At 40.9% G+C, this 271,037-nt stretch overlaps 14 protein-coding genes and 1 long non-coding RNA gene across 20 annotated transcripts; 9 read left to right on the top strand and 6 right to left on the bottom strand.

Annotated features, from left to right (window-relative positions):
- The first annotated feature begins 975 nt into the window (after positions 1 to 975).
- Positions 976 to 11,953, top strand: LOC127536278 (uncharacterized). Its single transcript, XR_007945274.1, has 4 exons — positions 976 to 2,123; positions 2,234 to 2,380; positions 2,727 to 2,827; positions 10,064 to 11,953. It is a non-coding gene; the product is annotated as an uncharacterized LOC127536278 (long non-coding RNA).
- A 561-nt stretch (positions 11,954 to 12,514) lies between these two features.
- Positions 12,515 to 14,944, top strand: sp8a (sp8 transcription factor a). The gene is made up of 2 exons (XM_022219299.2): positions 12,515 to 12,698; positions 13,319 to 14,944. The coding sequence occupies exons 1-2, from the start codon at positions 12,678 to 12,680 to the stop codon at positions 14,483 to 14,485; spliced, it is 1,188 nt and encodes a 395-aa protein (XP_022074991.2). The 5' UTR covers positions 12,515 to 12,677; the 3' UTR covers positions 14,486 to 14,944.
- A 1,932-nt stretch (positions 14,945 to 16,876) lies between these two features.
- itgb8 (integrin, beta 8) lies at positions 16,877 to 34,695 on the bottom strand. The gene is made up of 16 exons (XM_022219300.2): positions 33,812 to 34,695; positions 32,832 to 32,917; positions 30,650 to 30,821; positions 30,452 to 30,558; positions 29,925 to 30,064; positions 29,392 to 29,557; positions 27,023 to 27,181; positions 26,726 to 26,821; positions 26,440 to 26,532; positions 25,072 to 25,212; positions 23,077 to 23,497; positions 22,733 to 22,955; positions 22,531 to 22,634; positions 21,342 to 21,458; positions 19,904 to 20,067; positions 16,877 to 18,610 (listed from the first exon to the last, which is right to left on the bottom strand). The coding sequence occupies exons 1-16, from the start codon at positions 33,897 to 33,899 to the stop codon at positions 18,482 to 18,484; spliced, it is 2,406 nt and encodes an 801-aa protein (XP_022074992.1). The 5' UTR covers positions 33,900 to 34,695; the 3' UTR covers positions 16,877 to 18,481.
- A 33,075-nt stretch (positions 34,696 to 67,770) lies between these two features.
- On the top strand, positions 67,771 to 76,954 carry LOC110956209 (transmembrane protein 196). 2 transcript variants are annotated; one of them, XM_022201543.2, is made up of 5 exons: positions 67,771 to 68,282; positions 71,064 to 71,120; positions 74,384 to 74,519; positions 76,014 to 76,159; positions 76,254 to 76,954. In XM_022201543.2, the coding sequence occupies exons 1-5, from the start codon at positions 68,124 to 68,126 to the stop codon at positions 76,323 to 76,325; spliced, it is 570 nt and encodes a 189-aa protein (XP_022057235.1). In that variant the 5' UTR covers positions 67,771 to 68,123; the 3' UTR covers positions 76,326 to 76,954. The 2 variants fall into 2 exon arrangements, with proteins under 2 accessions (XP_022057235.1, XP_022057236.1); XM_022201544.2 differs by having other exon boundaries at positions 67,774 to 68,282; positions 76,014 to 76,132.
- Positions 76,955 to 79,795: 2,841 nt separating this feature from the next.
- On the top strand, positions 79,796 to 84,937 carry polr1f (RNA polymerase I subunit F). The gene is made up of 4 exons (XM_022201545.2): positions 79,796 to 80,135; positions 81,773 to 81,914; positions 82,107 to 82,315; positions 83,675 to 84,937. Exons 1-4 carry the CDS (start codon positions 79,834 to 79,836, stop codon positions 84,168 to 84,170), a joined length of 1,149 nt encoding a protein of 382 aa, XP_022057237.2. The 5' UTR covers positions 79,796 to 79,833; the 3' UTR covers positions 84,171 to 84,937.
- Positions 84,938 to 95,976: 11,039 nt separating this feature from the next.
- On the top strand, positions 95,977 to 99,355 carry LOC110956212 (fer3-like protein). The gene has a single exon (XM_051956154.1). The coding sequence runs from the start codon at positions 98,510 to 98,512 to the stop codon at positions 98,963 to 98,965; it is 456 nt and encodes a 151-aa protein (XP_051812114.1). The 5' UTR covers positions 95,977 to 98,509; the 3' UTR covers positions 98,966 to 99,355.
- A 124-nt stretch (positions 99,356 to 99,479) lies between these two features.
- twist1a (twist family bHLH transcription factor 1a) lies at positions 99,480 to 102,759 on the top strand. The gene is made up of 2 exons (XM_022201546.2): positions 99,480 to 101,831; positions 102,288 to 102,759. Exon 1 carries the CDS (start codon positions 101,229 to 101,231, stop codon positions 101,793 to 101,795), a length of 567 nt encoding a protein of 188 aa, XP_022057238.1. The 5' UTR covers positions 99,480 to 101,228; the 3' UTR covers positions 101,796 to 101,831; positions 102,288 to 102,759.
- An 11,933-nt stretch (positions 102,760 to 114,692) lies between these two features.
- On the top strand, positions 114,693 to 139,711 carry snx13 (sorting nexin 13). Of its 2 annotated transcripts, none has more exons than XM_022201548.2 (25): positions 114,693 to 114,861; positions 125,698 to 125,810; positions 125,925 to 126,027; positions 126,181 to 126,270; positions 128,155 to 128,276; positions 128,365 to 128,483; positions 128,759 to 128,863; positions 128,985 to 129,073; positions 129,323 to 129,406; positions 129,518 to 129,656; positions 129,772 to 129,860; positions 130,005 to 130,104; positions 130,752 to 130,948; positions 131,594 to 131,698; positions 131,772 to 131,942; positions 132,602 to 132,671; positions 133,319 to 133,461; positions 133,560 to 133,667; positions 133,770 to 133,880; positions 134,853 to 135,014; positions 135,101 to 135,172; positions 135,260 to 135,405; positions 135,721 to 135,789; positions 135,875 to 135,987; positions 137,033 to 139,711. In XM_022201548.2, the coding sequence occupies exons 1-25, from the start codon at positions 114,850 to 114,852 to the stop codon at positions 137,320 to 137,322; spliced, it is 2,922 nt and encodes a 973-aa protein (XP_022057240.2). In that variant the 5' UTR covers positions 114,693 to 114,849; the 3' UTR covers positions 137,323 to 139,711. The 2 variants fall into 2 exon arrangements, with proteins under 2 accessions (XP_022057240.2, XP_051812109.1); XM_051956149.1 differs by having other exon boundaries at positions 133,283 to 133,461.
- A 2,804-nt stretch (positions 139,712 to 142,515) lies between these two features.
- btd (biotinidase) lies at positions 142,516 to 147,151 on the top strand. Its single transcript, XM_051955092.1, is given in 10 exon segments — positions 142,516 to 142,635; positions 142,637 to 142,711; positions 142,713 to 142,757; positions 144,179 to 144,328; positions 144,442 to 144,648; positions 144,715 to 144,843; positions 144,930 to 144,956; positions 144,958 to 145,129; positions 145,132 to 145,499; positions 146,129 to 147,151. Coding segments are annotated over 10 exon segments (1,533 nt in total). The 5' UTR covers positions 142,516 to 142,548; the 3' UTR covers positions 146,402 to 147,151.
- Positions 146,509 to 162,086, bottom strand: LOC110956215 (serine/threonine-protein phosphatase 6 regulatory ankyrin repeat subunit A). Its single transcript, XM_022201549.2, is given in 30 exon segments — positions 146,509 to 147,663; positions 147,666 to 147,814; positions 147,917 to 148,008; positions 149,629 to 149,711; positions 149,950 to 150,032; positions 150,120 to 150,268; positions 150,360 to 150,443; positions 150,526 to 150,613; positions 150,733 to 150,952; positions 151,062 to 151,179; positions 151,345 to 151,432; positions 151,575 to 151,776; positions 151,946 to 152,020; positions 152,362 to 152,388; positions 152,511 to 152,622; positions 152,713 to 152,853; positions 153,025 to 153,093; positions 153,294 to 153,357; positions 153,433 to 153,515; positions 153,752 to 153,866; positions 154,044 to 154,122; positions 154,656 to 154,760; positions 154,840 to 154,947; positions 155,618 to 155,760; positions 155,876 to 155,963; positions 156,045 to 156,245; positions 156,787 to 156,857; positions 157,977 to 158,055; positions 158,950 to 159,033; positions 161,187 to 162,086. Coding segments are annotated over 30 exon segments (3,303 nt in total). The 5' UTR covers positions 161,343 to 162,086; the 3' UTR covers positions 146,509 to 147,516.
- Positions 162,087 to 167,984: 5,898 nt separating this feature from the next.
- On the bottom strand, positions 167,985 to 173,016 carry LOC110956217 (chorion transcription factor Cf2-like). Its single transcript, XM_022201554.2, has 7 exons — positions 172,735 to 173,016; positions 171,647 to 171,772; positions 171,279 to 171,428; positions 170,244 to 170,369; positions 170,077 to 170,109; positions 169,386 to 169,490; positions 167,985 to 169,287 (listed from the first exon to the last, which is right to left on the bottom strand). Exons 1-7 carry the CDS (start codon positions 172,922 to 172,924, stop codon positions 168,542 to 168,544), a joined length of 1,476 nt encoding a protein of 491 aa, XP_022057246.1. The 5' UTR covers positions 172,925 to 173,016; the 3' UTR covers positions 167,985 to 168,541.
- A 3,377-nt stretch (positions 173,017 to 176,393) lies between these two features.
- LOC110956220 (progranulin-like) lies at positions 176,394 to 181,584 on the bottom strand. Its single transcript, XM_022201556.2, has 6 exons — positions 180,825 to 181,584; positions 180,418 to 180,567; positions 180,021 to 180,323; positions 179,755 to 179,928; positions 177,105 to 177,248; positions 176,394 to 176,864 (listed from the first exon to the last, which is right to left on the bottom strand). The coding sequence occupies exons 2-6, from the start codon at positions 180,565 to 180,567 to the stop codon at positions 176,736 to 176,738; spliced, it is 900 nt and encodes a 299-aa protein (XP_022057248.1). The 5' UTR covers positions 180,825 to 181,584; the 3' UTR covers positions 176,394 to 176,735.
- Positions 181,585 to 182,967: 1,383 nt separating this feature from the next.
- fam133b (family with sequence similarity 133 member B) lies at positions 182,968 to 196,498 on the bottom strand. Of its 3 annotated transcripts, none has more exons than XM_051955860.1 (11): positions 196,354 to 196,498; positions 195,487 to 195,584; positions 188,933 to 189,011; positions 187,419 to 187,537; positions 187,290 to 187,322; positions 187,042 to 187,069; positions 186,312 to 186,410; positions 186,183 to 186,221; positions 185,949 to 186,041; positions 183,914 to 183,964; positions 182,968 to 183,710 (listed from the first exon to the last, which is right to left on the bottom strand). In XM_051955860.1, the coding sequence occupies exons 1-11, from the start codon at positions 196,375 to 196,377 to the stop codon at positions 183,615 to 183,617; spliced, it is 759 nt and encodes a 252-aa protein (XP_051811820.1). In that variant the 5' UTR covers positions 196,378 to 196,498; the 3' UTR covers positions 182,968 to 183,614. The 3 variants fall into 3 exon arrangements, with proteins under 3 accessions (XP_051811820.1, XP_051811821.1, XP_051811822.1); XM_051955861.1 differs by having other exon boundaries at positions 187,042 to 187,066; XM_051955862.1 differs by lacking the exon at positions 183,914 to 183,964.
- A 1,217-nt stretch (positions 196,499 to 197,715) lies between these two features.
- On the bottom strand, positions 197,716 to 236,577 carry cdk6 (cyclin-dependent kinase 6). Of its 2 annotated transcripts, none has more exons than XM_051955882.1 (8): positions 236,263 to 236,577; positions 235,088 to 235,536; positions 230,734 to 230,869; positions 224,957 to 225,124; positions 211,761 to 211,870; positions 201,592 to 201,642; positions 201,148 to 201,283; positions 197,716 to 201,009 (listed from the first exon to the last, which is right to left on the bottom strand). In XM_051955882.1, exons 2-8 carry the CDS (start codon positions 235,309 to 235,311, stop codon positions 200,857 to 200,859), a joined length of 978 nt encoding a protein of 325 aa, XP_051811842.1. In that variant the 5' UTR covers positions 235,312 to 235,536; positions 236,263 to 236,577; the 3' UTR covers positions 197,716 to 200,856. The 2 variants fall into 2 exon arrangements, with proteins under 2 accessions (XP_051811842.1, XP_022057250.1); XM_022201558.2 differs by having other exon boundaries at positions 235,088 to 235,431.
- A 19,393-nt stretch (positions 236,578 to 255,970) lies between these two features.
- hepacam2 (HEPACAM family member 2) lies at positions 255,971 to 269,373 on the top strand. Its single transcript, XM_022201560.2, has 9 exons — positions 255,971 to 256,203; positions 260,351 to 260,707; positions 260,794 to 261,081; positions 264,512 to 264,811; positions 266,242 to 266,367; positions 266,713 to 266,734; positions 266,835 to 266,869; positions 268,303 to 268,376; positions 268,480 to 269,373. Exons 1-9 carry the CDS (start codon positions 256,152 to 256,154, stop codon positions 268,588 to 268,590), a joined length of 1,365 nt encoding a protein of 454 aa, XP_022057252.1. The 5' UTR covers positions 255,971 to 256,151; the 3' UTR covers positions 268,591 to 269,373.
- The last annotated feature ends 1,664 nt before the right edge of the window (positions 269,374 to 271,037 follow it).

The raw sequence follows: 271,037 nt of genomic DNA, 5'->3' as shown, positions 1-271,037 counted from the left end.
TTAATATTTGACATGTAAATGACCATTCTCGCCGACAGTTATTATGTTTGTAAAATTCTCCTATGCTAAACATTTAAAAGGTAGTAAAATGTGTGTTAAACTGCAGAAAAAAACTGACGCAACTCATAAATATTGCAAGATCACCTTAATAAGATTGGACACTCTCAAACTAAGTTGCTTTATTGCCCGTTGCTGGAATAATTGAGCATTTTAGACCTCACCTTTAGCAAGTGAAATATACCTTTAAACATAAACAGCAACATATATAAAAATTTAAACACACAGCTGGGTGGAAATGAGGGAGTGCTTTTACCTGTTAAAATTGTGCAACTCTCCTGACAGACATTATGAAAACAGTTTTTGTGACATTAGATGGTAGTTGTCACACCCTCTATGATTTTTTTGTCTCTGGTGGAAAGGTTATGAGACTAATGAGATTGACAGGTAGGCGAGCCTTTAAAGGTAAGGAACAAATTGTTTTATGTGACTTTGCATGATGGGCGTCAGCAGGATATAAATTTGATTGATTCTGTCAAAGCATACAACATTTTTTCACACATGGTATAAGTGTTTGGAACAATAATCCTTTGATGCTTAAAAATAAGTGTGCAAGCATGTATTGTGAGTGTGTGAGGTGCTGGTACAAGCTTAGAGTTTAAGTTGTTTCTAAAAGAATTCTTTCTGCAGAGCAGCCTGTTAACCACAGTGGTAGCGGGAAATGAAACATCCAATCAGTGACCGGACAGAGACTGAGCATCATCGGACCTAAAACATGAAACTCTTTAACATATCAAAGAACAATAGTCATACTTTTTTTTCACCTGTTTCGATCAGCTCATTCACTTTACTTCCCATTTATATCCAAAACACATGATCTTTGGAATCCAAACACTATTTTATTGTATTAAGACACAGGACTCTGTACTTTTCAGCCACTAACTTTAATGTCAGCCAGTGAGATAAGTGCTGAGTAAATCCTGTACCTCAGCAGCAGAATATTGTTTTAATTTGAGTCAATTCTCAGCTGCAAACTGAGGTTTATCAATCTTATATGAATAAATATCAGGTAACATTTGAAACAGTGTGAACAGACTTTACAAAAGCCTTAAATAAATGACAAGAGATTCTCCATTGGTAAATAGACAATGGGCTGTGCAGTTTGTGGTCAGCCGCTTTTCGTTTGACGAAATGATAAAATTTTACAATTTTATACAATGTTTATTGAGAACAAATCCAGCATGAAACTGTCTATTGTCTGTGAATTTGCCAATAAGCGCCCTCAAGAACTGTAGTTCACCTCAAGGATCTGCTTGAAGTGGTGTCTTTGTCATCCAATGTTGAGTTCCGATAATTATGATTTTGACTGGCATTTCAATGTCACAATATTTGAGATCTACCAATAAGTGCACTTCAACGCGATTTTGCTTCTTGACTTAAAACTGCACCTCCTATTTGATTTCACTTCAAGCTCCAATCTGTCATCACAATTGAATAGGAGGTGAACAGGAACTTGTTTGTCTGTCATTTTAATCACTAAATTTTTTTTAGCACAACAGTGAACACATAGTCCTGACAGTGAAGCACAGAAGTGGGAGTGTGATTATGGGGTTGCATAAATGCTAACGTGTGAGAGAGACAAGGTTTATTGATAGCTTCAGTGGTTGTATTTTTTAAAGTGTGATTATTTGCTGAATTTATTGTTGCCTTTTATTCTGATCTTTAGTTTTTAGACTGTTGTACAGTCCAGTGATCTGAAATTTTCAAATAGTTACCGGGAAAGTTGGAACGCACATTTTCTCTATTTTCTGACATCATTAATTGAAGCTCTGTTATCCACACTGAACTCATATTTTTTTATATATATATAAATGATGTGTTATCATGAAACAGATCATGTCCAAGAAATACACTCCAGCCTGTATCTTTTTCCATTATTCATTAGCGTGCCTGTAAACACTATAGAAAGCACTAAAGATGTTTATTGCTCTGTCTACAGCTCTTTGTTCCTTGTTCCTTGTTTGTTCCATACTGTAATTACAAGTCCTGTGACTCAGAAGACACCTTCAAAGATTGAGTCTGAGTGGCCAGAATGTGCAGAATGTGTCTGCTGACGACAACTGCAGGTATTTACTATTCTGCCTTTAGACTACTCATGCCTCCATTCATCTGTAGCGCTGTGCACATGTGGTGATCATAATCCACTTCAGCTGTTTTCCCGCCTCTCTTGTCCAAGTGTACAGGTGACACGAGAGAAAATACAGATGCACCAAGAGTGTGGAAAGGTCAACCTGCGGTCAGCCTCCAGAACTATACGACCCCAGAGTTCACAGGTCATCAGCTCCTGAGGATGAGAGGCTCTAAGATGTAACATCATTACGAGGTGAGCGGCAGGAGCGAGACCTTGAACTGAGGGTGAACTCTGGGCTGAACTGAGGCTCCATAAAACGTGCATTTAGCTGAAGTTTTAAATGTAGCTGGTAACATATAATGACTGATCTGCAGTTGGCAAACAAGACATTTAAACGCGTATTTATACCGCGAAATGTTCAACGGAAGCGACAAAATAGCGCATTAGACTGCTTTATCCTTCGAGAGCTACAAGGTTCCTAGTGATGTATTCTATAGTTCAAAGCAGCAAAACCTTCCTGCTTTGTTTATGAGAAGCGGATGTGTATACAAATATTAAGATGCATTCAAAATGAAATGGGGCCTCTCCATTGTCTCAGCTGTTTCATCGATACAACTTGACAACCCTGAATTCAAAGATGCAGAATTAAGCTGAATTGAAGAGGACGGGACCCATGCTGTGCCTTCAGACAGTGAGCAAGTATGTGTTTAAACAGTCTCTTTGAAGCTAAATGTGAAATGATTAAGTCCGCTTAGAAGTCTGCATGAGTCTCCAGTGTGTGTTTGTGTGTGCGTGCATGAGCCTCTTTGAAGATGGTACTCTTGTATGAGTTCAGGAAGACCTTTACAGCGGCACTAAGTGGAGGGTGCAGCACACTATAAAGATCCAGGATAAGTGTGGAAGCGCATGTGTTTGTGTGTGTGTGTAGTTCAGACAGGACCTGACATGACTTGCGGGCCTGGTAGAGCTGACGCCAGCCCCTTGTTTCTGGCTGTCTGTGTATGTCCTGAATGACAGCCCAGAGGCAGTGCATGTGTGTGTGCGGTTAGGTGGGAAAAGAAGCGTTTCATGTTTGACGGGAACCATCAATAAAACAGCAACCATGAAATCACCTCAAAACCACCTGAACCTGGTCCGAGAAAGTGTGAAAGAATGTGTGTGTGTGTGTGTGAGAGAGAGAGAGAGAGAGAGTAGTGGATGTGTATTGACCTGTGTTTTTTTTTCCCCCTTTGCTGTGTTTCATGCCTTCAGCCACCCCGCCCTGATTGATGACCACGTAAAGCAGGATTTGTGTGCGTTTCTGTCCGTGCACATATTTGATTGTCACAGGCACACATGATATGTTCGCCCGCTTTATAAACGGCACACATTTTCAGCGCAAACTGGGGGTGTTTTGCATTTCTTTGTGGAATAAATTAACAATTTGTTTCATGGCAATTAGCATGAAAAAGCAAGTAGCTCTTTTCCAGTCAATTTAACACCAAGCCATCTCTTAGGGCCTTTTTTAACTCCCTCTCCTCTTCTGCTCCCCCCAGCCCCTGAATTTTATGGCAGGCATTGTGGCGAGGTGAAGCGCAATGAGCGGGAGGGGCACAAGTTAACCAGGAACATAGTGTGGACTGTGTGTGTGTGTGAGTGTGACTGAGTGTTATTGCATGGGGTTGCACTAAAAAGTGTTTTGGCCTACACAGAGTAAGTCATGTATATGATATATATTGATAGGAAAAACTACATTTTCTGCTCTATTGTTTTCTGCAATACCTTTCACTGAAAAACTGAAAGTTGTGTTTTAAATTAGTGGGAACAGGTTAACATGTGTAACCGTTTGCTTTAAGATCAATCGGATCAGATAGAGGACATAAAATAAAACCTGAGCCCAGCACAGGGAAATTTACATTATCACACTATTATAACTTTTTTTTAAATATAATAATGTATGAGTTGAACATCAGCAAAAGAACTGAGAAGAGTTCAGGCGTTATGAAAATGCAACATACATTACAAGTAAGCGCACCATCTTGTAAAATCACTGAAATATCAAATTCATTTCAAAAGCTCTCAAGAATTATTTATTTGTAAGTTGATAAATGCTGTGTTTCCTTTTCTGAACCATCAAAAATAAATAGTTCAGAATGACTGTGCCGAAAATACAGGGCGCAGAGCAAAAACTAAAGTGATACACCTGTGCTCACCGCCACCACTTAGAAAACCACCACTGAAACCGAAAAACTGAGTACAGCTGTGATTTTAAATTAGTCTATCTGCATGATCATGTTATGAAATGACCTGTGAACACATTATAATTTTCTCAATTTTCGACCTAAATCTTCGTGTCTATCAGCATGTCAGATATATTTAAAGTGAAAGATGAAAAATGATGCAGGAAAATTGGTGAACAACTAAAAATCAGCCACAACACAGCTGCAGAAGAAATCAGGAGGTATACACCGAGCCACGGTGCCAGTAATAAGAGCCACACTGGCCTTCCTCCTAAAATGGTGCCACATACAATACTCTACTTGTATAATCTAGCTCTATATAACAGCTGGGCAAATGCTTCAGACTAGACTTTTATCAGTGGAAACTTAATGTCTGTGACAGCTCAGACAGTGTGAAGGACAGTTCATTACATCAGTCTCAGCAGACAACATCAAAGAATAAAATACTTGCTTGTCCTTTGGCACTAAACTGCAGAATTTACTTTTTTTTTTTAAACGCATGAAAAGAAGCCTGATGAATATTGAGAGCACATTCTCTTAAATGAGACCAAGATAAATTTGTTCTGGCAGTTTGGCCAGGAAAACCACAGTGAATGCATAGCCCCGACTGTGAAGCACAGAGGGAGTGGGAGTGTAATGATAGGGGGCTGCTTAAGTGCAAAAGGTGTTGGGAGATGACATTTATAGATGGCACCATTAGTGTCAGTGGATATACCAAAATGCTGGCTGACGAGAGGAATATTCCAGCGTGATAGCCACCCGAAGCACACAGCCAAACTCGCACTACAGTTTTTATGACTGTTCTGGACTTGGAAAGTTCACAGCCTGGCTCTCAGATCAGGCTCAATCTGCAGCACCTGTGTGATTGAGCTCGGCTGTGTGCTGTTGCCAATCAGCTGGGTAGGGATATAAGGAGGGATCTCCCAACTGCTCAGATGGTTGGGGGTTGGTGACGTGGAAGGTTTGACACCATCAGTCGGCCTTCTACTGGAAACCTTTGTGTCGTGTCAGTGCATCGAACCCAGCACTTCCTTGTTTTTGGAAATGTTTTTCTTTTAAGGGGTTTTAGTTTTTGTTTGGTCTACCACCTTGGTAGCTTTAGTGGGGGATAGTGATATTCAACCACACGCTATCCTCTTTTAGACCACAGAACCCGTTTTCTGTTTGTTTGTGGAGTTTTTGTTCATTTCACCCGTTAGCAGCCTTGGCTTGTTTAGTGTAATCTGAGTTAAGAGGGGGGTGAAACGTAACATGACAATGACCAGGCCAAGTAAGACACGTGACTTCATCCCAGTAGATCACCTCTGGAGTATTTTAAAGAGAAATACAGAGCAACACAATTCCTCCTGCAAAGAGCAGTTAAAAACTAGTCTCTGGAGAATAGCAGGAAATTTCTCGAGGAAAAAAAATAATGCGATTGAGAGGTCCAACAAATTAGAGTTACTTGGCATTTAAGTGATGCTGAAGTGAAAGTACTAAAAAGAATTTAATTGTTGAAATGTCAGTTGATGTATTCGTCATAAAAGCTTTATTGTCAGTTCAAGCAAATGCAATAAGCAGGGGAAATCCAGTTAAGAAGGAAGTTCTGGAGAAACGCGTACACGCTTAAAGCAGCTGAAATGTCAGCGTATACGTAACCGTTGATAGTGGTTGACTTGTTGGGAAAAGTATAACTGCTATAGAGATCCCCTGGCAGCTACTTTGATACTTTTTGGTCAGACTTGAATAAATAAATAAAAAACAGTTTGGAATGCTTTTCATTAGATTAAAGTGTTTTTTTAAAGATAGCTTTAAAGCTCACACTTCATCTTCATCACTCTTGCCAGAGACCACATTTCCCAAATCTCTCTAACAGAGGAGATGAGGAAATGGTTCACCTGACCAATAAGTTCTGATAAACCAAAAAATGTGAGCATACAATCCTGCCTGACAGATATTGTATATTCTCCTTAGAAACCACACAAACACACACAAGTCCTCACACAGTTGGCTGCCATGGCTGGGAGTCGTCCAGGTACAGGCAGCAGGAAGAGACCTCACAAACAGGCTTTCTGGAGGGGATGGGGGAGTCCACTCAATCACCACTTGCCTTAAGACAGACTGATGGACTCCAGGCCAGGAAGACACACACACACACACACACACACACACACACACACACACACACACACACACACACACACACACACACACACACACACACACACACACACACACACACACACACACACACACACACACAAGATGACCTAGACCCCCCACACTGCGGAAGCAGTGATCAGATGCATCAAGTCCATCCATCAAGACTGAAAGTGAAAAATGACGTCTGGAAGTGTATGATTATGCTCCTGGGCTCCTGCGCATCAATCAATGGACACACACGCATTAAACACAGAGAAGACGAAAAACTTGAAAAATGAACACGAGTAAATTAATCTCCTTGTCTGGGAAGCGTGTGTCTGTGTGTGGTGGTGAAGAGGAGAAAGAGGGATGAACAGTGTTATTGGGGAAGAGAACGGAGATCACGGTCAGAGCAGGATTTAATCAAGGAGAGAGACTTGGAGCAAGTTTGTGTATGGGAGACTGAGTGCAGCGAGGTTTATCTTCGGCGCTTGAGGCTCACGAAGATTGCCAGCTTCAGTTGAGGAAAAAATATTACAGCAGCTTTAGAAAAGCTCAGAGGAACTGAAACATGTGACACGTGTAGCATCAGCAGCATTTCTTCTTCTTCTTTCCTTCCTCTCTTCCTCCCCTCTCAGTGATATCAGTCTGTGTATAGTTCAGAAACAGTGACGTGTGTGTTTGCATTGGATGTGTCTCAGTTTGTGCCAATCAAGGCAAATAAGTATAATTATATTAACTATTATAATTGTTACTGTGTTCAGCTATGTAATGGAAAACTCATATTGGTTCAGACTTTTTTTTTACTTGTTAAACAAAGAGCTAATAATTAATTTATGTCATAACTACCCAGGGTCTTTTGCAGTTTAGATGTTAGTCTAGTAACCTGGGATAACTACCTATGTTTTTTGTTTGTTTTTTTAAAGGGCTATTCCTGCTACCAATAGTTGTTTCATCCTCTGGGTTGAGAGTGAGTTGATGCCTTAAGTGAAGGAGATTTTGTAACTCAGGATCTTGTTCAGGAGTGACAGAAAAATGAAGCCTGAGCGGGACAGATGGATTGGTGTGGCATCAGCAAGCCAGAGGGATAAGGAACTCTTTATTTCCAAGTTGTTCTAACACTCACCTGTGGTCACAGGCTCTCGGTAGTCCTCAGAGAAATCATTTTACTTTGGTTATTATTCATTGACAAATAGAGTTTATTTTTGTCATAATTCGTGTTTTGAAATCTTACTTTATGCTTAGGTTTGCTCTCATACACTCTGTAGAAGATATATAATCAAGAAATATTTTTATCATAGTTGATGATGAAGAAATGAACAGTTTATGATGCATATTTATGTTTTTGTTTTTTGTTTTTTGTTTTGTTAAATTATCTATCCAGGTTGTGCAAGACAGTGAAACTAATACAACGTAGTATTATCATACAAGAGACAAAGCCCTCTAGTGGCCAAAGAGCCACAGAGTCTCAATAGAGAGGAGGTCGGGGTGGATGAATACCATAACTATGATGGCAAAAATTCCCATTTTAACCCAGACTCTACCCAGTTTGCCTAAATCTAACCAAACCTTAACCATAACATAGCCATATTACAAAATGCTATCCTATATTTTTCAACAGTGATGGTAAAACACTAAGAAGGCAAGAAAGAGAGAAACAAGATGGGTAGAAGCAGGATAACGGAGGCGAATCTGAATCAAAAAACAATTCTGATGCTCTGCAAACTAACCTGCCACCGCGTCTCTTGTGAAAACTTGAGTTACAGCAAACGTCACGGTAACAGGATGTGAGGGAAGGGCAGCACTGATTGAGACTTCAGTGGTTAGATTCTTGTATTTTAAAGCCACAAGCTGCTCTTGCAGAGGATAATGTCGTATTCATCACCTTGCATAAAGATTTTTATTATTAGCTGTGATTTTTTTAGGTGTCCTATTTCTTGATTAAAAGTAGACTATTCCTCATTTCAGTGGAGACCTCTTGGCAACTGTGGTGTGATTAGAAAATAAGGCTTACTACGGAAAGTCAACAGGGCGGATAAAAGCAATTGATCGACAGTCAACGCACACACACACATTCAGTTTGAAATGACACCTCACAAACGTCAACAGCTTTTGAAAAAAAAATCAATGAAGACTCCTCCTCCAGACGCATCTCATTAATATCTTGGCGGGCAGAGCAGCTCCTCGGCATAAATCAGCAACTTTATTGTCAGTAGTTAACAGAGACAAGACAAAAGTTGATGGAGCAGTGGAGAAACTCACAACGCAAGCAGCTTTGGTGAAGACGCTTGTTGAAAAGGTGTGTGTGTGTGTGTGTGTCTGTGTGAGTCTGTGTGTGTGTGTGTGTGTGTGTGTGTGTGCAAGAGCTTTTCATCCACTCCAGTTACTAATCACAGTCTCATTCTCTCTCACCCTGCATAATTCTCCCCCTCGCCTTTATAAATCTTTCCTCCCGCTCCACCTCTTCCTCTCGTTCTGAGGGCAGAGACAGCAGATGTGTTGGCAGCTTAAATGACCTCTGTGATGTATGATTCAACAAACCCCACGCATCCATCAACACTCAGCCATGCGTATGTGTGTGTGTGTGTGTGTCACAAAGTGAAAAGGGGGGAAAGAGCTGCTACTCATAAAGTGCAATTTCAATTCACCTTCAGCCCAAAACTTGAGCCAGACAAACACTCACCCCTCCTCACCCATGAATCCACCCTCCTTTTCTTCTTCTTCTTTCATTTCATGAATGGGTGTGTCTGCTAGTATATGTAGATGTGCTGTATACATGAATGTGAATGAAGCAGCTCAGCAGTGTAATTACATTGGCCCGGATTCCCTCAGACTGCTGCATAGACTGATGAGAGATGCCCTCTCTGACCCCTGCATGTATGTATGTGTGTGCTATTGAGAGGCAGACAGTCAAACGGGGGTGAACTTTTATAGGTTCTGTCTGCGATTGCTAAAACGGCTGCATAGTGTGCATCTGTAGCAACAAGTTTCAGATGTCTGTTTTCATGTAATTATATTTTAACTTGTCTTGCCAAGCCAATAATTTAAGAGATTAAGAGCATAAACAAAAAATAAAAAAGTTTCTAAAGGGTTTCAGCACCTGTTGATCCTTTATTGGAAATTCCAACCAAACTGGACCTTGCAAATCGCGTACAATTTCATCTCAGCAACCCGAACAAATTTTTCTGACTCTGCTGCCACAGTCGTCCATCAGCTTTGTGCTGACAGATGGCGGACGTGCCCTCTCAGTGCAGTAATTACAGGAAGCCAAGGAGGAGCTGCTCCAGGCACATCCTGGCACGAAGCTCACCTGGATGACTGTTTTCGCTCTACTGTAAAAGAAGTTAAATTTGTTTTAGTGGGGCAACTTTTAATGGCAACAACTGGAAGATTCTTCACCATCTTCTCCCCCAGCAGCTAAAAATGGTTGCCACGAATGCACCACAGATCTGTAGAGACTTTAGAACCTACACGCTTTTTTCTTTCATTTCCACAAATTGATTGGCTAACCCCCTGGTTTGCGATGAATATTTTTGTGTCGTGTTTAGCAGCTTGTCTTTGGACTCTGTGATTCTCCTGCTAATTGTCCCAGCAGGGCAGCCTCTGGATCCCTGGGACGACACTCCACCCACAAAGAGAGGCGATGGGGAAAACAGCAAGCAGAAACAAAATACTTCACACACCCCTCTCCCCGAGAGGTGCCAGATCTTTATTTCACTCCTTTCTCTCTGCTTTTTCTGTCTCAGTGCCCACAAAGTGATTGGAAAGCACACGACAATCTGTTTTTGTTGACGTTCGATGGCGCGTGATAATGTGGTCATTATCACCGCAAAAGGAACAGGTTGAGGCTCGGACAGGGTTTCATTGGGGGCCTTTAGAGCGCACACATACACCAACACACACATGCACTTGCAGTGTGGGAAAAGAATGCTTCTAAAGGAGGGGACAGCTGTTTGGGTGGCTTGTAGAGAATGGTGATCATGTTAAAGGGAAGATGGCCTACTGTAAACTCCACCTGTGCATATGGCCATGCCTGAGGCTGTGGGGGGGAAAGCAGAAGCCAGGAGCCTCTCATTTTGTTCTGTCCACTGAGAGGTGTGTATTAGTGTGCGGGGCCTTACCATTAGTACGTTTTAGCCAGTAAAATCTGCAGAAAAATCCACATTCTTAACATGACCTGCACTCTTGCCTAGTGTGTTGTAATTTTTGAAAAAAAAAAAAAAAGTCGACTTAAACATGCTGAATGTGTGAAGTGTAAGCTTTCTAATGGAGTGAACTGTTTGTCTTTGATTATGCACACTATCAATCACATGATGTAAATGGTGGGTTGGTGTGTGTGAACCGAGTCTGACCGGATGAGGGATGTGATTAACTCTTCTGTCTTTGTGTGTCCAGCTGACTTGATTGAGGCCGGTCACAGAACAAGAGAGGCGAAGGAAGGGCAGGGAAGCAGTTAATACCAAACAAATGAAGGAAATGGATTAAATCCCGCTGTTTTATTAAATTTGAAATTCAAATGAAATGCTCGCTCCGTGCTTTTGCTCATAAATTAAGAGCCTGAAGCTCATTCTGGGTCATTTCCAGACTGTGCGTCATCATATTGGTTAAGCATCTCTGATGTAAGAATAGGATTAACCCATTCAAGCGATGGAAGTTTGAGACTGAGCTTGGCCAAATGTTTAAATGATGTATATAACTGAGCAAAGCACAGGAGGTGTTTTTTGTTTTTGTTTTAAAGGGCAATTTGTTTTGTGTTGAATGAGATGAAATTGCGGAGGCAGTGGAGGTCTCCTTCCTTCCCTCCCCCAGGGCTGAATGGAAACGCCCAGGGGACAGGATGGGACGGGCCTGACCTGCCTCTCATTCATCAGCCTTTCCCCCTGCCTTGCCCCATAATATCAGTGAAAACATCAGGTTAGCTCACACTACACTTTTCTGTCTGACACGACCAACCAGGCTGCATTAAAAATTCAAGACCCTAAGGTGTTTAAAATGCACTAAAACTCACTGACCAAATTGTCCGGCAACACAAAGTCATTTAATGCAGGTGCTGGTGCTGTTGAATTTTTCAAATGCAGCCTTTTTCTTAATCAAATTATACATATTTTCAAACATATTTAAACTGAATTATTAATGGGGTCAATAGTTGTTAATAAAAACATTTTACAGACCAAATAATGGAGTTCACAAACCTAGTAACAGAACTCTAAGGAGCACCACTTGTTGGACTTGCAATACAAACATGGCCAAGCAGTATGAAGTACACTGTAAAAACAAATCTGTTGGGAAAAAAAAAGAAAAAGGGTGAAAATCTGGCAACAAATACAGCAGAAAACATATGCTTGTAACAAGATGTGGAATAATGAAAGGTTTCAAAATTGTGAAAGTAATGGCAAATATCTGATTTAACAAAATGGGAAAATCTCCAGAATAATAGTCAAAAAAATAATTAGTCATTCTTCAATTGTTAATGTACAAACTTTTCTCTTCCAGATGGCATATATATATATATATATATATATATATATATATATATATATATATATATAAAGAGAATTTTTCTCCATTTTGCAATCCTTAACATATTGATTTTTTCTTATTTATTACTTTAAATAATGGTACATTTACATAAAACAACATAAATCAGCAGAGAAACAGTTTTACAATGATTGGCCAGTCTTTAACTGTTAATATACTTTTTCTTATTTTCTTCAGATTTTCTTGAAGGGGACATCATGTCCAATTTGACCTTGTTTTTATCGTGAGCATATGAACTGATGCTTTTTACTATTGACTGCATTTTAGCATAACAGGGAAACTCAGTACAGAGTACTTAAAACAGTAGATTGTTGTTTTTTTTAACAATACAGTTACTTTTTTTCCCTTTTTAACTCTGTATGTTCCTGAGCAGCTCAGGTCAAGTGGCTCCTTTGAATTTCTTCTCATAAATCCATTTTGTTTCTTCACTTGCTACGACTTCGAGGCTTTACTCGCTCGCGAGATCTGACATGAGAACTTTACGAGGACCTCGAGCGTAAATGTTTGGAGACGATCTGAGCTGCTCTCTGATTGGTGCTCAGGTCTTCAGCAGGACTTCAAAGCCGCAGAGGAGCTACAACTACTGAAGCAGTCAGAGAGGAAACGCACACTGATCACATCCAGCCACACAGACGCACACGCACTGTCAGCCACACATCACTGCTCAGTCCATGGCTGCTACAGTGCTGGGGGTAAGTTTACATTTCTCTACATCAGCTCCAACATTTGCTTTCAGAGGAACTGCTTAGTTTAGTGCACTTAGAATATTATTAAAAGGCTCCAGTTATTACAAACATTCAAACTTAGTCTTTTTGAGGTATTTTTTTTTCTAGTAGCGTGTGGATGTTCTTTTGAAACCGATAAAATGGCAATATGCTGCCCACAGTTGTGCTGCTTTCTTTCTGAATCCAGTTGCAGCTGTTTTTAATAATCAGCTTTCTGTGTTGCTTTCGCGGATCCTCTCCGTTACGAAATGTCTACACAGGCCGAGCAATTAGAGGTAAAGACTTATGGTTGAAGACGCATCTTTGTGCATTCGAGTTTAGGAACCCTTTCAGCGTGCGCCATCTGAAGTGCGGTTCATTTCATATGTTGATCTTTTTGTTTGTTATTTATAATTTAAGACAATGCTCCTGTTGTAGTGTCAAGGCCATTAGTGAACTAAATATTTGGATTCTTTAAGTTGGAGGCCCAAAGTTTTGTGCAGACCAACACTATGTGTCCTATGTGTCTGCGCGTATTTACGCACGCCATGTTTAGCCATGGCTCTGGAGGGCATTCTTAAATGTGTTTCTATCCGTGTTCTCTACAGGAGGAACCGCGGCTGGGCAGCACCCCGCTGGCCATGCTGGCTGCCACCTGCAGCAGAATCGGTGAACCCAGCCCCTCTTGCTCCCCCGCTCTCTCCGACGGAGCTCCGGGTCTGATCAAAGGTTTCCACCCGTGGAAGAGGAGCGCTCAGGGCACCAGCAGCCTGAGTACCTGTCTCACCTCGTTCGGGGTTGCCAGGAGTGGCGGGACCGGACTGACGGAGGCCTCGAGTGCTTTCTCGGTGACAGCTGCCAACTCTCCTTTAGGAAATGATTTTTCCATGTACCACACAGCCGTGGCATCAGACAACAGTCTTCCCGATTCCACGCACACACAGCGGCCTGTGTTTCTGACCAAATTCCCCTCCTCGGTGGAGGGCATAACGGGGATATATCCGAGGATGCACGGGCATCCCTATGATTCATGGTTCAAGCCCGTTGGGGAGGTCGGGAACGGGTCTCCTGCTTGGTGGGACATGAGCACCAGCTGGGTGGACACACAGAGCCCGGCCGGGCTGCCGTCTCCTCTGAGCAGCTACAGCAACGACTACAGCACCGCCTTCAGCCCCGGTGCCTCTCAGCACCTGCTCCCCGCGACGCAGCACCTGTTTGACGGCTTCAGGCCACCTGTCCCGACTCCCTACACAGAGTCCACGACCACGGCGGCACCTACGTTGACGGGGACTTCAGTCGTTTCTCTGCCCGCATCTTCACGCTCCTCCTCGCGGCGCTTCTCCGGTAGAGCCACCTGCGACTGTCCGAACTGCCAGGAGGCGGAGAGCCTCGGTCAGGGAGGCACCAGTCCCCGGCGGAGGGGCTTGCACAGCTGCCACATCCCGGGTTGCGGCAAAGTTTACGGTAAAACCTCTCACCTGAAGGCCCACCTGCGCTGGCACACCGGGGACAGACCGTTTGTCTGCAACTGGCTCTTCTGCGGGAAACGCTTTACGCGCTCCGACGAGCTGCAGCGGCACTTGCGCACTCACACAGGGGAGAAGCGCTTCGAGTGCTCCATCTGCCACAAACGGTTCATGCGCTCCGACCACCTCAGCAAACACGTGAGGACGCACAGCGCGGACGGAGCAGAGGACGGCGGGGAACCGGGACTCTGTAACGGAAACAGCGACTCGGACAACAGCGTCTCCGGCAGCCCGAGCCAGTCTCCCTGACTGAGACCGAGCACCGATGCACCGAGAGCCGTGGAATAGTTTCCAAAGCGAACAAAGCAACACGTGGGCATTTGATTACACTGTACCAGCCTGAGTATGTTTTCTTGGACACTTACAAACTGAAATGGCACTTTATGGTTGACACTGTTTCCTTACCTCATCTGTTATTTCTTAAAATATATATTTTCTCTGCAGTTTATCAAAACTTGTGTTCTTTAAAGACATATTATATACTCCTAATTTATTCAGTAAACATTCTTTTTTTAAAAAAAACAACAACAAGTAGCCTTACACAACTCTCGTTATTTCTTGACAGCATCACATAAATGATGCATTTAATGTTATGTTGTTATCTTGAAATATGTTTGGTTGGAAGAATAAATTGTTATAATTTATTGATGCTTGTAAATTTTTGTCATACCTGCTATCAATAAAACAGGACCGTTTTGGATTTTCTTATTTCTGGGTAGGTGTTTGTTTTAGGTTAATGTTTCTTTTACGATATAATAATAATCTTTTTTGATATTTACGATTATAAAACAAGCAAAAAATATGTGAGAATCAATTTGTTAGCTTCTCTAAAGTAATTGAAAAATATTTAGTGTATTTTTAAAACGGATTGTTTTAACTTAAACTGACTTTTAGTGTAGGCCACTATGTTCACATTTGGACCAAATCAGTGCGGACAACAATTCATTCAATGTAATGAGTTACAGTGGTGGAAACTTGCTAACTACATTTACTGAAGTGTTGGGTTTAAATCCAGTTTTGAGTCACTTCTTACCAAGTTTGCATTTTCTGCTAGGTAATATTTGTACTTAACCACAAGTCAGAAACTAATATTGTGCTTTTTGCTCCTTTACATTCATCAAACAAGTTTAGTTACTACTTACTTTCACAAATTTAGTCTGATTTTTTTTTTAAAAAAATCAACAAATAAACTATTAATATCACTAAACATTACAGATCAAGACATAACGATGTTGAAATTCACAACCTATCCACCAGAAAAACTATATAAAATAGCTAAATCCCCCTTAAAGCCTTCAACATTAAAGTGATAAATACCTTAATGGATCAGTTATTTTAATTTAATAATAAACATGAGTTTTTGTATTCCATTCTGCTTAATGAGCATTTTTACTTTTGATACATAAAGCACATTTGAATGCTAATACTTGTTCACACTTCTACCAAACTAAAAATGTAAATGCAAGAATATTACTTGTAACTGAATATTTATACGCTGTGGTATTGGTACTTTTACATACAAGTACAAGATCTGAGTACTTCTTACATTTGTGCTGAGTTATATCTTGAAATAATACATCACAGTTCTTTAGCTGAGGTATAACATAGACCTACTGGAGGCTTGAGAAAATGAAAATTCCAACTTTGTCCTGTACTGCTGACAAAGCATGAGATCAGGATCAAATACTGTATTTTGCGACTGTAATAGACTAAAACTGCAAATTTCTGCAAATACTTACAGGGTTCAGCGACAGCCACTTGCCTCAGTGTGCGTCTCCACCTGGTGTTCATAAAGATGTGCACCAGACATTCGTCAAAAGAATGAAATCTGACAGTATGTTTATTTAAGAAAAGAATCTTTAGCTTACAAATGACACACAGGTGTTGCTTCATCAGGGACAGTCTTCATAATAAATATTTGTTGAACTTTTTTGTGCAGTCATGATATCAGATCCACATTCCCTGATTATTGTGGTTAAAATAAATTCAGGACAACCATATTTTTTTTGCAATATCTCTAGAGAATTTGAAAAAAATTACTTTCAGTCAAATGCATTTTGAAATTGTTCACTGGGTCTTTTCTCTCTGTTTTGAGCTGGAGACAACCAAAGAGTCACTGTGCTTTGTTCCTGTGCTTGATTATTATACCATTATTCTATTTGTATTTTTAACATCATATTAACATTTTATTTGTAAAAATATTGTGGTTATGATCAATATCTGTGCATCTCAATGGTACATCCATCCATTATCTGTACGCTGCTTAATCCTCATTAGGGGTGTGGTCATGTGGGGCTATCCCAGTCTATCCCAGATGACTTAGAGTGAAGGCAGGGGACACCTTAAACAGGTCACCAGTATATCACAGGGCTACACATAGAGACAAACAAGCACACTCACATTCACACCTAGAAACAATTAGCCAATAAACCAGAGTATGTTTACGGACTCTGGGAGGAAGCCGGACGACCCAGAGAAAACCCATGCATGCACATTGGGAACATGTAGACTCCACACAGGCCCAGGGTGGGACGCAAACCGGGGATCTTCTAGCTGCAAGGCAACAGTACGAACCACCGATCCGCTGTGCAGCCCCAGTTTGGTACTGTAAAGCTAAAAAACTGATAACTCAAGAAATGATTAAAAAAATCTTGCACATTTTTATTGTGATGAAAACAGTCATGCTACACAATAGTCACATTAATTGACAGCAAAACTACATTTAAAAAAGTGCTGTTGTTACTCCGAACTCAATGCCCGGTTAGATGAGATGATTAATACCTTATTGCTGAATTATTCTCATGGTTAGAGATAGAGACCGCCCACAGTACTCACTATCTGTATCTCATATAGCCTTCTCGTAAAATAGTACAATGAACATATCGAATAAAAAGGAAAACAGAACAGAATCACAATAAATAATCATTAGTGTTCAAAACTTACAGTAAAATAGAGCAGCTACTGCTGTAAACAACATCGTGTTAAATATAAATCAAAAAGAGGAACAGGACTGGGAAAGCGAAAGCCTTACAACACGCCACGCAACTGGCAGTCTGGATTCAGGGGATCCATTCTAGTGTGTGAGGAGCGTGAGGGGTTAAATTCCACCTCTAATCTCAGTACCTTCAGAGCTGGTTTGTACTGTTTCGCAGTCTAAACTCGTCCACAAAGTCTGTAGAATTGGCTCTGGGATGATCAGCAGGTGCATGCAGACACACAGCTCTGATGTAGAGGTCACATGTTCAGGTGTTTCACGATACATTTGCCATTCATTGTTAGTACATCATTATTTTAAATATGAATCAGCCTCCTTTGTTATTCCAGTGTTCCAGTGGATTTGTTACATTAGCTTCAAATGCACTTATAAATACACTATAATGCCCCAACATATAGCAAAATGATCACTTCAAACCCATCTTTCCAACTCTCCTGCGCCCAAGACCCCACAGTTCTCAGTAGTATAATGCAAAAACAATAGTTCTAGTGCAAGTCTAACCAGATTATTAACAACAGCCTCTCATATGAAACTATAATCTCACTTATGATGATAGAAAAATGCCATAAAATCATTTGTAACGCAGTTGATTGGTTAACAAAAACAAAACGCATCAAAGCAACATTTGAAAATTCTAAAAGACAAAGTATGCCACACATGACCGATCAAAGTAACAAATAAAAGGCATACAGAGCCATTGGTACCCATGGCAACACAGCTGAGGTCAGTAATGTGTATTATTTGAAACTAAATGTCGTACATCGGGCTGACCACACGGGGGCAGACTAAGACAGGGAGACAGTACAGCTGGATCCTTGGAGTCTGGCACAATCACATGTAGTGTTTTCACTGTAAAATTATAAATAGAAAGCACACATGCATCTACTTGCACCACGCACACACTCGCACACACGCACGCGCACACACTCATAAGTTAGTGGCGTCATCGCTGAATGGCTAAAAAGTGAGGAATGATCACCTTTTACCCTGTAGAAGAAGTAGCCTCCCTGCTGCTACAGAGGAAGAAGAGGTGGGGGACTTGTGCTCTTTGTTGGATTTCCAGGATACTGGCCACATTGTTCACACAGTCTGTGAGAGTTTGGTCTGTTCTTTTTACAAATACAATCCCATCATCGGAGTCTCCAAGCTGGTTGAAGTTTTACGAAGGTTAAGAGGTAAGAAAAGAAGTCTTTAGTCCAGCTCGCCTTCTGTGAGTCTCTACTGCCTTCATCTGACCTTTTGACCTCTGCCTAGCACTGCCAGGGGTCGCCGAGGGGCATCTTGGGAACCTGGATGTGCATCTCCACGGGGCGGTCGGGTGGACGGTCCCTCCTGTAGGTTACTGTCTTCTCATTGGTTGTAGGAATGTATGACAGATCCTGATAGAGGGGGCAGAAATATAAAGTCAGTCATAGTCACATACATATACATGAATCTCCACTGAAACCCAAAACATGATGCTCATATGCCCACATGAAGATGGAGAGCCAGAACTGTAGCGTAATGCAGCAGAGAATTCAATTAAGTTCAATTTGATTTATATAGCGCCGATTACAGGTCAAATTGTCTCAAGACGCTTTACAGAAAACATATGCCTGAACCCCAAAGCAAGCCCTAAGGTGACAGTGGCAAGAAAAACACCCTTTTGAAAGGAAGAAAATGGCTCTTTAGGTACTTCCCCAACGGATCGAGAGGAACAGAAGAGGTAGAGAGGTAGAAGGGTGAGAGAATAATAGTGTGTTTTCGTAATGTCCTGTTTGTGTTATGTGGGATGGATAGAAAAAAGTGTTCATGTTTATGACTTGTTAGTGTTCACATTATTGGCCAACTTTTTTGTACGGTTACCGTGAATATCCAGCATTTTTTTTTTTGTTAAAAATCTGTTGTGTGAGCCAAGATTATACAAACTATGGATGCATTTCTCAGTTTTAATGAAGCTCCCCAGAACCACAGAAGAGCTGTTTTTTTGTGCCTCTCATGACTAATAAATGAACACTAAGCGTAAAATCAGTGGAATGCTCCTTTAATAGCTGTAGCTTCCTTCTATTTCATAAAAGTGGACTGTAACCATTTGTTGCATTTTGTAAGAACTAAGGAAGTAAGTACAGCTTAGCAACGCCAGCAAAAACTCCAGATCATATACGTATGTATTCCCACGAGAGCATATTGTTGCGCGTGAAATATCAGTTGGGAATTGTAGCCCATGTAAGATTTCAGCAAATGCAGCAATTTGTATACAGTCCATAATCTCCCGTATTGCTGAGATGATAAGCAGTGGTGTCATGCACAATAAGCAAGGGGATTTACATGCTTACAAGCCATGCAAAAAACAATTTAAGCTTGCATATCTCTAGAAAGCCCCCGCCTTCCCATCCACAAATACTCTTCTCCTCAAAGGTGCTGTATGTCATTCTAAGGTCACAAATCTGGAAAGTGTAGATGGTGAGCTGGGAGTTGAGAGGAAATGTAAAATACAGCTGCACCTCTAAGAGCCGACTCGAATTTCTCACTCCTGGCTTTAAACAGACAGTATTCGTTAACATAAATATCCTAAAGAATTAAGGGGTCCCAGAGGCCGAGGCCGAGGGCTTCGGGGACACCTAGCCTCCCCGCAGTTAAAATCCTGCTGTGCTGATGACCACCTAGAGCGTACTTGACATTTGAGAGCCGACCTTTCCAGTGCAGTGGTAGCCTCCGCCCTCAGCAGCGCCCCCCGGTGACAAGCTCCTCTTCTGCAGCAGCAGTCGGGACATGGCCACCACCACGAGGCCGCACAGCACCGTCAGGGCACACACACTCAGGAAAGTTCCCACCAGGCGGCCGCTGCTGACGCACTCTGTAAATACACACATTAACACACCCATAAGGTTTCACTGTGGACTACTGGGACACTGTGCATTTCACTGGAATTAGTAAAAAGTTTAGAGAAGTCAACACAACTGCAATTTTATGGAATTGAAATGCATATATGCACCGCAATCTATGCAATAAAAGAGACATACGGTTATACATGCAGAGATTCCTCGAGACTCCACACAAAACCAACCCACACTCGCATATCTTTATTAGTGAAAACCCTCAATGACATAATGCATTCTCCAGCTCTTACCTTTTCCTCCTCCTTCCTCAGTACTCAGATCCTCAGTACTTTAAGAATCAGAGTAAAAGTAGTTTGTTGTTAATACTGATCATCTCGTCCAATGGAGTGGTAATGTTTCATTGTGGTTTGTTTGTTTTGTCTGCAAGATTGCAAAGAAACTATAAGGCTGAACTACATTAGACTTTGTGAAGAGGTAGAATCCATGCAAAGGAAGAACTCTTTAAATTTACGTGCACATCAGATCCTTTCATTTAGATTTGCCAGATGGGGCGTTGAACTTGATGGAGTTCTGGACACAGTTTCTAATATTCCCCTCTGAAATGCAGAGGAGTAGAAAACCAAAGACAGTAGAAGTAATTAAGTTGAGTAGCTCAAAACTTTATTATAGTCCAGTGCTTAAGTGAGCTATTTTCTGTACACTGAGCTCAGTGAGCAGCAGCTGTACCAGTGGTGCTGTCCTGAACAGTTAGCTGGCTGTGTATCTGCTGGGGAGCATGTGTGGATGACGGGCTGATCGCTCGACACAAAGGGCCCAAAGAGCGCTCTGACATTTTGTAACAGCGTTGCCATGGAGACCTGGCTCCTGCTGCACCCAGGAGGAGTGGGCGTGAGCAGGAAGAGACTGTCCCGTTGGGTGGAGGGGGGCGTGAGGAGATAGGGGGAGATGGAGGGAGGAGGGGGGGATGCACAATGAGTGGTGCTGTTCCAAAAAATTGGGAAGGTGGGGATGAACTGTAACACTTGGATGTGCAATTTGGTGTGTGTGTAACCCAGGTCCATGTGTGAAATGGTGAGTTTTAAATTATGTGGCTGAGTTTGTGTGAGTGTGTGTGTGTGTGTGAGTGGCTAAGAAAATGAAGAAAGTGAGCTGGGAACTGAGGGGAAATGTAAAATACAGCTGTAACACTGACAGCAGGCCTGCTGACTCAAATACACCAGGGTGTAGTAGTGCAGCAATGGTAGCAGCGGAAGTGACCTGGAATGAGAGTGCGTGTGTGTTGACGTTATACCTGGTCTTGTGCTGATGTGGAGCTGCGTCCGACCTGACTGGGAGCTGGTTTGAAATCGATAGCGGCAGCTGTCCTTACTGATGTACATACACTGAATCCACACATCTCCTGCTTGACCTGGAAATGCAGAGACAGAGAGCTGTGAGAGATTAGCAAAAGATTAAGCAAAAGATTAGCAAAACTGGAAATCTACTGTGTGTTTTATAGCTCTACATTCCTCACAATAAAGGTGCATCAATCATTGTTATAATACTCAAACAAAAGACTGATAGATGGGTGCCACAAATCATCAAAGGCATCACCTGACTATACATTCCTCTCAGTTGTCTGAGGCCTGTTTGTCTCCTTCAGCTTTTTGCTTTGGTTTTCTAATCAACTCCTTACAGCCTTATTTGTTTTTGTCAAACTTTGTGACTGCCTGGTGAACACGGCATTTTGCAAGGAGAGAGAGATATTTTGTTCAGGAGACGGTGGAGACCAAAATCAGAGCTAAAAGGAGAGTAAATATTGGCATTATGAGGTCATGCAACCCTAGATCACTCTACACCATTATTAAGGGCAGTGATGGCTTTACGTTTAGGCTTTGGGCGACTGATTGAGAGGTCAGGGGTTCAAGTCCCAGCAACACTAACCTAATCTGCTCCAGGGGCAGCCTTATTATGGCTGACCCTCTGCTCTGACCCAAGATTCCTAGGGTCAATATAGTATAGGAAATTAAAAAGCAACTGTCTGCTGGGTGTTTAAAAAGTCTTGTTGAGCCCATTAACTTTGTATGCCAGTGATGGTATAATGTTTACAATAACTATGTTTTTGAAAAGTGAAAAGTGAAACTTCTTGACTGTCTTTCAGCATTCATACTATTTTAAATTCATCTACCAAAAAAGGAGACATAACACATAATAAACTAAGTTAAAGATGACCGAAAACATTTTTTCTTTCAAATTTCCAATAAATATGGTGCTAATAATATTAGAATGACCTATTTTAGCCACAATAATCATAAAGTGACAACTTGATATTTGCCAAAACACAAATTAACTTAAGTTCAGAGTTGTACTGAGTATTCACGAAAATAATATTTTGATACAAATGAAGCCAAAGCTTTAAACTAAAGAAACAAAACCTCCTCCTATATAAAAATAACTTTCCTGTGACAGACAAAAGATTCTACTGACGACACCAGCTGTACCTGACACATCATCTGTGTATCCGACCAGTGGTGTGCAGGTGTTGTTGCAGTGTCCCACCTCTTCTCGTGTGAGGCCATGAGAGAGATGGCAGTCAACACAACTCCTGAGAAACACACACACACACAAAACAAATTAAAAATGTGATATTAGTACTGTATGAGCTCCCATCATACGTGGTAGTGAACAGAGACTGATAGTTACCAGTGCGACTGGCAGCTGCTTTGACAAGCAGGACATCTCTCACAAAAGTCTCCGGAGTGTTTGGGGTCGTCACACACACACTTTCCACACACACACCTGCCTCGCCCGCTGCAAACCAAGCCGTTCATTGACTGGCAGGTTGCGGTGGAGACGGGACAGCCACAGCTCTCACCTGTCCAGCCGTCGTCACACACACACTCGCCTGACACACACACACCTCGTCCTGAGAAGGGAGGAAAAGGAGTTACAGAAATTAACTAAAAACTGCAAATAAAGTGTTCACATTATTGTGTTTTGATTTCTTGTGATATCTGTCTGAACTAAATGAGCTGTGTTCCTCTTACTTCCACACAGCAGTCCCCCTTCATAAGGGCAGGAGAAATCGTCCATCTCGCAGTATTTCCCGTATACTGTCCCCAGCCTGCTCTGCTCACACACACACCGTCCACAGTCACACACTCCTCGGCCGCTGCACTCCACGTCAGACCCATCTGCTCTGCAGCTCCAGTTCAGGTCTGTGTTTGAGTCCTTCATCAGTCCTTGCTCCTGCCTCTGTCTCTGTCGGGAACCATCTTGGGTTCCTGTGCAAGGTGATTGGTTGTCGTCTTGGCAGCGTCCCATTAGTCCACAACTGCACCGACATTTCGAGTGGATCCTGACGACGGTGGACTCGTTGTAACCCACAGGGTGGACCATGACTGTGATATCTTCATCTTCCCCATCGTCAGGACAGGAGTGCTGGCCAATCGTGATGTTGAAATAGACCTGCACAGCAAAACAACAGAGTTACCTGCACAGCAATGGGGGGATGTTTAAGGGTTTTTCAGATGTTTGGCTGTGTTAGTGGTGTAGCACTGTAGAGGGCAATGTTGATCAGTCAGACAATAACTAGTGGATGGTTTGCCATAAAAATCTGCACATTCATGGGCCTCAAAATTGCATAATCCATGTTGCAGCTGCCTTTACAAAGTATGCAGTGTTGTCTGCAGTGTGCACACTGTCATAATATCACACCTAAAGCTTTTACTGACTTTCTCATATGTCTGTCACAGTCTGTATTGTGAAATGAGCTGTCATCTGTTCTCAAGCTCTCAAGCTTGTTTATACACGTGCGAAGCATTGTGACGTATGTTCCGGAGGATTGTGGGTCAGAATGGACAGAACAGCTTTCACACTGCAAAATGCAACCAGATGTCGTACGACATTCTGGTATTTTTGGAATACTAAATATAAATGCTTTGAACTGAGACATTATCTGAAACTGATTTGGCATGCTATATAGTATGGTAGTATGGGTATTGCATTGATCCAGTGCTTTTTTGCTCTAGTGCCATTAGAAGATCAAAATCCGATTTGTCCAAATACTTTCACAACTAATGACACCCCCAAAAGTCTGCTCCAGCTGTGACTGTGAAAGGAATGTCATTAACCGAGTTACCTTTGATTGCAAAATTATGGAAATCGCTAATAAGCCTTAAATAGCTGTAGATAAGGAACTTTGAATAATTACCCTGTTGGTGTATGTGGCTGATGTGGAAAACTGCGTGTGAAAGCTGCGAATCTACAGTCGAGCCTCTCTCTTGATTTTTATCACCATTCTGGTAAGTGTCGGTACTTTCCACTATTCACTTTAATCCACCCTCGGATTAAAAGGCTGAGTTTCAGTGTCTTTGTACAGTGAAGTAACTATAGAGCAGTGATTTAGTATCTTAGTGTTAAGAGCCCCAAAAGGAAAGAAGCCACAGAGGCAGTTAAGGGAGTGAATAGCAAGAAAATTTCCAAATGTACAATAAATGCTACAATTAGTACCGACATGGGGTCTCTGTGGTTGTTTTAACTGTGCATTTAATGACAGCAGTCTTTTATAAAATCGTTATTACTGCGGGAGACGGTGCAGAAAAGAAAAAGTATCAAACAGAGCTCTCTACAGTAGTGAGAACTATTGAAGACTTTTCTTTTGGTGGATAATGAAACAGGTATCATGCAGTTCAAGTCAAGTGACCTATTTCTAAATATAAATGTCCCATTTGTTTGCCTAAAGGCTCTCATATTAGGCAAGGTAAGGATTTTAGGACAAAAAGGTCATGGAATCACATGGAAATGTTTTCCTGTTAAATACAGCCTGTAATCCGCTCAGCTCGGATTATTTACCAAATCTTTTCTGTCACGTAAAGCTCTCAGTAATGTGTGTGAGAGTGCATTTGTATATGTCAATGAAAACGATGCAACCAGGAAACGTTTTGCGGCGTCTTGAGGAGCTTAATTCCAAGATTTCTGTCTAAAATCTTGCATGTGCGCTGATGTTGTTGTGTATGGCAGGTGTGCTGCTTGTTGTTTACCATCTGATCTGGTTGCACCCCCGAGCAGCTCCGGTCTTTAGCAGTGGATCCATCAGGACAGATCGGAGATACAGACACCCAGTACCTGCTGACTGCCTTGTCCTCCACCGACACTGACACCGCCACCTCCGACAGAAGCCTCTGGGCAGAGAAAGAGTGGAAAGAGATGAACATTAAAGTTAATGTGATCTCAAGGATTTCAATTTTATTGTGCTGCAGTGTGAGCTAAAGGAAGAACAGTGGCAATTTAAAATTTTAATGAACATAATCTGTGAGGGTGAAAATTAATGAATCAAGAATGAAAGAGAGAGAGACAGAGAGGGGGAACGTGGATTAATTAAAGTTGTCACATGTCACCAGAAAGCCCTTACTGTCACCCTCTCTTTCTTTCTGAAATGCAGGGGGATTTATGGGAACAAGGAGGTGGGGCCAAAAATAGCATCTTTGTATTCGTCCCTGATCAGGACACATGGTTTCTGTGGGATCTGATAGCTATTATAATGCCAGCTTCTGTTTGGACTCTGCTGCTTGTGCATGCGTGAGTGTGTGTGTGTCTGCACGTATACGTGGCTGCACACCCAGATCTGTGGATTCGGCAGATTCTCGAAGCAAACAATGGAGCGTTGTGCCGGAGGCAAGATTATAGCCCAGACCGCTGCAAGCTAAACAAACCCCTACTCTCACTCACACACTCACAAATGAGGCTTTACCCCTCCTTAACCTGCTTTTCCCATCTGTGTTTTTCTGGTTCATTAGACTTTCAGTAACCAAAAACCCTCGGTTTTCCAATCTTCAGAAACTTTAGAATATTAGTCATGTTAAAAGTGTCTTTGTTATTCAAACATAACCTGAGAAAAACCTCAATTTCTGCAATACAGTAAATAAAAACACTTTCAGAAATATCAGGTTTCAAGGATACCCAAAGCATTTTCTGGAAGTGGGAATGTGCCATTAGTCAGCCTACATAATTAAACTAGTCAAAACAAAATCCAAGGTCATGTTGCCTCGGTAGATCAGCCATAACAGTTTTCTGTGTGGGGTCACGACTCCATCTGTTGCTGTGCTGCTGTACTTGTCTCTTGGATCTTCCCCATGTTCCAGTGTTTGCGTAAACAATAATCAAGATACTGAAAGTGGAGGCACACACTCACTGGCCACCTTATTAGGTACATCTTGGTTGGACCCTCTTTTGCCTTCAGAACTGCTTTAATTCTTTGTGGCGCACTATCAACAAGGTGTTGGAAACCTATGTGCCTAAATGCATTGAGTTGCAGCCATCTGACTGGCTGATTAGCTATCTGTGTTAACAAGCAATTAAACAGTTGTACCAAATAAAGTAGCCGGTCAATGTATGTGGTTGCTTTGTACCTTGTATGCATCCACCACCAGCTCTATCAGGTTTGGAGCCTGGAAGAGGCCTAACTTCCCCAGGTAGGAGCCAGGGAGCAGGCGCACCAACTCCTAGAAAAGGACGAGGAGATGAGAGTAGAGAAATAAAACTGAATGATGCAGATCAGTTATGGAACAACACATTGAAGTTAGAGAGTTTAGCAGGTTCATGTGATCAGGAAGATGATTACTAGTTAAAACGACCTGTTTTTGTGTTTTTTTCTCACTTAGATATGCTGTTAAGGGTACGTGTCAGACAGATTACCTCATACCACTGGTACTGCTGCTTTTCCACAGCAAAGATGGAGTAGATGTGGTTTTCAAGAAGTTTATCAGACAACTGGCCCACACTGGGATGGTCCTGAAAGGTCAACAACCAACATATCAAAGTATTGAATTAGCTATGACATTGAGGTGTCAATCTTTAATAGAAGTAAAGCACTGTCAGTTTAGAAATCTAAAAAAATCATTTCACTCGCGGCCCTCAAATATAATCCATATTAATGTAACATCATGTGTACTTCAAGAGGTTCAGCTTAAGTAAGTTTCCCCTTTTTCTCACCATTGTAGTGCTCCCCATGTAGACATTGTTCTCTAGGTGACACAGGCCATCGTGAGGCCTTACGATCCCTGCCAGCCGGCTGTCCAGAGCCAGATGAGACGGTTGGTCGGTCATCAGAAGCAACAGACGCTTCGCCTCCTTCCGCCAACCTACCGCCCTCTGAAGGAGAGACACAGAAAGAAATCAAGACATCATGTTTTGCTTAGCTTCAACCACAGAGTGTCTGTTTTTTACTAGCGCAGCTTCACAAATTCCCCCATTGTTTTTCTCTTAAATCTCTTCTTATCGGCATTCGTATCGACTGATGTGGCAAAAACGTGCATGCTTCACATTTTAAAGATTTACAAGTGTGGTAGAAAAAAATGCACATTCAAACATTTTAGTCATCTGAGTTACATTAGTTTCCACGATGATCAGGTCTTTCTGCAAAGCCCAATTAAAGGAAAAGCAGCAGAAATTCTTTTTTCAGCCAGAGAGTCTCCCTCTTTATGTCTGTGACTAATCATAGACAGTGTGAGAAAATGGAACTCTGTGTGCATGTGTGTATATTTAAGGAAAGTTAGTGAGCGTATATGTAGGTCTGACATAATGGAGAGTCTATTTCGAGAGTCATGACCACCGTGGTGTCTCCCTGCAAGCTGGTAACTCATTGCCCCCCTCCATGCTGTGACTCACAGGCCTCCTGCTGCTGTAGTATAAGCAACTGCGACTGTGTGTGTGTGTGTGTGTGTGTGTGTGTGTGTGTGTGTGTGTGTGTGTGCCATGGCTCAGCAGTGGTGTCATTGCTTAGTAGAATTCCAGTGGCAACATCCATTGCTGAGTCAGAGTGCCACCACGCTCCAAGAATAAATGCTTCATTCACTGTGATGCAGACTAACCAAATCTGAAAGCAAAAATGCCCCCTAGATTTATGTCTATGTATGAATGAGCACATGTGACAAATTAAAGGAAAAACTGATGTAAAGCTTCTTAGTAAGGTGTTGTGTCACCATATACGGCCAGAGCTGCTTACTTGGTAGTCATACTACACAATTTTTCCAAAATATAGTCTTCACTTAGTGGTTTTCATAATGGAGATAGACGGTGCTGTTTAACATGTCGGTCCAAAATCTCCCATAAATGTCCAACTGGATTGAGACCCGATGACTGTGAATGCTATAGCATATGATTCACAGCATTTCCCTGCTCATGAAACCAGTCACTGACCCTCCCAGACCTGCGGAACCCCCTTGAGTCCTAACAACTCCCTTGGGAATAGAAATGTTTCATCACAGGATAAAAGCAGTCACTCAGAGCAACTTCATATTGCTGTACAGTCAGAGATCTTTCCGTCTAAGTGGATCCACACCATGGTACCAAAATTCCCCACTGTAGGGGTCGAGCATATGGGGAAGGATGATTCATCAAAGTAGATCCCTTTTTTCCACATCTCTGTGGACCAATGTCTCTGGTTCTTGAACCACTCAATCAATCCATCCACTTGTCTAGAGTTTGGGTAGCAAGCATTTAGGGCATTTCAGACATCTGTCCCTCCAGCAACATTTTCCAATTCCTTCTGAGAAATCCTGAGGCATTCCCAGGCCAGATGAGATATAATAATCCCTCCAGAGAGTTTAGGGTCAATGTCGGGTCTTCTCCCAGTTGGATGTACGCAGAAAACCTCCAAGACCTATCCTCATCAGATGCTAGAACCACCACAGCTGTTAACTTTGACATGAAGAAGCAGCAACTCTATGCCAAGCTCCTCACCTTACCTCTAAGGCCGAGCCCAGCCACCCTACAATAGAAATTTACTTCTATTATCTTATTCTTTTGGTCCCAAACCAGAGCTCTTGACTATAGAAAAGTGTTGGAAAATAAAAATAAACTGACTACTTTTTACCTCAGCGCAAGTGAACTCTCAGATCTGTATTTATGTCTTCAATGAGAGATTCATGAACTGCTTAAAACTGACACACCTGAAGAATAGCTGCTTGCTCTTCTGTTCTTCCTTACATATGGCAACAATACACAAACGTCACAGTCATCAGATGTGAGCTGTCAACCACAAGCCCTGACCTAGTTTACTGGTGTGTTTCCCCACATCTAAATGCACTTTAGTCACTCCTCATAACACACTAAAAAGTTGAGCCATCATTGTGACTGAAGCTCCTGTCACTTATCTGTTTTCCTCTTGTCATCTTGATTCAATATCACCATCAGTTGGGCCTGCTCAGTATTTTTAAACCTACCACAGAGCATGGTGGTAGCTGTAAGATGAAGTGCACCTTTGTAGGAGCATCTGCAATTGATGTGTTTCTCTACTTACTTATTCAGGTTTTTCCTTGAATCGCCATCTGTCTATAAATATTTAACACGCACACACTCACCTGGCAGACGGCTGCTTGCAGCATCGCGTCGAGTCCTCCTTCAGGTGTGTCCATGTTACCGGAGATGCGCTGCCGTTTGATCACACGCGTGAACTCGCTCATGTTCCCAGTCATACTGAGGACATGGTGGAAGCCGTGGGCTGGACGACAGCGGATCTCATAATCACTGGTGGGAGACAACAAAACAGACAAAAGTTTTTAATTGCAACACTCAGGAATGCAGAACTTGGTGTTGTTGACTTTGTCTCCCGGTACAGTTCATCATCATGACTGCGTTGCCCCCAACAACTGATGAGTCTCTCGCTGAGTCACACAAAATTGGGAGCAGCTAATGAGAGCAGCCTGCTTGGATATATGAGTAAAAAAATACCGCTCTTCTTGTCTCATTAAAAGAAAAAGGCTATCCGAGGAATATAACAGACTCTGAATCCACTATAGGTCTGTCTTATTCATAAATTGACATAATTAGCAATACTGAGAAGATTCACGTTACTTTTTTTTTTACATTACAGACAATAAATTTAGTGCCTTACCTGCAGGGGTTGCTGATCTTAGAGGGATGGACATTGATGTAAGGGGAGACAGGTTTGTCCACAAACGAGCCAAAACCGAGCCAAAGGTCTGAGGAGTGCTCCGTCATACGAAGGGACAGAGCTACACCCACCGTCTTCAGCTGGACCACAGATAGAAGGCAAAGATAGGTGGAGAAACATGGGAAAAACCAGCAGCAGGTGAAGGATGGTTTATAGGAAAAGAAGAACAAAAGAGGACACAGGAGGATAGGAGAGAGACAAGAGGGGGCAAAGGAAAGAATAGATGAGGCAGAATGACGGAGGCACAAAATAAAGTTATTTATTTCAGATATTTTTAATTTAAATCTTGGTTAAAATAACATTTTTTCTATTCTGACTGTGTAAAATTGACTATGAAAATAATGCTGTGATCAATCAGAAGTGAAATAAAATCTCTGGACTAAAATACAATTTTTCTTGAGAAAAGGGGAATGAGGAGGGGAATTACACTCTACGGCAGAATGACAGCTGAGCATTTTAACACCTACATGATCAAGATTTTCCTGCATAGAAGCCGACACATCCACCAAGTAGTACAGATCGACCGGATAACGCTCCAGCTGCTTCACAGACACTATGAAACTGGCCTCTGCACCTAGAAGCACATAACATACACCAAGTATACCTCAGAATACTTGGTAAAAGTGAGAAATCCATGCACAAATCTAAAGTCGCTTCTGATCTACCTGGTCTGAGGTTGATGCTAATGTCTTGTGGGGACACTTGTGTGCTGCTGATGGTGGCATTGACCTCCACCTTGGTCTCCGACTGCTCCATGAACTCCGGTCCACAGCCTCTCCTGCTCAGGTTCTCTGTCAGGTCGCAGCGTTGGCTCAGCCCTCCTCCATTTAGAAAGTCCTGGGGGTCCAAACCAATTTGAATTTGGTCCAAAATGAATTTGGAAATATGTCTTTATATCCCTGTAGCCTTTTTAAATATACAAATGTATCATTTGCAATTCAAATTTTACAACAAAGGGCTCATTCAAAATAATTTAAAACACACAAAACACAGAACAACAAAAATGGACAAGCTACACGTAAAATGCTATCAGCGATCTCATCTCACACAAACAAGTGGATCAAACCGGATCAGTAGGCCAGAAAAACTGTTGCCGCCAAGTATGTGACCCTCATGAATGTATAATCTGTCAAATCTGCTCTGTGTGTTTGCTTTACAGCTGTAATCCTTTCATTTGTATCATGATCACATCTCTCTGAGCCAGTCTGAAGGAGGGCAGAGCAGAAGATTTCAAATTTCAGATGGAAAATCATCTGCACACTTGTTCCACTGCTTCTCACTGCACCCATTCACAAATGTAGGCAGCAAACACACAAACACCCGCAGCACCCAGCCTATGATACATTTAATCTTCAGCCCCACTGGTTTTGTTTGGCAATTTTTGCTTTTCTTGTAAAGTACAAAGTGATAAACCGTTCAGCCAGAAAGTCTCATTTCACACATGGAAACATGACAAATTAAAACCACTTTCAAAGTCGCTCACTTTGGTTTCATTTTTCAATTCTGTCCCTTTTGTTATGTTTGTATTGATCTGTGCTGGAGTCACACTGATGTGAGAACTGTGGCTGTTTTGTTAATAATTTGACTGTGAAATTACTCATCAATTTGAAACATCAGGAAGAGAATCCTGCTTGTGTTGACTCAGCCATGTGCAAATCAACTCTCCGTGTATTCAGAAACTGAGGAAAGGAAATTTGAATCTAAGCTGGAGTTAAGACAAACAGAAAAGTCTAGATCTGTGGTCCTACTGACTTTAATTTGATCTACATTTTGTTGAGTGAGTCTTGATCTGCTGTAACTCTCTGCCAGCAGCTCTAACACCACAGTAAAACAGTGTCATGCCTTATGGCTTTGGACCAGATTAGTGACCTTTGGCACTGCAAGCCAGCAAGAAATACAGAGAAATTCAGCACAGTGCACCATAAATACACAACTAGACCGTTAAATGTGTGTAATGAAACCGAGGTATTAACTCGTCACGGGCCTGACTGGTATGAATCTACGTAAAGAGCATGACATGACCCTGAAGATCATTCAGATAGGAAATGAAACAGCAAAATTAATTGGGATTTAAAACAGAAAATCCACCAGCGCAAAGCAAGAAAACAGTGAGCTGAAAACTGCAGTTGAATTTGCAACCATGACCTGAACCTGCTTATTTATGGTCATCTCTGTGGCTGTAATTCACCCTGCAACAACCTTGAATACCAAGAAGTTTCAGACTGACTTCACGGGACTTTCCTTGCATAAATGTTAACAGGCGCATGTGAACATGCATATTTATATTATATGCATATTCAACTGCGTTAGTTTGTCGTGCTTGTCCAAGCATGGCTCTGTGAGCTTGTGTGTGAGTGTAGGACGTTACAGAAGTGATGTCTTTACACACAATCATTGAACCAATCCCCAGTCGGTGATGTCAGAGAGGTTCACAGGGTGGGAAAGCACCTGAAGTCTGTAAACACACACATGTTGACAGTCTGGTCTAGCCGGTGTAATTTCTATGAGTGACTGTGTGTTGTGACTGGTGTGGCACCGGGAGACTTTACGGCCTCTGAACGGTGATTCAGGGTGGGCTCTTTACAAGACAGGCTGACCAAAAAGACAGATACACACACAAGGACACAGTGATATGAGAATAAACACACGGACAGAAGGCGGCTCTGTGTCTAAGAAAGGGTGCATGAGAACAGGCTCTCACAGAGGTCATACTGCAGGCCACGGAGCTCAAACATACACATTATATTCACATTTGTGGATGGCATCAAAGCCGGGCTGAGGAATGCTGCTGAATGTCTGCCACGTTTGCATATTTCTTTTGGCACACACGCACACTTTTATACCCACCTCCTTGAAACACCAGGCACACTGTGGTCCACGTCTGAGACAATCTGTGCAAGAAGTGACGCCGGGCGACCAACAGACACTGGCACCTGAGGACACAGAGACAAAGAGGGGGGTGAAGAGATGGCGGAAGTAAAAGAAGACAGTCGAAAAAGAGAGAAGAATCTGGGATTAGCATATGAAAGAATGTGTGTGTCAACACTCATTAGCCATGCAGCCGAGGCCCCCTGCGGATATTAAGAGATCTCATGCTCACTTCTGATGATCGAAGCACCACTTTAGCATCTCATACGGGGTCTATTCAGTGTGTGTCAGCCAGCGCGTGGGAACTGTAGGAACAGGTGCTTGAGTTGTTGGAAAGGGGTGAAACATCCGCACATCTAATCAATAATCAATCAGGAAAATCCTGCATGTTATGTCTGTTTTTCCTGGAGTGACACTCGAACAAGCCACTCAACTTTAAAGCAGGGATAATACAGAAAGCTTGATTTTAGTGGGTGAAAAGGGGGCTTTAATGGGAGTCGTGATTTATAGGGGTGATTTATCTGCTGAAATCCAATTTTCCAGAGCCATTTTCAGTGAGCTGTAGAGTTGGAATGTAGGACAGAGAAAGGCTGCAGGTCTTACTGTGTTTAACAGCAGCCACTATCAGCCCACTATGACCCAATTAGCAGTGTGGCCTCTGGCAAGAACTCCTGGAGAGGTGAGGCACTTAAATTCTAATTAGGAATGATCAATACAGGCTGATGCAGTGGATTTAACAGGTTTCAGTTTAGAAATGACTGCTGCTTTTCACCCTGCTGTTAGATAAGACAATTTATTTATAGGCTTAAAGGAGCTAATCTAAGCAGAGAGAGAACTTCTAATGAGGAGTTTCTATTCGACCCCCTGTAGAGAGGGATGCTGCGAAGGGAAAAGCTTGACATGATGCAGGCTAATTGCTGGGATATGATGTAATTGGCCCCTAATGAGGCTCCACTCACCGGCGCTGGAGGCTTCTGCGTACAGGGCGACCGTCAGGCAGCAGAGCAGGAGGCGCAGAGGGACGTATGTGCGCAGCCAGGAAGTCATATTATCCCTCTCCAACGCCGGGTGGCTGACCGGAGTGAAAGCAGCGAGGAGGAGACACAAGGAGCGGAGCTTTACAGCTTACTGGAGACGAACCGGAGGAGACCGGGAGGAGGCACCGTGCGTCCGCCTCCGCACGAACAAAAGCCGGGAGTGCCGGACCGAGCCGCGGGACATTGTTGTTCACCCAGTAACCCTCTCTAATCCCGAAGAGGTATTCAGCGTCCCCACCGGGTCAAATCAGCTTACAAGCGCGCTCCCCCGTGGACCACGAGAGGAGGTGAAGCGGTAGGATGCAGCTCGGAGTCCCTCCATCTATTTCCCCTTCAGTCAGTCGCAGGTGTGCGACGGGTCTCCCACCGTCCTCCGCGATGTTTCGTCTTACTCAAGTCTCATCCCGGGACGGTACACGCCGGAGTCACACACGCAGGAGATCCAATCAGAGCGGCCGGCGCGCACCAACATGCTGACTGAACATCACGCACCAAAAGCAGCAGAATGACCGCGTTTTAACCGCGAGGAGGTGCCATGGCAACGACGCGCTGTCCTCGGTGTGTCAGAGTCAAAGAGGGAGGGAAGAGAGACAAATAAGGAGAGAGAGAGAGACAGCGGAGAGGAGAGGAGGTCGAAACTGCTTACTACATAGAGTTGTGGTACGGAGCGCATTCCAAGTGAACCGTGAATGGGACGATGGTGTTATATGGCTTCTTAAGGGAGCTATTTCACAGCACCAGAGGCTCCTGTGTGTGTGGATGGATGATGAGGTGGGGGTGGGAGCTCCTGCAGAGTGGGGTTCACAAGCTGGTGCTACAGGCGGAGAAGGGTGAGGTGGAGGTGGAGGAGGGGGTCCATTGTGCACAGATTCCAATGACATGGAGTAACCTCGACTCGCCGGCTGCTCCGCTGTGCAGGAGCCAAATACCTACTAAACAACTCAAAGGAGGAAAACAGAGCCACGCCATGACAAAAGAAACAACAGTATGCCATCTTTGGCATGATCGTGCCCTCCAGCAGATAAAGAGACATGTTTGGTTTGGCACACAGCCTGGTGCCAGCAGTCAGGACTGGTGCTCACCCTTATCTACTCTGTTTGACCTCATCTGTCTCAGGAGCCTGGAGCCCAGCCAGTCAGGCCTCTCCTCTCATCCATTCACATAATTTGTCAAAAGGGTTTTTTCTCTTTTTTTGGAGGCAGGAGTGCCAACACCTCCCCATCCATGCACTGGCAGTCACTCTTAATTATGATAATGATGGAAACACACAGCACTCTGTTTTCCAAGTGTGTGAAACATCTCCAGGCCAACTTTCTCCTCTCTAAGGTGGCAGGGGAGGATTTGGGAGGGCGTCTGGAGGGCGGAATATTCTCTGTTGAGCAAACTTGATAATGGACTCTAGTGTAAACACCTCCTCGTTCTTGTCAATACTGGTCAGCATCAGTTTCTTAATGACAACTGTCATTGCTGTAAAAAGCTGACACAAACCACTCTTCCTCTGTGACATTCCACCCCCTCCTTTCCAACCTCTATGCCTTCCTCCCCCTCCTCTTCTCTCTTGTCCCCCCGGTATGTTTGTGTTAGCAGTCGGCTGGGCTTTCCATCACGCTGGTCTGGTCTCATCACTCTCCAACCACACACACACAAAAACCATACTAGTTCATGAACCACTGCTTTGAACCGTCACTCCCCCTCAAACACCTGCCCAACTTTGTTTCCAAGTCCCTCCCCATTTTCACTCATCTCACTGATTTTCTCTCTGAAGTATCTCACACTCTCTCCTTTCAGCCTCCCCATTCTCTGGCTGAGTTGATGTGAGGACAAAGTAGGGGTCGAAGGTGAGCTGGGAGCCAAGCGGGGATTCCCATGCGGAGATCCAAACCGAACCAGCTTGAGTGCAAGGAGTGACTCTGACGTTCAGGCACTCAGAAATGTGGTTTAAAAAAAGAGCGTCTCATCATTATTCAGTTAAAAACACAGCAATCTGAATTCCCCTGTCATGCTATATGTCAGACATGGTATTTAGAAAACTGATTTCCCCTTTAAAAAGATTTCACCTTTCTACTCTAACTACACCAAACAGTCTTGCTCATTTTTAAATGTATATTTGCTTAGGGGATGTTTTATCAAAATGGCACATCCCAAATAAGGAATAATGATGAAGTGAAGGTTTCAATTTGGCTCTTAGTCACACTCTAACCACAGACAGACACATTTCACTTGGCGTGTATAAAAAAAAAAAGTCTAAAAATAGTCATGTGTCTTCCTCTTTTTGAGCATTTGAGTATTGATGTATTTCTAATTACACTGTATAAGAGTCTCCTGGAAATTCAAAGTAGAATTGAAAGAGCCTTTTCACAGTGTCTGATGTGAGCGCTCGTGCTTTTGTTGTAGCCACTTCACTATTTCAAATATCACAAAGGAATATGGGAACTGGCTCCCAGTTGCTTCACTACAGAAGTGATCAGGAAGTGTGCATGATTAATGTATTCTTACAGAGACAGTGTGTCGTTTCTGCGTAGCTTTGAGGGTCAAGCTGATAAAATGTACCGAATATTTTGGATGTTTGTAAGGTTAACTACCCATAAGGGTAATTCAGCCTGAGGACAATGTTGCCTTTGGATACATGACACATTTTCTGTGATATTCAAAGTATTTCAAAGACCAAAAACAGCAATCCTTTAGTCAGTATGTCAGCGGATCCCAACTTCTGTGGTACAGAGTCAGAGTACATTCACAACTGTATACTTTTGTTAGAATCATAACAAAAATAAAAGCTGGACACCAGAGCTTTGAAGAAATGTTGTTGGAGTAAATAATAAACAATAATGAACAATACGTTTATTGAGCATTTGCACTTGAATATTTGGTGCTCAAGTGAGAATTTATGGTGCCAAAATGCTGATTACAGTGATTACAGTGCCCGTGTTGGTCATAATGAAAAAAGCATGTCATTTGGTGTAACAACGCAGCTGACTGGTGACTTCTCAATAATTTTTGGATTGCAGTTAAGATCTATGATACTCTGGGCTACAATTAATCAGACTCTGGACTATTAGCAAGGTGAAACATGCTTGTAAGAGCGCATTTGGGCTTGCTTTTAGGATTTTATTTGTCAATACATTTGTTGGTAGTTGACTTTCAGTTCAATCTCTACATTTCCAGCTATTACACTTTCTACAATCTGCTGGTGTGTTTTGTGTTTTTGGGGAGGAAATCAACAGTGATACCAACAGTAGAGTAGATTCTCTATTCAACATAACATAAAATTTGTGCTACCTATTCAAAATGCACGACAGGTTTGTTGGGAAATAAATGTGCATCTGTTATTCATGAATAGTGTATTTGCTGACCGTCGGTGCTGGATGGTCAATCTACAGAAGAAACGTTAATGAGGAGAGCAGATGTTAAAAATACTGCAAGATGTTGCTTTAATGAAAACATTTGAAAGATCAGAGGAGGGGTTTAGCGATTACGTGAACAACAAAAGCATTAAATAACACATTTTGTATTTGTAGAACATAAAGTTTTTACAAGCAGCCGTTGATTCACCTTAAAATGTAGGTGCTAAACACCAGTGTTTGTTTACTACTGAGTACATCTGTGTGGTTTATTGGTTATTGTAAGGCTGAGCTAATGGGGTGATCTGTTCCATGATGACGATTCCCCCATTGAAAGGTCACTGAATGGTTTGATCAGCATGAAAAAGGTGTGAGTCATATTTAATGGCTGTCACAGTAACCAGATCTCAACCCAGATAAACATGTGTGAGAGAGTTCAGTCTGACATGTTAGACAGCGCTCTCTACCACCATCATCAAAAACACCAAAAATGAGGACATATCTTTTGGAAGAATAATTTTAAGCCCTCCATCAGAGCTTCAGAACAAAGAAGCACTGAACTAATTGTAGTGGTACGTGGTACCACAACATCTTACACAGACACATTATGTTTTCCTTTAATTCGTCATACATGTATATACCATATGAGTCAGTGCTGGCTCCAGTTATTTTCATTATTTTGAAAAGGCAAAACACAATAAGTCAAAAACACTAATTTGTTCTGTCAGTACATGGTTGTCTGTCTCTTTGTGTTAGACTTGTGATTGACTGACAGTCTGTCCAGAAAGCACCCAGCTTCTCACGCATTATCAGCTGAGACAAACTTCAGCCCCCTATGACCCTGCACATGATAAGGCAAGTATAGCTAATAGGTGGGTATTATGTCAATGGCAGTCAGAGCAAGGAAACCACTGCCACTGACATAATATCTACCTTTTAGCTATACTTGCCTAATAAACCCTGAGATGGCTTATATTGTAGAATAAATAGTACTAATCTACAACATAAGTCATATCAAGGATAGTCACATGTTTATGTCAAACCTCACAACATTAAAGAGAAAAACCCCAATGTTTCCACTGGAGCAAGCCTGTGGTGATAATTGAGACTAATGTCTGTAAATGTTTCCCCCGCAGTTATACAACTTCTTTTAAAAAAATTTCTTAAAAACATACGTGCCACTTGTCGCAGGTACTTTGATGAAATCGTAAAACAAAAGAGAAATCCCCTTCTTTAACCGGTGCTATTGTTTACATGAGAATATTTCCCAACTGAGACCACAATACCCATAAACCCTGTCTCGACTGTTTCCAAAACGATCATGCTGCTTGACCAACTTCCTCCTCCGTCTCTCACTTTCATGAAGAATTCAAACATGTCAGAGCTGAAGCTTTACAGAGGAATTTCAACTGTACAACTCTGCAGTTATGAGGAACTTGGAAACTTTGAGCGCAGTCCTTCAAGAGCACGATTCTGGGTATATCATTATCACTTTAAAATGCTGGAATTGAGATGCAAGTGTCAGAGGGGACAGCAAACAGGATCAAATGTATGCTTTGAGGTTTCATGGTTGGAATGATAGCACGCACTTTGATTTCACAAAACATCCGTTTGCTGCCTTCTGGACATAACCGAGGAAACTCCGTGGTTCTTACCATGTCGATGCTGACATTTGCATTGACCATCGTGGTGTCGTGGTCGAATGCAAACACGCACAGACACACGCACACACCTACACTCATTTCAACCACCAGCATGACATAACAGACACCCTAAGGCCACAGTGACCCATGTTTTCTTCTTTCTTTCTGAGGAAAATTCTGTGTCAGAATCTCCAAAATTCTTTGGGATGTAGATAAAGGGATTAACAAGGTTTCTTCATATGTGGTTTTGGGCTTTAGTATGAGCTTGATCTCCTCCAGAGCTACTTATTCATTTGGGATCATTCTTGATCTTCAAATCTTCAAAATTAATTTGACAAAGTGATTCATCCAGTTCAATTTGACACCCTTCGAGCAATCTCTTTGGCAACACTACAAAGAATAAAACTCCCTTTAAACAGGAAGAAATATCTAGCAGAACCAGGCTAAGAGAGGGCAGCTATCTACCTCCACCAGCTGGCATGATGTTGAACAGGAGAGAGAAAAGGAGAGAGATAACAAAAAACCAATGCATAACAGCAGATCAGAAATGCATAGTTTTGACTCATAATAACTCATAATGTTAACTAAAGATTCCACTTTGAGCTTTATCCAGAGCTTTAAACTGCACTTCACAGAGCAGCTGAGTGAAAGGTGCAGTGTCAGATATTATTAGGTGACCTAAGAATCTAATATGGGATTTCTGGACAGTCAGATTAATTAACCAGAGTCTTCAAGTCCAGTGTAGCTGCTTGTCAAAAAGTATTCATTCTGTGCTTGTTCAGCACACAGACAAGACAGCAGAAGACGACTGAAACAGTGTCATATTACATCAATTAAGATTTGTCAGAAGATTACATCACTTGTCTGTACACATCAGACCTCAGTTGGGCACAAGATTGACAAGGACTGATGACACATACTTACACCAACTGAGCCAACAGCGAAAACCGGGAAGTGCAGTTAAAAGCAAAATGAAAGCTAGATGGAACGAGATGGACCTCTAGTAATTTAGTGCTGTTCTGCTGTAAAGATGAATTTTCAGGGAGACAGATTACTTTAAAAAAACCAACCAGAATCAACACAGTGCTGTCTGCTGTACCTTGTTGTCATCCTACCAGTAGGGGAAAAGCACTGGCTCGTTAGTATTTCTTTGAGCCAATCACAATCATCTTGGGCGGTGCTGCAAATGATTCGGTGGAACTTTACACACTAAAATGACTAATCCCGCCTCTTCAAAAATAAAAAGCCACAAGCAGGACTTATTACATGATTCAAATCTTTGGCAAAAACATAAATTCTGTGGGTGAGCGGGCTACTGTTTCCGGTAGTTAAAGAGATTTTGAAAATGATAACACACAGAAATTGGAAGGGGAAGCGAGTCCTGTGTGAAATGTGCAACAAAAATGGCACATTTATATCCAAAGTCTATATCCACTGAAGCTGTCTGCTGCGACTGAGTGATCCTGAATTTTTAATTTATAGTACAGGCCAGGTTCTAAACACACTGGATCCCTGTTACTCACACTGCAACTTGATAGTCCCTTTTGCTAGAACTATTTTCATATCCTTTAAACTTTGCGTCTTCTTTTGTAACTGAAGCTTTCTATAATGACATAATACTCCAATTCAGAGTTCAAGGAAGTATACATACTAGTAAATAGTTAAATACCCCTTTAAACATTAGCATCCTGCATTTATCTCAGTATAAAATGAACACCTGCTACAGTAGCATTCATGACATCTTTTGGTAACACACCCTCCTTTGTCCTTGAAATGTGAAAGTGAAATGTCTGTGTGGAGAGTGTGGGTATCTATTCTCCTCATCATGCCCTTTTCCGCTCACCAGGGAGTCTCGGAGAGTCCCTGATTTTCTCACCCACATCCTGGGTGCCAGCTGCTGTGCACTTTGTTACTGTAATTCTATGAAGGCCAACAGAGCTGCTCTCCGGCTCAGTGCCAACCTCGCTATGAGAAAGAAACAGAGAGAAAGGGAGGGAGGAAAGAAGGGAGGGAGATAGGTCACTGGTCTCAAGGACTTTCAGCCACAGTTTTGTACATTCGGGGGAATAACACATTTCGGACTGTGCGGCCACAACAGGGAGGAGTAATAATGATATGCCATCCTGTGGTTTGGTCTGCAGTGCAGTCCACACATACACACCCGGACTCACCACCGGCTCCTCGAAATCTCCACCCAGGTTATATTTCCCTGACACAACTGTGCGGTTGTGTGATGTGATGTGACCCAGCAGTCATGTGGAAATCGGATCTGATTTCCAGGTAAATCACAGTCTGATGCAATGCAGCAAAAGTTCCTGTGCAAATGACTAATGTAGCTTTACTGTTGTCAGTGTACATTGTTGGAGGTTCCTGAGGAAAACATGACTGAAATTAAGAGGAAAAATACTGAGTGATGATTAAAGTTCAGATTGACATGGATAACCTAAAGGAATTAGCTCATTGGCTTTATATGGTTTCTGCTGTTTATAGATGTTGTCACATTTCCTGCAAGCAGAGTCCATGGAAAAGGACTTATCATGATGTTGCTGGCGACCTGTCCAGGGTGTCCCCTGCCTTCGCCCGAGTCAGCTGGGATAGGCTCCAGCACCCCCGGTGACCCTAGTGAGGAAAAAGCGGTGTATACAGGATGGATGGATGATGTTGCTGGTGATGTTGAATAGCAGGAAGACAAATATGGAAGATCCTACTGCACAGGCTGCAGATTGACCAACAAATTAGGAGAACAGGCAACTATTTGAAAGGCAGTAACAGCAGAGGACAAGGACAGGAGAACAAGGAAGTGGACGAAAGCTAAAAATTATCTATAACATTTTAATCATTTATGATCCTCAACTAGAATGGAGTTAGTAGAGTGTGACTGCGTCAGTGTCTGGGGAAATCGACAGTGAAGTCCACACAATTGTCACCCATATTAATTTTCTGCTTCACCTCACAGCTTTTTTCCTTCTTCCTTCCCTGGAAGCGATACCAGCTGAAGTCACATGGCGTCAGGCTGATACCAAGGACAGTCAGTACGGTAAACAAGCAGAGTATTGAGATAGATAAGCAGCTTCATGCAGCTTCACATCTTGAGCAAAGCAGGAATAAATTAGCGGATGGGCTGTTTTATAATGGTGCAGAAAGCAAGCTCAAAAGCACCGGTTAAATGCCTTACAGGCTGATTAAGAAATAACAGATCAAACTGTACATAGAGCATAAAGTAGGAATGCCATAAAACAAGATAAAAACAGCCATGACCCATTTACTTTAGTCTGGTGAGATATGTCGAGTTCAAAGCAAGCTTCCTTTGATTTACCCCTCCAGCAATCCTATCATCACACTGTATGGAAAACAAAGTAAGACAAAAATAGTTTGATAATTTAATGGAATTACATTAGTGACGTAGAATTCTTTGAAACAGGAATATTTAATTATTTATTAGGGATTGTGGTCACTAAAAGCAGTAACATTTTGATTTATATCTTTTTAAAAGTCACAACATCAGCAAACTACCGGTCCATTAATTTTGCGGTGCTATCTCAGGTCTTGCAGGTCTAGCTTTTAACACTGTAACTATGTCAGATTTAGCAGAAACTTGCAGTGCAGAACATATCGGGAACATGGCCCTTCTGTGCTAACAAAGCTCCCTGTTGTAGCAGCTGGAAAGATAGAAAAATTCAGGATAAATTGAGGCCTTCTTCTTTTTGTTAAGTGTGTACAGTTACAGTGTGCATCATAAATCATGCTAGTATTCAAATAGGCAGGTGGCTCTGATGACATACACTCTTGTTCCAGATTTCTGGGAGTGGTGTAAATAGGTTGTTGCTCTGTGTGTACTGTCCTGCATTTGGCTGAGGTCCGAAACTTTTCACTCTGGGAAAGCAGCAGCTCCAGGAAGCTATTACATCACCTCTACAACTGTGTGTAGAAGTGTGTGAGTGTGTGTGTGATGACCTGCAAACTTTTCTGTCCAAGTAGGGCTGATGATGTGTGTGTCTCTCCGTGTCCTGATGCGTCACCCATGGATATGTCATCCCACAACTGCACTGTTTGTCTATAGTTTGCATTTTTGCCTGATCTCCTTGATCCCAGCAGCAGACCTGCAGATTCTAAAGAAAGCTGATTCCACTGTGAGAAAGGAAGAGAGGGAGGCGGTTGTTTTTATAACTTAAAACAAACTGTGAGCATCAGTATGAAACCCGGCCTTTGATGCTTTACCGTTACACTTGAGGGAATTGGCTAATGTGTGTCTATTGACATAGTCCAGCTCTTACCTCCTTCTCTTTCAGAAACACACACAAACACACACACACACAGCTGTTGCTGTGGACTCTGGCCTGACGTCCTTCGGGAAAGCAGGGAGTTTCCTTCCTGGGTGAACTAGATTCTTTGTCATTCAGTGGGCTGCTGCTGTGGTCAGGACTCAGCCAGGAGTGAGGTGGGGAATGAAAACATCAAGGCAAACTTTTCATTCACTCTCCGAGGGGACGCACACTTTCACAACTTTGACCAAAGTCAACCTTCCATCTGTCTTTTCCCGTACAAACAACAATTCAGCTTTTCCTTATTTGTATTCTTTGCACTACAGGCTCGTAAAATGGCTTTTACGCCTGTATACAGGTCAAAATAGGGTATGAATAAAGCCAGTGTAGTATGGCTACAAAAGCACTGAAACTTAAGTAAAAAATTACATAAAAATAACTGAAGTAAAAATGCTACAATAACTCAAACAGTCCCCCTAAAGAATTTGTACCTTTTCCTGTAATAGCTTAACTTTTTCCATTGCATTTTCTGTATATTAGACATTGATTGTATAAGCAAGCAATGCAATTAAATCACCTTTATTCAAAACAGTGTGTTTTTAGTTTTATTTGGGAGGTGTGGGGTAATTAAAATTTAAATAATTTAGAAAAAGTTGACAAAGCACAATTTAGTAGAAGCACTGAGCTAATTTATCAGCTGCAATTGACCATACAGTTATTTAATCATCTAAAATAATAGATTTTCCTCACTTACACTATCTAATATGTGAGTATTTGTTAGTTTTCTGTATGTATGGAGTTGTGAATTGAATATAATTTCCCAACAGCATCATTTTGAACTTGCTTGCTTAGAAGCTGCTGTTTATTTTAGTAAATAGCCTTTTGGTGGATTCTCATTGTGTGACAGGGCCCTCTAGTGGTTTCACCGCGCAAACAGAAGTCATGGTATGAAATTGAGGATAGTTGGGGACAAGAACATCCTGAGTTTTACATTTTCTCCCTCCAGTGTTCACCAAAGTTTCTTTAGGTTTCAGAGGAAAATGATAAGGAGGAGGTACTCTGTAGGCTTTGATGATAATGTGACTGCAAGTTTTTGTGTCCTGAGAGATGCAGGTCAAATGTGTTTCATTACTAGACAGTCAGTGCATCCCTATGGTTTCTGTAGTCACTTGCATGATTGGAGACTGCACACTAGAGCGAGTAGGTTTCGAAGTTTCCTGTGTCTATAGTAGAGCTGAATCAGGTTGGCTCACACTCTGCTTACTAAGTCATTCATCAGCCCGTCTATTTGAGGCCAGGAGGGACGTGGACAGCCTGGTGTTTAAGTGTACAACCTCCTTACAAAGGATGGAGGGAAAGATCCAATTTCACTGCGACTTGAGGAAAAAAAAAGAGGCCACTGACTCTGCAATGGGACTCTCTTCAATCCTACTTGCATTTGTGCATCTTTGTGCTAGTGCGTGTGTGTCGTGCGTAGTGTGTGTGTGTGTGTGTTTGGCGGTCCCTGCTGTGAAGTGTTTAATAGTTAATAAGAGCCTTGTTTACTTGGCAGGGCTGCTGCCCACACAGCAGATGCTGCTCAAATGCTGAGAGATACAAATACAGGAAATAGATCCAGAACATAGTTTGGATATTTTAACGGTGTCAACACAAAGTCTGGTAGCAGCACTCAGGGCCTGAGAGTTTGGAACAATTGTCAGAGCATTTTTGTCGTTTTTAAAACAAAGTGGGGGAATACGGCTACATAAAGGATGACTTTTCCCAACACAAGCTATTAATTATAATCATAAGTGCTTCAGTAAATGGCAATTGCATGATTATTTTGGGATCTGGAAGATATTTAATTTGTTATTGAAGAGGCTTCTTGAGTTCTAAGTGGCTGATGTGGAGTTCCAGATATATATTTTTGCCCCCAAATACAAAGCCTAAATACCTGAGACTCATATACCTTAAATGTTAAGGTAGTGAAATTTTCTAGACTCAAGACTGCATTAAGTACCTGATGAGTGGTGTTGTAGATTCCTCTTCTGTTTAAAGATACCAGTCTTACATATATGGTTTCTTTCACTCCTCTCTCAAGTTACCTGTTCTCTCTGTCCAAAATTGCCTTTTATTTAAGTGGACAATAAAAGCTACGCATACATCATTTCCCACCTTGACTACTTCATTGTTACATAAACAAAAATTTCTCAGAGTACTTTGATTAAAGTGTGACAGAACATAGAATATTTTTATTACTTAATACACACAGTTACACATAATGTTTCAGCAAAATCTATTTACCTTTTAACTTAATTTTATGTTGTGTAAATCTGGATGAGCCGTAACAAAAAACAGTCAAGGTGTAACACCATCTGAAATGCAGAGGGAATATTTCAGCTGAAGGGCAGATCTCTGACAACTGTCTTGAGTTCAGAGGTCTGACTGAGATTCAAACAACAAATGGAAACTTATAACAGTATCCGTCCTTCACACAGCACTGCTTTGTCTTTCTTATGAAGACAACAGAGGCTCCTCAGCTGAGGACATTCACAATCTTGGTGTTGTTAGACCTTTGTGCTTGATGCTGGTCACAACATAATCACAAACCATAACAAAATAGTAGAAACATACTCAAGGTCAGGTCTACTATGTGCTCTGTTTTACAGTCATGCCCAGACTTGTTAGTGATTGTCACATTACAAACACAATTCATCCAAGTACAAATTGAATTTTGCTACAGTATTTTACTGTGGTACAAAAATCCTCTTGAGATCACAGTCAAAGTTTTGAGTATCAGAAAGTTGGTTTTTATACCATGCATGTTAAAAACATAAAGATAAATACGTCTAATTTGTTGTTAAGGCACTAAACAATGCAAAACCGCCAGTGTGTTCATTTCAGAATGAGGTGAAAGTCGTAGCCTCATGCTACCCTGCCTGGTTGTTTGTGTATGTACTCTATAGTGATGGATAATGCATGAATGGCTGTTTAAAATTTAAGGGTGACAATGTAGCTGTGACAAAACAATCTGTGACAAAACATCGGGACAGAGGAGAGCCATGTACTTTTTATTTTTTTAAATAAACTTTGAGGAACAAAGACTCACACAAAGACATGCAGCATGATGTGTGAACAGACAGGCGATGTTGCTGTGTATTTTTTTAAAACTAGTCTGTTTATGAGTAACGGCACCGGATGTCGTGGTTGTCTTTAGCAGAAAAGAAAACATTTATTCTACGTGCATTGATGTTTTGTGAGATTATTTACTGGTTCATTTTGCATATCTGAGACAGCTGTGGAAAAAAAGACAAAATTTTATTGCCATCTGACAGTTGATAAGTTACGACTGTCTGTCTGAGCAGCTGGATGGGATTTTTCACACTAAATCAAGTCTCCGTAGATGCTTTGTGTGAAAGTGATTTTCTCCTTTAACATATTATTTAGTGGCTGGGGTAGAAGACTTAGTTGAAAACCAATATCTGTGCAAATCTGAATGTGTGACAGAAACGTTGGAGGGCAGCAGAACCTGAATAAAAATGAAAGTGTGTGGGCATATTTCACTCTCACTGAAGTGGGCTTCAGTGAAATTGAAAGAAGATGGAAAATGGTATTTTCCCTTGAAGTGGGCTTCAAGGGAAAATACCATTCATACTGCTTCTGTTGTTCAAATACATTCTGGTAAACACAGGAAAATTTCATCAGAAGTGGAAATACTGATGGAAATGAATATTAAATCAGAAACTGGTGATCTATTTTTTAAAAAAAGCAGGCGTCAGTAGGCATATAGTCTATTAGCTGCCACTTTGATTTGCTATATGACTTAAATAGTATAACAGGACCATCGTTTTGGCCTTGCAGTCTTTTAATAGTCAGATTCATAACGAATATTAAAAAAAGAAACAAAGCTTAAAAATTTTTTAGAAAACAAGATTCTTAATCTACTCTATTCAATGTAAAACTTGTTTTCCTGTTACTCACAATGCATTTTCTACCATCAGCAGTTTGGTCAATGATTAGAGGATGTTATATTATTAGTGACTAATGCAGTTCATCAGACTTTACGCAGTTACCACTGGATCCAGAAAAGGCTTTATGCAACTTTTTTTTTACTACATATTCAAACCTTTCTTTTAGTTTGTGAACCCCCCACTTACTGTTCTGTAAATACTGAGACACTGAGTTAAAAATAAGAACATCGACTGCAGCAGAATGTTCACTTCATTCAGCACCACCATTGACTTTGTAACACAGATATGAGTCCTAACAAGAACCTTTTCATTTTGAATAATGACCTTAATAAGTGGGAAATGGTGATGAAAGACACGGCATTGATTTCTGCTTTAGTGACCACATCTTTACCTCTGTATATTGTTAAGAGTTGGACTGTGTGAGTCCACAGGGAGGAAAGATGTTATTATCCAAGATTTTTATTGTCTGTGAGACAACACACACACATACTTGCTGCAGATGTGTTAAGATTTATGCCTGGCTCATGTCAGTATATACTGAATTTGAAGCTGCAGTTGGCTAATTAAGCACAGTGACTGGGAAAAAGCACTGAGCCTGGCCATTTGTTTGCAAGTTTGAAACAAACAAGATTCCAGTCTTTGTATTGAGATAAGCCATTCTCATGTTGATTGTAGCTAATTGTTTTGATAAGAATGTGACTCACACTGGGGAATTTTCCCCAATAAAATTATATTTTTAACTACTTTAGGACTAAAGAGGACACAGGTTTAAACACTTCATTCCACTGAAATATATATATAAGAATTTTATTAAATGTCTTTTAAAATCACAGGTTTCACCAGACTAGGAGTGTGAAACAAATAGCCAGCCCATTTGCTGTGGCAAATTAGCTGCTTGTCAGTGCTTGCACAATACCCTGTAGGCCCAATAGTCTGCTAATGGCACAGAGCAAACAAGGAGCAAGCAAGTTGCTTGGGCTTATTGTGGCTACAGGGATCAAACTGGGAGGTAAAAGGATCCTAAAGTTGCACATCATGTGTATAAAAGAAAAGAAAACACAGCCCAGCACCACCCAGGCAAAAGCTTTGGTGCTCTACTTTAAGGGATCTCTGAAGGGACACCATCACTGCATGATCAGACTACCACCCACTCAAGCCCAACAGCTCTGTGGAACAAAGTCTGACCTGTAAATATCTAACAGCAGGCACAGCCTCCTAGACAGCGGGAGGGTGAAGGATTACAAAAATCCGCTCAGTATCAGCATACCAGAGACCTCAGACGAAAGGGAATCTGCATGAAAAGAGGTTTGAGTGAAGCAATCACTGCATGTGAAGCCAGAGACACACCAGCTTACCATCACTTGGGAACAGATTGCAAAAAGACACACTGACCCAACCAGCCAAGCCAACTGTAGACCTCACCACCTCTACCGATGCCAATGTGAACAGCAGTCACATGACTAGATTTATGATGCCAAACGGCGACCGACAATCAGTAGGTAGAATTACTTAACATTTTGACACGACCTGAAGAGTGTTTTTGTCGGTTAGCATGCCAAGCTACAATAAGAATTTGAACTTTTTGAGCAATGCACATTTGCAGGCAGGATTTGACGAACTGAAACTCAGCATTTATTTTCAGCTTTATACAGGACACAAACCCCACTTTCCTGTGTAAAAGTCGTCTGTTTAACCTTTTCATTCACCACATTCTACACCTAAAGCGGACTTTGTATCTCTTTGAACTCTCTTGTCTGACCTAGGTGAACAGACCAGTGATTGGCCAAAGTCTCTCTTATTAAGTTAGTCAAGTCACCATTGTTTATATAGCGTATATAAAGCAGCCACTGAGCCCAAGTGTTTTTCAGCAGAAAAATACGACTGACGTTGCAAATTAACCTAAATGTACCTTAAGGATTAGGGATTAAAACCCAACAAAAATTACATAAAATACAAACTTCTCCAAGTATAACAAATAATAAGGATAACGCAATGCATTGTTATTAATTATGGAGATTAACTTGACTAAATTAGTAATTAAATATACATGAAAACTCACCAAGTCCAAAGATTTCATGGATTCCTGATGAGCACACTTTCTTTTTTCTTTTTTAAAATCCTTTTTATTTGTTTTATTTTTCATTCTAGGTTATAGAGTTTGATTTCTAAATCCTTCAAAAACAAGCTAAGAGAAGGTGAAGAAGTCTAGTTGCCTCTCAGACTATAAATTCCAACAAAAAGGTTAGAATAAAAATGTATCCCAGTGATCCTAAAGAACTTCCTACCACTGCTTTAATGACATGAGAGTGATTCCTGCATAGAAAGTGAAACTGCTTTTCCTAAAATTCTGATTTCAGTTTCTGTCAGTGTCATGCCTCATTTTCTTACTGTTTCACTCTCCTGCTGCCTTTCTGACTGACAGGAAACAAGGAAAGAACCTTCTTAAGTTTTGACGAAAACAGAAATCCCATGTTTATCCATGATGCAGCAAGTTCATGAGAGGGGCATTAAGATGCTTTCCCCCTCTCTTTCTGTTTCAGTAGACCAGGAATGAAGCCTTTGTGCACTGTGTTTTAGTGTGTGTGTTCTTTTCGTCCTGGGTTCAAGGGCATTCCCCCACCAGTCTCCTGGCACCGACTGCAACAACATGGCCTGCAGTTGGAAGAAAGGCCCATTTTCACGCTGTACGCCCATCGCTTGGAGTCGGCACACAGAGAGAAAGAGAAAGTGCTTCACTTGCATTATGAAACAGGGAACAACTGCTTGACTTCATGCATTTCCACAGATGTGACAAGTGATTAAAAGCCCATGTTATGTCATACTCAAGGTGGAGAGGGGAAATGTTAACAGACACACGGAAATGCTAATGAGTCCCTTTACACGGAGAGTGGTGTAACCTTTTCATACGAGCTCGTCGCTCCTTTTTGTTGACCTTTCTGTCTGCAAAAGCATTCATTAAGTGAGCCATCTGTGCGATCTTTGACCTTCCACCACCAACACCATCTCAGTGTTTGGGCATCCAGTCGGGAGCTAATAAAGGAGGAGGAGGAGGTTTCTGGTTGAGTTACGAGGTGAAAGGAGACCAGGGTGGTTTTTTGAGTGCTTCGACTGTGTATAGATTAAAAGGAAGACGCTGGAAAAGAGTCAGCAGAGGAGCAAAACTGAGAGATGGTACAGGAACAAGCATGGAGCAAGATGTACGTCTTTGCTCGGAGCTCCAGAGAGAGAATTGATTGTAGAACTGGTTGTGTTTTGTCAGAGCGCACACAGTAAAAAAAATCTATTGATTGATTGCATAATCTCCCTTCATCTCCTCCTCGTCTGCCTCCTCTTTCATCACTCTCTCCTTCCTCTGTGTTCGGTGCCCTCGGTTATCCTTCCATTCACTTACCAAGGTCTTTGCATTGCCTTTTTACTCACTTCTCCTTTCTCCTTTTTCCTGCCAACCAAAATCCTTCACACTCAGAGACACTCACATCCTCTCAGGTTCTTTCCTTAGTCATCAGCAGGAGGTGAAATCCAAACCTCTCTAGTCTTACTGTCAAAGCCTTGACGGAAGAAAGGACGGTTTTCTTTTTAAATATGCAACAGGAAATAAACAATGAATCATCTAGATTCAGTTTGACAGGAATGCAGGTACAGTGTGTGTCTGTGTGTGCTCATACGTGTGGGTGGAAACATCTGGAGCTCAGGGTTGCGACAGCTGACCAGCTCACCGCGTTCCCTCCAACCATTCGGCCACACACTATGCAGTGTTTCTGGAAAGACCGACTGGGACTCAAATACAAATTTTACAAACACTGTTAGACTTCTTAGAAATATTTACAATGTGTGTTGTGTGTCTGTGATTTCTTGTGCAGCACTGATAATGCACCTCAAATGTAGCGTTAATTATGCCTGACAAATTTCCCACTGTGATGGCGAGCCTGAGAGTATTCGATACTTCGGGTTAATGACGTGTGCGTAACTTGCTCCTCTCACATGACTGACTGAAGCGGCACACTGCTGTTCGTGCTGGATTTTGCATCTCTAAACTGTGAGTGTGCTCATGTGAGGATTTTAGTGCATCATGGAGCATATACTGTTTGTCATTTAATATCAAATCTTTTTTTGGTTTCATTTTTTAGTACAGAGCAGCAGATGTGGTTTGTAGTTTTTGTTAAAGAAGTTGCTCAGGTTGAGTTGAAACCTCAGCAAACATAATGAATGAATTTATTTTTGTTATTCGCACTCCCAAAGATCATGAGTGAACATCAAGTTGAAGTCAAGTGAGCTTGCTCACTGGATGTAAACAGAATGTATGAGCCCCATTCTCCGTGTTACCATTTTAAAAATCTCCTTTGCTGTCGGAAACAAGAACAACCTTCATGCAACAACCTATAATGGCAAATTTTGACAAAAATTAATTGATTATTCATTTTAATGGCAGTGTCTACCTCCCTGCATCCAACACAAGTTCCTCTTCTGTTTTGCAGGGACGCCATCATTGCATCCTGGGCTTAGCAAGATGATTGGGATCAGTTTAACTCTTTAAACACAAATCAGCTTCTGGGCATTTTTGCTCCTGTCCTGGCCTCATTTTTCACATCAATATAAATCCTGCACCTCTGTGGAAACAGCACAACCAGGAAGGAAGTAGGGAAAATTCAAAAATGTCTTCTAAGCAGTTCTAAAACAGCATAAATTCCATAAATCAGAAAGAAATTAAGAAATGAAAGCTGAACGTCTTTGATTAAGTGGGAAAAACATGTACAATATTAATACAAGTGCCCTCAGGTGTTATGAATAGTAAAAAGGGGGTGGCTTTACATGCTTTAGGCATTTGACTACTTGCATTTTTGCACCCTCTACTAACTTTTTCACACTGTTCTACATGTCAGCTGTTTCACCATGCTGAGTGTATCTTCCAACATCTTGCTCCTCTGTTCACCATTTTTGAGCCATGCTGTATTCATTTTACTGATCATGCTTTAATTTCCTTTCAGTCCTGTAGTTTTTCGATATTTGTTTCCTCTGCTCTGTGCAAAGTCTGTGTTGAACTGAAAAGTCTCAGAATTGTTGTCGTGTGTCTGTTGGTTACAGTTGAATAAGTCATAGATGTTTTGTTTCTTACGGGATTTCGTGGTTATTTTTTTCTCATGGAGCTGTGCCCCATATAGCTCACTGTTCTGGAAAGTTGAAAATCTTAAAATTCTTTCTGTCTTTACAGTTTTTTGGATGGCAATTCTGGAGATTTGTTTTAAAGATAACATACCTTTTTAGATCTCCCGGTGTGTGTTTTTTAAGGTTCAGAGGGTCAAAGGAATACAAACAAGCAAGACTGTTTTTCCCCCTCTGTACCATAAAGATGATGAGGAGCAGTCAGACCATTCTCCAGTGCTGACCCAGCATTGTGCAGATAGGCCTGGTTATGCAAGATATCACAGAAGCAAAGAGTACAGCTACTATAGCAAAAATCTCCTAGTTTGTAGGTCATGATCAAGACTGGATTACTAACGAGCAAAGAGCAATGACCCTAGAAGTGCTACCTGACAAACTCCAATTTGCGTTCTCCAGTTGGATTATCTAGCAGTGACATAATGACAACAGAAGCAAGGAAACAAATAAGGTAAAGTGAAGGATGAAACAGCATTTTTGTTGAATGAATACATTGTATTTTGCAAAAGTAAGAAAAGGTCCACAATCGAGGAATACTACGATTCAAAAGATGCAGACTATGTTGAGAGGAATGAGTAAAAATTACAAAAATTGAAATTTAGGTAACTTTTAACAACGTGGCAGCACTTGACTGAAGCAAAAACTTGCAAAAACAGTTTTCCCTGCCCCAGATGTCAAGCCGAGCGTTCCCGCAGACACCGCAAACTCAAATACAAGGCTGCTTTTTCTTCCAACAGCACTGTTGAGCTGTGGAAGCCCAGTGGGTGTTTAGTCAGAAAACATCGTGTCACAGCACTTCAGTTATTCTTCACCTGCATCAGTGTATTTTGGTGTTGCTTGAAACCTTTAGAAGGCAATAAAACAGCAGAGTTGCTGTCTAACTTGATGCTGTCACACCAACACACAGAAGCATCTCGGGTACAAAGGCAATCTCCAAGTGGCCCGCGGCGCCTTCGATCTCCCTCACTTATCCCGTCTCCTGGGAGCGATGACAGATTGACATTTGCCCGGTGCTACACTCATTATAACCCGGCAGCCATATATCTCCTAATGGTTCTAAGCTGCACAGAGAGTGGATGGCACCACTGAGAGGCATATAATGGGCCTCTGGGGACACCGTAGTTCCAGGCACCTACTGATATCTCTTCTCCTTATCCACTTAGCTGGATAGAAGTTTATACATCTTATATATATCTCTCTGCTGCTGTCTGGGGCCAACACAAAAGGCGAGCTTGGACTGGTATGCATCATTCCTTTCCAGGAGTTTCAGCTTTCTTTTCAGTGCAACAATATAGCAATGTAAAGTGCAGAAATGATTCAATAAAGGTATAATGGCATCCTACATCAGTGGATCTCACCATTCCTTCAACCTCTTAATGCGCTCAGAGAGCAACAGGAAGAAAACAACAACCGGGCACAAAACATCATGGCTCTAAAAATAGTTTGTGTGCTCATGTGATTCGCTCACACAAAAGCCATCACCTGTAACGGCAAAGTTCAACATTTTTGGAATAATGTCTTGTCATTTCCCTGCTGACAGATAGACGAAAAGACTGATAATGCTGCATTTCTTCTTTTCTCCTTATTTGTATTAGTAGCAATGTCTGATGGATGATGAACTGCAGGTTGCTCCACCATCAGCGCCATTATGAACACTTCCACACAACAAGCTGTGCAGTAAAGCAGCAGAAAGTCCAACTAGATCACCCATCTCCATAAAAGAATGAAATTTAATCATTCAATATTACCCCTCAGTATAACATGCAAATATAGTTCTTCACAATAACCTCGTAAATCCAGTCATTTCCAATAAAATCATTTATTGCTTGAAACTGGCACTTATGACTCTCTTGTAGATTCTGTCAGTAATCAGTTAGCTTAGCATTAGCACTATTAATACACTCCATACAAAAGCCCCATGCTAAGCTAAGCTACACGCCTCCTGTCCATAGACATAAGAATGGTATTCAGTGCATGAATTCTAACCGATTTTCCAGTTAAAAATAAATTAATTTTTTTTTTGAAAAAAAGTTGAATTTAGTGCTCAGAATTAAACAGTTGGTGATGCTTAATATGCAATTAGGCACTATTACACCAACACAGAGGGATGTTCAATGAAATGAAGTGATATTTATGCTAATATTTAACAGCATAAGAAATGGGCTCATTGAAATATACTTACTTTTGAATCATTTAATTCATGTGACTCTGTGACATCCTATACCAACACACAGAAATGTATATGTCACGGGCCATTTCGCCTAGGCGTAATCAAAATCCTACCATGGTTGTTGTAAAGATTTTAATTTTGATATATCAATATCCTGTATATTAGAAAGAATAACCCTAACCCTCACCCTAACCCTAACCCTGTAACGGGATTTTGGTATACAGTATATGAAAAAAAACAACCCAGAAACTACTTTGAAAACATAATTTTTTCCCTGCTTATTTTGCCAAGTGTTGAGAACAAAAGTTGACATTATTTCTAAAGTAATTACTTACCTTGTATCTAAAACCACATTTCAAGGTACATAATGTTAGGAAAAACAAATAATTACATTAACAGAGCATCATATTCAAAACCCTTCAAATTTCAATCTCGCCTAGCTGAAATCAAAATTCTAATTCTGCCTAGGCGGATTTAAAATCTGCCAAAATTCTAATTTCACCTGTAACATATGTGTTCTGAAAACAGAGAGGCAAAGCTCTAAATATACATAAATCCATATATAAGCACCTTGGTTTAGTTCTAACCCTAACCCTACAACAGTGTCAATGAATTCTGCTAGTTTGGGTTAAAACAATGAGAACGTTAAGATGGCAGAGACAGAGTACTTGGGTTGGTGGTGTCTGATGGCTTGGAAAGCAGCGCTAAAGAGAGCGAGAGAAAAATCCAGTGTGTCATCAAGTCTACCATTGATCGGAAGCTACTGTATAGTTTACAGGCAGCAGGCCAAAAACAGCATCTTATCTCAGACTAATAAAAGTCTGCTGGGCCACATCAACGGCAATTTTCTATTGAAGTTGCTGCTGTAAACCATTCGAACGCAATCCAACGTTTCTCAAACACGATAGAAATTCGACGCTGCAACCAGAAAGGTCGAAATGAGTTATTGATGTTTTCTTTAATCAGTCTTCCTGACAAAGTGAAACATGTTCCTGTGGTTTACTGTCTATACATCATGAGAATCCACTGCAGCTTTGGTTTCTTTATCTGAATGCTTCTTGAATCAAACAGTGAATTTGATTTTCATTTTGACAGTGGAAACAGTGAAAGGAACAATCCCACTAAAAAACTTGCAAAAACTGTTATTACCAACACATCTCAAGACCAAAACCAATGACAGATATTAGTGTAGCCCTGATTTCTTTCTGGGTTCACTTCGTTATTAAATACCAACATGACAGAACAGTGTTATCCTCATCAGTAAATAATCCTCTATATACACAACCGGTCAAAAGTTTTAGAACAGCCCAGTTTTTCCAGCTTTTTATTGTAAATTATACATGTTAATGTTGTATATAATGTGTATTATGTATAGATATTGTACTCTGAAATGAAAGCATAGAACAAATAAACAAATGAAATTACAAAATAAACTAAATCTGTTTAGAAATCAAAATGTATTCTAAATTTTTGATTCATCAAAGTAGCCACCTTTGGCAGTTATAACAGCTGAACACATTCATGGCATTCTTTCCACAATAGAAATCAAATTTTCTTCTCAAAGTTCTTCCCAACTCTGTCAGAAGTTTCTGCACCTCTATGAAAACAACCCAATCACAGCGAGAAGTAGAGAGAATCTGAAAATGTCTTCTGTGCAATATGACAGTTATGTGATATTTTAACATATTACAAATACTAAAACGTGGATCTACATACTACATATATTTTACATTTTTAAATTGTTTCCATACTTGTCTCCTATCTGCTCTGTGTAAACACAGCCTGCAGTTTAGCCCAGTTTAGACAAGAAGTCCCTGAATTTTCCAATCATATGACTGTGGATCAGTCCCATGGCACTCTGCCTGGCTTGAGCTGATTGTTACTGACTGTCTGCGAGTGTCTATCTTTGTGTACAAACTACAAGCACTGCACAAATATTTAATTAGAGAAACAGCATGCATGTGTGCTGTGTGGAGGTCAATGCAACCACTCATACAGCAGCTTTACTCAGCAGAATGTGTTATTAAACTGGCCACAAAGTGATCACGGTTGATTAAACAAAAGAGAGAAACGATTGGGTCATATATATTCACCATGTAATTCACCTTAAATCTGCAGCAGCTCATGCATGTCATTATGTTTCCTGTGAAGTCATGTTGATTTTGAACTCTCCCTGAAGGAGAAGAGCGTTCACTAACAGCTCAGTGATTCTGTCTTTTAGTAGCTGCTTACTCTGTGCCGTGCTGATAGATTGTTGATCAATTAAAACGCTCTACACACACACACACACACACACACACACACACACACACACACACACACACACACACACACACACACACACACACACACACACACACACACACACACACACACACACACACACACACACACACACACACACACACACCTGAAACAGTTGATGCATGTTTATAGGGTTGCATGAGCGCTAGCGTTTCCTACAAGCTCAATTCAAATGCTTTGATTTTACTGAGGAAAGATTACAAAAAAAGAAAACTTCTGCATGTAGGATAATTGAATAAGCAGGAAAAAGCTTTTTTTTTTTTTAACAATGTATAGTTCTCAAAATGTCATATTGAGAGAAAACACATCATATAAGTACTTCTATTTACCAAACCAAATAGGTCTGTGTATATTTTGGTAATTGGATTTTCCGTTCTAAAGCAAGTATTGAAAAACAAAAAACGAGTGGTTATTTGATTTTCGTTTTCAAAGGCAAAAATTAAAATTGAAATACAAGGCGTTTTTCCTTTTCACGATCAAAAAGGGATATACGAATTTTAAAAAAATGCTTTGATTTTCATTTTTATTTACGATAACAAAAAATAAAATAAGTAAGAGACAGAAACGAAAAAAGGTTCGTTTTTCTAGAGTGCCTATATAATGAGAGTGGCGACATGACGGGTCCAAAAAATTTTGGTCACGTGATCTATAGGAGCCATTTTGTTTCCTATTCATGAACGCCGGTTATGCCTGTTAACGTTGTTTACAACGCAGAGAGTAATTCTAGGACTTTTTTGGCTTCATAAATACCTGAAAAATGACGGGCTGTTGTGCCTTTTGGTGCACAAATCGATCGGAGAAGGGATTACACATGTTTAGATTTCCCAGGAGTAGTGAAAGAAGGAAACTGTGGGAAAATAAAGTCCGGAGAGTGGGATGGAAACCGACTTCATCATGATTTTTGTGCCAGGTTAGTCCCATGTATGTACTTTCATGTTATGGTGTATGGGTGAATGACAGATAGAAAAGTTTGATGTGATTTTAGGCAGTTGTGGTTATTTTGACTTTGACCATTTTCATGCATGGAGATACATGAAATACGGGCCGCTGAAGTTTAACGGGGTAACCCGTTAAACTTCAGCGGCCCATCTGAGCTTCGACAACAGCCTCCCTGTTCATTCACATGATTTCCAATTCAACAAACAGCTGACAGTTTTCTGTTTCCTATTTTCTGTTTTCCGTCCAACCTGCATTCACTTATCAGCCTCATATGACCCGAACAGGCTCCGTGTTGTTCACCTGTTTCTGGGCTGTTAGCCGCCGTTAGCATGAGGATGCTGTTAGCCATATGCTTACAGCTGCAGCACCGTACAGGCGGACGGGAAAACGTATTTTACTAAATTGACCGAAGCTGCAAGCTCGATGATAGAAACATTATACACCCATGGAAAGCTTAGATTCTCATGAATCCGCCGGTATAAACCACTTTCAGATGTGATTACCACAGCGGGTAATATAAACACATTTGTCCAACAAACAGCAAATAACGTAAACAGCAGAACTCACCTTTGAAGGCTCAAAAGTAGTCACAGATGAAAATATTCCACAAAACGGCCATATCCAACCTTGGACATCCAGACAAAACAAGCCAGTAAATTATTTTGTCCAAAACATGTCTTGAAATCAGTAAACAATCCATAGTTTTAGTGAATGTGCACCTCGCGCTGCGCGTCCCATATTGAGTGAATGGAAACAAAATGGCTTCAAATCCCCAGTTGTCGCTGTCGTTATATAGGCACTCTAGTTTTTTCGTTTTCTGAGACCGGAAGTGGTCATCAGCAAGGGTGGAGCCAAACAGAGTACGGTGCATAGACTGTAAATAAATGGGTTTTTTTGTTAGTTTTCATGGTCAAAATGAAAGATCAAGTGGCCGATCTTAAAATAAATCAATATCGATTTTTTTATTTATTAAGTTTTGCGACGCAAGGGGGCGTGGTAACCTGATCGACAGTTTGTCTGGAATGACTGACAGTCTGAAGGATGTAACCGAGACTCTGCTCTCCTGGATTGGCTTAATTCTGATATGGTCACTGGTGGTTTATTGGTGAAGAAGCAGAACCTTTTCCACAGACACTTTTCCTGCCTGTTGGCTTGTTTTAACCATTTTGCTACCTTCGGCGGATTCTACCAGCAGACACTGAAAGTTCGGTAAGTAGGCTAAATGTTTATTTTCTTATCGGTACCGCTTTTAATGCACTTCATATGCAACTTTCGTGAGAGACAGCAGGTCCGATTTGTGGCACTGGCAGCGAGCAGTGACACTTTTTGTGGCACCGCTGCGGTGCCACGGTTAATGCCACTGCCGCAGTGACACTTTTTGTGGCACCGCGCCGGATGCCACGGTTAATGCCACTGCCGCAGTGACACTTTTTGTGGCACCGCGCCGGATGCCACGGTTAATGCCACTGCCGCAGTGACACTTTTTGTGGCACCGCGCCGGATGCCACGGTTAATGCCACTGCCGCAGTGACACTTTTTGTGGCACCGCTGCGGTGCCACGGTTAATGTTAATGGCCAACCTGTGGGTAAAGTGGCTGTCTCACACCTGGGAGGTTGGGGTTCGATTCCAGGTGTGAGTGAGTGAGAGAGATATGCATAGGGTGGCATAGCTCAGTGGGTAGAGTGGCTGTCTCACACCTGGGAGGCTGGGGTTCGATTCCAGGTGTGAGTGAGATATGCATAGGATGGCGTAACTCAGTGGGTAGAGTGGCTGTCTCACACCCGGAAGATAGGGGTTCGATTCTAGTTGTGAGTGAGTGGCATAGCTCTGTGGGTAGAGTGGCTGTCTCACAACCAGAAAATTGTGGTTTGATTCCAAGTCTGTTGTGCTCATTTGGAGGAGTGAGTGAGAATCACATTGTTGTCTCTTTAAGACATGATTGAGCAGTGAAATTTTCCTCTGGGCTGCTTTACATATTCCAACATCAGGAGCAGCGCTCTGACGGATGGCAGATCCCTGCAAAGCAAAGCACAAACAGCAAGTTTTCTTTCACACAGCTATACACTGGCTTTTTGAGAAAAACACCACAGAGTCCTCATTCAGCAGCAGAGAACTAGATTTGGTTCAGTGTGGATTCCCCCAACGACCGCAGCAAAGAAACCAGAGCTTCACAACCTGTTCAACTTGACATTGAGCTGCAGAAGAGACATCAGAAATCAGAGGCAGTGGAAGAAAAAAGCAATGAAAGATGAGTTTGCTCTTCCCAAGAAACACAGACTGGTGTGTTGAATTGTCAGTAACAATAGCAACCTGATCCTGGAGCAACTGAGAAAGAAACTGCACAAAAACATTAAGATCAACATCTTTGGTGCAGGTTTTTGCGGCAGGCTGATTGAGATAGGAAGGTTTATTTACTTTACTGCAGGGAACTACAGCACAGTGAAGGTGAAAATACCTCTTGGGGCAGAGACTCCCTGTAGTTTTGAGTTCACCAAGAGAAAACCACAAGCTGTTCCTTCCCTCTGATGCCTTAATTCAGGCAGACTTTTGACCCTCATGGGACAAGACAAATTAAATGTACATGAGCTTCTTTGGCTCAATCAACAATGAATTCTTTCTGCTTCACCTGTGACTACATCTCCTTAAACAGGGATAACCATTATATTTATGATTGATACTCTTCCTGAGAACAACAGTAAGAAATGCACCTTATATTTATAAAGTTTGTACTCTGGATGCTGTAATATTATGTACATAATTTGGCTGATGTGATGCTGAATTCAGAAAAAGTAAAGCTGCCAGGTTGGATGGAATGACTCAATATTTTGGGGAATGCAGCAATTAGCTTTCTTGCTGAGAGTTAGATGAGAAAATCAATACCACTCTCACCCTCATGGTAAATATGAAGCTACAGCCAGCAGCTCAGTAGCTTTGGTTACCACACAGATTGGAAACTAGAAGAAACAGCCGACAATCGGCAAGCACTGCCTGCTTTCTAACTCCCTACATGACTGCAAATTGGACTTTTTTTGCACTTAGATTTCTTTTGCACTGATTAAATGTGTTAATTAGTGGGGTTTGGAGGAACTGGTAGGCTAATTTTGTTACCATTGAACAGACCTGTGGTGGTTGCAACTTGACAAACTGCAAACTGTGTCTCATTTATCACACAGACATGAGAAAGTCAATACTTTCTCATCTTATTCTCGATAAAAAAAATCGCACTTAGAAAAAGTCTAAACTGTTTATTTTAACGGAAAAACAACAAAACAGAAAACTGTACTACTATAGCTCTGCCAAAACTGGAAAATTAATTGGATGAGCCATTATTAAGGACCATTTTTGGTGTAACCTCACTTACTGGGGCAAAAGATTAAACCGTTAAATGCTTAATTTGTTTTCCCTTAGTGTAATGCTCTGTATTCTGGCACCCTACTTGTGTTTTTTCGTGACAGATGGCTTAAATTTCACACAAGTGGATATTTATCTTGTCACCATGCAGAAAAATGTCACACCTTTTGTTGTTGTTGTTTTTTTCACTGTTAAAGCAATTTAAATATGTCATCTTGGGCACCGTTGAATGTAACATATAGTAGATTAAAATATTATTTTATTAATTAATATACTCATTGATAAATATACATGAAAAGCCTGACTCAGTAGAGTCCTTGAATAACAAAACTGATCTTTTAAAGGTTCCTAAAAATTCTCACCCCTCACGGTGTATTTATCTGTACTGTTTGCAGAAGGCTTGTGTCCACTAATTGTTTTGAGTCATCTGTAATATCATGTACTTATTCTATCTTTATGTTTTTCTACCACTACAAACAATAGAGTTCAAAGGTACAAATATTCTGTGGTAAAACATCATGGTGTGTTTGCATCAGGGTAAAGGGACTGCGTGGTAAATGTTGTATCTGCACAAGTAAATAGACATTTGATGCTGCCGGATATTAGCAATATCTCTAATGAATTTTATGGCTTTGATTAATTTACATTTGCTTCGCTCAATGTGATTGTTTTGTGTATACGGTCATAAAACCATAATAAAGTTGAGTAATTTTGTGTAATATGGTGGCTGAGTTTTCCATCAGAACTTTTTGTATAATCAGTACAGCAGATGAACAAATGAAGACGAAAGTGCTTCCAAACTCGCAATTTATCGGTCAGCCTACATAGTAACCCTCATCTATGGTCATGAGCTCTGTTTAGTGACTGAAAGAATGAGATCTGTGATGCAAACAGCCAAAATGGGTTCACTTTGTAGGATGGCTGTGTTTGGATTAGAGTCACTTATAGTCTCTTGAAATCTCTTGGATTATCACTGAAATCACTGCAGTGTCTGTTAAAAATCCTACAGAAAATTTGTACATGTATCATCTAAGCCAGTGGTTCTCAACCCTGTTCCTCAGGACCCCATGTCCTGCATGTTTTAGATGCTTCCCTGCTCCAACACACCTGATTCAAATGATCAGCTCGTCAGCAAGCCTCTGCAGAAGCCTGATAACGAGCTGATCATTTGAATCAGGTGTGTTGGAGCAGGGAAGCATCTAAAACATGCAGGACATGGGGTTCTGAGGAACAGGGTTGAGAACCACTGATCTAAGCAACAATGTCAGTTTCAGGTCAAACAAACAATTGTGTACCAGACAGTACTTTATAGCTGGTTTATGTAGCGTAGTCTGGTCAAAGGGTCGAGGAAGGGGGTAGGCAGGCAGACTCAGCAGACTTCTTGAGCACAAAAGAGACAAACCTGTTCAATGGCAAAAAAACAACTAAACTGTAGCTTAGCAAGAATCTACTTAGTATTTCATGGTGCGTTTCCATTCATGTGAGACTTGAAATGACAAAACAATAGAAAAAAATTATTTGCAAGACAAGTTTTTTTTTTCAAAAGCAACATGTACCTTTTCAGAAATATCTTATTTAGGCAGCCACACCTCTCTCTTGAGCAAACTCTCTACGAGATATATATGGTGCTCAACTCACACCTTAATCACTTCAGCTCAACCACCAGACAGCATGGGGACCTGTTATGTAACCTTAGTACAAATAAATCTGCAAATAGCATCATTATACAGATTGAAAAGTCATTGGCATTTTAAATCTGTCCCTTAAAGTTGAACATGTAAAGTCATTGCTGCTGATCGATGGCTTTTAACACAAAAAAACACATTAATTAAAAAGGAAAAAAAAACTTCACTTAGGGGCCGTTTACACGAGGACGCTTGCAGGTGAAAACGGCAAAATATTTCAACAAAACACCCTATCGTTTATACGAGGACGGCGTTTTGGGGGCTTGAAAACGCAAAAATTTGAAACCGGCCTCCAGAGTGGAAAAGTAGAAAACGCTCCGCCGTTACGTTTCCGTCTAAACAGCAAAACGCAAAACTTTGCCGAGATCTGACCACGTCGCGCACGCGATTACGTCACATGCGTGCTTTCGTTTGCCGGCCGGTACAAGGACGTAAAGAAAGATGTGTGATTATTTCCATCCTTCCTACCTTCAAGCAACTCTGGCAGCTCTATGTACACTACAGGAGTCGTACCAACAAACGTACAGAATCTGTACAGATTCCATTCATGAACATTTACCGCGGCGGAGATCCGAAAAGGGAGATAGTAAGCATGTGCGTAGACATGGCAGAGTTTTATCACAGCGCCACCCAGCTGCCTGGCATGCATATCCAATCGAATTCCACACACTATAGAGTCACCGTATATACGCAGATTTCCTTCAAAACCGCTCGTCTAAATGAGAAATGACAAGACACCACTTTTGCGTTTTCTGTTAGGATGGTCCTCGTGTAAACGGCCCCTTGGTCTGGTCCAGTGATGTCACCCTGACATCACCAATAGCATAAATTCAGGAAGTGCTGGGCCGGCCCCCTGCCCAACACCAGTCCTGCATGCTGAGTCAGAACAAAGGAACAAACAATTACACTGCATTTGACCTTTAACTTTAAAATGGGTAGCTAATACTACTTAATGACTGAATGTTTGGCTTAAAATCCCCATATGATGGATATAAACTGTAAGATAATTAAAACACAAGCAAGCCTGTGGTATTATGTGCTGCTAAATTATACTACCATCCTTAAATTTAAGCATAATACTCATAAGGAAAACAGTATTCAAAGGACAAGTGATGAGGAGAAATGTTGACTTTGATAATTAACCGTAAGTATTGTAAAAATATACTCATTTACACAGATAAAGATGCACTAGCCTTTTCAAGCTGCATGTGGTTTTACTGTTTTCCACTTTGTGTACACCCACAAGAAAGCGCTTCATTTAAAAGCGATGAATTCTTGCATTTCACATTTAATGCAGACTCTCCTAAACTCACTGCAGTAACCTCTACATGATTTCAAACTGATGTAATGCCAATCATTTTCTGAGAGAATGCGTTGAAAACAACTACGACGAGAAATTTGTCTTTCCCTGCAGGTTTAAGTTGGCTTGTGCTCCCATTTTTTTGTGTGTTTTATGAGCCGTCCTGACAGTGATTCTTGTGCTGCCTGGAATCACAGTCCCAGTTTTAATGTACTATAAGTCATCTTCATTTCCAGATTGTCATCCTCCCCCGCCTCATTCAAAGTGGCTGACAAAGCAAGCTAATTTTCATAGCATGTCAGTGGTTATAAAGCAGCCAAACAGCTCCGCAGTGTCACAGCCAACAGACGAGCCTGTTTGGTTCTGACCTGAAAACAAAAGAGCGGAGTTTCAGGAAGTGTGAGACGCTTTTATACATCAGAACTGTCACGTCCATAATAACAGTTCTTTAAACTTCAAAGCTCGGGAAATTCTACTTTAAAGGGATGTGAAAGTTTACTTCTCTTTTCAGAACTATAGAGCTGTGACGTGAATATGTTCAGGATATTTGCATAATTGACTCACTTGAAGTATTCACAGAAAACTTAAATAAATACTTTTCTGTAATTGAATTGGCTGGGTATATTTACCAAGTATGTGAAGTGGGTTGTCCAGTGTTCGGAAAGTGGTGTGGGTTTTGTAAAAATAAATAAATGAACAACAACAACAAAAAACAGGTAAAGAATTCAAACCAAAACCAACAAATGTGTATTTTTATTTATTTTTCCTTTCTATTTTTGAATATAAGAAAGTTAATTCCCTTGATTAGATAATCACATGTCTGTCTCTGGCATGATTATAAAGACTTCTAATAGATCTTCTGAAGATGCTATTAATTATTCAATGGGAATTTTCCTAAATCAGGGAAATTAATAAATAGTAAAATGGGGCCTTTTTTACAGCCTCACAACATTGTTTATTAGTTTTTATGACAGAAGTTAAGTTTATATTTACTTTTTCCCCCCTGATTGCTTGCCTAATTGCTGGTTTGTCCTCCTTGGTTTTGTTTGTTTAGTTGAAAAAGTTAGAATAAATATGCTTTTGTTTTTGTAAATCCACTCATACAGACATATAGTTTGGTATGTGGTGTATTATTTCTTGGTGGTATGTTAAGGTTAATATTTGATATATTGTGGATGATTAGCTGTACTTTGTGGCTATGCAGTTTGGGATCCCACATAAACAACTTTATGGTAAACCACACAAAAAAAATTAGTGGGTCAAAGTTGTTGCATTTTTCTATGTGAAAAACTTTTTAGGCCCCAACTAAAACTAAATGGTTGGCCTGCAAGCTGTCATGATCTTTAATTCTTTGGCAATCAACCCAACAGGTAAGTACAATTTGGGAAAATACTTCATAAAAATAACTCACTGTCAAAGTTAATTCAGTATTCTTGGTACTTTATGGATTCACTTGAGTAACTTTGAGCTTGTCATTTTTATTATATGAGCCTAACTGATTCATTGTACATATTTATAGACAATATTTAAATAGACAACTGTGACTGCAGATGCTTTTGTCATATTTAAGTGTAATTAGCCACACAAAACTAACTGCTTAATGAAGCACTAAGTCACGTGCTTCTTTCTTCCTGTTTTGCATGATGTCGGCAAATAAGAGTGATGACTCAAACACCCCCAACTGGCCTGAATATTATGAACTGAAATGGAGTAAAGATCACAGTGGATGCTCACGATCTAATTTTGGAGTTTGGCATCATTAAGTTAGCATTATTAAATCTTCCCTTGGGTTAATCTAGGGAGGAGATAAAGGGGGAGAAAAGCCCCAAAATAATGTCATTGTGTGGTTTTATGTGCTACTTTTGAGGGAACAAGAGCCGGAAACAAGAGCTAAATACTCGAGTTATTTCTGGTAGTGTGTAATTACTGGTGGAGGAGAAGTGGTGTGACGTGTTGCAGTGTTTGGATTTTTCACAATGGATGCTTTTAAAATACAACACTTTTGAGAAACCTTTTTGGCTTCTGACATTTTAGAAAAAATTGGTGTGCGCATTTAAGCTGTCTGAGTTGTCAACTGTTCCACCAAGTGGTGATTTTTCTCTCTCAGCTTCTAACATGCTTTCATTTTAATAATATTCACATATTAGAGGAAAAGTCCAAAACTGAAAACAGACTGGCACATATCAGAAGTAATTTTTTTCCCACTTTCATCTCTCAATAATCAACTGATGACCTTTAAGATTTATCTGATGTCCCTGTGTATAAAACTGTATATTAAAGAGTTTAAACTAGCTCCACCTGTATCAGCTACAACACTTCACCTCATTTCACTATTTTTAGAAAAATAAAAAACTATTCATCTAATTTTTTTCTGTGCATATTGGCAAGTACAAAATTCTGGTCACCATTGCTTTGATGGAACAATACTAACCAACTACATGATGGTGTAAATTCATTGTTTCTGTCTATGCTGATATCCCACCTATATTTTTTACCAAAATAGACTGATTCTTTTTGTGTGCGTGTTGTTTTTTTTTAGTTTTTTTTTTTTTTTTTTTTGCTATGTTTGGCACCAATAGGAGTCTTTAAAATCTTGAGTATGGTGCCAGTATGAGGCATACTTTATGAGAAAAAAAATGATTGAAATGACATTTTTTTGCATATCATTGAGTGGCAATGATAAGTGAAACCACTCAACAGTGGTCCCTACTGGAAGAGCGATACAATGTTGTTACTGGGCTAAAGGACAAAGCGTGGTTCCCAACTTTTAGGTACTCATTGTACCACTGCAGACATATATCAATGAGCCCAGTTATGTCACTTTAAACATTGAGATTCATGCGAAGAAGATGATGACAGAAACAACACGTCCCACCTTTTAAAAGAATTTTTAACTCAAAAATTATTGCAATGTATGACCCCAGATTTTACATATAGTCAATACTTTAAAAAAAAATTGCCAAGTGGAAGTTGATCAGGCGTTCGGCATTCAGTGAACTGAGGCGAAATGACTCATATCCATCAGTGATCACAATAGGACTTTTATGTTAATACTTTAGCTACATTTAGCTTCTAATATTTTTACTTGTGATGGATTTGTAGCAGTAGTTTAGTAGTTAAGCACAATGTTTCATCTATAACCTGCTGCCCTAGCTTGTTTTGATGCATGTATGTTTAATTTGTCAAATTCCTTGCATGTACTCTTATATTTTGAAATACAGCAGATTCATATTCATATTTTTCAAGCAGGGCTTTAACTTGTAATAGTCTTTTACATTCTTGCATGCACACTTTTACTAAAGTAAATGATCTGTCATGCAGATCTCCCAGAAATTTCGAGATCTGCTCTCCAAATTCTAAAAAGTCGTTGTTTGGCTTTGACTTTTTTTTAATAGTTGTAATATGAGAACTATTTTTTCATTGTCACACTGAATTTACAATTTTATTCAATTTAGCTTACCTTGATTTTTGACTTATTCTATTTTTATCGTTTAAAATATATCTCAAACATTTTTGTAAGTTTTACATCCCATGTCATCTATATTCGTGTCTTGTGTAAAGCAGAGCTGTCTTCTTCTTGAGAGATACTTGCTGGCCTGTCCTGTTCCAAACCTCTGTGAGTTAGGTCCGTTTAATATCAGAGTCTGGATGAACCTGAGGACTGACTGAGCCTGACAGCTGTCCAGTAGAATTTGCACATGGTGTCTGAATGTTTCCACTGGGGGGCGGAGGCTGATCATGATGGCTTCTTATACGGCCCTGGATTGTGTGCGTGTGTGTGTGTGTGTGTGTGTGTGTGTGTGGTTTTGCAGCGGCTCTTAAGCACCTCGGACAGCGCCAAGCGGCACAGACGCACTTCTGCAAGCGGAGGAACTTCATCCGTGCGCAAAGGCAGATTCTTCCATCCTCCTCCAGTTACAAGGACTTTTTTAAAATCTCTTCTGCCTGCAACTTGCTGTCCCTTCTGCTTGGACTTACTTGTTCGGATAACCTCTCTTTCCCGGCCGGGGATGAGGCGGTAGAGCCGCGCCGTCCTCGGAGCACCGAGACGCGGACTCCCGTCTCTCTCTCCATCTCCGTCTCTCTGTCGCCGCCTCCTCCTGCCGGAGCTGGAGAGATGCCCGGGGCAGGATGTGCTCCAGCCGCAAGATCCTGTGGAGCCTGCTCCTGCTGTCCTTGGTGGAGGTGGGCCTGGGTGTGGCGAGCATCGTCCTGGGAGCCGTGGGCATCAGCTGGGTCCAGGGGCGGGCGCAGCAGGGCGACGCTTCTCCGGTGTGGAGTGGACTCTGTGTACGTCCTGGGAGCAACTTTTGGCATTTACTTTCCTTTCCCCCCCCCCCCCCAACTCTTGTTTACTTCCAGAGAGGATGAGTATCTGTCTGCAGGTATAGAGTGGGAGGTTGAGACAGAGTTTAAACTGAGGGGAACTAGTTGAGACACATTTAGAGGACATGAGTGCAGGTTTGCAGGCGTAAAAATGAAAACAAGGCAACATGAGTTGCTTTGATCAAGAAAAAAGTCAGATTGATGCAACTTTGACATGAGGTTAGTTATTTTATTGTGGCCAGTGACTTACATGGAGTTGTAATACACCTCTTTCTGAATTTAAAGGAGTTTATTTCAAATATAAATCTAATAAAGTGTGCTCATGTTAAAGCTATAATAAAAGGAGTGTAACTTCAATAAACATTTGGAATTTTTTCCTATATTTGAAAATGTAAATAGTCAAAAAAAAAAGAGGTCAGCAAATTTCATTGAAAGTTCTAATTTCCTCCTATTTTCAGCCAACAAACCAACAAGCAGCTACTGTTTACCAGAAGTGTTACTTTTAGAAGGATGTGGCATCCAACAGATTTCTACTCAGATTCATGTTTTGGTATTTTTTGCCCATTATCAATCAAACTGTGATTTGCCCGTCTTATTTGTTCCACAGTATACGCAGGATTAGGATCCAATCTGTGGGGAAGACCAGAACATTTAATTATGTTTACTGTACTCATGTTGAAAACACTTTGTGTAATTTATCTGCTTATAATCTCTCAAATAATCATTTGGCTGCACCAATATTGGTCTCATTAATTAATGCTTGAAATGTTGCTCAGTCTTTTGGAGGGTCAAAGGTTTCACGTCCATTCATCCTCTCAGTTTTTTTCATACGTTTCCTTTTGTTCCAGTCTCACTGTCATGATTTTGATGCCAAACAGTAAAATGTTCAGTTTATGACACTTTAAGTCACCATAAACCTTGAATCAGCAACTTTACTCTGCTCCAGTCAGAGTCTGTCTTTCAGTAGCTGACAGTTAATTTAAGTGCCTGAAGCTCAAGCAATATGAGTCATTTAAAAAAAGCAGATCTGTGTCACATTTTTCTAAAGCACCTGGTAGGCATTTGGTAGACTGCTAAGGTGCAAATAAGGGGGCGATCATCAGTCGAAAACAGGAAGAAAAGAATTAGTGCTGTAAATATAGATAGAGATAGAGATATAGGTCTAGGTATAGATGTAAGTGTAGGTACAGATATCAGGGTTGTATATTTGAGTGCAGGTAGGGTGTGTGCTGCTCAGATTATTATGCAACGTGATGCATGTGTGTGTTGAACCTCACAGCTGTTGAATCCTGTCTGCTGAGTCAGCGACCCTGGTTTCATGATTACCCAGAGGTTTGGTTCTGCTGTCAGGAGCTGCTAAGAATGATTGACCACTGTCCTCTCCCTTTGGTTATAGATTTATCGTCTTGCTGCAACAGACCAATGATCATCATTCTTTTCTGATATTTGTGTGTACATTTCTGTCACTTTGAGTGGCTATTTTAGTTTTAGAAAAGTAAGAAAATGCCTTGTCAATTCCAGTATATTTTAAAGACTATGTAGTTGTTTGTCTCTGTTCACAAAATGAGCAGCAAACTTTATGTAAAATGATTTTCAAAATGAAAAACGAATTTTATTTATTTTTTAATCCATCAGTGTGATGACTAATAGAACCTAGAGATTCTGAACTTTTCTGGTCCTATGTTGTCACAGATGCAATTGAAAATATTATAATTTACTTTAATGATGTTATTATTATTATTATTATTATTATTATTGTTACAGTAAAAGTGAAAAATAGCACTGTACAAAATGTGGAATTGTAACAATTTTTAACAGATTTTTTTCTACAATTTACTATTTGTAAGATTTCTCTGCTTTGTTATATTACAGAGAATATCTAATTAAATTACTATGATTAGTCATTGTTATGAACTTACACATTGACTGTAATAAAAAGAGAGAAAAAGACCAAAACTGTACTATAATGCGCTCATCAAAAATCTTGGTAGTAATTAATTCTTTTACAATTTGTGACCATAAAGTTACACTGTTTTACTACATTAAATCGACAAACACTAACAATTTTTTTTTAATTTGTTGTTATTTTCACAATTCTTACAATTTGTGAGCATTATTTTACCCCACCATTTTCTTTTTTTAATCGTTTTTTTGTTTTGTTTGTTTTTAAATATTGCCTCTGGCACTCTTCCTTCCAGACTTTTCACAATTATTTTTTAACAGATTTTTTACAGTGTAAAAAGTGAACTTGGCTCTAAACAAAATTGCATTTCAAGAACAAAGCTTCAGACTCAACTGAATGTGGTGTGACTTTAATGTGCTTCCATATTTCCCAAAAATGCCTTTAAAACCACAAGAGATACTTTAACTGATGCTGGTACCACAATGAGAGGAGTCCACACCCTCCCTTTACACACACACCGCTTTCTTCAAACTTTCTGCAAAACAATGCAGCTCACCGCTCACCGAGCTGTCCCACTTGTGAGCTCCCTTTGCCAGCACAATACACCACCACTCTGCTCCAGTTCAGTCTAAATTACTGACACCCGGAACAATGTGGCTCCTACGATGACACACTATTTTTAGAGGGAGAAAATTGCATGTGAGTAGCTAAGCATAAAGACTGCATTCAGATTTCTTGTTTGTCAAGAAGGAAACGACTTAACCGCTCATTTTCCTGATGTCAAAGTAACTTTTGGAGCTGTTCATTAACTCATTTGCTGTTTTGCTTTTTTTAAATTACAGTTTCTGGTCTGTGGGATGTGTGGAGTGCTCTGCGCTCGAAAGAGGACGGGTCTCATCGTAAGTACAAACCCAGTGACTCTTTCAGGGAGGGGGTTGTTCATTGAAAACATTCTCACTTCTTGTTATTCTTTAGTCAGTTATACTGTGGCCTATAAACAGCATGGGTCTTTTCCGCTGAGGCAAACAGCACAACCTAAAGAATAATGAGACAAGGACTGTTTTAGAGGAGAGAAGGAGGAGAAGAAGCTTATCTGCTGTCTTGCTCAGGGTTAGATGAGATGAGTCTGACATCTGTAAAGGTAAATTGGCCACATCTAGCAAATGTTAACTCAGTATTAAGATTGGAAAATGAGGGAAAAGCTAGCAGAATCTCACTAAAAACACTATTAAGTTCAGTTGTTATGCTATATTTTATGATGGGTTGTGTCAAACTATTTCTGAGATCAACTGCCAGGAGGCCAGCACCAAGAAGGTACTGGTCCAAGAACCACCAAGCAAAACAAGAAAAGCACTCAGGCCCCATCCACATGAAGACAAAACGCTTAACAGTTTTAAAAACGATTGCCATAAAGACGAAGGCATCTGAGAAATTGTGTGCGTCTACATGAATGCACTCGATACGCATGGAAACGCTGTAAAACACATGCGAGACCTCTAGGGGCGCTGTAACGATATGACGGAAACACGCGCAAACAGAAGAAAAACAGTGGGCATGCGCACTTGCGGCAAAAGTTGTAAACAGAGACCAAGCTGGGAAGTAAATAAAGTGCCATAATGCGTCCTCGATAATTGTTTGTTTAACTCGGTGGTGATTGAGAAGAAGGAGATTTTGCTGCAACAGGGATAGTAGGGTCACTAGCTTCATCACAGCACATTTGCTACACTGCGTGTGGCGCATGCGAGTCAATGAAGATACGAAGCTATGACGTAAGCCTATCTGAAAAGTAGCGGATAGCCAATAAACACGGAGCTACGTATACGGCGTTTCAAAATCTTTCCACTCTGGAACCTGGTTTCAAAAATGATCGTTTACAGACCCCCAAAACGCCGTCTTCGTGTGGATGATACGCAGATTCGGCAAGAAACTTATGCGTTTAGACCTCGTTTTGTCTTCGTGTGGATGGGGCCTCAGAGAGCGCAGTACTCCGCCAAGGCTGCTCAGTTGTACCATTTCCGACAGATGAAATCTTGAAAAAATTTGTGGCAGAAATCACGGCGCTATAGAATGTGTCCATTTAATATAGATGTACCCACAAAGAAAATGACCTTGTGCTGAGCACAGGTGTGTGTTATGCATGTGTACGTTATACTGAATCCCGTGACCAAAATATGTATTGGGCAGCGGAAATTGACGGGACTCAGAAACACCCCCATAATTTAATCAACTGTTGCTTATATGATTTCCGATGGGTAAATCCTGATAATTCCGCAGCGGTTGATTTGAATCATGTGATCGTCAGCAGGCAGCTGACGCAATGATACAGAAATCTTTAATAAATCCATGGATCCAGATTATGACCTGCATCAGCGCCAAAATTTAATCAGTTTCTAGTTGTTTAATTTCTGACCTTCCCTGAAAATTTCATCCATATTTGTTAGTCCGTTTTTGAGTAATGCTGCTAACAGACAAACAGACAGACAAACGTACGCCGATCTTCCCATAACTCTGTCGTTCCTTGGCAGAGTAAATATGTGCCTGGTGTTGCTAAAAGAAATGCAAAAGCCCTCTCTGTCTTCAGGTTTTATGCTAAGCTAAGCTAAGCTATCTTCAATGGAACACGCAAAAATGACAAACAGACAGACATTGTATTTATCCCCTCAGGGAACTTTAACATGCATACTTTACGATGCCAAAGCAAACTGTAAACAAAATTTGAAGTTTTTTTTCGGTTGGTGTGGATTTGGTGAGAAAAAAAGAACCTATGGGAGGTGCCCAAAATGAAATGAAAATTATTATCATCACACATTACAGTATAAATCCAGTACTGTTATTGAAGAATGTTTTGTGCTGTCACATATCACACGTCACAGTCTAACTCATAACTCACCATTCATCAACACGTAGTCTGAAGTAAGCATTCCCACACACGAGACCTGCATAATCTACAGGAAAAGACTGTGAACGCACAAAAAAGTGTGTGTGTGTGTGTTATCCTCCGAGCAGGTGCACACAACGTGACAAGAGAGAGACATCTGAGGAAATGAGAGGAGACAAGCAGTCACCTCTCTTCTCTTTCTGTCACTCTTTCAGTCTTTTTTTACAGTCTCTCGGTGTCTCAGAGTCCTCGTGTTTCTCTCTGACTCTCTGTCTCCTGCAGGGAGGGCACTAATGATGGATCAATGTCAGCGCAATCTGCTGTAACAGAGACATCCCTCAACCTTTCCTTCCATCTGCCTCACCCTATCCATCCCCACCTTTTGCCTCCATCCTCCTCGTGCCTTTCTCTTTATCGTCACTCTTCAACCTTCTCCATTCTGCCTCATCCTCCCAGTCATTTGCAATGCTCCGACTCTCTCCATCTTCCTTGTCCTCATCTCCTTCCATCCCTCCCTCCATTTCTGCCTGTGGGGTGATGATTGCATTAGGTTGGTTTGGCTCCGGACCCCTGCCAGCCGCTTTCCACACTTCACCGTGTAATGACTGAAATCGGAGATGGCCTTTTTCCATGCGGTTAAAGGCACTAGCGGCATCTGCACTGGGAGCAATGAAAGAGAACCTGCACTCCAAACACAATCCACACACACACACACACACACACACACACACACACACACGCCTTCACTATCAACGGGAAGTAGAATGGAATCAATTGGATTTTATTATTCTGATAGCAAAGTAATGGAGCAGCAATCATTTCTCCATCAGGTTCTGCTGGGGGGAAATAAATGGTTCTCGAACTGGGTCTGAATGCTGCTGATCACAATTCTAAGGAAGGAATCCGTAAAATGTGATTGATTTAATACAAAATGTAAAAATCCCACCAACTGTCCGATGCAGAAATCAGACACACACATGCACAAATACAGCCAGTGAGTGATGCAAGCAGATTTACAAGCCATGAAATATTCCTGGGAGAGACAATCTGCCTTGAGAGTGATCCAATTTTCTAATAGGAAATGAGATTTATTTGGGCTGATACGCATTACTCATCACCGCAGCCATTGGTCAAAACAGCAGGATGATAGAGGAGGAAGCTCAATAGTAGTTTGTTTATCTCCCATCTCATCACATTTTGTCAGTTTGTTTACAGTTCTGCTGATAGGATATCAATTCTGCTGTTTTAATGAACATAAACCATCGCTCTACCTCTGCCTTTCAGATGATCCTTTTCTCCGCATGCTGCATCTGCGGTCTGATTGGTGGGATCCTCAACTTCCAGTTTGTTCGGGCCCTAGACAAACAGAAGAACTCGATGCACTCGATCCACCTGGCTGCGATGACTCTGGCCTGTCTGGGTAAACATTTAGACCATCTTTCACCAGGATTTGCAAAATCGTCAAACAGATACGTGTTGTATGACACATTGATGTTGTAACAGTGAAGAGGTCTTAGATGTTCACTGTAATTATCACTCAGTTTTCCAACCAGAAATCTATGTTGAAATTAATTTTTATGCTCGCTTGAAATACTGTAAATTATACAAATCATATTAGTCACTCGGCTGCACAGTAGTTTAGTGGTTAACACTTTTCGCCTTGCAGCAAGAAGATCCCTGATTCGAGTCCCGGCCTGAGCCCGGGATCTTTCTGCATGGAGTTTGCATGTTCTTCCTGTGCATGTGTGGGTTTTCTCCGGGCACTCCGGCTTCCTCCCACAGTCCAAAGATATGCTGAGGTTAATTGATGACTCTAAATTGCCCGTAGGTGTGAATGTGAGTGTGATTGTGTGTCTGTATATGTAGCCCTGCGACAGACTGGCGACCTGTCCAGGGTGTCCCCTGCCTTCGCCCGAGTCAGCTGGAATAGGCTCCAGCACCCGCCGTGACCCTAGTGAGGATAAAGCGGTGTATAGAGAATGGATGGATGGATATCAGTCACTCACATCCCTGCTCCATCTGCATAACATCCATAAAACCAGTCTCACTGAATGCTTTTACTTAGTCTCCAAAAAGTTGTGTTTCTTGCTGATCCTTTTCTTGCTAAAATGCTCATATATGCTGGTAAGAACGTCTCTTTTTAAAGTATTTATTCATGAACCACAGTAGTAGACAAATTCTGACCTGTTGATGCTGAGAAAATCATTTTCTTACGATTCATTCTATGGGAATCACGAATGTCTGCAACAATTGTCCTAATGATCATTTGCTTAGTTGTCGACATTTCACATTTCACTAAAAATCATCAATCATAACCTCATAGTGGAGTGACAGGAGATGTCAGGGGGTCATGAAAGCCATCACGATTCATCCTCTGGGGATCACGCACATTTGTACAAAACACATGTTGAGAAATTTCACCAGATGAGCGAATGCAGTGCCTTTCTGGTAGCACAAAAGAAAGACAGAGGATCAGCAAAGTCAATAGGGTTGGTCTTCTGAGGACTGCAGATTTTTATCTAAAATTTCAGAGCAATCCATCCAGTAGTTGTTGCAGTATTTAACTTTGGACTAGTCTGCCTCACCAGATGTAGATTGCAGGTCATTGTCCACGCACTTTGCCCAGCTTCCTACCCCCATTAAATTGTTTACATTTTATCAGCAACCTGCATACTGACCAACCACAGAATTTTCTCCATAACAGAATAATAATGAGATGCAGCCATTCTGTGCTGCAGAATGGTCTGACTATGCAAGACTAAGATTGGACCAGCAGACTGACATTGTCACTCCCTAGCACTGCAGGGCTACAAAAGTACAAAACAGCATCGATTAAAGCATCCTGATCTGCCTTTAAATTAAAGAATTCCTTCATTGTTTCTCCAGCATGTTTCCCTTTTCCTGTCTTGTCCAGGGATCTCGTCCTGTACTTTATCCACGTGGCTGACCTGCCGCCTGGCCAGCTCCGAGCAGCAGAGGATGTTCCTGGAGAGGGAACACTCACTGCACCACTCACACGAGATGACGGAGAAGGTAGGAAACGACACCCAGAATAAGCTTGTAAGTGGTCAGCTTGTTGACAGTATTAAATTTGGCTTCAGCGAATGTGCAAAGTTTGTGTTAAGCCATAAGAATGTGTTTGTCTTTCTAACAGGAGATCCTGGACAACTCCAGTAATGGCATCCCTCAGATCTCCTACAACGGACACACCGCATCGTCACCTTGATGACGTCTCACACTCAGAGGCGACTTGCACACGCTGAAACAGAGACGGTTGCAGCTTGAGCTTCACTCCTCTACATATCCTGCAGCATTTAACTGTATCCTGACCGCAGGGAGTGAACCAGGCGCCTTGGAACCCTTTTGTCTGCCAATGGAGTTAGATGGGTGGCATGATGGTTCTGAATTATTATGCAAACGTGGGTTCAAAGACCCTCTGCTCAACTGAAACCAAAGCCGGGATGCTGAGCTGCCGTTTAAGTCAGGTGATGAAGCATCTCTGTGACGTCAGCTGATCCTTAACCTAATGAGGACACAGAATAGATTTTATCCTCCCGGATCCTTTGAAGTGATGAGCACAAGCCAAGCATGCAGCTGATTCATTTGTTTGGAAGAGCTACTGCTATTTCAGTCTCATTGTCCTTCTCCCTCTGTCTTCTTCTTGGTTTATGGAATGCAGATCCTGAGATAAGCCTCCAGTAAACTGTATGTATCATCTGATAATGGAATGCTTTGACATGAAAATACAATACGATATGCTGTACTGTATATCCATGCTTGTATATCAGGTATCTATAAATCAGACATATTTTTATAATGCTTCTTATAAAGTTAATTAAAGTATGACTAATCGGACAGATGGAGTAGCATGAGTTATTTCAGAGATGTCTCAGAGCTGAGATGTTAGAGATTTTAATTGACACACGAGCAGAAAACAAAATATACCGATTAAACATGTCACACAAGACCGATGACTTACTTTGGAATTCAGATGCGAACAGAATAAGCAGTGTCTGAACGAGCTGTAAGAGTTATTTTTCAGCTGGTTATAGCATTTTAACACGGTAAATGTTTATTTTCCAGTAAATGATCGCACTTAATCTTCTGAACCGAATGTCGAAATCCCACATTGACAATCCACACATAACAGCCTGTCAACATAATCAATGTGCGGCAGGATTTAGGAAGTCGCTGTGCTCCTATGAGACCACAGTTTAACACAATGATGCCTTTGGCTCTGCTCAGGGTTCCCACACTCATTGTAAAGTGAAGCGATGGAGTAAATCTGTTTTATTGCACCTCTCAAACCTGCAGGCGTGAAGTGCTTCTCAGAGCTAGAAGGAGGAGAAACAGCATTAATAAAAAACAAACCGTATAATATGCACTGACATGCATGCACGTAAACACAGCTGTGACCTCTTATGAAGACATGCTTCTACAACATCAAGCTGCTCAATAACTCATTATGGTGTGTACCTACTGCACAAGGCTTCCAGCACTGGTGTGTGTGTGTGTTTTGTGCATTTATGTCTGTGTTTAGTGGGGCCCACGGCAGCAGAAACCGCTGAGAGCTTCTTGCTGACTAAGATGCCACGTCACTATTTATCACCGTGACAACAGACAGAGCCATGGCACCCAAGAGAGCACCAGATCTTCAACTCCCGAATGTGTGTGGTGGGGAGAGAGAGAGAAATGCTGAATCATGTGACCTCCTGTGGTGCTGCTCTGTCAGAAAACAGTAACACTAGATCGGCCTGCGTGTGTGTGTGTCAGGGTATTTTGTATGCGTGTGTGTGTGCGTGCAGTAGCGGCACTAATTGACACTTCAGGTCACCCTAATGATCCTAATGTGGCCCTGCAGGTAAGAAGAGGATACAGAATCAATGAGCAGCGTCTCCTTGCTAAGCTTGTCCGCACACAATTAGCAGTTTACATAACTAAGGGCATGTTGGAAAGAAAAATACTTCATTTTCAGGGCTTCCATGCAACAATAAAGCCATATGCTGTTTTTGTTTATTTGAATTCCTGTTTAGTACATGTCACAATAAGGTTCAAGAACTTGCTGGAGCCTGTTAACACGGTGTTATTCCCATTCTCTCTGCGCTTAGTACAGCATTCCTAATCTTTAAAGCTACAACATCACAGCTTTTCTATGTGCTCATCTGGTTAAAACAAAAATGCATGTGGAAATCTGCACCAAAAGCACATCGTTGGTTAAAATAATCAGATTTTAAAGCAAAATTTGCCTTAAAGATATGACCTCAGGGAATACAACAAGATCCAACTCACGACCATGTTTTTGCCAGTTTACACTGACAAAGAAAATTACTATTCATTTAACATTTGCACAAATCAAACAGTCATCCTGGAGGTTTTGTGTACTCAGTTGCTTATATAACCCAACATTTATCCCCATATATCCTTGATTACAATGCTAAAATGAGGTAAGTCAAGCACAGCTCTGAAACCTTGTTGCTTTTCGCTTTTCATATTTACTCAACAATATTATACCACAAAATAATGTGTACTACCAGAATTATAAGTTAGCAATGCAGGCGATGAGTTGTGGCACTGTTGCCTCGCACCGAGAGGTTTCTGGTTTCAAACCGACGAGTTGACTGGGGCCATTCTATGCAGATTTTGCATGCTCTCTCTTACAGTCGAAAAACACGCATGTTAGATCAATTGATTATTCTAAACTAATTGTCGGCGTAAGAGTCATCGCTGTCTATTTGTGTTGGCCATGTGAGGGACTTGTTACCTATCCAGAGTGTCCCCTGCATCCCCCCAGCATCAGGATAAAGCCGAGAGAGCTGACAGATGGATATTTTTATATATTTGCCTTCAATTGGAGTTACTTTGCAGACCTTGATTTTACTTGCAAATTAGACACTATGTCAATAAAATAGTGTCTCAGAACATATCCAGAATGTTCTACAGAACATAAATTATTTAGACTAAAAGCCACCTGGACTCCATACAGCTGCATTTAAATGCATCTGTGTTATGTCAGCCAGCAAAATGACACTGAAATGAACTTAGATACTGTAGCACATTTTAAGCTTTGGAGTCTGGATTCATTCAGTTATCACAATTGAAGATTATAAAAGTCTGTAAGGATTTTGATAGCACAATCTCCATATTTGTGTTTCTAAAAACCCTGGTCAGGCAACAAGATATGAATATTTAAATATATAAATTAAAATATATGATAGAAAAATAGAGACGGGGTCATCAGCCCTTCAAACTCCATGCATTTTTTTGTTTGTTTTGCTTTGTTTGTTGGAGTCTGGCACAGTTACATTGCCACAAAAAATTAATAAAAGGGAAAATTAATTTTAGCAATGAGACATGTAAAAAGTCGAAAAAGTAATTTCGATGATATACCAATTTGTAAGTAATTTTTGGTTATTTTTTCTGATGGAACCTCACATCATATATGATATATTCGGGGGCCATTGGAAAGTTAAAAATGTGATGATTCTTTCTGTTTTTTGTTTTTTGTTTTTACAATTTATGGCTCTGATAAATGGTATAATTTTGGCTAGGTTACCTTTGTGTATTTAAAGTCACATCAACTCCTTTCTTATTGCCATTTCACTCCGGTGCTGTTGTTCTACCTCCTCTCCAGCAGGGGGCAACACACGCAGAGATTTTTTTCATTTTTAACAGCTGTTCAACTCTCCTCACAGCGGAAATCGCCTGTCGTTGGTCTTCCTGTCTCTCCAAACAGCATGGCGAACTTGGAACATGTTGAAGACGACCCAAAACATGTGAAAATGTCCGGAGAATTCCCCGGGGCCTGCGCACCGGTCCAACCGGCCGACGGTCCTCCTGCGCCGGGTACAGAAGCGGTCGTCGTCCCGTCAGTCATCCCTTCGTTCGCCGCGGCCTCGGAGCTGCTGTCAGCGCCCTACTCGTGTCTGGTGAGGAAAACACACCGGAGACACGTCGTCCTGCCGCCCAAATACCTGAAGAAGAAGCGGACAGGTATCCAGGAGGAGCTGGAGGCCGAACTGCTCAGGTTCTCTCAGAGGTATTTAAACACAAACCCAAGCAGAGAAGCCTTTCTGTATCCGTGTAAACTTTCTGTCGACTTGGGTTGAATTGCACCGACACTAGGCACACAAACAGGCATACCAGTCAGTGACAAGTATTTCTAACATCATGTAAAGTTTAGCTCCTCTGTAGTGTTTTTATGTAGGTGTCAGTTGCCTTTTAAACGATGGTAGCAGAGTTTTAGAGCACAAAATAACAGATTAGTTCCATTATCGGACATGCATGCACCTCCCTGTTTAACTAAACGGAAACAAGCTAATTGCAATAATTGAGACAGCATTAATATCTGTTAATTAGATCCTTTCCTGTATTGGGTTTGCAGTGACGAATAGATATTAATACATTGGCCAAGATTTTCGTTTTTCTGGGATGTATACACACCACTCAGGCATAACATTATGGCCTGCCTAATATTATGTTGGTCCCCCTTATGTGCTCAAAAATGCTCTGAATTATTGGGCATGGACCAGAGGACGTCTCAGGGTGTCCTATGGGGTCTGACACCAGTTGTTGGATCCTTTGTGTACTCTGGGTTGTGCAGTGGAGTCTCTATGAATCAAAGTTGTTCCACTGCATCCTGCTGATGCTTGATCAGAATGGGGTCGTGGAAGTTTGGAGGTTAACATCTTGAGCGATTGTTATGTTCCTCAAGATGTTCCAGATTGTTCGATGTTTTTGCGATGTGGTGGGGTGCATTTTCCTGCAGGAGTTGGCCAGTGACATTCGGGATTGTCATTTGCATGAGGGATTGTGCGTGTTTTTGGTCAACCAATATGATCAATGTTATTCACTTCACCTGTTAGTGGTCGTAATGTTGTGGCTGATCAGGATAGATAGATAGATATCTTAAAATACAACAGTTCACCAGATGATTTCTGTAACTCTATTTAGAATTAATTGTTGTTTCTGGAATGATTGGTGTGATTTTGTAAAGGAGTGCATCTCCATTGAAAATATAAAAAAGTGTCTTAGAATGTTTTAAACTTATCTTATAAGGTATAACACTGTCAGAGGCATCCAAAATTGGTTTTCGATTTGAATGGCATTCAGATCTGGCATTGCATTTGTCGATTTTAAATGGTTAAACAAAAGAGTCTTGTTGCCTCCTGTGGTCGCAACAACCGCAAGACACTGCTAACACAGTACGTGTTTTTGGTCAACATTATCTTTTCTGTGGCTGAAATATTCCCATATTCTATTTCTTTCCCAATTATACCTTCCTTTTTGGTGTTTCTCTCCTGCTGCGCGCATGCTGAGCCTAAATATCAACAAACCGTGTCTTGTGATTGAACAAGATTGCACACTGCTGTTGTATGTCAGTCCTGGAAAATGAGAACTGTGTTTGTTTGCTTTTTTGTTTAAGTTCATAGTATTTCACGTTGCACTTTCTATGCTGCGAAAGTGTATTAAATATGTTTGTCGGGGGAAGAAAAAAGAATCCGCACCAGAGTTGAGGGATTTTAAGGGAGCGATTCTCGTTTCCATATAGACATTGATTTGGTCGACATACAACCAAGTGCTGGGGTCCTTTGCTCATGTTCACATTCTGATCTTGATGCTGAAACACGTCACATCACACAACGCTGCTCTACTTGTTGTGTTTGTGTCTTCCAGACTGAGCGGAGTGCCTTTAGCGTACGAGAACATCAGGATAGTGGGCCAGCATGGAGACATTTACGATGACAGCGGCTACATCCACATGGACGTAGAAGCCAACTTTATTCTATTTCAACCCAAAAAGGGACAAAAACTGCTGGTGAGATTCACGTTTACATTATTTAGTAGAATTCAGAATGGATTGCCGTATTATCATTTGTCTGCGATGAGATGTCAGATACTAAGATTTGTTTTCCTTGAAATTTAAAAATGCATTTAATCTTTGATGAAAGTCACGTAGCTATTTGTACTTACAGTAATTTATTTATTTCCGCTGTGTTTCTGTTTGCAGGGTAAGGTGAATAAGCTCGGGGTAAGCCACGTGGGTTGCCTGGTGCACGGCTGTTTCAACGCCAGCATTCCCAAACCAAACCTGGTCTCGGTGGAAACCTGGAGGGACGCAGGGCCGAGAATCGGAGCAGAGCTGGAGTTTGAAGTGACTGCACTCGATGCTGACACTGCAGGAGTGCTGCTGATCAGAGGACGGATGGACAGGACCAGGTAAGTGTGCAGCGGTGGTGTTTTAAGGGGTGGAATACAAAAACTAATCAGCACTGTCTTTATTTCATCATACTGAACAATGCTCTTCCCACTATAGTCAGTGACTTTAAAGTATTAAAATCAAAAGTTTTTAGGTTGAAATTTATATTTGTTTAAAAGAAAATTCCAGGTTATTTCAACCTGGCTTTTCTCTGTAATGTGGCTGTAGTTGTGCTCTAATGCAGTTTGTAAAATGTTCTTTCCAGGCAGCTAATTTCTGTCTTTTCCATCTGAAAACAAATGTTTAAAATGATTGATGTCATAAACACCCTTCTCTGGAGAACTGTAGGAAGTTCGTGCTCATTGCCCCGCGCTAAAACAGTTTCTGCAAATCTCTACAAAGGAGTGCAAAGTTAGCGTGCCATTTAGAGCTACCACAGCCACGGTGAAGGAAAATACGCCAGACTGAAATACATCAGCAGCTCCTTTAGGCAGGGCTTGAATTTGAATTTCTAAATCGAGATATGCACTTTCTCTGCTGTCTCTTACACAATAACAGCGCTAGCAGCACAAAAGAAAGTTCTCTGGAGTCATGACAATAATACAGAAGAACCCAAATTTATATATTTTGCGTATCAAATACTCTCTCACACTCTTCTGTCAGACTTCATTTTCTCTTCTTTATATTTAAACTTTTATTGTTTTTGAACTCATTATCTTGGCTTTTGAATTGGTTTTCGTTTTTGGTTATTTCTGCAAAAAAAAAAATATCAGAAAATGTATTAAAAGTCAATGTACAGTATTTACACATTTAAAGGCGCAGTGATTTAGACTGGTAGTGAGAAAGCAGTTGCAGTAAAGTACATACGGTGCAGACATTTAACAATCACATTGAATCAGTCCTACTGTGATCCTGACTGTGAACCCTCCTGACCACTCAGTGATGAGTTGTACAGTCTGATGGCCAGGGGGACAAAAGAGTGCATATACATATATATTTACAATAGAAATTAATTGATTTAAAGTATTAATAATGCATACAAAATTAATTACTTGCTGTGCTTTTCTTTTGTTGATTTTGCACATGCAGCATTTACTGGGGGTAGGCATGTAGGCTAATAAGTTTCAAATTGTTTATTTAGAGAAAAAAAATCAATTCAAATTGTAAACCGTCCACAAAAACAAACAAAAAATACCAAGATTTCATGTTTTGGTTATAATGATTAAGGAATAATTCAAGATTTCCAACTATAACTTTCTCAAAACTTTTTGTCAGTAGAAACAGGATGTATAAGTTTTGCGGGGGAAAAAAACAACAACTTTTGAGTGTGTGGTTCCACCTTTGGCTGATCCCTGTGTTTTTGTCTTTGTGTGTCTCAGGGTGCAGGAGCTGCTCGCTATGGGTGAGAGCTCAGAATCCACTGTTCCTGAAGAACAGACAGAACCACAAGACACAGAACCAACACCAGAACCCACCCAGGATTCTCCTGATGGCACGCCCAAGAAGAAAAAGAAAAAGAAGAAAGTCAAAGAGGACGAGATGGAGGAGGAAATAGCGAACGTATCCTCCGGCCAGCAGGACAGCAGCACTACAGCAGCACTCAACGGAACTACGGATGAGGCAAACGGCGATGAAGCTGGTGAGAAAAAGAAGAAGAAAAAGAAGAAGGAGAAACGCCTGAAAGAAGAGGAGGAAGAGATGGAGCTCTCTCGGGTGGAGGTCCACGGGAGCGACTCCAGCGGTTATATCAGTGACAAGCCGAGCAAGAAAAGGAAGCATGAAACTGCTAATGAAGACACATCAGGTCTTAGTGAAGATCCTGAACCCAAAAAATCTAAGAAGAAGAGGAAAAGCGACATTGAGCAGTTTGCCTGAAGTTAATAGTGGATCGATGTTCTGTTTAGATGAGGCGATACCGACGACGTTAATGACAGTGATGTTTCCAGAGGAATACGCTCATGTGCCTTCACGATTAAACACAGTTTTTTAGAAAGCAGGATTTCTGAATCATTCTGGGTTCTTCGAAGCTCCTTTAAATTCATTTCAACAGAAGATCAAACATGCAGGAGAGCAGAGAAATGAGAGAATGAATAGCAGAGCTGACAGGCCATTTCTCTTTGGATTGCGATTCCTCGACGCTGCCTGATGGTGGAGCAACACTGCTGCGTACACCCACACCAGCCAGGACACAAATACCCACAGCTGAAAACTGCTCAATTTTATTTTCTTAGTGTGCCCAGCAGAGACGATTTTCCTGTTTAAGTGTGAGAAATTATTATTAGTTATCCACTGTTTTTCTACATTTTTTCCTGATCAGTGATCGAGACACAAAGCCAGACAGCTGATACAGCCAAACTCAGTTCAAAATACTTGTTTAGATAATTTTTGAATAAACTGACTGGATTACAGCTACATAAGAGGGAAAACATGTTACTACCTTAACTTCATAAAAGTCTGCCAGGAGCCTGATACAGTTCTGAACATCTGGAAATGTATCAGGCACAGTGACAAACAGTGCAGCGATGAATTATTATCGCTCAGTCACTGACCTCCTGTTGTCTTTACTGGATGTGTGTGTTGCCTTCTTTGACTGAGAACCAAATGAAGCAAAAAATAAACATTTGATTCTTCTCCCACTGAAAGAGCTCTTTGTTTTGATGTGTTCTAACAACCACTACTTTTTAAAATCAAAGACAAAGCGGTTTGCGGCACTTCTCTGGTTTGATTCCGAGAAAAGCTACATCCCTGTGCAATAATTATTAATTCCCAAGTTGTCTTGTGTTTTTTTATTCCAGATTCTCCCACAATAAGCTCTTTAATGCCGACCAGCGGGTGTCAAGCGATAAAGTGCTGAGAGACGGCCTAAAGATCCGAGTGTTTTCTTTACCTCCACCCCCGCCACCATCCACACACACACACACACACACACACACACAGAGAAATCCCCCCTGCCTTTCAGTGGGGAGTCTAATTAGCTGTGAGGTGCTAAGAGTCGGAGAGCTTATCGAAAGCTGCCTAAAGAGGACAGATAAGGAGCTGCAATTAACTTGGCTCATCCTCGTCTGTCCCACCTGATCGTATATTTCTGTCATCAGCATGAGCTGCCCCATATGTGTCTCTTAATATATACGTGTATTTTAGTGCAGGGATAGGATGACTGCAGGTTGTATTTTAATCAATGTTAATGCTAAAGTGTTAAAAATGTGCTATTAACATTGTTATACGCGTGCTGTTATGTAGAACTTGCTTTGATGACTGTTAAGATGTCATGTAGTACTTTCTAACAAGACAGGATTTTATTCAATCCTATCCTAAAAACTCGGCTAAATACTATTAATAAGATAACTTTTAGGTTGCCAGGTGCTGACAAATGCTCTTTTTTTTCACTTACAGACAAGAAAACAGAAAGAAAGTCAACTTAACAGTGTTTTTATCACAACTGTATAGTTAAAAACTTGTAAGTAAATACCTATTAACATGTACACTCCAGAGTTCAAGGCTTATGGCAAAGTGTTAAACTCCTACGTGATTGGTTTTGGGAAATACATGTATTTACTTTCACTCCTATGTCTGTATTTATGGTCAGCAGTTGGCTCAGATTAATTTAATGACTGGAAGCGTCTTGACTCATTCTCCAGTCTGGAGGTTCAAATAGCCACTTGGCAGAAATCACTAGTTAGATTGTTTGTTTAAAAATTGCACAACAACCAAAGTATAAATGCAACAATTAGCCATTTTGCAAGGGAATATTAATCACAATATGTATAAAATAACAATAGGGAGTGCTGTATTGGTCAAGAGAATCAAAGCTGATTGTTAAAAGAAGAAAACACAAAATCAGATGCTCTTCAGTAATCGGTAGGGATGAAAATATTTTGGCTTTTCTACTACGACTGAAGAGTATCCGAGGCAATCAGATTTTAAATGTGAGAATCCTTCATTAATGCATGGATGAACGTATTATATTTGAAGTTATGAATGTGAACTGCAAATGCAACCATTTCTCATCCTGGAGCAATAACTTCCTGAGGTCTTTCCCTTTTCTCTTCATCAGTTGTCCACCTTCTTCTTCATTGACTGCTATCATCTCCTGCCAGTTGTCTTTCTTGTTCTTGATTATGGCATGAATTTGTTTGTCGGCTAAAATGTGCATATACTTTAATGTAAAGTTCAATATTTCAGTGATCTTGGTAATTTAGTTTCTTCATCTCATATCTGCTCCATGACATGTAAGTGTAGGATTGTAATCAGCATTGTGAATTGCAGCTATCGATTCCCATGACTGGTAAATATGTTCACATGTGGTTTGCCACCACAGTGGTGCTAAACCTCTAGTTACCTTCTGGAAAAATGGTTTATGCTTGAAGGCATTCCTGAGAATTCATAGTTTTCCAGATTTCTGACGGTTCTGCTCAACCTTTAGCAATGTTGCTGCAAATTTGCAGCAAGATCAAATTTCCATGTGCAAATTAGATTTGAGCAAAGGACTTCTGGCTAATATGGAAAACTTATGGCAGGTTTTGCTGAAGGTTTGTTACAAACTTTGCTGCAGTTTCACCTTTTATGAATTTTTAGAAGAAGTTTTTCCACTGTTGTCTCAAACCTGCTGGTCGGCTGTTCTCCCCGAATTGCTCTGGCTTTCTCCCACAATCCAGTCATAAACGGTAGGTAAAACGGTGATTCTAAATTGGCTGTAGGTGTGAACGTGAGTGTGAATGGTTGTGTGTCTCTGTCTTATCCTTGTAGATTGTTGCCGACCTCTCTAGGATGAACTCCGCCTCTCACCCAGTGTCAGCCATGACAAACTCCAGTCTCACAGTGACTTTGAAGGATGAAGTAAGTGGAGCTGATTTTTCTGAAAAACAAACATTTGTGTCATTAAAACATGAAATCAAACGGGTAGCAACAAAAAAAAAATTAAGAAATCTTTGCCATATATTTTCTGCAAAGTTAGCTACTGCAAGACATAACCTTGGTGCAAATTTGAAAAATGTTAATGAAAACTGTGTGCCAGAAACTTAAAAATTGTGTCAAGGAACAAACTGATTCGCATCAGTCCTCTTATCAAATTGTCGGCAGGAATAGAACAAAATTTGTTTCCCTATGTTAAGCTGCTCCCCTAATGGATTGCAAACATTGATACGTTCAGAACTTTTTATTGACCTTTCAAAGGCAGCTAATACAGTTGACCATGCCTTGCTTGTAAAAACACTTCATAGTATTGGTTTTAGTAAAAAGAAAAAAAAAACTTTTAAATGGTTCTCGAGCTGTGTGGCAATCAGAAACGCTAGGTCAGCATTTGTGAAAGTTGCAAAAGATGTCCCACTAGGCTTTATTCTGGGACCTGTTCTGTTCACTCTGTACAGAAATGATGCTGAACCTCTATATCTAGTTGTAAAATACCTCTCTATGCGGATGACACGATGTTGTACCGTAGTGCAAATAGCAGACAACCTGTTGTAAAAGCCCTTCAGGACTACTTCACTCAGCTACAAGTTGTGCTCAATAAGCAGATAAAATAAAATACATGATTTGTACTTGGTCGTGTGTAATAATATTTGAGACGTGTCATTCTGGTGACTAAATGATGACAAAAAGTCATAGTTTTTTTATTTTAACTTTCTTTTAATGTGGATCCTTACAAAACAAGCTCAAGTGACTGAATTTCACTCCATTTGCCAGTGGTTTTTACTGAGCTTTGAAACTGTATTTCTACTCACTGTGTGTCTGCAACCTGGAACAACCTGCATAACAATCTAAAGCTGAATTCATTTTTACCGTGAGGAAAATTCAGATTTTTAATTTCATCTTATTTTACTTTCAGCTGTTCTTGTTTTACTTGATTCATTTGTATGTCAAACCTCAATTTCTTAATTAATCTTTTTATTATTTTTTAATGTTAGTCTTATTGTTATTGTACCAACTTTCCTGTTTGTGCACCTACGTCTTTTATGTTCCCACTCAGCTGCATTGTAAATGAGGCCTTCTTACTTGGATGTACTCCGAGTTTTTAAAAGAAAAAAAGCACTGAAAAATGTTTTCCAACTAAAAGCATCGCAAAGTGAGATATTCATCTTCATTAAACTTTGCTAAAGCACACATAAAGGGTGGCTTAGTGAATAGTGATATACCAAAATAGATTTAATAGTGTATTAAATAAATTGACTCACTGAAATGTTATTATGAAAACCCTTCTGTCTCTACTCTACATACTGCACACATACACAAAATAAACAGCTCATGTTACACATATTTTACCCTTCACCAGAAGAGCATTAACTGCATTAGAAACCTCACCTCAGTGCTCTTTTGATCACATGCTCATTACAAATCATTCTCCGTGTTCCCAGAACGCTTTGAATGGCCTCCAATTGTGCAACGTTTGGACTGTAAAAACACACAGAACCTCGAAACTTGTTGCGGTTTAGAAACGATTATCCGTGCGATGTTTCACTGTAATTTGTCCTCCCGTGACCTCCCTCATGTGTTATCACTCTCATTTTCCTATACCAGCCCCGGCCCTCTTGCACCTGTACCCCCTCCCTCCATCGTCGCTCATTTATCTTGTCATTCCTCCGATCACTCCCTCACGCTGGCTGCCCCTCTTTCCCTATCCTGCCTTCCTCCTCCTCCTCCTCCTACTTGTCTCCCTGATTTATAGGAGGCGGTGTGCAGTTCACACACATTCCACTTCTGACACCCCCTCCTCGGCCCACCACCCTCTTTCCTGCAACTGGACTCTCATATCTGCGCTTAGTCGTTTATCTTCGTGATCCTCCGATGGAGAGAAGAAGAAGAAGAAGAGGGAGGGTTGGAGAGATGAGACAATAGGAGGGGTGTTGTTTTTGTGGAGCAGGCCAGACTAACTTCATCTACCTCTATGTGCCTTGATAGGAGTAGTGTGTTATGAGTGTTAATGTGTGTATAGATTGGCTCTATCTCCTGTGTCAGAGTTTCCAGGCATGGCGGCTCCTGCATGAAAGCGCCCGTGGAGTCTTTATGGAGAACAAACGGCGCCCTGACGCAATTCTCCAGGTTCAAAACGCGCACACAAAACGACCCACAACACACTCGCTGGCTCGCTCGCTCCTTCACTCATGCAGATGCACCACATCCACAGCCCGCAATCCACAAATCCCCGTCCTTACACACCCCGTTGGCCAAGCCTAATTAGTTATGTGGTCGGCACTCTGCTCCATCCCAGAGCCCCAAATGGCAGCAGGTCATAAAACCTTAAGTGTTCCACCAGTCAGAGCTGTGCAACTGTGGCCATATATCCTCCCAACACGGCTCAGGCAGGGCTGACTTGTATCAAAGCCCATCTCTCACAGGCCTACTGACATCCATGAAATCTCTTTATGGCATTTCAAAGGCATTTCTGAGAGATTTTTTGGCACTTCTGCTCAGGTAGGCAAATTTCCCGTGCTCACACAGTCTGAGTCAGACGGGATCAGGCATTAAAATCTTTCCCAAGGGATCAGCGTCTGCACACAAACATGTACACATGCGCACACACTGTTAACCCCGAAAGTAAACGTTGCAGTGAGTCGGCGAGCTGGATTCCCATAGTTAGTTTGTTTCCTTGGCACCCGACACCCACAGTCCTGCCCTCAGTAACCCTGGCGACGACAGACGGGTGTTTCCTGCGACACCATTTTGCTCGAGGGAATTGTGTCTGCATGAGTGTATGTCTGTGTGTTTTTTAATTTCACACGCTTGTTATCTTGTGAATACCTCATGGACTCATCAGAGAAAGTGTTCAACCCTCAGCTAAGTCTAGGAATTACCGGAGGATTTGATTTTCTGACCTTTGCTTCTGTATGTGTCTCATGTGCATGTGGACAGAGACAAACAGTAACAACACGAGTAGCCTACATAACTAAACGCTCCGTTAAGCTTTCCATTTCATGAGGCTGCATCAGTTTTTTTCAAGTTAAAATCAGGTCAGCATTTTTGGAAATATGTTTGTTTGGTTTCTTCGTTAGATGAGAAAATCAAAACCACTCTCCTGTCTCACGCTACAGCCAGCGATGATTATCTTAGCTTAGTATTAAACCGTAAACAGTGAAACAGTCGGCCTGGCTCTTTCTAAAGGGAGCAAAATCCGCCTACCAGTGTCTTTGAAGCTCAACCTCATGGTGACAACAAAATTTTAGGAAGCCGCTGCTCTACGCCAAGAAGTAGTCTGGGGCATTACCCGCCATAAAACACACAACTTGTTGTTTTTACAGTTCTGTACTTGGATGGATTTGGACCTGATTTCAGTCTTTATGCTAAGCTAAGCTAAGCTAAGCTAATCCACTGTGGGCTGCAGCTTTGTATTCATAGTCCAGATACACATATACTGATTTGGAGTGTCTCATCTGATTTATATAAAGAAAGAAAATAAGAAAATAATCCAAAATGTTACACTTCTCATTTAAATGTGAAAGTATTTTAGTCTTAATTTCAACAAAATTTATGTTATCACTGGGTCATAGACTGCCAGAAATCACCACGCGAACTCTACTCAGATTAAAATCTACTTTTCAAAACTTTTTTATACAATGTCCTCAGTGTGTCCAAATGTTCACAAAAATATTTAATTCAGCTTGAACTCAGTTAATGTTAACACTTTATGCACAATACATCCACAAAAACAAAGAATAAAACACAGCTGGGCCTGACAAAGAGCCTTAAGGCGTCTCACAATAAACATAACAAAACCTCAGTTTCACCACGATGAAACCAACTATTCTCTCAGAAATGTGTAACTTCTGTAACGACATCTGCACATCTTAAGTTTTAAATTGTATTGAGTACTACTACCCCCATAGTTTAGGGTTTGTTACCTGCTGCAGTCTATCTTTTCTTTACAAACCCTGCTGATGCTAGAAATTACCTCTACACTGCAATGCTATGTCATTCAAGAGTAGTTTAACTTAAGTTCATCTTATTGCTTAAAATCCAACATTGTAAACACGAAGTAAAAATAAAACCATGTGAGATGTTAAGAAATGTAAATTAAAAATAATAAATTATAAGTAAAAGACTGTATAAATGTATTTCGTAGACAGCGATCGATATCCATATTTGTATGTTTTCCTGCTCAAATTTAATATATAATCATAGAATTTTATGGCTTGAGAATACTGACAGAGACTATTTTCACATTGATAATATCTGACATTCATTATGTGTGTTTTCTCAATTGTTCATTCAGTTGTTATTTTAGTTACACCTACTTTTCCACATAATCTATTTACACTTATCCTGGTGCTTTAAATATTGTTCTTTTTGTGTATCTGCCCACATGTATTTGTGTGTCTGCCTTGACCAGCCAGCCCAGTGAGATTAATAGGGCTCAGGATAATCAGGAGGTAATGGGAGGCTCAGATGCGTCTAGACAGTGTTCAGCCCAAACCGTAACTCCTACACCCAAAACAAAGAGGAAATATGGCAGGGAAAGGACAAAAGGTAAAAACTGAGGGTCGCTTGGTTTTAATCTTGACTGTTTGGTTGTAAAATCATCCGCAGAGACAAAGCTAATATTGAAAGAATGAGGCCAAATCATACGAGCAACGCAAGAACACAATGATTTATGGTGGAACAACAAGCTAATGCAAAAAAATGTATTTTTATCACTCCCTATACCTTTTTGCATATAAATCCAGAGAGAAGCAGAAATGTGGACAGGAGTTATGAGGGAAGGGGGTAAGGAGAGGAACACACACAGCATATCATCAGACCTTCAGCCACAACCTCCCAAAACCACAGAAAAATAAATAAGCCAGGAAGGGGGAAAAAAAAAAAAGAAAAATTCTGGGTCTGGAAAAAATGATCTCATGTTTAGTCATGTAGCTTTACAGGACAATACCCAGGACACAACTAAATATTTTATTATAATATTTTTATGACGACCCTGTCAAACTGCAGAACCGAAGGTACCAATGGGCATGACCGAGAGGGAGAAGGGGAAGGGAAAAAGAGAGAGAGAGATGAAAAGAAAGCGGAATGTGGGTGGCCAATTCTGCTGATGATGTGTACATTACAGCGGATTTCTGGAAAAGTACTTATAAAGTCATCAACACGAAGATGAAAGGCACTCCCCTGATCAGTGAACCATCTCCCTCTGGCAAGCAAACCATTTTTAATTACTACATATGACAAATATGTTTAACCTAAAAAAGAAAAGCGCAGGATCACACAGTTTTATTCAGTTGGTTTAGAAATCCAGGGAATTTCTTCTCTTCGTGTTTAAAGTTTACAGAGAAATGCAACACTAGTCAAGTTTGCTGTGGTGGTCAAAGAGAGTGTAGAGCTTTGAAATGATTCCCTTTGGTTTTTGAAATAATTAGTGTAGAATGAGAAAGGATCGACCTGATCCTAAGGTACGCAATAATAATGCAGCTATAATCTTTAGTAACAACTAAAAGCCAGTGTTGTGTGTACATGAGCTAGACTGGAGTTTTGTAAAGCACCGACTCTCTAACGGTTCTTTCAGTTTTCTTTTGAATCTGTATCAAGATATGAACACATTCTCTGAGGATGATGTCGTTTCCTAAGAAGAAGAAGTGAGAAAAAGAAGAAGGGCATAACTAGAAATCACCAAGCTGATGTGCTGTGATCAGCTTGGAGAGTCACGTATTCATATTTAGATAGAAAAAAGTCATTTTCATTTGCTGAATTCAGGATTTAAACGCATGTATGAGCACATGTTAAACACAGTATCCTCAATCTGACAGTATTTTTGCTGAATCAGTACAGGTGGTTCAAAGTTCACTGAAAAACTACAGAAATAGTCAAAATGTAATAATGCTGATGCAAACCATTGAGCTATTTCCTGATCAATAGAGTTTGTATGAACTAGTTGTGTACAGATCTGAATATATTTGACAACTGACTGCACTTCTGAATTGATATTAATGATGATGTGTTCGCTTACAACTGACATTCAATTCCACACTCAGGAAAAGATTATGGAGGAAGTGCAGCCTGTTTTCTTCTTCTTCGTCCTCTTCTTCTTGTTCTTGTTCTTCTTCTTCGTGGACTGAGTTTATAATTTTTTATGTAACCATATACCAAAGTAAAAATGTGAGCTTCAGCTATTGTAGTAATAGTAAAATACTAACAGTAAAGCTTAGAGGATATGTTTTAGTTGATTCTGCTGATATGTTTTCCTCATGTAAACCTGAACTTCAGATAAATGTGGTTAAATGTTGAAGGCTATTAGAATAGAATACAATGGAATACAATAGAATAGCCTTTATTGTCATTGTACCGGGTACAACGAGATTAGGATACCAGTTCCCATTTGGTGTCAAAGCAAAACAACAGCAATAAACAGTAACAATTTAAAAAGAATGATAAATATATGTACGCAAGGGCATAAATGCAATAGCAGCATGAGTCTTTCAGGTGCCGAAGGAATGCGAGTGTCCAAGGTTGTTCGGTGGTCGATGTCGTTGGCATTTGTGTGGATGGAGGGGGTGAACAGGTTCAATTGGCTCTGTGATTGCTGACTACAGTGATAGCTCTTGGGAAGAAGCTATTTCTGAGTCTGCTTGTTCTGGTTTTGTGTGACCTGTACCGTCGACCGGATGGCAGCAGGTCAAACAGACAGTTATCGGGGTGAAATGGGTCGTTGATGATGTTGCCAGCTCTGCTGAGGTAGCGAGAGTTGGCGATGTCCTCCAGGCTGGGCAGAGAGCAGCCAGTGATCTTCTGGGCCATGCAGATCACCCCCTGCAGCACTTTCCTGTTTTCTGCTGAGCACCCCGCGTACCACGCCGTGATATAGTAGCCCAGGATGCTCTCTGTGGTGGCTCTGTAGAAGGTAACCAGCAGCTTCTTCTCCAGGTTGTTTTTCCTGAGCCATCTTCACCACCATTTTGGTGTTGGCAGTCCAGGACAGATCATCAGAGATCTGCACACCCAGAAATCTTGTGGAGTGAATCCTTTTCACGCAGACCCCACTGATGTAGAGTGGGGACGGGTCTGCTCCGCCCTTCCTGAAGTCGAAGAGGAGTTCTTTTGTTTTGGTGGTGTTCAGTTGAAGGTTGTTGACTGAACACCATGCAGTCACTCTGTTGACCTCATCTCTGTAGTCTGTCTCATCCCCTCCTGAGATGAGTCCAACCGCGGTGGTGTCGTCCACGAACTTTATGATTGTGGTTTAGAGAGCTTCACATTTTAGTTTTGCAATAATTACAAAAATTTTATAGAAGTTTTTAAGTTCACGGTGTAGCTCATGCCATAGAGCAAAAATAACACAAGATAGTGAAGTTTTCGAGAAGGTCACATGCTGTATTTAAGCCCTTGTGCATCCTATTTTTGTAACGTCTTGAGTTCAGCAGTGAATTAGTTGGATAACTTACATGCGTAAATACAAATTCTTCTCTAAAGAGACAAATTCTCCTCTAAAGAAAAGCTTTATATCACTTTTTACCGCCAGAATGTTCAGCTGAATCCCAAATTCCTTGTTTCCTCATATTTAATGTAGCAGATGAAACTGGATGAGAATCTGCTAGATAGTTGCTTCACTTGTTGCTAATCAGGGCCTCTTTCAGCTCCGACTACAGTATTATTAGCAGTTCAACTGGGAAGTTAAGTATTTTATTCTTTTGTGAGAGAAGTGGTGACATTTCTCTTAGGTGCTGTCCATACTTTACAGCTCGTTTGTTCTTTTTTGGCTTCTTTCTGGCACCGTGTTGAGAAGAAAATTCTAGTCTGTGCAGCGCACTCATGTGTGAACCTGTTTTGCATGCATTATCTCAGTGTAAAAAGGAATGATTTGCACACAAACAAACCCAGACAAGAGTAAAAATCAGCATGAGGACAAATCAACAGTGCCAAAGCGCTTAAGATGCCCCCGTCTTCATCATCCTCATCTTCAAAGAGTGGCATCAGTCTCCCAGGCAACTCGGACATCTTCACTCACACCAGGGTTGAGAATATGACCCTTAAAACAAATGAAACATGGCACCCCGAAAATACACAGTAAAGAGTGGGCAACCCTCTTTTAGAAAATAAACACAGACATTATTCAGACAGAGAAGGGGGGAGGCAGAGGCAAAGCAAAGGTGCTGACATGGGTGAGGGTGGGTGGAGGGAGCCACGTGGGGAGATTTTCAGTGAGGTCGGATTAACAGAAAGGAGAGTTATTCAGGGAGGAGGAGCTACCGAGAAGATATATGATGTGGTATTGGAGTTTGTCCAAGGCATGAGGCCTATCTTTCACATGGTCGCCCAGCTGTGTAAACACCCCACAACTGGCTGCTGGCTAAAGCGCGCGGCCAATCGGCGGGCGAGATGTCGCGGAAGGTGGGACGAGCGAACCAATGAGTCAGCTTCAGGGTGTGGAGAGAGCAAGAGGGAAAGAGGAGAGAGTCAGAGTGACACAATGAAGAAGAGGCAGATAGGTCAGGAGTTAAACACATCTTCCTTACTCCCTCTGTCTCCCTTTGACTCCCTCCCTCTCATATTCAGCTCTGCTGTGTTCGCATGACTGCAGTTGAGTGTTTATCATTGCAGATATGAGGTTTGTAAGCATGCAAAGTCTTCGCATATCTGCAATTAACTGTTTAACTTTGAGAATTTGCAGAGAAGCAAATGTGTGGGATGTTCTGTTCGTACATAAGATCACTGTGGCGAAAACAAGCACTGAAAGCAAGAGATTTCAGCAAGAAAAAGCCCAGAGGAGGAGTCAGCATCAAGGAGAGAGAAAGAAAGAGCGAGAAAAAAAGTGTCCAGTTTCAGATTTACAGTGGTAGTGGGCGAGATTTGGCCGAGCTCTTACAGCACACTGAGGACACATTCAGAGGAGGAGCAGGAAGACAGATTTACATGGTGAGAACAGCTATGGCTGCTCTGGAGCTGCACACTGTACACATTCTGTCCTGTGGTGATCAAAGCTAATAAATGACAGCCACTTCAGTGTAAAAATACACACAAAAATCTATTTTTTTTTATCCGCTTCAATCATGTGACATTAATGAAACTGTCTTTCCCAACCCACAGGAGCTGCTTCTTCCAAGCTGCCTACTCACATTTACTGTGGTATTATGGTGATTAATGCGCCCAAAATCCAATTTTTGTCATGCAATATAGGATAATGCATATGCCATTTATAAACTGAAGTGCTGTATTTGGATAACTGGGGCTCAGATTCTAAACTAAAACCAGCTTTGAACGCTTTCCGACAAGCGTTCGGTTTCACACTGGGTTTGTATGTCAAACCTCCACTGTTTACATCCATAAACATTTAGTCGCACCGCAAACCATCATTAATTTCACTCTGTGTAACCAGTAATAACAGAGCAGAGCAGGAAATGGGCCATTATGAGTGTCTGTGTGAAGGTCTGTCCTCCTGACTCAAACTAAATTGGGATAAACCCCCGTAGGTGTGTGTATGTGTGTGTGTTTGTGTGCCTCTTTTGGGGTTTTACTCCTTATTTAAGACCAATATTTACTAAGCAGCCCCAGGGTGAGATTACCTCATATTCTCCCGCCCAGCTGTGCTTTCTCAGCGTTTCCACGACAACTGCCGGAATGTCCCATCATGTTTATCCGCCTGCCAGGAAAACACAGAGCGAGAGGAAGAAGAAGCAGCAGAGGAAGATGGAGAAGATACACTGAGGTTGGTGAGTGTATACACAGCAGACGCTCATACATTCACACTCTTCAGTGTATGGAATAGTCAGCTCAGGAATGCATTAGGCTCTTCAAATAGAAAAAAGACAAAGAGTTGGTGATGTTTTCTTGGTGTAAGTGGGTCAGAACCAGCAGCACAGTCAACAACACAATGGAAGTTTATGAGTATCACTGTCACACTATGGTGTTTTATCATATATTACGTCAAAATGTCCACTTTGCAGAAAACTATAACACTGGCGCATCCACATCATTTCAGACCTGCCAATTGTTTGAAGAAATGCAAGTCTTAGCGCCAGAGGTGCTGCTTTGGGCTCCACCATCACCCCAAACTTCCCAAAAAGAACAAACCAAAATAATGTCCTCCTTTATGGGATTAATAGGATCAGTTACATAATCCAAAAATAAAATTTTTTTCATGCCTCTGGAATAATTCGTAGGCAAGTGAGCGGACTGTAAAGCCACCAACTTTTTACAAACTGAATTCAGCAACATCCAGAGCTCCACTTATCACCACAGAAGGTCCTATCTCATGTATTAAAGGCAATTCAGTTATCATGCAGATTAACCTTTTGTGGTCATCCTGAGGTCAAATTAAATTCAAGTAAAAAAAGAAAACATTAGTGGTGTTCAGTGTAATCATGTAACGACATAACCTCAACATAAGACAAGTTTTTCCAAATGCTGTGAACTCTTCCTAGTTTGTTGGGCACAGTGATGAGCTGTGCATGAGCTTTGACACTTTTCCATGAGGCATCATTATCATTAAGTTATAGCAGTGAAATGTGCAAAAACACTCCAACACTGGCCCTGTCACATTGCTTTTAGATGACCTGTTATGTGTAAAACAAGAACATGATGGTAAAACCACTCAGCAGTTTTTGTAATTATAGTGATCAGGCACTCTTTAGAGGATTACAGTCCACAGTTGTACCAGTGGCTCTCCCTGCAGTGTGGACACTGTCCTGCCATGGGAACGGACAGTTATTTGCTTTAATTTGCAACAGAAAAGCTTGTGGTGTGTAGTGACTGTTAGGGAATGTTCTATTTGGTCTTCCCCTGGCCGGTTTAAGTGATAAAAGTGTCATTATTTAGCCTCTGAGGCAGAGGGGAGAGTGCAAACAAGACTGTATGACCCTCTGTCAAGGGCCTCCGTTCTTCAGCAGCTCATTAAGGGCCTCCAGAAAGACAGCACATCAATTGGCAGGACCCTCCGGCTTCCTCTCGGCCTTTTAAGCCTCACTAAACCCACTCACCGGCCGACCAACGGCAGAAATGGACTCAATTTAAAGCTGGAGGGAACATGAAAGATGTCGCGCTGCGAGGTGGTATTGGCGACTTATTAAAACAGCAGGAACAGGTCCTTGGATTTGAGCCAAATAGGATCTCACCCTGTTGTGCACTGACCGGATTTGGAGAAAGTTGGATTTACGTGTTGGGATGCTCTTCTGCTTTGGCCCTGTGTCTGGTGAGTGGTTTTAGCCACTCTAAAGGCTGTGATTGGACTCAATTTTTGCGCTTGACTGAACACCAGACGTATAAAAGTGATATATTCTGCCTGAAGCTGCAGTTGGGGACTGAATATGGAGATGCAAGGCCGCTTAGTGGACTCCACCTTAATCAACTTTGTCAGTGATATGAACCTGATGGAGTTTCCACCAAAGTATGCTTTAGCACCGAAACAGCAGGTGGATGAAACCCCAACCAGGCCGAGCAACCAGACGCGGCTGAACGACTCTTCCTGGAGCAGAGACCTGGAAGACGGTGTGAGCACCAAGCATCTGATGATGGGTTCACCGAGGTACTACGGGACGCACGGACACACCAGGTCCAAACGGAGGAGGATCATCACCGTGGTCCAGCGACAGGCGGCCAATGTGCGGGAAAGAAAGCGGATGTTTAGCCTGAATGAGGCGTTTGATGAACTGAGGAGAAAAGTTCCCACATTCGCCTATGAGAAGAGACTCTCTCGTATCGAGACCCTGCGCCTCGCCATCGTCTACATCTCCTTCATGACGGACCTGCTGGAGAACACCTGAGACGAAAGGGTACAAAATCCGTAAAGACTGAACCGAACTGGATTGTTTCAGCAATAACATAACATAACAGATTAGAATGACCTTCAGTAGCTATTCATTGTTTTCATTCAAACTGCATACTTTTTACGCAAATTAGATCACAAAACTGAAATTTTTAAAGAAACGTTTGGGACTCTACACAGCTTTGGTGGGAAAGCTATCGCTAAATCAGTGACAACTTGATATTATCGTATTTATTTGGTCTGACACAAACAAGCCCAGAGCCCCACCTGCAGATATTTCATTTAATATATGTGACTTATTCATTCCTAAAATAAACGTAAATTTTGAGGCTATGTATGTGGTATTTGCTTGGCAATATAATTTCCAATTAAATAGCATTAAATTAAAGTGAAATAATTTGACTTATTGAGAGCACTAATTTTACATATGTTACGCACAAATGGCCAAAATGCGCTTTTGTGTGGTCTTAGATGGCTATATTAAATACAATTTTTGAGGAAGGTATGTTTACATCGGTGACCTCGAATGCAGCCTTTATAAGAAGTTATTAGATGCTGCATTTTTTTTTTACAGAGGATGCTGCGCCCGGTGTGGTTTTCAGCACCTTGGACAGCTACACGGCCGCTGCCTCACCTGGTCTGCTGCTGTGAACAGGTGCGGCAAGAAGGGAGGCTTAAACTTTACGCAGCGTTTATTTGCCTGTGAAGGCCTTATCAACAAACGACTTTCAAATACAGCAGATTTGAATCGCAACCCCAAAGCTCACTGCATGAAGCTGGCGATTATCTTTGGCACTGAGGTGCAAATTGAGTCAGAGATATGATGGAGGTGTAGCAAGATCCCGAGAGGTAGAACCCCAGATTCCCTGGATTGCAGGATGAAAATAGAGGTGGCTGCTCTGGGTGATTCAGGCCCGAAAGACGCTTGTGGGGGTGTCTCCTCATAACAAGTGACTGAACCGGGCCTGCAGCGGTCCATCTTGCGTGTCATCCTCCCCCTACAGAGGTGAGGCCTGTTGGTGTGTAACTCAAACCGCAGACCACCTCCATTTCTGCTGGATTGTGATTATCTGGCAGTAGATCCTATAACTGGGTGGTCATGTGTGCCTGCTTCAGTCTCCTTGTGTGTGCGAGCAGCTCCGTCCTTGTCTCTCCCTCTCTCCTCGCTCCATCTTTATCACCTCCAGTATTTGCGTTGCGCTCCAGCCGTACACCGCCTTCAGCGACCCCGCTGTGACCACGTATCCGCCCTGAGAGCTCCCTGGGACGGGCCGCCTTTTAAACCTGAGCCGTGGTGCCGAGATCCCTGCGGGAGTCAGACCCATTTAAGTGCATACCTCAATGCGGGGCCGCTGACGGGAAAATAAACACCTTGGACTGCTTATACGAGCAGCGACCTCCTGCTGTGACAACCTCCTGTGTTTCAGTGGGTCTGATGTTTTTCACCGCCACCACTGCTCCCATCCCCGGCGTCTAAACCTGCACAGGGAAGCTGCAGGCCCAACTGATTTGTGCACGAACTTTTGTTGTGCTATTCGTGTTTTTGAGTTATTTAAAATAGGGAAATAGAAAAGCAAGTGAATCTCTTATGCATAGTGACATAGTATAGTTGCAACTTTTAAAGAAAACCTGGAAAAAACGTATAAAGTCTGGTTTCTAGACTCTGGGCCGCAAAATGTAAGTTTAGGAACCAATGATGTAAGTAATTGCATAGGAGAACGAGCGAAACACCACTTAACACTGCAAAAATGACCCTGAACATGTAACGAGGTAGTCTAATTCCTTGTAAAAAGAAATCCCACTTGCTTTGTTTATTTTGCAATAAATCCAAGAGGGGGGAAAACTCCATGGGCGTTTGGAAGAGAAATAAGTTTGGGTGGAGCAGAGAGAAAGAATTCTACTGCACCATCCTTCCAGTCTTGTGAAAAGGAGAACCGATGTCTTAAACCTATTCCTAATATTATAAGTAGAACTCTCCTTCTCCTGCAGTATTGTGTTACACCCCTCCTCACCCAATCACAGCGCTCCCCCAAATCCTCCTGCCCGCTCCTCGCTATAAGAGTTCGGCTCGTCCCAGTCTGGCAGACACCTCTGCCTCTCCGTGGCGCAAGACATTTACCGTAATACTAGCCCACAGCTCACTATAGGCCACGCTCCTTATTACCTGCCCTGTTTGTTGATGTTGTAACCACTTCAGTGGATTTGGGTCAGGGGTTATAACGGTCTGAAAGGCCGCAGAAAAGTTTCTTTTGTTTAAGACGATGCGGGAAGACGACTCCCCTCCGATGGACAGCGCTGGAAACAGCGAGGAGGAGACCGACCGTCAGCTGCCGCGGAGAGGCGCGAGGAAGCGGCGGCAAGCACGGAGGAGCACCGATGAAGAGGAGGAGGGAGACGTGGAAAGTTCGGACCCCGGAAAGAAGAAATGCAGAAAGAACTGCGACGGAGGAGGAGGAGGAGGAGGAGGAGGCGGCAGCACGGGGAGCGGCGACAGCGAGGCCGGTTGCAGCCCAGCGCGCTCCTTCGATGACCTACAGACTCAACGTGTGATGGCCAACATTCGCGAGAGGCAGCGTACGCAGTCCCTGAACGAGGCGTTCACGTCGTTACGTAAGATCATTCCCACACTCCCGTCGGACAAACTCAGCAAGATCCAGACTCTGAAGCTGGCGGCCCGGTACATAGACTTCCTGTGCCAAGTTCTGCAGAGCGACGAGCTGGACGCGCGAGGGACCAGCTGCAGCTACGTGGCGCACGAGCGGCTGAGCTACGCGTTCTCGGTCTGGAGGATGGGGGGCTCGTGGTCCTTGTCCACCACGTCCCACTAGCAGGACCAGGACTGTTGCTGCTGATGGGGCATCATGGTAGGTTGAGTTCCTTTCACCTTTTGTCTTGCAGGGACACGAGCTGTGCCAAAATGGTCCTGTGCGCAATTTACGCACAGCCTCCAAATGAAAAATGTAAGTAATCAGCTCTAATGTTCCTGTAGGAATAATTTAGCTGCAATACCTGTGTGCCTCCCCAAACCTCTTCTACCATTCATTAAACCTATTTGTTTTGGCTATGAAAATGGTGCACATGCCCTTAGAGATTGCAGAAACTCAAATTAGGCATGTTATTTGTAGAACAGCAGTGCGAGATTCCCATATCTTGATACATAGCTGCAAGGGAAATAGTCAAAGCATTTCCACCCCCTGAAAACATTGCTTACCCCAGGTCACAACTACGTTACATCCCTGCAACTATAGCTCACACATACATTAAGATATATTTCTATGTGTTGGATTTTGTTCTTAACCAAAATATTTTTGCTTTCACAGATTGGCCAGACTGAAGAACCAGTGAATCAGGCCAACCCTTCTATTGGCCAAACACAGCTGAGGCCCAGGCTCAGCCGCTGCGCTTCAGGCCTCAGAGGAAAGCAGCCTTTTCATATTTCCCTTTGCATGGATTGTAATATTTGCAAGGGAGCACTTAGGACAGACAGGACGGATATGAAGAAAGACCACTGCGACTATGAATGTTGTAAAAACAAAGGGAGCTCTGATGAACTGCTCGGTTTTGAAACACGAGAGAAAAATGACAATTCATTCCACATTCCCTGTGACAGTGTTTCACAGAAAATGAAGTATTTTGTATTTATTTTTCTACACAGGTTTGAAATTCCTTTCCCCTTCTCAAATAAAAGTTATTTATTTTTGGGATATCACAGAACCCTGAATGGATCTAGAGTCTGTGTGCTTTGAGTGTTGTAAATATTTGGTAATATGCTCAATAAAAGAGAAGAAGGTATCTTTGATTCCTCTTAATTGTCTGGATATTTAATTAAGCTCTAGTAAGATGCTATGTTCATTAAACCAGCCAACCATCAGATGAGGTTTGGGGGTGTGCATTTCTACACTGAAATTGTTGTAAATACCTGAGATTTTCTGAAACAAACTCATTTCTCATGGTGTCAGTGCTTTGCGCCTGTGCAGAGAGTTTATTTTCATTGGTTTTTGGTGAATCCCCAGTTAACGAAACCACAGCGGAGGGGGCAAAAGAAAACATCTCATACCAGTGGCTTATTCTGTAGTGATTTCATGAGCGCAGGGATCTGGGAAAGCCATAATTAGCTGGTGGTCTGTTTGAACATGGTGAATTTGGAGCTGTGGGAGGCATGCATGATATTCCCAGATGTCCTCTGATCCACAGGTCAGCATGGGAGTCTCCTGCAGGTGCTGCAGCAGCAGCTTCATCCCAAGAGTCCTGACAGATAAATGGGGTGGATACAGGTCATAATGCAAACTGGATAGAACGTGTAATTGCAGAGATCCAGAGATTCTGGTGAAAACAAGCGATTATCCACACATACACACCATGAAAATAAGTTTTGCAGTCTTATATGAGACCAAAACAACAGGGTTTAAACAATTACATTTTCACGTAGCCATAGCAGAAAACAATCACTGTACACTGATCAATTTTTTCTAATGATTTTAAAAATGCAATTATTGATTTCCATTGGCAGATTTTCCATTGAAATGAAGATGAATTCAGCTTATGCTACAAAAACTATTCCCACTCAAACACTGAATGGTATAAATATAATAATTTCTGAATTAGAGACCTTCAGCTTTGTGTAGAAATCAAATGTTACCCAAATATCAACCTGCAGAAAATATATTTCCTTGAAAGATACATAAAAATGTACATAACACAGAAATATATGGGCTAAAATCTCTCCTTAGATGTAGTAAAGGAAGGGGGGACAAGATTACATTAAGACAAGAAACCGACATGGGAAATATATCAGTGCCTTTGCTCATCTAAACCCTTATCTTATAAATTTAAGAGTCCTGTATTAATGCATCAATGCTACTATATTTCACATAAAACAATGTTCAAGAAAGATTGGGTTATTACAAGAGTGCTACAGTGATATCAGTTGGACCAATCAGAGATGAAAGATACTGAGATCAGTGCAGGCTCACTGTGGGGAGCTCCCCATCTCTCCATAGGGTTGTTAAGGGATGATTATGGGAGCATTACTGTGTTTTTGCATCACGGGTTGCGTGCGGAAGGTAAAGCCATCAGCTCTGACCTGCAGCCCTCGCCAGCCGCTGGGGGGAATCGATTCCCACCCTTAGATCACCGTGGCCATGTTATCTTAAACTTGAGGCTGTTTCTCTGACACGGAGGAATGTCACCTCTGAGGCTTCAAAACACACACACACACACACACACACACACACACACACACACACACACACACACACACACACACACACACACACGTATATGCACGCAAACACATATAGGTTATACACACACAGAGGGAGATTTCTCACGCCTACCAAACAGGGAAATACATTCCACAGAAAGACAGAGAAAGAGAAAGAGGGGCAAGAGGGCTCCTGCAACTCAGCTCCTGCCCCCCTTTGATGTTTGAAAGTAATGGGATGACCGCTTGTTATCAGTGTGAAGGAATCTGGGTCTCTAGTTTTAAGTGTGCAATGATTTATAGACTCTTTGATGAGTGACACACACTCTCTCTTCTGCTCATTAATCACAGTTTATATCTCCTCGCTTTGGACTCAAGAGTCCTTAAACTGATCTAAAAGCCAAAGGTGCAGGCCTGTGTGTATTTTTAATAAAGCCAGGAGCTATAAATCTTTCTAAACATAGATTTCTGACTCCTATATTTCAAACGAGAGCCCAGGTTGTAGTATATTTGGTTGTTTAAGTGCTCTAACAGAGGTCTACCTGTCTGTTTTTTCTTCTTTCAGCACTGTGTCTCCCTCACTTCAATCGTCTTCTGAAGTTGCCCATTATGGGGTAACAAGCCCTGGTTTACATTAACCCTGAACACCACAAAAAGACGAGGCGGGGAGAGGAAGTAGAGCTGAGACAGACAGAGGGGGGAGTGAGGGACTTGATTTGCAAGTCTGGTTTCCATTAGAGCTAATTATCTGTGTTTCATCTCAACCTGAAGCAGTTTGTGTGTGTGTGGGTGTAAGTGTATTTATGTGTTAGTATGTGCACTAGAGACTCTGGTGCTCTGCTGCTCAAATCAAGATAATCATACCTGAGGACATTCTCTGTAGTGAAATGAAATCCTGCTTTGCATATCACTCAGACCCTTCATCTCTGCTTGTCAGAGGTGGAATACATCAGTGAACTGACCCAAGTGGAGCGTAGTTTCTGATGTGTTTTTGCTGTACCAAAGGAATTATGAGCACATTGAGATTTATTATAAAGACAGCTTTTCTTTTGTTTTAAATTGTGCCTTTGCTTAAATATCAAATCATTGACCTTCCTGTCCTCTAACTTGAGATGGTGCAGTGAGGATGAGGGTGGAGTCCAGCTGACCAGTCATTTCATTTAGATTCTTTTTGATTAAGATTTTATCCTATTATGATATATGGTGATAGAAATGCATGCAAGAATTTCAAGTTTGATGGATGGATGATAGAAATGCAATTTTTAGATCTTCAAACAGTGCGATTTTAAAGCAATATCCCACCTGTTTTTGCAAATGAAATTAAGTTTACTACAATGTTGTGTAATGTTTCTCGAGAGAGATTTCCAAAGTTGGAAAAATAGCCCCAATAATATCATGCAAGTATTGGATTTCTGGCTGAAAGAATCAGTCATTTGTGAAGCAGAGAGGTCCAATGAAAGATGCTACTGAGTCACATTATGCAAACTGCAACATCCAGCCCATGCTAAGAATTAAAATTTTGTAGAGCTGAACCTCTGTGTCAGCACAAAACATAAGAAATCTGTCTATTGTGAGCAACGTTTGTTGTTGTTTTTTCTTTTGCACAAATCATCATTTCTCATGTAAAATGTATTGATGTGAATTATCACTGACAACATTTCACAGAGATATTAAAGCAGCCTCTCCAGTGAAAATCATGTTTTGTCTAAAACTGCCTTGTTAACACGTCCATATGTTTTGTTTTGCTTTTTGTTTTTTTGTTGTTTTTTTATTTAATGGAAGCGACACCATGACCTAAAAAGGCAGTCAACTTCGTGGCTGAGCATTTCCACCAGATGCAATCGCAAAAACACAGATTCAGGTTTCATATGTGACAAATCTAAAGAACCAATCCCAGCAAGTTGCAGAGTAGAACTTTCTAGCTTTCTAGATCTGCACATTCTAAAGGAAGCAGCAGTGCAGAGTTGAATCTGAGCCATTTAAAGGCAGAAAGGGATCATTTTCCAGGGAAACAACTTCTAAATATATAATTGAGATACACAGAGATGAGATTTTAGAGGTTAAATCAATGACCAGAGACGGTCTTAATGCTATAGAGTCTGTGTTACTTTTAAAACAATAAGACCCAGAGTGAGAGAGGAAATCAGGGTAGATGCTCAGTTAGCCCGGGAGCCCTCTAACATAATGAGCATTCACTCATACATATTCCCTGAGGTCGGTACCAACTGCACCCATCAGTCCTGACCTGCGACCTCTCAAACTGACCCCGTCCCCAGAAAGCAGCGACCCCCAGCTGGACCACGAGCCGCCGCGTTCACCTCCACAAAATGCCCACTGAGTTCACTAATACTTGTCAGCTGCAGGAGCAGAGCATGAGCAGAGCGGAGAGTCTGGGTAATGACGAAGAGCTACAAACGAACGAGCTGATTAAGTAGTGAGAAAAAGAAGAAGAGGAGACGTTAAGGAAGAAGAAAACACACTTATATGAATCCTCTCAGCTCTCCTGCCCGAGGCTGTTTATCTTGGAGATTGAGTTAAACACAAGCCTCTTATAACTCTCCACATACCAGACAATATCACAGTGGCCCCGCTTTGCAAATATAAACATGGGCGCTTTATCAAAGGCCAGCATTTCTCATTCAAACACATAGGCTCCTTCTCCTAACTTAATTTACTGCACCCTATACAAAGTTCCCTTATTGGATTTGAGCTTTCTGAATGTTTAATTCTGGCTGAAAATGGGGAACTTTAGGAGGCCTGTTGATGAAGGTTAAAAGGGTTTTGGCTGAGTTTACCTTATAAAACCACAGTGGTTTCTTATCATGCACAGATCTGTAGACTATCAGTGTGAAAAAAAAGGCCCCGGGTCACGCACAACACGCTGTGTGTTATTTCCACAGAGAGAGGGCATTGTCTGACTCAACATAGCTCCATTCATAGTGACAGCAATGTGACTTTCAGAGGGGAAATGTATGTTTCCTTGTATTAATAGTGGAGAGGAGTGTTTTGACTCTCTTCAGAGTAACTGAGATTCATCTGACACACACACACAGGGTTGCATCATCTTGGATTATATAAAGTTTTGGTGCTTTTCTCAGTTGAAAGCAATAAGCAGAGCACAGCCGTGGTTTACTGGCGTTCTGGGGGCCCCTGTCATGATCGAGTATGCACACACACACATACATAAGAGCAGAGTGAGGGATGACTTGGCAGTAAGAGCAACTCCGGCCTCAGTGTTGGTCTAAGGGGAACAGTGCTGCGAGAGAAATAGACGTTAAAATGTGCAACCTTGCCTCTGGTGTTCACTGTGGGGTGGTCTCTCTCTGTTTCTTTCTCCACCTTCTTTATTTCTATCTCCTCAGTTCCTCTCTCATTACTTTGAGGTGGTCCGTTCCTGTCTTTCCACCGCTCTTACTCCCTCTTTCCCATCCCAAGCTCCCCCCATTCCCCAATTCCTCCCCTTCATCCCTCTTCTCCCCTTTTATCTATCATATAATCTCCCTCACTCTGCCTAATAATCCCCCTCTCATTTCCTCCTCTTCTAATAACTCCATCTCCCCTCCTTCTCTTCTCTTTTTGTTTACCTCCATGCACAAATACAAAAACACTCGTTGTGCCTCGCTATTTACCCAAAAAGTGTGTGCAACTCTGCAGAGTGTAAGTGTACTTGAAGAAAGGAAGAAAACCACACCGAGACAAAGGGAGAGATGCCGGGACTGTAAGAAAACAAAGTCTTGCTGATGTGATGATTATCGCCGGTCAGCATTTTTCTAGCCAATTGTGCTCTGAGTCAGTGTGTGCGTGGCTTTTTTTTTTTTTAACTTTTCAAAAAGTTTAATATTAGAACATTGTATTTGCTTTTCTGACTGGTGTTTTTCTGTCTGTCTCTCTCTCTCGTTTTCTTTTCTGTCTCCAAAGGTGTTGGTTGTGTGATTTTATAAGCCTGGCGTTTGGTGTCATATGAACCATTTGCATGTTTTTTCAAGTCCTGTAAAACTGGCCTAAATGCCCCATAATTCTCTTCCCCCGGCTGCCTGGTAAAGGTCAGTGCCAACTTCCAAATTCTCTCTCTGTCACACACACACACACATGCACAAACTGGAGTCATACTAACAGGAAAAGTGTAAAGTAACACCATCTCTTAAAAAAAAAAAAAAAGAGCCAAAAGGTCTTGAGACCAAAAGTACATACAGTAAATGCAAGGAAGGACACATTAGATTAGTCTGGTGCTTGTATGTCCGTGTGTTTCCAGCAACCTGGTCTGAAGAAATGATAGCACAGTAAAGACCCAGGCGCCAGGTTTACAGCAGAGGAGAGTGTGTATATGTGTGTGTGAGCACATGCATGTGGGAGGGTTATAAATAGCTGGATCATCTGGAGTGCATTAGAGGTACAGTGTTTAAGTGAACAGGTCCGCTACCTGCAGCCACAAAAACCTCAAAACAGACGCTGCCAGGCCTCAAACTGGACACACACACACACACATACACACACACACACATACACACACACTGGACGAGAGAAAAAGAGGGAAAATTAATCAGTCGAGGAAAAGTAATTTAGCAAAGCTGAGCTGAAGCATAGCGCTGGGCACACAGACAGTTTGGGCATCATGAGAGAAAACGCCTCCCACGGTAACACAACTTGACCGTGGTAAGTTTTGGCTCCACAGCTCTACGATAAACAGGGCTTATTAGGAAAGGCACCACAGGGATATCAACTCCGCTATTAAAGGGTGGGCCCGATGTGAAATAAGGGAGGGAAAACATGTCTGAACAAGGTTGTTTAGCTTAGAACTGACCATATAACACTTCCCGAGGCCACACATATAATCAACACCTGCTAATGTGCAAACCTCCATTCTTTCAGTCACATGTAAATGTGTCCGAGAAAGCTTATAAGCTGATGTAGCACCAGTTACACTGCACACAAAGAGTAAAAATCAGTTTGGTGCCGTTAATCTCTTTATTATTTACATATAAGGTTATTCATGCACACGTTGGTACGACTGTGTGTAAAAACAGCAATTTGCAAAGGAAGGTTTTCATGTATAACTGCTCAGTGTCTGTTTCACCTCACTGCACCCATTTACAAATCTCCACAGCTAATAGCCACGTTTTTGATCTTTTAGGAACTCCTGCTTTTACTGCGAATTCTGTCCAACTTTTCCACAAATCTAAGGCCCCCAAAAGTCAGGAGGTGGTACAGGAAGTGGGCCCTCCCCCCATAGCACATTTACACTCACACGTACTGAAACCTGAGCCTCAGGAAGTGGTCCTGCGCAGCATCATGTCAGGGCATACAAATTATTCACCGCTAGAAAAATGTACTTTTTCTTGTCTCCTATATTTTCCTCCTCTACCTCCCCTTTTTCTCCGCCCCCTCCTTGTCTTCTTCTCTCCATTTATTGTTTTCATTTCGGGCCCTCCGGAGAGGAACAGTCAGGGAGATGAAAAGCTCTGCTACCTGCGTTATCTCAAAATGAGCTGCGTTCAGACTCCCAACGAGCTGCTGCTGTGGTTGCACAGGCCCCAAAATTCCGGGAAATATTCTCCTGCGGTGTTCCCTGAAGACTTGTGGTATTCCTGCCCACAGTATCCCCACAACACTTTTGTGGAATTTTCTAAATGGATATAAAGCAGGTCTACTTGCACTCTTTTGAACAGTGAAATATAGATCCACCTTATCGCTCTGTGGCTATATTATTTTACTCCATAAATGCATCTGTCAAAAGTTGGAGGGACAGAGTACAAAGAATAATTTTGTTCTGGTGTTATAAGACTAAAAAAACAAAATAAACTGTAAAAACACCCAGTTTTACTCATAATGTGGGCGATTAACACTGTAAAACCTAAATCCAGTAACGTCACCACTTTTCTTAGGGTAAGTCCAGTCAAAACAAGATGAAAAATAGATTATTTATAGAATTATGTGCCATAACAAAGTGGAAGTAAGTGTGCATACATAAAAAATCTTCTTGCTTTTGACTACATGGAGCCAATGAGATGAAAGTAGGGCAAGCAAAAGCTTTTTCTGGAGGAGTGTCTGTTAAAAGGATGGGTCAGTTTCTGAAGTAGTTATCAGTAGTCAGTGCATTACTTAGTGTAAATTACGATCAGAGCACCATTTGTTTGAAGAGACCCAGACAAAAGTTAAGCAACAAATTGCTGTGGTTGAGGTAAAATTACTGAATTATTCAATGGACTTGGCTTTGAAGAGGGCAATATAACTGCACCAGTTCCCCACTAAAAATAGGCTGTCAGACAGTTAGAAAAAAACAGTGAAAATACTGTAAATCAAACATACACTTAAACTGATTTTAAACTGTTTGTGTGGGCCTTTTTATAGGTGGTTAACATCCACTTTCTTTTCTGCGTCTGCTTCTCCAAACTGGGGGCTGTTATCTGCATTAATTAAAACACTGACTTTTGATAAGTACATCAAGAAACCAAACCGCCCCTTTGACATTCTGAAAAAACAAGTGGTTGAGGTCCAGGTGGTCAAACAGGACTTCCACTGATTGCAATGTTGGAGGTTCAACTACTGGCTCTTCTTGTTTAGATGTAAAGTATCCTTTAGCAACCTCAGGGATCCATTGAGATGACTAACACACTGAGTCACTGGTATGAAGTGATTAATGTGTACATGAGTAAATGAGAGGCTTTGAAATGTGCCAAATAAATGCTGTCAACTTATCTTGTGTTGCTCTGACATTGCAGATATCACGCTGCTGACTGCAAGAACTCTTTCACAGAAGGCAAATTGTCATTTAGCCAAACAAAACCAACCTTTGCAGAGGCATTTGCACCTGTTCCTTCAATTATTTCAAAGTAAAAAAAATTTTTTTTTTTTTTTGCTTTTCTTTGCTTTTTTGTCACTTATTTCACATAATCCATTGGACGTCTGTGCAATACTGGTATTTCATTTTGGACATTGCTATCTGTGCTGACGTGGCATGTGGCTTGTTTTTCTGTCCTTTTTGCAACATCACACCAAATGTTATTGAAACATAAGAAATATATTCCCCACAAGGACAGTAAACTATCCAGCTTGCACCGTGCATGTGTGACAATGGTTACTAGTGGGCCACAGAAATGTGCACGCAGGACTAGAATGACAGACCAGGAAGTGTCCGCTCACCTCATCCTGCCAATAGAGTGACTGTGTGGATTATGCTGAGGTCAGGGGTAGAGGAGGTTGTGTTAAGTGAAGTTTGGAAGAGCAGTGACCAAGCACACTTTCCCCTCAGGCGAGTGGTCAAGGGACAATTGAGGGCACACACACACACAAAAAGCACACGTATATTCACTAACCCGAGATCAGATTCTGAAGTAAACATCTTGCCCCATGATGCCTTCGGCTACTTGGCCCACTGGTCCACCCCGATGACCCTTGTTACCGTGGTGATTAAATATTGGGAGCTCTCATCTGCAAACATTTAGCCAGTGCCACCACTAATCTGCCTTGTGTCACTCTGTCACCACAGACTGCACAGGATAGCAACACACACAAACATACAACTGAGGAAAAATAAATAACAGTTGAAAAATGGCCCCATTTTTTCCTCTGTCACTACTGTCAGGTACAAAACATGTAACTCTGATCTATTTTTATGAGATAAATTGAGTATCAGACACTCATTCACAGTGTCTGCAGACATTTATAGCTTCTCTCGATAGAAACAGATGTTAGCTTGATTTCAGTAAATTCTTCACATTCTCCATACAATGAAATAATATTTTACCTGCATATAACGACACACACGTTTTATTTTTGTTAAAAAAGACTTATTTGTTGAACAATTCTGCAATCAGGAAGCATTGCTTGTTTTATATACACTGTATTCAACATCATTTGTTGGATTCTGCACTCTGAAAATACAATGCATAAAGAATAAGGACATTTTTCTGTAGTTTTTTAGTAGGTTATATTTTGGTAATGTGAAGATTAGAGAGCAGCTACGTTAAAGAGCTATATCAAGCAATTTTTCCATCATTAAATTACCATTGGCTGTAACATTCCACCTCCTGACCTCTGAACTATGACACACCGGTATCCCTTCCTCCAGGCCAGACCATCGAGAGCACCGTGCCTCAGGTCAATCATTGGCCTAAAAAACACAGAGTAAGAGAGTGGAGTTCGTGTGGAAATAAGCCAATGATAAAGTAAAATGACAAATGAATTTTGTGTTGTCACTTAGATAAATGGTCATCCAGTAAATGCACATAAGCTAATAATGTATCTCTGCAGCATAAACAAACCAAAAGCCACGAAAAGAGTGATATCCTGTTATTTACCATGTCAGCATTAAAATTAAGTGCACCTGTAAAACCACCTAAAGTGCTGCTAGATTAAGTGGTCTGCACACAGTGTCCTTGGCCAAAAGCTTTCTCATTAAAGTTGATGGAGCAGGTAAGACAGAAACCGAGCAGTCCTGACCTCAAGTCTTGCCATAGAACGCACAGTACCACTTGAATTAAGTAAGTTAGCAGCATCTGTCACTGTTTTCAGTCAGTATTATGTTACAAACACTCATTGTTTTCCAAGATGTGGCTTAATATACACATCCAAGTGCTTTGTTAGAGCTCTAAAAAGTCTCAAGAGATGAGAAGGCGAGCTAGAAGCAGTGTGAGATTTGTTATTGACAATCTTACAAACTCTAAGCTGTCTCATCTAAAATATGTTAATATTCTTGTCTTCAGATCCTCAAGTTTGCATTAAGTTGCAACTCTTTTTACTGTACATTTCTATTTTTACATTAAATAATAAAAGGATCATTGCAGTGTTTTGCGCTCTTCTATAGGAAGACTGCTGGCTGTTTGTGGAACCATGACTTCCATGCACGATGTGATTTTCATAGAAATTCCACTAATATTTCTTCTTACTTTATGTCCATACGTCCTCACAGGAGTTTAATATGGGTTGACAGTGACCTCCAGTGGTAAAGATACCACACTGCAGATCAAGAACTGCAACTTGCCTCAGTGCAGTTTCTAAAAACATCACAGTTGTGACCTTTTGAGAAGTTCAGAGGCTTTAGGCAATATCATGACATGAAATTTCCTTTTTGTATTTGCCACTGCAATGTTTACAAAATGCAAATTTGAGCATGCCTCACAAACAGGTTGGTCAACAAGCCACTTTTATCTTGCTTCCTGCATATGCTGCAGAAAATAGCTTACACTTCACTGCCCTCGATGTAAAAAGCTGGTCACATGTTTTTCTTGTAACAAGACTGTAACTCATAAAGTGTGAGTGTAAAGTCTACTGGTAATAACCTGTGTGTTTCAGTGTGTGTGTGTGTGTGTGGCAGAGAGAAGAAGAGACGAACCAGCAGAGAAAGAAAGACTGAAGGATAAAGAGAAACATGAGAGGGCCGGGGAGCTGTCTTTTGTGTACACCTGGGCATTGAAAGAATGGGCAGCCTGGTGTGTGCGCTCCGCTCTCTTAGACGTGGAAGAGCCAGCAACTTTGTTTTGCTTCACCCTTACCTGCTGCGTGGCTCAGCGGGGGCTCAGTCCATTTGGAGACAGGTATGATTACCTAGAACAAGAAGAACAGATCTCTCTTGTAGCAAGCAATCTTTTGAGTCACTCTGGGCTCTTTTGTCTCTGCCTCTTTGCCCCACCTGTCCACTGCTTTATCTTTGACTGGCAGTGTAAGGTAAAGCTCAGGTTAATGAAGGTCCCAGTGGGGCAATGAATTATGCATTCTCACCAGGTTTGCAAGTAGGCACACCACTCTTTGGTTGTTCTTGTTGATCTGATGAATGCAACTAATGTCAGGGAGACAGCATGATATTAAAGTACACATACAAAAGCATATACTGAGTGGTTGCAGAAGTATTTATAACCTTTATTTAAATGCAAAGAAAGAAATTATAAGTACTGCCTTAAAAACATCAGATTCTTAAGGGTAATTAGCAATAATCAAAAACACTGAAGCACGTAAGCATCTTATTATCTGATATTGCATGACTGAACAGTGTGTAAACAGCACTGAATGATCATAAGTGGTTATTTTGAAGGTAATTTCAGCTACTTTCATATTTTGCTGGTTGGTTAATCCATGACTACATATGGTATTTTTTATGCAAATCACGTGTTTGTGTGTAAAGTAATTACCAATAAAGTTAACTATCAAGTCAATGTTCAGGTGCAAGGTTGCATTTTTTTCCAATGCACAGACTAATTTTAAAGATTAAATAATACATTTAGTGTATATTAAGGCATAAAAACTGTGCATTTTTGTCAATGGATCTACATATTTCATGCCAGATCAACATTGTAAAATTGAGATTTGCTGACTAATGCTGTACGTTACAGTTGGGAAGTATAAAGGAGGTAATAATATGTTTGTGTAGGTCATCTGATACAATAATGATCGATTTAGGCAACGCTATCTTGAGTAAAGATGCCAGAAATTGTCAACTATTATTTTATTTAGGTCAGTCAATCGTGCTTATCGCTGCCTCTTGCGTCATCATCCTCCCAGCCAATAGCGTGGCGACGTTCAGAAACGGGGCACCCAAGACGTAAACCTTGCAAACATGGCGACGCTCCGAGGAGAGTACGGAGGTTGGAAATACGACCGTTTTTAACCGAGAAAATAACCTCCTCTTCGCATGTTACAATGTGGTGGGGTTAGCCAGAGCCACCGCACGCACAGCCTTTTAGACGATGTTTGCAGAGGTAAGTTAGCGCCGCTGAAATAGCCGCGCTACACTAGTTTGTTTCCCCAGCGGTGGACGCGGCTAGTTAGCTTGAAGCAGCTAGCGTTGCGTTAGCCCCGCAGGTAAACACAGAGGCTGACAGGGAGAGGACGACACGCAGCCTGCTGTGTTTTCAGAAAGGCTGGCAGCTATAAGTGGCAGTCAGCCCGGGATTACACCGTTAACGCTAAGTTAATACGATGGGCTTAGGGTATCCGCACTGTCAACACCGCGTTGGAATTAGCTCGACACAGGCAATGTCGGTAGTATGCGTTTAGATTATGAGTAAGGTCCCTCAACAACGAATTTCTGCAACACAACGAGCACAGGTGAGCTGGGAGTTAGCTGGGTGAACAGCTAGAGAGACTAAAACCTGTAAAAGCTGTCTGCTTGATATCAACAAGGTCGACTTAGAGTACAGTTGTGGACCGCTGCTTGCCAAACTCCACGGTTGGCAAACATAATAGGCGGTGACAGCTAGTGACGGATGCTAGAAATGTTGTGGAATTTCCCTCTTATTCTGCTTCTAATTATGAGAAAGTCTGGGAGAATTCTGTCTTGTTGATGTAGGAAATGTTTCCAGTGACATTCAGTAGTCAGGCTGTCAGTCAGAATAGCTCCTTTCTCTTGTCAGATACAAACAAATGGCCTAACACAGGCTGGTCTTGAAATATTAATAGGGTGTCTTGAGTCCGTTGTTGCCGGTCAGTGGTTGTAGAGATTTGCAGTGTGTCTTGTGATGGCATGTAGTTGTGCTGCTGTTGCCACGTGATGCATGCTGGTTTCCTAATTTTTAACAGGCAAACTAACTTTACTGCTGGTATATCTGCTGATAAGAGAGAAGACTAGACTGTCCACCTCACCTGAGCTGCAGGTATCACCTTTCCAGCAGTGTAAGTACAGGTAATGAGGCTTGAGCTGTCACTGTGCTGCATTCTGCTTGTCTGTCAGGCAGGGCGGATTCCTGTGTAATGTATAGTGAGGTGTTAAACTTTAGCTAGGAAGCTCTTTGCTATGCTTAGTCTGTAAAGAAAAACGAACTTCTGTTGAGCTGCCCTGCAATGAGGTTTGACTTTACCCTTTGGTTCCTTCAGCTCCTAGGTTTTGACTTGCCAACATTACATTTTGTGATAAGTTATCGACTTCACGCTCTGTTTTTTGTTACTGCATCATTCAACTGCATGTTTGAGTGAGATTGGCTGCAGACATTGACATCGAGCGTGTCTTTGTCTGAGAGATCTTCTTCTGTGAGTAAGTTGCCTACTCACATAGCTTGATAAATTTGCATGTATACGCTGAGTTAGTTTGTAAGAGTCCTCTGTGCGTTTATCCGCAGCCACACAAAGTTATCTCAGTGCTTTTCACCCCTGGCTAAACCTCTTTAAGCTGTCTTAATCAAAGCTCGGTAGACATTAAGGCCAGCATGCTGTCACATCAGGCCTGCTTGTCATCTAACACACCTCTCCTTCCTTCCTACACTTAGCAGAGGTTGTTGCCCTGCCAAACAAGCTGACAGTTCTCAAGAATTAAGCCCTGTTCAGACGGGGTTTTTTGACTCCAGATATATCTACAGTGTGTCTGGGTCACACTGACACAGAATGCAGTTCGCACGTGGCATCAGAGGTCGATTTTTCACCAAGTATGGTTGAAATTCTCTTTATTTTGTGCGTCATTTGACTTTAGACAGCTACAGCGGCTAAACAAAGACTGGGGTTCAGCTCTGAGTAGGTTCTTCTTCTGCCTGGGCGTGTGTTCCAGTTCTTGTAGGGACACTACTGGTCTAATGATTTCGACTTGCAGGTTGGGACCTTGGGTGAGTAACAAATCCTCAGCTACGCCTACTTGGATCAGCTTCTTCCTAGAAGCTGAAAAGAAGCAGCTGGGGTCTCAGTTTGTGTCAGAGGAGGCATTTGGCTGGCTTCATTCTCCTCAGGGAAATAGTGGAGGTAGCAGTGTCAAAATACAGCTAAGGGAGCTAGCTATCACAGACTGGATATGGGCATATGGTTAATAAGAACATAGCACAGGTTTTGAATTAGAAGGTAGCAGCTGGATTTTTTCTGTACGTGCTCCACTGTTTGTATCATTAGTTGTGTAAATAATTTGACAGTGTAAAACCGACTGCTGTCAGATGAAGCCACCATATGAAAAAACAGGCCACTTTGGTGAATATTTCTGTAACATTTTAATTATCTGGTGTCTGTGTGAGAATTACAGCCTCACACTTTTCTAAGTCATACATACACACGTGGACAAAATTGTTGGTACCCCTCAGTTAAAGAAGGAAAAACCCACAATTCTCACTGAAATCACTTGAAACTCACAAAAGTAACAATAAATAAAAATTTATTGAAAATTAAATAATCAAAAACAGCCATTACTTTTGAATTGTTGATTAACATAATTATTTAAAAAAAGAAACTAATGAAAGAGGCCTGGACAAAAATGATGGTACCTCTATAAAAGAGTGAAAACTATTTGACCAGAGTGACATGATTAACTCAGGTGTGTCATTTAATTGACATCACAGGTGTTTCCAAACTCATAATCAGTCAGTCTGCCTATTTAAAGGGAGACAAGTAGTCACCCTGCTGTTTGGTGAAAAGGTGTGTACCACACTGAACATGGACAACAGAAAGCGAAGGAGAGAATTGTCCCAGGACATCCGAAAAAAAATTATAGACAAACATCTTAAAGGTAAAGGCTATAAGACCATCTCTAAACAGCTTGAAGTTCCTGTGACAACAGTGGCTCATATTATTCAGAAGTTCAAGACCCACGGGACAGTAGCCAACCTCCCTGGACGTGGCCGCAAGAGGAAAATTGATGACAAATTGAAGAGACGGATCGTTCGAATTGTATCCAAAGAGCCCAGAGCAACCTCCAAAGAAATTAAAGGTGAACTCCAAGGCCAAGGTACATCAGTGTCAGATCGCACCATTTGTCGTTGTTTGAGCCAAAGTGGACTTCATGGGAGACGACCAAGGAGGACACCACTGCTGAAAAAAACTCATAAAAAAGCGAGACTGGAATTTGCAAAAATGCATGTTGACAAGCCACAAAGCTTCTGGGAGAATGTCCTTTGGACAGATGAGACCAAACTGGAGCTTTTTGGTAAGGTACATCAACTCTATGTTCATAGACTCAAAAACCAAGCATACGAAGAAAAGAACACTGTCCCTACGGTGAAACATGGAGGAGGCTCAGTAATGTTTTGGGGCTGCTTTGCTGCATCTGGCACAGGGTGTCTTGAAAGTGTGCAAGGTACGATGAAATCTGAAGACTATCAAGGCATTCTGGAGAGAAATGTGCTGCCTAGTGTCAGAAAGCTTGGTCTCAGTCGCAGGTCATGGGTCTTCCAACAGGACAACGATCCCAAACACACAGCCAAAAACACCCAAGAATGGCTGAGAGAAAAGCGTTGGACTATTCTAAAGTGGCCTTCTATGAGCCCAGATCTGAATCCCATTGAACATATGTGGAAGGAGCTGAAACATGCCATTTGGAGAAGACACCCATCAAACCTGAGACAACTGGAGCTGTTTGCTCATGAGGAGTGGGCCAAAATACCTGACGACAGCTGCAGAACGCTCATTGACAAATACAGAAATCATTTAATTGCAGTGATTGCCTCAAAAGGTTGTGCAACAAAATATTAAGTTATGGGTACCATCATTTTTGTCCAGCCCTATTTCATTAGTTTGTTTTTTTAAATAATTATGTTTATCAACAATTCAAAAGTGATGGCTGATTTTGATTATTTAATTTTCAATAATTTTTTATTTATTGTGACTTTTGTGAGTTTCAAGTGATTTCAGTGAGAATTGTGGGTTTTTCCTTCTTTAACTGAGGGGTACCAACAATTTTGTCCACGAGTGTATATTACGGTCTCTTTTGAAAAAGGAGCACATAGCTACAACAAAATCTAGCAATGTTTTCTTGAAGTGTGACAGTCTGAAAATTGACAGAAATTGAACATTTCCTGATAACTGTCTTGGCAATTTCATCTCTTCTTTTTATGTGAAATAAGACATGACACATTTTTCTTGTCTTCTCTGGAAATTAGCCAGGATTGCTTCATCTGCTGTTTTCATTCTTGAGTTTTGACCCCAAGGTTAACATGGTCTGCTCTTTGTATTATGGTGGTCTTGGCGGATTAGGCCAGCATGATCAGTCAGCCCTGCTTACTTTCTCTTTCTCGCAGGCATTAACCGTGGATCTCCCACAGGAGAGCTTTAATGGGCCGAGTTAACCTCTCTCCCAATGACCGCACTGATCGGGGTTGGAGCTAAGCGCTTGTGGACTGGCATGGGTCACAAAAATAGAAATATCCATCCTTGAGTGGTTCTTCCTGCACATGCATGCGTGGGTTTGTTTTCAGTTTGCGCCAGGAAATGTCAGAAATTCATAATCACCAAGACACTGATAAGAGGCTACATGTGCACAAAGTCAAGGACTTCCAACAATACAGTGTTCCTCAACACCTTGCCTCTCTGTCGCAGAGCTTTCGACCATTTGAATTATGCACAGTCCAAGTTGCTATAGGCAGTGGATTCAAAGAGGCAGTGAGACAAGAGGGAGATGAGAGCAGATCTAGGACATGAATCTATAGATTGATGTCATGATGTAACATTGCATCTGGGATTTAGGTCATCATAAAGTTGAAAAATAGCTTAGAAATACAAATTTGTGAAGCTGTTGATTCAGTTTGTGGTAAAGTGCAGTGAAGTACAATAAGGTGTGAATATTTCTGTCTTTGATCCTTTGCCATTACATTTATGGAAAGGATCATTTTGAGCATCTTGTCACAGGGACTGGGTGATCAATTGAAAAAGGTGGTTTTTAATGTATGTTTTTTAATAGTGTGTGAAATTAAATTGTGTTGTTCACCATGTTGTACAAGCTACATGCAGCTGATTAATACATTACAGTAATTCTACGGTTGTACTTCAACGCCCGCTCGCATTTGCAGACATCTTGTTCAGAGATGAGCATTGTCACACTTGTGCCTGTGTGTGTCCATTCAACGTAGGTTGCATAAGGAAATGCTTAGATGTAAACGTATGCATCCCCGATGGGCCTGGGTGTTAATCACTGGAACAGATGGTTCATGTTTTAAACCCTGTGTAAGCTACAATGACTCAAGAGTGTCAGTTATCATCTCTCCGACAGAGCCAAGCCTTGACAGTCTCATCACCTCATCACACAGGCCGACTGATAGCCTCCACATTCACTGCTGCTCACTGGCACCATTGACGTCAGAGCAGACATAGAGTTTCCATTTGAACTGCGTTTAGTTACTTTCTCAGGATATTATTGCATATCGTACATTATGATGCACCTTGACTGTATTCCTTCGTATTTTGAAAATAAAAGTAGTTATATTCTCTAAAGTAGCTATTTTTTTTGTCATTGTATTTCCAATTTTGATTTAGTGTGTAAGAATTCTTGTTATATTAATGAAAATACTTAAGCATAAGCGGCTATTTTTAATGAAATAATTTGCATAACTAAGTAGAGTGTCATCCCTGACAAATGTATGTACACAAATGTATTTGGAGAAAGCGCTGCTGGCAGTTTGTTTTGACGGGGTATGTGGGGAAACAATTATTGCTACCCTCACTAGTCGGCACCAAAAATAATAATAATTTTGTTAATATAGATAACTGGTTAACTGTGGTGTCTAAGATGTTACTCAGCCATCTACCAGAAGCCTGTGCAGCCCTAGCAGACTGCAGCCTCTTTCCTACTGTGCTGATGTTCAGATGTTGTACACCAGCAAGGTGGAAAGTGGGACTGATGACTTTTGGTGAAAATAAGGTTGTATGTAGACTGTGTCAGAATAAACTGTCATAGACTGGAGCAATATGCAACCCCACTCAGCACAGGCAAGCTGGCGTTAACCTGTAAAATATGCATTTTAAAAGTTACGGTAATTGTTAACTTTTATTCCGTAAGTTGTTGTGCAATGTTTTTTTGTGTGCAACATTTGTACACAAGCACAAATTGTCTCACATGCCAGCAATATATGAAAACAGTTTGGTGATTCAAAAACCTAATAGAGGGTTTCAAATGGCTATTCAGATGATGATGTTAAATTGTGCCCAGTTTTGTCAATTTTCTAAGTGTTTCTGCAAGTCGATTTGTCTAAAGGCCTCCCATCTTATTGCACTGCTTCAATCTTCAGTGTCAGAATGATTTAGTCAGCTTTGACTGTCACTATGCTGGCTTGCCAGGGTAACTTGTCACCAAAGGCTTTGCTGTTTTTTTGAGAGAATGAGTAAGTAGCTGCTGCTTTAAGTTAACCTAGACAAAAACTTCACCATTACACCATTAACTTGTGTGTGTGTATAATACAGTCACCTGCTTTCATGTAGCTCAGGCCTCGTGGTAATGAATGTGGTGACGGCCTTGGGCCACTTAAAGTTTTTTGAACACTTCCAAAAGTGGATCAGCAGCCCTCCCTGCAGTGGCGTGTGTGCTGTGTGGTCAGAGTTAAACAGTGCAGGTGTATCACTACAGGTCAAGTTGTTCATTGAGTTTTCCATGAAAGCTTAATTAGATTTTTGGTGTATAGTGTTATACTTACCTTGGAGGTATCAGAGTTCAGAACACTTCAGCGTATTCAAGACAGTCAAAGTTTCTGTGAAGATATATTGGTCTATGAATAGCACTCCTTTGTGTTCCTACACTCCTAGTTCGGCTGTGATAATGGTCCTTTTCGCTGGCCAAGCCTTTTTCCTCTTCCCAACCCTGCTATCAGTGACTTTGTTTTAGCTAGTCATGACTTGAGAAAGAGGGGTAGTCCAGCCAGTTTGGACACATTCTGCAGCCTGGACACCAGTGTTTGCACATGCGCTCAAGACTTTTAGTCACACAGTGAGCATTTTGCAATAGCCTGATGTCTTTAGCTTCAAGTACATATGATATTAATTTTCCTAATGTAGCTAAGTAATTTTGAAAAACCTGGTTAATACAGCTGCTCATGTGAGACCTGATATTGGCCACATGGTGTATTTATATTTAACCAGATGTTTAGAAGAGTGCGTGTTGATGGCAAAGATCTCAAAGAGGGAAAACTATGAATGAATCACCGAACTATGAAAGGAAACATTAGCTATGTTTCTTTTTATCCAAAGTAATGAAACTGTTAGAATGAAAATTTCATAATTATTTGGTCTAAATAAGATAATTACTACAGTAAGAAAAGCATGTACTATCTGTATTTGTGCTGTCAGTGCAGATGTTTTAATTGAAGGAACAGCTGCATCATCTTATGCAACTTGATACAATTAAAAGACGTTAGCCTTGGTTCAAAATATGGTGAAGTATCCGGCAGAGAGCTGCTGACTGACCGGTTACATGCACACATGGTTTATAGAGTAGTCAGATTATTGCATTAAATGTAAACATGCCCTCCTTTAACTGATTTCTCCCACAGGCATATTAATAAATGAAGTTACAGCCTGTTATGCGTCATATAATCCAAGGCGTGCTCAGAGGTGATGTGTTTCTTTTTGTGTAACGGCCCATATGTTTTAAACAGGTTCTGCTGTCTTGCCTCTGCCTACACAGTGACAGATTTTGTCTAGTAGACTGTGGGTTTACAATGAGTAAGAGAAGTCAGGGTTAGCAGGTCTCCACTGACAGCCATCAGCATCAGGTTTTAATTTTTCCTCTATACTGTGAAATTAGCCTGTGGTGATGAAGGACACCACCTGCTGAGCTGCAAGATCTGAACTGCTGCCAGCAAAGTCATTTTTTAAATTGCTTGTTATCAGCTTTGTGCAACATGATCCGACTGAGATCCTTTGTTTATTGTAGCCCATCGTGCTCTGGATGCACCACGCACAAACACAAACAGTTTGAATAGATATATCCGTGCTGACAGAGATTGTCAGCAAGTAAGGCTGTCTGAACAAGAGCAAGAAATGTTCGATTACAATATCTACTGACAGAAATCCCACATACTATGTGGTTTAAATGGACTATGCTGGATAAAAGTTGCATTTTTGACAGTATCTGACTACACTTTGCAACGTTTTTATTACACTAAATTCTATTCTTCTTTTGCGCTGAAGTTAAGTGTTGAAACTGGCTGAAATGTTAGGGATGCATTTACTTTGCGGCTGATGCAGTTGTCTATAAATTTTTACAACATGTACTCGTATGGCAGATGTTCATGTTGTTAGGATACCTGTCTTGTGCTGAACAATATTTTGTAGTAGACTACACTGCAGTAATTAGTGGCCTGATGGTTTGCCTCTTTGGTGCTGCTAATCTGCTACTAGCAGAGACTTTAGTTGAACTCAGTTGGGAGTCTAATGAAAAATACACTTCACCAGGGCATCCTTGTCTTAAAGGCATTATGGAGGATGTTTTTTTTGTTTAATTTGTCAGATTCACATAAACTGAATATACTGACCTTTAGTGGACTTGTATGTATGGTCTCTAAAAGAATAAAAATAAATAAATAAATAACTGTGGACATGGCAGGACCTGAAAAACATCAGCCAATCAACGTGCTCGGACCGAGGCGTTTGGTTTGCTCCCTTTCCTGTCAATCAAAAATCTTCTGGCTCAGGCCTAGTTACGTAGATTACGTACGCCTTGGACTTACGTGTTTTGTGTATGTGTTGCTTTGGTATAGCTTCATAGTTAGCTGGCGACTTGTTTTGCTCATCTTTTTTTACATAATGACAGATAAAGATCCAGGGGGACCCAGCTGTAAAAGACAACTTCACGAGTGCTACGCAAGTTTCTGGAGGGGGGCGTGTCTTCGTAAATGTTAAGAGGGGGGAGGTTAGAGGGGGGTGAGGGAGAGGTTGTATGTGCGCATGCGCATGCTATGTTCAAAGTCGTAGGAAATTAAATCTCCTCTAATGCCTTTAAGTGTTCATTTGTGCCTTCGAGCAGCTCAACTCTGCTTTTAGATTTTCACAAAATACTTGAAATTGAAATTGAACTCAGGCTCTTGTAGTAAGTTTAGAGAGATGTAATTACTTTTCACATTCAATCTATCATATTTCAATTGATAATTAAATTAGTCATGAATTTCTGTGAATTCCTTTATTCTTGTCTTCAACAGTTAACCAGACAACAGATGGTTTGTTAAGGCTAATTCATTCTTTCTGTGTCCACGTGTCTGCAAGGGTCTGCAAGGGCATGATTTGTAGGTACGTGCTTTAGACTGACGTTGCTCAGACACTGCCCGGGAATCAAAGTTCTCCAGAAGTCCTGTGCTATGTCTACCTGCTGCAAAGGAACAATCACACTGACACTGTGCTACGGATATTTTCATTAAATTACTGAACTTGTGATTGGATGTCTGTCACTGTCGGCTTTCATCACACCTGAAACATCCTAACATGGTGGTAGTTAGGATGATGATTCATCTGACAAACTGATGATCAGCTGCATGAACACAACTTGAACTTCTCTTGTGATCTCTGGAATCCAGCTGCCTAATAAAGTATCCCCACAGTATTCTTAGTTAACAGCATGTGTTAAGTGGTCTTTTGTCATAATGTTGCCAATTTTAGCATTAAGAATTTACACATTGATAGAGCAACAGGTTGCTCTTAGCCCTTTTTTCAAATTTCTGTTAATATGTCCGTATGCCTTAATAATAATTTCATGAGCATTGATTCTCACTGGCCTGTCAGTGTGAAATACTTGTGCTATATATAGTAAACTGGCTGACCCATGTTTCTGAATTTGACACTGTTGGCAGCTGGTCTAATGTGTGTCATCCGATTGGCCATAGCTGACGGTGGCAGCGAGAACAATGTGCCAGTATCCTGAGGAAGCTCTGTCTGTCCCTATCTGGGTCCATCAGTGGAGCTGCTTATCCAAGGAACTCTAGTATGAATGTAGGGCAGCCGACGATCATCACTGCTGATCATCATGTCTGTCAGCGACTCGATCTGATGCCTTCAAAGTCAGAGCGAGATTGTTCTACAGTGTGTAAATGAGAATGTTTCACATTTCAGCACCCTTGTGTAAATAGCTGCATTTTGCTCATGAGCTTAATAACACCACTCATTTAATAGTACTTTGCTGAGGTCTGCATTGCATGGCTTCATTTGTCCAGCTGACACTTCCTGGGTTATCGAGTTTGTGATGCACTATTGCAGCCTCATCTCTCTGCTAACAACCTCCAGCGTACATACACACTCCCCCAAATAAGGCCTGTGTTTTATAATTACGTTTGTAGCATTGACATAGCATGGACCCACAAAAATAGAAACACTAGTGTGGAAAAGTGAGGCAGAGTTCCAAGGTAGAAACAAGAGCTTTTGGTTTCCTGACTCGACTGACAATAACAGGAAAGCCATAGGATGTGACGCGAGAATGTGTGCGCGCACACGCGCACACACACACACAATCACAATCACCGTCTTCGTCTGATGCTCTCTAACAATACAACCCACCACGGTGTGTGTCTTCTTAAGTAATCTCTTCCTGTGCCAGCAGCTCCTTTAAAGTGTAGAACTTTGTTTTTCCTGCGCTGTGGATGACGTCGTTATACAATACAGTACAGTCTATCTGATCTAGTCTCTGCCAAGAGTGCTGCTGGTTTGTTGTTATTCTCCTTTTACAATGGAACAAGCAGACAAACTGAAGCAGTTTTATTTGCAGAATTTATGGTGGGACTGGGAGAAAAGATCAGACCATTTTTCAGATGGTACTAGAGGTTGACTGTGTTTTATTTTTATTATACACACATATATTATGGGTAAAATAATATGTTCAGGCTCGTCAAAGTGAAAGCTGAAGTGTATGGAATATTTAAGATGTGTTTTGTGTGTTTCAGGCCAGTCTGTCCATCTGGGGATGGGGGGGTCTTGGAGTCGTGCTGTTCCTCATCACCTTTGGACCCTTTGCCATATTCTACCTGGCCTTTTATATTTTCTGCTTCATTGGAGGGTGAGCAACAAGACCTCGCAGTCAAATGTCGCTTTTTGCATAAGCCTGCGTTTTCACTGTTACCACGACACTACAGTTTGTAGCTGTTCTCTCAATCTCACTTCTGTTTTCCAGGGGCTTTGCGGTCACTTTGCTTTATGGAAAGATCAACTCCGAGAAACACCTGGAGAAGTGCGAGCAATCTTACTTGCCGCCCACACAAATTGGTATACTGAAGGTAAACGCACACTTTGGACTTTACCTGCACAAACGAGTTAATTAGCTGTCAGTCAGATTCTTTTGTTGACGAAGTCCATCTGACATTTACTGTGAAGATAATTAAAGTTTTCATTCATCTCATTATTGCTGTATATTGCTTTGTCTCTTTCAGACATTGGATGAGATGAAGCTGGAGATTAGACCTATAAAGATTGACAGGAGACTGACGGGCTCCAGTTTCATAGATGAACCACTACAACAGGTGTGTGTGTGTGTGGTTCTCTGTGTTATGTATCAGGACTTCCTTACATTTCATACCTGGGTCGAGTCTTCGTTTTTGAAACCTTGGCAGTTGTAAGGGGGAAGCACACAATTATCAAGTTTTACAAGCATTTAAATAGAAAGATTAAAATCTAAGTAACTGGTTGAATGTAGAAAACAGAATTTACAATATAGCGTCTAAGTGATTAAATCTATTCTTATGACCTATAAAGAAAGCCTTTCGCTTTTACTTTAAAGTAACTGCTGTACTCTTTACTCAGCTATGAGGTGACCTACACTCACTGCACAGAACATAATGTGAGAACAACTAAGAGAGAGAGAGAGAGAGAGGCTAACAGAAGATAACAGGATTACGGCTGGGTGACAAATGCTAATACTCCAGACATTTTGGACACTGGCTCACTTAAGTCACTGTCTGACCCATCACTTGGTCAGAGAGGTCAGAGACTTAGTGGCCTCAGCCAAAGAGAACTATTGACTATCAAACATTTACAGCCCACTGAAGTTGTTCCTTGTCTTTTGTGTGCTGCTGGATTAGTGTGTAGCATGATATCTGTGCTGATAAATGCTGGCTTTTGTTACACAATAGGGCTTTTTTTTTTTTTAAATTTCCATTAAATAAAAAGGGAATCAAACAAATGTGTTGCAAGAAATATTGCAGATAAGTCAATTATGTAATAGATAAATGAAATGATAATGCTTGTAAAACATGAGTCTGGTACACTGAAAGAGGCGTTACGCACCCAAGAAGGAATGTCACGTTACTGGCATGTCAACTTCATGATTTTTTTAGAGCTTTTTTTAAATTTTATGCATAATTTTCTGTTGCTATAAGCACGTTTTCTTTTACAGTCTGTTGTGTTTACAACTGAATAAGTACTGCACCACACATAGGCATGTGCCTAAAGAATGTATTTTTCTTTTGTTTGTATTTATTATAATCTTACATGTAGTCCTGGAAAAAAAACTGTCCTGTCAGAAAGTGGAACTGAAACTTTCTGTACTATTACAAAGCTCTATCCATCGTGTTTCCCCGAGTAAAAGGAAAAGACTGTTGCAATGGCTGTGAGTCTGCCGGTAATTACCTCAGCTTAGCACACATGTGAATAAATCTCCTAAATGATGGTTCTATTGCCTGTCAGCACTGCAGATGGGGAAGATCAGCTTAGTGGGTTTTTTTTGGAGTTACAGTTTTTCTTTCCACACTATCCCGTGGTTACGGTGCTTACAGTAAACGAACGAGCTCTTAGCATGTTCTCCTCTGCAAAGCAGCGTAGCCAGCAGAGTTAAGTGCAGACACAGCAGTTAGCGCTGGTCAGATGACGCCAGCTGCTCTACCACACTGTCTTCGGTCTCCCCTCCTCCCTGGGATTGCACACTTATCAATTCAGCTGTATGTCAACCTTGAGAACTTGCGTAGCTAAATCTAACATCGTGTATCATGCTCTCTGAAAGAAATGTGTGTTCCTGATTTTTCTAGCACGTACCCTTATATGTGCTCACATAAGCACATTTTTCTTTGACAAATTCCTCCCTCTCTCTGCAGCGTATACAACCAGTGACAGTTATACTGATTCATGTGTTAGCTTGATTTAATCATCGGTTACATCTCCCTTATATGGAGCAGAGTGCAGCTAAACGATGGATTTATCCAGGTTTCCTTAAATCTAATAACATCTGTTCCCTGAGTGTTTTTACTAGACATCGACGATAAACGAATTTCATTTTCAGAAGTCACTTAACTATTTGTCACTCTGCCCCCTCCTTCTCTCTACTTCCCACTACACACAGTCTGGCTGGTTGGGCTGCCTTTATTAAAATTTCTTCCTCTCTCATCCTTTTCCGTGTTTCATTCTCTCTGTAGGTGATCCAGTTTGCGCTTAGAGACTACATCCAGTACTGGTATTACACTCTGAGCGAGGATGAATCCTTTTTATTGGAGATCAGACAGACGCTCCAGAATGCCCTCGTCCAGTTCTCCACACGGTACGAGACCCATAATCAGACACTCTCTTGATAATGAATGTTGTAACATATCAGACTAACTATATTTTGTGTGTGTTTGTTTGCCAAGGTCCAAAGAGGTGGACTGGCAGCCTTACTTCACTACTCGCCTGGTGGACGACTTTGCCACCCATTTACGTGTCTTTAGAAAAGCCCAGGATCGCCTCGCCGACAGGGAGGACAAGCAAAGTAGGCCCACACATTCATACATGCATTGTTTCTCGCTCCCAGTAGTATTATTATGTGTGTCATGTCTTCAGAGTTGATTGAAGTTGCCTAATCAAAGATTGCGATAATGTATGAAAATATCTTTCTGTGCTTAGTCAAATCAAATGCAGTCTTTTGAAAAGACTTGATTGCAGTGTTGGATTCTTTGTTATTTTTTCGGAAAGTTTCTGCTAAAGCGAGGATGATAATTCCAACACTGGTGCAGATAATGACAGTGACGGATGATTTCTAAACAGGAGACATAACAGAGGAGCTGGTGGACTCATTCTTTGAGGCCGAGGTGGAGATGGAAAGAAAGATTTGTCGAGACGTCGTATGCACCTCACACAAAGACGAAGAAGGTAAACGCACCTCTGGAGTGTTTCTGACCTTACATTTCACACTTTTGTGTGGAAGTCTTCTCACAAATGTGCCGACGTTTGATGCTTTAACTAGTAAATCTACGTATATGCTGTGTGTCAGGTTTTCTTCGGGACTTGTGCGAGCTGCTTCTGTATCTGTTACTACCTCCTGGAGATTTCCACAACAAGAATATGAGATACTTCCTGAGGGTGAGTGCACAAACAGATTGGTCTGAGATGCAAATATTAGCAGGAACAACACATATTCAGTCTCACAATGTGTCATACGACCTTCATCGCTGCGAAGCCACCAGCTGAATTCTGTCACTTTGGCTGCCAGCTACGAGCCTATTATTTTCAACAGCAAGCTCCAAGATAAGCTGTACTGGCTCTATGAGCACATGTTTGTAGTGTAAATTGTTTAGAGCATGCCTGCTAATGCATTGTGATGTTTTTTAGGAGGTGTTGGCGCGTGGTGTGTTACTTCCTCTGATCAACCAGCTGAGCGATCCCGACTACATCAATCAATTTGTTATCTGGATGGTGAGCATTAACACCCCTCAAATATATCGAAGTTCTGTCCTAGAAGCAGTTCAAAAACGTAGAAATATAATTTGATTCTTGATGTTTAACTGTATGTAATTGTGCATCTAGATTCGGGACTCCAGCTGTAACTATGAAGCCTTCATGAACATCCTGAAGTTAACGGACAAACCTGCTGAGCTGGAGGCTGTAAAAGACAAGGTGCTGGAGGAGCTGCAGTATCTCCGCTCCCTGGACACAGCTGGAGATGGTGGGCGCTCACTTTTTTTTTTTTTAATGTACGCGCAAGACTGATTTGTCATGTTGGTACATATGTAAAGTTTGCTTAAATAAACACACTGCTTTGTTGTTTGTGTGTCCTTTAGACATCAACGTGATTAAGAACCAGATTAACAGTCTTCTGTTTGTGAAGAAGGTGTGTGAGACCAGGATCCAGAGACTTCAGTCTGGCAAGGTGAGAAACTGCCGCACAGCCTTGTATTGCTTATAATGGAGGATCCAACTTAAACATACATTACTACACTGTCTGCACAATTCTCTGCTGAGTTTATTCAAAGTCAGTTCGTTAGTGACGTTTTATGTTTTGCTCCTTGTGCAGGAAGTCGATGCCTTAAAGCTGGCAGCCAACTTTGGCAAGCTGTGCGTGATCCCTCTGGATCACATCCTCATCCACAACATAGCCCTGCAGTTCTTTATGGGTAATTCTACAAACACATCATCCCATCACATATCACACAAATGCCAAATGTCACTGTAGTTATCCGGAGGCCTTAATCCTGAACATTTCTGTTAATCATCTTTATAATCCATAACTTATTCCGTTTCTCTCAAATATGTAACTCCAGTCTGCCACGTTAAACATACTCCTCCTCAGTCCCACATGGGCTCGTCAGATATTTGGAAAGGTCACTCTGCTTTACAGATCAGATTACATTAGTTTGTGTGTGTGTGTGCACAAAGTAGGAGTCAAGCCAAGTCTCGCCAGATCTGGAGTGGAAAACAGCCAACAGTCTGAACATTACAGCTGCTTCTGTCATTCTAGGATTTATGCTGCTTGAAACGTTTTTTTAATTAAGTGTAAATGTGGGTTTAATTAGTAAACGTGAATCATAAAGATTTTAAAATAGTAAACAAACAAAAATGAAAGGAGTGCAAGGGGCAGGACCTCGGTATTACCAGAGTGTAATAGTAGATAGATCTTTAGTAATAAGATCACCACAGACCACAAGTACTAAGTGCCGTATTTTTAAAGACACCGGTCCACTGGCTGCGTACATTCCTGTAACCAAATTGCTTTAGTAGACACAGACCATTTGGACCAAATGTTGTTTGTCTGTTGTTCCAGACTTCATGCAGGCAGCGGGGGCCCAGGCAGAACTGTTCTTCTGGCTTACCGTGGAGGGATACAGGGTGACGGCGCAGCAGCAGCTGGAGGCGATGCAGGGCTGGCAGAAAGACGGAGGCAAAAAGCAGCCCAGTGCCACCAAGGGGCTGCTGAAGGCTGCAGCACTCGGTGTCTATGAACAATACCTCTCTGAAAAGGTAGGAGGTTGCGTTAAGGCTTTGTGCATGTAAGCCCATGTTAGATATTTTAGGGCAGAGTAATTTCAAGTAGGGGTTAGAAAGATTATTGTTTCCAATATTCAGCATTTTTCTGATTATTGGTATTGTTAGTTTAAAAACAAAAACAAATTCCGCATAAAATCAGTTTTAAATGAGCTACTAATACTCTGATGCTATTGCTACAAGCAATATGTGATCGGTTACACATCACAGGTAATAGTCTATTCACACTAAAGGATCCATTTTGCAAAGTTCTTTTAATTAAACATTTGTAAAACATCATTAAACAGAGATTTTTCAATTAAGTTTTCTGTTGATGGTTGTGTTATCTATTCACAAGGATTTTATTTTTAATGTGATTTTATACCAGTTGAGAATATTGGTTATTAATCTTCCTGGTTATTAATAATCTTTATTGATTATTCTGTACAATTTGACCCCAAATTTCAACCATAATCTTTATTAACACAGAAGTAAAATGTGTTTTTAACTCAGTGTGCTTACTTAACTTGAGTTAGATTGTACTTTACATGAAGATATATTTGTATTAAGCTACTGCAGTCTTCAGCCTGTGTGTTGTATTACTATGAGAACTTACCTACTTACCTCTGTCTGCTCTAACAGGCGTCTCCCAGGGTGCAGGTGGACGAGGAATCGGTTACAAAACTGGGGGAGAAGTTACAGAAAGACGACCCCACGCCAGAGATATTTGATGAAATTCAAAGAAAAGTACTAAAACATTTTAACAGACTTGTTTTTTTTGGATGTGCTTCTTTGTCTCATCACTCATGTTTTACCACAGGTATATGATATGATGCTACGTGATGAGCGCTTCTACCCATCCTTCAAGCAGAGTCCTCTCTACGTCCGCATGCTGGCAGAGCTGGACATGTTGAAAGAGCCAAGCTACCGAGGGTCTGATGATGGCGATGGAGAATCCTTCAATGGTTCTCCCACAGGAAGCATAAACCTCGTAAGACCTCTTCACTTCATATTAGAGTTAACCCTTTAAGCTTCAGTGTACCGCCGGCGGTACACCTACTAATTTGCATAGGAATTTCAAGAATGTCCGACGGGTGCAAACGCGATTATACAAACACTATACACCGATGGAAAGCTTAGATTCTCATGAATCCGCCGGTATAAACCACTTTCAGATGCGATTACCACAGCGGGTGAGAAAAACACATTTGTCCGACAAAAACAAATATTCATCCATCCGTTCTCTATACACGGCTTCAAAACACACAGCGCGACTCACATTTCCGGGTTTATTATTACACACAAAAAAAAAGATTCCACAAAAAACGGCCATAATCCAACCTTTTACATCAGATGACACAAGCCAGTAAACTATTTTGTCCAAAACATGTCCTGAAGTCGGTATAAAATCCCCGAATCGGTCGTTTTCAAGGAAATGCACCTCCCGATGCGCGTCCAATATTCCCCGTATTTTTCGTAATTTTTTTTATTTAAAAATAGAATATTAGCGATTTTTTGTACTGAAAACAGCTGGAATTGACTGAAGCTTAAAGGGTTAAAATGCTGATGGGTGGAGGTACTTCTTGTTTTTGTCATCCTGTCATTAGTGCTGATTCATGATGACTTGTGCTTTTTTGTTTGTGATTTCAGTCCTTGGACGACTTGTCCAACTCCTGCCATGATGAAACTATGCAGCTACATGCCTTCATCTCAGACACAGGTACGCTCACTTCCACAAGCTAGTGTTTCTGTTTTTAGGAATTACCAGCACATAGTAGTGAATGAAGCGGTGTGCTTTTCTTCAAATCACTGCAGAAGTTTTTCTCAATGTTAGATGAAAGATAAAGAATACGTGTTCACTGTAGATTCTTGTGTGTGCATGTCTGGAAGCATTTGTTTTGACTGGATGCTACATGTTGTGTTGAATGGGGTGTGAAATTGACCTGTTTATTGGATGTCTGTTACCCCTACTAGTCCCTTTCCTGCATGTTTTTTCTGTGAACTTTTCACCTCCTAGCTCCATTCATCTGCATGTGTCTGCTGTGTCACTTCATACTGTTCCAGTTTTCTTCATTTCTTTCATTCCATTACCCTCACTGTTTTTCTGTTCTTCCTTTTTCCTTCCTCCTCCCTCCCTTACCTTTCCTGTCATTCTATCGCATTTTTTTTCCCCTTTCATCACATTTCCACACCCTCTGCTTTGTATTCTTTGGCTTTTTCGTCCACTCCCACTCTCTGCACCTGCAACACTTTTCTTTATTCTTCGTCTTTCATGATTCCCCCATCGTCCACTCGTCCCCTTTTTTGTGGATGTATTGCCGGGCGGGGTAGCTGATGCTTGTCTCCCGGGCTTCTGGGGTGCTGCAGGGGTTTGCAATGACCACGGTAAGACCTACGCGCTGTACGCCATCACTGTGTTCAGACGCAACCAAGACGGCAGTGAGGAGTGCTGGAAGACTTACCGCCGCTACTCGGACTTCCACGACTTCCACATGAGAATCACTGAACAGGTGTGTACAAGTCAAAGCAAGTTCAAAATGGTGATTTTGACAAAAAAGAAGCAGCAGCAACTCATGCACTTTTACTCCTTTTCTATTTTCTTTGTTAGTTTGAGAACCTGGCGTCAATCCTCAAGCTTCCTGGGAAGAAGACCTTTAACAACATGGACAGGGACTTCTTGGAGAAGAGAAAAAAAGACCTCAATGCTTACCTACAGGTAACGGTTTTATAGTTAGTTTGTATTTGTAATTTATTTTGTAATGCAGTTCAGATTTGTAGAGTGTATATCAGTAACATGGTGTGCACGTGTGTGTTTCAGTTGCTGCTCAACCCAGAGATGGTGAAGGCCTGCCCAACTCTGATTCCCTATGTGTATGACTTCCTAGAGAACAAGATCTACAGCAAGGGCAAAGGAGAGTTTGCACGAAAGGTTTGCACAAAGAGTAACTGTTTCCATGCCATTTTGTGTTTTACTACCACTTAACTTCATGTAAAACAAGAAAAGCACTCAGAGAGTGCAGTACTCCGCCAAGGCTGTTCATTCCCCCATATTGCATTGTCAGAAATGCATCATGTTTTTTTGCAGAAATGCAGCATTTTATTATTATCATTGATGATCAGAAATCACGAAAACATAGATTGTGTCCATTTAATATAGATGTACCCACAAACAAAGCGTCCTGAGCACAGGCGTGGGTTGGTCAGTTCATCACTTCATGCAAGGCTTTTTTTTTTGCTAGTGTTAAAATAACTGTTCCCTCCATGCTTTTATTTTGAAGGCGTATTTTTTGTAATGTTACGGGCTTTTATTTTTGGCACCATTCCCACTGCACGGGAAGTGTTTATCTAAGAAACAGTTTCTTGACATGACGAGAACGCTGCCGAAAAGTCTGAAAATTCACATCAGGATGGAAGGAAAACTCAGAAACACCCACACAATTTAATTGTTTCTTGTATAATTTCTGACCGATATGTCTCAATAAGTCAGTAGTGACAATCATGTGATTGTCATCAGGCAGCTGATGCAGCGTTCACTTGTTGTCATGGTCAGTGATGCCATGCTGGCAGCTATATCTCGCACTGGGAAATCCTTAACGAACCCGTGGTCTATAAGCTGCATCACTGCCAAAATCTAATGAGATGGTCCTTGTGTCATTTCTGACCTTCCCTGAAACTTTCATCCAAATCTGTTGGCCCGTTTTTGAGTAGTGTTGCACACGGACAGACAGATTCGCAGATGAACAGATTCACAAACAAACGTACGCCGATTGTCACAGAACTCCGCCGTTCCTTGGCGGAGTAACAAATGAACACTTACTGGTCAAATTTTTAAGCACAGAAGAATGACTGACTATTTTCTGAAGACTTAATTAATTTTCTGCTTTTGTTTTTCCCCCATCAGATAGACACGTTTGTAAATCCTTTGCGAAGCTCCATGAGGAACATGTCTAACGCAGTAAAAGCTCTGCCAGACAGTCTGGCTGAAGGAATGACCAAAGTCTCTGACAACATGGGCCGCATGTCAGAAAGACTTGGTCAGGACATCAAACAATCCATATTCAAGGTAGAGCCGTGAAACACAAATTTTCCTCACTACGCTAAAGTGTTAGTTCACCAAACCTCTGACTATCCAGTTTCTCTTTTCCTCAGGTGCCTCCACTCCTCCCTAAGTCTGACATCGACCCAGACCACTGTCGAGTCTCGGCCCAGCTTGATGACAATGTGAGTCAGTGGACAGTTTGGTTGCTAAATATTTTTTTCTTTAATATATTTTCAGTAAGATGACAAATGTGTTTCTTGTGTGTCCAGGTGGACGATAATATCCCACTGCGGGTAATGCTGCTGCTGATGGACGAGGTGTTTGACCTTAAAGAGAAAAACCAATGGCTGCGCAGGAACATTAAGAACCTGCTACAGCAACTCATCAGGGCCACATATGGAGACACTATCAACAGGTCAGAAACACCCAAAGCCCTCAGAGCAGACTGAAGTACACCTCAGACTGAGCTCATAATGGCACATGTGTAGCATATGTATTAATGCTGCTTAAATTATCTGTTTAACTTAGTTCATAATTATGTAGTAAAAATAATATAGAGCTTTCTGTACTGTTAAACTGTTTTGGTGATGAAAGCAGATGACTGAACAAACATATTTTAAGATGTGTCATCACAGAACAACCAAACACATGCGCACACGTATTCAGAGTACATCTCTCAGAAACAAAGTGTCGTGAGTAATCAACTTCTTGAATCTTGTTTCCTTTGTAGAAAAATCGTGGATCATGTGGACTATTTGACATCACCAGAGCAGGTGGCAGACTACGTCAAAAAGTTCAGGTAACTTTTCCTCCCTTTTGCTGCAAAGGTCTCTGACCATTCGGAGGGATCTTGAGTAACTTTCAGCGTCTCCGCCTCTGTGCAGGGATTCCTACTGGCCCAATGGTATTCTAGCCGAGACCCCGCCACGCCGGGACAAGAGCATCCGCATGAGGACACGAGTAGCTGCCAAGACAAGCCTGCTGGGGATCATGCCAGGTGAAACCCCAGACTTTACATATCTGTAACGTAGCCACGTTAGGTGTTGGCTCGTCTGCTTAGTCCTCATCCTTGTAGTGATGGAAAACCAAAAGGATAAATGGGTCTCCTTTGTATAAAATGTCTCCTCATTTCCCTCATTTCTGTCTTGCGCTCACATCTTTCTCCCTCCCACTGAAATTGCAAGCAAAAGATACAAAGACAAAGATGTGAGGAGAGGAATTCAAAGGGACATCAGTTTTTAACAAACAACACGACTCAATGCCATTTACTTTCTACTTGACCACAAGGAATATTATAGATCCGACTTTAAATAATAATGTTTTACTGCTGAAAGACAAGAGCCTGTTCTCAATGACTGAAAAGTTGTCTAGGTTACTTGACAAAATGAGAAAAGGACCCCCACTGTCAATTTTACCTTAGCTATTTGACAAGAATTATTTCAAATCAATAAATATAAAACTTGCTGTAGGTTATTAGAAAACTGACTGGCAAACACAAAACTTAAATTTCTGCTGTAGTTGAAGTGTTTCGAGCTGTTTAAAATAAATTCAGATATGAAGAGAAAGTAGCACATACAAATTTGGTAGATTTTTTTCCCACCTGATAGAGCGCAATGTGCAACTGGTTCCCTAAGCTTTTCTTTTGAAATCATCTGTGTCCCAAGTATTCGATCTAACGGTCCTGATCAAGGCTGGGTGAGTCTCGATAAAAGGAGCTTCTTCAGGCAGACAGACAGGCTTCTCTTATTACATTGGTACAAGTGTTGGGCTGTTTTCTTTTGTGCAGTACATTCATGTGGCACCTTTTTGTCAGTATACTTGCTTTACCATCTTCATGTTTTTGTTCCCAACTGAAGCATTTCCAGGCATCATTGTTCCCCTAATGCCACGCTGAAGGGAGAGTTTAGTGACCTAAGTGCTCCCCTGGTGTGAGCTTGAGGCAGAAATGAGCCCATAAGGAAACAGTTTTCATTTCCCCACTGCCTCTTTGAGAATTTCTGCGCAGAGACGACATCTACATTACATTTCTGTCTCTTCCTCAGATGAGCTGAAGCACATCATCGGAGCGGACACCACCAGAAAGGGCATACTCCGCGTCTTTGACATGTTTCAGTACCAACCCATGAACCGCCGGCTCGTCTACGTTTTCCTGGAGGGCTTCCTGGAGACCATGTTCCCTCAGTACAAATTCCCCGAGCTCTTTGTCAAGCTGCACTCCCGTTCGCCGCGCATCCACAGATACGGTCAGAAACTCAAATCGTCCTCCCTCAAGAGTGACAGGAAAGGACAGAGGCAACAGGACACGGGCCGACTAGACACACGGAGACTTTGACAGCTACGAGTGAGAGTGGGGGGGATTGGAGTGAACGATGAGGTATGTGTGTGATTTCTGCCCTTCCTCTTCCTTCGCACACTGCTGCCGGTGAAAACACTCCCATTATCCAGCCGATTACTTCTGTCAAGACAGAACTGACGGATGAACGACACACTCTGCCCTACTCTCACTCTGTGACACACACAAGCGCAGACACAAATCCTATCATTTGCACCAAGACTGAACATGGCAGTCTTTTCTTTTAGTTTATATATTTCCCCCCCTCTTCCTTTTTGAACACTTTTAGTTGTGTTTAGCTTTATCCTGGGCCAGCCAGTGCTGCTTTCTTACGGTCCAGAGAGCAGACCACAAATACTGTATTGTTTTTAACCTGCAGGACTAGATAGCATAGACCCACACCTTGCCTTACCTTCCTTCCCGCTTCTGTCTTCGGGCCGGCACAGTCGTCCATCTCAGCGAACCGGCCGCTCAGCTGTAATCAGACTTCCCCTCGTGCTGTAGGCATTCGAGCTGCAAAAAGCACTTGTTACCTTTGCAAATTCAGTTTCTGTTCTCATAGCAACCAAAAAACGTCAATAGCACTGGGTCAAAGAGGCGCTGTTTGTTTTTAAAATGTGACTGAACAAATATGGGTCGAGGTTTTTTTTTTTTTTTTTTTATTGTCGGCATTTTTTGTTTTCTTTGAGCCTCAACGCTTGTCTTGAGATTTTTCTTTTTCTCCTTTCTGTCTAAAGTGTCGTCTTTACCACCTTCCAATGCAGGCCACCTCCCCTTTAATGCTACTGTCATAACCTGTGATGACCAAAGCTCATGCTGTTCATGTACGTGTGTACGTGTGTACGTGTGTACGTGTGTGTGTGTGTGTGTGTGTGTGTGGTGTGTGTGTGTGTGTGTGTGTGTGTGTGTGTGTGTGTGTGTACTTTGGGATACTCTAAAACATTACTGTGCTTCATATCGCCGATCATGTGAAGAAGAAGGTGGCAGTGTCGACCTTTAATGATCTTAAAGGTGAGGCTGTGACGACACATCGAAGAATGTACTCTCTGGTCTATTCTGTATTCGGCTCGTGTAGACTTTTGTGCGAATGTGCGTGAGTGTGTGTTTTATCACGGAGATGCAAACCTCTTCAGTCAGAAACTGTGCCAGTGTGAGCTAGTGAACCAGCCTTAAAATCTATATTCAGTATAAACTGACCAAGAGACGCACGCTAGCGGTAGCTCTCCTTCACACGACTGAACATTACAATGAAATCAAGGTAGAGATATGGAGATATATCCCTAATCACTTTTATCCTGAGAAAATGTCTTTAATTTGGTGCAATATTTTTTTTTTATTGCATGTGCATTTTGAATCATTGTGTACTGCAAATTGTAATTCATATTGTTTTAATGGTAGAAAACACAAGAGAAGTTTCCCCACAAACGTCTTCATATCCCAACAACTTAACATTCCGTTGTTGTAAAAGTACAATGTTTATTTAACAGACTTGTTTTATAAGTCTGAGTTTTGTTGTTCTTCTTTTTGGTGTGCGGGGTGGTATTTTCCACTTATCCCCCGCCCACTCTGACAGAATCTGTGTTTCGATTCGGCAGTGGTGGTAGAGAGGGGGGTGTTTTTCTGGCCCGGTGATTAGCTCGTTGGGCTAGAGCTAGCTCTAGGCCCCCGGACAACTGCTTCGTTTTAACTCCTAAGCGGTGTTTTATGCATTCACGCCTGTTATATTGAGTGTGAAGAGATCTTTGTTGTTCTGAACTTTCTGCTGGAGGACGCCCCACCTTTGCGTGTGCACCGCCCACCCATCCGACAGGTTCACAGGAGTGACCTGCGACCAATGGAATCACTGCTAATTAGCACTTACCGTAGCAACTGTGGGAGCCCCTCTCCCGTTGGCTGAACGGAGCCCCATTCTGCTGCAGTCATTGGATGGAAACTCCCTCGTCTGCTGTGATTCGCTTGCACTGAGCAGCCCTGGTGGACTCCGATTGGCTGAGTTAGGAGGACATGGACTGATGCCTCTCTCATTGGGAGGCGAATGTGTTGTCCCCCACGATGGAGAGATGTCACCTTTAACTTTCTGCACACCTCTCCATACAGGAAGGCTTGTCTTTTTTTTAACCCCAGTATATATGAATTCTATGATAATGAAAATTGTGCATATCTGTGTACAGTATGTGTTAATAGTGTGCCTAAATGTACTGTCAACTCTATTTTCATATTTTTCTTTAACCTAAAAAAAACAAAATCAATCAGAATGTCATGATCATTTTACGCGACTGAAAATGACTTTAGGGTGTTTTTTTTGCATCATGCTTATCAAACTTTTCCTTGTGAGCAGTTTGTGCTCAAATCAGTATAACACTAATAAAAGGTAACTCAGACTAACTGACCACAGTGTGTATGGTGTCTTAAGTGTATTTGTCCGTCCTGTGAATGGTTTATGCAGACATTAGTTCAAAAATAATCGAAGCGCGTTAAAGGCTTGTGTCCGCTGCACTGCAAAAACTCAATCTTACCAAGTCTATTTGTCTTATTTTTAGTCAAAATGTCACATCCCCATGATTTAAGATAAATTCACTTAACAAGTGACATTTCAGCAAGATGGAGGAACTTGTTTTAAGACAATGAATCTAAAATAAATGTCTTAAGTCAACAATGTTGAAATTATCTTGTTTTTTTGAGTTGTATTTTAAAAAATAGTGGTTCTTTGTATGAGCTGGAGCTACACTTACTGGAATATTACTTGGCAGCATCTTTTCATTGCTTTCGGTAGCTTTCAATGGCTACTTCTTCTTTAAACCCCTAGTTCAATCCACATGACATTAGGGGAGTTATTTTCAACTTTGGGAATCTCCATCCAGAGATATTAATCCATGTTTTTAAAAAAAACCACCATGTGGAGATGCTAACAATGCTAAAGACTTAATTTTCATTGACAGGGTCTTTAATCTAGAGAACACAACTTTATTTTTAATTCCAGTAGTTTAGTTGTGTTCCAGAATTGAGTTATCTAATAACTGTTTCCCATTCCATTTTCAACTATTTAGTGGATCCTGCAAAACTTTGTACCAGCTAAATGCCACTAATGAGGAGCCTGAGAGTCCACAAGGACCAAAATAGGTAATTTGACATTCGAAACAGTTATAAGGCCTTTTGCACATCAGACATTTCAACTTCTGACTGCAATAAAAGCACAAAGTAGAACAATATAATATATGAGACTTGGTTACATTAAGTGTCCTAGTAATTGACAGTGAATAAAAACTAACAAATGCATGTTTGTCTGTGCAAAAGGTTTCTGGCAAGAACTTTGACAAAGTTTCTTCTGTTCTGTGTGTACAGACAGTAGAACACTGATTAATTACTCACCTAGGGCTTTTTAAGGGACATTTTGGCATTTTGAGAGCAAGAAAAAAAACGTGATGACATGGATATCATTGCATTTGCTACTTGTTCCTGTGTTGCTGGTTCTACTTATGCTTTTCTTGCTACAGGAAATCAAATTGTTGGTGATAAACAGAGTCAATTTCTGTATTTATGACTGTCATCACTGGCACAGCTGAAAGCTGCAGCTACAATACATTGCAATGATGACAAACAAAGTAGCATTTATAGTCATTTTATACAAGGTTTCGACAGCTTCTCAGGTGTTTCTGATACCTGGTCCAGATATACATTCTGGTCGGTCATAACAGATGTCCACTGGCTCTCAGGATCAGTGTCTTTGGCTCCAGCAGCTCATATTAGAAACACTTTGCAGTCCACATTTGATCTAATTCATATTTATTCTGTGCAGTTTCTTCAGTCTTCCTCTGAGCTTTTCCTACGGGGTCAGCGAGGATAACGAGCCCCCAAGCAGCCAAACCTGGAACATTAACACAGGTGAGGATTCTTATTCCAAACACAGCAGATGAATACAAAACAAAGTCAGTATTGTGTGTTAGAGCTTACCTGCAGCAAACATAATCTGCGTCACTGTGCCCATGGAAGTGGGTCCGCCTTGTCGCAATCACTTTCCGGGCCGCGTTGAACACATACGCCCCGGATAGGATCAGACCTCCGCCGGAGATCACCCTGCAGCTCCAGCAGTCCTTAAGCATCTGGCCCGGTTTGTTTTCGGGGACAGCGGCTCCTCCTGCCGGGGCTGTTGACATTGTGCTGCAGGTTGGAGCTAACGCTAATATGCTAACAAACCTTCCAGAAACATGGAAGGAGAGCGCAGAAAAAAAGCGAAAAACTACACTAGAGTCCGTTTTTGAAGTCGCTCAAAAAAGTCACCTAAATGAAGAACAAACCTACAACCAAGATTTGTTAGCAGTCCTTGTCTTACAGAGTGAGAGCAGAGCTGTGAGGTCAGACTCAGTGAAGCACTTCCGGGTCACGTGTCTAAAGTTTTCCGGGTCACTGCTGGAGCCTGAAGTGAGCTTCTGGCTCGAGGGTTAAAAGTTAGGGTAAGGGAAATAGAACTTGCAGAGTTCAACTGCAATTTCTGTTGCCCAAGTGGATTAAACCTTTTTGTTAAATCGATTTAAGTCCGGCCCAGTCCTTGATGCACACAAACACACACACGAGTGCAAAGATGAACAAAATTAACTTCCCAAAGTGAAGAATTGTAGTATATATATCAAAGAACCATGTTAGGGGGAAAGTATGTTCTAAGCAAAACAAAGGCTTGCCAAAATTAATCAAACTGATCAACAGAACTTTTATAAGAGTAATTTTCAACGCAATCAGTATCCATAACATAACATGCACATGCAAAAACACCTCTTGTGTGTTCAGCGCAAGGCCATTTTTTATTAAATATTTCGTCCGTCGGAAATGATGATCAGTCTGTACATGCATGTATACTTTCCTTAGTGAGGGGATGCTTCACCTTCTTTTACATCAGAAAAAAGTGGCGTCTTACGTTCACTTAACTTTTCCTTTAACTGTGCAACCAGAAAGCTAACTTCAGTGTGGTTAGTGCTGCTATAACACAGTACGAATGTGACAGTGGTGTCATTGATCAGACCAGTGCAGCCCATCACGAGTGCGCATCATGGAGCTGCTAATTAAACCGCTCAAATACATACTTTAGAGCAGTTGACACAGTTTTCACAATCAAAGCTGCTTATCACTGTTAACTAGTAAATGATGAACTAAGTCAGCGGCTTCTGGACTTCTGACCTTCGGCTTCTGTGTGGTTTTTAACTGCAGTGGTTGGTGTCTCTCAGGGAAGGAACGATGCTGTTGTTGGTTATTGTCAGTGTTTTTCTCTCCGTGGGTCACTCAGATCCCGCTGTGGACTCCTCGTACGTCGCTGCGGTCTATCGAGCACCACGTCGTCCTGAACCCGGATCCTGGAGTCCCTCTGAGCCGCAGCGAAGCTTTGCAACACCTGAAGAAGAAACCTGGACATCTACGAGGAGCAGGCAGCCCGGGCAGCCCAGCAGGTAAACACAAATATGGATCTTTACAGCCAGTAAAACAGGCCTGCACGGTGCTGTTCAACAGCTGTTTCAAAACGTATGAATAAATGAGAGCAGAAAGAATACTACTACGGGTTTTCTGTCATAACAAACACGATTCTCTTACTTCATTTATTTGTATTCTAATAATATGCAGATTTTGATTGTTTTTTTTATATGTTGTGTGTGATTTAGATTGGTTTCATAAATTGACCCCGTTCACAGAAATGCAGCTTTCCACTAATTTGGTCATAAAGCATTTTTTTTGGAAGATTTGTTCCTTTTACTTGCAAATCTCTTCTGGACATTGAGTTTCTTTATGAGATTATATATAATTTGCAGAATACTATAATCTATGTCATGAAATTTCAAGAGTTTTAGCTGAAGGAACAATGGGTTTGTTGGATCTCTGATTATTCTTATGGCTCCATTCTGTAAAATGAAAATACACTGGATGTTTGTGTTCCCCAAATGTCAACACAGTAGGTCTGATATGGAGCAATCAGAGAATTACATAACATGTACACTGCTGTGTTGTCCAACATTTCCTTTACTTTGTATAATATCACAATTGTTTTTGACATTTTTACATTTGTATAATTGATATGTGATTTCCAGTTCAAATTCTCATCAACCATGACACCCCAAAAACTTAGTTTCCCTCACTATTAAACTATTTTAACTTCTGTTTTACCAACAAAGTAAAGCAGCCCCTAAAGGTACAAAAACAAACAATGATCCCACACTGTCAAATTTTAACACTGACCTTTAACTGAACAGGTGACTCAAGTAAAGTCTCAGAGGAAAGAAAAATTTGCAAAAGATTTAACAGTTACCTGAGCTTGAATGATCACAGACAATAAGTATCTGATTGAAAAGTGAATAAAAGCAAGGCTGCATCCTGTAATTTGAGGAAGTTGGAGAATTATGAATACAGACAAAGTGTTGCATAGTAAATCCAGCCAAAAACATTACCTACTGGCTCACAGCTTTCTTAAATTTTTAAGAAAAAAAATGCAGATATGGGCCTCCTCCATTTCCCTCCTTCCTGGTTAATGACCTGCAGAGGAGAGTGTTGACTAGATCACAACACTTTGCATAGTTCTGTGTGCTGGAAAAGATTTGGTGTTTGTATAAGATCAAATATTTATAGTCATATTTTAAGAAAAAACAAAAACTTATTGCTTAAGTAAAAAGACTGACTCCTGTCTGAGGCTTTGAGCAACAAGATGCAAAATAAGTTCAGTGCTTCTTTCCTGTTTTTAATGGCTAGGATAAATGCATGTGCAAACGGAATATTTAGGGGGGAAATTCAAGCAGTAAATAGTGTTTTCACTTGCACACCCTCATAAAGAAATATCCCAGTAGAGCCCTTGCAGCAGATTCATGTCTCATTTCTCTCTCAGGGGGCTCAGATCCTCGTGTTTCCGGAAGATGGCCTCCAGGGTTTCAACTTCACCCGCTCATCCATCTCCAGCTACCTGGAAACCATTCCTGACCCCCAGCAGGAGAGCTGGAACCCTTGCACAGAGCCAGGAAGATACAACACCACTGAGGTTAACGGTTATACATTTAGATTTAACTTTAGCGAGCATAATCAAGGCCTGCTGGATCAAATTCAAGTGACGTAGCTCAGCGTCTGCTTTCACGTAAATCACATTTCTCACAGGTTCTCCAGAGGTTGAGCTGTATGGCCCGTCGGTACAACCTCTACCTGGTGGCAAACATGGCCGTCTGCAGCCCTTCCCCTGCAGAGCGCTCCTCCTCCTCCTGTCCGCTGATGGACGCTGGGCAGTTCAACACTGATGTGGCTTTTCAGGTAGAGTGCAGACCTGAAAGTAGAAATCTACAAAATGCTCAAACACACAGCTTCTGGATCTCACGGGTGTCTTCTTTCACACAGTTCGGATGGGCTGCTGGGTGGCACGCTATCATAATACACCTGTACTTCGAGCAGGCCTTCGACAAACTCCGCAGCCTGAGATTCATAACATTTGATACGCTTTTGCGGGAAAGTTTGGGCCTCATCATCTGCTTTGACATCCTGTTCCATGATCCTACAGTTGCCCTGGTGAGAAGGTACTAAATACACACAAGAATATGCATCCAAGTTTGATTTGTTTCTTCAGCTTTCTCCTCTTGGTGCCTCTTTTTAAGGGTGTACGTCAGCTGATCTTCCCCACAGGCCTGGATGAGCCAGCTTCCCCTCTTGGATTCCATCCAGTTTCAGCGGGCGTTTAGTCTGGGTGCTAATGTCAGTCTACTGGCTGCAAACATCCGCCACGACCGACTCATCATGTCAGGAAGCGGAATCTACACACCTTTTTCAGCCACCTACCACCACGCAAAGACAGGAGAGCAGAGGAGGGGAGGCTGCGGTGGTGGCAAGAGTGCCCAGTGCTAGACCCACTGTGGGCGGGACAGGGCGTAGCTACAGAGTCGTCATCATCATCGGCTACAGATTCTGGCTACTGCCACCAAGACAGCTGCATTGATCCTCCTCCTCCTCCGGTCCCTCCCTCCTATGTCACCTTCACCTCATCCATGATGTATGATCCATTTAAATTCATCCTCTTAAACAACACAGAGGACAAGCTTCAAGTGTGCGACGGCGCTTTTTGCTGTCGCCTGCAGTACAAGTTTCTACCACAAGACGGCAGTAAAGAGCTCTATGCTCTGGGTGCCTTTGCAGGAACTCACGTTGTCAACGGACGTTACGCCCTGCAGGTAGGAAGGGGAGGAAGGTTGAATATTTAAACCTGCTTGACATCAGCCAGCCAAATTTAATGCTTTTTAATCCCATTTTAATGCTATACTGTAAAAATTTTTAAAGCCACGACCATGAACTCAACAAATTACACAGGTTTGTTTTTGTAAAAGATGATTTTTATATGAAATCTGTCCCTACATTTCTCTATTTCTGAATCTGCAGACCACCCCTGACCGCCCATGGGCTGCAGTCATTCTCTGAAATCCACATTTTCAAGCCATTTTGCTGGGAATTTGCATTTCAACCCTTTCTCAGCTTCCTCCACCTGGTCCAACCTGCCATCCACTTCAAAAACATGCAGCTTTTCACAATTGTACCTGACCGGTTGGAACAATATCGCAAGCTTCAGCTTGTTACGTGGATGTACATATCTGACCAATCGCAGTCTATAATTATACATTATTATTGTCCAATATTTTTCTTGAAAACTGCAAAGAATTCTTAATGCACTGAGAATCACATTTAATGGTTTTAATGCCATTTAAGGCCTTCATTTTCACAAAATCAACTTAATGACTATTAATGCTTGACTATTAATGTAAACCTCTTTACAGCTCCTGTTTATCTTCCATATCTCTGTCTACAGGTGTGTGCAGTCGTCCGCTGTGCAGACCTGGAAGCAGGCTCCTGTGCGACAAGAAGTGAAAGAAGCAGAGTCGAAAATGGAGTTGTTCTTGAGGGGATGTTCGGGACCAGATATGTGTATCCATCAGTTTTGGCGAGCGGTGTGGTCCTGGAGCAGCCACAGACTCTGGAGAAAACTGCAGATGGGAGAGTGACCATGAAACACTGGAACATGACAGGCGGCCTGGTTACTGCCTGTCTGTATGGACGAATGTACCACCTGGACAGTGAGTAGATGTGCCGCAAAGAGGGGACACTAAATGCGTTTAAAATGATAAAAACAGCTGAAAATGTTCCGGTAATGACATTCAGCTTTTGTATTATATCATATACAAACTAAAATCAAAAACAAATTTCTTTATTCATCTACTTTTACTTAATCTTTACAAACATTGCACCAAGTAGCATTCATCCTCCGCCTGAAAGTTGCATATTCCTATAAAGGCAATATTTAATCATTTCTCTCGCTCTCACTCCCCCACACACACACACACAGTCACACACATATTCACACAGTATTCGCCACTTTCCCGCCTCCAGTACGGAACAGACATTAAGTAGTTACAGCATCACAAGTGAATAATTCCTTGGGCCGCTCATTCAGGCTGTCAGCCAACTGACTCCTGAACCAGTTGTACAGTAAATGGGTCTTACATCCACCTGCTGTCAGGATCACCCCTCAAGGATTCAATCAATAAATACACAGGATTCACAAATGACCTCCTCTCCTTAGGAATCGAAAAGTGGTTCCTAATTCTCAACACAGCATTCCCAGTGTCCTTGAGTGACAGTCGTCGGTGTCTGCCGTCACAGCTAAAGAAGACCTCGGAATAAAAAAAAAAAAAAAAAACCAACCTAAAAGTACAGCAGGGAAAACACTTAATCACGTGTCCCGCAAGATTGTCCCTCTGTTTTGTTTTTCTTTTGAATATTGTGCCTAAACAGCAGTCCTCTGTAGATGCTTCTCTAATAAAATGGAAGGAAATCTCTGGAAAGGCTTCAAACGATTCCAGGAAGTATCAGGAAACCATAGGAGCTTAATTTAAAAGGAAAACCAACATTGCTTTAAGTTTAAAAAGACATTAGCCATGTTACTGACCATACAGTGATGCTGCCTGAAAAGTGTGGATTCACTTTATTCTACAATATTTTCTTCCCTGTGGGTATGCACCTTAAGGAAACAAGCATCTGCTTTACACAAGGATTATTTTTAGATTTGAAGAGGCTTACCTAAAAATAATTTGCTCTATTTTCTCCGTCTTGTCTCTCTTTGTCTCTTCTCAGTGATCTATTAAGGCTCCTGAGTGGCTGGCTAGCATGCCAATATTGTAGGCTCTGTCCAGTTAGTCCTCAGTACGTCTCTGAATCTGAGTCATTCAGTTCGTCGTCCGCAGAGACGGAGGACAGCGGGCGCTCGGGCCTGCAGTAGGAGGCGTGGTCAGGCCTTAGAGGCGGTGGAGTGTCAAAGGCCACGCCTTTCGAGATGTGGTTGGATGTGGGTGGTGGTTGATGACTGTCTGAGTAAGAGACAGTGCGGGCAACGCTGCTATGGTGACCATGGGGGAGGCGGGCATCATGGAGTTGAGGATGAGCGCCAAGCAGTCGGCTACGTCGCGGTTTGGAGCACAAGCCAGAGCTGGAGTGTAACCTGGGAAGAAGAGGAGTGAGGGAGAAACAAAAGTTCAGATTTCATCCCAGAGGTTTGTCTAAACGCTGAGTGTGTGTGTTAAAGTTTGAGATGAAAGCTGACCGTTCTCGTCCACTGCTAACACGCTGGCTCCTTTCCCCAGCAGCTCCTGGACCACCACAGTCAGTCCCTTCCTGGCTGCTACGTGCAGAGGCCTGCAAACAGAGGGAGACGCACAGTTAAAGGAACATACACTGCTTTGTTTTATCTATTACCTGAAGTTATTAACTCCAAAGTGCACGTCAAAGGGAGTTTATCTCTCCCACAGAAAACGCTGCTGTGGAACCTTTTGAGCCTGAGGTTATTTTCAGGGGTAATTTCACTACTTCTACTTTTAACCTCATATTTTGGTCATTGCAACACCTAGCTCACACATGCTGTTGAGGTTTTTTTAGAACAGTCTAGGCTATCCAGAGTTTCCATCATTTGATGTGAAAAAAATTGCAGATATTTTAAATTGTCCCTTCTACTTACAAAAAGAAAACATTTGAAATGAAGTCTTTACATGTATCTGACCACAAAATGCTGGCAGTGAGGATATATTTCCTTACGCTTGGTGGAGAGATTGGCTCTCTGGAATATGGAATATCAAAACTATGAATAGCCTACATGAAGAGGGGACAAACCAGGAAAATGTTGTATAGATACATTTATGAGTGCAATGGTGAGGTCATAAGTAATTCAAAGAAGAGTAATGAGGAAAGAGATGAGTGTTAAACCATAAGCAGGTTGTAACTGTAATCTATTTGGTTGTAAATTTATTTTTTCTTGCTGACACTGAGTCACACAGACAAGAGACGTAACTAGCATTGTTGCAAAGGTCAGATCGTGCAGTTTCATGCGACATAAGCTGCAGTGCTTGCATTGCTTGCTAAAGCCGCTTCTGCTAAGCCTAAATCTCTTTATATTCAGAGATGTAAGGCTACAGTACGTAGCCAACATTGCCAGCTGACCTAACAGAGAGGACTGGACTTTTCAGGAGTTGGCCTAAAAGAGACCGGAACTAAAACTGAGCATTTGAGGCACAGTGAGAAGAGGTGCTGCAGCAATGTACGATAATAAGAAACAATGTGTATTTTAAACATTGAAGTATGTAAATTTATAGTAGTAGAATGCAAAAACAAAATTATAAGACCTGTATATGTGCATAATATGGGCTCTTTAACCCTTGTGTTGTCCTGTGGGTCAAACTGACCCGTTTTAAAGTCTGAAAATGTGGAAAAAATACATTTTCCCAGTGACACTTCTGCTGTCCACATTTTCAATATTTTGGGGAAATTTTTGAATTTTTTTTGCTGGAAAAAAGAAAACATGTAGAAAACATGTTTCTTTAAGAACATTCACAAAAAAATCAACCAAAATCCAATGAATTTTGTTGGATTTTGGTAGTTTTTTTGTGAATGTTTTTAAGAAAACAGAAGTTTTACTGATATATATGTAATCACTTTAGATACTTTAAGAATTTTTGGAAGAATTTTACTCATTTTTTTGAAAGTATTGACAAGAATTTTCTTGCCAAATTTGTTTTTTTAAATAAAACATTTAATGGAAATGTTTAAGGAATTATTGGAATTTTCTTCCTGAAGATTTTGCAAATTTTCTGAAATTTGGGAAAGTTTTTGCTGAATTTTTGGATTTTCTTTCAGACAAGGAAACAGTATTTTTTTTAGTGCCTGTCAATAAAGACAGCAGGAGGATTAAAAGAAGTCCGGTCTTTTCTTAGCAGAGTGCCCTGCTGCTTAGGTGATTACGTGCAGTGTGGGATTACTACATACGTTTGGAGGGCAGCATTGGTGCAGTTGATGAGGTTCCTGTCACTCAGTTTCTCCAGAATTAACAAGGCACTCGTCTCATGAGCCTGACAGGAACAAAGAACAACAACGTGATGAAGAATAAAAGCACAGTTGCTGCAATGACAACAGTTTCAGATTTAAATCTGTACAATAAAAGAGCATAAAAATAAAAAGAGTCGAACTATAATACAAGGAAGTCCCTAATTTACAAGCGGACCAATAGTACCTTCCCAACAGCTGGATTTATTTTCTTTTTGGACATTTTGAACAGGCAAGAAAAAAAAAAAAAACAATGGCTGCTACCTTGCTGCAAGCCAGATGTAATGCTGTGTTCCTGTGTGAGTCCTGTAGTGCCAGGTCTGCTTTAGCGCTGCTCACCAACACCTCTGCGAACCATCAATGGAGAGTTATAGGTTTAGAAAAAAAAAAAGGGACAACACTTCATTAATCAATTTATCAGTAAGTATACTGACCTACTGCATTGGTCTGTCCGTTCAGAGCTGCCATCATCAGTGGCGTCCTGTGCATTTGTGTGTCTACAACATTTGCCTGAGCTCCGTGGCTCAGAAGAAGTGAAATACACTCCACATGGTCAGAAAAAGCTGCAGCATGAAGTGGGGTCCTGCATCAAAATCAGCACAGTTAATGCAATACCAAGTTTGTGCTTTTGTGACAACGCATAATGTAAATTTTTGTTTGTTTGTATCTCTCACCTGCCCTTAGAGTCAGTGGTGTTGACGATATTTGCACCCAGGGAATCAATTAGCATCTCAGCCACTCCCTCATTGTCGTTCATACTGAAACAGACAACACACTCTGTCACATAACCTCAGACCACATCCATCCTCATGACATTTAAAGGTACAAACAGTGTCTTACACGGCACAGTGTAGTGGGCTGAACGAGTTTCCTTGAATCTTTCTGAATACCTCCTGATCTAACAACACCTCCACACATGCATCATAACCTAGGAAAACAGAGAAAAGGCGGAACAGAAAGAGAGAAACCAATGTAAACTTTGCTGTGACTTCATGCAAAAAATAGATGTTGACGTGTTCTCAGGCGTGACATGTTGTGTCTCAGTACCGTTGTAGCAGGCCCAGTGCAGTGGTGTGTAGCCCTGGCTGTCAGTGAGGTGTGTCTGAGTGTGTGAGGTGCTGGTGGTCTGCAGCAGGGCGCCCAGGACACCCACACGGCCGCAAGCAGATGCCAGGTGAAGGGGGGAGCGGCCCCGGATGTCCTTCACACACACACTGGCCCCCCGTTGGAGGAGGGCCTCCACACACTCCTCCTGGCCTGTCACTGCCTGTGTAAAGACATGGAAATATCAGAAATGTTAAACAAAGTATAGAACATTTAATAATAATATAGATATTTATTTGTTGCTGTACAGTTTAAGCTGTGATTTCTCTTACCCCTCGGTGTAGTGCTGTCCTGCCCCAGCGGTCTTGGTGCTCCACACTGGCTCCTTGACTGAGCAGAGAGTACACACACTCTGTGTGTCCACTCAGCACTGCCAGCATCAGAGCAGTCCTGCACACAGTGTGGAAATATTGCTTAACTTAATAAGATTGCTTATTTAATTTAGCTTCCAGCTGAAACCAGTTAAAGTGACATCCTCAGACAAAACAGTAGCATAATGAACTCACATAGGAGCCTTCAGCCCAAGTCATTTAGTCTATGCACACACATACTCACTGTCCGTTGGTGTCTTGTGCGTCCACATTAATGTGTTGGTCGTTGCTGCTGATGAGCAGGCGCAGGCACTCTGGGTGGCCATTCATAGCTACAGCAGACACACACACACACACACATGCTGGAGCTTGACTTATTTTCTAAAGCAACGAAATATTTCTAATTTGAAAATGCAGAAACTGAAGCTCCTTTGTGGGATTTCTGAGGTTCTACATGTCTGCTTGTGTAACTACCTGCAGCATGTATGGCTGTCTTTTTGTGTATGTAGTCACGGGTCATGGGAGAGGCGCCGTGGTGTAGCAGCAGGGAGACGCACTCCTGATGACCCTTGGAACAAGCCAGACTGAGAGGGGTTCGTCCCTCCGGGCTGCGGACGTCCACATCCAGCAAGGATGACAAGAGGACCTCTAATGCTCCACAGTGTCCATGGTAGGCCTGGATGAATGAAAGACGCACACAGAAACAGACACTCTTCATTTAAAAATAATGCTAGCATACTGTCATAGATGGCTAGATAGAGAAAGAAGCAAAATGGCAGTGAAATCCTGGTTATGAAAGAGACATAGAGCCAAACGTAAATGTGCTGACAAATCCCAGAACTCACCGCCAGATGGAGCGGACTGACTGGAGCCTGGCTCTCTGAGTCACTCAGAATGTCTGTTCCTGATGTCTCCATTAGCTGAAACAGAAAGCTGGTTATGTAATTCAGATCTAGGTTGGCACATATGGAAAGTCACCGCCTCATTAAAGTGGCACTAAAATAAAATTATGCTCACATTATTTCATGTACTTCAAATTTATTGAAAAAAACGAAGCAGCTGCAGGGTTTTGCAAAAGTGTGTGCCAAAAGGAGACTTGGATTTGAAAATGCCTCCACATTGTACTGTACGAAGTCATCCAGTGAAAAAGAAAAGAGGTGTCACAGCAAGTGATGTAGCCACGACACTATGACAAGAGGAGCTGCTTACAAGAAGTTTATGTAAGACATCACTGTGCTACAGTGGGTCATTTGTTTCTTACCACATCAAGAGGTGTCTCGCTTGCCACCTGAAAGAAACACAGACAAACAGGCCTTATGATATGATCAATGTTTTTTCATGCTTTTTGACTCTGTGTAAGACATGCAGTGTTTTTCCCTCATTTTGACTCCATGCAGCAGCTGCACTCACCAGCTCCAGGCACAGAGTACGTCCATAGGCTGAAGCATAGTGCACTGCACTGTAACCCTGTTTGTCTCTCACTCCTGGATCAGCATCATTCCTCAACAGATATTCCACACATCTGATGAAGGAAAAACAAAAGCATTCATCTGACACAATGGATTCTTTGATACATAACTAGACTCTGTACCATTTGAACAGCAGAACTTACTTTCCATCAGTGTCTGCAGCAGCAGCGTAGTGTAAAGGGCTACAGCCTCTCTGGTCCAGCTCATTAACACTGGCTCCAGAGCCCACCAAGGCAAACACACACTGGTAGTTACAGTTGGCCGATGCATAGTGTAGTGGAGCCCTGGGAGGTTCAGAAGACTTTATATTAGCCACTATTTATGTGAGTGAGGATTGTAGTCCAAAGTTTACTGTATTTGACACTTACTCTACTTCTGTTTTAGGCTGCCAAGCTGGCACTGTTGCTGTGACCCCTGCATTACACTGTTAGTCTGATTTTGTCATTGTAACTTACCTTCCAAAGTTATCCTTCCTGTTGAAGTCTGCTCCTATGTTTAACAGCAGGTTCAGACACTCCAGGTTCCTGTTGGAGGGACAACTTTAACTGTGACAACTGTCGAGAAACCAATGAGCGCATTACATCACAACAAAGCACAAAAAAATTCAAACAAACATGTTAAAATATGCCAAAAAGCTGGTTGAATGCTGAAAAAGGGAACCAAGGTAACAATAAAAAAAGAGGATCAGTATGAAAAAAACAAAGCAGTAAGCAATAATAATCACCCTCCAGCTGCAGCAGCATGTAGACAGGTCCTTCCAAAGTTGTCAGGGGTGTCAATGACAAACCCTGCACAAATATGCAATCAGCATCAGTTTGGATGTCAGCTAGGTGATTCGATGAATGGTGCGAGCATGAATGTACCTGAGGACAGCAGCTTCCTGCAGCAATCTGAGAAGCCGCTGAGAGCTGCCAGGTGTAGAGGGAACATCCCATGAATGCCTCTCCTACAGACGATTAAAGGCAAAGAAAGAGAAGACAAGTCATTACAGGACATGGGGGGGGGAGTTGTGAGTGTGTGCATTTTTGATGACAGGAAGAAAATAAAGAAAATGGTTTATCCTGATTTTAAACATCTCCAGTCATTAAACTGTGCCATTGTTATTTGTGATTCCTATTACTAAAGCCTAAATTGTTTTAAGCAGAAAGGCAGACAGATGGTTAAATGTCAGTGGTTACTCACTTGGCGGTATTGGCTCCGTGTTTGATGAGTGCTGTGATGATGAGCTCATGGCCATAGCGGGCTGCTATGTGGAGGGCAGTGTTTCTGCTCTTGTCCTCACTATCAATCTCAGCTCCTACACAAACATGAATAAAAGGCTGGTTTTTTCCTTCCCTTAAACAGCATGAAAACAGTCGACAAAAAGGGAGATTATGTGATGTATATCATACACTGCATTTACAGTTACTGCCCTGATATCCAAACTAATTTGAATTCATGCATGAAACAGACAGCACACGGTGGGGGCTCTCACCATTTTGAATGAGGGCCTGTGAGCAGGAGAACCGTCCATGTGTAGCTGCCATGTGGAGGGGAGTCTTACCATCCTTACTCTGGACAGATGGATGGCGAGACAGGGAAGAGAGGTAGAGAAGGAAGAAAACAATTGTAATTTTTAGGTTTATATATCGGTGCAACTGCAGACAGGCATTAAAGTACCAGTATGAGCAACTCATCTACTGTGTGTCGAACACTGTAGTGGTAAAATGAACAGAAGCCATCTTAGACCCCCTTATGGGCCACACAAACACCCACACACATAATCTCGGAGCAGCTTGCTGCCTTAGGGAGTCACCCCTCCCTCTCCATCTTCCATATGGCCTTGCATCTTGAGGCTGTGGGGACCTCATATCAGTTTCCATCACTGCGAGCAAAGTGTTAACAACACTGTCACTTCAGCTTTTTACCATACACTGAGCAGGAAACACATTGGCAAGACCTGAGGACACTTTTAAAATGTGTTCTTTTTATAATAAACACAGGTGATGCCTAAAACTCCCACCTTTGTTGTATCATTATAAAGCACGTACAGCTAAATGTGTAGATTTCGGAGTTTGAATGAAAGTGTGTCTGCATACAGACAGACCTGCAGGTTGATGTGAGCTCCATGGGCCAACAGCAGCTCCTGGCACAGCGCTCCTTGCCGTGAAGAGGAAGCAAAGTGGAGAGCAGAAAAACCCCTCTCGTTCACCTAGAGCAATGTAATTACACAATTAAACGCACATACTTACCACGCACTTACTGTCTGGCACAGAGTCATGCACGCATACCTGGTTGACGTTGGCTCCGGCCTCAATGAGCTCACCGACCACCACATCCTGTCCGTTGTAACAGGCCAAATGGAGCGGTGTGTTGCCATAGCTGTTCACCTCGTTCACCTATGCAAAGAGAAATAATCTGTATTTATGCATGGTCATAGGTGTTTTGGTGTTCTGCAGGAGTCATAGGCCTCCCTCAGCCTCTTCTTTGCAGAGGCACTCAGTTTTTGAGGATGGCCTGCTATGGGAAGTTACACGCATTTGTCATTTCTTCCATTTCTAAGTAATGGATTTAACTGTACTCCAAAGCAGACATTCAGTCACTAGGAAATTTTCCTGTATCCATCTATGACTTATTCTTTAAAACAACCTTTTCACAGAGTTGCTTGAAGTGTTCTTTTGTCTTCATGGTATAATTATAGCCAGAAGAACCGATTTACTAGTGACTCATTTCACTCAGATGATCTACATTTCACAAATTGTGTGACTTCTAGCAGCAATTGGCTGCAGCTGTCCTAAATTAGGTGAAATCTTAAACTTTACTTTGTAGAAATCTGTTTTCACTGTAACACAAGAGTATTTTCTTTGTAAATTCTTGTTTAAAAAAAAACCCAATTTAAGCTGAACATCATTCAGTGTTGAAAAGCAGTAAAAGGGGAAATTATCCAAAGGGTTGAATATTTTTTATAGACACTGTATAACTGCACTTAGAAATTTAGTTATTGTAATTTTGGCACATTACCCACACTTTAAATACATTACTAGCATGTGTGTACATATGTGTACTAACATGGACACCCAGGCTCAGCAGGTAGTGCACTGTGCTGCTCATGCCACTGGAGGCGGCTGCATGTAGCGGTGAATAGGCCTTCTTGTCCTTACAGTCGACTTCAGCTCCACTGGCCACCAATAACTTCACTACCTCCAGGTGACCTGATAAAGTGTGTTGAAAGGGAGATAAGCCAAATGTCCTTCAGTCAAAACATACACGTCACCTTGTCCTATGTATCTAGACTACCACTGCAAAACTAGATTTCAAAAATCTTACCCATGTAGGCTGCCCAGTGGATGGCTCTCCTGTCCTTCTTGTCAAACGCATTAATGTTGGCTCCTCTGGACAGCAGCAGCTTCACCATCTGACATACAGGATTCAGGTTAAATAGCTGCTGATGAATGTTTGCCTGTGTGCACACGGTGTTTAAGTGAAAATGACCAACCTCTACATGTCCACTGAAGGCAGCGTGGTGCAGGGCAGTGCGTCCGGCCCGGTCAGATACATTGACATTACTAAGCAGTGGGACCAAAGCCTCAGCACAGCGTACTGCTTTGTTGCTAGCTGCTACATGGAGCGGCGTCTGCCAGTTCTTGTCCCGAGCGTTCACATCTGCACTGTGCTTTAGTAACACCGCCACTGCATCCTGAATAGAAAGCGAGCATGGGTCAGAATGTGCAGACAGAGAGTCTCTCTGGGAATGTGCCTCGATGTTCTAATAAAGTACATGCCAGTGTTTGCAGGTGGCTGTGTGGGTGTTTAGAAAATTCTTTGCTATTCTTGTAGGCCTTTTTTTTTTAGCACAGAGAAGGTGAAACAACACAAGGGGCTGTGTTAGTTTGGGCATACTGCCCAGGACCAAGATGAGCAGGTAGAGATTTTGAAGGATTCACAAACACATAGTCATGGCACAGGAGTTATTTCCATTTGCCCCTGTAATTTATCACAACAATTTTCTCAAACCCTTGCCAGTCAGATATTTCTAAGTTATACTGTCAGGTATGTGTACATTAAATGCTATTATCATTGGGGATTTGTCTAATAAAACATCTTATGACAGGCTATAAAAACCTAAATGTGAGAATCAGCGCATTTCATTGCTTGTGAGTGACAGCAGAGAACCAAGTCAGAGCTGCAGTGGAGTCACCAGAGTATACATTGGCATGTGGATTTGTGTAATGTGTTACCTCACTACAAGAAGCGACAGCTCGGTGAAGAGGCGTCAGCCACTTGTTATCTTTGGCATTAACTCGGGCTCCTCGAATGAGAGAAAGAGAAAGAGAGAAAAAGATGTTAGAAAAACATCAATACAGGCAGACACAGCAAAGGCAAACATGGTGAAAACCCGAAACATAGCTGACCTAAAGGCAGGCCAAGTCTAAAAGGCTTTTTACATGATTTGTGGAAAGGGGTAATGAGCCAACAGTGCCTGGAAGATATAAAACTCCCATGATCCTCTTTGGCACAGCTTGGGGGTTAAAATAGCCCTAAAGCTGCACCTGTTGCAAGCACTTCATATTATTGAGAAACACTGAACACGCACACACGCACACACGCACACGCACACACACACACACACACACACACACACACACACACACACACACACACACACACACACACACACACACACACACACACACACACACACACACACACACACACACACACACACACACACACACACACACACACACACACACACACACAACCATTTTACTGCTCTTGCGTTACGCTTGTGTAAGCTCCTCCTCCTAACGTTCTCAGCTCAGTTCACTGAAAGCCAAGAAAGACTATCAGATGATTGATAAATAAGTACTAGAAATGTCACCAGTCACTAAGAGACAGTTACTGAGCAGGGCGTGGATATTACTGAGGGAATGGAGTGTAGCATGTGAGGGTGAAGGAGATGACAAACAGTCAGGCCCTTTGAGGAATTCAGAAAAACCAGAGCCGGAGGGAAAAGATGCAGAGCAAACTACCAGGACACAAGTAAAGGACCTCATTCCACTGATGAAATGTATAACATTTGGCTGAACAATGACTCTCAAAACTGTGTCTTACAATTTCCTTTCACATTTAAAGATTTTTCTGGACAGCATATTTAACAGAGAGACTTTTCACAGGCCGATGACCAAACAATACTGCACTGTGAGTAAAAGGAATTTATAAGCTTAAATTGGAAGAGGCAACATTTAGAAACACATAGTCAAATAAATGCGTACAGGAATAGATACTGACAGACAGTGTGGATGGGTGAGTGAGCTCACAAGTAGAATTGATACTTGAGGTGCACAGATATTAGTTGGCAATTAAACAGAGCAGATGGATAGCACTTGATAGATTGCAGCTAGCAGAGCAGGGGTGTAGTGTTTACCTGAGAGGATGAGCAGTTCGATGATCTCAGCGTCTCCCAAGTAGGCTGCAGCATGCAACGGGGTCCGCTTCTCATTATCCTGGAAGGACGTTCAAAAATGAACAAAAAAACAACTGAAATTGAAACATAGCCGGGGTTTTCTTTTTCCCATTTCATACAACTATAGGTCATACATCATGAGCAGTGAGAACACGCATCACTTGGGAAAAGAAAATCTATAGACCTCACACAGTTGCAGACCACAAGAAACATGAGACTAGAGCGACATGGCAAAAATTGTCTATCATCTGTTCACGTTTATTCTTCCCTTCACTCCATCACTTCAACACACTTTGCCTGCTGCTGCTGCACCCCCCAGCTCTCTCTATTCCAGCGCAGCAAAGAGCAATCAGCGAAGTGGGGCTATAAACAAATGTCATGTGACTGCAAAAGCCCCGGGCCAGTGTTGCTGACTCCAGGGAGACTCAGTGTGATGATCCCAGCACTATAGGTCCACAGAAAGACAGAAGTGAAGGGAGAAAAGCAAACAATAGAAGTGAATGGGGCATAAACTGAGGAAATACTTTTAGACTGACACAGGACAGAGAGGAAAAGCAATGGGAGAAGAAGGAAAGATTAGGTGGAGGTTATGCCCTTGAGCATCAGAGACGTTATAGTGTTATGAACACTTCATGTGTTCTGCTGGGTTGACCGCTACATAAGATGGAGAATGTAGAAAGCTGCCAGAAGCTGCGTTCCATCAGTCAATCGATCAGTTGCAGCCCTGATCAATTGTGGCCTGCTGCCAGACTGCTGCAATTCTTGCTGTCGTTTATGTCATGTGTCAAATGCACAAAGATACCATCAGAGCAAAACAAAACCATCATATCCTCTATGAAAGGTAGAAAATATGCAGCGAAACAAAATGCTGACATGTGAAATCTTGTAACAAAGCTAAAGCAAATGGACCTGAAACAACATGAGAGCAACAAACCTGAATGTTGACATCCTCTTTCTTGAATATGAGGGAGCGAACTTCATCTGGGTCCACATTGAAGATGGCTCTTAACAGAGACGGCTTCAGAGACAGAAAACAAAAACAAAGTCATAAAAACAAAAGATGAGAAAATGAGCACTAGCTCTTCAATTTGCAAGGCAGTCATTTTCTGTGCTGACAACTGTGCTATCAGTGAGAGTTATAGATGGGCCTCGCATACGTACAATATAATCCTGGGTTGGGACAGAGCCATAGGTCACAACTGGCTGTATATCACCTATTTGTTTATGAAAGTAGCAGCTGCAGGCTGGACAATAAAGTCGAGCAAGCATTCACACACCGTAAATGTTTGAGTAGATCTGTGAGGGGTTAAAGCTGCGATCTCTGCCATGTAGTGAAAGGACAGCTAATTAAATATTGATGTAAAAGACACATGGCATATAAAAGAAAAATCAGGGCTGGCTGTAAATAGAGAAATGTGTCCTTATCATTTTAATATTAGGGCAATTAAAACAAGTTATACAAGGTGTGCGTGTTCTAAAGAAGAGCTGTCAAATTTCCCTGGAAGGAGGAAACTGCAGCTGAATGAGGGACAGAAAAACACTGCAAGCACACACCACCCGCCACCTCAACAAGTGTTAGCATTCATGCTAATGTGCATTAATGTAAACAGCTGGCATGGGTACAAGAGTGTACAAGTGGCACGGGTGTTGTGTTACTTTTGTCTGTAAAGTGACCTTGGGTGTTGTGAAAGGCACTGCCAAATAAAATGTATTATTATTATTAATAATAATAATTATTATTATTAAGAGTGTGGTGCTGCCTGATACTGAATGGGATTTGTAAACAGTGTTGTTCTGCAGTCATGAAAAGCCTTCCAGAGGTGCCGGTGGGAAACACAAAAGCGTACTCCATTCAAATTAAAGGTTAAAGGAAGCAGCTATTTTAAGCTCACAATTTTACTCCAGATACTGGGTTCAAATATACACTACTCTTTCATATTAAGGGTTAATAATAATTATTGTCTCAGATAGCAAACAGAACCTTGAACGCTGCTGTTAAAAATCAAACTGAAACAAAATAATCCACAAAAGAACAACTCTGGCCTGCCTGCATGCTTCATTTTTTCCTACATTCTTTTAAATTGCACAAGTTGTGCCATTTTCACATGACAGTCAACAAAACTGTATGTAGCAAAAAGAGATTTAATTTGCAAACTGTTTCAAAATGTCTGAAAAATCAACAAGCTAAGGCTAAGGATTTTATCTGGGGAATAATAGCATTAGTGCAAAATTTTGTGTCAGCATTTTTCTTCAAGTGGTGAAATATTACAGAAAATGCACTGACAAACTTAAAAAAACCTTAAACATTAACAAGTCTGAATCACATAATACTGCCATTATCTCTTTTGCAGTTCATTATGTATGTAGAGTCTGTTGAAGCACCGTGTCTATTTAACTAATGAACTTTTTCACAAACAGGCATTTTCCACCAGAGAGGCCAGTCGTGGTGAAGTGAGATTGAAGTTATGCCATTCAGTACTTAGTGCTATAAAAATGCGACTTACTATACAAGTGGTACTATAAAAGCACCATGATGTCAACACGCACCTTATTCTCGGCCACTATGTTTTCCCCAACCCTCTCTCATTTCGTCCCACCTAAAAATAAGTGGGGCTGCCTAGCATGCCGGCATCTGTCTCATTCCTATTACACTGATGATCACTGAAACAAGGTCAGAAATCGAAGAAGATAGACAGACCCTGAGCACACACCCTGTCATCAGAGAAGGCACATCGTCTCTGGCTTTCCCCTTCTCAGTGCACACTTCAAAGAACAGGTTTCATAAGATGAAAAGGCTTATTAACGTGTTTCAATGGTAGGCTTGCCCTTTGTACAACCGGTACTGGAGACTACAAAGCCCAGGCTTTGCTCATAATCTATACCAACCAGAAGTCTTCTCATATGGCAGCACTATAAAGGTGATTGTACTGGTGCTATCTTTAGCATTGGATAACATGTGATAGCAGTACATTGTATTTTTATGCAATGGAACATGTAGCTGTGCACTGCAGCACAGGTTTAAACTTCAAGCCTGGTTCAAGAACTGCAGTAGCTTGTTTCAAATCGTAGTTAATGCTGTCATTTACACCTTAAACATGGAAAATACTGAATCAAAGATTCAGCAAACTCTAATTTTATCACGAGAGAACCAGACACAAGGCCCCGTCTCACCTTGTCATCCTGAGCGGCAGCCCTTCGAGAGGCATGATGGGATCTGCGGTCTGGGGATGATTTGGGCCGAGGAGGTGGGGATGAAGACGAGGGCTCATCCTCCTCTACCTCCTCCAGCACCACGATACACACACGGCTAGCGCGCTCTGACCGCATCAGGAACAAACATTCACGCACCACACAATCGCTCACACACTCCGTCTCCCTCACTCACACACATAAATACATACTGTTCCTTCGTTCATATGTGCGCAAATCAGGAGCGCAAAGGTCAGCAATAAATCCCACAGACATAGTGTTTTCCTCGTAAACAAACAGTGCACATCTTCGTGTAAAATCCAACGTGAAATCCAGCTCTGTCCTCTATCTGTCAGTGCCGCTTTGCTGCATGTCTCTTCTCCTCCTCTCTCCTCTCTCTCAGCCACGCTCACGCTCTCTGTGAGCAGCGGTAGCAGAGACGGCAGGGAATTCCTCTGCGTAATGGTGGCGGTAAAAGAGGCATGCGGCAGAATGAGCCTGGGCTGCCTAGCAGCACACAGGAAGCTACATATCCTCACTGCTGTGCTGCAGCCAAGCAACACACACACGCATACACGCATCTGATGCAAACACACACACACACGCACACAGAGACCCTGTGATTAGCGGGGACGGGGGCAGCAGCACTCAATGTATGTGTGGGTATGCATCGCTCAGTTCAGGCAGACTGCTGAAGCCAGCTCTTTCAAAAGAAGAGAGAGGGAGAGGAGGGGCAGGGGGAGGAGAGAGGAGGTGAAAGAGAGAGGGAGCGAAAAAGAAAGAAAAAGGGGGAATAAGGACAGGGGCGAGAGAGAGCCAGAGAGAGAGGGAGAATAACTGTAGGCAGGTACCTGGAGTCCTAAAGAACACAAAGAAACCTGGAGATGAATTGTGCAAAGAACAAATATAGAACAAAGAACAGAGGACAGAAATGGGTGCAAATTTGTAGGCAAAAAAAACACTGACAGAGAAAGGAAAGAAATAATAAAAGAGAAGCAAATAGAAAACAGAAAGATAAGATAAGCGATAAGCGAGGTTACTGGGGGAGTAAGGGCCATAGTTTGATGTGTAATTATGATCAGGTCACTTGCTGGATAGTGCTGATTCATGGTTCAGTTCATTGGCATGTGGTGGGGTTTCCTGTTACAACAGTAAAAATAAAAGTGAAAGTGTAATGATTTTACAGGAGAGAACAATGGTTTGACATCATCTAGCCTTTTTTTGAAAACCCTGCAAGCTCCAGCAACCAATACAAGGTTGTTTGTTGAGCGCAGTAACACAATCTGGATATCTAAATGTTTACAACTGCATCACATGACTGATCAGACTCTTGTTTTATGGATTTATTGCTCATCCAACAAAGACCTTGAGTTATTGTTCATTAGAGAAATTATATAAAGCACAGAAAAGCTCCTTATAATTTGTTAATTGGCTAAATGTGAGTTGTTTAAAAAGCTCTAACCAACACAGCACTGTAAAAACAAAACCATGTGCACGACAATGTGGTGCTGTTTTTAGAATTTGCAAAATAAGACTTAAGTGGTCTGCAGGTTCATAAAGTTGGTGCTGAAATAGAAATGCTCTTTCCCTCTAAACGTGGAAGAATAAAAGAAAATGGATTCCAGCTTGGTGCGTGTCCATGTATGTGTGTTCCAGTATCCTCTTTGGTGTATCGGTGGCACAGCTTCAAAAGTCCCCATCTCCTCATTATAAAACTGGAACAAACTGGCTTTGCCAGAGAATGTGAGGGTAGCTAACAAGACCAGTCTGTACGGGCATGTTTGTGTGTGTGTCTCAGTCTCCTTCATATTCAACACAGACCCTAAAGAGAGCAATCTTGCCAAGCCGCACAACCCCATTAACTCAGAGGGAGGGACAGCGCAAAGGGAGGGCGAATAAGAGAGAGAGATTCATTTGGATGGAGCCTTAGTGCAGGCCGAAATTTTAACCCTAATGGCCTTACCATTTAAAAACTTAATATGAAACACAGCCTACAGTCTTTCTGCTCCTACAGCAAACCGAGCTGACGTAACAGATTTGCATCAAAGAGACAAACAAACGATGATGTTTGGGAAGCAAAATATACACACAAACAACCAATGTTTTGTCTATCCCACTTGCTAGCACTGAGGATATTCTCAGCAGTGCAGCCCAAAGATATTTACAGAGCAGATTTTGCCGTAATCTGCCAAACAGAAATGAGTCTTCCTGTAAACTGTTTGTGTATTCATGTGTGTTTAAAGATGTAATCAGGGCTCACAAACAAAGCCAAAAGAAGAAAGCATGTGGAATAGATTGTCAATTTTCACATACGGTATAAAAGTGATCAACAGCACACAATTATAAGCACAACAAGAACAACACCTGGACAACAAAAACTGAAAAAATAAAAATTGTGATGTACTGGGCTTCTGTTTCCATGAGGTAAGCAGAGCCTAAATGCCAGCTCCATTAATGCTGAGTTGTGGCAATAGGAAAAACATCCAGAAGGTGAACCCCATCTACCGCAACAACAAGAGGACACAGTCACAATATTATCACAAATACAATTTCAATACAGTCCACTGACTGCTTCGTGAAAAACACAGCATGGCAGTGCGCATGTGTGAGTGAGAGTATGCAGGCTTACACTGACCTCTGCTCTGACCCAGCGACAGGATGCACTGTGTAATGTAATCCCAATGCAGAAACACAAAGGGCAGTACGTGCCGGTGGGTGTGCGTGCATGCTGGCACACATACTCACAGAGACAGCAGCAATGAAGATGCTGACATCTAGAGATTTCAGAGCTTTTAAAGACCAAGAGAGGGTGATGCGAGTTAAAGCTTTACCGCTGTGATGGACATGTGTGATCTACATGTGTGGTATGCATACTCTGACCACCGTAATATTCCATCCACTACATGCTCTAACTGAAAGCCAAACCGAGGATATGCCAATAAATAAATCTGGACTTATAAAACTTAGTTTTAATGCTCCAAAATACACACAGTCATCAGCACTGATATAGCATGACGTGCTACTTTTAGCTATGTCAAAATGAATTGATTGCTATTTATCTTGCTGTGTATGAGGCTTGTTGTTACTTATATTTTACGTTTTTTAATGATTTCAGTGACGTCTAATGACCAAGTGTTGACTCAGCACAGTCTCAATAACTCATTCTGTGAATAAGCCTGGCAGCAAAAACATATGGGGAAAAACAATCCTGCTGTCTATATGAGGGCCCCAGAAAAATTTTTCCACTCATAGCACTGGCCCTACTCATTTTTTTTGGTTGGTTGCACCAGCAAATGATCTGGTCGCCCCACTCCTACCTCCTTATTATAATCCAGCATCACCACAGCTATTAATTGACCAAACATGCTGCTGAACAGCTGTTTTTGCATAACTTGGTTATGTTGTGGAAATTTTCCAGAAATTTTCTGGGAATTTTGAGAGAATGATCTGGGAATTTTCTTGGGATATTCCAGGAATGTCAGAGAAAATTTATGGAACTTTTCCTGCAATTTTATGTGGATTTACTTATAAATTTATGGGAATCTTTCTGGATTTTTATGAAACCTTAGAATTCCTGGAAAATTCGCCCAAAATTGCCACAAAATTCCTCAATAATTCCAAATATATTTCAGGAAAAATTAGGGAAAATGTCCATAGAATTCCTGGAAAATCCCTTTAAATTCCAAGAAAATTCCTAAAAGATTTCCATAAAATTCCAGGAAAATTCCTAAAAGATTTCCATAAAAATTCAGAAAATTTTCATTTTTCCTGAATTATTAAAGAAATTTTCTGGGAATTCTATGGACATTCTAAGGAATTTTTCCTAAAATTTTAAGGCAATTTATGGGTATATTCCTGGAATTTTATGGTAATCTTAGAATGTTAGAATTCCTGGAAGATTTCTGGGAAATTTTGAGAAAATTGGCCTTACAAATCCTGGAAAATTCCCATTGAATTACAAGAAAATCAAATAAATCGCAAAAAAAACCTTCTGAGAATTCTATCAAAATTTTAAGGAAATTTTTCTGTAATTTTGTGTGAATTTTATTTACAATTCCTGGAAAATTTCAATAAAATTGCCATAAGATTCCTAGGAAACTCATACAATTTCAGGGAAAATCTCATCAAATTTCAATAGAATTCCCAGAAAATTCCATGAAGCTCATAGAAAGAGAATTTCTTTTATTATTTACTTTACAAAAATCCCCAAAACCTGGAATCAACATGTACACCATTTTCCAAGTGCCCACTGTGCACATTTGAATATTACACAAACAAGATGCCACATGATGCTTAGAGGTTTGTAGGCTACAAGCATGTAACAACATGTTTCTAATGTCTCATAATGGATATATCTGAGAAGCCTCAGGCAAGTAAACACCTACAAAATTACAATACGCTCTTTTGTATGTGTTCTCTTACTATCTCTCTCTTCACTCAGGGCCATAGCCTGGTGAGGAGACTCTTGCATGTTTCTAAGCAACAAACGCCCTCTAGGGGACAAACAGAAGCCTTTGCCAAAAGTGACACTCATTCTTGTGTCCAGTTTGGCCCTTTGAGTGTGACTATTTTTGTCCCTTTGTCCATTTCTCTGTCAGCAAGCAGTAGAGAGAACAATAGAGAATAGAGAGGGGATCTAATCGCAAACACTGTTCCGTTTGTTGCGTGCCTGCTGCTAACTGTCCGGAAGACTGGTCAGTCCAGGACAGGCCATAGAGATGAATAATCACTGACCCACTTTGATGTAATTTTATATTTTTTTTACCTAGCTGTATGGAGCTGCAAAAATAATATATCATAATCATTTAAGCCAATTCTGAACCAAAACTTAATAGGATTTGTAAACATTCGCTGTTTCTGTTTTCATTTAGTCACCAACATACTATATTGAATTACTGAATAAATAAAATGTAAAAATCTATGAAAAATCATCAGTTAACAATTGTTAACTGATGAATATAAGTATATTGTTAACTTCCTTTGAAGTGTCATACAACACACAAACTTGTGTCAATGCGATTAGTTTACTTAACATAGTGGGGGAAATTGTGAAAAATGAAAAAAGACAAATCCATCAACAAATAAATTTGCGTGACTAAAACAACAACAACAGTGAAATCCACTACTTATGGACCAATGAATGTGCTCACTGGTGATCACTGTCTTCAAGGCAGCAGCTGATCTGAGCCTGGGGAAAGTGTCTAATACGTGGACAGCTGTGGACTTAAGAGGCGGCAGCACCTGCTATTTTAGTCTGACAGCTTTTCTTATTACCAGCAACAGGTGACTGACTGGCCATAGCTGCCCCGGAGAAAATGTGCAGGGAGCTGAACCAGACAGCTGACAAAGCAAACTCCCTGGGCAAAAAAAATCGGCCTGGAGTCAGTTAATTCGGAAATATGCACTCCAGTTCAACATAATACTGCAAGGACTTCAAGTTAATGACCCTGTAATGAGTGGCACAGCTATTATTTGTCTTGCGTGAGTCAAAGCTGCTAATTGACATTAGCAGGGCAGCGGAGTTAGCCTCCCTGATAAGCTCGTAGCTATCCAGCTGTGTCCATCGGTCTATCACCACTACAAGCAGCAACACGAACGAAAAGCACCGGAGATGATAAAGCAGACAAACGGCAGTTTTATCACTGAGAACACACCAAACTGTCTTAACTAAGTTTACTTAAGCCAACAGGTGACGAGGTGTTAGCATGCTTGTTGCGTTAACTGCTTTTCTGTTTACTGGCAACCGCTAGCTAGTTGGCTAACATGTCAGATGTTCGTTGACTTAATAACATTAGCTTAGCCTACAGACCTTAATTTTCACATTTACTTGTCTCACACGGGTTGAAGTCACCACAAGGAAACTGTTTAATGATAGTAAAGTTAGTCTATGGTTAAAATGAACACACACGTTGTTGACTAACTACATATACTGTGAACAAAACTGCCGCGAATCAGTTTTACAACAAGTTGAGTTTAGCTAACTAAATGTTAGCAAGATGTGCTAGTAACGTTACCTGGTCTTGTATCTTCAACACAGCCATATTCCCCGAGTGAAGCCAAAAGGAGGCAGCAACCCGCCCGGGAGTTACTGTAAATTATCCGGGGGAAACTGGAAGAGGACAGAGGCTCCGGAGCAGCTTCCCCCCTCTTCCTGTCATGGACAAAGTCTCAACGTTATGGGAGACAAATGACAAAATGGGACCAAAACACAGCAGTCAATAAAGTGCAGTCGGCAAGAGTTTGAGACCCACACAGATCAGACCGGCTGCAGGACGGTTCATTCAACAGGAGTAGTGATAAATCTACAAGATCCCAACATGTGCACTGACATTTATGTATATGTGCTCTTATTTTTCTGTTAACTTTATTCCCTAACAGTCAAAATGACAGTGTGTAAATGTAGATATGCACATTTTCTGCTTTTACAATACAAAGTCCAATAACACCTAATGCAGTTTCAAATAATGAGCTGAGATTAGGTAAACTGCATAGTATGGAGGGGGGAAACCATTTAAAATCTAATATTTTTAATTTTAATATTTGTCACAGCTTTGGAAATAACTACATTTTGTAAAAGGCACGAAAAAAAGACCTATAATAATCAAATACATGCAATAAATGTTTAAAATTAAGATGTACAGAAACGGTAAAAATAAAATTTAAAAAAAATCACACTTGATGGCCGAAAACTAATTTTGAACCACCAGTATTATTTGCAAAAGTTGTATACATAAAATAAACAAATAATTCAAACAAAAGAAAATTCTGAGATGGCAAGAAGATAGTCATCTTGGTGTTTAATGGAGACAGATACAACAAAGAGCCATCACTAACTGGCTTGAAATCAGCAAAGCAGCTGTCCATTGTAACGCAAGAAGGAAGCTTAGTGTGGCTTCACCAAAAATACAAAAGAGGCAGAAAACAGTGGTCTAATAATTAATACTCCAAAGCTGTATATTAACCAGGCTTTATTAGGTCCTGTGACTAATGTTTTCTTGCACTGCAGTTTCCATCTATTAAAGTTAAAATGTACTTGTTACGAGTGTATCCACCTAAATCATTTTATTTGCAAACTGATTATGCAAGAAATATACAAAATGAAATATGACTTACCAGACTTTTACTGGACTTTAAGTCCACAAAATTGGAAAAGTCACAATACTAAAAAAAACAATAGTATGAATACAATGCACAGTAAATATCAACACTGACTTTCACCCAATAGCTGGACGTCTGGACATCTCTAAAACAATAGATTCCACTTTTCACTTTCCAATAATCACAGCAGGTTTTGGTGTATTTGTGGACCTCTGTATTATTTACCCCAGCTGTGGTATTTAAACTGATGTCAGGACTTTTAGACCTCTTGGTCTGTGAAAGCTCTGGTGTCGTTTCAGGCGGGATAAACTAGAAAACTGTTTGCCACATGTACCGCACTTGTTTCTCCTGGTGTGGCTTTGTAGATGTTGAACCAAACCTTCTGTAGACTCTAAATGTTTCCCACAAATCCCACAAATGGGGATTTTATCCTTTGTGTGTGTTTGCACGTGTGTCCTCAGTGTGTACATGTAGTGGAAAATCTTTCCACATGCCTTACAGCAAAAACAATCTGTGGGGTTCTGACCTGCAGGTGGTGCTGCTGATTTTTTTACGCTCAAACTCACGCGGGGTAAAGATCTCCTCACACGCATTTTCCTCTTTGAGTTGAGTGCCTTTCTACTCGGATGTGTTTGGGTCGTCTTCCACTCCTGAGTCTTAATGCATCTTCCATTCTCAGCAATCGCACTGTCTTTAGTGGTCTGCTGTAAGTCCCCAGCTGGCTCCACTGTTTCAATGACCTCATCATCAGGCTGAGTTTCCACAGCCCAAGTTGAAGAATTAGGAACACTGTGTCCTCTGCTGCTTCTGACGCTGCTGATTTCACTAATATCTTGGATGTAACTGTCCACACAGACAATGTTGAATGTAGAGTTTTGGGCATGATTCGGTTCTTGGCTTTGTTCTCCAATTCGACCTTTTTCATTTTCTATCACCTGACCTTTGCTGTCCACTTGTTCAGAGTACTGCTCCTCTGAGTAGCTCACTGAGGATGAAGAAAAAAACATCACACGCATTTTTTATTTTTTACATGTGTCATATTTAACAGTTTGCAGTGAACATGGCAGTGCTCTTGTACTGTACCTTGCTCTGATTCCTCTTTAAGATGAAGCTGCAGTGAGGCCTGATGACTCCAGGGTTCAGGACTCAGTGGCACCTCTTCCTCAGAGACAGAGGGTTGATTGGTCTCTAGGGTGAAGAACAGAACAGTGAACGTTGTTATACTGACAAAGAGCCAAATATGCATTTCTTGAAATCAACACTCATCAAACTATTATTCAACAGCCTCAGTAACTCAGTACATGCTTCTAATTAATGAGACAAAGTGGAGAAAAAACACTTGACAAAATAACCAAACTAAGAACAAAACACGGTTAGTAGTCAAACTATAGCAAATGACCTGCAAATTAAAACAGTTTTAAAATTGGAATGTGTCATTTTTAAATACTCAAAATGCAAAATTCAGATATTTTTCTGAAAATAAACTCCAAAATAATTCATCTCATGGTGCAATGTTAAGCCTAAGAATCTCTGAATTACTAATGTGCCATTAAAAACCATCTACTTTAATGCAAAGAGATTTCTGCTGCCCTATTGTGTAGAAAAGGGGCGTTGCTTTAATAGGCGCAGATGCTGAATTTGCTCATTTGCTACTTCTGCAATAAATATTAATCAGTAGTTCTCTAACAGTGTCTACGGCATCTTTCTGAGATTGTAAGGCCAAATAACTTATTTGTGACAAACTAGAGGACATCAGACATATTTGTTGACTAACCTGCATCTTGACTTTGCTGCAGTATTGCATAACCTGTAAAGCAATAAGACACAGTGGCCAGCATTGTCATATCAATAGTTAATAAGACCTAAAAGCAATACAGTAGCTTTGTAGAGCAGAACTGAAAACATGCTTTTACCACAAAATAAAACAAAGGTCAAACATACCGTGCTGTTTAGATAGGTGGACCTCAAAGTTACATTTCCGATAAATGATCTTTTTGCAGTATGGGCAGTGCCAGTGACTTCTGCCCTGGATCTTGTCCTTGCACATGCACGGTACAACAAACTTTTCTGAAAAGAAAGAACACCTTAAATTGCTTGTAAGCAGTGTATTTGCATGCTTTCCACTCTTTAAAAATCAGCTAACATACTTGAAAATTGTTTGACTAACAAACAACTACTAACAGTCAACGCCTGTTAGTAGTTGCTTTCATCTTCAGTCAATCATTTTATTCAGCGTGGTTTTGAAAAGTTCAAATGTCATATGAGATTTCAAAGGAAACAATGCTGCATTCATGGACTATTTTCTTAATCAAACTCAACATTTTTTTACTTTTGTGGTATGAACAAAAATCAGTGACTCCCAAATAAAATGGCTTAATTATCTAAAATATGATACCACATTTTGAAAATGATCAGTAAGTGACACTGTAGAGCTGCTCTGCTTTTAGGATCCAACTAAAGAATCAAACATAGTCAAATACTACTATACAAAAGATTAAGTAAGTGCTGCATGATGGCTAATGTAAGTACAAAAAAAATAAGACCCAGAAAGTCTTGCTCAATATTATTTAATGTAGCAAACCATGGAAAAAACAAGGCTCTCTTCTTTCAGGTCAAATAACATTATTAATTTACTCTTCAAGTGAACAAATAGACCAGTGTCTCTCGCTTTCAGGTCTTTATCAGGGTTTGACAAACAGATTCTACTCAGCATATGTGCTTCAGTATATAACCCATAGATGGCCCTAGAACGCAGGCCCTATGTCTATCCCAAAGGATACAAAACCAACTTCACATATCATTAATTAATTTTTACAAAATTGTCTATGCTGCATAATATTAAACAAGTGTTTCTAGCTTCTTTTTTTTTCTTTTTTAACAGTCAGGCTCAAGAAATTGTGGTATGTAATTTTTATCCCTTGGTTGTGTTGTCAAATGATAAGGTAAGGTTTTAATGTAGATACCAATTAAACTTACCAGTGCCATCCTGAAAATGAACTGCAAATAAATAATGCCTTCTCATCAAATGTGTCTCGTTGCCTTGTATTCTCTTGAGGCAGTAGGGACAGTTCTCATTGGATGCATACTTTAGAAAGTCTTCACACGAGGTGAAGACACACTGAAGGTCTGGAAAGCAAAGGGAGGTCTAACATTATAACTTGAAAAAGCAGCATGGCAGTTCAAGAGTTACTAGCATTACGAGACACTGTAGCAGTTGTTGGAGACAAAAGCTCATGATGTTGCCTGGTAGGACTTTGACTACTTCTATTTCTTTTTATAAAGAAGTAACATTTTCTATAGTTTTATCAAGGAGCAAGAGGCATTTTCTTAGATGCAAGTCATACCACTGGGAGTTGTGAATGCAGTCTCTCTGGCCTTTTGTTTTAATCCTGAGTCTAATGGACATGGGCCAGCAGACACAGCAGACACAGCAGCAGCAGCAGCAGGGAGGCTTTTGTTGGCATGAAATTCTGGAGAGAAAAGGGCAAAACAAAACTAGTTGGAACTAAGTGGTACACGGTATAACATTCCCATTTTCTTCTGTCATTGGAATAAAACAAAATTAATGGCCAGTTTTGGTAACATCACTACTGGAGTAACCATCATGAGAAGACAAAGGCATGATACTGACATGTCAGCGTGGTACTGTCTATACCTCTGTAACACAGTGTTGTGGGTGACATGTTAACATGATTAGCTGTGGTCAGGTTAAAAGAAAAAAGAAAATTACATACAAGCAAGGATTTGCACGGAGCAGCTGTCCATCATACGAATTTGAAAATTTGAAACATTTTACGTTCACATAATGAAAGTGACCATCATAGTTTTAGGACATTTGGAAGCCTGTAACTGTGCAGTGGTGAAAACTTTCATAATTTACGCAAATGCTACTGGCAGTAAGCAGTAATAATAAGGATTTAACTCTCAGTACATGCATTGTCTGTAGCTGTGCCAATCAAAAATAATGCACACTGCTACAGCTTCACTATAAGACAAGTAAAGTTTTATTTGACCTCTTTGAACGGTTTTCAAGTTTAGACAGCAATGACAAACTAACAGGAGAACATTTAAAGTCAGATGGAAGCCAATTAAATGCTAATTAACTACTGTCCAGTTTCGTGTTTTTCGGTGGAATATATCGTGTTGTAGACTTAATAACATTGTATAATTGCATGACTGCAATTAGCAGCTGGGATGTAAGCAGCTTCGTATGACTGCTGAGATCCACCTTCTGGTCCACAGGTTAGCCCACCCACCTGTAAGCCATAACGATGCTAAACTAGCCGCTGGTACAGTCTGTGGTCCCGGCGCAGTCTTATTTAAAGTACCAGACACATAAAAGAATGAGGTGATGTGGTTAAGCAGCGGCACTAACTGCTTTCATTTCTGTAATGTGGCACTAGAATCATATAAGTTACTCTGACGGACCAACCTTCTGTCTGCACTAACTTGGATTTGAGGATAATATCCAGCAGAGAGCGATGCCGCTCGTTGTCCTCCTTCAGACGGGAAGTTTGCTCCTCATAAACCGTCATTGTTTTGTCAATAGCTCCTAATATTTCTGAGGCAGCAGCGTGGAGCCGCTCCGAGACGAACACTTTCAGTTCTTCAATCTGACTCATATTTCGGCACCTGGATTCAGACGAGCTAGCAAACCTGCTAATACAGTCTATGCTAGTAACACATATGGCCACGTGACCTCAAAAGCGGAAGTTGGGCTGCGTCTTTATTGCGCATGTGTGCTGGTCACTTGTGGCAGAGGTGATGGACAGCGTTTAACTGATGACAAATTTGGTTTTACTTTTAAGTTGCCAGTTACCTTTAAAGATTATGGACACGCATAGAACATATGGGGTTCAGCCCAGCTCACAAATACTTACACTTAATTTCTACTATTTTCAAGTTAGAAGTAAGTGAAATAATTGAAGTCTGAGAAACTGTATAAACATATGCACACAAAACTGTGGTAATGCCAGCTTCTCCAAGGAGTATATAATGAAATTATAACGGATGACAACTTTGTTATTTCTAAGCTAAATTTACAATCCGGAAAGGTGGTAAACAATGTGGTAAGACATACCTTTACATGATTATGACAATAAGTAAATAAATGCTAAATAAGACCCCCTGGTCTACCTGAACTTCTTTCACTACGATTATATAGGTTGAGCATGAAAAGAAAGAAACCTTACATTGCCTATTCCGCATGCAGTTTCTCAGAGTACTATCTTCCTCAGACAAGTTGATGTGATAATAAATGTTGAAGTGAATGCATGACACAATTAATTACTTTAGGGTGACCATACGTCCTCTTTTGCCCGGACATGTCCTCTTTTCAGAGGCTGTCCGGCCTGTCCGGCCGGCGTTTATAAAGTCCTTCAAATGTCCGGGTTTTTGATCCCCTAAATTCCACATAACGTGAAACCGCCGCGCCGCGCAGCGCCGCACAGCGCCGCGCTCTTGAATCGTACTGCGCAGCACTTAGAACCCATTCTCTTCTATCAGAAAATTTCCACTGCACACGCTGCGGAGCGCCAGCGCCGCGTCTCTGAAGCGCCGGTGCGCGCCACGGCGCTGGAGATTCGCTTCCTCGCAGGCTGACAGGCAGGTAGGCACACTGCGAGAGAGCACTCGAACCGAAAGAAAACGCCGAAACGCAAATGTCATTTCACAGATGAAATGCGAAAAAAGTACCCCTGTTTTCGTCCGGGTCGTGTCAAATGGGAGGCAGAATGTACAGTCTGCAAAGCTGGGACTTATGTCCATGGCCGTAGCCAGGTATGAGGTCAGCGAGGTCCGGACCTCACCTATTCTTTCCGAGTTTTTTTTTTTTTTTTCGCCAAATATGCCCAACTGAATAAAACATAAACTCATAAAAACTTGAAACCTCTCTGTGAAACGTGCTTGTAAATTTTAAATTGTGGTAAACATCCATGGGCTTTGTGTTCTGTTTGTGGCTGTGTGCGTGTTGCGGTGAAAAGCTGTTTGATCAGCTGATGCACGTACCCGCAAATGCGCCCTGTGACGCGCTTGGCAGCGGGCCAAACCCCGTTCAAAAACTAGTGTTTTTATTATTAGCACTTTGTAGACCACATCCCCGCCCATCTACACCAAGGTGACAACAATATATATTTTTTAGATAATTCGGCACTAGTTCGGCCTGTCAGATCATCTGATCAAAGAGTTTAATTATTTTTATCCACAGCGGAGAGCGCGTCCGGCGCTTTTTTATTATTATTATTATTATTTTTGATGAGCGCCTGGCTCGTCAGACAACATACAATGTATGTTGAAGATATTTCTAACATTTCCAGCGACGACTTGTGCCTGTGAGAGGTCATTCTCAGCCATGCGAAGACTTAAGACATGGCTTAGATCTACCATGTCCAACGACAGACTGACAGGCCTGGCGATGATGCATGTGCATCAGAAAGTGGAGGTGAACCGGGAGAATATCTTTCGACGGTGGGATGCCTCTGGTCACAGGAGGATTCAGCTCGCCTTTGATGTAAAAAGTTGATTTGTTTTTTTGAAAAAATATACATTTTTGTTTGGAAAACGCTGATTTCACATCATTAAAAGATATTTAAACAACAAACATCTTGTGTGACTTGTAGCCTAAAAAATATATATAAAAATAAATATTTTTAAAAAACATTGAAAAATTTTCGGCGCGCGCTTTGCGCGCGCATCATGGACCTCACCTATTCCGAAATCCTGGCTACGGCCCTACTTATGTCTCTGTAGCTAATAAGAGAAGGAAAAAGAAGGAAAAAAAGGACTGTTGACTTGAGGCATTATTTCTATATTTTTTTCATTTGCCATTAGACACATTATTTTGAAGAATGGGCTAACTGAACATTGAAGAATAGGCTACCTCTCTTTTTTTCTTTTTGTTTAATATTTTGAGGCATTATTTCTATTTTTACATAATTGATAATTGGGAGGTTATTTTGAAGAATGGTACTCTACCTCACTTTTCCTAACTAAGGTGTAAGTGTCAGACTTAAGAGAGATGATTATTTCTTATTTTGTTAAACATCTGAATACATGTGTTCCTACACAACTTGAGTCAATAACTATTAAAGACTAGAGCATGCCATATTTGTATGTGACTGATTATATTGTTTAGGAGAATTGCTTTAATTTAATAAATATACTATTTATAAAGCAACTGTTTGTGAGTGTTTTGGGCTATTTTTTGTATTTCCAGGTAAAGTGTTATTTTCTGGGGAATTCAGAATATCTGTTTAACTGAGTTTGAAGCACAGAAAGCCCCCTGACCCATGGAAAACCCCTAAAAATGGGGGGGGGGACTGAAAATTTTTCGCGCGAGCTGGAAGTGTCCTCTTTTCAGAGAAACAGAATATGGTCACCCTAAATTACTTACAAGATGGATCTTTGCCATCAGGAAGAATCTTTTTGGCTTTACCTTGTGAACAAGAATATTTGACACAATTTGGCCAGTTGGGGACAAAATTTGTCTTATCACTGAAGCTAAAGAGGTTTCCTTTAAAAGTCTTGCATCAGATATATCCAACAAAAAAGATGCGACACATCTAGGCTCACAATTGAATATTCTTGTTATGTAAATTCTGAAAGTAATAGCATAATATTTATTTTGTTTTGTTTTAAAAGGTGAACGGAAGAAAAAAAAAGATTTTAGATTTAAAAAAAAAATCAAAACTCCATCAATAAGGTACAACGATAAGAAATCTTAAGAAAATTATGCCTGCTGCTCAATCACTGTCAAGCAAACTAATTTATAACATCGGCTTTGTAAGCGTTACTAGATTGTATTTGGTGTGAATTTATTGGATCTTTTTGTCTCCAGTAAAGTTCATAATTTTGCACAGATACCCTTCAGGCTGAGTCATTTTCTCCATTTTATATTTGTATTCAAGCAACATTCGGACTACAATCTCATCATTAATCTGTAACACTCTAAAGGTCTTGGTCCCTTTTAGGTCAGGTCTATTAGTCAGTCACAGAGAGAGCAACAAAACACAACTCACATTTTCATTTTTTTATTTTGAAATATCAATGTTTTTTTGTCAGTACAAAAGATCATAAAGCCATTTGAGGCTGGCAAAAAGCTCTCCATGACTTGTCTAATACAAAAAAATAAATCGCGATTAAGTATTCTGAAAATGCTGTTGCAGGAAATCTCGCTTAACTGAAGATCAATGGTGACTGTCTTCTGAGAGCCAAACATACAGTAACGTTATGTTGAAAGCAGCAGATATTAGGACCAATTTTATGCTGTTGCAAGCACATTGTTTAATCATTAGCTGTCTTCTAGTGAGACTGATCTGATTCGACATCTAGCCAGTGTGTCTGTTAATGTTCTTCAACGAGGCTGTAAAGCATTGTTACCCTTCATCTCAACCATACCGATGACAAATGGTCACTGTGTACTTCAACAGTGTGTCCTCAGAGCATTCGGGCGTCTTCTTGTGCTCCAGCGGGAACCTCAGAGTACCATTTTCTGCATGTCGAGGAGGAGGGATCGCAGGTGTATCCATACTCACAGCAGTGCTTACCATCTGCACAGCACTGGCCCTGAAATCAGTAAGAATCTCGGTGTAAGAACTAAGCACTGGCTGATGAGTTGCAGCCATTAAAGGTGATATTTATTTCAATGCTTATGATCGGAACACATGCTAACATGATGTTGATCATTTGCTCTTTTAGTGCTTAAATCCTTCAACCAGACTGTTAACTTTCAGATCCCTGTGCCATTTTTTAAAATAATTTATCTCCTCTAAATCTACATTGATTGAACAACTGCACAATCCATACCAGTGGGAAGGGGCAGCAGTTCCAGTTGCCTGATGTCCCCTTGCAGCAGCTTCTTCCTCCTGGGCAGTAAAACGTGGCATCACAGCGAATGACTCTCTCATCAGAGGGGCTGCTGAGGGCCTCAGTTAGAGTTGTCATCGGTGCCTGCAACATGGGAAAGACAACCATTACCCTGGCTGTCATCTTAATATTTAACCTTGAATATCTATGTGCATGTTAGCTGACAACTGATTTTTGTTTATTTTTTTTTAAAATACTAATCTTCAAAGTTCCTAAAAAGTTGGTTTATTACTCTGTGGCACTAAATATTCTAGCTATATCTAAGTCGAACCTGCTTCATCTGATTCTTTTAGCCAGTAAAAATGAAATTATCATATCATCATACGTTTTATTTTATTCTTAATTCAGCAACATCTGTATTAATTTGAAGTTGTGTTGTTTGAGCTATTAATTAATGTAAATTAATTATTCACTCTGCTGCTATATGCTTTCCAGCTCATTGCTGATTTGTGCATGTGCAGGTTGTTACTGGCTATACAGTGTACAGTGAGTTTAACCAAACTTTTAATTGGCAACACAGTTGATGAAAAAGGTGAGACTGAATCAAAACAGTAAAGCTGCAGACTGTAAAACCACAACAGTCATTGAAATAATTAGCTGTTAAAGTCCTCTCCAGTCAATGAATAAACCAATGGAAGCTTATATCTACGTATCAAAGTTACAAATTTAGATTTTTTTCCCCATGCAAATAATCCCTTCTTGCGTTTAAATGGCTTAGATGTAACTGTACACGCCTGTCTTTGTTAAAATATGATGGTCATCGGTACGTTTCATGCAAGCCAATGCTTTTTGGAGGATTGGCTCAGACCTTTACTCACACTGGAGTGCCACAGAAAGTGATATTTCTTTAATTCTCTGCTCTCCACGGCAAATCATTGCTCTTATTATTTTGGTTTCTTACTTTTATTATTCGCTTATGCAGGGATGACTGAAATGTAGCAATTCAACATGTGGACTCATAAATAATGGGCTTTTATATGTAACCCTCAACTGATTTTAAAAATCTGGAGTAATTGTTTTAAGTTGTGCTTTTGTAAATTATTTCTTTTACAATTTAAATTACATTAGGGCTTTAACTCCAATTCCATGAGCATTTCAGTGTTGGTTGTGGAATGGTAAGGTGGTTGCAAGGTGGAAAAGCTCCACCGTGGGACTGACTGTTTATTTCACTCATATGTCGTCTTGCATGCAAACATAAAGACACGTGAAAAAAAAAAAAAAAAAAAAACTTCACTGGAGGGTGTTTTTAAATTCCAGAACATTCTGATTCATCAAAACTGCGTGGGGTGGTTTGATCATATGACAGTGGCTTGACAACATGAGAAAACGAGTCTGCTGCTATCATAACATTTGGATTCAGGCTGCAGGAGCCACACCCGCATCCATAGACTGTATATAAAGTGGACATAGCATCTGGCTCCAAAATTGAAGCCCACTCGGAGGTGTCAAAAACTTGCAATATCACGCCGTCCGCTAGGGTTGGCTCCAAAAAGCTTTTGCTCCATAGACCCCAATTCATTTTTGGAAAAAATAAAATTTGATAGACTGATGTTCTACAGCTCAGGATTTTTTCCCTGTTAGTTTTCATGGTCAAAATGAGAGATCAGGTAGCCGATCTTAAAATAAATCAATACTGAATTTTAAATAAATCGTTAAAGTTGGCGGAGCCAGGGGGCGTGGCTATACTTGATAGACGGCAACAGAAGCCTCTGCGGTAAAATGTGGGCGGGATAAGAGAGTCTTCAGCCAATCCTGCCCCGAGTTGCTCTCCGGTCCAGTCTGTTTGATGACGCTTTTTACGTCACTGGCTCCAAAAAATCCAAAACGGCGACCAGAAAGTAGCAAAATCCGGGCTTCATTTTCTCAGCTTTGAAACCAGGCGTGAACTAACCGTGACGTCACCTGTTGGTTTCAGCAGGATTGGCTGAAGACTCTCTTATCCCGCCCACATTTTACCGCAGAGGCTTCTGTTGCTGTCTATCGAGTATAGCCACGCCCCCTGGCTCCGCCAACTTTAACGATTTATTTAAAATTCAGTATTGATTTATTTTAAGATCGGCCACCTGATCTCTCATTTTGACCATGAAAACTAACGGGAAAAAAATCCTGAGCTGTAGAACATCAGTCTATCAAATTTTATTTTTTCCAAAAATGAATTGGGGTCTATGGAGAAAAAGCTTTTTGGAGCCAACCCTAGCGGATGGCGTGATATTGCAAGTTTTTGACACTTCCGGGTTGGCTTCAATTCTGGAGCCAGATGCTACGTCCACTATATATACAGTCTATGTTTGAAACCAACGGGTGACGTCACGTTTGGTTCACGCCTGCCCGCATCATATTAGTGAACTAATTAGTATTTTTTTTTTCCTGTTCTTTCTTTCTTTTTCCCTTTTGAGTTTATGGTTATTTTTCTTTTTTTCCTTATTGGTAATGTTAAAATGAAATGAAGTCTATGTATGTGTAAATATATCCCACTGTAAATGATGTATATATGCACAAAAATAAAAAAAATCATATTAGTGAACTAAGCAAGGAGGAAACTAGAAATCTAGCCTTTATATGAAGGTACATGCAGTGTGGGATTTCATACCTCCTCCAAGCTGCCTTTGTCCTCTGGAGTTGAAATGCGGGAGGCAGGGACTGAAGACAGAGCTTGTTTGGGCGGGAAAGGATACATCAGGGTGTTTCTGACACAGTGAGTGTAAGTGAGGTCACAGTCATAGCCGTATGGACAACAGTGGAAGCCATCCAGACAGCACCTCCCCTACAAGTGACAGATTTCATGTATCAGTCAATAAAATAGCAATAACGTGACAGTGCTTCAGTGGCAGTGGACGATTGTGTCGGTCAACTCACAGGATAGTAGGGACAACAGAACCAGGCGCCTTTCGGGTGTCTACAGCAAGTAGTGCGATCTGGACAGGAGAAGTAGCTGTCACAGCGGACGTAGGTACTCTTTGTTTCCTCGGGGACGTGGTTGCTTTCGGCGTCCTGAAGTGGAATCACGGGCAGAACGGGGCTGCTGGGCTCCACTGCAGCCTCCTTCTTCGCCAGGGGTAAGCTCAACCACGGCTGGTCAGCTTTATCACACTTCTGGGCTGCCAGGTTACAACGATACCCTGAGGGGCAGCAGTGGGACTTGTCAGAGCAGCACACAGCCTGCAGACACAGGACATAGAGAGGGAGAAAGAGTTAATTCCAACAGGAAAATATACTAATCGATCTGCTAAACTGATGAGTACATCAGGCTTACCCTTGGATACGGACAGCAGCGATATCCAAGACTGGTCAAGCAGCAGGTGGTCAAATCGGGGCAGGTATTCCCATCAGGACATCTGATGTCACACAAAGTGACACCCAACACCAGCACCCCCACGAACAGCTGCAGAGTGATCCTCAACATCTGGAAAGACACATTTTATGCAGTTAAATGTCTTTTTTCCTTCTAGAAAAACAAAGCCGTTTGGTATTGTGTGGCCTACTTGTGAAACTGTTGCTGTAACTTTCAGTTTCGTTGCAGCACATTCTAAAAATTGCCTTTCACCCACAGCAGCTTCACTGAACCGTGATGTTGAATGTGAGCTGTGACTGTTTGTTAAAGCACAACACTGGTGGGAGCAATGCAAAGAAAACGGCTCAATCAGATTCAGAGTTTCTTACCTTCACTGGGAAATGATACAACAGCCTCCTGTCGCACGTCTCACACTTCCACTGAGCAAACACTCCAGTCTTTATAGAGCAGGTTAGGACCTCCCACGAAGCAAAACCTGGAAGTTGAATTATGTTTCACTCCCTTGTGTCCCGTGACTTTTAGATGAAGACAGATAAGTGTTTGAAAGATTTCTGGAATTACAGTACAAGTTCAACCTGACTGGTTAAACTTGATTTGTAAAGGAGGATTTGGTAAACATGATGCTAAAACACCCACACAGTCACTCAACAAGAATTATAGCTTGAAAGATTTTATGAGCTCAGGTTAACCTTTGATACAATGCGTGGTTACGATCACAAGACCTAGATATGAAGTCTCCTTTACAAACAGTAATGCTGCCTGATAAGGATTTTTATTTTAAAGCAATTGGGTTGAATGTTTCTGACTTTTTATCCTCATGACTCTTAAAGTCACAGTGGGTCATAGTTTTTAAGAAATTATAAACTGATTTCCATAGTTTGATAAATGAAAACAGCCTATTTTTACACAAATACTGCACTTTTGTACGTATTTGAGTTATGTATATTTTCCTTGAGTACATTGTTTTACTTCATTTCTGAGGGAAAGTGCACTTTTTTCCTTTTAGACAAGTGTTGCTCTCAGATAGTCCATTCAAATGTTGGGAACATGCTAATGCAAAAGCTATGGTCCAAAAACTTTACGATAGTAATACAACAATCTGCACAGGAGCATTTCTGGATGAGTACTTTTACTCTCTAATATGTTTGCTCTGTAATATTTTGATATTGATACTTCAGTACTGTTTAAGGATGACTTTCTCCTTTATTTCATGCAGTGTAGAAAGACAGTAATTAGCAGGGTATCAAATCACTCGCTGCTCTTAGATTTTACATGCTTTTAACTGTATTTTTGCAGTGTCTTTAAGTAGATAAGCTATGACTGGCAGTAGTATTTTGTCCTCCAGCCAGAAAAAAATAAGCACATGCATTATTATAAGGCTAGATCGGATATAAACTGGTTGATGCCATTTAACAAAGTAAATAGGTCAGTAAACCTGAGCTACTGATTAAACTACAGAGCTGAGCAATAGGTTTTTAAGTTGGGAGGTGCCCCAGATTCCTTCTTCCGCCCGACAGCTACAGGTCGCATATAACAATTATTTTCACTGTAGATTCATCAGTCGATTGTTTTTTCAATCAATTCATTAGTTGTTTGGTCCACAAAATGTCAGAAAATAGTAAGGAAAAAAAATGTCAACCAGTGTTTCTCAATGCCCAGGATGATATCCTCAACTATGATTTGTCCAAAATTCAAAGGTTTTCAGCTTACTGTCATAGTGGAGGAAAGAAACGAGAAAATACGAACATTTAAGAAGCTGCACAAAGAGAATTTTGACTTTTTTTTCTTCAAAAAATTAATGAAACCGCACAAATATCAAAATAGTTACTGATGAATTTACTAATCGGTGAACTGCTGCAGCTCTGACTGACCTCAGTCATTTAGAGGCATTCTCAGCAATAAGGAGTCATGCAAAATATAAGAGCCCCACAGAGGTCTACACTCAACATCATGGTAACACAGACAGACTGAACCCACTGAAGAAATATGGCAAGTTCCCCTAGGCTGCTTGAAACAGTCCAGTACACTGAAATACTCTGTTTGTCTTAAGGGCAAATGTTGCTAATAAGATTCCCCCCCCCCAATTACTGCACTTTTTGTGACCTTACTTGATAAATCAAAACTTTTCCTTGCATATCCTTAACCACATCCTCACTGTACCTGTAGTAATTGTAACCTTTGTCCAGTACTCCATAAAAACCTGCTTTTATAGTTTGGTTCTATATAAATCAGTGTGTGATGTGCAGCAGTATAATGGTAAACTGCTAAGCTCTCAGTGAAGTTTTTCATGTCTGCTGTTTTCTAGCGTATTGCTTTAGCTTTAATTTCAAGAATAGTGCAAATGTAGATTTTTAAATTCACGTCAAAAAAAAGGGGAACAGAAGAGTAAAAGCAACTACAGCAGGCATCCGGGGCTGGACCACAAGAGTGTGTGATTTGTTTGATATTTGCACAAACTAAAAATAAGCAATCATGCATCAAACTGGAAGTTGTAATTTAAGGAACAGCAACAAAGGCTAAAACAATACTTTATTAATGAATTCCATTGTTTATACATTTACACTGCAGTGTAACAACTCATCTAATAAAACAATTATCCCTTGTATTACCGTCGACTGTGTAGCTCACATTTCTTATAACAGATCCAACTTCAATATGAGGCTGGCGAGACATCAGGTCCTCGAGTCTACATGCATGACACAGGCACGAGCTTATCAGCCTCATGTAGCAATGGAGGATGTCGGGTATGAAGCAGAGGAAGCAGCTCCTAAAGAGGACCAGCATACTGAAGGTGGTGCTGAGTGCCAGGCACTCTGAAATCTCCATGACGAAAATTAAAAAAAAAAAAAAAAAGGGTGGGAAAATGCAGAAATCACTTCAGTCCTGTTGCTGAGTGTAACTTAATGAACTTTAATCTACAAAAAGCATGATGATAAAAAAAAAATTAGCAACGAAAGATATGTACCGGTAGTTGTCATTTAAGAGGGACGGTGCCTCCCTCATGTTCACTTCACACACTGCAATCCAGCAAGTCTGTAGGTCTCCTTGTTCAAGTGTGATGACCGAAGCTGGATGGGAGAAGTTTTTGGTAGTCAAAGGCAAAAATGACACTACTAGTGATCTGTCAGGAGGATGAGAGAACCACGAAAATACGGTTCCTAGTCGAGCTCTGAGTCTGACTGAGACGCTGTCTTCTTTTTCTTTTTTCTGCCGTGTTTCTTGTGCTTCTTTTTCCTTTTCTTCTTGGATTTGTCCTGGGAATGTGAAACATTTTGAAATTAGCAAGGGATGTGTCTTTTTTTTAGGTGAAGCTCCACTGCTGGATCAACAACACTGTGCTAAAGGTCGTCACTATACAGATAAGGTATCTATGTGCTGGAGAAGATGGGTCAAGGCATACTGCTTGGCATGTCTTGTTTGCTGTCATTTGAAAAATGAAATCAAGGGAATTGCTCACTGCGAATTTCTCCTTTTCCTCACTACTTCTCCTTTTCTTCTTGGCTTCAGTCTATAGGAGAGAAATGGTAAATTGTGATCATGGAAAGAGGGAAGTCTTGAGCTACAAGTGCTCCTAAAGACCTCATTTCCCATAACTGTTCCCATTTCTCAATAGTAGAGTTTTTACAAGCTTTTGCAATAAGGTTAGAGTTGAGGGTTAAACTTAGTTAATGGTTAAGGTTAGAACTAGGTTCAAGTTAGATAGCCATACAAACCTGTCTGTGAGTGATTTGTGTGTGCCCCACTCATTTATTTTTGATTTGTGATGACAGGCGGCATGCTAACGAGGGTATTCTAGTCCAAATGTGTCAGGTGTACTGGCAGTACAGGTAGGACGAGAAGTCAACATATCAGGATGCCATCGGATGTAAAGAAAGGAGCGCATTCCTGACATTTAGACATACAGGAGTTAAACTTGCAGTCACATTAATGTGAAAGGGCCAGCTTAAGGTCACAACCCTACTTCAAATTTGCACTGAACACTGTTAACCTTTGGGAAATCTAAGTTTTAATTAAGGGTTAAAATTTTCTAAAATTAGAGCAATTAAAATCTAATTTAGTGACTTTCCCTGAAGAATGCTTGATCATCTTTTTGAGGCTAAGTGAATACATACAAAAACATGAGATAGACTTGACTTTGATAAGTGAGGAATGTACCTACGAGCCAGTCGATGGTTTCATTATTAAGTGTCTCACATGACACCACAAACAGCAATTTCTTCACCCATGACTGAATAAGACTAATGTACAGCGGTGGAAAAAGTTTTGGACACCCCATGCATTTGTGAAATATTGCATTAAGAATGATTCTTAGATGTTCAAGTGCACTTTGTTTTAGTACAGATACAACCAAAATACTAAACAAATCCTAAAAAAAGTAATTAAAAACTAAAATTTGATTAGTTAATAAAAAAAAAATACACATATTGGGTCATTTTGGTATCAGTGATCCACTAATGAAGGTCGTGCTTTTTAATATAAGCCACCATTTTTGGTGCCGTGCTTCATGTCTATATAAAGCCAGCACATTTGAAAGTTCTTCAGAAACAAAAATAGCTAAAACAAGGAACCTAACGCAGGAAACACGCCTAAAGATACAGATTCTCAGCCAGGAAGTGCAGATGCAGTCCTTCAGCAGCTGGATACACTCTGCAGAAATACAGACGAACCAACAGCGTTAAGGGGGCGGAACAAATAGTCGGATATTCGTCTTTAATAGGGCCCGAATATCCGGAGACCAGAAACCACTGTTCGGGCCAGCCCTACACACCTTTTGAAACACACAATAGACTTTTACACAAATATTTCCTGATATCTGAGATTGTGTAAAATTTTAAGGGTATCCAAAAACCTTCTACCACTGTATGAAGCATGTCTTCTGTAGTCAAAGTATTTACTATGTGAACAGGAATTTAGTGCCGATGCCACTGCTTATTTCCATTTCCTTGTGTTTTCACTTCAGTTGACTATTAAACATAAGAGAAATAAAATACAGCCAAAATTTACACAGCACAGTGACTCTGATTTAACGGTCTGCTTAGATGCATAACATTAAACATGCTTGATCAGCCATGGAGTAAAACGGTAGACAATGATATTCAAACTGAATATATGCGTAAAATAGTGTCAGAACATGAAGTGCTCTGTTGGACTATGAAACATCTATGGTTAAAACGGGACTGAATATTTGAATGTGAAACGTTTTGAGATAATTAATTTATTTAAACTGAAAACCAGGAGGAACAAAGTGTTAACAGAGGAACAAAGGGGTGTTTAATTACTTCAAGTCTGTTAGTGGAAGTGAGACAAAAGGCCTAAATTTCAACAATGACAATGTTTGTGGAAAGTAAACATTTAGAGGAATCTTGCATAAAAGGTAGACAAAGAATAACTGTGAGAATGCTTTTAGAATAATTTTCTTCCTCCGTGATCACAGAAAGTCAATTCAGCAGCCTAGTTCCCTACTTTAACAGTTATGCAGTAACAATGCCTACCATCTCTTCCTCATCCGAGTCAGCAGACCACTCTGAGGATGAATCTCTATGACTTCTTTCAGCCTTCCTTTTTTTCCTCCGAGCCTTCTCATCCTTTGGACACAACATTTACAACATAATTTGATTGGCAAAATGCACTTTACATGTAGCATCATATACCTGTGCAGCTACACCCACAATAAATTATAGCATCAAAACAACAGTTAAACGAGTGACTGAATAACACCAAATTACCTTGTCTTTGTCCACTTCTTCCTTCATTCTTTTCCTTTTCTTTTCGGGAGAAATAAAAACATTTTAACTACCACAGCCTGTTTTGTATAGAATAAGAGAAGAAAGTTATGCTGGTATTAAAAGAAAAACCTTGCTTTCAGCATCGGATTCTTCTTCTGAGCTCTCTGACGGTCTCCTGGCCGATGTCTTCTTTCTCTTGCGCTTCTTCTTCATGCTCTTCTTTTCGTCCTGCACACAAAAAGAAAAAAAACTGTAGCAAAAAGTGTGTAAAACAGAACTGTCCAGCTTTTTTCAGGATTCTCATTTAAGCCTTTTTTTTAAATGATCAGTTTAAAACCTGATCAGCTGTTAACCAACAAGCTCCAGATGTTCCAGCTGTCACCATATCCAATGACACCAGAAGTCAATATTTGAAATCAGCTAATTCCCTGTCATCATGTAAAACAGTTTTTGCTCTGAAAAAAAGTTTTTTGTTTTCATTTCAGGAGGACTGTTCCTCTAAATTCAAGTTATCCTTTAAGTATGGAGTTTTGTTTTGAACAAAACCGGCTCCCCAAAGCACATCCACATCTTTTCTGGACAACAACTTAATTATGGCATGTGTTTCTCCACAGGTTATACTAATACAAGACATGCTTTTCAGCTTTTAAACTAGCCTTATTCAGAATGCAGAACTGTCTGGATGAATCCAAATGCAAGCTTTCTTTACATTATGTATCAGATTGAAAATAAAATTACAATGAATGACATCGGGTAAAAAAAAATAAATAAATAAAAAAAATTGATCTGCGCTAATTTATAATTTGTGTATTTTATGTTGAGTTATCGGCAATATATCTAAAAGTCAGACATGACTTACCTCATCTTCAGACTCTGAGGAGGAGCTGCTGGAGGAATCAGAACTCGATGAGGAGGAGGAAGATGAAGAATGCTTGACCAAAACACAATGGAAGCAGTGTTCATTAGACTTGAGCTTATTCACTGGTTTATAATTGAGACTTTACAATCAGAACACGATGAGAGCAAACACAAGTGTGAGTGTATGAGTGCATCTGAGGCAGCAATGTGCCACAGGAGGCCACGGAAACACTGGAGGTCTCTCCTCACCCTGTTAGATTTCTTCTTTTCTTTCTTCTTTTTCTAAACACAAATGACATCCAAGGAGAAGTCAAAGTGAGCAAAATGTGATTTCAAAAGATGACACCTCAATTATTTGAGATTAGATTCATATCATACCTCTTTCTTGTCCTTTTTCTCCTCTTTTTCTTTGTCAGTTGTTTTTTTGTCTTTTCTTTGTCCTTGTCGCTTCCACCTAGCATTTTTTCTCTGTTTTTTGCTAGCTCTTTCCTCCATTTCTGAAACAAATCAGAAAGAACAAAGTCAAATGTCTCATAACTTGCACTTGTCTACAAACTGTTCCTGATATGCAGTGAAACCATCACCCATATAAGCAGCACAGTCTTATAGTACAGTTAAAAACAGAGGTAACATGTACTATGGTTACCCTTAAATATCAATATCTCACATAAATGTCACCATCACTTTGATTACAATCTATTGTAATTATCATAGATCATTTTGTGCAGAAAATATGTCTTCAGTGAAGGTAATTTATATTATTTGCACTGCCCAATAGAAAGAAAAATCACAATTTTGATTCTCATTAGCATGTACTTTACATTTAATAGTAAGACTTTAAACTTAAGAAAAGGACTCTTGTTGTGCTGGTTTTTAAATGAGCCAAATGGCGTATCTCTAAAATTAACATTGTCATATTCTGTTGTTCAGACCCCTGTTAAGAATTTGTTGAAATAAACTACTTGTTACTTTAACCCTTTGATGCACAACATGGGTTAAAGTGACCCACATTCAATGGGACATGGGTATCTTCTGACCTTTGTTGCACATCAAACGGTTAAGAAAATCACAGATTAATAATTCATTTAAAAATTGCTGGACTCTGTATTTCCTAAGGAAGGCACTTTGTAAATTAAATAGTTGAACCAACAGAATAAACGCTAGCAAACACCTGCGTCATGGACTGCTGTGTCGGCAAAGCCCCACATGTAAAACAAACCAAATTTTCTACATTTGTTTTCACACGTACTCTGCATTTGCTTTGACTTCTGTTGTGTTTAAGATGCTGAATCAAACTGATCATGTTTCCCCAACATCAACTTTTTGTCTTCCTGTATATTGATATAACTTCATTCTGTGCTGTATCGTGTTACCTCAACATGAGCCCACAAGACAAACACAACTTCTTGTTTCTATATGAGCTCTTTCATTGAACTTGTGATAGCTTCTGTTATTCCCACTTTTGGCTGATTATACTGGCTAACCCTTGGATGCAGAAAATAGGTCAAAAGTGACCCAAACCCAATACAAAATTGGCATCTCCTGACTCACGCTGCACATCACAAGGTTAACAATGCCAATTATGAGGAAGTTTGAATACCACATTTTGTGAACAAACATAAACAAAATTCACACACCAACGGACAGTGATCGATCGGTTGTTTGGAAGGTGAGCTCTGATTTGTTGTTCAAGTTACAGTCAAGCTAAGGCAGCTACAACGCTTTAAGAGTATGATGACTGCTGAAGTAAAATAATTATTTCATCGACATGAGGAAAATTGGGCTATAATGTTGGTTTATTCATTTATTTGATTATCTATTTAGCACATGCTTTCTTGCCTAGTTAGATCATTTATCATAACTCAATACGTCACTACGTGATAGGAACATACCTCGTTCATTTTGTCCTCAAAGTCAGCCAGAGCTCGAGAGCCCTTTTTCTTCTTCTCCAGTTGCTCTTTCAGTTCTTCCCTGGTAAGGACAAAATAAATCATTTGTAATACATGTCATAAAGGCATCTCGTTGGTTATAAAAACATATGGGGTTGGAGTTATGTATTATTCTCTTAGAATATTGTGAACTGTAAGTTCTTGTTGATAAAAAAAAGTAAGTAAGTAAAGTTTATTTATATAGCACTTTTCACAGATATAAAAATCACAAAGTGCTTTACATTAAAAAAAAAAAAAGAAAAATAAGACATAAGACGACATGGTCATCAATATCCCCCGCCACATGTGATGTCTATGAGTCTGTATCCAAAATAGTGATCAAGGGTCATAACGCTGTTAAATATTATCGCACAGGTCTCATTTTCGAACTTGATCAAGGCGTCCGTGGTGTGAAGCTACACACTAAATTTCATAATCCTAGCTGTAACAGTTTCTGAGAAAAGCTGTCCCCTTCATCTCGGATGCACGGACGGACGGACGGACGGAGGCCAAACCTACATCCCCCTTTTCCACTTCGTGGAGGCGGGGGATAATAAAAATACAGTAAAATAAGCCCCCACGATCTAAAACCACATTTCTCATAAAATCACACATGTAAAATCACATAAAATTGTCCACATAAAAGCCCCCTCTCAACTAAAAGCCTGCTTGTATGAAAAAGTTTTCAGCTGCTTTTTAAAAGAATCAGCTGACTCTATGCATCTCAAGGAGACAGGCAGCGCATTCCACAGTCTAGGAGCTACTGCCTGAAAGGATCGGTCACATCTAGTCCTAAAAAGCGTGCGTGGAACAGACACAGAACAGTCTTCTCTATATTCGGCGGACTAATGTTTAATCTTTAGTAAATATGGATTTCGACGCGTTATTTAATGTGAAGACGTTCCAGTTTTCGGACTTCCAGGAGTTTACTTTTCATTGCCTTTAATTTCAACAGATTTTGTTCAGTCATGCTTTTGTTTACAGAATCAAGAAGTTTCAAACAGGATCTTAAATAATAAACTATTATACATTTAAGCCCCTTGACAAATATCATGGTGCCAGAAATTGGTACTGTAAGTCCCTTTCCTCTCTAATGCTGCAATAAAAATATTTTATGCAAAGGAGACGTTCATACTAGCAGTGGAGTGTGGCAGGAAATGAACTTAATGTGTCCTCTGTAGCTAAGACTGTAGTTTGTTTCTCAGGAGGCTTCAATTATATGAAATCTGTCTGATACGATGTTTGATATGAGAAGATATGAGCGTAACTGCAAATGGGGGGAAAGAACCAGATCCTATTTCACACACAGCTATCAAACTCTAGAGATCCTATATTCCCGGTTTAAATCTTCTTTGGCTGTACTTCATCCCTTCTATAACAGCACTGAAATTATGGCTACAATGACTCTACAGAGACAAAATGTAACAATGCCTTAAGTACTTGAAGCACATTTATTGCAAATTTTACTGCATTATCAAATTCAGTGAAGAAAACACTCATGGGTAAGAAAGCTAAAAAACAAACAAACATTGCTTTTTCTCTTTTAATGGGCTTCTTTTGCACTAAAATCATGCCACATTTCTCTAAATAAGATTGTATGAATGTTTTAATAGGGCTGAATTATTATTCATATCTTGTGATTCTTCTGACAGAGATGCAACACAGTTTATTGAAGTCAGGCTTGATTTTAAATAGTCACTGTGTAACAGATGTAAAACGTGAATGAGCATGAATGAGACACCATGAGAAGCCCGTCTGATAAGCACTGCAAAATGCTTCTGGTATAATTATTTAATCATGTTAGCTACACCACAGCATGCATGACTGAACCACACAGTGGTCGATGTGCACGCATTGACAAGCCATGAAAGTTTCACAGTTCTTAAATAAAGCTGAATTACAGCATTAGCCTCATTATTTAACAGACACACCTTTCACATCCTAAATTTCAGGCTTTGTAATTTGCATTGTTTCAAAATGTAATTTCAAATTGATGAAATGTTCCGTCCAATGAGCAGGTATAAACTAACTCATCTAACAAGTGAGTACAAGTTACATATCAATGCTCACTTAATCCTCAAGTGACCAAGCTATTTTAGCGACTAAAATGACTGACTGGGGTCATTTATGACCCCACTATATTTTACACAGGAATATGTCTACTTTAGTGCCTCTTTTTGTGCTTTCTTACCTATTCCACTCCACTGCATTTTAAGATGGATATTCTAAAATAACCTTCTTTTATTATTCATGGATTTTAATCATTTTTGACTCAGAGCTAAAGTAAAACCATATGAACAATATGATGCATTGTAAGAATGCAATAACATTTATTTAGACATGCTTTGTCTGCCACTTCTTTTAAAACTTTATTCCTTTTGTTTTCTCAATAGTAAATCAAAAGTACATAAAAACAAAATCTACACAAACATCTTGTCTGTATGTGTGCAATGTTATGGAGTTAGAACAGTCTCATAATTCACAAATGCACACAGAAGAATTCACAAATGTAAACTGCAATCCACAAATGCACACAGAAGAATTCACACATGTGAACTGGGGTTCACAAATGTAAACTGCAATCCACAAATAAATTAAGAAAGTTCACAAATGTATTTCTGCATTCACAAACTGCTTTTGTGTGTGAATCTTTTTTGAGACTGCTCTGCCGTCACCTTGATCCACAAATGCATTTTTTTCAACACGGAAGTTTCTGTAGCCAATCAGATGTCTCCCTCCTTTCAGCCCATCACAAAAACTCACCCCACGTGGGGGTGGGTGTACTGTTCAGCCAATCATATGAACGCGTCCGCACAGCGTTATACTTGACCGTGTCATTGGGCTGAAGAGTAAAGCTGCCCGTCGGAGAGACCATGGCGTCTGATGGGGACAATAGACCCTTTATTTGTTTACAAACATTGTGACGTTTGTTGTGGCCGGGGCTTATGCTGGAGGCAAAAGCTGAGCGAGAAGTCAAGCGGGACTGGGAGTATATAGTTTGCGCTGGGAGTTTGCAGCGCAAACTCGAGCATTTTTAACCCGTTAAACTTCAGTGTACCGCCGGCGGTACACTTACTAATTTGCATAGGAATTTAAAGAATGTCCGAAGACTGCAAACGCGAATATATAAACATTATACGCCGATGGAATGCTTAGATTCTCATGAATCCGCCGGTATAAACCACTTTCAGATGTGATTACCACAGCGGGTAATATAAACACACTTGTCCGACAAACAATGAATATCAAATAAAAAAAATATGACGAGAAATACAGGGAATATTGGACGCGCATCGCGAGGTGCATTTCCTTTAAAACGACCGATTCGTGGATTATATACCGACTTCAAGACATGTTTTGGACAAAATAGTTTACTGGCTTGTGTCATCTGGATGTCCAAGGTTGGATTATGGCCGTTTTTTGTGGAATCTTTTTTTGTGTGTGTAATAATGAACCCGGAAATGTGAGTCGCGCTGTGTTCGTTGAAGCCGTGTATAGAGAACGGATGGATGAATATTTGTTGTTTGTCGGACAAATGTGTTTATATTATCCGCTGTGGTAATCACATCTGAAACTTCACTCTTCAGCCCAATGACACGGTCAAGTATAACGCTATGCGGACGCGTTCATATGATTGGCTGAACAGTACACCCACCCCCACGTGGGGTGAGTTTTTGTGATTGGCTGAAAGGAGGGAGACATCTGATTGGTACAGAAACTTCCGTGTTGGAAAAAAATGCATTTGTGGATCGAGCTGACGGCAGAGCAGTCTCAAAAAAGATTCACACACAAAAGCAGTTTGTGAATGCAGAAATACATTTGTGAACTTTCTTAATTTGTGGATTGCAGTTTACATTTGTGAACCCCAGTTCACATGTGTGAATTCTTCTGTGTGCATTTGTGGATTGCAGTTTACATTTGTGAATTCTTCTGTGTGCATTTGTGAATTATGAGACTGTTCTAACTCCATACAATGTAACATGCAGAGAAGTATTTAGGGGCGGCTGTGGCTCAGGGGGCAGAGCCGTTCGTCCAATGCAAGACACTGTACCCACCTTACCTCCAGTGTTGCCACTTACACTGGTGTATGAATGTGTATGCTGTGTAATGTTGGTGGTGGTCAGAGGAGTTGTAGGAGTGGATTGGTAGCCAGTCAGTCTGCCCCAGGGCAGCTGTGGCTAAAAATGTAGGTCTACCAGCTACAGTGCATCCAGAAAGTATTCACAGCGTTTCACTTTTTCCACATTTTGTTATGTTACAGCCTTATTCCAAATCGGATTCAATTATTTTTTTCCCTTAAAATTCTACACATAACACCCCATAATGACAAAATGAAAAAAGTTTTTTTGAGAGTCTTGCAAATTTATTAAAAATAAAAAACAAAGAAATTACATGTACATAAGTATTCACAGCCTTTGCCATGAAGCTCTAAATTGAGCTCATGTGCATCCTGTTTCCACTGATCATCCTTGAGACGCTTCTACTGCTTAATTGGAGTCCACCTGTGGCAAATTCAGTTGATTGGACATGATTTGGAAAGGCACACACCTGTCTATATAAGGTTCCACAGTTGGCAGTGCATGTCAGAGCATAAACCAAGCATGAAGTCAAAGGAATTGTCTGTAGACCTCCGAAACAGGATTGTGACGAGGCACAGGTCTGGGGAAGGGTACAGAAAAATTTCTGCTGCTTTGAAGGTCCCAATGAGCACGGTGGCCTCCATCATCCGTAAATGGAAGACATTTGGAACCACCAGGACTCTTCCTAGAGCCGGCCGGCCATCTAAACTGAGCAATCGGGGGAGAAGGGCCTTAGTCAGAGAGGTGACTAAGAACCCCATGGTCACTTTGTCAGAGCTCCAGCGTTCCTCTGTGGAGAGAGGAGAACCTTCCAGAAGGACAACCATCTCTGCAGCAATCCACAAATCAGGCCTGTTTGGTAGAGTGGCCAGACGGAAGTCACTTCTTAGTAAAAGGCACATGGCAGCCCGCCTGGAGTTTGCCAAAAGGCACCTGAAGGACTCTCAGACCATCAGCAAAAAAATTCTCTGGTCTGATGAGACAAAGATTGAACTCTTTGGTGTGAATGCTAGGCGTTTTGTTTGGAGGAAACCAGGCACTGCTCATCACCAGGCCAATACCATCCCTACAGTGAAGCATGGTGGCGGTAGCATCATGCTGTGGGGATGTTTTTCAGCAGCAGGAACTGGGAAACTAGTCAAGATAGAGGGGAAGATGAATGCAGCAATGTACAGAGACATCCTGGATGAAAACCTGCTCCAGAGCGCTCTTGACCTCAAACTGGGGCGGCGGTTCATCTTTCAGCAGGACAACGACCCTAAGCACACAGCCAAGATAGCAAAGAAGTGGCTTCAGGACAACTCTGTGAATGTCCTTGAGTGGCCCAGCCAGAGCCCGGACTTGAATCCAATTGAGCATCTCTGGAGAGATCTGAAAATGGCTGTGCACCGGCGCTCCCCATCCAACTTGATGGAGCTTGAGAGGTGTTGCAAAGAGGAATGGGCAAAACTGCCCAAAGATAGGTGTGCCAAGCTTGTGGCATCATATTCAAAAAGACTTGAGGCTGTAATTGCTGCCAAAGGTGCATCAACAAAGTATTAAGCAAAGGCTGTGAATACTTATGTACATGTGGTCTCTTAGTTTTTTATTTTTAATAAATTTTCAAGAATCTCAAAAAAACTTTTTTCATGTTGTCATTATGGGGTGTTGTGTGTAGAATTTTAAGGGAAAAAATGAATTGAATCCGATTTGGTATAAGACTGTAACATAACAAAATGTGGAAAAGGTAACGCGCTGTGAATACTTTCCGGATGCACTGTATAGTGCACTGCAAAACACTGAAATATAGCGATTAGAGGTAAAAATAAATAAATAAAACTAAGGCCTACAATAGTGAAAAACCTATACATCTTTTTGGGGTCATAAGTGACCCCAGACAAGTTTCCATTATCCTTGTCACACCAGTTGGCCGATCTCTACAAAAAACTATGAGCAGCTGTAGAACAAGTAGACTGACAAATTCATGGTAGGAAACATTTTTCAGATAAAAGATATAAAAACGGCAAATATAATTATATGGCTGGGGTCATAAATGACCCCACTCGGTCGCTTGAGGGTTAAAGCAGATAACAGAGAAAATCTCTTTAGCCACATTTGAGCCTGAGTGTTCCTCAGCGAGGGCCCACGTCTGTTATTAATAAAGCAGAATAAAAACACTCCAACAACACTGCAAGTACAACCCAAATCAATTAGCACTGGTTAGTCTTACTGTACTTTTATATGAAGACTTTATGTTAACCTGTTAGATGAGATTTAGACTAGAAAACAGCACACCTTCTGAGCCAGTGTCTTTAATGGCCATACTTAACTGTTACAATAAAAGACAGAAGGAATGCAAATAGCAGATGAAAAAGCTATCTGTCTGATTTTATATTTCCTGACCAAATAGCAACAAGTTATATCATCATATGCCACTGAGCAGATCTGCTTTTCACTCACCATGTTGGTCGAGGTCTGCTTAAATAATCCTGGATGGTCGGTCCAGAGTTCTGTACTGGCCCTCTGGCTCGTGCAGCAGCAATGGGGTTAATATAAGCCTGAAACACCAGAGGACGGCATTTCTCTTAAAACACGTTTCTAATGGAGGTTATTATACAGACTCATATAAACAAACAAATTATTCTATGTTATGACTAAGCTGCATTAGGCAAGAATAGTGCTAGTTAGGTGGACCTGATGCTTTGTTAAAGTGTCCTACCAAACTGTATGACCTCCCATTCTGTCAGAAATGAAACATATTAATAGAATAAATGTACAAACCCCCACACATTAGCAAGAGACCCCATGATCAACATTACTAGAGTTAACTTGGCATTAGCACATGCAAACCGCTAGCATTAAACAAATTCCCTGGACGTTAGAGCTGAACTAATGTAGGCTTTTATTTTATATTAGTTTGGTGTCGGGTAGTGTTTTTGGACTAAATGCAGTTCTATCATGGGTGTATTCCATGATATGGCCATAAGAAACCTCGAAAACACTGCGCAAACGTCCCCACTTATGAATAGCCTATAATGTTGTGAGCTAAAGTTAGCATTTGTAGCTTCCCACGCTTTTGACGCTAATTACAACGCAATGTAACACGCGCTTAAACACATACTGTTGTGTTTCCAGAAAATGTGTGTTCAAACGTGGCTACAGTGACCACTGTACAGGCCTAGCATCACAATACCTTCACAACACTGACATCAGCTAGCCGATGCTAACTGCAGCGCTAACGCTATGCTGCTTGTGTTTACCCTGGTTGGTTTGCAAAACGGCACGTAAATTCTCCGTATGTTATTCAAAATTTGCAACATAACTCACCACTCGATTGTCTCTCTTGCCCATGTCGAGTCATTAATAGGGAACAACGTCCAACAGAGAGAACAAGCATTAGTGTTACCTTGCTAGCATTTATCTAGCCACTTCAGACTGCTGTCTTCTTCTACTAAAGAATTTCCTGCATACTGTACAGTTTAATGCTGCCCTCCACAGGCAAGAGTGCGCTGTTCATTCTATATTTTTGAATACAGGCAAGCTCTTAGAAAAAACAAGCAACAAAACATTAAGTTGAAAATTCGTTTCAGATGAAAAGATAAATTTGAAGAAGAAAGACTGAACTAAGACAACTTCCTGAACAACTATTGCCTTTTAGTTCTGTATTTAGTAATGGACAATGTTGGATCCCCAAATGCCTTAACAAAAGCCAACTGGACCCTCTCATTCAGTAGGTTGCTTTACTGATGGAGAGTCCCAGGTATTGTTTCTCATCCCAAAATCACATCATTCATGAACCTTTAACAATCCAATAGTCATATGTCTAGAAGTGTGACTGGTTTTACAATTCAACAGTTTCATTTAGCTGATGCTTTTATCCAAAGCGATAGACATCTGAGAGTAGATACAGCACACACTTTCTGGCTATTTTAATAGGTTTTTGCAGACAGAGAATGTTTGACAATATTGTATATAAGGATTCATTGATATTAAAAACAGATGAAATTTTTTGAGTAACTGATTAATCCACTGATTGTTTAAGTTCTGAACACACATTTGTTTGTAGAAGCAAAACCAGCAGTTTATCCCAGTCAGTTTTAATTAGGAATATGAGGCACATAAAATAAAAATCCTAATGAATGCTGCATTTTTAAAAATTCACTGTGCAAGTTTTAAAAATGCCAGAGGAAGGATCTCGAGACTGTGTTGTAAGTTTGTGAAGGGGACCCCCCTTCTCTGTTTGGAAATAGGCCTCTCTCCCATCATCTGTCATTTTCTGTCCAAAATGTCAACATCCTCCAACTTTTTGTCATCCTCAAAATGGTGTAAGAATCCCTTAGATGCAGGTGGACTGCTGAGCAATGTCTACATTCCTGACAGAAATAAAACTGAAATCCTTTCTCCCTCCAATTATCAGTAATCTTTCTCAGTTTGGAAGCAGGCGACTCTGTGCTATGAACTCTCAACCATCCAAACATTTGCATCACTGCCATCTTCTGGAAAGAATTGTCACTTTACACTTCTGTCACATCTCTCAGGTTCAATTACGGGCACTCACAAAGTTATTCAAAGTGAAACAGATTGATAATAGAAATCTAGCAACACAATAACACGTTTTTAAAATTGTGTTTTTGTGTTGCTATGACACAGAATTTGTCAATCCCATTCATAATTAATTCCAAAACAACATTCATAAAAAGCTGCTTTTTATTCAGCTGGTGTAATACAATAATAAGACACCAATGCATTAATACATAAGTATAATGCCAGTTGAAGTGATATGATGGATCAAGCTATGCTAGTTTCAAAACAGTGAAACTGCTAAAAGGTCAACGGTGGACTTCAGTTATTGTGAGATTGAAATGTATTGCAAACTGGTTAAGAAAAGCATACAGTAATTGCATTAACTGTAATGAGAGTAAAGCAGTCATTTTTTAAAGTGTAAACCTCTATGTGTAATGCATTTGTAGCTTTCCATTGCATTGTATGCATGACTTACACCAGATATGAGTTGTTATCAAAGAGAAAATTCACACAGTGTTTTTAGTTAAGCAGACAATTACACATGTATTTCTGTCGTGTTTGACGTCTAGCAATTAAAAGTTGCTGGCAAAAACAGTTTATACAGGCAGTTATCTTCAGACAGTAATGACTACAGTAACATATACTTGATAAATAGGAATGACAGTAGACTATGATCAAAGACGAGATCATGAAACAGCTTGAAAGAAAACCTGAAGGAGTTGTAATGTGGTCATTTAGTAGCCCAGAGATGTGCAAACTGTGCCCGAGAGGTTCGGACGTCCATAAGAACCTGAGAAAGTCAGAGAATGTGTCTGTGTGTGTGTGCTAACAGCACTACCTGTTAAGAAAACATAAACCAGTGTTAAAATGTTACTGTTCTGCAAGAACTACTACACACATAGAAAAATACAACTCTGCATAACTTGCTTTTTTCTTGCTGGTAAAAACTGAACTGGAATACAACAGCACATGAATGGAAAATAAAGCAAAAACTGTGCACAAAATATCTGTGCATTATTTCATTATCAAAACTACTATAAAATTTGTAGTCACTCGCAATCCAAGGTAAAGGAAATCCAATAAGCACCCACAGAACCCGCCCAACATTTTCAAAGAACAAAATACTCTCGTCATACAACATTCCACTGACCCTCGCTACTCTACGTCTATCCATTTTTATGACATATCTATGTGCTGACAATGCACGTATCGAAAGTTTTCTATCATTACAGCTTGTACTTTACAGCTAGCACAACATACTGTACAGTACCAATGCCTCTCCTTTTTACATTCCTTACATTGTCAAACTATTCTTACACAAACTCCCTAATCATCTAATGAGTTGGTGTAATTGGTGTAAGAATATTGTATTCCCCAGCATCTTAAAAAAAAAAAAGATCAAGTAACAAGCATAAGACTTGTCAATAAAATTAAAATTAAATACAGAATATTGGTGACAATACTATGCCAAATGCTTTCATGTTGAATAGTGCTGGTGGACTTTCTCCACCTATTGCAAACCTGTGCATTGCTGTATCATTTGGATAGTAAATATTAATTGGTTTTCATAATGATAAAAGCTTGTGATGGGAGACTGGAATTCATAAAAAGTCTTAACAACCACAAGTGGCAGGAACATTTCTAAGTTCTTTCATCATTGTCTCAGCACCGATATCAGCCCATTATGATGAGTCCTTGAAGAAGAGTGCAGAAACCATTAGAATCCCGCTACTGGTCTGCAGTTACTCCAGATATCCACAAGGTGGCAGCAATATCATAGGTAAAACTGGAATGATAACGACATGGCAGTGAATGACTGGCTTGTGATGCCTAATAATGTCTGAATGAGTACGTAGGTACATGAGCGTGCTTATGTCAGCGGCAGTGGACACACTAAATGTTGTGTACGTATCTGTGAGTGTGCTTTAACTGTTTATCTTCTTACTGCGCACACACACAGTTAAGCATAAAGGCAGGTGAATCCATGCTGTCCATCCGGGCTCCTGTACAGTCCAGTCCCCCAGTCAGGGCGACTCTTGCGAGGCTAAACACTGGTCATAAAAAGGCTTCAGCTTCATGGCCTCAACAGTCCGTCTGCCCGCTACTAGCAGTCAATCTGAGATGCAAGTCTCTTTGCATTGTTACACACAGTCAATTATCAACATTTCACAACCTAAAAGCAGCAATTACAGTCCATCAGTTCATGGAAGGAGGACAGCGTTTGTGCATGGTTCATGGGGTAAGAGCCTTGTTGTTTTTGACACAATCTTCACTCTCTCCTTATGAGTACGTCCAGGAGTTTTGTACGCTGACTACAAAAAGTATTCCCCCTCCCTGTGTCCATTTCATGCTTTGTTTCATATACAATGCGAAACCAAAATTAATTAGGCTCTTTGACACAGAATATTGATAGAAGTCGAGTTGGAGAGAAAAGCGAATGGACTTAAACAACTGTCAACTGACAATTTATCACTGATGCAGTTGGTAGCAGTGATCAAGATGCGATTTTTTTTTTTTTTTTTTTAGTTGAATGCACTGAGATTTGCAGACCCCAACAGGTGGCAAAAACTGACACTGGGCAGCTGCTGCCTGGGTACATTACTACAACTACAGCCAACTAGCAAAAAGAAAGCCACTGTTGAAAAGTCTCATCACATGTCAGCTTGCATTTGCTAAGAGGCATGTGGGAGAAGTGAAACAAGACTCTGGCGGTATGTCACCAAATTCAAGCTTTTTTATCAACAAACTAAACACTATGCAAAGCTGGGGGTTGGTAGCATCATGCTGCGGTGACTTTGCAGTTGGCCTTTGAGGACTTGTGAGGACAGGGGGGGAAATCAGTGCAGCAAAATACAGAAAATCTTGGAGGAATTTTTCGCCACCATGAGGAGAAGCAGGAAAACCGCCTGCAAACCATAAAGCTGCACTACACTGTTTTCAGAAGAACACTCAAGCTGTCAAATCACACTCCAGATCATAACACAATCAAGAATTTAAGGCAGAATATGAAAACGTTTGGTCAGTCATGTCATGAGCTTGACAGATTTATCCATGTAAACTCAAGGCTTTAAGGTGCGTCTACTAAATATTTCTTGAGGAGGTGAATACTTCTGTAATCACTTATTTTGCCTTCTACCTTTTTACTTGATTAGCCTTCATCTGGAAATTGCAATCTTTACTGACTGATCAGTGTCAAAAAGCTTAAAACGGTTTGTTTTAAAACAGTAAGACATGAGAAACACCAAGGTGGAGTACGAGGAATACTTTTTGTGGACACTATGGATGATTAAATTTGAAGGAGGACCATCAGGCAGTCCTCTCCTCCATAGTGGGCTTGTTGCTGGGAATGGGTTGGGCCGCGTACACACTTCTGCTGTGGCTGTCCACACTTTGAAAGTACGGGTGACTCAGCGCAGCGAAGGCCGATATTCTCCTGGAAGGGTTGAAAGCGAGGAATTGCTGCAGAGACAAAAAAAAGATGATAAAACAGACAGTCAATTAATGTAAAGCTGCAATATTATGATTTGAGGAATGTATGGCAAACTACTACTGCATGATTCATTTGGATTAGTCTGGAGAGCGGTTTGTGTTACCCACCATTAATAAGGCCCGTCCCTGCTCATCCATGTCTGGAACCAAGTCTTCTATTGGTTTCGGGGGCCGGGGTGTGAAGGCACTTTGCGGTAGGGCCACTTCCTGGGGCCAGTCTTCTGCTGAAGGTACCCCAACAACACTTTGGAAGGACAACAGCCATCATTACCTTCACCATCAGCAATGAACAGCATTCACTACCTTTCCAGTTCCAGTTTCCACAGTAGTAGCGAGCATATCCTTCCCTATATTTATGCAAGATGCCAGGTAATAAGTTCAATAAAGAAAAATGCCAAGTGGTCACACACTGGACTTAGCAAATTTGGATTCAAGTGACTTTCACTGATTTTCATGAACAGTCCAATGTCTGGATACCATTTTTTCTTCATTCCGTCTCAATAAAATATAAACTACAGGGTCCTAGACGTAACAGAAAAAATCAATACTTACTCAAAAATCTTTCCCAGCTGATCAACATCTGAGTTTCCTCGAAATAGCGGTCTAGGAAAAAAAAAAAGAAAAACTGTTGATTTTGACTGTTAATGCTGAAACATATGTTCATCAATGTGTTCATACGATGTGCTGCAAACATGGAAAAGGTTCACACACATCTTGGTTTAAAGTATAAAGAATTAACTCTATTCTTATTAGCCTGCTTCAGACATAAGTTTTAATGCTCTCTTTCCCATGGCACATGAGGATGAACAGTCCTAATATATACGCTTCTGGCTCAAGGCAAAGAGGAATGTGTGACTCTGATGTGAATGTTTGAAGCAGCCACACACTCACAGCCTCATCTCATGTAGTCAGGATTGTGGGGCAGTATTGGTAGTGCTACTGAAGAGGGGAGGGAGGGAGGGAGCAGGGATGAAAGGAAGGAGGAGAGCGGCAGCATGGCTGCTGGTGGTTCCTGTGGCTTTGGGCCGTCTTTGGATGCCCGTGGGCGGTGATGCCTGCCCTGGCACCCGCACAAATTCCAGTAGTCATCATCAGCATAAGTCTGCTGGTTGCCGCATGGGACAGAAAAAGCCTGTTTATTCCTCATGTGCTTTTGCTCCCTCTGAGTGTCAAAGTATGGGGGAAATAGAAAGGGAAAGGCGTGAGAGAGACAAGTTGGATTATTCTAACAGAGAAAGGGGTATGGGAACTACACTTTCCTGCTCGGGTTCCTCTGAAAGGAAGTGAGGAGGTGTTGTCACAAAGAAGATTTTCTTGCAGTACTAAAGGGCTTAATAACATTTCTAAATGTCTTAATTCAAACATTACAGTACGAATGCACAAGGATCAGAAAAGGAGGACACTTTATTTTTATGCTCTACATGTTTAAGATGGTTAGTCACCAGCAGATATCAATGTAATGCAGGATATTTTCACAAGTGTGCTTCTACGCATGTGTGTATGCACTCTCTATCCAGGACTCGATACAGTTCAAGTGCACCCCACTTAGCTGAAGTCAACAGAGGCTGGCTAGTCACCATGTGCTCCCTGTGTTTTCCAACTTGCAGGAAGCTTCACATAGTTCAACACCCACACTTTCCTACAGAGTCAGACACTGGGATATTAGTCACACAAGGTTGTTTTGCACATTTTTTACAGTGACAGCAAACTGTATGTCACATGCTTCAGTTCGGAAGTGGAATTACGATAGTGGTTGGTTTCATTATTCAGAAGTTGTATCCTCAACTAAAGGATGTCTCTGTGTTTCTCTCCTCTTTCACCACTGCTTTAAACATTTGACTTGGGAACAGGACCACACCGCATTAGCAAGTCTTTCAGGGTAAATTACTGTGCTGAGCTTTGAAAGCCATTTAAGATCAGACCAAACCAGTTTCTGACTGTTGCAAACGAAAATCACCTACAGCAAAGTCATCATGCCAAAACAAGTAGGGCTGATAATTCCAAGAGGTCCATTTTTAAACCTGGAGTGGTTTGTTGGTTTGTTGGAAGGGGATAACTGCATTCACATCGGGCCGGCCACTGGCATGCACACACAGTCGACAGTGCGAGTCCAAGTGTGGGTGCACAATTGCACACACGCGCATCGGGATTGCTTCCCACTGTGAGATTTGCACGTGCACACACATATGCACAAACACAAGAGGTGGCAGTGAAAGGACTGGGACTGGGTTGGGACAGGCAGCTGACTCACGCTTCCTTTAATGCCAGCACGGCTCTGTCCCACATTCCACTGAGACAACCTCTGGAATGTGCGTGTGTGTGCGCATGTTTGCACGTGAGAGTCAAACTGATTGGGAACTGGAGAGAAATGGTGTGTGTTTAACTGTGGCTTCCTCTGCATGGACATCCTGGTTTGTGCAAGCACACGCAAGCGTGGGAGCTTGTTTAAAACACATTTGCATGCAAGGGTGCCACGCTCTTGAGGATTTATCAATTGAGTTCCAAAGTGTGAGAAAGTCAACAACTATGTGGGGCCTCTCCCAGACCCATTAACGCACCACGTTCAACCTTTTCGATTGGAGGAATGTCAACGAGCTGACTCTCTCTCCTCTATTCACTTAAACCATGACTTACTCCGACACTGTCAGAGCCATGCAGATGCAGACTTGCATGATCTTTGCGCAAATTCCTTTGAGAACTATTCTCGTTACACTGTGTAGCCATTCAAAAAGGTGCTTTTACTTTTTACAGTAGCAGCCTTGATAATGAAAGTGAAGAAGCCAGTGCGATCAGGGGAAACTTTTGGAGTTTCATGAGTCATAAAGGAAATGTTTGGTACTTATTTGTGCTGCAGGCAGTGAGGTGAATTGGGGTTGTTGCTGGTTGTTGGGGTTTCAACATAGGACTGTAACTAATATCTTACTTTCAAAATTATATGCAGGCAATAGAATGTGAGAAAATTAAAATTCAAAGTCAAATGCAGCATCTTCTGAGGATAAAAGCATAACACAAACTCAAGCAGCAACTCTTTCCATCTGAGAAGGAAGCAGTAAACACTTGATTTTTTTGCAAGATAAATCGAAATTCTAACACGTAGCGCGACTAATTGAGCTGAAAATTTTTCAAGCTGATGCATTCATTTGTTCCCAGGAACTAGCTATTCTGAAAGGCGATCAAACCATGAGCAGGGACATCTGGTTTGTTATTCCTAAGCTGTCAACGATTAAATCTTAAATTCAACAGTGCTGCAAACTAATAAACTATTTTTCTCATCTTCTCTTGTTCTGCCCTCTGCAGCAATCAGTATTTTGCTTTCTTTCACTGCTTCTCCCAGGTGCCCTTTAATCTCTGACAGGTGGCCTTTTAAAAAGCCATTTTAAATCACCTGCAGAGAGAGAGAGAGAGAGAGAGAGAGAGAGAGGAGAGAGAGAGGAGAGAGAGAGAGAGAGAGAGAGAGATTGTATGTTCTGTTCCTGGCCATCAAAGGGCCCTGCCTCGCCTCCACCCTTAAGGCAAGTTTGGGCCAGGTGCCAGACTGTGAAAGCACACACATACTGTATATACACACCAAAGCTTTTACAGCTTATTGTGTCAGGGTGAGAGAAGTACCTTAACCTAGACAATACACACACACACACACACACACACTCAGACTGCTCTCTGCTATCAGGACAGGAACTGCCAACAGATTCAGACTGAGCCTGCTTTAAAAAGAACCCTGTATAAGACTAGGACAAGCCTCCGGTACTCACAATGCATATAGTGGGTACTATTTACTGCGTGTGAGTTGAAATTATTTAATGCACATTTGACTTTGTGCCAGTCAATATGTCCTGACATGTACTGTAGGTGGTGTCAATAGCATAAAATACTTTTAACCTGATATAACCAAAGACATGACACAAACAGCCAACTGCCATCAAATTCAATGAGTCAAAGGTCTGACTATGTGTAAATGTGACTGGGACTACATCAATGCTAAAAATCGACGCTTGATCCAATTTTACTTGTAAATTTATCAAATGCGAATGAGTACTTCATTGCAATCCAACAGAGTTGGAGTGCATCTTTTATACCTAGCCACATATACAACCATGCCACTCTGCAAAATGCACATGTCAAAGGTGTTCCTGGCATATTAAGATCATGAGTTTACAAAGTAGTGCTCCACCTCATGATTACTTTGATTATCAATGTGTTATTCATTGACTAATCAATCATTTAGTCTCGATGAAGTAAATACACACGTGGACAAAATTGTTGGTACCCCTCAGTTAAAGAAGGAAAAACCCACAATTCTCACTGAAATCACTTGAAACTCACAAAAGTAACAATAAATAAAAATTTATTGAAAATTAAATAATCAAAATCAGCCATCACTTTGAATTGTTGATTAACATAATTATTTAAAAAAACAAACTAATGAAATAGGGCTGGACAAAATGATGGTACCCATAACTTAATATTTTGTTGCACAACCTTTTGAGGCAATCACTGCAATTAAACGATTTCTGTATTTGTCAATGAGCGTTCTGCAGCTGTCAACAGGTATTTTGGCCCACTCCTCATGAGCAAACAGCTCCAGTTGTCCTCAGGTTTGATGGGTGTCTTCTCCAAATGGCATGTTTCAGCTCCTTCCACATATGTTCAATGGGATTCAGATCTGGGCTCATAGAAGGCCACTTTAGAATAGTCCAACGCTTTTCTCTCAGCCATTCTTGGGTGTTTTTGGCTGTGTGTTTTGGATCGTTGTCCTGTTGGAAGACCCATGACCTGCGACTGAGACCAAGCTTTCTGACACGAGGCAGCACATTTCTCTCCAGAATGCCTTGATAGTCTTCAGATTTCATCGTACCTTGCACACTTTCAAGACACCCTGTGCCAGATGCAGCAAAGCAGCCCCAAAACATTACTGAGCCTCCTCCATGTTTCACCGTAGGGACAGTGTTCTTTTCTTCGTATGCTTGGTTTTTGAGTCTATGAACATAGAGTTGATGTGCCTTACCAAAAAGCTCCAGTTTGGTCTCATCTGTCCAAAGGACATTCTCCCAGAAGCTTTGTGGCTTGTCAACATGCATTTTTGCAAATTCCAGTCTCGCTTTTTTATGAGTTTTTTTCAGCAGTGGTGTCCTCCTTGGTCGTCTCCCATGAAGTCCACTTTGGCTCAAACAACGACGAATGGTGCGATCCGACACTGATGTACCTTGGCCTTGGAGTTCACCTTTAATTTCTTTGGAGGTTGCTCTGGGCTCTTTGGATACAATTCCAACGATCCGTCTCTTCAATTTGTCATCAATTTTCCTCTTGCGGCCACGTCCAGGGAGGTTGGCTACTGTCCCGTGGGTCTTGAACTTCTGATAATATGAGCCACTGTTGTCACAGGAACTTCAAGCTGTTTAGAGATGGTCTTATAGCCTTTACCTTTAAGATGTTTGTCTATCATTTTTTTCCGATGTCCTGGGACAATTCTCTCCTTCGCTTTCTGTTGTCCATGTTCAGTGTGGTACACACCTTTTCACCAAACAGCAGGGTGACTACTTGTCTCCCTTTAAATAGGCAGACTGACTGATTATGAGTTGGAAACACCTGTGATGTCAATTAAATGACACACCTGAGTTAATCATGTCACTCTGGTCAAATAGTTTTCAATCTTTTATAGAGGTACCATCATTTTTGTCCAGGCCTGTTTCATTAGTTTGTTTTTTTAAATAATTATGTTATCAACAATTCAAAAGTAATGGCTGTTTTTGATTATTTAATTTTCAATAAATTTTATTTATTGTTACTTTTGTGAGTTTCAAGTGATTTCAGTGAGAATTGTGGGTTTTTCCTTCTTTAACTGAGGGGGTACCAACAATTTGTCCACGTGTGTAGGACACGTTTGCTACTAGTGTCACCCCCTTCGTTCCATTTTCCACAGTTATCCGCAATTCTTTTATCTTTGTTACTTTCTCTCCGATATCCCCTCTTACCTCTGCCATTTGCAACTTTGATTCTTTGATTCAATTAGTCTTTCGTTCTTTTCATCTTACCCTCTGTTACTGATTAGCAACCATATGCAAATTAACCACTATTCACCCTTGGATTTACATACGGCCCCTCCCTACCCTCTAACTCACTCTGACCATCCCTATAAAATGGTTACTCTCAAAATCTCCAGGGTCCGCTTATGGTCACAGACTCATGCTCTGTGTTGGTAAGCCCACTGTATGCCGGAATACCAACAACTCCCAAATACAGCAAACTTTGAAGGACTAGAGTGAAACGTCTTCAACAGTCTACAAAATGTCAGATCATTGTGAAAAACACAGATCATTATTTCTGAAAGCTCAAGATAAGGCGATCAAATCCGACCATTTTTTTTGTCACGGCAACTGAAGGTATTCAGCAATGCAAAGAAAAGCAGCAAATTCTCACAACTAAGAAGCTGGAATGAGAGAATGACAGGTTATATTGCTTGGAGAGTGATTACAACAAATATGATTGCTTCATCAGCTAATTGTTTGAGCTTTAACCCTCTGAACTCAAAGCAGTTTCTTTCTCTATAAATGTGACATGTTTTTAGCATTTCAGTCTCTCACATCTGATGTGATTTTGCAGGTCTAAAAAAAAAATACAATGCCATGGTGGGCTTTGGGGATCAGATTCATCCAAAAGTCCAGAACTGAACAAAGTAGAGAAGCGGTAGACAGCAAGACAGATGTAGTGAAGCCACTACTAACACCCTTGAAGTTAAGTTCTGACACGTCTTCAAATTCTGATAAACCTATAGCAGAAGTGCCAAAATACTAAACACATTGGGTGGTAAATGAAAGCATAAGTGTGTGTTGTGTTTTTTTTTTTTAAACACGACTGACATACATGTGACAGTAATGGATTATCCATGGTCTCAATCTAAAAGTAGAAGACTAAGAATTTCAAAGCAGATCTTGTCCTCCATGAAGCTTGAACTCATGTGCAACACACGCAATAAGCATGTTTAACCCTTTCACGCACAACATGAGTCACAAGTGACCCACATCCAATGGAAAATGGATATCTTCTGACCCACACTGTGCATCAAAGGGTTAAAAAGACATAATGAAGGGCACCCATGTTGCTCAACTGGTTGAAAAGATGCATAAAAGATGCAGCAGCCTTGGTTCTCAGGTCTTCCCCCACTCTTCTCCCTACTTTCCTGTCTAATAAAGCCAACAAAAGGCCCCAAAAAAAGACATACTGGAGACAGATTCAACAACACTGAATAGCTTAAACTGTATGCGTGTTGTCTTGATATCACACTGACTATGAAGAGAATGAGTATGAAAAATGTGAGTCTGCTGTTTGACAACTTGACGCAATTTTAGTGAGCAAAACGCGCACAAAAAAAGACACTTAACGAATAATTAACACTTAATGTAATTTTTACATTAGCTGGCTTGCATAGACAACTGTACAGTCCAGATGAACTATAGTTAACATAACTCATCTTAGTGCAACACCAGAACAGTGTCAGTGCATTACAGAAACACCTGTGTAAAAGATAAATGATGGTCAATACATATGAAAGAGTTTCTATATCCATAAAACCATTCAATGACCCTCTTTAGACCCATGTAGAAGTATTTGGCTTCATTATTGTGCTCTGCTCATTTGTTTGTCACTATACACAACATGACTACTTCTTATCCCGATGTCACACTTTGCCACTAGAGTCTTTACATTCCCACTGAGTACCACGTGTACAGCGGGGGTTGTTGTGTGGCTGTGCATGCTGGGGTGTGAGGACGGTTGGGGAAGGAAGCTGGGCTGCTCCTCCTGGCACTCAGCCCTACCTCACACAGGCTGTTCTTATCTACTGTGGCATATGCAGTAACAGACTAGCTCGACCTCAGGGTAAGGTCGACTATAAGACGCATTTTCAAACATACAATGGCACATAAGATTAATGGCACCTTAATGACACACCGATAAACCATTTGCTTACGCCCAAGCCTTTTTCCCTTCCATAAACAGGCAGTTGATGCTTTTTTCCTTTTTTTAGAAAAAGGGTCCGTTATTAGCTTGGCTCTCCAGTGTGCTAAGTTCGTTAGACCACAAACTGACAAACACCTATACCAAGAAGTAGAATCTTGACTTGCATGCTGCAACCACAGCAGACAGCCTGTGTTGCTGTAATGGTTTGATAAGCCAACTGAAATGTGATTGCTGACTGCTCACAAGGCATCTGACAGGTGTCATTTGTTGCAAGGACGACTACTTAAAGAAACTCCAAAAATATTTACGATGGTAGTTAATTTTGCTGTGAAACATATCTCAAAAAGCAAACAAATAATACAGAGAAATAGAAAATTTTCCTCTTTGTGGAAATATTGTGGCACCCATCATAACACCAACACTGAGGTGCAATGGGCTTTTAAACCAATAAAACAAAGAGGGCAACAATTAAAAGAAAAGAACAAGTAAAGACGACTTAGATCTTTAACATCTGTCGGCAACAAAACACTTTGGTTCAGTATTATGGGAAACGAGACAAGAGATGGCCTTTAGTGATCCGAAAGCAAACCCAGTCACAAGGATGTGAGCATGAGAATGCGTGTATACAGTATATGTACACTCCTGTAGGTCACTGATCATCATCTGTTGTTTTAACAATAAATGTGGTAATCCCGTTAGTAAAAGAGACCATTTTCTGCAGCACTGAACTCAAAGCCTACTATAATTCATATATTATCTTGACCAGTGACACCAGTGCCACACTGGTAAGTATCCTCAACCAGAAAGACTGTAACCTCTTGAAAAAAGAAAAAAAACAAGGTAAGAACAGCCACTTCAATGGAATCAAATAGACAGAAGAGGACAACATGGAGCACAAAAGCAGCCATGAAGTTGTAAGCCCACCTTACACAGAGCTGCAAAAAGGTTGCTTCAGTATCATCAGAACGATTAGAACTAAAGTCTGAGATTGAAAACACTGTTTGAGTTTTTAAGTAAAGAGAGACTTGAATCGACTCAGGAAAGAAATCCATCACAACTTTCACTGAAGGTTCAGCATCAGTGTAAATGATGAATGAGGTCAAGTCCTACACTGAGAAGCTGTAAAACCGAGCTTTCGAGGCAAAATAAGGAATTCTTTGCTGCCTTGAAACAAAAGACCCATACAGGAAAGTTCAGCAATCTGGAATCCAGACTGAAGTAAGGGATGATAGTAAATTAATAAAGTGGCAGGAGAAGGTGGAGACTGTCCCAAAACATATATTGACATTAACATGAGCAATTTTTAGCAGCAGCAGCAACACATTGATGCATTTACAGAGTGCAGCAGTAGCCCAAATAGCAACAGAGAAGTTCAGAGAATTCAGCGACCCACAGCATGAGGCTAATAAGATACGAGAGCGTTGATGGTATAGCAACGGTCTGGTGTGGTTTAGTTGGTAAAGATTAAGGTCATACTATAACCTACTTATCAGTCTATTCGTAGACTAAATCTTCCATATTGAAGGATACAGGAAACACAAGCATTTCCAATTTCAGCTTTGAGCACATTTAGATTGGTGAAGATCCTTATTGGAGCTTTGCCTGCCATTTTTAGGTTGGGGCAGGCAGTGTTCAAGCAAAGTCAATGGGGCATTTGCATTTATCATAAAACACTCTCACAGTTTCAAAATGGTGTCATTAACAGGTCCAGTGTGAGGGTTGAGGAGGATCTACTGGCATAAATGGAAAATAATACCAATTATATTTTTCTCATTCGTGTACTATCACCGAAAGATAATAATGTTGAGTTTTGGTTACACTTTCTATCTGCAGAGTCTGTCCTCTCCCAACATCCTCTGAATCATAGCATGATCATGTGCAGGGGGAATGACTGTTTTTAGCTTTGCCTCCAGAAGAAGGTAACTGACTGTACAGAATCAGACTGGAGTTCGAGATGGGTTTATATCAAGAACAGCTCTGCACAAATTTGATCAAAAGTGAGGCATGCCAGTTAACTCTGACAAGTTCGTCTATGTTCTCAAAACCGCAACTTCAATCTCAGAGTCGACACTCTTTTGATAAGTTATTATGAAACATGTGATGAGCTTAACGTTTGCTGAAAAGGCCTTGTCCTGAAGTTGTACAAAGATAGCCTGGAGCAGTGGTAAACAAGGGCTAGACAACATCAACGTCAAGACAACATCAGATAATTATATAGAAAGCCCAATCACAAAAGTTTATTGCCGTCTTTGTTGGCATGGAAGTTTGTCACATGTCTGACTGTGTTGGCTGCATTTCTAAAGATTATTTTCAATGTATTCAAACCAAGCAGCTGGTATTAAGATCAATGGCCTATTGACAGACAGCCTGACGCTCCAGTACACATTTTGACATGGCTGTTGTCTTAATCACACTTTCTTTGACATCTTTGTTTAGCCTCTGCTGCAGGCAATTAGTCTAAAGCTAAGTGGAATATACATAAAACAGGAAGATCATACTGTAATGTCTTTTTCAGATGACATTATCAGACATCCCCTTTCCCCACATGAACATTTCTCAAAAACATTTGCCAATATTCTATATTCAGTTTGGTTCATGATGTGTCTTCCTTTGAGAAGGCAAGAACAACATCTTCAGTAATCATGAAAAATATTAAATGGTCCTCGAGAGCATGCAGGGGTATTTTTGGATAAGAATGCTAGGAGGCATTGATGTAGGATCTTTAGCCCTCCCTGCTGATTTATTTAGTTCCCTGCAGATCTCACCTTCTCCTGAACATCTCAGCAAAGATGCAGCCGACACTCCACAGGTCCACCGGTGTAGCATAACTGGACTGCAGCAGCACTTCTGGAGCTCTGTACCACAGTGTCACCACCTACAACACACACATTAAAAAAAACGTTATTTTTTAAAAAGTACATAGAAAGACACTTGCCAGCAGCACTAGGTAAATGTCACCAAGTAGGGGGGCTCAGGCACACATTCTCACACACAGGGTTAATTCTTCTCTGCCCCCATCTTGGGCTTACGTAAGACATGAAATCATATCTGGCAGGACAAGTCTCCCTGATCCCATTTTGGTGTACCCACATCACACAGTCTTTCCACAGCAATCTACCAGTGACACACAATACTGTACATACTACAGTAATACACAGCACATTTCACTGGATCAAACAGTGCAAATGATGTGTGTATGTGAAGTGATAACAGGGCGACCTTAACTGATATCAACCACCCCTTTATTCCTGTCAAAACAGAATTTAAAAAACACTTCCTGTGTTTCGTCAAACAACCCTGCACCCACCTGAGGTACAGCGGCAGCCATTTTGTGCCACTTCACACTAAGCGTAGTTTCCAAATTAGTCCCTGTAACTCTATTGGGACCTGTGAAAGCGTGTGTGCAGCCATAGCCTGCAGGAAAGCAGCAGCATTGTTAACAGCTACAGTAGGGAAAGCCTCCAGACAAAACTCAGTGACCCCTAGTAAGAGAGTGGACTGGTTCCAGGTGCTTTCCTAACCTCCAGATTTTTCCAACAGCTTTTGGCTGCAGTTCCCCCTTCAGGCACTGCAGTGTGCTTATCGGGATCTTCGAGTCTGAGGCGAGTGTTTGTAAGCAAAAAGAGTGAAGCATGACCTAGATGTCTTCACTGGTTTGATTGGTGTGGATGCTGCATGAATAAGAAGTAAAAAGATTAACTTTTTTAGATGTCGTCCACATGCTTGAATATGCCAAAATGAGGAATATGAGACTAACGATCTTCAAAGGATGTAGATAACCAAATACTAGCTATGAAACAGTGAATGAAGTTCTTGTCTATGTGCTCATGTGTCCCCTGAAAAGTTACGTTGAGACAGCAGTCAAGCATAGATCTGATCTGTCAGCTCTGTAGTCAAAAGTTAAAGCTAGCATATGCGGGATTGGAGAAACAGTAGGAGCAAATTAAATATTGAAATAATCTGGAGCAACCACAAAGAACGTTAATGGGGATTGAAGCGTGGTGCATTGAAGGTCCCCTACCGTTCCCCTTTTCAGTAAATTAACGAAAGTCTCACGTCCTCGATATCTGTCCTTCAATTTTTCAGCTAAAAATACTGCAAAGACGGTTCATTATTATCACTGTAAACTGACTCTTTCTCTGGGCAATCACTTGACATAGAAATTGCGGAATTCACAGCAGAACCACAGTTTTAAACTCATATGTAGTGTGAGTTTGTCAGGCAACACTGTGGTCTGAAATTTTGTGTAAAACAAAGTAATTTTTTTAATCATCATATATTACATTTAAAATCATCTGATGTCTAATGACCACACGCAAGTAGGCACACAGCGCATATGCAAAACATCAGGTTAAAAACTAATATCGACTAATTTAAGATAAAAACCTAAATAGATATGAAATGACACTTCCTCAGAAATGCAATGCAATACAGAAACATGTAAAGAACACAAATATTCACAAACACCAATAAATGTGATCATCTGGTATGTTTGTTGCAGGTTTAGGGTCAACTATAAAACTCAGTCTCATGCTACATGCTTGCTAACTCCAGCAATAAGTCTGCTTGGCCTTATGGAAGACTCTTGTGATGTGCAGTGGTAGACAGGTGGACAGTTTGACAGAGAGTCGACCAATCAGTTGTCTCGTTTGGACTGAATGCAGTGACTGGCAGAAATAACTTTTTTTTTTTTTTTTTAAATTTTCAGAGCACTTAATGTACTGATGGCTGACAGGGTGTGAAGACACCGTTCACAAATACAGTGACAAAAACTTTTAGGATACATTGCATACTCTAGCTTTGCTTCCACTGAAACAGCTTGTGACTTTTATCCCCATACTTTACTTTTTCACTTGGTGGCTCCGTAAAAAGTTGAAGCAGTATAACAAAAACAGCTTGTGCCTCTAAACCATGGTAGCAGCATAACTCTAAATGGGAATGCTAATCTTTCTATCCTTCACTTTGTTGCAGACTAAGATATCTCTAAAACTAAAGATTGTTATAAAATCTTGTACAGTAGACATTCATGGTCTCAAGATGATTAATCTTAAGGACATTGCCTTTTTGTACAGCGCCACAATGAAACCACCATACAGATCTAATGACTAAAAAATAATCTTTCAGTTACCAAGTTGCAGGGCAATGCTTTATTACCCCACTGGTCAGTGGGATAGAAGTTCAATGCGAGATGGATTTTATTCGAATGCAACACAAGAGAAAGTCTTACATATGAGGTAAACTGACTAAACATAGCTCTGAAAAGTGAGGCATTTAACAGAAGACTGATAAGAGGAATAAAAAGTATGGTCACATTTTTCCACTAAACTAAATGGCACTATTAATAGAGCCGGGGGCTGCTTTTTGCAGATGTGTGATACTTTCTCATCTCTGTTTCCTGCTTCAGGAGAACTAGAGCGGAAGTTGAGGCTAGTTGGCTGAGATGCGCTGGGTGAGACACGTGACCAGAAATGGGACATATGTGCTGAGAATGAATAGACTGACTGTTAAGGTCATTGAAGAATTTCAGAACAGTGAAACCTCAAAGAAAACCATGAATGGAAGTTGCACAGTTGCCCATATAGCCAGGCTACATGCTGTCAATTATGTTTTAAACATAGGCAAAATCAAGACTGCATTGCTTCTTATTTGTAGGAAGTTTTAAATCTTTTTTTCACCTTAACCAAGTTGTGTGCAAGTCTTTGGCCTGATACCACATCTCCATTTTCTCTCTACCCAGACATGGCAATGCCACAGCCAGCAAAAGTGACAAATACAGCTTGTAACTTTAAAATGTGGATGAATGCATAAATGACAAATGCCCCAATTAACATGTTTCTGAAACTGTTGCAGCTGCAGACTCATACACATATGACTTCATTCTGTTGCATGGATTTGTCACCTTGCCGAGTCAAAAGTCAGAGCTTATAAGAACACACACACATGCAAGCACGCATGCACACACGCACGCACACGCACACACACACACAAAGCCTTCTAGGAAGAACCACAGACCTACAGCTCAGGGTATATCCGTCTCAGTGCAATGCAGTTATTCGAAAACCCGGCCACAACTGCAGATTAAGGCATATACATAACACATGCACGCACTCGCAGACACACCGGAAGATAGATGCATTAAAGTCTGAAATTACACCCTGACTACTTGCACTGTAGCATAGTCTTTTTGTAAGCTGTGCATCTGTGGCAAGGTGCCCTTCCATTCTGTATCCGTGCTGAAGGACAAACCTGCCTTTATTCTATATTTTCACTTTTCTGTTAATGTATATCCTGAAAAGACCAAAACTTTCCAACTTTCCTACTCTGGTCTGTGACAATGCCTATTTTCTCCTGCTAATGACAAGTTTATAATAAATGGCTATAAATGTATAATTATAGACTACTTTCAGTTGCAGCTTAATGTACATTTGTTGGACTAAGTGGTACTTGGAGCAGCAGCACATGCATGCAGCATTGGCTCAAAATCAACAATTCACTGCAATAAAGGAACATGTCCCCCAGGACAACAGTATGGCTCAAACAAGGTCCAATTCATGCACCAAACATATAAAGTATGCTGCTATTATTTAATACATAATAGTCTCAAATTACTAACTGTCTCTTTCTCAAATAGCCCATCCCATACATCAAATTTACAGCTTTAGTTTGGTCATTTTAATTTCTAAACTACTATAAGTTCTGCTTTCAACCCAGCAATCCTTTTGCCACTTTTCTCCCTGCCTCCTCCCTCTCACACCAGCAATCTCTTGTTCCTTCTCTATAAAATGCCTCTCTTTCTCCGACTGTTTCTGTAAGCCCCTAAGTCTGTAAAACACATATGCCTGAAATGCAGTAAAGCCAACACTTAACAGTTGGAGAGCCTATAATATCCATGAATGGATTTAGATCACACACATAGTTTCACACACTCCATAAAATACAAAATATGTTACACTACATATCTCCCAATTGTTATCCTTTCAAAAAGATACATGCTCCGAGTCATGGCCTAAACACTCAACTTAATAACCGTTTTTACAGAGATGATTATAACAACATATCCGTTGGTAAATGAAGGACATTCCCCGATTGTAATGTTCCTTTTTTGTGTCCTTTCCCCTCCTCTTCTTCCAACCACGTTTGCATTCCTTCTTCCTGAGTCTCTCTTTCTCACCCTTCTCATTCTCTGTTCTGCTTCACATATCCCTTCATTACCCGCTCCTGCTCTCCCTCCTCTTTACAGGCTGCATGAAAACGCAGATACAGACTCGCACATACAGTATACTGGAAAGTTATAGACAGAGAAAGTGATTCAGCCTTAAACTGTGCAACACTGTGTTTTGCTCTCAGGTCAGCTGCTTTGCATTTTCAATCTGCGTCTATCCTACACCCGTCTTCCCTTCCACATGGTAACAGAGGAGGTCAGATAAAGCCAGATGAGAAAAAAAAGAGGGAGTTAGACTGAGAGACAGAGAGAGTGTGTGAGGCTGACTTCAGATTAAAGGACAACATTCTGGGAATTCCTTTCTGCTGAGAGCATCCTCCCCCTCACCACCACCACCATCCTCCTCAGCCCTCACTGCTGCTCTCTACTCCCCGCTCCCCATCAGAGAGGAAATGGCTTCTCCTGCCCCAGAGGACCTCCAGACCTCCAAGCCCAGACCTCCAAGTCTGTCCGCCTTGCAACATCCGGATCTGTGCTACCAGTACACTGTGCATGTACAGTATGACAAAGGGGTGCATGCATGTGAGTGCGGGGGCGTTTGGATTGTTTTATGTGTGAGTATTTGCACGTGACTTTTAGAGCACCTGCTTTTGCCTAGATAAATGTGCTTCAGTGCCAAGAGCTTTTGTGTGTTGATGTGTGTATCTGCAAATGTATCCAAGTTATCTGCAGCATCTCTTTGATCTTTAAAGGATATGTTTGTTCATTTCAATAATTTTAACAGATGAGGTCACTAATTTTATCAGCGATTAGACAATGTATATACCAGATTGCTCAGATCTGGGAATGCAGCAGTATTGGTTTCTTGCTCCATCTGATTTACATTATAAATAAACACACAACTCTGTGATGAGACAGCATGCCACTAACATTCCCAACTTTACCAAGCTATCGTCCACTCTATTGCCAGTGTAGCTGTCTGCCAGTTGATGCTCCATAGAAGCTGGGTAAAACAGAAACAAAAGTGCTACAGAATGTGGCTGGAGACATCCAAACCTCAAGTAAAAAGTAAAAAGAGATGCTGTGGAATGACCTCAAGAGAGCCATTCACACCAAGAATATAGCTGAGATGAAGCAGATCGTTCAGAACAATTTTCCAAAACTACTCTATAATGTTGTGCAGGTCCAGAACTTTTCAAACATTGGAGAATGCTAAAATAACAATTTTCCACAATTCTGAGTCTCTATGCCAAGTTAAGCTTGTCAGCTGGCAATGTCAGGATAGTCCCAGATTTTTGTTCTATATAAAGTCATGATAGCCAACAAAAAGCCAAACTAAAAAAGACCTACGCTGTAATAAACAAGAATTATCCGTTGGGTTAAGGGCAAATTGGAGCCGATGGGAATCACATTCTTTACTCCTTATCCCAGTCTCTTAGACTATGATGACGTTTTGCTGTCGATCTGTGTGATATTCTGAGGGGGACCTTCTGAGTGACCTGATGCCATGAGGATAACTGAGGCTGGGGCTTGAGGCTGCAGCACTGGAGGCACTGGGGTTGATGGAGCTTGGCTAGAGGCCCATGTTTACATTCCCTCTCACTGAGGAAGCACAGGATGAAAGAGCACCACTGCACACAGACACATAGCCTTTTCCACACACATGCACACTCAGACAAGTGCTTTAAATGCACCAAAGGCAAAATAACTGCTGTAATTAAAAAGAGCATGATTGGAAGTTTTAACTTTCAGTAATTACCAAATAAACTGGATTGCAGTGCAGTGCAGTGAATTCTTTCAGGTAAACAGCTCAATGGCTTGATGCTTTGAGTCTTAAGCTCGATTTTGATTACATTCCTGAAAACAGTGTGCTGCAAATTAAAGTCTTCCTAACTGGATCTCAGAGGAAAACAGATAAAGCCTTCAGAGTGTATAGCCAGGCCACATATGGGACAAGCCTAGCGGATGTTTTAATAATAAGCATAAAACTATGCACTCAGAGTACAGTGGAACTGAGGCTGTGATGTTGTGTCTCCAGAGAGGCCCCATTCGAAGCTCCAGCAGTCAGCCATGCTGTAAACACCATTATTTCACTCCTCCCTCACTTTCCCTCTTTCTTTCTCTTGTTCTGCAAAAAGGACAATTTACAGTCCCAACAATGGCGCTGCCTCAGGCCAAGAAAGGAAATAAGAAAGGGGAGAAGATTTAAAAGAGAGATGAGGAGGAAAGGTAGACTGAGTCAGTGGCTGTGGGAGGGAGGGACAGAACACAGGGCTAGAAAGAAAAGTGAAAGAGCAGCACACAAACTGTATACAGTAAAACAGAAAAAAAGGGGCACTGCAACTGTTGCCAAAGTATGCACAGCGTACAGGAATGCAGCACGGGGCCCTCGGCGAATGAAACAAAGACAGCACAGTCAGTGGCTCTCTCTCCCCAGTGCTACCACATCCGCACATCATTAGCTGGAAAATTCCTGATATATGCTGTAACTTTTTCTCTTTTTTTCCTTCCTATTCCTCGCGCCGTTGCTGGTACAGACTATGCTTTAATATCCAGGTGACCGTGTGTGCACATGCAATGCACACACACCACTCACGACCCCCTTTTCCCCACTTGGAGCATTGCCAAGACATCGGCAATAATTAATACAGTGGAGTGAATTGCAGAGGACGGTGTGTGTGCAGCTATGGTGGACACATTAACAGGGGTCCACACTGGGAAAAAGTCAAATAAGACCTGCACTGTGCATGTGAGGATGTGTATGTGTGTACAAACATTCATAGCGTTGGGATTATCTGCAGTGTGTGTGTGTGTGTATGTGCAGTGTAACTGTGATCATGTATGAGTGTGAACTGTGTGCGTGTTTGCTTATGTCAAACTGGGGCCAGCCCTTTTGCTCCAGCCGGCTGCAGTCAAAGCATAGAGGATGACTTTTCCTTTTTTTTCCCATGTGGAGCCGTTTGAGGAGATATCTAAACATTCCCAGAGTGCGCTGCACGTGCTCTCCTTCGTGCAGTGCAAGGGTTTTTCCCCCCCTCTCCCTCTTGCTGCTGCTGCCTTTCTTTCTGTCTGTCCAGAGTAGAAACACATTGTCTGGCAAACATAGGAAATTCACAGACATGCCTGTCCAGTTCGTCTTTTGTCATCACTGAGTAATTTCAGTTTCATCAGCCTATGTCTCTGCACTCATTACAAGTGACAATGCACTCCAGATGCCTGCACATACTAAGACATCTTATTTGCATGATCACTATCTTGTGGGGTTTGCCATGGGTGAGAACACATCAATCTACACTTTCCCCCAACCTACGCCAACTGATTCTGATATTCATATACAAACAAATGTGCAAAAATGAGAAATATTATCACAGTGAAAATGCAAATCCAGACTGACTGCTCTTGAAAGTCTTGTATTGTAAAAAAGCCTGTCTGCTGTTTGAGAGCGGGCAGGAAATCTGGTTTCAATTTGTTTAATGTCGTCTGAGATATGGGTGTCTTTTTCTGGTAAGAGCAGTGGGAGGGCTGCGAGAAGAGAGAACTAGGGGGAAGAGCTGGGAAAATACCTTTGATCAGGTAACAATTTCACTCCTCTGCATGACACCAGCAGCAGAGTTTACAGGAAACCATGCAGACTGTCTTTTAAAGTATTTCTCAAATATTGCCAGTGATAGTAGTGATTATAAATGGAGCATTTGATCATATCAAAATAAGCCCGGTCTTAGTCAAGATTTAAAAGGATCCCGCTTGAAGAGTCATAAAATTCACATTGGCTATTGTGTCACTCAATAACAAACTTAAGATAAGCTCAAAGCCAAGACAAAAACTCTTTTCCCCACTAATAAGCTTATCTCGTCATCTCCTGTAAACTATGGAAAGCCCTCAGTTTATTTTCAGTTCAAACTAGAAAAACACTGGAGTTTGACAGCAAATGCCAACAGAAAGCATTCCATTGGAGTTTTCCAAATCCAATTTGACAGGTAACAACATGCGCATGACATGCTTGGGATTGTAATTTAATGGGTTTCATGGGACCATCCAGTTGGCCCTGTATTACGATGGTTGTCCATGTGCCAGTGGTGGAAATGGACAGACCCCCATGGTCAGGTTACTGGAGGTTATCTTTTAGAAACAACATCTTGCCTCACCTCTGTCACTGCGAGATCAGGGGTTGCATTCACAAATAATCTTATCTTTACCACTAGGAGCCCTCCTAAACCGATCTGGCTTCCTTCTCAAGACGCTTTCATAACTTCTGCTGAGGAACTGAGATGTCCCTTTCTAACCGAAAAGGCAGAGTTCACTGCTTTGCTATGGATGACATCACACTTACTTACATTGTCTACAAGGATTGGTTGACCACTAAATTCGTTAAATATTCATTAATATACAGGAGAAGAAACTTTGAAATTTACATACAAAGCGTGCCTTTTGGTTTGATGACTAATATTGAGAGATATTCCGGGTTCATCAAGCTGCATTAGTGCAGCGTTGTCAGCGCGACCTGTGCTTCCCATTTGTTGGCGGCTACGAAAGTACCAAAAAATGGCAACAAAGAGCCAAGTAAAGACGATTATACAATTTTTGACTCTTTAAGTTACTGTAGTTCTATAAACTATCATTCCATGTGAATTTTCAACATGTAGGAAATTGCTTTAGGGGGTATTATGATGTTACAGGACCTTGGGTAAATTTTTTGGCCTATTTTAAAAGGCCAGTTCACCCAAATAACTTAAAAATCAGATTACCACTAGAAAGCAATTAATATATGTTTTATAGTCATATCTTCTGCCAATCCAGTTACCTTTCTGCCACCTCCTCAGAATTTCACTCCAGCTGGTAGCTGAAAGTTGGAAACCCTGCAATGGACACACATTCCAGAATAAGCAAAAGTCAATTTAGTGCTAATTCTTTTCTCTTATTATTTGCGTATTGATACTGCATTAATCCAAAGGAAGCAGAAAGTAATAAAGTTGCATTGCTTCAACATTGTGAATACACTGTCGATTACATTTTTTTCAAGTGAATATAAACACTGGTAAACACGTTGTAACACCCTGTTGTGAATCTGTCCAAATTTACACCAGTCATTGGATGTTAAGTAATCACTACTGCAGACGCTTCGGTTGTACTAAAAATGCTGTTGTATTTATTTCAAATAGCATCCAAAGAAACAGTTTTCCCTAAAGTGCTTTGGCAGAAACGGGATCTCAGTGGGACAGACAGAAAGGAAAAAAAACCCCTCTGCACTCTCTTCTGGTATGTCAGATTAACCCATCAGCTTTTCCCATCTGCCTGTCACTCAAGGCAGTACAATGAGCTTGTAGCCAGACTGGGGTCATTAAAAAACCATCAACAAAGCAACAGTCCCCTGGGGACTGCTAGGGGCAGCCTAATCTGGACCCCTGTACCAGCCCAATGGGTGGTCTCACTCCCTCTGTTTTCCTCTCCCTCCTCTCTCTCTCTCTCTCAATGAGGGTGAATATGTGCGACATGATCGGTGAGTGATGCCGATGGGGCCTTCAGTTCCACGCAGCCATGCATGCACACCGACTCCATCACACTTTTTCTTGTTTTTACGCACGCACACACATTTTTGTCAATAACATATTAACAACCCTATGTGCTGCTTTGTGAGAAAGCAAATTCATCACAAAAGGAGAAGTTCAAGCAATGCTGGTAAATCATCAGCAGAAAGTACAAGCGTGCTGCTTTCAGTTAGCAACACACTGGAAAAAAGTAAGTGAGGGACTCTTTGACAACTTCATGCAAATGCTCTCTCTAGCCATCTTGTCATATTAGAAGTGCTAAATGAATCACACTGAAAGTGAGAAAATCATCTTGTTCGCTTAAGCAACAGCAGTTCTCTAAAGCCCATCTGTCTGCCAGTAACGGTGGCATTAGGTGACTAAATAAGTAACTGCTGGTTTGTTGGGCAAAGGGGAAGATCCTCTTCAGCAGTGTGTGTATTTGTGTATATGTGTGTTGCCATACAGTGCAGACTGTGTGCTTTTATTAGCAAGAGGAAACAATGAATGGATGAGTGGAGATTGTGTGTGTGTGTTTGTGTGAGTGTTGGACTGATAGGGGGATTCCAGACACAGGAACATTCATCTGGAACCGAAGATCCCGTGCTCACGTTGCAGCGCTCTGCTTCAGCGCGTGCATGCACTAAGACACACACACACACATCTCATTTTTGTGGCCCAATCTGTATAACCGAGGAAGGAAATGAGTGTGTGTGTGTGTGTTTCTGTGTGTGTGTGTGTCTGTGTGTGTGTGTGTGTGTGTGCAAACAGATTCACGTATTAAGTGGCACTTTGTGTGCATGAGTAGTTTCGGGGACTCGGTATCTGTCACTCAATATCTGAAGGTGAATTCCCCAGGTAACTGTTCTACCCTTCACAAAAAGGGCGCCCGTCTAGTCATACAAGAAGTATAACATCAACTCAGACACAAATCCTCCAGTGAAACTACACATACACTCAATATTGTGTAACACCATGTAAATTCTACGGTTTGGTTTATCTTCCCCTGCAAGTTAGTGGCGTCTTATCATCAATCAGATGATAAATTTAAAAAATTACCAGAGAATTACTTTTCTGAATCATAAAAATTACCCTTGATAACAATACTGAGAAACTACACTTTACATTCTTAATAATCACATATTAGTCAAACAGAAAAATGGTTTGGGAAAAAAATAAAAATCAAAACTTCACTGTTATCGGCATTATTTTTCACATAATAAAATAAGAATGAATAAGAATAGATGCATGACAAATTCATTAGAGTTTCTTAACGTTTTGATTTTAATTTTTGGAAATTGCAACTTGTCCTTGTGTGCACAGAAAAACTAATTTGATTAAGGCAGAATGAGGCACACTAATAAAGTTCTGATCTAATGTAATAAAAGATTTTTAAAAACTGAAAGCTCTACAGTCAAATGTGTCAAGTAACAGTTTGTTTCATTGGTATAAGAAAGAAATACATGCAAAGAGGTCACTTGTACACATTTACATTTACATTCTTTTATACTTGCGTGTTTCTATGTTGATTTCGGACCAGCATTCTTAAGTCAAATCAGCTTGCTTGATATGCAAGGCAAGTTTTTGGAATTTGGTTTGGTATTTTAAACTGCTTCATGTTACTGATTCAGAATCAAGAAAGGGCAAGGCCCAAACTTACAAAGTCTGTTCTATATGAGCTGAACAGAGAAGCACCTGCTGGTGTCTGCCAGTTGGGCTGCTCTTGTCAAACGCATCTATTCTGATGCTGAGAGCGGAATTAAAGTGAGCATTCTTTCCCTGAGGATGTCTATATTTACTTTAGATGGGCAGACGTTGCACTACTCGGTGAACCTGATTTAGTTCCCATGAGCTTTTCCATCATGACATAACATGAGCTGCTGGCCTTTCACCCCATTAATCTCCACTATTCTGCCTCAGCCGAAGACTGTGAGAGCAACAAGAACAGGTCACGCTGCATACATTATTGCATGTATTTGAGGTCAAAATTGAGATTCTCACTTCATAGTGGTCAAGTGCTGCTTAGTAATGCCAGTTCATTCATGTCACTATTTACACTTGATCAGTTTGATTACACCTTTACTATTATTTTTTTTGTAGTGAAGCAAACAGAAATCATATGTGAACATCTCTGGGAGGGGCGGTGCTAATGCCCAGTCTTTCATTTGAAAAAAAAAAAAGAAGTCTATATTTGACAAGCAAAACAGGAATTTCAAACTTGACATAGAAAATCCAGCAGTTCAGATGGAACAGGCTGATATGCCCATGTGCTAAAAGGAACAGATTTACGCATCTGTATCATGTGAAGCAGGTCAGAAAACCTTGAAATAAAAGCTTACAAAAAAGCACTGAGCCACTGTTGCTACCTACCTTGATCTTAAAAGTCTCATCTCTCCTTATTTCAAGCTCTTCCAAAGACTCTTTTCATTCTCTCCTTCTCTATATTATCTGGTCATCAGAGCCTACAGCTCAACAGTTGGACATCAAAGTACCGACAGCGGGAAGGGAGGGTTGTCTGTCTCTCCTTGTCTGTTCCATCCCCGTCTGCGACAGTCACTGAGGGAGTCCTGAGACAGGCCACGGGGGCCCTTGGCTCTCACTTTACACAGAGAAATCCTATCATTTGGCGCAGTTCTGTCGAGTTACTCGCTGATGCCCTGTAAGTGGCCGCTACAACACATTAGACGCTTTTCATCTAACTCTCTGGAGATGGGAGGGAAGTTCAAGGCAGTGTGTGTGTGTATCTATCAAAAAGCCTTGATAACAATGTCGGCATGAGTTTCAGTGAGGTCTCCACACTTGCTTTTAAGTGAGATCCTACTAGAGGGTACACTTTCTAGGTCAGTTGTACAGTTTAACTGTGTAAAAGCAAGAGCCAATTATACATTATCTGCTAATGGTGGTTACAGCTTGTATCAATAAAAGCACAACACAAGAATACTTTTATAAAGAACCCTATTAAAGGCCTTTTGGATTTGGATTGAATCAAGATTTGGAATATGACACTTAAAAAGCTTAAAATGTAGAAGAAGTATCTTCTATTCCAAAATAAACATCAATTATTTTCATCTGAGATTCAAACCACAGATCCACTGCCTACATGTGCCAATGTGACACGCACCCCAACACCTCGGTCATCACGTTGCTCTCCCGTATCCCGTAGTTTCGACCCAGAGAGCCACTCAGCTGTGAACTGTTTGTTTTGAGTCGCTCTGTTGTAGAAAACTATTAGATGAGACCTACTGTGTTTGGATACATGAACCACATAACTCACCACAGAGGTGAGCGCCATCTGGAAGCTGTAGATGCGAGCAAGACCGAAGTCGGCCAACTTGATCTGTCCCCCGCTGGTGACCAGGATGTTTTGGGGCTTCAGGTCACGGTGAACTACGCGGTGTGAGTGCAGGAAGTCCAGCCCCTGGAGCAGCTGGTACATCATATCCTGTAAGGCAGTAAAACAGACGGAGCAGGGAGAGAGTGGTGGAAGTTAGGATAGTAAAAAGTTATAATATGGATAGTTTAATTTTTAGAATATGCCTCAATGTTTAAGGTCAGTCTAATAATAGCACTGATTAATAGGATACTGAGCAACCAGCACAAATGGGACGGTTGAAATTTGATTACATTTTCATGCTCAGTTCTAAATAATTTAATCTGACATACTGAATTTGGTTTTCTGAAAAGATCTGGAAAAAATTCCAAGACAGATGGCTTCATAACCTTGCACCTTTACAACAATTTCAATTTATTCCTCTGTCAAAGCAGGCAACAAAAAGCCTGAATGACAAGATCCCGCAGTGAGAAGTTCAGTATAAAAGCTGAGACATTGTGGTTGGGAGGGAGTTAACTGCAGGAGGCCTGTGTCTTTTCTTGTCGACTGTGGCAGATGTTTGATAACTGACACACACATACACACACAAATGACGGAGGCAGAAAGAGGCCCCTGCTTTGTACAAGCACAGATCTCTGTTACTCAGCAGCTGTCCTGCTTGAGTTAATTGGCGCTCACTCTCTTTTTATGCCCAAAAGCTGACCTCAGAAATGGCCACAGGCACTGCATCCAGCAAAAGTAAACTGGCGTGAGCAGGAATAAACTATGTCAAAACCAGCTTAGACTTGTTCTTTTCAAAGCAAAAATACTCTCAAACAGGTCCCACACCTGTAAACAAATAACGAGTCATTACAAAGGATTGTGGCCAAGTAGTTTCGGCAAAGCTATGGTTTGGACTATTTGATTTGGGAACACTATTTCAAGTTAAGACTTGACAACACATAAAATTGAATGAATATTGACTTATTTTGTGTGTCTACACAGCCTGTTAGAAAAGCAAATAGTGCAAAAGAGACAATGTGTGAAACAGTAAAGAAACATTTACAAAGCAAAATGCTGCTATGCTGGTTGTGCTGCATTCTAGTGTACCCCCCTTTCTACAAGACACATACTCCTCCCTATACACACAACCCCCCCTAAAAACAACCCCAAAACCCTCCGCCCAGACCTCACAAGTGACATGGACCTGAGCCCGCAGCTCTATTCACTGGCCGACCAGCTGGTGAGTGAGTCAAAGGGGTCTGCACACTCAAGCAGAAAACATTAGCAAACGGCGTGGGGCAGGCTGCTGCGCTGGCCATGGAGGAGGAGACGGGGCACCCTGCACAATACTGTGGAGATGGGGAGTGATGTGTGTGTGTGTTTGCATACACAAACAAACCGAATGTCCCGCTGCGTTGGTGTAATATCTACATTCTCATTCGTGTGTGTCTGCTTCTGTGCTTGTGTGAAGGTGCGTCTAATGTGTTGGTGTGTGCAAGCATGCACATGTGTGTGGGTGCCCTCTGACCAAGGACAGGCAGGATGCATAAACAGACCTTCCTTTCTGCATCTCCATCCAGCCATGACCTACCGAGGAGGGCAGCAGACAGGCAGGGCCATAGGACAGAGCAGGCAGTTGGTTATTTTGTGTGCGTGTGTGTGGAGGGGGGTTGACACAATAGCATGCCCCCCACCCATCAGTTCCTCTCTGCTTTAAATAGCCATTTCTCCGTGCTTCCTTTCAACAGCATTTCCTAGTAAACACTAATTATCTCAGAAGTGTGACTCTTAGATAAACACACAAACAATCGTGGCCTCCTTGGCCTGAGTGTCATCTTCTCTACTGTATCAATTACAATCACTTTTGAGTAATGAAAAAATATTTCAAATATGCTCTTTAAAATAACTATAGGTGTAGTAAAGAGGGCAAATCAAGTTCGTACATAAAAATAGCAAGATTGATACTTTGACTAAGTCCACTTGCGGCTCAGGGTGAAAAAGTGATCCACCTCACTCAGAAGTTGATTCCCAGTGGCAAACATTCTAAGAAAAGTTGCTCGGCACACAACTGTCCTGGACTGGCAGCACTTCAACCAAAAGCCTCACAAACAACTTGGCCAGGAGGAAACAAAAATCACACAAAAAGGCAACAGATCTGACCCTAAAAAAACAGGCGAACCAGGAAAAAAGTAGTCAGCCCACTGCAAGAAGCAGTCAAAACATGGCTTTCTGAGTGCGCCTCCTTTTCTAATGCAAATTTACCAGAGGCAGCCATATTGTTTATTGTAGCTAGGCACAATATGGGACATCTGCCGGTTAGCGTTAGTGTAATTCCCTCCCCATGCTTCATTAACCTCCCCCTTCACGGGCCCACAGAATGTGGAAGCTTGGATGATGGTGGTGAAGGAGGAGGGTGGGTGAGACCCAAGCGATGGCCGGGCTGAGGAGCACCGAGGCTGGGGCAACCCGGCTGCTTGATGTCCTTCCAGCTCATTTGATTCCTGGAGGAGGGCCTCTTTCATCAATGACCATGTGGTGGGTCTTGAGTCTGAGTGGGCGGTGGAGGGTGGGGGGGCTGAAGTGGACAGGCTGGGCCAGGGCGGTGTGTCGGGTGCTGGGGGTAGATTGGTTTTAAAGAAAACTATGTCTGTCCTTTTTGGTTGAGGGTCTTTGGCTGACGTTAAATGTTTTTTCTTGGATGAAGGCAAACACATTCAGGGGTGACTCAGATAGGCATTTAATCAGACGGGCACAGGTGTGAGAATGCTGGACTGGGATCTGCAAACTGGTGACATCTGGCTTAGTCAAGAGCAGATAAAGTTGTTTAGTGGGGAGGGGTCACTTTTGGGTTACTGTGCAGTGTCCACTGTCCTGGAAATAACAGGGTAGTGCCTCTGTTGCGTTGTCGCTTCTCCCTGTCCTTTTGACCCCTTGAGACTTCAGTTGTATGGATGTTAGGTAAAGCATAGGCAGGAGGAGGTCCTTATTGCTTCAAATGAAGGGCATATCAGGTTGATGACCTGCAACCAAATCGTTCTTCCTCAATATTTTCCAAAATTAGAATTGTGAGGGTGTGGGTGAATGCATGTCTGACAATTTGTCTAATTTTCAAAAACTGACAATTCTAAAAGCAATCTAACTTCATCAGTGAAAAGCCAGGTGTGTTAAAAAAAAAAACAGGCAGGTGCTCAACTCATACTGCTTCTTTCCTTTCGTTTCTGACACAAATGACTTCCTTCCCTTTTCATGTATAGCACAATTGAGTGAAAGTGTCTAGATTTTTGACCCTGTCCTTAAATCTTGGCATTGAAGACAACTCAGTGGACAAACTACTGGCACTATATTGAACTCGGAAAATCGCACAGAGGGGGTTATGTCATCATCATTATGTTTGAGTTTTTAACAATGTGCGCTAATTCTAGCCTAGTAAGTGAAAAATTCCACCTGTGAGAGAAACTATTTTTACAAGAGTCTGATAGAAGAGGATCTAAGTACGTGACTGGCAGTGAATGACGCTGAGAAGTCCAGTGAGAGAGAATCTGACTCGAGAATAAAGCGATTTGGATGAAATGTCATAGTTTTAAGCTTAGATTTCAGTAAGTTTCTCCACTGAACATCACATCACAGATAAGTAGTTCAAGGAAGGATAAATTCTTTGTACTTCTACAGATAATATGCCTTTCAATCTCACTGATGGGTTTAAGGATTCAGAGGGTCAATCTGTTTTAAATTGTGTGACAAGAACTTTCTGAATTCTTCATGTGCTGTACTTGATGTGCCTGCATCAAAAACATGGGGAAGTGTGTGTTACCAGATTTAATGTAATTAATATGAGACTAAGTTATTCAAAAATTGTCACAACAAAAAGTCTTCACTTGTAACAGCATGACAATGCATATGATGCTGCTATGAATACATGTCGTCACTGGGCAGAAACACAAGTCTGTTTGTTTACATTTAAGAAAATAAAGTTTGGCTAATTTAATATTAACAGTTAAATTTTGCCATATGCCATTGGTGTACTGAAAACAATCAAGGAATTACTTTGATATGGGAAAAATCTTAAAACATGGAGGTTTCTTCAACAAATTTTGAAGCATTCCATTTCATGTCCCAGTGTGTGAATAGAGTGAGTTATACTGTGTGCTATACTATACTATTATCTTGTCCGCCAACTTTTTTGTCAATAAAACAATGAAAAATGTTCCTTTGCCCAAACTGACATATTTACAACTTATGAAATGGTCCAAAATGTGCCCACTTCGGTGACGTGGGATTTGACTGTGGAACTGAATCCATCACATTAATGTCAATAGATGGTCACTGAAATGCAATCAGTTGAATGTAGTTGGGGGAAAGCCTCAAGATAAATAGGAGTCCAATTAAACCACAGCAGTGACTGAAACTTGATATTTCTGTTACTTCATCCACCTGTTTTCAGACAGATCTATGCAAATGATTGTAGCGACTGTCTGAAATGATCACAGTCAGCTCAAATAATTGTGATATGAAGACTATGCAATAATAGTGACAGGCCTCATTATAAATATATGACTTAGTGACTTGCTGCAAATTATTTTTCTTATGGGAATAAATTAGTCTGCTCCAAATAACTCTACAGTGAAACTTGAAGATGTTATGTCAATAGGTGCCTTAATATTGCTGCAGCAGCACAATACTCAGTCATCACTCCACCAACATATTCATAGAAACTACAGTATCACACATTGTATCAGCTTCCACAAAGCCCTGGGAAAGCCTCAGGTATGATCTACCTGACTCGTGTACGCTTGCACAGCAACCCACCGATATTACAGCTCCACACAATTCTTGAACACATAAACCCAGCCCTGGGGTGAAAATCAATGTTTACTGCAGCACCTGAACTTCTCCGTTTCAAATTTGACACTTCAAAACTCTGGTTCCTCTGTCCAAAAATAGAAATATACCTTTCCAGTATCGTTCACGTTCGCATCCACAAACCTTGGGGTGAAAAAAAGATGATGGGATTTTTAAAAAGGGATTTGTGTGGGAAAGATTAAAATAAAAGGAGACAATGACAGAGGAAAGGAGCTGGTGACACAGCTACTTCCGACCTTTTTGGCAAAGTGTAATGGGAGACTCAATGGGTTTACTTAATGAACTGGAGAAACTGATAGTCGCAGTGATTGAGAACGTGTTGCACTTTGAATAGAATAGTTGATCTACTGTGAGGTACAATTGTTTGGCTCAAATTGAGCAGACTTGGTTTTTAAACACAAAGGGAAGATTTTTTTAAACTCCTTCTCTGTCTCCATCTGTAACACTGTGTAAAGTTAGAGGGCAGAGTGAAAATAGAGAAGGCAGGGAGCCTCTAATTTGGAGCCCATCTGCCACATGTGCTGCCCTTCAATGTGCCCCGGTACCTCTGATGTTGAAGGGAACGGCTCTCTGTCTTCTGTGTCTCTGGCCAAGAAAACTCACATAGAACCATAGAGACATGGCTGTGTTCAACCAATGCTGATGCCACAGAGGATTAGCAAACATCTTCCTTAATGCTTCAAACAGAAACTGAAAATAATATATCGAATAAGTTCCTACATGTTCTGAAATCCGTCGGGAAGCATTATCTATGTATTCCTCATGGATGTTGGAGTAGGTAAGTAAGGAAATGCCATTTATACTGACCATGAAGCACTCTGGTCTATGGTTATTTGCTGTAATTGCCTTCCTGAGTGATTCTACATAACTATGGTTACCTTGATGGTCTCAGGTGGTACTCCGGGGTCAGGGGCCTTCTCCAGGTACGTGGTCAGGTCCTGATCCACATGCTCAAAGACCAGAGTGAGCTTGGTTTCTCTGTCAGTCCGAGAGACTGTACAGACATCAAACAACCTAAAACAAGAAAACAGGTGGACGAGATCAATATAATTGATTTAATGGGGTCCGCCGCAGCTATACAAGGCAAGAGTGTATCTACACTCTCAGCACTGTTTTCCTGCTCTATCATTACACAAAACATTAGCATTGCTATGTTAACTAGTTTACTGAACACGTATGTACTCATTACTTCACAAAAACATTTCATTATTTCCTTCATTGAGGGTTTTAAATTGGGATTTCAGACACTTAGACACCATCAATTACAGAGAAGCAGTTTCATTCTTCTAAGTTTTTAGATGCATTATACATTGCAAATATTTCACACAACAAACATAATGGAGGTTAGTAAATACAGCACACAAAGCAAAAATAAGGTCATTTCAGAAACTTCAACAGATAATTCACAATATAAAGGACAAATTATGAATTACACAGGTAACTAATGGCATTGATAGTAACTGGTAGGGATTACTGGACCACCAGATTTTTATAGTCTTTTTAAAGATATCATTTACAACTGTGTGTTTCCAGCTATGATGATGAAACTGCATTAAAAAGAGCATTATAGCAAAACAAAGGACATGGTATCTCACTTTCCCCATTTTTCTCTGAGAAGGTCTAACATCAGTTATGAAAAGGACAAATCCTCCAATAAACCCTTAACGCCTGAGAGTTTAACCTGGCTGCTTTGTGGTTGGTTCAGAAAGCATCCTCATTTCTCGGACGTTAGCTCATAAATGTCGGTCCAGCAACGAGAATCTGGACCTTCTGTTGTGCATTTTTATTTCACCAGTTGATATCACTATCTGAAGTTACACTGGAAAAAAAATCTATTAGGCAAAGCTTGTGAAAATTTAAGACCATCAAGCCTTCAGCGTTTATGGTGTTTCACTAGGCAACCAACTACGGCCAAGAATCCAGATTATGTCGGCAGACCTGCCAAGGAAGGCTTTGATGAAAAGCTAAAAAAAAGCTATCTAGTATGTCCTCTTCAAAGAACTGGGGACCACAAGCAGCATTCCTTCACCAGCACTATGACAACTTCTAAAACTCCATGGAAAGTCTAGGGGAGGCTGCCGATAGCTGTTGCATCTTTCATCATGACAACACAGGGGAAAAAAGCCCCGTGATGGATCTCCAGCGGACACTTTATGTTGTCAGTAACAGGCTACTTTTATATAGCAGACATATTAATCAAGGAGGTATAAAACTAAATATAAGCAAATTACTGCCTCAAAACATTCAAGTAGTCTTGATGGAGGGCACCACTGGGTGTAAGTAGCCTCAAAAGTCCAAGACACACTGACACCTAAGAAGTTAAACTTGTGATCATTGCTGCAATTACTATATTCATGAGGTTCATTATATTTATGATGTATTAAATTAACTGGGTGTTTCAACAACATATTAAACGACTTTAGTTGCATGTGCAGTTATAACTCAAACCAGCTCATCTACATAAGCTGTGTAAACTCAAAGCATGGAAAGAAATGACTGAATTACGCTGGAAACTCTTTTATTCCTCTCCAATGAGGCATCATGTGTCCATGCCAACACCCTTTTAATCAGTGGATGTGCTGGAGTCAGAGAAGTGAGCGAGAGGGGATTCGTTCAAGGTATTAGTACTGTGCATGATGTCACAGAATGGAAGGCGCCCTCCTACTGAAGCGCTGGGGTTAAACGGCCCTCACAGCTCGATTGTTGGACTACAATGAGGGCTCTCAGCAGACACTGAACATATGGAATGAATAATGGGCCTCATTACAAACATCCAGGGGTTGCCTGGAGTCACACACAATGCACTTTTCCTGGCCTAAGCTGCTTGGCTATGCTAGCTGGCTAAACTAGAGGATAGTGGAGTTTCTCTGATAGTTCAAAGAGCTAATGGTTTACATTTGAAATAACTGACATGAACAAATGCTACAGCAAATTATAGAAATCTAAGCTTTCTCAGTAGTGCACAGTGTATTCAACCACTAAATAAAACTGAACTTAGCTTTAATCCTCACTCACATATCTGCCTTCCACAGAGGACAAAGCCCACTGTGCTCCCATTAAGAGAAAACCACAACCATTATCCTCCATTATTCATTGATACATTAGGGAATTATTGTTTGAGGCACAAGGGCACTGGCCATGTTTCTGAAACATCCATTTAGAACTTCCCCTTCAATCCCAGAGCACTCAATATTCCACAATAAAACAAGCACAAGGTCAGACCTTGGCCAGTGCCAACATATGACGCAGTATCTGACTACTGACCCCTGAGAGAACAATTCATGACCAAACTGAAAGAGAATGGTATCTGTGAGCAGAACAGATTGCAGAGAAGCTAAAATGTGGCTATACGTATGTTGTTGAGTAAAATGGGGTGATGTTTTCTTGGACAACTCAGATCAGTATAGATGAGCATGCAGTGAATTTAATTATATTGTATGTCAAATCCAACAAACCAGTGCCATGATTTTGAAATCTGTCATCAAAGCAAAAAATATATATATATATCAGGTGGTGTTTTAATGACAAACTGAAGTGCTTATATTTAATACGATATTTGTGATAATTAATTGTGTTCTCTCTAGAAAACACTTTGTGGTCATATGGAATATTTCAGCAGAGACCTATTTCTGATCTTTGAAACTCATATCCGGGGTAAAATATATTAAACGCTGCTTTCACTTTAGAGCTGAAACAATTTGCCAATTCGTCAGTAGTCAGTGTTTACAGACACGTGATTATTCAGTTAGTGAAACAAGCCAAAACGGCGAGAGGGTACCATTTTAAATATGAATATCTGCCATATTTTTGTCAGTCCCGTTCCATTAAACTGTACATTTAGGGGTTCATGCCTCCATGCCAGGCAAAACAAGCAACTCACTGACTTTTACAAATCTACTCTACTCGCTTTTCTTAGGTCAAACGATGACACTTGTGCAAAAAGGTCAGCAAAAATCTACTAAGTGAACCTTGAGTTTGAAATAGTTAAAGCCCACTCAAAGATTTGTTGTGTTTAGCATCACTTTTGTTGCGTAGTTCACTGTGCCGAATGCTGTTTATGCAAAGTGTGGTAGTAAAAACTCATCTGTGAGGTGGAAAGTTTCTCTGCATCTTTGTCTAGAAGCAAATTCTGATCTAATATGCAACATAGAAAGGCGTCACGTGGAAACCTAAACATGAACAACAATGATCAAAAACGGACTTTCACTGACGTAGGTAACATCTTATGTCCAGTACTAGATTTTGGATGTTTCCATGAGGGATGGGTACAGATGTTAGTTTAACAATTTCTGACCAGCTAATTGTTTTTAGTAGAATAATCATGTATTATTAAAAGTTGATCTTCTAATCTTTACACACCTTCAAACATGCCCAGAGGTGACTTTTAATGACAGACATTTACAGGTGACAAGACGCATAAACTAATTGAAACTACTGTAAGTTAACAAAGATCTTGCAAAGAGGCCAAATGTCAACACGTTTGGTGTAGGTGTAGCGGTGCACAGATGTAATTATTTCACATTTCTTTATCAGCTTATAATGTCAGTTTATTACGTTGAATTAATTTTGTTTTATATCGATGTTTGTGTTAACTTACGTCGGTGCTGAAATTAGGTTCAAAACATGATTTTCTTGCCTTCTTATTTGTTAAGGTATTTTGTAAAGAATTTTGTTCAGAAAAAAACAGAAGATTCACAGTGTTTAGGTGGGATTTTCATTAAATGTTGCAAAAATTAAGTTGGATGTGTTTTGGTAGTCTGTTTTAGGGATGTGTGTCTATTACTCTTACACACTTGTACTTTCTTGGTGCAAGCTGGCACTCTTGGGAACAAGACATGAGCGGAAAGTCGTCACTTCTGAAGGATGTTGCGCCTTATCTTTTTGGCGACACGCCGAAAAGATATGCATGGGGTGATAAAAGTGATTGGAGCCGGCCAATAACGATGAACAGTGGTGGGAACGAAATATGAAAACAGGAGAGAGATATTGTGTGAAAGCTGTGTACCAACTGCCAGCGGATAGTGACTGATGCTTTGTTGTGCAATCCACTCTTGATATTCTCATGAGATTAGTGTTTCGGGCAGAAAACAGTGCAGAGATATAAACTTTGTAGTGGGCATCTGAGCAAACGGGAGGTAAGATGACATTTGCATCGTTTTTCCTCATACACAGACACTAACACACTCATGCACATACAGCAGATTGGGTACCAACCTCTGCCCCTCCACTTACCTGACAACATTGGGGTGCTCGAAGGCTTCAAGCTGCCTCAGTACCGCCACCTCCCGGATGGTGGAGAGAGGCATCCCCTCTTCCTCCGTCTGGACACGAACTCTTTTTAGGGCTACAAAGCGTCCCCCGTTCTTCAAATCTCTGGCCTTGTACACTTTCCCGTAAGCTCCTTCTCCAATCTCGGCCACACGCTCATATTGGGTGTCAATACTTTCTTTGTCCATTTTTGCAGAATTTTTTTTCTCGTCTCTTGTTGAAAATATTGCGGGGAATCCCGGCGAGGGTGACGAGCCAGAGTTTCTCACAAAGGCATATTCACAGCAAAAAGTTGGCACATGCAATGCCTAGATGACAGGGAGACACAGATGGAGGAAGACACCATCTTTGTCACATATGGTCAGAGTGCTCCAGGTAGGCAACAACAGGACTGTCATCATGTTTTATTCCGACTATCAAAAAAAGAAGAAAAAAAACAGCACTGTTGCGTCCCAACTTCCACTCCTCCTCCTATTACGCACTGCAACTCATGTCCTCCTACCTCTTAACACAAAGTAGTGAGAAATAATTCAAATTAACCGCTTTTGCTAGCTTATTTTTAAAGCTGGCTTCGTGTTTAAAGCGTTAAAATAAATTGCCAGGCGCACTCGTGAATTCACTTCGCATGCAGTGTTGTTGAAGTCCTGTGGGTTGCCTTTAATGTGTTAAAATAACAAAGTTACGCGTAAAAATAAGGGAGCACAATCCTCACAAGCTGAGCTGTTTAATGCTAGCAAAGCTAACTTTGTGTGTCGCGTGTTTTTATCAGACTTTCTGTTTGGAAGGAGACACAAACTTTAGCGAGCACGTGGCTGCATTGTCTAAACTTCCTACAGCAACAGTCCATTTAAAACACCGTAAAAACCCACTTTTGGACACACAAACCGCTTTAAATGCGTAAAACAACACCGCAGACGAGTTTTAAGCGTGTTTTCATTAGCGTTACCTGCTTCCCCGAATTTTTTTCTAATTTAATAGCGCGTGCACTCAAATATAGGGCGAAATTTAAAAAAAGAAAAGAAATATGGCTTAAATTAAAGGAATTGCCAGGGGAGTGTTATCACAACATTTCTAGCCTCAAAAAAGACAATTTTACGCACAGATATCCGCATTTATTTATTTATATGTATTTATTTTACCTTTCATGTTGTCAATAAAATGTCGGCATGCCCCCGATAAAATTGCTGAGGAGGCGTCTCGGATACAATAAGGTCCTCCATCAAACGCATCCCTGTCCGCTGTCCTCTTCCATGCGGTGGCCACACAGGTAGTTGACGGTGCAGGCTCTAACCCCCCATCCCTCAGACTGCACCAGCCCGGGCAGAGACACTCCACCAAGGGGGGAGGAGGAGGAGGAGGTGTTGGTGGAGGTGGTGGTGGAGGGCTGTACGAAAACTAACGCACACACACTCTCACTGCAACTTGTTGGGGGTGTGTATGTGGTGGTGCAGGAGGAGGGTGCAGGATTTGGGGACGGGAGGGGAGGGGGGGGGGTCATAGGACAAAGGCAAACGCGTGATATAGCCCCTCCAAAAAACACGCTCTTCTTTGGATTTTCTTTCTGTTGCTTCTTCTTCTGTTCTGTCTTTTTTTTCTTTCCTCCATACATCCGCGGATAGGCCCATGCAAAAAGTGCAAGCCCCGCTCCGCCTGTGTGAGCTCCGTCTCTGCCTGGCTTTCCCACGCCGGCTGAATGTGGCCTGACCCCCTTCAGAGAGGTTTGACACGGAGCGGGGACATTTCCGCATTCCTCGCCGACTACAAAGGCTCACCGCCTCCTTTTTGCTCTCCCTCGGCCTCCTCGGTGCTTTACCATTCATAGTCTTCCCCGCGGGTTTTGTCTCCCGTGTCAAAACCGGGAGCGCCGCGGTGGTTCGGGGAGGGGAGAGAGAGGAGGTTTATTGGATGGACGGCCACTATATCTATCTATCTTCTCCCCCCAGCTAAACACAATGCGCCAGCGGGAATGCAATGTGACAAGCTCGCCCTAGATGGTCCGGACAGGTCAGGTTCAAGGCCCGGTGGCTTGATCTGTGGCAGGGGGACTCCTCTCTGCTCCGGTGGTCGCTTGCAGGGCTCCGTGCCTCGCAACAGCCGTAAGTTATTGATGTAGAAATAAATAATTAAGGGAAATTCATCATGTCACCCATGTAGGCCTACCTTTGATTTATTCCCTTCATTTCACTGCAGAGAATGGAAAATTTCTGCAACATGCAAACAACAGTAATGACACTAATAACTAATAATAACTTGGAAATTATTCAAAACTGTCAGAATATGGAACCCCTCAACAAGAGAAGCTAATTTAATTCAGATGTATTTGTACATAAACTTACATACAACTTGTGTAGCTTAGTTTAGTCAACTTACAAGTTATCATGGAAGGAACTTAATAATTTAATGTTAAATAATTGACACTGTGACTTTTTCAAAATTCTCCAATTTAACATTTAATACATTAAAATGCGTTACAATAGCACTTTATTGTCATTGTTAAACAACAACAAAAGGCAGTTTAGCTGCTCTGAATTAGCAGAATAAATGCAACAAAAGAGAACAGAAAAATAAAGTCATTACCAAAAAACAGAATAGAGATAAAATCAAAAAGAGTAAAAATAAGAATCAAGATAAAGGTGCACTGTGAGAGCAAGATTGTTCTGCATATAGTAAAATAAAACAACAGTTAGTGAACATGAGGTAGTATGTTCAGTAATACATAACAATAACTTGGAATTTATTTAAAACTTTTTCAGAAAATGCAACCCTTCTAATACAGATGCCAGTTTAATTCACGTATAGGTATATACATATAAAACTAAGTTTAGTCACCTTGCAAATTATCATACAAGAACTATGTGATCAATACAATAAATCAAAAATATATAAATGACACTGTCACTTCTGCAAAATTGTCCAATTTAACATTTGGTAGAATAAAATAAAAATAAAAATAAGATACAGCAGAATAGATCTTTATTGTCATTGTTAATCAACAACGAAAGGCAGTTTCACTGCTCTTTGGATTAGCAGCATAAATGCAACAAAAGTATACAAAGTTGTTACAAAAAATAGTCATTACCAAAAAAGAGAATAGAGATAAAATAAAAACTGTACTGTACTGTGTAAAAACAAGAATTAAGATAAAGGTACATAATGAAAGAAAGATTTTACTGCATATAGTAAAATAAAAAAAATCACACACCCACAATTTAGTAGTTTAATTAATCATCTTTCTATTTATCAATCTATTTATCTTTTTTTTTTAAAAACACAAAGTGTGTCACAAGGTTGCAGAATAAAATAAAATAGACAAGTCATAAAATCATCTGCATTTTAAAGACAGATTACAAACACATACTGGTCTATAAAAAACAATAGTGTTAGAAAAGTTGGGGATATTATTAAAAGCAACAAAACACTGTTCAAAAGAAGTTAAAACTCATATAGAGATATAGATAGATATATTAACTTTGATCTGAAAAGTTCTTCAAACTCTGACAAAGTTTTTATTTCCCTTGTCTTTCTCTCTGGCTGGACACGGTTTGGACATGACGAGACTTGATATCAGATTATCCCAATGAATAGCCAATTACAGGCGTGTAACCAAGCTCCATTATCATAACTTCATTGGGAGGTGCATATTAGAGACGCACAGAAGATCAGACGAAGGTCATTCCCCCGGTGCTCTGATTTTCATGCAGACTTGTCTTCCATGCTTTAGGAAGAATGCACTGATTTCCATTGCAGCGGTAAGACTATGGGGGATAATGACATGGAAGTATCTGTGGCAATCTCCCCTGCCCCAACTTCATAGGCAACCCCACATTTAAACCATTTACATCACAAAACACACAGCGCAGACAATGGCTCCCAGACCAATTACTGTAAGCGGGGACGTTTACATTTCTTCATCATCATTGTTCGTGTGAAATCAGCTCTGAGAGCCATCGCCTGGATTGAATACATTTCCAAACGTACTTCTGATCTGACTGGAGAACAAACCAATTAGATGTGCTGTGAGCCGCGTAGAGGCGAGAGAGAAAAACTAACCTTAAACACACTCAGAATGAAACAACATGACTGTTTCATATAATCTCCTGCAGCAGTTAGTCAATATCTGATTCATAAATTTGTGCTTGCCAGCTTGTGTTCGTCACGTGTTTACCTTGACGGGGCTCCTGCAGGGGAATTGTTTTAGAAAATATGCAGGAACAGGATGGTCCAATTAAGAACATCCTGCTCATGGAACAGCATGGTCAGAATATATTTTATTGTTTCATTTTGAGTTCTGGAAGTCGCAATATGCACAGTAGTACCCTGTGTTTCAATTATTTTATCGAAATGTACTCAAAATGCGAAAGATTAGACGTGTCTTGGCTAATTCTATAATTTGTCTGTACATCGGCTGGGAAGCAAATAATCTTCCACTTTATTAGAAGTTAAAACACTTCTTTGAATCGTACATGTGACGATTGACACCCTGTCTTTTTCCTTTAAAAAGAGGCGTTTGCACTGAGCAGAACTAGAAGAGAAACTTGTTCATCCTGGTTTTTATATACAGATTGTTGCCTTGCTTCATGTGAGGGCCTTTCTAGCTTTACCATTGAATTGTTATGTTTTAGTTTTTATTATGCTGCTTCAGAGAAAACCGTTCCGAAAATAAGAAGTTTTTCTGTTACAAGGAAGATACTGTAAAAATCAAAATCTTACTTTAATTAAAGCTACAATTATCATCTTTAAAATGTATTAAAATATAAGCAATAATGTCGTAAAAACAAGCATTTTGAAACAGAGAAATTACATATTCTTATTAATTATGATATTTTTAGATAGTAAACAGCATTCCACTGCAGTGACTGGTTGCGGTGATGCTAGTCTGCAGTTTAGTTAGTTTCCCTTTGGGGGATTTTCTGTATCTGGAAAGACATCAGACATATGTTGAAAGTGCTACACAACAACATCAACAGCAGTCAAGATAACAAATGCAAATGAGATGCACCTCGTATCAATATCAAACATGTTGGCTGTCATTTCCTGAGAAATCCTCCGTCATCCAAAGTGTGAAAGAATACTGCATGACAGAGACACTCCTTTATATTTGTGTCTTCTCCAAAGTTCTCCAAAGCAACATCACCAACAATCAAGACAACAAAATGCAACTGCAACGCACTTCATGTCACTCATTTTTTATTTAACAGAGCATTATGGGTGTGTGTGAATCATGGGGCAGAGGAGCTATACTTTACTTCTGTAATGATGGTAACAATCTGAACTCTTCAGAGAGAGGCTGTGATAGATCACAGTCGATTACCGGCTCTTTCCTCACAGCTCATAAATCAAGATCATGCTGTGTTGATGTCGATCGGCATTCTCAACAGACATATTAACGACGCCTTATTGAGTTTGTGCTCCTTAACTACAGAAAGGAAGTTCAGTAGTCGGTTGTTTACTACGGTGGTTCTTGTCAGTCTTGTCAATTTCATGAAATTTCAGATCATTTTCAGGCTCAAATTTAAAGACATTTAAGAAGTTTTTGTTGCATGACAAGAGGCGAGACACAGCTTTTTTTTTATCTTTTCGTTTTTTGTGAGGGATTTCTGGTTAGATCTTGAACAATGTAATGATAGTTGAACACAAGTTGCAGCAAAGCCAAACACCCCAACTGACATTTCAGGGCGTTATTCCTGAGAATCTGTCATTGGCATCGATAGCTTGTCGGAATGCTGCTCAACTGAGACACTCCTTTACACTTTACTATTAAATCGATACTAAAAGAAAAGGCTATTTTGCTATTTTATTGGCCCATGAAGTTGTTGACAAGGTGATCAAACTGTCACGAAAACGGTTTGCCCAGACAGTTCTGCAGCTCTGGTCAGGTAATAAGTTGGCAGTTCTTTCTTGGTGCTTGATCGAGTGATAAGACGGTGCGAAGTGTTTGGATCAAAACTGCTCATTCAGGATTGAGTGAAACAAGATAAGGAATCTAATAACAGGGAAGCGTTGGTATGTTTTTCTTCAACCCCTGGGAAATGCTCAAATATAGTCTTTCTATCTGAGTGCTTTCAAAAATAGCTGATAACGACACCACTGAGACCAATGAGAATAAACCAAAAAAGGAATGATACAGGATAAAGAATCAGACTTTAAAACACTACAACAGTCCACAAAAATAAGGGAAACTGCAGGCAGGTGATAAGTTTGTGTGGGTTTATTACAACAAAGAAGTCCTTTCATAGGCATTTGATGCATTGCTAGTAGAAGCACAGCTTTAATTTTTTTTACATTTCCTACAAATGGCTATTGGCTACATGATTTGTGTATTTGTACGGATCATTCCATCTCAAATCATCACATTTTTAGAATCCTTTCTATTTGACCATCTCTGCTTTGCCTGAAAATTTTGTAGCATAAAATACGGATATGTATAAAGATATTTGTGGAATATGAGCTTGAAATATTCAATGCTTTACAAGATAATAAATAAATATAAACAGCTAGTCGGTGTACTGTCAGCGTGCTTTTTCACACGTTGAAATTTGAAGCTTTGCTTGAACTACAATATCTCAGTAACTTTTAAAGATAAAAACCTGAAATGTTTTGAGCGTTTTCTCACCATGTATTTGATTCAGAATCTACAACATTGGACAAGCAGATGAAATAATCTTTAATTATGGTTGAGTTGAAATATGAAATTGAAGTCTTCGTAAAAACTCCCATCTTTGAGCAAACGGTAACAAAACATTGATCGTGTAGAAGTCAATTTGGGATTTTTTCTGAACCATTTGTAGCTGCATGCCACAATAATACAAAACAAAGCATTTAGAATGCTTTTATTTTGAAATACTTGGTCAGAAAAATGACAAAAAGGTTGTTATTTTTTTAGCTTTCATAACTAATTGAACAGGTATGAGAAGTTGTACCCTAGATATGAAAATATTGCTCAATAGCATAAAAGTTACGGAGTTCCCAAATGGTTCTTTAAATATAAATAAAAATATATATGTCTATATTTTAAATTTGAACTTTTTTTTAAATATATTTTTGAGTCACACTTCGCAGGCTGGAGAAACGGAGTGAACTGTTACCTATTATACTTACTGTATTCTTATACTTACTGGATGAGATGCTTGTAGGTAAACTCTTATGCAGTTACTATAAATGTAAATGTAGTCACACTTTAACTTTCTGCACCAACTTGTGACATTGAAGGCCAAGTTCATTCCCATTGGAACACAAAGCAAGAGAATCTGTTTTGATCTGCTCTGTTACTTTCTAAGAGTAAAAAAGAAACAACAAAGAGAAGATAAAGAATTCATTAACCGTTGTTTTGGCCTGCAGGTCAAAATTGGCCCGTTTTAAAGTTTGAAAATGTAGGAAAAAATATATATTTTCACAGTGAAACTTCTGATGTCCACATGTTCAACATTTTTGGGAAATGTTTGAACGTTTTTTGATGGAAAAATTTTGTTTCTTACGAACATTCACAAAAAATCAACCAAAATCCAGTGAAATTTGCTGGATTTTGGTTGATTTTTTTTTATGAATGTTCTTGAAGAAAATAGAAATTTTACTGGTATATATGTAAACACTTTAGATATTTTTAGGATTTTTTTTTGAAGATTTTTACTCATTTTTTGAAAATATTTAAAAGAATTTTCTTGCCACATTTGGGGATTTTTTTATAAACAAAACTTTTCAGAAATTATTGGAATTTTCTTCCTGAAGGTTTTGCAAATTTTCAGAAACTTGGAGAAATTTTTTGCTGAAATTTTGGATTTTTTCGGACAAGGAAACAATATTTTTTAGTGCCTCTGAATGAGGACAACAGGAGGGTTAAGAAACTCACGTTTTAAAGGAAACAAGCTCCAAACTAGCACCAGTGATCATCAGTATGACAGTGCTATCACAGTGTCTTCACATGTACCATTTTATTTGAGATTCAACATGCTGCTGCTTTTGAGTCTGTTTAAACCTCTCAGTCTGACTCTGGGATGGTGAAAGAGATGATGTTTGTGTGTCTGAATGTGCATGTGTCTGGGTGTGTGCACATGGCAGCTGCTGATCGGCCCGGCCAAGAGAGAATTACGGCCCTCCCGTGGGGGACAAGGGTGGCCAGCGGGGGACAGGTGACTCCCTCCCAGATCTCCTTACACCCACCACCCACACACACACTATAGAGGATCTAGAGAGAGAGGGGGAGAGGCTGATTGTGGGTCTGTCCACCACCTAAATGGAGGGGGATATCTACAGCACAAGGTGATAATAGGCAGAAGTCCTCAGGCAAACAGCTGTCACACCTTGGGAGAAAACTGATAGGACGTGTGATATTGGATTCCTTTTTAAGTTCCTCAGTCCCATTGTCGGGATTTACAAGCATCACTTAGTCTGCGGTGGTTCAAGTGAGTCAGATCTTATCGGCGGCTTAATATTTAAGTGACATTTTGAGTGAAGCCGCCGTGATGCCTGCAGACAATCCCACTCTGTGATTTCCCTTTTCTTCACTCGCAGTGAAGTCCAGAGTGTTTGGTGCAAGTAAAGCTCTGTCTCTCCTCTTCCCCCTGTCCTCCTCTTCTCCCCAGCACCGGCCCCAGACACAAGCCTCTTTCTGTTGGGGCATCACCATGGCAACCAAGCCACTAACTTGAGGAGGCGACATAAAAACCTGCTCTTTTAGGGGACACAGGAACACCTGCCACCTCCGCCGATGGGGAGGGCCGCGCTGGACGCAGGGCCACGTGCAGACACGCTCACATACAAATTCATGGGGACACACACACACACACACACACACGCACACCTACACACACACACACACACACGCGCACACACACACACACACAAAAACATAAACAGAGGGTCAGTGTAACATTCAAATGAGACCTCTAGCCAACATCTGCTCCCCTTTAGAGGCTAATTTATCTTCTGATAACATCTCAGGTTGTTTGGTGGCTTTTCAAACTCATTTTCTGACAGAAAAAACAAGGAAATAGTTGGATGGAAACAAAGAATCCATTGTTTATAAGATATATGGTTTCAGGCTAAATTTTTCTTTCTTTAACATCTCAGTCTTTGTCAAATTGTTTCATTTTTAAACTAATGATGCTCGATGACAATGCTCTCAGTCACAAAGGGACTTCCTTGCACCTTCTCTGCTGACTAACCAACTCATCCCAGCAATAATTACTGTAATTGTAACAGCACATATGCATGTAACTGTTAGTTCATCTCACCTCACATCTCTTTTCACAACAAAGCCCCATAATGGGGTATGTGGCTCGACATTTTAAGAAGTGTGCCTGTTTTCATTCCCCTGACGAGTCAGATTGGAAGATTCTCTCATCTGTCTACTATGTATAGAGTAATTCAGAGCCAGCAGGTGGTTAGCTTAGCTTAGAATAGAAATTAGACACGAGGAAATAGTTAGTCAGGTTCTGTCTGTTTAAAAGGATCAACATGCATACTGTAAAAAATAAAAAACAGTATTTTTACAAAATATTTCCTTTTCATTTTTATTAAATTTCGCTGTATTTCTTAATTTAAGGAAAAACTAACTTAGTATGCCTGTTGTAAAACAACATTAAACACCTTTAATTGTGAATCGTCATTAGATTTCCTTTTTTTACAAAAAGACAAAAGATTTTTTAAACTCAAAAAGACAGCTTTATTATAATTACAAAATGATTTTTCTTTTTGCTTAATAGATAACTGTTAAATTCATCTTCAGTTCTGCAAGCAATTTTATGAACTTGTGACTTTTAAAAGACAAAAATATATAATTTTTGTCATTTTACATAAATTTGTACATAAACAAAATAGATCTTGTATGATTGCAACGATTTTCAAAACAAAAATGTTGAATGAATGTGTTTTAATCAGTTTACCTGTCATTTTTAAGCTGCCAAATCACCACTTTTATACAATATTCTTTGTTTAATCCACAAACAAACAGAAATTAAAACATAAATGTGTTTTTTTCTGTGTTTTCTCCACACCACTTTAAATGTATATAATCTGTCTGTCTTAACAGATATGACAAAAATGCCTTTTCACCTTGACTTTATTCACCTTTAGGGCAAATAACACTTGTTGGTTCGTTGACAGGCAGTTTTACGAGAAGACAAATTTGGCAAAGATCCCTTAAATCAAGTTTGTGATGTCATTTTTCCTCGAAGCTGATGGGTGAAACTTTATCAACCAGACAGCAATTTAAAGCTCCAGCAGACCCATTAAAAGCCCCAATCAACAAGTGTCAGTTAGGGGTCAGCCGGCAAGCCGAGGCTTCCTGCGTCCTCCTGTTGCAGGCGGCATATTCTGGAGGGACTGGCGAGTGAACCTCTGGTGCTTGGCTGCTGTTCATTAAGAGTATTAATGATTAACTGAGAGTGCTATTGTCCCCTTGGGCCCAGCTGTCCCTTCTCTGCCGTTGATCCAGTCCGATGCCTCTGGGCCTCGAAACTGGCTCCATTCATGTGCTAAAGTGACAGCTGCTCCTCACATTCCACAGAAAATTAACTGCAGACACCGGAAAACAAACTGGGAGCAAATAAATAACATTTGACAGATTTCTTTTGTCCTTTTTCTTAAAGGGACCGGCGATTAAAGAGTGGATCGGAAGGATTATTTCAAGCCTGTGCGATAATAAGTTCAATGGGCTGAAGATAGGGATTCACATGTTTGCTATGCTAGCACTTAGTCATTCAGAGGATGTGAAACAAATGAACTCAGCAACTTTACTGTTGAGATAAAAATGATCAACAATGTGTCAATACACAGAATGTGATGAACAATGGGTGAAATCAGTAAAACTACAGTCCTTTAGTAAGTGTTTGAATTGTAATCAGAACCTTAATAGAATATCTGTAAGTGCCCGACATCTCAGTCATTAATATGTGTTTATTTACAGAACCATTCTGGGTATTCTTCCTTTCGATTTGTCTTGTCTTTTAACAAGGAAACATGAAAGCTACAATCTCCAATCTATGGCTACTCTGCAGTTTGTCATCCCCAAAGTACAATCTGAACTGGGCAAGAAAGCATTTAGGTTTTCAGCACCGAATGCTTGGAAAAAATTACAATTTCAACTTCAACGTCAAGCCCTCGTTACAGTGAATGAGTTTAAAGTTCTGGTGAAATCATTAGTCTGCCTCGTCTGTGTGCAAATGTTATATGTGAGCAACTTTTAATGTTGTTCATTTTATCTGCTATTTATTGTTTTTAATGTGACTGTGCTGCCGCCCTCTTGGCCAGGTCTCCCTGATAAAGAAGATCTCTGATCTCAATTGGACTAGCCTGGTTAAATAAATGCTCATAAAGAATCTAAAGAGAGATGAAGAGCAAACCTCTGTTGTGGATTAAATTCATCAGAATGTATTTAACACATTTTTATCAATGGGGCATTTTTTTTTTATTGTATTTGACTGTTATCGAGAATTGAGGGCGGGTATGTTTTATATGGAAAGGACTTTGACTCGGAATTTTGAAGGTGCTGTTAATACCAACAAGAAGGATGAAGAATTTTTTAAGTTGTGTGTTTGGAGTAAAAGTAAAGCTTTTGGCTTTAAACCTTTGTGTATTGGGCATCAGAACAAACAAGGCATTTACAAATCCCTTCATAAGAGAAACAAGACAGACAGAGTAACACATGCAAATGATCTGTGAAGCAACACATGCTTATGTGCCATGGGAACCTGTTGCAAGTTGTGTTCTGACATCATTCTCAGCAAGAAGAAGAGTACAATGAACAATATCAGTCAGCCAAGCCTGTATCCTCCTTAAAGCTGGGTGCATTGTTTTACAACGTCTGTGATTACAGAATCAAAGCTGTTTTATCTCACTGCAGAGAGGACTTCAATAGGCCCTTGAAAAGCACCGCTGGTGTTTAACCGGCTCATATAATGTGAAGAACTGTTATTCTTTCACCTGGTAGCAATTATCCCGTCTTGTCTGTAATCAGTGGAGTGGTCACAGTTACAGTATGTGCCTGCTGTGGGAGTTTGAGCTCGGTGGTGCAGAGGGGACATACGGCCTCAGTGTCCCTCCTTGGACACAGGCGGGATCTAATTACTGGTAACATGATGGTTGTTGCCCAGATCACTTTCAATTAAAGGGTCTCCTTCTCTTTTGTTTATGGCGTTGCGCAAGTAAGCACATACTTTACATTCAAGGATGAGCAAAATAGACGAACCCCCGTACAAGACAAAATAAAAGCCTGGGGTTTGCTTCAGATGAATCCTGTTGGAGGTGTTGATACAACTCAGTGGTTGTTTTTGAGGCCATAGTGAGCAGAGCTGTTAAGCAATACACCTCATATGTAGTCACTGTGGGTGAGGGTCTACTGGTGAGCGCTGTTCCTCTTTGTTGATGCAGTTTTGCTGTATGTGCCGCATGTCGACACAACCTTTGAGACTGTTCCTCTTGCAGCATCGCACACATTTTAGGTGTTTGAAGACCCCTCGCAAAAAATTAAAAAGAAAATTAAACTAACCAGCAGACAGTTGGTCATTCTGCTGCGATCATATTATGCAAATTAAGTTAGTAGCAAAACCTGTGGTTGTCTTCTGGTTGAGATTGAGGGGAAATATGTGGGAAAAAGCTGATTCTTCATTTGATCTGTTTCGCTGCAGGATTGCTAGAATGCTAACTATTTGGAAGAGATTTGATGCAGATTAATGATACGTTTCTGACCGATATTTCTGTGTAGTTAATAATTTTAAAAGATTCTGTCCATCCATTAGCTGTAGCCACTTTGTCCTTCAGAGGGATACCAGTCCATTACTGTTAGCATTTTGCTTTAGCAACAGACTGACTGATACACAACATGCACCTTTAGGCAGGAAATCATTTTATGTTTTGCCACTGACACAGTATTAAATGTCAGCATAGTTGGATTTATTTATGCGTCTCCATCGTTAAATGCGATTTACCCCATGTTTCAGACTCAGCAAAATGATGCAATGATGACCCTCTTGTATCAACATTAACAAATATTTGTTCTTTCTAAACCTTAAAAGTGGAGTCTGTGATTCTGGAGATAAATTGTTAATAATTTGCAATCATTTGCTATGATATATAAATAGTCGGACTGCTCTCTGCTCCAAATGACCCCTTTACCCCCAGCTCTCCTCCCCTTCTTTGCCTTGTGCATGCACTTGAAACTGCACAACAAACACTGCAGTCATGTCATGTTGTGTTCCGCCACTTTGCTTCCTATTTTTTTTTCAGTGCACACACAGAACATACAGTTAGCACACCATAAGGAGATGAATTTGATAGAAAAAAGTGCCCTGGATGAGATTTGCTGACTTTAACAAACAATGATATTTGTCAGACAAACTGCTGGATAGTTAGATCTTCTCAACTTAGTTTAAGCTAATTTACTTTAACAGAGCCTGATCAAAGCAATACTTAAACATACTGAGAAATGCACTTATTTGTTTTCTGTAGAATAGAAGGCTGATACCGATCTCACATCTGCCTGTTAAAGCCACCAACAGCAGGTGGTGAGTTTATCTTAGGATAAAGGCTGAAAACAGGTCAGGAACACTGCCCAAAACTAACACCTCTAAAATTTACATATCATCCCTCTGAATTCCAAGCAATTTCTGGGTGTTTTAATGCTCCTGTCGCATTTTTACTCACTGTGGCCTCATTTTTTAAATACAAAAAAACCCCTCTACTTCTGTGAAAACAACACTTAAAGTATGTGCTGTGCAATGAAAGTACAATACCATAAATCATAAAAAGAGAGAAAAAAATGGAAGTTAAAATCTTCAAAAAATCTGAAATCAACGAGTACAGCATTTTCCAACAGGTGTTACCAATACTGGAAAACATGGTGGCTCTGCATGTTATAGATATTTCACTATTAACGCGTTTTGATTGCTTTTATGCTTGTCTTCTGTCTGCTCTGTAACAGCCTGGAGTTTAAACTAGCACTGCCGAAAAGTCCCTGAATTTTTGCCACATGACTGTTGGTCACTGCTCAGTAATTGTGTCTTGTTTGTGGAATGTTTAATTATATTTTTACAGAATCTAGTTAATGCAAGTGATGAATTTTTAAATGAGACATGAAATATCACAATTTTAAGCATAGGTTTGGTTAAGCTTCACAACTGAACACCACTTTACAGACGAGCAGGATAAGGACAGCGAAAAAGTTGAAAATCTGATGATTTTTTTCATTTTTTTAAAACACTTTTGTTTATGATTTTTTGGCAGTTTTTTAAAAAACAAAACCTGATCATGCCTTTCAAAACAGTTGTAAAGTGAAATGTTGAGGTTTTATAAGAGGTTATAGCACATAGGATTTCTTTGCCAGAAGCAGGCCTCAAAGGCTCACAAGAAAAGTGACAATTTAATCATTGTTGAAGCTTTCAGTTTGGCCAAATGTGTTTATTTAGAATCAGAACTTAATGGCTAGGGTATTTCATGACTTAATGTAACAAAAAAATGTTTTGGCACACGCAGTGATAAGCGTGCCTACCCCTTGTGTTGTCCTGCGGGTCAAAATTGACCCGGTTTAACGTTTGAAAATATGGAAAAATATATATATATTTTCACAGTGAAAATTCTGATGTCCACATTTTCAAAATTTTTGGGAAATCTTTGAATATTTTTTGGTGTAAAAAAAGAAATGTTGAAAATGTTTCTTTGGAACATTCACAAAAAGAAAATCAACCAAAATCTAGCAAAAATCCGCTGGATTTTGGTTGATTTTTTTGTGAATGTTCTTAAAGAAAATATTAGAAGTTTTATTGATATATATGTAGTCATTTTTAGATGTTTTACTCATTTTTGAACATATTGACAAGAATCTTCTTGCCAAATTTGGGGGATTTTTTTGGAAATAAAACTTTTAAGGGAAACTTTAAAGGAATTATTGGAATTTTCTTCCTGAAGGTTTTGCAAATTTTCAGAAATTTGGGGAATTTTCTTGCTGAATTTTAGGATTTTTTCAGAGAAAGAAACAATATTTTTTGGTGCCCGTAAATGAGGACAACAGCAGGGTTAAACAGTGGCCCTCTGCTTCTCATGCCATCATAGAGGAGGAGCTGCTTCCATGGACCCCTGTGTTGGCTGGTTTTCAGAACAACCCAGACTCTGTTGTCATATCAGAAAGTCACACATAAAATGACCAGCCCTCTCAGACCTAACTTTATCGACACGGGCTGTAAAACGTTCTCTTTATGGATTCAAAACAACTTCCACGTTCCCCCAGAACCGCACCAGCAGCCGTTCATTCAAACACTGGTCGCCATCGCCTGTTTTACTTCACAGGTCTCGCTGATTACGTCACCACTGTGGGTGGCAAAGGGTATAAATACCTTCAAACAAAGGATTGCCTCTATTTAAGATACTTGTGGTGAGATAGGTCCCATCCAGCTGTTCTTCCACCCTTATCACCACATCTCTCTTTTTGACAGGAACTATGCAATCTCATACCTCCACTGTGAGCCAGTGGAAAACATTTTAGCGTGATACCTCCAGGGAGAGAAGGGGAGAAGACCAGATGTTGGGCATCTCAGTAGGGGCGTCAGGCAGAAAGCATTACGTACACTAGTACACATGAGCAGCCAGGTAGTTTGTGTGTGGCGGTGATAAACATTAGCACCCTCTGTGGTGGGAAAAAGGCGGCATGAGGTGGTCTTTGTATGTGCCAAAGGTGTGCATGGTGTTTTTCACGGCTACCTGCTGTGGCAAAAATACAAACCTGTTCTTTCAGGAAAACCAAACCATCTGACATTATGTTGCAGGATATCACGTTTTCCTTTCAGGTTATTCAAAGTTGTTTCTGAGCCTGTGAAACTGGTCAAATAAGGTTAATGTATACTCTTTTACTTCAGATTGGTGCGAGCATAGTGTTGTTTTCTCTTATCCTGCGCTAAGCAAAGAGGACAAGCACAGACCTGAGCAAAGGGAGTACTGACTTTCAGTCTGGGATCATGGTCTGTCTTAACAGCCAACAGTTTACTGCTGGAGTGAACATAGAAGTGGCTGTGTCCATTCAACTCTTTATGCATGCACGTGCACCCACCCACACAAAAAAGCCCACACACACCAGTTGGGTTTGTGGCACGTGCGATGTAAACAACTATTTTTCATAGATGTGTGTGTGTTTTAACCAAACGCTGGTGGAGAATTAATTAAAGAGCGGCGGCTGCAATGGAATAACTGTGCACTTTCATTTCTCTGGTTTGGTAAATATACACTTTGCACTGCAACAGACGTTTTACTTAGTCATGTCTGGAATGAGCACTTTTTGGTATGTAAAGTCTGTGCGGCTGCTTTTCTTTGCCTCCCTGTGTGACATGTGTCTCCAAAAATGCCTGTTCTGAGTAAGAATCTTTGATTTTTCATCTTTCTCAGGAACTCTGGAACAGGAAACGAGATAATGCATCTGTGTGTATATGGGTGTCAACTATGTAAACAGAGCAGTTGAGGAAAGTTTTTACCGGTGCTACACCTGCCGTTGACCTATACTGTGCGACATGGGAATTTTTTGAAAAGTACGTCCTCCAAGATATTTACAGTACATCTTTTGATTTAAGAAAGCAATTACTCAAAAACAAACGCACTGGAAAAAAAGAACTGCTACACAGTTCCTATAGCTTTACCTTAAGACTCAGCTTTGTGTGTGTGTGTGTGTTATGAGCACACAAAGCTGACTGGAAGCAGAAGAGGATCTGGGTTGCAGGCAGCAGGATTTGACATCGGCTTATTTCCTGTCATTGACTGCGGGTCACATGGTGAGTGCGTGGGTGCAAGATAGTGGAATGCGTTAAAGGGGTGAGGCTGTTTGCCACCAGACACACACACACACACACACACACACACACACACACACACACACACACACACACACACACACACACACACACACACACACACATAAAGACACAAAAGAGTGCTTGCAACTGCACTAAAGGAAGACACACAAGTATGTAGCTTGTAGCAGTGTATCTATGCAGAGGAAGCACACACACATACATACTGTCTCAAGTTCTCACACTGTTTTGACTGACTGAGGACGAAGAATGCTGAGGCATTCTTTAAGATTCACACTGACTCATGTTCACGCTCAGAGCCCGACAGTCAGTTCATAAAGAACAAGGTGCCACATAAGCAGCAACAGTCAGATCCAGAAGTGATAGAAGGGTTCAGCGGTGCAGCAGTAAAAAAAGAAAAAAGAAACTGCCGTTCGCATGTGAACATAAGGGCAAAACATGCGCCTGCATACACCCACACACACACACACACACACACCAGCGCACACACTGTGCAGAATGTGTGTCCGACATTCTGCGTTTCCCACTGTTATAAATCTGTTAGTGAATGAAACTTTGTCATCCAATCACATCACTCACAGGCTGTGCAGACGTCCCCGCCCCTTTTCTTAGCTTCCCTCAGTGCTGCACTTAACCTCACTCTTTCTGCCACTTTTGTCTGTTCCCTTTCAGCTTTCACGGAAGCATTTCTAAAAGCATTTCAGGTTTTCTATCCAGTTTTATCAAGGTGTGACATCCTCTTATCAGCTACCTCAAACTGTACGCCCCCGCTTCTGACTTTGTTTGCTCGGTAATTGGTTGGGCTGGAGCGCAGGCTTTTCCTGCGTCGACTTGTGTTGAAGCTTTACGTACATATAATATATAGATGAGTGTTTGTGGCATCATGCGTGTGTTCATCCTGCACTTCTGCATCCTCTTTGATGAAACAGAGGGGCCATGAGCGTTGCGACACAGCTATATTTACCGTTTTTACCACAGCAAACTGAGAAATGAATATGTATTGGATTGTGCAGTGTATAGCAGTAGGCCAATGACACCCTATGTGGCCCCACTGTAATGACTGCACACACAAAAACACACACACACACACACACGTGGGCCAATAGCGTGGCCTTGATGTGGGCTGGTGTGCTGTGTCTGCTCTGAGTGTCTGCAGCTGGAGGCCAAGGCTGCCGGAGGAGAGGAGGAATGAAGGAGAAGGCAGAAGAAGGGTAAAACACAAGACCTTATTGGAAGGGAGAAGACAAGTATACGATTTGACAGGAAAGATACAGAGGTTGAGGTGTGATTTGCCAGTCTTAAGTAGGAAAATTAGCTTAGAATATGCAGAACAAGTTGATATGATTGGAGCAGCAGTAGGAGACTGCAAGAGGCAAACAGTGCAGAGGGGTAGAGTTGTGGTGAAATGCAGCAGACATGGGCTGGGAGGCTGAAAATGGAAAATGTGACATGTTTTAGCACAGCAAGAGGGCCCCCATTTGAGGCTGTGTGGGTGTGTGAGTGTGGGTGTGTCACTCAGCTGCTGTGTCCTGGTTTTGGGAAAGGTGGTCCAAAAAAAGGGCCACACCAGGCCACACTGCACTCTAACTTACTGCATGAAGTCTCGTTGGAACAAACCAGATCAGTAAAATCCACAGATAGACGCAGAGTTGAAGGTTTCACTCGCTGAGGAAGCATATGAAGCCTTCTCTTATTTATTCTACCGTAAGTGTCCACACTGCAGCCATCAAGGACGTCTTTGTGTTAGATTTTGGCTGCTGTTTCATTATCTTCACCCTTATAACCCCGTAGCTCTTAGATCAAGGGTGGATGTGTTTTCGTAACTCATCACTCACCAGGCAGGAGTGTGTCAAGTGAAAAGGTCAGGGTGTCAACTCAAACATCCTGACCCAGTCATTAGGTAAGCTCTGCTTGTTTCTCAACATCCCCTTGTCTTATGACAATATGTTCTTCTGTTTGGAAAGAAAATACAGATCCTTTAACATGCAGCCTCAAATGGAGTGACCTCTCCTGCAGGAAAAAATAATTATTTTTTATTACCAATAGTCCAGACCATAATCAGTAAAATAAATCATTTAATAGGGATATATTATGTTGCTGCTTTCCTGTAAAAAACTTTCTTGGAAAAATGTTAATGTATCACAATAGCTTTCAACGACAGTTCTCAGCCTTGTAACAATGTATTTTTGGATAATTCCAGCTACTTTTTAAAAATAGTTAATTAGCTTCAGAGCAAACAAATATTTGATAAAAGATCCTTCAATTAAAGAATACATAATTCAGAGGTATGTGCCTTTTAATACAGTCAGCTCTTTATTTTTATTAAAACCACATGTGACCGAGGGCTAAAGACAAATGTGATTCCTAACCTGGGCTCTGGACCCCCGACATGGATCGCTAGATAAATATAGAAGTCATAATATTTGGGGGGGAAAGAATGGAAAAGGAACAAAAAAATGTCTGGTGTTCCGACTATTCACTCAAATTTTTTTGTCTCTTATTGTGAAAGACTGGGCATGTAGACCACATTAGGTCTCTAAGGATAATTTTAAAAAAATGTTGAAATCTAAACACAATTTGTGTTAAGAGGTAAATAGTTTTGACTTTAAAAAATGTTGGGAACCATTGCCACAGAATTATGCAAAGCTAGAGAGGCAATACTAATAATTAGAAGTAAAAAAAAAAAGGCCAAAATGATATTGAAAGTCCACTTTAAAATGCAGCGTTCATATTTGCAGCTATTAACGGAGTTTATCCAGTAGATGATGCACTGACTCCATCTAAAGGCGATGAGGAACCTTACAGGTTCTGTGGAAAGTAAGGAGAGGAGGAAAACACAGAAAAGTAACTTCAAGCACCATATCTTAAAAAAAGAACAAAAAACAATATTTTATTTTATTAAGATCATTTAACTGAGGTCATTTAGGCTGCATAATTTTTCTTCATCTAAATAAAATCTTTTAAATATAGACCAAAAACTGTTTTCTAGAATTCAAAGTAATGATTCCATGGCAAATTTGCCGAAGCATGTGTTCTGATTCACAATAATTTGAAGCATTATCTAATCATTGTCCTTAGTCTTCCCAGTAAACAAACATCCCTCGATGGAGTTCTTATCAGCAGAAGAAAATAATTCTTAATGGAGCCATCACCAAACTAGGCACTGATTTACGCAGCTTACAATGGCCTGATTCATTCGCTGTGCAGTTCAGCACCATGTTAACCACATCCTTTCAGTAGATGGGCATGTAGATAAAAAAAAAATCTCTTCTGCACAATACCCTGAGGGGATATTTTCATGTTTTACTTATGACTGTTTTTATTCCGTTGTTTTTGGGAGATTGTTTACCACTGTGTTGTCAAAAAGACTGAACATGGGATAAGTTTGTCTGGGTCTAATTTCACTGAATTATTCTCATTTTTGAAAAATTAATCAGCGAGGATGCTTCCCTGGAGTTGTCATTTCAGCAGTGAGATGTCTGTAGCAGAAACAAATACATTCAACCCTCTCACAGGAAAACTAATTAATAGACCTTTTTTTACAGGTATTTCCCTGAGAGCAAAGCACACATTGCTTCGGGCAGAAACAACTTCTGCCAAGGAATCATTTGTTTCCCTTCACAGTGACTCCATGAGGGTTGAAAATAACATTGTCGTCAACATATATCAACAAGAGAATTCACACTAAAAGAATTTCAGCCCAGTATCAGTCTCTCACTGGAAATCACTCCAGACAGATGAACAGATTGGTGACTGTCGTGTCCTCTGAAAGCTGCGTAACTTATTAAAAACTATGTGATGGCGACGGTTAAAAGCTTTGTTTCACAGCCCGAGGGAGAGAGCAGCAGACAGCTGGTGTAATAGAATGTGAAGGAACAGTTTCCACTCTGCTCTCAACTATCCTTTTCCAGTTTTATGTTTCAATTTCAGTCTGACGGAGTGAAACCCTCGGCCTCAGGGCTGCTCTGCGCTTGTGAACGTGAGGACCACACTGTGCCGTCTCTCTGCCAGGTGGGCCTCTTCTTGCTCCCGGTGTCACATGGGAGGAGCCTGTAAGCTGCATGTAGGAAAAAGAGCTCCTCTTATTTCCCTGGCAAATGTTGTCACCACAACCAGTCACATTTCTCTCCTCCTCCTCCTCCTCCTTCCTCCTCCGTTCGCTTCCACTCCTCTCCTACATCCCTCACTCCCTGCTCGCCTGTCACACAGTCCCACACGTCCCCCCCAGAGGATAAGAAGATGCCATGGAGGCCACAGGAGGACTGTACATCTGCTCCGTGCTGCTCATCCTAACAGGTGAGTGGGCTGGCAGGCTTGTTGTGCAGGTGATGGCAGTTGCTGTGTTTGCTCGGTTGGTAGGGTTAAAAGCTGAGCTGTGAGTTGAGGAAGTTTTTTTTGTTTGTTTTTGTGGGACACAGTAGCCAAAATGTTCAACTTGTGAAATCTTTTGTGTTTGATTGGTTTGGGTGAGGGAAGTAGAAAAGAAACTGGGTTGAGAAATTGACACAAGAAGTCAGTTTGAAGGCAATCACTGAGTATTAACAAGAAAAAGTCAAACTTGGCTTCTTCGTGTTGTGAAACCAAATTGGTCAGTGAAACATCTCGTCCTCTCAATCTTGAACTGTCTGTCTTTTTGCATGTCCTTTCCATAGTCATCGCTGCGTGACTTTACAGAATTAGCTTTTTCTTCTCTTGGTAGCTGTAAATAAACACATAAACACAGGCTCGGTGGAAAGAAGAAGTGACCCAGGCCACATCTCTGTGACTCAGAGATAAGAGACATGTACTTCTCACATGACAACATAGATCGAACAGAAAAGTCCCTGCAAACATGGACTCTCCCCCTGCTTTGATGTTTGTATCATCAACCTTCCTTCGAGCAGCGCTATTTGTCTTATCTGAAACATGGTGGTGCTCAGGACACACACCCCGTGACTTTATTTAGAATCCAAACACCTTGGATGTGTGTGAGGGTGATAAGAGGCAGGTACTTGTGGGCCCTCCACATGTGGGCTGTTTGCATGCGTGTGTGTGGCCACTAAAACGAAGATATCCTCTCACCTCGGAGCCCATTGCTGTAATCTCCTCTGTATCACCACAACAATATCCACGCTGTTTGGGGACAACAGCGAAGGAGCGGGCTGGCCACACTTCTCCTCGTTCTGCCTTTTCACCGGATCTCAGCTGGTGTAAACACAGGCACACTCCACTTAATGACAGCACACACACACACACACACACACACACACACACACACACACACACACACACACACACATAGAAACTGCCCCGCGGGCCTGTAAGAGTGTGGCAGGGGTGTCTGCACTACATGTATTATTTAGGACATCACACCAGGCGCACAATTGATCTATTGTGATGAGCGACGTGGGCAGCAGTCAGCAGAGACCTGGCTGACACCAGCTGGACGCCAAGAAGAGGAAATATGGACCGGCCTGAGGGCAGGGCAAAGGAGAGGCTGACAAAAAGAGGAAAAGATCAGCGGTAGAGGAGGAAATGTGGGGCTTTAGAGGGAGAAACTTGGGTTTTCAAATCAAATTTTGTTACATGAGGTGCTCAGTGAGTTTGATTACTTTGCAAATCCAAAGTTCAAGGAGTAAAAAACACTGAAATAACCGCAGAGGAAGAGAACATGCACAGACAGAAGTGAGACAAGACGACCCAAGTAGGAGAAAGGGGAAGCTGAGAGAGATTACTATGAACAAAAAGTGTGAGGTTTGGAGAGTTTGTTTCACAGTAGCACTGCCTACTCACATGCTGCTGCTTAACTCAACCTGGCATCCAAACAGATCCCACCGTTTCTGATAACTTTTCAGCTTCAAACTGTCAAATGCAGCAGGTCAAGGGAAAGATGCACTTTAGAGTATATGAGGAGAAAGATCTGGCTATTAATTAAATGCTGATAACCCTTTCTATTCGTTGTGTTTTTTCCCCCTCCAAGTTGTCTCTTTTGCGTCTGTAACCAGCGAAACAAACTTCCCCGGCAACAAGCCACAGCTTAAACAGAGAGGCGTAGTAGCTCTGCAGCTGTAGTTACTGCAGTCCTGATCAAAGAGACAGGCCTCATCCTTGTCTGACAACAACGGCACTCTGTGGTGAGCTGGGTCAATATTAACTCACTACGGTTACAGGACCTGGGATAATCTCAAGACTAGGATAATGATTATAGGATTAGTCAGTCAAAGCAGAGCTGGCTTCATTTTTTAAATGCGATGGTTATGTTTTTGGCCCATTTTGTCACTCTCAAAATATGGCAAAACATGTTTTGTTTTTCCAAAAGCCAAATAATGTAGTTCTTCATATAGTTAATAAATCCAAAATCTGTTTTACTACAAGTTTTTGTCATAAATCGCTCAGTCTTCTATATTTGAGCTGCAAAATTCTGTAAACCAGTAGAAAAATGTGATATTACTGCAACAATATAAGCTTAGTAATGATAATCACTGATCATTGCCAAGCTCCAATATTCACAGACCTGATACAGCATTTATATTAATGTTGATGAATTTTCAATATAAACTGAACAGATGTTTGAGTTTGCCATTATGTTATAGATACAAAAATGGGAGTTATAGTCTTCCCTGGTTATTTTTAAAGCAATTTACACAAATTAGACTAATATATCAGAATATAGTATACATTCTTTTGTTACTGCTTTTACTTTTGTTACTGCTTTTACTTTTGTCATTGCTTTTACTTGATGGACTGAGCTGTCAGTCAAATGGCTTTGGGTGGGGCTTTCTGTCCAAAAAAAAAGGAAAAAAAGGGAAAAACAAAGACAAACTTTACCTTTATATTTACATATTTAAAATTTTTATCTTTATATTTACATATGTATTTCCTTATTTTTTAACAGATGTATTTTTTATTTATTCTTTTATTTATTCCTCTTTATATTTACACATTTATTTCCTTTTTGTTTTAAAAAACAGATTTATTTTTTATTTGTTTTTATTTGCTCCTCTTTATATTTACACATTTGTTTTTTTTTTAATTTTTTAACACTTTTTTAAAAAATTCTTCTTTATATTTACACATTTATCTCCTTATTTTTCTAAACAGATTTATCTTTTATTATGGCACTCTTGTGATTCCATACTTTAGTGCTAACAAAAGAAGAAAGAGAACACTAAAAGTGATCTCCTGTAGTGGCAAACAAATAGAGGATTTCCACCGACTCCGCAATCATATTCATCTTGTTTTGGTTCCGTCACACCAGTTGCATTTCCAGTTACAGAAGACAGATGTTTACATTAAAAAACTCGAATCAGAGTGTATTTTGCCTCCCATTACCAGACAAAGTTAGCAGGTGAACATATCAGTGGAGCATTTAGCAGCTAAAATCCAGATAGTGTTGCTCCATATCTGGTGGATGTTATATTGTGTGTATTGCTTTCTGTTTAGCCTCCAAGTGTCCAGAAAAGACATTTATTGCACATTTAAATGTCAGATATTAGCTTGCCAGCACCATCTAGTCATTTGTGTCATGAACTACAAGAGTGCAGGTTGGAACTAACTTTTGTTTTTCCCTTCTTTCATTTGTTTTCTTAATCGTGTATAACTTCCACAACCACCTGCACCACCTTATTATCTGCAGGAGAAGCTGACTCACCATCTTCACCTTCTTCAATCTGAGTTTTGCCAGGGTTCAAACTACAGGGGAGCCAGATGAAGCTGGGGGGTGGTTCTCTGAAATACTGACAATATGCTATTTTTTGCCAAGCACTTCTATTTTTCTGTATCTTTTCCATCATGGAACCTGCATTAAATCAGGTCATTATTGATGATGATTCATGCATCGGGATGAGTCATCACTGATTCGCTTTACTAAAGATACCGGTGTACACGCTGTTCTTGCCATCGCCAGTGACGAGTGGCACCACAATATCATAGACTTCTTGATTTGAAGATTATTTTTGAAAAAAAAGCTTTATTGATGCCAACTGCAGGGAAACAAAAATAGAAGAACAAACCATGTGGTGAAGCCGTTTGAGATAATGACACATAAATGCTAAATCAGGTGCTTTATAAATACTCTGTCATTTCTGACCACAGAAAGTAAAAAAGCAATCATCTGCGTGTCTGCTTTTGCAAGAAATACAAGCACCTTGTCACAGAAAAATGATCAGAATTAAAGATAAAATTTGGCACAGATGTAAAATTGCTACTAAAATCCTGATTGTTTTGAATTACAGGGACAAATGAACACTTCACTTCTGTTTAGTTTTACTGCACCTGGCATCAAGAAGCTCACTCTAACAGATGTTGTGCTTCAGAACTGAGTGTTTTTCAAGAAAGGATCTCATGATTCTAAATCATTAAGGGATAATGCATACTTTCTGAAACAAGCTTTAATTCAGGAGTAATGTGTACCTAACAAAGCCTGACATCTCATTTCCTTCTCCCATTGTCTTCACCAACTCAGAGGTCAGCTCTGAATACATTCACATCCCTTCCCTGGTCCATCATGGCATCGAAGGCAAACACCTGCTGCTGTCTGTGGAGACTCACTTTTCGCTGGACGAAGCTGAGATCCAGGGAACTTGGTCTCACACCAGGCCGAGCGGCACCAGGACCACACTGGTCACGTTTACCAAAGACAATGCCATCACTGACATGATGTACCGCAACCGCCTCCTCTTCAGAGTACCCAACATTTCTTTGCTAATCCAGAAGTTAAACACAGACGACGAAGGGGAATATCACCTGAGCCTCCACATAGAGTTTCATAACAGAACTGGGCTGGTTAACAGAGAGAGAACTGTTCGTGTGACAGTAGATGGTGAGTTCCATGTTCCTCAGATGAGATGTTTCCTGACATGGTGGCAGTTTATTTACCAGTGTTTATTTTCCCGTTTTTTCCTCCAGTCCCAGTGTCCACTCCGGTGCTTGAGAAGAGCCCGTCTAACGCGGTCGTGGAGGACAAAGCGAACGTCACTTGGACTTGTTCTGTTGAGAGAGGAACAAGAGTTGTGTTCCAGTGGCTCAGGGATAATGTGGCACTGACTCCCAGCGACAGATACCAGTTCTCCCAAGACAACTCCACACTGTTTATCAGCCCTGTGAGGAAAGAGGACAAGGGAACTTATCGCTGTCTGGCCAGCAACGCGGTCAGCCAGGGCCGGAACAGCAGGGCCGTGGAGCTCAATGTCTACTGTGAGTATCTGTATGTCTAGACCACTTAAAAATACAAGTGTCTACAAATGTGCTTTCATCAGAGATGGATACTGAACATCTGATAGAGCAAAATGCTGCTGACTTTTCTCACGTCTTTCATTTAAAAGCCACATTAGAACCAGGAAGCTGCACGCAAGGCTCAGGTGATGATCAGATGTTGATGATAGAGCTACAATCAGAGGAAATCACATTTTGTTTTTTGTTTTACCTGCCTGCTAATAGATAGATAGATAGATAGATAGATAGATAGATAGATAGATAGATAGATAGATAGATAGATAGATAGATAGATACTTTATTCGTGCCAAAATTGTTGATATTTACAAAAAAGGTACAAAATCACTGGTATTTAAAGTAAAAAAAGAGTTTAAAAGTCTAAACCCAATGTAAAAACTAATAAGAAGCATAAAAAATGTGAAGTCCCACTCATTTCATATAGTTTCCCTTAAAAGAACATTTTGAAATATATGTAGATTTTCATCTAATGTGTCACAAAGTACCTGTCCCAATTACCAAGCGTGCAATTTGTCGACTTTGTTCAAATTGTCCTGGAAGTATTCAGTCGTACCATATGTAAATTTCTGTGAGATCAGCCGACTTGCTGAAAGCTGGAAACACGTGGCAGCTTTTGGATGGTATTTGCATGGCAGCAGACTTATCTCACAGAGCTCCACTGTCCTCCCATAAAGGGTGTAGATGCACTGATAAATTTTACTGGTTTAGTGAGTTTGAGGTTAAACGGAAAGCCTGCCTACTGTATGATCTTCCTGGGAAATACTTTGAATGTTTTAAATTTCACACAGCGGATGATTCTATACTGAAGGGGCATATATTTTCCTCAGGTTTTCCTTGCCTCTTCGGTCAGTGTGTTTTTCTACGGGTGTTAGTGACTGCATATTGTCATCACTGATGTTTGCATAGGCAGAACATGTTTGTGTTTGAACCTGCAGGACAGACTAACAGCTAAAATGTCACTTTCAGTTTTGCCGTGTTCAGTCTTTTTCTGTTTTCAGTCTGAAATCCATCACATACATATTAATACTGATTGATTTCATTACAACAGCAGCATTTAGAGGCAGATTAACATGTTACAGAGCTGCGTGTGTTTGGTTTACAACTGATATTACAGAAAATTCTAAGCGAAAAGGGTCATATCATGTAACATGTTCTTCTTTTTTTTTTTTTTTTTTTACAGTTTTTAACCATAATGTGTCCTCAGAGTGTCTCTGAATGAGTTGTTCAGTTTTACAGCCTGTTGTGATGTCACAACAGATTAAGCCCCGCCCCAAGCTGGCTCCACTTTCTTGTCTCACAACGTTTTTGACCAAAATTATTATTATTTTTTCCATTTAGAATTTTTAAACGTATATTCTCACCTGCGAGGTAGTAGGAAAAGCTTCAAGTTTGAAAAAGTCACAAAATCCATGTAAGGAAAAGAAAAATATCACTCTTTGAAAGACATTTTCACATCATTACATACCTGTTAGAAGCTTGGTTTAGTTTAGGCACCAAAATTATGTGACTAGGTTTAGGAGAATGTCACAGTTTGGGTTAAGATACAACTCTTTGACAAAATGTTTGAAGCTTTTCCTCCATTTTCTGGTTTACCAGGGTGAAGAGTTCCATCCAATATAATATCTGATTGGTTGGATGAAATGGGGCAACAGTCAAGCAGTTTAGCTGATTTCAAATGTGTTATTTGTGATATTTGTGTGACAAACAATCAGGCAGAAATGATATGATTCCAGCAGAATGTAACTGAGAATGCAGTTTAACTCTATGCAAATGTAATTTTTGTCAGACTGGGTTGCCTTTGGGCTTTTCTTTGCTACTCACCGAACAGTAGATGCAGAGAGAGGTTTGCCTGCGGCAGCTCAGTTGGATTTAAAGCTGCAGTGTCTGAAACAGCATGTTTGGAACAGGTCTAAAATCAGGGCTATCGTAGGCATAGTACAGTGAACCGTCTGTGCAGTAATTTGAACTGAAACTTGAAATACACATTCTGGAAATAAGACATTTTCATTAACTTTTTTTTTTTTTTTTAAAAAGGCATATAATATGAAACATTTAGCACACATAAATGACAGAATTTATTTGTTACCCGCTTAAAGATGCTGTTGGGGATGCTTCCATTTTCACAATGAAAAAAATAGCATCTTCTCATAAAAGTGGAAACTTCTGTAGTTAGAAGATAATTGTATGATATTATTTCTTGCTGTTTAACATGTATGTTTTATGTTACCCTCTGAAACACAAGAGCGTGGTGTTTTTTGCTCATGGTGGGTTCATATTTTACTGCAATATGTAGTCCTGCACCTTTCCAGCTATACACAGTGATGACTAGAGGTTAAATCTAAAATATCTTCTGTGCAATGAGCTGTTATAATACCATAAATAATTAGAAAAGTGCCCAATGGTGTTTCAAGTACCAGGAAAAACAGTGACTTCATATACCATGCATATTTTCTGTATAAACACAACCTGCAGTTCAGCCCAGTTCAGAGAAAATCTATACATTTTGCCACATGACTGTTGGTCCCAGCTAAACAGTGTCACGATTATGCTGAGGAGGGCAGTTTTTGCAGAATCTGATGACTAAAACTAAATTAGTTTAGGTACTTTTTAAAAAATCAGACATTTAGGTCATAGTAGTTTAAGCAAAATGCCCTGATATAAAATACTCAATTTGGTTACATTTCTCGACAGAACCACATTCCACAGATGACTAAGTTGAGTACTGAGGAAAAGTTAAAAATCTGACTGTCTGTGCAGTTTCTGGCTCCACTAAATGCTTTAACACAACATGCTTTTCAAACCCATCTGTAGATTCTGGTGCTCACAGGCTTAAATTATTGGTCTTTTTGGCTGTAATGAAGAAAAAACAAACTGAATCAGTCTGACATCTTGTAGGTAGGCTTGTTCTGTTTGAAGGCTGCACGGATACAGGTTCTAGTACTGGAACGCACACAATTTATTATGTAACACAGTCAGAAATAATATTGCTTTGCTATAAAGGAAACATATCTTACAGAAATGTATGCGTATGCAGCAGTGAGATTGCCAGTCTATAGTATTTGGACTAGTTTGTTTCACTTAACTGTGCTAGAAAATTAAATTGTATGTGCTGTATCCGACACACATTCAATGGTTTCCTAATCCACCTTTGAAATTACACACACTCACGGCACTGATATGGCTACGACTGCTACTGCCTCATCTCCCTGTATTTCTCTTTCTGCATATCAGACCTGAGCTGGCCTCAAGCTCATCTTATTTGACCTGTTTTCTACTGGCCGCCCCGTGGCGCATTACAATGAGACGGTTCATAGAAAGTATTTTGTGTCAACCAAAGCGACATCTCAGCAGCTAAGTGTTGTGTTTCCCTGGCTCTCTCCATTGGAACGTACAGATGGCCCCTACAACCTGGAGGTGAACTCCGTCCAGGGCCTGCGGACAGGCGAGGTGTTCACCATCAACCCTGGAGAACTGGTCTTCTTCGAGTGCCAGGCCGACTCCAACCCGCCCAACAGCTACGTCTGGATCTCCAAGAACCGCAACACGACCCAGATCATCACAGAGGGCCCGCGGCTGGAGGTGCGCTCCTACAGGCTGGCCCAGGCTGAGGAGTACCTATGCCGCGCCTTCAACAACGTGACGCAGAAGCAGGACGAGGCCCAGTTCACTCTTGTGGTGGCCAGCTTAGGAACAGGTGGGTAGAGGGTGGAACGTGGCATGAGGGAGCAGAGCGTGGGCAGGTTTTGGGAATCCTCGAAGATAAACACTCTGTAAACAGTGTGCGATGCCAAAAAGCAGAAGAGTTTAGCGAGCTTCAGGAGGTAAATCTTGCCAGTGACAAACAGTGAGCGGCTTCAGGAACAGTTGGGTAGATAAAAAGACTGGAGCTGGAGCGAGAAGTGAAAGCAGGTTCTGGATATAAGATGAAAATATACATGGCTATGATGAAACTACGGTTTTTATCTCTGTTGCTAGGTTCCTGTTCCTGCTGCAGCCTGTATTAAAGTTCAGTGACTGGGAAAGTAAACAGTGGATAACAGCTGTTGTGTTTGTTGACTAAGTTTTATAGCATGTGGAGTTTCAGGGTGCTGACATTGATATGTTGTCTTGGCGACACTGAGAGAGGCACACCGATGATTGCTGCTGATACTGGCTATGATTTCAAATGCTGTTTAAAGAGTCAACAGAAGTCGTAATAGCAAGCTTTCTTTCTTTTTTACTGACATCAAAATCTCTCTTTACTACAGTTTTAGTTTCTTCCATGATATAGGTCCATCAGAGCACGACTGTATCTGTCATAAACATGCATCTGCGGCCAATTTTTTGAAGGCTTACATGCTTGTCATATTTAGTGAAGACTTCATTTTGGATTGTATCACATTTGGTAGAGTTTCAGCTGGAGATTTTTCAGAAATAGTAATAATAAATTTTATTTGTATTGCACTTTTCATTTAGGCAAAATCTCAAAGTGCTACACTGAAGATATAAAAAGGATAAAAGCCAAACAATCATGTAATAGAAAACAGAACAATCAGATATAATAACAATGCAAAAAATTAGAAGCTTTCAGGGGCACGTTTAATTAAAAGCTTTGTTAAAAAGAAAGGTCTTTAGGTTCCTGAACACCAGCATTTACTGGTATATCTCTGTTGCATTCATGCCCTAATTTACAGTTGTGATGAAGTGGAAATAATAATACCCTGGTGATTAGAATATGCCTTATATGTCAAAACTCTCCCAGGTATCTCTTATCCACAGAGCTAAAGCTTGCTCATTTGCAGTTTTCAAGCTGTTAACAACTGAATTTAGGGATGTTTTGTCATTTCGAAATTTAAAGGAAATTGCCTCATACTCATAGGGGTTGATAAGACTACTGTATAGTTGTCAAGACATTTTACTCAACAAAAATATCGTGAAAGTCGCCAAACTTCACAGGAATCATCCTCAGAAGACCATAAACATCTGTACATTGTTTTACAGAAATCCAACCAGCCGAGTGGCTGTGGTATGCTGCACTGTACGACAAACAGACTCAACTGACTGATGCTTTCATTCTAACTTGTGAGTTTGCCTAAACATTAGTGTTCACATCATATCATTCCCATCTCTCTTGTTTATTCACAGGGAAAGAGAAGCACACCCAGGAGGGCAGCTCTCTGTCTCCACTGGCAGTCATCATTGTCTGCTCTTTTTTTGTCATTGGATGTATGCTGCTCTTCTTCCTCAAGAGAACCTGCCATCCTAAGAGAGGTTAGATATCGCCTTCTTCTGTTACTTTGACAGAAGTGGCTTTATAGCAACAGTCACAGTAAATAATCCCTGCAGGTTACTGACAGTAAGTGCTGCATTCTTGTCCAAAGTTTTGAATGTGGGTGTCTGAATAGCTGGGATGTGGATCTTACGACTGCGAAATGGCAATGTTTTCCTGGTGCACTGAGCTGTCACATGCTGAAGATGATCACAAATGTAAATAACTTGCAAATGTTAGTCAAACTGAAGGTAACCAGGGAAAAGTCACTTTTGTACTTAGAAAAGTCAAGGCAGTAATTGAATTGTTGAAATTATTCTTTCTTTCTGTCTCTCTTTAATCAACAGTGCTCATGAGCATTTACAACAGGTAGGAGCCTTGATTATGAAATGTATACAGACTTTATCATTTGGCCTTTACTTCACATTTAAACTAGATTTAACTGCTTTATTTACCCATTTTTTCACAGACCGTTTTCAGAGCAGAAACGACCACATCGTTCAGGTAAGCTCCTGTTTATTAACCGATGTTTTTCATCAAACAGTGCAGTTATTCTGTTATTAAGCTCATACTAGAACATACTGACATTAAAAAAATATCATTTATTGATTTAGACAAACCTTTTAAGTTGCAAAAATCGAGCTGGATTGACATAAGAATGGCGGAAACAGTTAAGTTGAATTAAACTGAGTTAATAGGCTTGATAGCTTAATTTTTCTCTACTTTGAGATGAGGATTTCAAGTTTTTAAGCTACAAATTATTAAATAACTACTCATTACAAATAGGGCTGGGCGATATGGCAAAAAAATAAAATCTTGATTTTTTTAGTCATCTTGGACGATTACGATTTTAATCGATTTTTGTTGTTTCTTTGCGGTGTGTTTGCTATGGCTAGTGTTAGCCATGCCGCGCTCCGGTAGCTGTGAGCATTCTGTAGGGTGCCTCTGCTGGAGGTGCTGAAAGAGGTTAGTTGTGCTGCTACTCTTGCAAAAGTACTGTGAAAACGAAGAGTCTCAGCCCCTAAAGGTGCAAAAACAAACAATGAGACTCTTCGTTTTCACAGTACTTTACTATGTATAATACCACAATTGTTTTTGACATCTTTACATTTGTATAATTGATATGTGATTTCCAGTTCAAATTCTCATCAACCATGACACCCCAAAAACTTAGTTTCCCTCACTATTAAACTATTTTAACCTCTATTTTACCAACAAAGTAAAGCAGCCCCTAAAGGTGCAAAAACAAACAATGAGACTCTTCGTTTTCACAGTACTTTTGCAAACCTTGCACATGACTGTAGTTTGCTCTGTGTCAGTCTTGTCAAAGCCGAACCACTTCCGTATAATCGTTGTAATATGAGGCTCTTTTCTCGCGACCAACTCTTCGTCTGCTGTTCTGTCCGCCATGACGGGGCTGTGAGTGTTTTGGCGGAAGGAGACGAGAGGCGGAAGCAAACACCAGTGCACAAGTCGTAAAAGGCAGAAGAAGAATCTGTATTGTTATATATTTAAGCTCGCCTCGATTTTACAATTTGGCAAATTTTCAAATCGTCAGGTTTTAAAAAGGCAAATTAATCGAATTAATTCGATTTATCGCCCAGCCCTAATTACAAATACTCAATATAGTTCACTGGTTTAACATAGTTTATTGAGAAACTTTCCTAACTGAAAAAACACTGATGTAAACTGTTTCCCTTATTGTCTAAACTTTTTTCTAGAGAGTATTTCAAAGACTATTGTAGGAACTAATGGATGCATAACTCTGAAAAACAGGTTAGAGATAACAGGAAAGCAGAAAAGCAAACAAAGTCATGATAATTGGTTGCAGCTGAAAAGCAGGTTTTGGTTTTATGGCATCACATTACTGTAAAGTCTGACAGAGAGTCTAATTCTCTTTACTGTAATCTAAGTGTTAAAAAAATGTGTATCAACAGGTCACGAAGACGCAAAGGAAGACTTTGGCATCTACGAGTTTGTCTCCATACCTGGGAAAATGGAATCTGCACAGGTATTTAACTTCTTCTACGCTAACAGGGGTTTACAGAAGATGCTGTAACCCCCGTTGCAAAGATCATTTGCGTTTTCACGGTTCTAATCTTCCTGTCCCCCAGGCTTCCTGTCGATCTCTGGCTCGCCTCGAGTCAATCCAGGATATGCACACCACTATCTACGATGTGATCAGACATGTTCCTGAAACCCCCAGTCACAGTCTGCTGACGTAACTTCCAGCTGGACAGCTGAGATGTAACTTTGAGTTGTTTCATTTGAACACTTCTGTGGAGCTCTGTTCTTTTAAGTCTCTGTTATCAAAGCCTGAAACACTGGTTTTGATGGCCCAGTTTTTTTTTGCACAGGGAGGAGGGAGACTTTGTGTAAGTACACAACCTGATCGTGCACTGTTATTGTCGAGAGCTTGGGACAGATGTTAAATGTATTTTGCTTACTTTATTGTGAGTTGAACATGTATGTATGGCTTTGATCTTTTAATGTGAAAGTACACGTGAAGCAATTTCACTCTCTCCATGTAAAGCGAAGATCACATTAAACCAAACAGGTTAGCAGTAGCCACTTTGAGATCATTTATACCTACACGGTGCTTTGATTCCAACGGTTTAATTATTATTTAAAACGCAGATTTAGCTTCAACAATTAATTTATCAATATCAATTTCTAATTTAACATTCCCTGCTAAGAGAGTATGATTTGTGAGAAATGTTATAATGAATGCATTTCCTTGTATGAAATATATTCAGGTTAATTGTAAATATTGTACATGGATTACCCTGCAGATTCTTTATACATATTATTCTATTTCTATGTTTTTCTCTAATCTATTTATTCCTGGTGAAACTCTTAACCCCGTTTCCCCAAATGTAGCATTCTTCTCTGTTCATGATGGATATATTGAAATGTTCAAACAAAAATGATGAAGAATTCCAAAATTATTGTACAATTTGCATTCACATGTTTGTTTTGTACTTTAATAAAGATATAACTGTTTACTATTCTGGGTCATTTCAATTAATGCATTTGTTTTTCGTTAACAAAACACACTTAATGTATTTCACTCTCTAGTTGTATTTGCTTTTTACTTTATAGATTCCTTTTTCATAGAAAGGCAGTAGCAGGCTTGAAATGAACACTTCTTCTTTCACACATACCGATAAAAAAATTAACTGGCGCCAGCAAAGCTGTCAGTTGTTCTGCTGCTTCACAGTCAGTCTTTGTCTGATGTCTTGGCTGTGAGCTCGCTTCTCGCAAGAGTACGAGTTGTATTTATTGTCCCCAAATTGCTGCAGAGTGCCTGCTTCTCACAGCCTGGTTGTATTGGTATGCTGTGTACCTGGCGTGATCCAGAGACAGGCAGCGACAGACGGATGGTTCAGCATGTGGCAGAGTGCCCTCCACCTGCTCCTGCTGACACCTTGTCACGAGTAGATAAAAATGTGTGTGCGCTTGCTTGCTTATGTGTGTGTTTGTGGTGGGAGAAAAGAGATATAAGCATGCAGAGAGTGAGGAATAAACACGTTTTGTTTGGAAAATTGAGGCTAAAACTTGTATGCAATATTAAAAAAGTCATTAGAGACTCCTGTTGCTAGTTTTTCCTTATTTTTGCCAACCTTGGAGTGTGACTTACTTAGAGGAATAATGTGTTTCTGCCATAATGCAGCTTATTGTCTGGAGACTATAACATCTCATGCTGAGTTCTTCTCTTCAATGTCATGACACATGCTATAGCACAAAATGTGGTCAGATTGACACACTAATTAATATAGTATATATTAATTAGTTTTGGCACTTTTGTGAATTTTGAGGGTTAAATTACATTATAGGGAGACTAATATGTATTTTACAATGTTGTCTTAACATGCCAACCAGAAAAATCATAGCAGTTATATTCATTCACAGGATGAGGAAAAGGAATTTTCTTCTCATCCTGTATTCTAAAGTGTAGCTTATCATGGTGCTCTGTTGCATACCAACAAGTAGTTTTTTTAAACCCAGCTCTAATTATAGCTCATGAACTGACCAACTGAGTGTTCCGTGTCTTTGTGGTGGCATCTCCGGCTAGGGGTTGCCATCTGTTCCGTCTCGGTGTATGCTTTAAGGGAGGCTCCATACTGTGGATGACTGCCTGACAAACAACAGCGGAGTAAATTCACCTAAGGAGAGCGACCTCACCTTCATTTGACTGGGAAATAACCTGAGGCGTTATTAACCAGGAACTAGAGCTCACAGCGCCTGCTGTCTGCTGCATGCTGCCTGCTTTTAACCAAGTGCTGCTCGACATAACACCTGAGGGGGCAATTAGAAAGCAGGCTTAATAGGTCTGCGTGCACTGTTTTTGTAATTATTTGGAACAGTTTACAATTCAGAGCCAGGTCTAAGTGCTTGCTTGGCAGAGATGGAGCTGCATGGCGCTGAGTCATGGATGACATTGCATGATGATGATATGATTACACTCCCCAATGAAAGCAAATGTGGTTTCCTAAAAAGAGCCGAAGCACAGAAATAGTAGAATCAACATATGTAGTGGTACTGCGTTTAAGACCAAATGACAAGTATTGAAATACAACAAGTAAGCAACAAAATATATACAGCAGAAACACACAGAATCTATTGAGTGACTTTTCCGTAATGTGAAGATTCAAGTGCAGCAGAATTATCA

Source organism: Acanthochromis polyacanthus, chromosome 11 (genome assembly GCF_021347895.1).
Source record: "Acanthochromis polyacanthus isolate Apoly-LR-REF ecotype Palm Island chromosome 11, KAUST_Apoly_ChrSc, whole genome shotgun sequence".
Classification (NCBI taxonomy): domain Eukaryota; kingdom Metazoa; phylum Chordata; class Actinopteri; family Pomacentridae; genus Acanthochromis; species Acanthochromis polyacanthus.
Note: the sequence above shows the minus strand (reverse complement) of the source record. Positions and strands in the feature narration are given on the sequence as shown.

What these genes read in the sequence shown, in the direction of transcription:
- twist1a (XM_022201546.2), top strand. Translation starts at nt 101,229, where the DNA reads ATGCGGGAAGACGACTCCCCTCCGATGGACAGCGCTGGAAACAGCGAG.
- cdk6 (XM_051955882.1), bottom strand. Translation starts at nt 235,311, where the DNA reads ATGGACAAAGAAAGTATTGACACCCAATATGAGCGTGTGGCCGAGATT. An exon ending in AGATGGCGCTCACCTCTGTG is followed by an intron (nt 211,871 to 224,956) that starts GTGAGTTATGTG and finishes TGTGTGTTGTAG; the next exon opens with GTGGTGACACTGTGGTACAG. An exon ending in GCTGAGATGTTCAGGAGAAG is followed by an intron (nt 201,643 to 211,760) that starts GTGAGATCTGCA and finishes TTTTTTTCCTAG; the next exon opens with ACCGCTATTTCGAGGAAACT.
- fam133b (XM_051955860.1), bottom strand. Translation starts at nt 196,377, where the DNA reads ATGGGCAAGAGAGACAATCGAGTG. An exon ending in TTGAGGACAAAATGAACGAG is followed by an intron (nt 187,538 to 188,932) that starts GTATGTTCCTAT and finishes GATTTGTTTCAG; the next exon opens with AAATGGAGGAAAGAGCTAGC. An exon ending in CCTCAGAGTCTGAAGATGAG is followed by an intron (nt 186,411 to 187,041) that starts GTAAGTCATGTC and finishes TTTTGTGTGCAG; the next exon opens with GACGAAAAGAAGAGCATGAA.
- LOC110956217 (XM_022201554.2), bottom strand. Translation starts at nt 172,924, where the DNA reads ATGAGTCAGATTGAAGAACTGAAAGTGTTCGTCTCGGAGCGGCTCCAC. An exon ending in CCACCTATCTAAACAGCACG is followed by an intron (nt 170,110 to 170,243) that starts GTATGTTTGACC and finishes ATTGCTTTACAG; the next exon opens with GTTATGCAATACTGCAGCAA. An exon ending in GCAGCAAAGTCAAGATGCAG is followed by an intron (nt 169,491 to 170,076) that starts GTTAGTCAACAA and finishes TCTTCACCCTAG; the next exon opens with AGACCAATCAACCCTCTGTC.
- hepacam2 (XM_022201560.2), top strand. Translation starts at nt 256,152, where the DNA reads ATGGAGGCCACAGGAGGACTGTACATCTGCTCCGTGCTGCTCATCCTA. An exon ending in CGTGCTGCTCATCCTAACAG is followed by an intron (nt 256,204 to 260,350) that starts GTGAGTGGGCTG and finishes TCACCAACTCAG; the next exon opens with AGGTCAGCTCTGAATACATT. An exon ending in GGAAAATGGAATCTGCACAG is followed by an intron (nt 268,377 to 268,479) that starts GTATTTAACTTC and finishes CCTGTCCCCCAG; the next exon opens with GCTTCCTGTCGATCTCTGGC.
- LOC110956212 (XM_051956154.1), top strand. Translation starts at nt 98,510, where the DNA reads ATGGAGATGCAAGGCCGCTTAGTGGACTCCACCTTAATCAACTTTGTC.
- polr1f (XM_022201545.2), top strand. Translation starts at nt 79,834, where the DNA reads ATGGCGAACTTGGAACATGTTGAAGACGACCCAAAACATGTGAAAATG. An exon ending in CTGCTCAGGTTCTCTCAGAG is followed by an intron (nt 80,136 to 81,772) that starts GTATTTAAACAC and finishes TGTGTCTTCCAG; the next exon opens with ACTGAGCGGAGTGCCTTTAG. An exon ending in AAAAGGGACAAAAACTGCTG is followed by an intron (nt 81,915 to 82,106) that starts GTGAGATTCACG and finishes TTCTGTTTGCAG; the next exon opens with GGTAAGGTGAATAAGCTCGG.
- snx13 (XM_051956149.1), top strand. An exon ending in CTCACACAAAGACGAAGAAG is followed by an intron (nt 128,864 to 128,984) that starts GTAAACGCACCT and finishes GCTGTGTGTCAG; the next exon opens with GTTTTCTTCGGGACTTGTGC. An exon ending in ATATGAGATACTTCCTGAGG is followed by an intron (nt 129,074 to 129,322) that starts GTGAGTGCACAA and finishes GATGTTTTTTAG; the next exon opens with GAGGTGTTGGCGCGTGGTGT.
- LOC110956220 (XM_022201556.2), bottom strand. Translation starts at nt 180,567, where the DNA reads ATGTTGAGGATCACTCTGCAGCTGTTCGTGGGGGTGCTGGTGTTGGGT. An exon ending in TCTGTTGTCCCTACTATCCT is followed by an intron (nt 179,929 to 180,020) that starts GTGAGTTGACCG and finishes TGTCACTTGTAG; the next exon opens with GGGAGGTGCTGTCTGGATGG. An exon ending in ACTGCTGCCCCTTCCCACTG is followed by an intron (nt 176,865 to 177,104) that starts GTATGGATTGTG and finishes TACTGATTTCAG; the next exon opens with GGCCAGTGCTGTGCAGATGG.
- LOC110956209 (XM_022201543.2), top strand. Translation starts at nt 68,124, where the DNA reads ATGTGCTCCAGCCGCAAGATCCTGTGGAGCCTGCTCCTGCTGTCCTTG. An exon ending in CGGTGTGGAGTGGACTCTGT is followed by an intron (nt 68,283 to 71,063) that starts GTACGTCCTGGG and finishes TTTAAATTACAG; the next exon opens with TTTCTGGTCTGTGGGATGTG. An exon ending in GATGACTCTGGCCTGTCTGG is followed by an intron (nt 74,520 to 76,013) that starts GTAAACATTTAG and finishes TGTCTTGTCCAG; the next exon opens with GGATCTCGTCCTGTACTTTA.
- sp8a (XM_022219299.2), top strand. Translation starts at nt 12,678, where the DNA reads ATGGCTGCTACAGTGCTGGGG. An exon ending in TGGCTGCTACAGTGCTGGGG is followed by an intron (nt 12,699 to 13,318) that starts GTAAGTTTACAT and finishes TGTTCTCTACAG; the next exon opens with GAGGAACCGCGGCTGGGCAG.
- itgb8 (XM_022219300.2), bottom strand. Translation starts at nt 33,899, where the DNA reads ATGACTTCCTGGCTGCGCACATACGTCCCTCTGCGCCTCCTGCTCTGC. An exon ending in TAGCATCAACCTCAGACCAG is followed by an intron (nt 30,559 to 30,649) that starts GTAGATCAGAAG and finishes ATGTGCTTCTAG; the next exon opens with GTGCAGAGGCCAGTTTCATA. An exon ending in TGCAGGAAAATCTTGATCAT is followed by an intron (nt 30,065 to 30,451) that starts GTAGGTGTTAAA and finishes TCTGTGGTCCAG; the next exon opens with CTGAAGACGGTGGGTGTAGC.